The sequence below is a fragment of the Hippopotamus amphibius genome, chromosome 4 (genome assembly GCF_030028045.1).
Source record: "Hippopotamus amphibius kiboko isolate mHipAmp2 chromosome 4, mHipAmp2.hap2, whole genome shotgun sequence".
Taxonomy (NCBI): Eukaryota; Metazoa; Chordata; class Mammalia; order Artiodactyla; family Hippopotamidae; genus Hippopotamus; species Hippopotamus amphibius.
Window position 1 is genome coordinate 111,260,162 of NC_080189.1, and position 285,019 is coordinate 111,545,180.

The following is a 285,019-nucleotide window of genomic DNA, read 5'->3' on the forward strand; positions in this document are numbered from 1 at the left end:
GCGGGCAGTGCCCGGGGTCCGGGACGGGCGGTGCCAGCGGCCCGGGGCGGGGGGCAGCTGTCCAGTGCGTTCCCCCCGCCGCCCGGCAGCAGCCGAGGCGCGCCCCAGGCCCCGAGCCTAGCCGCCGCCCTTGGACTTTGGGCCTGCGGCGGCCACGTGGGCCGGGACGGCGGGCGGGCGGCCTGCCTGCCGGGGCCCCGCAGACCCAGAGCGGACGCCGTGTGGCCCGCGCCCGGCCGCCGCTCAGCCCCCCGCGCCCCGATGGCGCGCCTGGCTGCGCCCTTGCGGCTTGTTTTGCGTTTCTTTCTGTCCTGCTTCCCTTTTCTGGAGGCGGAGGGACCCGACGTGTTCTGAGGGGTTGAGAAACCCGTGTTTCCTCTTACTTCCCGCCCCGTGTCTTTCTCACTTGATGCGTTGCCCCTTGTGCAGCCTTAGGAAATTTAGAAGGATCTAAGAAAACAAAAAATCCTCCTTTCAGAAACAACCCTTCGCATAAAGAGGAAGGCCAGATTGAATTAGAAGCAGGCCTGCGCCCACCGAGAGCTATAACTTAAGCCGGCTGTGAGAACAGCTCGCCAGCGTGTGAGTCGGTTTAGGCCCCGAATGTGGAAGAAGGCTCCCTCTTTGCCTCCCATCCCCTCCACCCCTGTCCGCCCGGCCCTCAACACACGCGCCTTTTTTTTTTAGGATTTTAGTTGGCATCCCTAGCTCTGGGTGAGGAGACGGGCGTAAGCAGCGGCTCGTGTTCTCAACCAAAGAGAGAAGACCTTGTGCCGCCCTGCTAGATAAATGATTTTCCTAAAGGCCTTGACAGCTTGCGTTTTTTCGACCTGTGAGAGGTCTGCATACTCATCAGACAAAAGGGTTGACATTTCCTTCAAGATTTACTCTCAAATAGAGCTGGATAAGAGCTATTTAAAGGGAGTCTTGGTAGACATACCTTCCTTCAAGTTTAAATCACTCTGATTCAGGGAAGAATGTAACAATTTTTTACAATGTTTCTTCACCCCTAAGGAGAGTTTCAGAAGGTATATTATATTGGACAATGGACCTTTTGGGGGTGGGGGGGGGTGGAAAGCCATTTAAATTTACATTCAATTTCTTTTTTAAGTTTTTTTGATGTGGTCCATTTTTAAAGTCTTTATTGAATTTGTCACAGTATTGCTCTTGTTTTATGTTTCCGTTTTTTGGCCACAAGGCATGTGGGATCTTAGCTCCCCCTCCAGGGAGTGAACCCACACTCCCTGCATTAGAAGGCAAAATCTCAATGGCTGGACTGCCAGGAAAGTCCCTACATTCAATCTTAATTGGATTTATGTACATTAGTGACCAAATGAATTTTTACAAGTAGACAAAAATCAAGTGCAAAGTTACTAGACTACTGAACAGATTGTATAACAGTGTAACTGACTTTTCTTTGGCTAAACACGTGATGCCTTAAGAAAATTCAGCTGTTGCTGTCTAAGTAGTCAGGTGTCATATATATCTAACATGTTTACGAACAGCAGAAATGTATTTCTTACAGCTCTGGAGTCTAGGAAGAACAAGGTCAATGTGTGTCTGGTGAGGACCAGCTTCCTGGTTTACCCTGTCTTTCCACTGTCCTCACATGGCAGAAGGGACAGGGGATCTCTCTGGGGCTGCTTTTATAATGTAACCTATGTTTTTGAACTGACCAAAAACACTGACTTTTTTTTTAAACTAGAACTTTTTTCACATAGTGCCATCAGCCTCTGAATGTTAAAGACGCTCTCAAGCATATCAGCTGAATTATGTTGCCATAATTAAGTGAAGGATAGATCATCAATATTCACATGGAATTACTGAAAAACTTAAAGGTATTAGGTAAGGAAACAGAATTTAAGGCTAATAAGGCTCCTCAGTCTGACCCCTTACACTCAAGTGTAGTTTTGTTAGCAGATAAGTCCCATGGCCCTTTAGAAGGACCAAAAAAAAAAAAAAGGAGGACTTCCCCAAGTGGTGCGGTGGTGAAGGCTCTGCGCTCCCGATGCAGGAGGCCCAGATTACATCCCTGGTCAGGGAACTAGATCCCACGTGCATGCTGCAACTAAGAGTTTGCCTGCCACAACTAAGGAGCCAGCCTGCTGCAACTAAGACCTGGCACATCCAAATAAATAAATATTTTAAAAGGAAGAGAAAGAAGAAGGAAGGAAGGAAGGAAAATGTTTACTGAATAAATGAGTAAAATTGAAAAAAAAAGAAAAGGACTAATCTTCAACAGATTGAGTCCATCCAGATACCACCCCAGCCCCCGCCTATGCCAGTTACCAGTGAACTTGGCTGACAACAAATACTGTTTATGGTGAAGTGGCTTAAAAGCCACTAATTGGTTCAGTGTATCAGAGGCTGCAGATGGCAGTTCCTGATAGGGTGAAACCTTAGGTTAGGGGAAGTAGACTGGTGGAGAGGAGTGGAAAACACCCTCAACCTTGAAAATGTTTCAGATCTTTACACAAAACAAGAGGAGTCCAGAGGGAGTCTTATTCATACTTGGTACTTGGGAGTAATTGTTTGCTGATCTGTTTCTGCTCAGCCCCTGCCTGCACTTCAGGAAGGAAGAGACAGTGTCCAAGAGAAAAAAACTAGATTGAACCTTAGTGCAAGCTGACTTTCTCTGTCCAAAACCACAACAGTTTCTCAATCAGTCTTCCCCCTCCTGGGTGTTCTGACCATTATCTTCTTAAAACTTGAATCAGAGCACGTTCGTACTTCTGCCTGTGTTTTGCACTTGGAATAAAATGCACACCTTTGAATAGGGCCTAAAAGGTATTGTTTCATCTGCCTCTCCTCCCTCTCCTGCTACATCTTGCCATACTGGGCTCCCTACACCCCAAACACACTCATCTTTCAGTTCCTAGAATCTGGTGGAGCTTTTAACCACCGGAGGGCCTTGTACTCTCAGCGGTCCCGTGGCTACTGACCCTCACTTCCCCTCCTGCACCTCTTCTCACGGCTAGGTCTTTCCACTTCCTTAAGTTTCAGCTTAAAAATCTTCCCTGACTATTTATCTAACATGGGTTCCCCTCAACATTTGTTCTCTATCAGCACCCTGCTGACTTCTTTCATTCCTTTTTTTAAATGAAATTGGTGATCATTTTCTTGTTTTTTGTCTGCCTGTCTATCAGAATGTAACCTCCATGGGGCCGGGGATGTTATCTGTCTCATGCACAATTAGGCCCCTACACCCAGAACAGTGCTGAGTCCCTGGCAGGTGATCAGTAAATATTCGATGAGTGAATAAGAGACCCGGAAGTCGATCCCTAGATCTACGAGGACTACATGTGATGAAACAGGTAACAGCTGCTCTTGAATCTTTTGAGAAGCACAGCTTTTCTTATAGCAGAAGATACTAAGGTTCGTATTTTAGAGGGTCTTAAAGGTAGGGATCGATAAAATATAAATCTGTTTAAAATCTGGATGGCTAATGCTGAAGATAAAACATGATAGGGTCTAGAAAAACATTTAATGCATTTCCAAAAATATATATTTTCTAGGTTATGATAGATCATTTCCTCCCCCTCCCCCACCCCCAAATCCTTCATCTGCGCCTGGTCTCCATCTCAGCGGTGACTAGCTCCACCCTGGGCCCAAACCAGAATTCTAGATATTATCCTGATTCTGCCTTCTTTCTCTCCTTCCACACCTATTCCTGTTTTCTTTTGCTATGTAACAAACCACCCTAAAACTTAGTGGCTTTAAAACAAACAAACCTAGGGGCTTCCTAGGTGGCGCAGTGGTTAAGACTCTGCCTGCCACTGCAAAGGACATGGGTTCGATCCCTGCTCCAGGAAGATCCCACATGCCACGGAGCAACTAAGCCCGTGTGCCAAAAAAAAAAAACCTAGTGGCTTAAAACAACAATGTACTATTATTTCTTATGGTTCTGTGGGTTGAATGGGCTCAGATGTGTGCGGATTGCTTGGGCCTAGGGCTGGGGCTGGGGTCATCTGAAGGCTCAACTGGCCTGGACATCCAAGATGACGCACATGTGGCTGACAGTTGATGATGGCTGTCGCCTGGGACTGTCAACCAGAGCAGCTATGTATGTATGACTTCTGCATTGGCTTGCACTTCTCAAAATATGGCAGTTGTGTTCCAAGAGTATAAATTCCAAGAAGCAAGAAATAAAAAAATAGAAGCTGCAGGCCTCTCAAGGCCTGGACTTGAAACCTGCCACAGTGTCCCTTCTACCATATTCCTTTGTCAAAGCAGTTATAGAGCACACTCAGATTCAAAACAAGGAGCTATAGAACCCACCCGCCAGTGGAAACGGTGCCAATGAATTTGTAGCCACCTTTAATCGGCTACAGTGCCCCATTATGTTCTGGCCAATCCACCTCATAAAAAGCCTTCCAGTCCCTTCTCTTCACCCTCACAGCTACTATCCTAGTAACCACCAACATCAAATTCTCTCCTAGATAACTGCAAAAGCTTCCTTCAGTTTAGTGCTCTCTATACTATAACCCAAGTGATCTTCATACAAAGTCACTGAGTTGACCATGACTTTAAAATCTTTCATGGGTCTCCACTGCTCTTAGCATAAAGTTCAAATCCCTGGTCATTTCCTAAGAGGAGCCTGAATCATCTGGCTGTCAATTCCCTAGTCAACCAAATCCTCCACCGCCCCGCCCCCCCCCACCATATTTTCTGATCCATTGCTGCAGGAGTTAGTTTCCAGGTACAAAAACAGAGCTGCTCTAGGTATTTTAAACAGAGGCAGTAAAATATCGGGAATTGGTTTCAAGACTTGTAAGGGCTGAAGGGGCAAAAGAGAAGGTTACCAGAGGCGAGGAAGTGCCTGGGACCTCGGCTGGGGCAGGAGGGGAGTGTGTTACCCAGTGCTCATGATTGCTGGGCTGCTCCGGCTGACACACTGCCGCTGCAGGGCCGCTTTGTCACCACTGCCCCAGGAGCCCAGGGGTCCCCCCCACCTCACAGATGCTACAAGGGTGGGGAACACGGCTCCTCCCGCCCTCTCTCCCGCCTCCAATCTCCTACCAGCGCTTCCCCTCGGCAGCACCTCCCCAGAAGCCCCAGAAGCGAGTTGGCAGAGGGATCTGCTTGGTGTGAGCTGCTGACTCAGCCTCTGGCAACAGAGAAAAGCAGGCGTGGAGCCGGGAGCCAACAGACAGACGATCAAACAGCTAAATGCTTTTGTGTCCCGTGAACGCTCCAGGCTCTTTCCCTTCTGTTTTTTTGTTTGTTTTTGTTTTAGCTGTACCGGGAGCCTGCTGGATCTTAGTTCCCCAACCAGGGATCAAACCCAGGTTCCCTGCAGGGGAAGCGCGGAGTCTTAACCACTGGACCGCCAGGGAAGTTCCTTCTTTCCCTTCTGGATATATTTTTCCCTCTGTCTGAAATGTTCTTTCTTCCTCCTTCTATGTGACCTTGCTTTCTTCTGCTTGTTAGAATTCTCAGTGCAGATGTCACCTGTTCCAGGAATCCTTTCTTAATGCCCAGTCTGGATTAATTTCCTCTATTCTGGGCTACCACAGTTCTGTCACCCCTCTCTTGGCACTTGTCACCTGGGTGTTTACTGTTCTCTAGTCTAAGTTGTGTTCCTCTCAAGGGTAGAACTCTCCCTTTTCATCCATTTGTTCCTTACCACCTAAATCATAGTAGGCACTAAATAAATATTTAATGCAAGGCTCATAATTATGATAGCCTCTCAATGGTGTGTGAGCCCTCAGATTTGTATGCAAAATATAGTGCATGTGTGTATTTTTCCAGAGAGAGGATCCACCATCAGATTCCCAGAGGTCGATGACTCCTAAATGTTTCAGAAATTGTATATGTGGATAAAGGAATGAATTCACAATATTCCTAAAACGTAAAGAAAAGTATAACTTCCAGGAAGAAACTGAGTATCAAGGACCATTTCAGTGGCTTAGCCTACATCACAACTTTTATTGAATTCCTGTATATAGAGAAGTAAAATCAGTATTAAGACTGATGATGTGCATGGAAATACAAAATAATATGCAAAATAGAAATCATTAGCAAGTGTAATTAGTAGCAGCTCTATGGAGATGCTTTGTATATAGTGACTGGGAGTTGGTAGAACTGTGTGGGGCTCAGGCGTGGTGGCAGAGCAGGTAAGCCAGGTGTCCTGATTCCGAAAAGGGCAGGCATATTCTAGATACCGTCGCCCTTCAGAAAGATTCATTCCACTCTAGCACCTAATTGTAGAGACCTCATGGGATGAAGAAGTAATGACAATTAACTGTTTCGTTTCACATATTTGTTCCACCCTGAAAGACTAGAAAGATCTCTAAGATGCCCAAGCCTTAATGTTGCTTAGGTCACTTTAAAACCATTCACTTGTATGTTTCTTGTATTAACTTAAGTTACTTTGGTTTCAAATAACAAAAACCATGTCAGGCTACTTTAAGTATAAAAGGAGAATATATTAGAAGGATAAAGGGGCAAAAATGTAGGCAGGAGCGTGGAAGGAACAGGAATCAGGAACTGGAAGACTGTCTATGAGCTCAGCTGCTCTCTGCCCAGCTTCTCTGCCGTCCTGTCCCTGTGGGTGGACTCTGCTGCCCTCAGATGCAGAAGGAAGACGGTGGCAGCAGCCCCACTCGCCTGAGTTACCGGGTGCCTGTCCAGGGCTCAGGTGGACGTGTAGGCAGGTAGTCTGTGGTGGGGGCGGTCCTGTGCAGTGTCACACGCAGCAGCGTCCTCGGCCTCCACCCTCTGGATGCCAGCAACACCCAACCCCCACCCCAGAGTGACCATCAAAATGTCTCCAGATATTGTCAATGTCCCCAGGAGGAGGAGGGGAAAAAATCAATGTGGACGAGAACCTCAGAACCAGACTATCTAGTTTTTCATAATTCAGCATCAAATTTCCGGAAGACGGAATCTGATTGGCCCAGCTTGAGTCTGTGTCCAACTCCATCCGATTAGCTATAGTGAGGGCATAGGGTCATGTGACAGAAATGTGATTGCCAGGACCCCACCCCTGTGGGAGGGGTGTCCTGTTCCCAGAAAGTAGGGCTAGACAGACATTCTAGGAGGTGCCCATCACATTTCCTACCCCTAGTGAGGTGTTCTAGCTTGACTCTCTGTACTATATTTGTATGTGGTTTAGGGGAAATTCTTCTCAGAGATATATCTATGATATCTATATACCTTTAATATTTAACCCCCAATCTTCCACTAGAAGGCCTTTGAAGTAAAAATATCTGATTGTTTTCATTTATTTCTTCAGTAGTTACTTACTGCATCTCCTCTGTGGCAGGCACTGTGCTAGGCCTTAGTGACCTTAGATTGGGTCCTGTGTACACAGAGGTTATAGCTTAATTCCAGACTGATTTAGTGGTTATAATAGTACAGCCCTACTTTGGATTAGCATTTTTTTCATTTTTCAAAGCCAATTAACCTTTGATATCTAATTACTATTTTTAATGTTAATGTTTTAAAATCAGTTCTCTTCTTTACACCACTGTGGAGTTGTCTGCCTGTCAGACCAGAATGCTGGTCTTGGTCTTCTCACCAACAATTCGTGAACAGATGCCTGTGTTTTACTGGAATAGTCACAGTTTGACCACTGACTCTTAGATGCCCACGGCACTGGGAAAAATTCCCAAGGTCAGTCTTGACTCCGACCAGAAAAAAAATAACAAAGTGTTAGGAAGAACTTCTTGTCTTTTCTCAGATAACAAAAAAATAAAGTATTGGGTTAGCTAGCAAATAAGTGTCCACTATGCAGTGATGGCTAGATAGAATGATTCTGTTAGATTAAAAATGAGCTAGGCTCGGACTTCCTAGGTTGCGTAGTGGTTAAGAATCCACCTGCCAATGCAGGGGACACGGGTTCGATCCCTGCTCCAGGAAGATCCCACATGCCTCGGAGCAACTAAGCCCATGCACCACAGCTACTGAGCCTGTGCTCTGGAGTCCATGAGCCACAAATACTGAAGCCCGTGCACCTAGAGCGCAAGCTCCACAACAAGAGAAGCCACCGCAATGAAGAGCCCGCACATAGCAACGAAGAGTGGTCCCTGCTTGCTGCAACTAGAGAAAGCCCATGTGCAGCAATGAAGACTCAACACAGCCAATAAATAAATAAATAAAGTTATAAACAAGAAAACCCAAAACAAACCAAAAAAACGAGCTAGGCTTACAGCTACTAATCTCTCCCTATCTCCCCAAACAGTGCGCTGCTCCTCCAGTCCCTCATAATCGATGTCAGCATCTCCCAGGGCACTCGAGAGGCTTTTCCAGGAGAGAGTTCCAGGGTCATATAAGTTGGGGAAGTGCTGCCTATTATACCCTCCTTCAGGAGAGTCACAGTGAAAATGTAAGGGCCCTGAGGAGTTCTCACCACCATGCGACTTAGGAGAGAAATCTGGCAGTATTTAATAAATTTAACGTGTAAATCCTATATCTGAGCTCCCTACTCCTGGGTACGTATCAAAAATAAATTTTCTGGTGTATAAGAAGATGTTTTAAAATGTGCATCAGATCCCAATAGGGCAGCAGAGACTCGGTGGTGACCCTCCTGCAGTGATCAGAAGGATTAATCTACAGTGTAGCCAAGTGAGGGAAGCCAAAGACAGAATGGAACTCCCGGTACAATGCCAATATTGTAAAATTGTAAAACACGTGCATCTTACACATTGTTAAATGTACAAGAAATATAGTTATGTTTAAGCACTTAAGCTGAGTTGCAACAGCACTCAGCAGAGAGCAGGTGCATGCCGAGGGTGTCACTGAGACCAAGCTCGTACTGCTTGGTTCACAACAAGCCAATACATGGAGAGACAAGGTTTGGGGGCAAGGAATAGCAACTTTATTCAGAAAGCTGGCCAACCAAGAAGATGGGGATGTAGCGTCCCAAAGAACCATCCTACCCAAGTTAAAATTCATTCTGGCTTCCTTTATACTAATAGGGGGGCTTGTTACTGCAAACTTCTCGGTGGCAGAATCCTATGTTCTTGCAGCTGTCCATGTAGGTCTGGTCACAATGTTCCTATAAGCTTCCAAGACAAATGTTATTCTCTGTTCTGCAACTTTTTATCTCTATATGAAAGGAAAAGTGTTATACCTTTAAAGATCAAAGCCTTGAGAATGGGCTATCCTGTACCTTTTAGGCTACAGGCAACATTCTCTTACAAAAGGTGCAGAGGCAGCATGACTCAGCGCAGGCAACAGTGCCCAAGAGTTAGAGCCACAGGAATAGATGCAATATGGAGTCAGGTTTGTTGCTCTGTGTCACAGGGCAGCAGTGGCACACACAATAATAGAACACAAGAAGGAACTTGCGATGCTATTTCACGGGTTGGACACACACCTTTAATTTGACTCCTTCCTCAAAATCTGCTAAAATGGCAATAAAGGAATAAAAAAGGATATAAACCTGTGAGTTCAAAGAGAATAGAAAAGGAGATCAGCCATTGAAAGGAGCTGATAGAAAGCAGATGGTCAAGTCTAACTGACTTAGACCAGAGGAAGTGGAAACTTCAGAGCCTGCACAGAGGTGAGACATTAAGAAGCAAACGCATTCAGGCTAGAAGACCCCAGAAAAGACCAGATGTTCGGGGGAACCTCAAAGGCCAGGCCGTGAGCAGGGGTGGAAACGGAACTGGCACAAGGAGCCCTGGGTTTCTGGATCCCTCCTTCTTCCCCCGCCCCAACAAAGGCAGGCGGATGACTGCTAACAGGGTGAGTCAGAAAGGGCCTGATTCTGGCACGGCAGACCCACACACAGGATAAACACGCCAAGGCCGAACAAAAGGGATTCCCGGGCCTGGTGCTGAAAGTGGGGGTGGCAGGGGGTACGTAGACAATCTCTATACCTTCTACTCAATGTTGCTGTGAACCCGAAACCACTCTAAACAATACAGTATATTAAAAATAATAGTAATAACAATAAATAAAAAGTTTTTAAATGCTTTGGGATAGATGCTCATTTTTAGAAAATAAAATACAGCATTTTTCACTTTAGAACACAAAGAATCTGAATGGCACTTGTCAGGTAAGAAAACTGCCATGTGAGGAGAGTGAATATCTCCCTGGTGATGAGGTGGGGGGTGGGAGATGAGGCCTGGGCCCCTCCCCCACTCCACACCAGCAGTGCTGCTTCAAGGTGACCACCGGCCACTCCTCCTGGCAGTGGGGGGCCTGCAGTGGCCTCACTGGTTCCTCTGGTTTTTATGGCCGCAGGGCTTTACTGGCGACTCAGGCAAACATCTAAAAGCAACTAGATCTTTCCTCTTCTGTGGGAATAAAACCAAGTTCCAAACAAGGGCAAGGGGTCTGCGCTGATGTATCAGTTTGTGGACCTGAGCTGTAGCCATTTTACCGTTGCCCTCTTTCGCATTCAGGTGAGCTTACCATCACATTTATTTGCTTTTTTTCATAAGGCTTTCAGGTCTCTGACACTCCTGGTTCCAGTTTGCCTCCCCACCCTTCTCTTCAAACAACGTAGAGCCATAGGATTCTGGAATGTACGGCAAAGGACTTTGGAGGCTTCCCATTTTATGCATGAGGAAACCCATGCCTAAGAAAGTCTAAGTAGCTGCTACCACTAACCACCATCTGTCAGATAATCATGTTAAATTTCCCCACCAGTAGAATCCCCTCAACCTTGTAAAATTATGTATGTCTCTTTGTGTGTTTTAACCTTTTTTTTTTTCTTAAAAGTATAGTTAACTTCCAATGTGTTAGCTTCAGGTGTACAGCAAAGTGATTCAGTTACACACACATGTATATGTATATATACATACATATACATATATATCTTCTTTTTCAGGTCTTTTCCATTATAGATTATTACAAGACATTGAATATAGTTCCCTGTGCTATACAGTAGGTCCTTGTTGTTTATCTGATTTATATACAGTGGTGTGTATCTGCTAATCCCAAACTCCTAATTTATTTCACCCACCCACCATCACTGTGTGTTTTATGAAAGCCTTGCTTTATGCCGTAAAGATTTTACTTTAATTAATTATTTATTTATTGGCTTTGCTGGGTCTTCGTTGCTGTGCACGAGCTTTCTCTAGCTGCAGAGAGTGGGGCTCTTCATTGCAGTGCTCGGGCTTCTCATTGCGGTGGCTTCTCTTGCTGCAGAGCACGGGCTCTAGGCATGTGCAAGGGCTTCAGTAGTTGTGGCTCTCGGACTTAGTTGCTCTGTGGCATGTAGGCTCTTCCCGGACCAGGGATGGAACCCATGTCCCCTGCATTGGCAGGCGGATTCTTAACCACTGCACCACCAGGGAAGTCCCAAAGATTTTACTTTAGACCCAGGGGATTTCTTCACCTTCCAGCCCTCTGACCTCCGAGGTCCGATTCACACTCCTAGCTGTCCGGGTGCTTCCTCTCTGTTTTCGGGGAGCCTGAGCCGCAGGCCCTGCCCCTGGCTGTGCGTCCCTGATTACCCTACTGCTCAGCACAGCAGGCAAACAACCAAAATGTAACTTTAAAAAACATGCATGGACTTAATGTATCCTTGATGTCTAGTGCATCTCTTGACAGCATTTCTTTCACTGTTTTAAGTAACACTTTCTTTTAAGCAGGAGCGAGGGCTGGGGGTTCAGAAGCTGGTCAGCAGCCCCTGGTTGCCCCCGGGGTTGTGAAAACACACCCTCTGGTCAGCTCTGCATCCCTTGCCCAGGCTTTCTCTTCCTCTCCTGCTTCCCTGTTCCTCTCTCTCTCTCTCTCTCTCTTTTTATTGACCTTCTTTCTCCCCCTTTCTTGAGCCTTTCTTCCCATGGCACCTTTGACACTTTCCAAGCCACCGACATGAGAAGGTCAACTCTTCCTGTGTGTGTTGTTGCTGTGATGTTATGAAGAGTTTGTTCCACCCCCTGGAACATGCAGTAGGTCCCTGTGGAGTCCCCCACCCCGTTTCTGTCTTTCTCCCTCTGTCTCTGTCTCTATCTGTCACTCTGTCTGTCTCTGTCTGTTTCTGTCTCTGTCTGTATCTGTCTGTATCTCTGTCTCTCTCTGTCTTTCTGTCTCTTTCTCTGTCTCTATCTCTCTATGTCTCTCTCTATGTCTATCTCTCTGTCTCTGTCTCTCTCTCTGTCCTCCTAGCACCATCAGGTGGTAGGTTTCTCGGGGCTCTGTCTCTCTCCGGGGGCTTTGCTTACTTCAAGGTGCAGAGTAAAAGGGCCTGGGATGTGGATGGAGGGCGTGCCTCGCCGTGTGGTCACCTTTCCTGCTGCTCATCCAAGTGCCTCCCGGAAAACTGCTCTGAAGATCAGCACACTCGTCAAACAGCATTACCTGCATGTTGGGGTCACAGGCACTTGTCCTGTGGGAGGCATCTGGGGATCCTGTGTTGCACAAGGACCATCCCACCCTTCCTGTCATACGTGAAACTGTCCTTGACCTGCAGCTCAGCTGGTGGGCAGGAGAACTCCTCAGGCATGGTCCTTAAAGCCTAATGTTTCTACAGTGTCAGAACACTTACACAGCAGTTCACTCTTTAAAAGCCAGTGGTGTATACTTTTATTAATTTTTTATTTCAAAATAACACACATAGGGAATTCCCTGGTGGTGCAGTGGTTAAGAACCCGGCTGAATGCAGGAGACATGGGTTCGATCCCTGCTCCAGGAAGATCCCACATGCTGCAGAGCAACTAAGCCCATGAGCCACAACTACAGAGCCTGCGCTCTAGAGCCCATGAGCCACAACTAATGAGCCCATGTGCCACAACTACTGAAGCCCGTGTGCCTAGAGCCTGTGCTCCACAACAAGAGAAGCCACCAAAATGAGGAGCCCGCACACCGCAGTGAAGAGTCGCCCCCGCTCTCTGCAACTAGAGAAAGCCCATGTGCAGCAAAGACCCAACACAGCCAATAAATACATTTATAAAAAACAAAATAACACACATATTTAAAAAATAGCCAAATAAAACTTAAGAGTATGCAGTGGAACATAGCATGTGTCCCTTCCACCCCAGACCTCCACTTCCCACTGTTCCTTATGTGTCCTTCCAGAAACATTCTGTACAAATACAAGCATAAACCCCTGTTTACATGGGCATGCTAGCTTACGTCACCAAGCTGACAAGATCGAGAAGTCTGCTAGGATCAAGAGCTGAGTGGGAGGATGACACCTGTGGTGATGAACAAGGAGACATGGGGGCCACTGAGAAGATGCAGGGGGAGGGGGGCCTGGCAGACAGGTGCAGGGACTCCGACCAGGAGACCCACCTGAGGAGGACATCGGGGGAGGCTGCAGACATCGTCAGGGACTGCTTCCCAAATTAATAATAGTGCGGAGATGCGGGGAGATGGGAAGGGGAAGACATTAAGGGGGAAAATACCTATTTGTTACAGTTTCTGGCCACTTAGATCAACAGGTGACGGGTACCACTTATAACACAGGCCTTCCCAGCCTCCTTTCACGTCAAATGCAGCAAGAGTGCCCTCGTCTGGGTGCGGCTGTGGACACATCGGCTCAAGCCACCGAGCCAGTATCTGCCCTTTTCCACAGCTTGGTTTTTTTTCTCCTTTCCTTTCAAAGGGCTTCTTTCCTCATGGTCACCTCATGCGTTTCCATGAGTGCTGGCATGAAACTCCATGACTGTTTCCAACCAGAAGGAATGATCTTCCTTGCAAAAGGTCAGGACTTTTTGGTGACCAGACATGACTCAAAATAGCTCAGGAAAAGGGGAGCTGCATGGATGTTAGAGGCATCACCTAGATTCCCCTTCATGAATAACTCACTGCCCCAAATGCCAGGAGTGCCCAGGGCCGTCAGCTCCTCAAGGGGCCGTGTCTGCATAGCAGAGACACCTTGCAGGAAGCCAGGCCCATGTGCAGGGACGGGTCCTCGAGGAGCACGTGCTCTCAGCCTAGATGTGGAAGGAAGACTCTAGCTGTCCAGAGCCCCCGAGGGCTGGTCCAGGCTGTCCTGGGGCCTGCGTGGCCATGAGGCTGCTCCCTCCACCCACAGGTGCTGACACCGGGCCACCTGCCCCCCGAGCCCCATCTCCATCCCAGCCCGGGCAGGGAACTTACCAGCCCCTGTAACCAAAACAGTGGAGCAGCAGTGCAGCGGCTCAGGGCCCCTGGACCAGGGGCGGGATCAGGGCTTTGACCAGAGACTCACTCCACGCTGGCCTCACGTTGGCTGCTCACACCAGAGAGAAGCCAGACTTTTCCTGTCTCTGCCTGTTAGGCCGCACCCCTCAGGCCTGCAAGCCCTGTGCTTGTCCAGCTTCAAGACCGAAGAAAGAGCCCGGAGTCAGGTACAGAGACATCAATGGTTTAATGGATGCGGGAGCTTGCGTGTCGGAAGCAGGGTCCTAGAGCGATGCCCCAGCACAGCGGGCAGGACAAGGCAGCAGGCTTTGCTGGGGGCGGGGCAGGGTGGGGGGAGATTGCTAATTATAGGGGGAATTACATCTGGCTGTCTCACTGGTTACCAGGCACACCCCTCACCGCCCCTGTGATGCAAACAATCACCAGCTGGGCCCTGGGGCAAGTCTGCAGGAAGGTCAGTCAGGTGCTGGGGGTGCAGGTGGCGCAGGGGCGGGACCAGCAGGGGCTGCACAGACCGCAGGAGAACAACAGCATCTTGGGCGGCCTGACTACACACTGCCCCCAGGGCAGAGGCTGGGAACGGGCCCTATTGGCCTTGATGGGGGCAGGCGGCACCAGACGAAGGAGGGACCGGCATTTATAAATCACTGGCTGTGCTGGGTTTAACCGCTGTGATGGGGGAAGGCCACAGCCAGGTAGTGTAAGAGGCAGGGGAGTGCTACTGAGTGGACAAACCATGACGCCTGGACACCATGGGCACCCTCTTCCCATCATGTAGTCTCTGCTGGGGAGCCCTCCCTGACCGGCCCGGGGGAGCCAGGGGCAGCGTGCTGGGCCATGACCTTGACGGTCTGGGGAACCCCCTCACCGCATGTTCCGTTAACATTTCTTTCTTCACATGGTTTAAGGCTCCTGGGGTGGGCATCACGCTTTCTGAACTGTACTCCTCACAGGCCCTCAACTGGGCATAACGAATGTGGTAGATGAACTGACACTAGTTCCTTGTTTAAAGGAAGAGGGATGGGATGGATGCTTAACAAGGGCATCGCTAATCCCCGCTTACTTGTACTTTTCAACCCATTCCAGCCGTTCTAAACAGTGCTAACCTACCGCACAACACCACTTGAGGTTAGTAAGGAAAATGTAGCATTAAGAGACTCAAAGTAAATTAAATAAAAACCCAAACCTAACAAAATAGAGATGCCCAGCTCTCTTTCACACCCCCTCCCCCAATCCCACAAATGCCAGGTCAGAATAGCACGGGGTCAGGACTTCCCTGGTGGTGCAGTGGTTAAGAATCCACCTGCCAATGCAGGGGACATAGGTTCGAGCCCTGGCCTGGGAAGATCCCACATGCCACAGAGCAACGAAGCCCGCGCACCACAACTATTGAGCCTGCGCTCTAGAGCCCGCGAGCCACAACTACTGAGCCCGTGAGCCACAACTACTGAAGCCCATGCACCTAGAGCCTGTGCTCCGCAACAAGAGAAGCCACCACAATGAGAAGCGGGCGCACCACAATGAAGAGTAGCCCCAGCTCGCCGCAACTAGAGAAAGCCCACGTGCAGCAATGAAGACCCAGTGCAGCCAAGGAAGGAAGAGAGAGAGAGAGAGAGAGAGAAAGAAAGAAGGAAGGAAGAAAGGAAGGAAGGAAGGAAGGAAGGGAAGATGGGCAAAGAACTTGAATAGACATTCCTCCAAAGGAGATACGTGCATGGCCAACAAGATGCTCTTCATCACTAGTCAGGAGGGTGATGCAAATTAAAATCATGAGATGCCAGTCCACACCCAGTAGGGTGGTTGCTGTGTTGAAAAACAAAGTATGTGGAGAAACAGGAGCCCTCACACGTTGCTGGTAGGAATGTTAAATGGTGCAGCCACTGTAGAAAACAGCTTGGTGGTTCCTCAAAAAGTTAAACAGAACCACCCTCTGACCCAGCTCCTGGGTATACACTCAAAAGAACTGCAAGCAGGGATTCAAACCTATGCTTGCACCCCAGTGTTCACAGCAGCACAATTCACAAGAGCCGAAAGGGAAACCCGAATGTCCATCAGTGGATGAATGCAAAACAAGCTGTGGTCTACACACGCCGTGGAAGCTTCATCCATGAAAAGGCACGAAGCACTGACGCCCGCAGTGAGGCTTTATGCTAAGTGAGAACAGTGCTACATGAAGGGTCAAGGTCACAAAGTGTTGTGTGATTCCATTTGTGTGAAACACCCAGCACAGGCAAGTCCACAGAAACAGGGAGCAGATTGGTGGTTCAGGGTGGGGGTGGGGGTCTTGATTGAGGAGTAACTGGGGCTTATTCTGGGCTGATGAAGATGTTTTGGAACTAGATGTGGTGGTTACACAATACTGTGATTTTACTAAATGCCATTGAATTACTCCCTTTAAGATGCTTAATTTTATGTGATGTGAATTTCACTCAGTGAAAAGCAAAAGTGCCCATTACATTTTACGTAAATTATACGAAGCATATGAGAAGTCAGGCCAGAGGAGGAGGGGTGATTAAGTGCCTGGCGGGGTCAGGAGAGCTGTTCTGGGCACAGATCTCCTCTGGGGAGATGCTTTGTGACAGAGGCGAGCACAGCTGTGCGCAGGGACCCGCGGTTCTGTTTTCTTCTGATTTACAAGAAGGCCGGTACGTCTCACCAGGAAGATGGGCCTTCACTGCAAGGGTCAGCCCCGAGCCCATCTGTGCTGGCTGCAGCTTGTTTAGAGCTTGCTTGTTCAGAGGCGGGAGTCAGGGCTGTTCTCCAAGGACTGCACGTCCCCGGCCCCATCACTGTGGCTGCACAGCACCGCGGGCAGGACAGAGCTGCCCTTGTGTGGACGAAGCAGCTACAAAGTACGTTTTCCTCTGGAGGTGAACTGCAAGGCAGGACGTTTTTTTTCCATTGCACAGAGCACCTCATTTCACGCCTGAGGGGCCCGGGGCAATAGTGTCCACTCAGGTCTGGGCTGTGCTCCGCTCCGCGGAGGGTGGGAGGCGGCAGGCGAGGGGCCGCTTCCTGCAAGCAGACTATGGAATCACACAGAACCTGTTGGCAGGTGTGGTTCTGGAATTACTGCATGCATGTTCCCTGAAGGTTTCGCTCTGCAGTTGGCTTGGGAAAAGGTAAGGCATTGGCACCCCCCTTTCCGCTTATTTTGGTCCTTTCCTCCCCCATTTAAGGCCCCCTTTCTGACACCCGTCAAACATTTCCTTTAATTAACAGCAGACCCTTCCTTCTCTCCTCCAGAATCCCCTTCCACCCGTCTGCTCCATTGTTCCATTCTTTCAAGGTCTCTGACACAAATTCAAACCACTGCTTTGTGGTTCTGCCTCGGACGGGCACTAGCTAGCACTTATCATAAGCCGGTTCATTTAACCCTCGTAATTACCACGGAAAGCAGGTACTGTATTACTAAGTCCACTGTACCGAAAAGGAAACAGAGATTGGGGTTTGGCCAAGGTAAACAGCTGGCTAGTGGCGGATAGGATTCAGGCTCTACATTTAATGTTAATAAACTGACCTCTACTAGTAAACCAGTTATTGGAGAAATTATCCCTCCCAAGTAACATAATGGCTGAACAGAGTAAAAATGAGATTTTTGTGGTAGCAGCAGTGTATTTGCAGAGAGATGGGAAGTATTTGGACATAGATTTTTTATGGGGAGGAGGTCTTTCTATCATCCCCAAATTGCCACACATAACAGCCTTTTCTGTGTTTACCAGAAGCTGCTATTTAACACGTTTATTTCACAAAAGGCTCAATCGCGGCATTTGCTCTTTAAACTGCCAAACAGGTGACTCTGAGTGACCACAGGTGCGCTGAGGCACTTTCTTCACCATCCTCTTAATTTATATGCTGGAAACAGAATCAAGAGTAAGACTCATCTAAGGCCACAGGTGAGCTGGGATGCTCTTCTCAACTCCATGTGCTCTATCTCCTGGGAAGCCCCTGGACCCCCACCCCTTTTGTGTTATCCCCTCCACTAGACCTTGACATCCTGTGTTCAGGGACTGCATTTGAGCAATCATCTTGTCCAGTGCTCTTTTAGTGGGAAAAAGGAGAAAGAGAGGAAGGAAGGAAGAAATAAAAGTTTCCAGAAGGTTTATTTGCAATTTATTATAAAAAGACAGGCCAAGTGGTGATCATTTTGTAATGCAATAAAACATAGAATCACTGTGTTGTACACCTCAATTACACTTCAATTAAAAAAAAGACAAGCCAATTAAAAAAACAGGCAGGGACTTCCCTGGTGGCGCAGTGGTTAAGAATCCGCCTGCCAAGGCAGGGGACACGGGTTCAATCCCTGGTCCAGGAAAATCCCACATGCCGTGGAGCAACTAAGCCTGTGTGCCACAACTACTGAAGCCCGCGCACTTAGAGCCTGTGCTCTGCAACAAGAGAAGCCACTGCAATGAGACGCCCAGCACTGAGACGAAGAGTAGCCCCCGCTCAACACAACTAGAGAAAGACCCAACACAGCCAAAATAAATAAATAAATGCATTAAAAAAAAAACAAAAAAAGGGGCAAAGGACTCAGACATTTCTCCAACCAAACTGTACACATGGCCAACAAACATGTGAAAATGTTCAACATCATTAGTGATCAGGGAAATGCAAATCAAAACCACATCGCGTCCAATAGGATGGCCAGAGTTGAACAGACAGGCGATAACAGGTGCTGGTGAGGATGTGGGGAAGTCGGGCCCCTCACACCCTGCTGGGGGCCTTCGCCATGGGGCAGCCACTTTGTCACCCAGTCTGACAGCTCCTCAAACAAGTGAGCTGCGTACACAGAGTTGTCATAGCACCCACAAGTCCACTCTCAGGCATACATCCAAGAGAAAGGGAAATGCAAGTCCACACAAACTCGTGAAAGAACGTTCATAGCAGCATTAATCGAAATGGCCCAAAGGAGAAAGCAACCCAAATGTCCATCAGCTGCTGACCGGATAAATGAAAGGTGGTTTGTCTGCACAGTGGAGTGTTATCTGGTCACAAAAAGGAACGAAACCCAGATGCATGCTCCCACCTGGATGGCCCTTGGGAACACTGAGCCCATGAGAGAGGCAGCTGCGAAAGACAACTTGGTCTGTGATTCTGTTGACATCAAATGTCCAGAAACGACAAATCCGCGGACGTGGAAGGTGAATTAGTAGTTGCCAGGGGCTGGTAGTAGGCGTGAGGAGAAGGCAGCATGATGGCTAAAACGCCTGGGGTTTCTTTTGGAAGATGTTCTAAAATTGACTAAAGATGTTCTAAAGTCGGTGAGAACTGTAAGTATATGTGAAGACACTAAAAGCCACTGAATTGTACACTTTAAATGGCTAAGTTGTAAGGCGTGTGAATTATATAAGCTGTTTTTATTATGTATGTATGTATTTATTTTTAGGCCATGCCACATGGCCTGCAGGATGTTAGTTCCCCAACTAGGGATTGAACCTGTGCCCCCTGCAGTGGAAGCGCAGATTCTTAACCACTGGACGCCAGGGAAGTCCCAAGCTGTTTTTAAAAGAAAGTTTTCAGAAGGCACTGTGCCCCTTTCCACACTTCCTCTTTATTCATATTAAACTTAATTACTTGAATTTCAATTTTTAGCAAGTCTGATATGCAATATTTTAATTGCATTTTAATAATCCAAATAGTATCCAATATTCTGTCAATGAAAATAATCAATAAACAGTTAATAATAAGAATACAAAAGAGGTGCTTCCCTGGCAGTGCAGTGGTTAAGAATCCGCCTGCCAATGCAGGGCACACGGGTTCGATCCCTGGTCCAGGAACATCCCACATGCCTCAGAACAACTAAGCCCATGTGCCACAACTACCGAGCCTGCGTGCTGCAACTACTGAGCCCACGTGCTGTAACTTCTGAAGCCCATGCACCTAGAGCCTGTGTTCTGCAACAAAAGAAGCCACCAACACAGCCAAAAACAAATAAATAAATAATAAAGAAATAAATCTTTAAAAAAAAAAAAAAGAATAGAGTTTTCTTTGAGCCAGACTGAGGACTAGCCTGGAAGCCCGCTTCCCAGATGACTCTGAGAAACTGCTCCAGAGAAGCAGGGTTTTCAGCACAGTTTTACATCTTAAACAAGGAACATTAAACAAGTCAGGCTTATGTTTCTTCAAGGTTTCAAAAAAAGAAGAAAAAAAAAAACCCAGCACGTACACAGCAATTGAGCACAGCCTTGGCACCGGGGAAGGGAAACATCCTCAAAGGAGGAACAGCACTGGCCTCCCAGGAAGAGGGGGATTTAATCTTTATTTTAAACATGAACATTCTTTTTTTTTTTTTTTTGATTTATTTATTTTTATTTATTTTTGGGTGCATTGGGTCTTTGCTGCTCTGCACAGGCTTTTCTTTCTAGCTGTGGAGAGTGGGGACTACTCTTTGTTGCAGTGCGTGGGCTTCTCATTGCGGTGGCTTCTCTTATTGCAGAGCATGGGCTCTAAGCACACAGGCTTCAGTAGTTGTGGCTTGTGGGCTCTAGAGTGCAGGCTCAGTAGTTGTGATCCACAGGCTTAGTTGCTCTGCAGCATGTGGGATCTTCCCGGACCAGGGATCGAACCCGTGTCCCCTGCATGCAGGCGGATTCTTAACCACTGAGTCACCAGGGAAGCCCAATGTGCCCCTTCTTAACGCAGATGTGTAATGTGTGTCTGATAGGCCACAGCAGGCTATTTTAGTTAGCATAAATTTCAAGTTAACTCGTGTATAAGCCAGAATGACTTCCCCACACTTCAACATGTGAACGTTTCTTTTAGCAATCTATTCTTGAGTTTTCTAAATACAGAAACCATTTAATTCTTTAACATATGACACATATTTTCTCGCAAAAGAATAAAACACTTATTACCTACTAGGAGTTTAGCATCCCTGTTCTCATAATAACCCAGGTCCCTGGTCTATCTTTATGTTCAAATAGGTGGTGTGTTTGCAGCTCCTACACTTGACACCTCTTTTAGGGTAGCAGTGGCCCAGAGCATCTGCACGAAAAAACTGCCTACTTCCTGGCAGGCCTCAGAGGAACTGAGAGAACAGTGAAGTAAAGTTACCAGCAGGCTAAATGCTGTCACAAACCAATGAACCCCAACCTAGCACTGCCCTCCCACCCTGTGCCCGGGATTCCCAGGCCAGGGAAAGGGGGTTCTGCCTTTGATAAAAGCATCTGAGAGAAATGAGAGCCTTTTACTTTTTCAGGAGGGTATTTAACATTTGTACAAAATGCCTATTTACATTTAACTTTAAATTACAGAACAACTGGAGGGTCTTAAAAATGACACATTGGCTTGACACGTTTGCTTGTTTTGTCAATTCCTTCACAAAACCAGCCATGCCCGGTCCCTAGCATGGGGCGGCACCTAGCAGCCCTCGTAGCAGGGATTCTGTGAGAAGCTCTCGGTTAAATGAGCGAGTGATGAGAATGTGTGTGCAGATGAACAAAGACAGGAAGAAAATAGGAAAAAGTGGAAACACTGTATTTGTGTAATGAGTGTATGATTACATTGAATCCCCTAAAATTGCCTTTTGGTATGACTTCTAATGCTGTTAGATAAAATTAGGGTTACAATATTCACCTGCAATTATACCCACTCGGTGAAACCCTGTGTAGCTGTTTTGAAGCATCAAGTCTGCCTATACATATACACACTACCAAATGTAACCTAGATGGCTTGTGGGAAGCTGCTGCATAGCACAGGGAGATCAACTCGATGCTTGGTGATGACATAGAGGGGTGGGATAGGGAGAGTGGAAGGGAGGCTCTAGAGGGAGGGGATATGGGGATATATGTATAAATATAGCTGATTCATTTTGTTGTACAGCGGAAACTGGCACAACAGTATAAAGCAATTATACTCCAATAAAGATCTGAAGGAAAAAAAAAGTCTGCCTATAAAGTACTAGCATGGAAGGATGTCCAAGATACAGTCATGAGAAAAATTAAAGTGAACCCCCTAAAGAAGGTATTAAATTATCATCATATTTTTTGTAGTACCCTGTCCCACAGATGTATGTATTTGATTACATACGTATATAGAAAAATCTGGAAAACTGTCCCCTAAGCTGTTACCTCTGGTTGGTTCTGGGCAGGCTAACAGGGAATTCTCACTTTCTTTGTTCATAATTCTATAGTGTTTGTGTTATTTGCATGAGTACACTTTTATTTTAATAAACATTTAGAATCTTAAGGCTTTTCTGCCCTTTTATATTTTCCTGCACTTGATCATGTATTAGTTTTGTACAGTTAGCAATAAAAATATAAATCACCCATTTTATTTTTAAATTTTTTAGTGTCTTTTTAAATTTAATTTTTATTTTTTATTGAAGTATAGTTGGTTTACAATGTTGTGTTAGTTTCTGTTATGCAGCAAAGTGTTTCAGTTATATATATACATATATGCATTGTTTTTCACATTCTTTTGCCATATAGGTTATTATAGAATATTGAGTAGAGTAGCCTGTGCTGTACAGTAGGTGCTCGTTAAATAAATTGCCCATTTTAGCTGTACCTTTTCTTCTTTTGATAATTGCATTTAAAAAAATCTAGTTCTTGAAACTTGTGCTCACGCTGAGGCCAGCACAGGCCCAATTCTAAACCAGCACTGTGTTTAGCTTTTCACAAGTCACCAGGCTCCCTGATGGGCAGAGCAGCTGTTCTATTAAAGAGCAGCTCCTTCCTCCTGCAGTGAAAATGTGGAATCACCCGGCTATTCTCATCTGCGTAAGTAATAATTTCCTCCCGTAACCTGCCTTCTCTTTTCTCTCCTCTCTCTCTTTCCTGTTTATCTGAGGGGAAGCTGTGTGTGCTGTTTAGCCGGACTTGGCCATCAGGAAGGATGGTGACTGCCTCAGAGGGGATAAACTAGAGGAATTGGTCTTATCAACAGTTATCACCTGAGGGAAGGGGTGGTGGGATGAATTGGGAGATTGGAGTCGACATATATACACTAATATGCCTAAAATAGATAACTAATAAAAATAAAATTTAAAAAAATGTTTAAAAAAATCAGCACCAAAACAACAACAACAAAAAGCGGTTATCACCTGAGATCTCTCTCTCCTTTTTTTTAAGAAGAGTCAACTGTGAATCTTTGTTGGTCCAGTAATCCCGCAGTTCTGAGCCTGGGAGTTGGCTTGGTGGCTCCTGACACCTCATCTTGCGTGTGGGTGGACCCAAAGGTGCCATGTCCTTCAGGAAACCTCCTCTCCCCTCCTGGGAGACAGAGCGAACAGAAGGCGATGATGGCGTCTTTCTCGGGGAGCAGCCTCTCAAATCTTTGCTCTGAACACATTCTAAATCACAACCTCATGATAACCTCCTCTTATTTTATTCAGAGGTATTTTTCAAGCCTTCCTGTAGAACTGAGTCTTTCATTTATTTCACACCCTTGGAGGTGTTTACTCGCCCATGTGCTGGGGGATGCACTGTCTTGTGATTTGCCCCGGAAAATATCTAGAGAATGGAAAATCACTTGTTTCAAAACTGCTTGTAAAGAAGAACTGGTTCGAGATGTTTTGTGGGTTGCTTTTTTTCTTTCCAGTCCCTCCCTGTCAACACCCCCTCCCCTGGCGCCGTGGGTTAATTGTTTTGAAGGACATCACTTGCCTACAGAGAACACCACCCCATTTTTGGATTAAGAGAAAAGGGGAAATTATTGTTTCTCCTTGAGGTCTGGGGACACTTGTCCCATTTTTGGACACCAACAGGTGGGCAAGGTCCCCACGGTAACCCAGCGAGGCTGTTGTGATGGGTCACAAAGCTGGGACGTTTGAGAAACTCATGTCGCAGTCAGTTGCTCCTCTCTAGCTGGCCCTACGCTTCCCTGACATTTGGAAAAAATATGGTGAAGATTGACTAACCAAACAATCCGGACACGGACTGTAGAAGAGTCATGGGTACGCCATCTCAGGCCCTGCTGCTTGGCCTCTCCTGTGAGCTCCTTTGATTTGGCAAAATGAAACTGAGCTGAAAACCAAAAGGCAAAGCAGGGGAAATGCGGTCGGGCTGTTTAATTGTGTCATCTTTAGCAATCCACTTTTGGTCCAGACTGACACCTGAATAGTAAAAGTGTTTGGTTATTATCACAGGGGGTATCCTCCGTGCTGAAAAAAATGAGTGACGTGTGTGTGTGTGTGTGTGTGTGTGTGTGTGTGTGTGTGTGTGTGTGGAGAGGCAGGAAATCCACCCCACTGAGAAGTCAAGCTTGGTGCTGAGGCCAGTGAGAAAAGGTCAGATAATTTCTAGATCATGTTTCAGGAGTGGGAAACTGAAACTCCTGCCCCTGGCACAATTCTCATTGATATTTAAAAGAGAGAAAATCTCCCAACTATTGGAAAGAGGTAGCGCTGCAGCCTGATGCCTTCACACAGGAACGTCTGGGTGACTGGATGTTCAGGGAACGTCACACCTGTGACTAAGAGGCCAGGACACCAGCTGGGTTTTCAGATGCTTGGCTGGAAGGCAGACAAGGTATTGAACTCTGCTGAGCCTCAACTGGACTGGATGGGTTCTTAGACTTAAAAATCTAAGATTTGAAAATTTTTGATAATACGTTTCTCTGTTGCTATTGGGGAAACTGACACCACACAGCAAGCCATGGAGATGCTTTTCATGACAGGCTACACACAAAATAATGATGTCATGGCGCCAAGTCTTCACACAGCGCCTTCGATGTGCCAGGAGTTGTACCCTGGCAGTGATTCTGCCAGGTGGGTGTTGTGGCCTTTGCACAGGTGAGAACATTGAGTCACTTGGTGCAATGCCTCCCGGACAGTGAAAGCAGGGAGAGTTCTCTTTCGCCAAAGCCCGGTTCCTTGTGTTCATCCTACACACCTGCCCTGACTCGGCATGGGTGAGCTCGAGGACACCTGAAGATGGCATCTCGAGGGGCCGTGGTGCCCACAGAGGAGTCACATGACTCTTCACGCTGTCTCTGTCCCTGGGTTGTGAGATGGGGAACAAGGACACCACTGCTCAGCAGACACCGCCCAGGAGAGAGGCAAGGATACTCTGTGGAGTCTCGTTTAGGGTCGCCAGGCCTGGCAAATGAAAATCTGGGGCACCCAGTTAAATCTAAATTTCAGATAAACCACGGATACTTTTTTACTGTAATTATATCCTGTGAAATATTTGGGACATATACTAAAAAAAGTACTTGTGGTTTATCTGAAATTCAAATTTAACTGCATCTTCTCTGGCAATCCCAACCTCATTGTATCACATCCTTGCTGTCGACTCTGCTCAGAAGCCCTTTCCTACCATCTCCACAAATCAAAATTATTTCCACCCTCCCAGGCCCAGCCCAGACGCCCCGTCTTCTGCGAAGCTGTCTCCTCTCACAGCCCCCGTCACACTGCGCCGGTCGCGTAGTCACAGAACAAGCCGTGCCGCTCTTCCAGACGTCAGATTCGAGAGGGCGGAGGCCGGTCCTCTGTCCACTGCTCCTCGCTGTATCGTTCGTTCGCTCCACAGAGAGTCACGCGGGGCCCACGCTATGCCCAGCGCAAAGCGGACGTGGATGCTCGCCTTGTGGGTTTTCGTTTTGTAGGAAAGACCAGCGTGATCCGGGCAGTTATGACCCGCTGTGTGAAGGGAGGGGCGAAGTGCTGCAGAAGGGCTGCTCTAGGCTGGGGTCCGGGACGGCTTCTCGGGGCAGAGGGGGGAGTGGCGCTCAGGGGCCAGGATGAACAGGAGGAGCCCACACGACACGTCAGGAGAAATTTCCAGAAGACACCGAGGGTAAGAAAATCTGGTCAGTTTGGGGAAGTGACGGCAGGCCTTCGATGGGGAAGTGGGACCCAGAGAGAGGCTCTTCTATGCGGTGGGCAGCGTGGGACCCTGCTCCACCCCAGGAGCAGGTGAGGAGCTGGCGGCGGTGGGGAGGGGCAGCATCTAATCTGTTAGAAGCTTTTCGGGCTGCTCGTGCGAGTTACACAAAGGGAAGCACAAACCAGGAGGAAGCAAGACCAGTCAGAGCCCATTACAGGAATTCAGGCTGGAGAGGCGTGGAACGGGGCTCCGCGGCTCTCCCCCCTGTTCGGGAACTTGTCCCCCCTACCCCCGGAGGTGGAGGCTGTCTCCCTTACCTCCTGGGTGAGGTTTTCCCAGCCGACCTTGACAGACGGCAGTGGGGGAGGTGACGCTGCGTGACTGTCCCAGGCAGGTGGGGAAAGGCAGTGTGGTTTCTGTCTGTCCTCTCCTCCCTGCACCCTCACCCCTGGGACCCCAGCCTCACTCTGTGAAGAAGGTCACACTGGCCCGTGGGGAGAGGCCTCCAGGGGAAGCCCCTGCGAAGACCTGAGGCCGCCAACCAGCAGCATGGACCCCAGAGGAGCCGCCGGCCGCTCCTGGTCTGAATCCCTGACCCACAGCATCCACGAACTCGGGAAATGTTGCTTCACACCGTTAGACTCTGGGGCAGGCTGTCACGCAGCCCACGGTAACTGGAACAAGAAGACCCCGGTTGGAACCTGGGTGGGTAGCAGGGGACCGGGAGAAAAGTGGCCCACCGGAGATGTGAAAGGAGACAATGTTAACAAGACGTAGTCATGAAAGAGATGGAATACGTCTCAGTTAGGAAGATACGAAGAAAGGCCCGGGTGGAACACATTTCTTAAATCTCTCTTTACATTCTGAACAATGCATGCACTTCAGCGGAGAGATTCTTTCTTTCAGTTTAATAATTTGATCCCTGGTAAAATGCAGATAACTCAGGGACTGGTAAAATTTGAGTTTTTCATTCATTCATTGACATCTTAGCATGGATAAAGATTTTGAGATGAAGTTTTCTTTTTGATAAAGAAAATGGAGGCACCTGAGGGCCAAGTGAGGGGCTGTCCCCAAGCAAGGAAGGAGGAAGAAAATTCAGGACAGGAAATACAAATGATGCCTCCAGAGGAGCTCGGCCCTGCCTCTTGATCCTGCTGCGGTTTCTGGGGATGATGCCCGCGGCTGACATCCACGTGTTCACCGCGCGCCGGGCACCTCGAGCGCGAACCCACTGAACCCTCACGGTGCACACGGCAGGCGGTGCTACTGCCACCCCCTCTACCAGGAGCCGGGCACAGGGAGTGGAAGCCACGGGCAGGAGGGCCCAAGCCCGCTTCGTGCAGGACAGACCTGCGCCTCCCCCACGCCGTCTGCACAGGTGGCCTCTCGTGTCTGTATGTCACACATCTGTGAATGAGTGGGCTGCGCTCCGCTCCCCAGGACCTTACAATCTGCGGTCAGGGAGTGAGTGTGTGTGTGCCTGCAGGGTGGGGGGACAGGGGACTGCACACCAACAGCCCTCATCAAGGCAGCTCTGAAAAGGGCAGGTGGCAGAGACCCCAACCGGCCCCCAACTTCGATTCTCTGCTGCGGTCACGGCTAAGCTGTGGACAGCAGGATGGGAATGGAAATGATACACCTGCCTTCCTAAAATGGGGGTGCGCCTCCCTTTACAGGCTAGTGAGCAGTCTTAGGGCCTGGACCACTGACACCGGGGGTCTATCTGTCCGCCACTGTCCTAACCCACCCTAGGTTGGCTTTGCCCAGGCTCTTACCTGGGAGAGAAATACACTTGTTTATGCCACTATTATTTTGGGTCTTTGCTATGGGAGAATTTATATCATAACTAACGTAGGCAACAAAGGAGGTGTGAATAGAGCGGATGGAAGCTCTTAGAAGTTAAGAGTTATGTGTGTAAATGTTTCTTTAATCTTCCCTCCCTATGTCCACGTGTAGAAACTCAGGAAGGGGGAGGTTTCTGAGAAAATATGGGACCCACGTTCATGGAGCAGATGGTCCATTCTTCTTTGCTTTTGGAGTATGTGTTTTTCTTTACTCGCAGACCTTTCTGATTTTTGTTTCAGTCTAATGCTAAATGATCACATTGAGCTAGCTAAGCCCACATCAGCTGGAGAGCAGGGAGGGTGTGAGAGACCAGAGCTGTGGACCAAGGGGCAGGTAACTCGCAAGCTGGACTTTGTTCCCGGGCCTTTTATGTTCATCTGACTCCTAGCTGATGGTGGATTTTCAATGAAATGGGGGAAAATGAAGCACATATATGCTGTAGGCTGGCACACATGGATACGCTGGAATCTGAGAGGTGCTCTGAAGTTACCAGAGACCAAGCCAAGCAGACATAGCCCACGGCATCCAGGCTGTGTCTTTCTACTCCAAGCATTTTAGTTGTCCTCTGTGGACGACTGTATCTATTCAAAAGAGGTTTTCTTAAAAAGGAGATATACAGGAGGTTATCTCTGCAATGCTGTAGTCTGTTTTTTTTTTTTTCTTCACTTATAAATGCATACCAGGGACTTCCCTGGTGGCGCAGTGGTTAAGAATCCGCCTGCCAGTGCAGGGGACACCGGCTCGATCCCTGAGCCGGGAAGATCCCACATGCCTCGGAGCAACGAAGCCCGTCCGCCACAGCTACTGAACTTGTGCTCTAGAGCCCACGAGCCACAATTACTGAGCCCACGTACTGCAACTACTGAAGTCCGAGCGCCTAGAGCCCGTGCTCCACAACAAGAGTAGCCACCGCAGTGAGGGGCCCGTGTACCGCAATGAAGCGTAGCCCCCGCTCACCGCAACCAGAGAAAACCCGCTCGCAGCAACAAAGACCCAATGCAGCCAAAATAAAGAAAGAAAGAAAAAAAAGGAAAGAAAGAAAAAAAGAAATAAAAGAAAAGGAGGGTCTGTCAGCGGCCTCCCTGCACCGGGCGCTCGCTGGCGCCCTCTGGCGGCCGCCCTGCAGGTCCAGCGGCCCCGCGCCGCGGCCGGGAGGGGCCTGTCCGCACACACAGCGGGGACGGGAGGGCGCTGGAGCCTCTCTTTCCTCTCTTGGATCCCTGCCCGCGTCAGGAGAGCAAGCCCGGGGCCAGCCTGCGGGCGGAAGCGCCCCCCGCCAACCCCCCAAGCAGAACCGGCGCCATCCCACAGGCCGCTCGAGTGGCCCCCGGGCTGAGCTTGGACGCCACCCGCCGGGCTCAGGGAGGGTCAGCAAACCTCCGGAGGACATGCAGCCTCTGGAGAAATCATTAAAAGTTGTTTCTTTCTTTTTTTTTGCCACGCCCCCTTAGTTTCCCCGAACAGGGATGAACCCGCGCCCCTGCAGGGAAGTCCCAGCAGTTGTTTTTTAAGCCCCTGAATCTTGGGGTCGTTTGCTGTCGACGAGGTCATAGCTAACTAATACCGATAAAAGCTGAAAAAATATAAAGGGCCAGCAAATCAATCTAAAGATCTTCAATCTGATTCATAATTAAAGAAACAGAATTACCACAGTGCGATGCTATATCAAGTTGGTAGAAATTAAGAATGTGGTAGCACAGCTCCGGGGATGGTAGGTGGGAATCAGGCGCTTTCCCAAGTGGTAGACATTTTTTTTAAAATAAATTTATTTGTTTGTTTATTTATTTATTTTATTGGCTGTATTGGGTCCTTTTTGCTGTGCGCGGGCTTTCTTTTTAGTTGCGGTGAGTGGGGGCTGCTCTTCGTCGTGGTGCGCGGGCTCCTCATTGCCATGGCTTCTCTTGTTGCAGAGCACGTGCTCTAGGTGCAGGGGCTTCAGTAGCTGCAGCACATGGGCTCAATAGTTGTGGCTCACAGGCTCTAGAGTGCTGGCTCAATAGTTGTGGTGCATGGGCCTAGTTGCCCCACTGGCATGTGGGATCTTCTTGGAACAGGGATCAAACCTGTGTCCCCTGCACTGGCAGGAGGATTCTCAACCACTGCGCCACCTAGGAAGCCCCACTTTTTTTTAATGTTTAATTTTTTTCAAGTTTTCCATTTTTCAAATTTGTTTCAAAGTTTAACCCAAGACACATTGACTTCATAGGAAAACTGCTGAAACGTCTTTGGAGGCTGGACACCTGTCTCCCCGCGGTCTCCTCCAACAGAGCACGCACGTGCTAACTCCTTTCATCGCGTAGTCACTGCTGTGTCCCCCCGACAAGCGATGCCGAGACCACCTAAACCACGTGTGTGCTGTGCTGAATGTTCTTGCTTGTACCCTAATTCCAATAGCTGCGAAAGGTGTTCTGGGATAAGCTGTCACTTGAATTCTTCGGTTACTTTTGAAGATGAAGTCCAAGGAACTCTTAAGCAATTCTCCTTTGGGGGGACTGTTTTATAGGCGTTAGCGACTAGCCTCTGGGGCTGTGCTGGTCCCGGGTGGGAGATCTGAGAAGGCGTTTCGGCGACCCTGAGCATGGTAGGTGTGTGGGCTCGGAGGCCTCCTCCTCTCCGCGGGGTGTCCTACACCTGCGGAAGCAGGAAGGTCCCGAGCTGCCTTCCAGCCGTGCTTGGGGATGGGAGTTGGCGTCTGGAGAGGCGCCCTGTCCCAGCCGGCAGCACCGCTGGTTCAGAGTCTGTCCTGATGACCCAGCGCGGAGATCTGCAGCCCTGAACCCCGAACAAGATGGAATCTCCCCTCTGTGGTGTCTCTCGTGGTGTCTCATATGCCCCTGGGGCTGCCACCCACCCTTCGGCCTGCTCTGAGCCTTGCAGAAGGAGGGAGAAAGAGGTTTAGCTCACACCGCTTGGCTGCTGGACATGCCTGCGTCCTCAAGGCAGAGAGGCCCCGTGGCAGCACCTGGTGGTTCATGAGCACTCTCCCCAGGGGGGCTCAGCCTGTCTGCATCACCAAGTCAGTCCCCGTCCTCGGGGCGGGGGGCGGGGGATGTCGCGGATGCTGTCCCGTAGGCCTTCCTCCCACCGGCCAAGCACATCCTACCTTCAGGGCTCAGGTCAGAGGCCAGGCCCCGCTTCTACCTCGTTTTTCTCTGTGAGCGTGGCATCCCTCTCTCTGACTGGGTCCTGAACCCTCCATACCCTTGACGGCTTTGAAAGCAATCTCCGCAGGTCTTCAGACCGTCAAATGTAGGTTCACATTGTTATCCACGACTGTAGAGAATGTAATACAGGTGCCCCCCGACCCCCATGCGCTCTGAACACAGACGTCAGGCGAGGTGTGGGTGTGCGTGCACCTGAAGCCGGCGCCTTACCCCACCCGCCCTCCTGTGCACCCGGAGCTCCGCCTCCCCTCCGCAGGCTTCCTGGCCCGGTCCCCGCGGGGTGGTGCCTCCACTTTCCGTCCAATTCGACAAAGCTTCACTGGTCATCCCACCTACTCTCATCTTAACAAGACAAAAAATCCCAAAATGATAACATAAAAGAGCGAGTGTGGACGGTCATATGACGGGGCATTAGACGGCCTTTAACGGTAGAAGGTGACAGAGTTCGGAAAGGTATTGGGATGCGCCTGCGACGTGAAGTTAGGGAAACCCGCACACACAGCATCAGCGAGCTGCTCACATGCCAAAGACCGGGAGGAGTGAGGGTGGCCACTTCAGGGCAGCCGAGTGATCGGTTCTGCTTTCTCCTTCACTTCTTTTATATTTTACAATGTGCTCTTAAAAAAAAAAAAATCCTGGGAGAATAAAAGGGACACTGCTCTGTGCCGCATCGGGAACGGTGCGCTGGATGAACTGCGGCCCCCCAGCCCCTGCCCCTCTGCACAGCGCTCTCATTTCCCCGGGTGTGAGTTTTGTGCTTCCTTTTGCACGTTGCAGTCCCTTTTCTACTTTTGCCTTGTAAATACTTTCTTGTGTGACTGTTTTTGGTAATACGTGCTCGGTGCCAGCTGTTTTCAAATGACAGCAATTCCTGCATCCCTGCGGGCCTCTGCGCTGACCTCTCACGTGGATGGGCTGTGCTCTCGGAGGCACCGGCCGCGGCCTCCGGACGAGGCCCGTGGACGAGGCGCAAGGGACCCTGGCGCAGGTGGCGGCCCGCTCTCCGGGAGGCGACACGCAAGCCAGCATTGGCGGTCAGCACCCTTGGCCACGTCACAACCCCCGACGGCTGCGCGGGGATGGAGTTGAGGGGGCGCGGGAGGAGGGCTTGGGGGGCTGTGGCCGCAGCGGTCAGCATGCGCAGCTGAGGCCCGAACCAGGGAGGCGCCGTAGGGATGGAGTCCCACAGACTGGCCAGGCCTCCTGCCCAAGGAAGGGTCCCAGGGAGGCTGGGTGAAGATGGTGTCACAGCTCAGGCAGCGGGTGTGGAATGAATGTACACAGTTTGGGGGGGAGGGGGCTAGGGTTTTTGGTGGTTGTTTTGTATTTATTTTATATTGGGGTATGGTTGATTTACAATTAAAAAAAATTATTTTAGGAGGAGGCTAGGTTTCAAGTGAGCTGGGTGTGGGGCAGGCTTGTGACATCCACAGCAGAGGGTCAGGACTGGAGGGACTTGACGGTCAGGAGGCAGTGAGACGAGAGCGGATGAGACACGGCTGAGGGCACACGTGGCGCAAGACAGAGTGGGGACAGAAGCACACACGGGACAGGCCCTGACAGAGGTGCTCACGACGGAGACGAAGGAAGATCAGAAGGAAAAGCCAGAATCTCGTTGTCGGAGGTGATAACTGAACTGAAAGGATCACAAACTCGAGGGCTAAGGGTACGTTCCTTGATTTAGCAATTACGTCACATCAGCTGGGGACCAAGCAGAGGCTCTTGTCTAAGGAGGTCGGGAGGAGAAAGGATGCTTGAGAGCGCCGCATCCTAACCACTAGACTACCAGGGAAGTTGAGAAAGGATGCTGGAGATGGAGCACAATCAGGAGGGGCTGCCCTGCGTAGGAGCCACGGATGGAACAGGAGCGGCCAGGAAAGGTGCTCAGCACAGCATCCAGGACACAGTGAGCGCTCAGGTTACTTGTTCACTCACTGACCAACTCACTACCTACAACCTTACCAGGTGCCAGGCACTGTTCTGGGCCCTGTAGATATAGCACGTGAACACGACACCAAAACCCGGGCAGAGGAACTCAGATTCTAGTGGGGGAGACAGACAATAGACAAAATAAATAACTCAAGACGTCTGGTCGATTCCATAGTGGTAAATGCTAGGGAGAAAACATAAACTATGGAAAGAAGATTCAAAATGTTGAAGGAGGGAACAGAATTCTAGATCAGGTGGCCAGAGAAGGTCCCCACGTTTAAGTTGAGACCCAAAGGAAGTAAGAAAAGTACCTGTAATTAGGAAGTGAGGGAATAACACTCATTGTCACCACCACTGTCATTACCATTCTCAGGATGTTACTATTGCAGTAATAGGTTGTAATGATATCACCACCACTGTCCTTGCCATAATGAATGTCACTACCCTCGAGTAGCTTTGGCGGTGGCAGCCAGCAGCCACCATCCACGCTACGAGGGCCCTTTCGATGGAGAGCCAGGTACTGGGGAACCAGACATCACCCGACAGCCCGTCATCACAGCGCGCGCATGAGGCCGAGACACAGCTCAGAGGGGAACGTGACTTCGTACAGTCCCTGCAAAGAAAAAGCTGCTTCGCGTGTGTGCCGAGGGCAGCTGCCCCAGACCCGTCTTTCCTTCCCACCTGCAAGCAGGGATCCACCAGACGGGCCCTCCTCAGACCCAAAGGCAGTGACAAGAAGACATCTCTGGGACAGCAGGAAATGGCGACTGCAGCTCGAGGAGGTGCAGGTGGAGACAGTGTGCAATTCCGAGGTCCCAGTCGTGTCTCTACCGGAACAGTCCTCTGGATGAAAGTCAGCCAACTCCTTCCGGGAATAACGAAGACCTGGACATTCTTCTACGTGCCCAGCGCGGCGCGATGCTGAGAACAGGAGGCCATGTGTTAAGTTCTAACCGGATTACACTGAACGAGGGGACTGAGTTCTGCCTGTGATTGATACATACATTTTTTAAACAGATTAACTTTGACTAGTAATTATTCTTTGCATAAAAAAAAAAAGACAAGGAAGAAAAGGGAAATGAAAAGAATCCAAATCCTTGAGGACTCATGCTGTCTTCAATATGTTTAAGTGGCTACAAAATTTTTTAAAGTTACAATGTCAAGTGTTTTATTTCTCCGCAGTCACAAGTCACCTTCCGTGGGCAGGTGGCAGGTGGGACAGGAAACGTGACCTGTGGGTTCAAGAACAAACCCCATTCTTCACATGAGGTCATGGAAAAGTTTTGAAAATATCTTTGATGCGTTTTTAGATGCCTTTATTATCCAAAGGGAGCCAATATAGAACTTGTCATTAAAAAAATAGTAACCTCAAGATTAAAACATTATGGCTTAAGCAGCAGTCCTTAGAATATAGAAACATTTCCTTGTAAATGTCTGTGTAAACAGATTCCAGCATGTCCTTCCAGGCTTTGAAGTCAAAAGTTAAACCATTGTAATGGCCAAAGAAAAGCTGATGAAAGAAGAAAGTAAACAGGCCAATTACATTTTACTGCTCAAGGCAACAAGAACTTGCTACATTCTAAATATTATTATCATGGTCCTCGCCAGGCCGCACCCTATTTATTATAAAACATTTCACACACATATGTAACAGTATGTACCCTGTGTTTTCATGCTTCTCTAAGGGTTCCAGACACCAACTGCATCAACATCATCTGACTCCACTGCAAGGATAGAAAAAGTGAATCAGAGATGACGGAAAGATTCCGACTGTGCGACGCGCAGTGATGTAGCCAGGAAGCCAGCCGCCTCATCCCCAGGGAATCCTCCACCAAGGCGGGGAGTGCAGAGGAGGCGGGGAGGGAGGGCAGAACCACTGGCTGCTGGCCCACTTCACTGGATCTGCTAACGACTGAAGCAGCAGGACGTGAATTACCGTGGACTCACTGTCCTCCTCTAGAAATGCCCTCAGCCATCTCGCTGTGGTCGAAGCACTGGAAGCACTGAAGGACATCCGGGCTCCGTGCTAGCTGCTGAGCCAGGGCGCCCGCCATGTCCGGAGAGTCCCCGAGCCCGGAGCGCAGGAGGAACTCGACGCAGGTCGCGTGCTGCCCCGCGCAGGCCAGGTGCAGGGCTGGTGGGGAACAGAGGCGCCCAGCTCAGTGCAGCACCCTCAGCTGTACCGCCCGGTGAGCAGGACGCCCCTGATAAAAACACTGACTCTTTCAATCGCACAGACTTCCTAGTTCCATATTCTTCCCTATGTCTCTGCCTAGTCTGGATCAAAACATTTTTCCTTTTAAGAGCTGACTTGGTCAGAAATGGTTTTGAAAGTAATGAAACCAACGGGAGAGGATTTGAGAGACTTGTCTACAGCAACAGAGTAAGTTAATGTGAAAGAGGAGACTTTAAATGGTACCAAAGACATTTTCAAAGTCTTGAGACGTCTCCGTGTAAGTAAAAATATCACCATGAGTAAGAGTGATGTAACAGAAGAAAAACTGTGGACACATCTTCCCATTCTGGTTAGAAATTGGTGCTGAGGGTTTCCGGTGTGCTGTGAGCCCAACGATCCCGGGTCCTGCCTCCCTGTCGTGAGGAGAAAGTTTGCGTCCCTGGACTTAGTGACCTTCCTCTGCAGCCCTGGAGTGAGTGGCTGGTTACCTGTGAGTCGTGAAGCATCACAAGCTCCCACTAAACCCTTGCAAGATGGTCACTGGCGCACAGAGTGCTAACGAGAAGGTTTATTCTAAAGTCCAAGTCTAAGGAGTTAGTTCCGAAAATATCTTTCTGAGCTATGAATCTAAAAAGTTATAGTGATTAAGGTTTTAAAATACATTCCGGAGAGAGACGACCTATGAAGAATCTATGTAATACCTGGGGAGCTGGCGTGATCATGGATTAAGATAGAAAGTGCTTTGATGTCACATATGTTGTGTGGTTTAAAATAACAACAACAACAGTAATACCAGCAGCAGTGAGGCGTACTAGTCGTCATCGTTGCCACAGTAACAGCAGTAGTTCTACATCTTTGCAAAAGGAGGTGTTGTTTTAAGGAAAAGTTGCTGAGCTATTAGAGGAACAGTATTTAAAACCAATGTTTTTAACATGAAAGTCCATTGTTTATATTGTTTACATTCAGTTACTAATAATTTTCAAAGCACATATAAAACGAGGTCGTACCTGATCGATGTCTCTCATCCTTGGAGTTGATGTCAGCACCCAAGGATAAGAGCGTCTGGACTGTGCTTACATGTCCTTCCTGAGTGTTGAAATAAGCTTGTTACCACTGTATTGACGACAGAAGCAAGCCTTAAACATAAACTCTAATGCACATTAGGTGCTTTTTCTAAAGTACTCAACTGCTAAAACTGAATTTTCACATTTAAAGGAAGGCTTGTCACATCACTCTCGAAATCAAGCATAAATCATCAACGATGTAGATGATGTTTAGTTATTAGAATATAGATGATCAACTTTGTAGCCAGATTATTGACCACTATGGTTGGGTTTCCCTCAGTGTAAGGAGCATAAATCTTGTGATTTACTCAGAATACACAAATCTAAATCTCCCAAGCAAACACACTCCTTGCTAAATGTTGAGCGGAGAAATAAACTGGAAAAGAGTCTAACCTCCCCTGGATGGGGTTCTTATCACAGGTGGCATTTGCATCTGTGAAGCAATCGGTACACCTTCTCTCCAGCCAGTTAGCCTGTCAGTTCGTGCTGAGACCGAAACCAAGGCTGTGGGTTCAATCTTGCTTTTACCCCGCCGTGGCCACAGACCACACTCTTAGCCCACCCTCAACTGTATATCCACGTTCTCAAAGGGGGAACACAGGCAGGAGAGCGCAGTTCACTGGAAAAACATTTATTCCTGTTGCTAGAAAAACAAGTAAAGGCAGGTGGTCAATCATATGAAAGATAGCAGCTACTTTTCTAGCGAAAACTTCTGTGTGTCTTCAATACTTTACACATCAGAAAGTCCAGAAAATGCAATTCCCTTGTCTTAGTCAAAGAAATCTTCTGGGGACTTCTCTGGTGGTCCAGTGGGTGGGACGGCATGCTCCCAACGCGAGGGACCTGGGTTTGATCCCTGGTCGGGGAACTAGATCCTGTACACATGCCGCAACTAGGAGTCCGCATGCTGCAACGAAGATCCCATGTGCCTCAACTAAGACCCAGTGCAGCCAAAATAAACAAAGAAATCTTAAAAAAAAGAAAAAGAAAAAGAAAAAGAAATCTTCTGAAATTCAGTAAAAGGATAAGGAGCTAGAAATTTCATATGATGGATTTTTACAGCTTCAAATAACGTTATTCCTGAAAACAAAAAGGGGCGGGAGGGAACACAGAGCCCAGGCATTACATGGAGTAAAGGGCTCTTCTCAGCTTTTACCTAGAAACAAATGAAGGCAGGTTTCTATTTAAAGGGACACAGGGCAATTTCAAGAGTACATCACCGGCAATTTCTTTCTTCCATAGAGATGGAGCAAAAGAATCACAACTATGGGCTTACCCATCGGCAGGGCTCGGCAAGCCTCAGGGGGCAGGAGCACGGTTTTGGAAAGAAACAAACCTTAGCTGCGTAGTGAAGTGCTGTGAGGTGGGTGGAGGCTGTTCGCACATCTACGTCGATGCCAAGCTCAGAGACCAGGAACTGGATGGCCTCATTGTGCCCAGTGACTGCTGCCCAGTGGATGGCCTGGGCCCCCAGGGAGTCCTCGGCGGACACGCAAGCCTAGAGGTTGGGAGAGACGTGAACAAAAGTGAGGAGCAGAGACACCTGGGCCCACGGACCTTCTGACATTTTGGGAAAACTCTGTCTACATACATTTTCCAGGGCAGATGATACAGAGCTTTTGTCAGATTCTCAAAGGATGCTGGACCCCCCCAAAATGGTTAAGATTCAACGCTGTAAGGCTAAAGTGCCAAAAAAAGTATAGTTACTGGGGAAAGCCTGCTGTTATTACTACTATGAAACAGCTATGGTTTACTGAATACTTATTTTGCTAACCGCTTTATGTACATTACATTATTTAGTCCTTACAGTAACCCTGTGAAGAAGTGAAACTTGTCTCCGGCTTTGCAAATGGAAACACTGGTGCTTAAAGAGGTAAAAGGGGCCCAATGGGGAATGTGGCAGAGCTGAGGGTCGAACCCATGACCTAAATCACTGTGCTTCCTGTTCATCCCAGGATCTAAAACTTGTAGGAAGAACCAAAGGGGTAAAACCAAACCATTCCTATACCTTGTGTTTTTCGAGGAGCAGCCTGGCTACATGGACGTGTCCACACTGAACGGCGTCCATGAAGGGTGTGAGGCCACACGAGTCCCTGCAGTCGGGTTCATACTGGCACCTAGAGCCCAAACCCAAAGTTACAGCTGAGAACAGTCACTGCCTCAGAGTCAACGGTGCTGGCTCTTTGACCGCCTGCCTCACGGACAGTCCGTGAGACCCCGGAGTGCTCCCCTCCCACCGCAGCACCGGAACCGAGCTCTTTGAGAGCACGCTGCTTTCCCCGGCACACCTGCGCCTCCTCTAAGCTTCTCATCCCATTTTAGGGACTGTCTTCTCTCCAGCCACTCATGAAGAGCCTGGGAGTTCACCCCTCACCCTCACAGCCAACCCATTACCAAAAGCTCTCAATTCTACATCCACAATATTAAACAAAACTGCATCCTTCTCTCCGGCATCGTCTTCACCCCTCACGACCGAGTCCACAGGCAGTAGCCTCCTCCCCGTTTTTTCTCTTTGGTTCCGGCCCAGCTGTCCCGTTCTCAGTGCTAACAGCGATTGTTTCACGTAATTTGGGTATGTGACTAAATCCTTTGACTGCTTCCCAACCACAAAAGACAACGTCTGAAACCTCAACATGACCTCCATGGTCAGGATTATGTGGTACTTACTTCTCTGGGCTTCTCCGCCCCTCCTCCATGACCCCCAACTCCTGCCTGGTCCCGCTTTCTTCTCGGTCCCACAGCCTGTCCTTCTTCTTCCGTTCCTACCTTCTTCGTGGTCACACCTGTCTCCCCTTCTTCTCGGCCCTACCTCCCACCTGTCCCATCTTCTTCCGTTCCTGCCTTCAGTGGTCCTGCCTGTCCCACCTCCTTCTGCTCCCCCGATTGCCGGCTCTTTGCAGCCTTTGCACTTGTGGGTCCCCTCTGCTTGGAACATCCCAGCGCCATTCTTCACCTGGCCAATTCCAGGGCATCCTTCAAGTCGCAGCTTCAAGGGGACCTCCGAGGCCCATCCTCTCCCCCAGATCTACAGGACGACCCCTGCTCCCACATAGCACCGTGCACTTTTTCTTTGTAGTCTCATCACAGTTTGTAATTTTATGACATTTCTGCAACTGGGTGTCTGTTCTCGGCTTCCACACTAGCCTGCAGGCCGTTAGGGAAAGGACGGTGTTTACTGCTTATCCCCTGGTGCCCAACACACAGGAGGTGCTTAGAAAACGTCTGTTGAATGAAGGAAGGCGTATTTATGACTGCAGAGAACCAGGTACGTCCCAACACGCTGCAGGCAAGCCCTACAGAGTGAGGCTTTCGGGTGCTGCATTAGGCCTCCTCCTCTTCACTCATCTCCTAGGTAACCGCTTCCATCCTATGGATTCAACAGTCACTTCTTCACTGAAGAGGCCCCATCCTGTATCTCAGCCCACACCTCTCCTCTGGGCTAAGATCTCTAACTGCCTGCCAGACGTCTCTGCCTGAGTGTCTCACAGGTACATGCGACTCGACGTGTCCGAAAGTGACTCTGCCATCTTCTGCCCAAGCCCACCCCTCCTCCCCTTGGCAGGTGACAGCAACACAGCACCAGCTGCTTAAGCAAGACATCCGGCTGTCGTCCCGGAGCCTTCCTTCTCCCTCATTCCCTGTGTCAAATTATTCACGGAGATCTGGTGATTCTACCTCTCAAGTGTCTGCAGAGCTTTCTCTTCACCGTACAGTCAGCATCTTGGTGCAGCCACCGTTTCTCCCGTTTAACTGCAACAGCCACCTGACTGCGTTCACAGCACCCACGCTCGCTCCCCCTCCAATCCATCCTGCTTTGCAACGCGGGCATCTTTGAAAAATGCACATCTCATTATTCAGTGGCACCTTATATGTTGAGAACAAGACCTGGAACCCTCTCTTGGCGCCCAGGGTTTCCACTGGACCTGAATCGCCCTTCCTCTGCAGCCTCTTGGGACATACCACTCCCTGATCTTCTTGCAGTCTCTTCCGTGCACTGTGCTTGTCTCCAGCCCTGAGCATTCACGGTACTGTCACCCCTGCCTGGAATCCCCCCCAACCCTGCCCCCTACTTTCCACCTCCTCCAGGTCGTAGCATCAGTGTCACTGGGGCTGAGATCCCTCACCCCTGGGCCACAGCCCGTGCTGCTGTAGGGACCCCGCAATTCCCTGTAACCCTCATCAGACTCACACGATGTGGGCGGCATCTGTCCTCCCTGCCCGTCTGTGAGTTCCATGAGCAGGAACTCAGGGAATAATGGGGACACCACGTTATCTTGCTGCTGTGGTAGCCCCTGCGCTTGGTACAGTGAGCGCTGAGTGAGTATATGAGTGTTTGCTGAATGAACAGATAAAAGGGTAATTTTTTCCCAGGTTTGTTAGCTATTTTTGTTTCACTTTCTCTGTCTGCTTATGTCCTTTCTTCGTTTCTCTTTTGGTACCTTAGATTCTTGTTTTAAAAAAATTAATTAACTTTTTTGGCTGCATTGGGTCTTCACCGCTGCACGTGGGCTTTTCTCTAGTTGTGGTGAGCGGGGGCTACTCTTCGTTGTGGTGCACAGGCTGCTCAAGTGCGGTGGCTTCTCTTGTTGAGGACCATGGGCTCTGGAGCGAAGGCTCAGTAGTGGTGGCACGTGGGCTCAGTAGTTGCGGCACATGGGCTCAGCTGCTCTGTGGCATGTGGGATCTTTCCGGACCAGGGATGGAACCCGTGTCCCCTGCACTGGCAGGCAGATTCTTAACCACTGTGCCACCAGGGAAGTTCCCGTACCTTAGATTCTTTCTGCACAATTTGTCTGAGGTCTTTGTGTAGCAATGATATTAACTCTCTGTCAGAATTAGCAAATATTTTCCTCAATCTGCTGTTTTGCTCTTACCTCTGAAGGAGCACCTCTACTGCCTCTAAACAGCCGTGCATTGCTAGGAGGAGAGAGTTGAGAATGAGAGCTTTTTAGCACAAAAATAAAATGCTTCTTCCTTCCTGGCACCTCTCTCTGCCCCATCCCTCTAGCTGTGACCTCCAGTAAGGAGTATGAACTTAGGTACATGGCCACCGCCAGAGAAAAAGACAAGTTTAGCTGGAGGAGTGGTAAAGGGTGATGTTTTCACTCAACAGGTACGAGGCCCACACCTGATTATTTTGTCTTTATGACACTTTTATGGTGAATTTTCGATCCTAAGCCTACTTCCTCACTTTCATGCTACAAATCCCTAGGGCCAGTTTTTGCCCAGGAAATGTAAAACATTTTAAGAGTAATCCATGACAAAATAACCAGGAATTTAATTCTCCTGCTAGAAACAACAAAGATTTCGAGGGAGTTCCCTGGTGACCTGCTGGTTAGGATTGCGAGTTTTCTCTGCCGTGACCCAGGTTCAATCCCTGGTCGGGGAACTGAGATCCCACGAGACACAGCGTGGCCAAAAAAAATAAATAAATAAAAGAGATTTCGACTATCTGTTCTTCACTATTTTGTGTGAATGACAGGGCGCTGACTGTTTCTCTGCAAGCTGAGAGGAGCTCATCAAACAGCTGACGAGCAGTGTTTCCACTCGTGCAAAGTTCAATAAAGGACTCCTTGGTCCCTAACTGCCCACTGTGGCCAGAATAACTGTGCGCCTTCCTCCTCAGTGACACCATGTCACAGTCTTGATTTCAGAGAAATCTAAAAGCCCTGTATTCTAATTCAATGTACTACCCGGAAAGCTAAAGATTATGTCCTAAATGTCTTGATCTGAACTGTTGGGCTGTGTAATGCTCCTTTCGTTTTACACTGCCATGCTTTTGCTTTTAACTCATTTAAGATAATCTACACATATTCAGTTCAGGGTTAGAGATAATTACTCCAAACAATAAAAATGGTAGCCCAGATTTATATATGACATTATCACCAGATAATTCACACCCACCGAGCCCCTATATTAATTATAGACACCTGTATGTATTTAAATGGCCAGCACCGTGACAGGTGTTGCTGAGGATATAAGGGAACAGCCGCCTTTCCTTCTGCGTTTAATAATAATGTGAAAACGTTTGTGAAAACAGCAGCCGCAGCTGTCCTGTGCTCACTGTGCATCCAGCACTGCACTGAGAGACCTGCACGCTCCTTAATCCCCACCACCTTGTGATATGGGCTTCATCAATGTCATTATTTTGTGCTTGAGGAAACCTGCTCAAGAGACTAAGTTCCATGCCCAAGGTCAAAGACTCAGTAAGGAACAGAACCAGCCTACCATCTAACTAACTGGGGAGAAGACAGATGTATGCAAAAAGTCACCAAAAACAAGAAAGACGAGTGTGTTAAGGGCCGGGTGACATTGACTTTAGAAACTAAGCATTTGCCAAAATACTCCAAAGCTGCTCGTATTCCCTGCCCTCTATTCCCCCAACCCTCCGCTCCCCTGCGGGTGGCATCCGCACAGCTCCTGGCCACACCTGCCGTGTGCAGTGGGGTTCTCCCAATCTTGCTCTCTGTCTTCCAGGCGGTGGGGCAAACAGCGAGCAGGTACTGAAGGATCAGAGGGTCGCCTTCTCGGCTGGCAATGTGGAAACTGTTCCAGCCATCTTTGTTCTTCAGCAGTGGATTGGCGCCGTGCTCCACGAGGTCCTGGACCACCTCGAGATTCCTCCTTGTGCAAGCCATCATCAGAGGAGTCCTAAGGCCAATCGGGACAAGCTGTCAGACACAAGGACAGGCTGAGGCATTAGAAGCACGCGACCAGGGCTTCAGGAAAATGCACACCCTTGGCAGAGACAGAAGACCCAGAGGACTCAGAGGTCTGGGAAGCAGGACAACAGCTTTGGCTGGTAACTCCCCTGCCTGCCATGAGGACCCTGGGAGAAGCAACAAGGGGAAAATGATGGTGAAGTAGGTGCCCCTACAGGTGGGGAATATAGAGGAGGCAAATCTGCTTCTAAGCTAGTTTTTAGTATGGCACTGAATTGGGACAGAATTAGACAAAATCACAGACAGTTGTCCTGAATATTTGCATAAGAGGTACTCTGTTGGACTTATCCTATTCACTTCCATCGGTAATCGTTTATTAAAATGCGCTGAAAAGGAATTAGAAAAGAGCGTTTGACATAGTGCCTTGCCATAAGGAGCCCACATTGATGGAGCAAATAAAACGGCGTGATTATAAGTCTCTGAAATGATGTGTATCCACAATTATGGGAGAGTGAATTACATCACTATCAACTCCTCTCCTCCCACATCAATGACTCTGGGCTTCTGCCTTCTCATCTGCTACAACTCCTGGAAAGCTGGGGTGGGTCTTATTTACCTCCTGTTCCCAGGGTCTGGCCCAGCTGGAACTCAACATAACTAGAGGGGTCTCAGCCAGAATCTGTCCTCTGAGACTGCTTTGATATTACTGCATTACCAACACTGTTTTGATCTTTTAATTTTTGGTAACATGGTAATGACAGTGGATGAGAAATTGAGAGGGAGACACCCAGATAAATAAAGGCTGGAATCTTCAAGAAAGGCTTCACAAAGGGAATGAATCCAGGAAGGGACTTGAGAAAGCCAGCAAGGTGAGGAGGGCAAAGATGTGTCACTGTGACTGTACTTCTTACACAATCAAATGAAACGTGCCCTTTTAATGGTTGTTTGGGGAGACTGTTTCCTTAACCACAGAACTGTTTTGTGAACTATAAGAGGTAATAAGCCTCCACTGTCTTTAGACCAATGTACTAGCAGCACAAGAAAATCAGTCTTGTGCTTAGTCACAGCCAAAGAGCAAACCTCAAAAAGTAACCAGGCCTACTCCCCTCATGCACTTTTTTAGCTACATGGCTGTCTGATGTGGTTCTCGTTTATATCAGAACAGAAGTCCCTTGCAGATTCATTCAGGAATTTCATTATGTTATGTTATGAATCTTCAGATGTTCATAACCTCTAAGGAGGTGGACAGACATAGTGAGTACTGAAAATGATGTGGATCTAACAGAGTGGAATCGCTTTGTGTCACAGGTGGGCATCGTGACTGTGGAGGTGGTCCTGCGATAAAATCACACAGAGCACCCCACACACTCACTGTTCATATAACTGGTGAAATCCAGTAAGTATACTGATTGCAGCAATGTCAGTTTCTTCTTCTTGTCTTACTGTGGCCATAAGATGTTAACTTTGCGGGGGGAGGGTGCATGGGACTCCCACCAAATCTTTGCAAATTTCTGAGAACCTATAACTACGAATTTCAAAGTAGAAAACTAAAACAATGTCATTGGTGAAGTAATCGTTTAGCTAGACGTCCCCAGAAGAACATCCCGCGCTGGGGCTCACGCTATATGTAGTACCGGCCATTCGTAGTGTGATCATGTTCTATCTGATCTTGTTTACTGTTCTCTGCTCTCAGTCTGGAACAGAAGACTGGAGCAGCTAACCCCACAAGGGAGTCAACACAGTTCTGCTCTACAGGGGAAGGCTGAGGGGCTACGGCCTGGAGTGGGAATCTACGATTCTGCGGGAAAGTGTGGGCGTCTCTCCGCCAGTCCCGCCACCTACCAGTCACCCTTCTTCAGGCAGTCCACCGCGGCGCCTCGGCCCAGCAGGTACCGCAGGCAGTCCCGGTGGCCCATGCCGGCGGCCTCGTGCAGCGGCCGCTTGTAGTCTCGGTTGGCGGCCTCGAGGTCCAGGCCCCAGGCCTCGACCAGATAGGCCAGAATGTCCCGGCGGCCGTGGCGCGCGGCGCAGTGCAGGAGAGTGTCCCCGGACGGCCCCGCGCAGCCGGCGCGCCCCGCCGTCCGCAGCTCCTCCCGCAGGGTGCACAGCCGACCTTCCTGCACCAGCCGGCACAGCCGCCGCGGGTCCGCGGGCGCTGCCATAGCCCCGACTCCGCTCCCGGCCCGGCCCGGCCCGCCCCCGGGGCCCGCCCACAGGCCCCGCCCCGGGCCCGCCCCCAGGACCCTCCCCCAGGACCCTCCCCTGGACGGCCTCCCTCGGATGCCCCCAGCCCCGCCCAGCCGGCCCGGCCCCGCGCGGGCGCTCAGGTCTCCGGTTAACCACGCTCTCCACGGCCCGCCGCGAAAGCACGCTCGGAGGCTGCCGCCCGCACCGGTTTCACTTTGTCGCAAAACAGCAGGTGAACCGCGGGGCCGCCTCCGCCGGTCCCGGTCTCCGGCAGCTCTAGCCCTGGGGACGGGGTGGGGCCCGCCCACGGCCCCGCCCTCCGCAGCCGGTCCGCCCCACCCCTCCTGCCGCGGCCCCTCCGCGGGTCCTCGAGCTCGGAGGAACGCTGGGAAAGTTTCTGCTCGTCTCTTCCGCCCTAGCAGAGGCAGAACGGGGCGGGGCCCGCTAGCGGTAACCGCCCCTTCTCTAGGTCCGCGTTCCCATTGGCCGCCAGAGCCGTCCGTCAGCGGGCTCTTCCCTGGGCCGCGGCACGGGGCGGAGCTGGTGGCGGAAGTCCGCGGCGGGCTCGGGCTCGAGCTGCCCGGGGGACGCCGGGACTGGGAGGCCGAGCAGCCCTGCGGCGGCGGCAGGAACTCTGGTGCGGAGCGCCATAGTGCGTGAGGCCGCCGGCGGGGCAGGGGGCGCTGGCCGGCCCAGCCGTGTGGACGCTGAACCTTCAGGGTCCTCGGCTGGTCTGGCCTCGGGGCGCGGGGCGGTCCGCGGGGGTCGCGGGGCCCGGGGTGGGGGGCAGCGTGGGCGGGCGGTGGCGGCGAGGCGCGCGGGCGGGGGGCCTGGGACGCGGGAGCGCGGCGCCGAGGGAGTCGCGGGCCGTGGCCTCCGCCGTGGGCAGCCCGCGCTTCCTTTCCCCCTGCTGCGCTGCTTTGACCTTGGGCGAGTCATCTCCTGGGACCCTTCTGCCGGTTTCACTGGCAGCCTCTCTCCCCGAGTGTGAAGAGGGTCCAGGGGTTGTGGGAGGGCCATGAGCCGGGGCAGGGCGCGCAAGGGCTGAGCAGGCTGTGCGGGGTGAAGGGACACGTGAGGGTGCGTGTTGAGCTCTTCACCCCAGCTCCAGGGTGCTTGTCCCTGAACCCACCTGGTGTTTTCAGTTCCTTTAGAGATGACATGGGAGCAGCTGCTGCTTCCCAGGCCTGGGGACAGTTATGCTGTACATCTTGTATGGCACTTTGGTTTACAAAGCGCTTTACGTTAATTATCTCATCCGCAGACGACCGTGTGAGGAAGGCATCCTGACAGACGGGGAAATTGAGGCCTAAAGAAGTTAGCCATTTTCTCACGGGAGTACAGATAATAAAGACCCCTGGAAGGAAGCATGGTAGCTCCCGGTGAGGGTCTGCTAGTGCCTGGCACTTTGCTCAAACGGATGAAGGGAGATAAATGAAAACAGACCTCTGGTATGAAAACGAGCTCATTTGACTCGAGCGGATTGGAGTTGTGTAACTGAACGTGATGTGGACAGCCATCAGAGATAGAACCAGGGCCAGTATCAGCTTTGCCAAAGTCATTGTCCCCTTGTACTTTGCCACTTCAAAACAAGGAAGGCATAAAAGTGCTTTGAATTGCATCAGGTTTTAGGACATGGCAAGCGTTGCGCTTATTGCAATCTTGGTGTGGGTGGAAGTGCAAGTTGAGGTATCTGGTTTTCTCGCTTTTTGCTGCTACTCCGCCCCCCCATCCTAATTGCCACGACTCCACCTTCTCTTGCCTTAATGCCTCCAGTTTCCATGTTTTTAAAAACAAAACACGTTTGCAGTATATTTAAATTCAGATGGTTGGTCGTTTAACTGGTGTCCCACATGCAATTCCGCCCCTCCTGTCTTCTTTAGGAACTCATTTTGGTCTGTATTGCCGTTTGGATAACTAGGTGACAGTGTATTTGAATCTGTCCACAGCCCTTGTGGTTCTCTGGGGCAAGAACTTGGCGTAGAGGGGACAGATCTTGACAGTAAGCTAATGAATGGAGCTACTCTCGGGTCTCACAGGTTTCCCAGTTGATCTGCTTATCCTTTTTTGCAGGTGTTTGGGATGTGTGGCCTGCCCTGTAGTGAGTCATTTCACCCATGGCCTTCATTGGCATTGTGATTTGCTGCTTGGCCATCTTCTTTCTTTTTCCTTTTGTCGTATTTTGTGGTTCCCTAGCATTTGGTGATTTGACATGTTTTGTGACCTGTGAGTGTGTGAACACCACACTATTGGCATTGGACTTAGAACTCGAATTTCAGGTTTGTCATCAGCATCTCTCTCTGCTTGTCATCCCCTCTATCCTTCCCGGGCTGATGTTATTTGAAGATTGAATGTGAATTCTGTCTTTGCTGTCTATCTGTGGGATCACCTGCTCTTAGAGTGTCTCACCAAAGCATCTCAAATCTTATGTCTCCAGCTGTTACTCACAGACATTTTGAGGACTAGTCTCATATCTCAAAGAACCTCCTGGAGCTTAACCTGACATGCTACTGATAATTTAAAAAGAAACAAACAACCATTTTCAAAACTGAAAACTTTCATTCTGCCTTCACTCCTGGAAGAAGTGATTAAAATGAAAACACGATTTCTCCTTTACTCTTTATTTATTTATTTATTTGGCTGTGTTGAGTCTTCGTTGCTGCACACGGGCTTTCTCTAGTTGCAGAGAGTGGGGGCTACTCTTCATTGTGGTGCGAGGGCTTCTCATTGCGGTGGCCTCTCTCGTTGCAAAGCACGGGCTCTAGGCGCCTGGGCTTCAGTAGTTGCAGCACATGGGCTCAATAGTTGTGGTTCACGGGCTCTAGAGCACAGGCTCAATAGTTGTGGCACATGGGCTTAGTTGCTCCGTGGCATGTGGTATCTTCCTGGGGCAGGGATCGAACCCGTGTCCCCTGCATTGGCAGGCGGATTCTTACCCACTGCACCACCTAGGAAGTCCCTCCTTTATTCTTTAACGTGGTTAATGACATGATCATTGAGCTCTGGCTAGAAATGTCAGTTCCCTGTGTTGTTGTTTCTCTTCTCTCTCCGGTCCAAAAAAAACTTACTGGGCTTCACTTTTGCCTTCTCTCTATTTTTGCTGCTGCTGCCCGTAGGCCTTGACCACCTCGTGCCTTGGTTGGTAAAGTGACTTTCTGCCCTGTTTTCCTGACAATCTGCATGTGTACTTATCCTCTACCTGCCTCCGGAGTTACCATTCCAGCATGTTAATTTGATTGGGCATTGACCCTGCTTAGAAAAGCGAGGTGATTCTCCGAATTACCTACATGATAAAGTCCAAGTTCCTTGGCATTATATTTAAGGACCTTTATATTTTCTGTTTCCAAATTCGTTTCCGTCCTTGTCCACGACCCATGAGCGTCTTGTTTTAATGAAACCCGGCTTCCCACCACACCACTGCTGTGCTATTTCTCTGTGTTTCTGCAAATGTTGTTTCTTTTGCCTTCTCCTTATCCTACTCATCTTGCCAGGCTGAACTCTGCATGAAGCCTTTTTCATCCTTCCTAACTGGTCACTTTTCTTCATTTTGTAAGTGCATTTATGTAGCACCTGTAGTGCCTTACATACAGTAATTTGTGTGTGTTTTGAGAGCTGCCTTAGGGACAGGTGACATTTTTGAATCCTGTCTGAAATAGCATTTGACCCCAGAGATGCCAAGAGAGGAAGCCCTCATGGTGTTTGTAATGAATCTGGGACATCATAGATACTTAAAAGTGGTTGTGGAATAAATTGACAGTAGAAAAAAAAGCCTTCCAAGTCTATAAATATAAATTCTAGTCTGTAAATAATGGTTATTTTATTGTTTTTCTTTTCTTTCCCTATTCCTTCTTTTCCTTGTGAGAACCACACATAGAAAAGCTGTCTGCATTCTTGATTGCTGGAATCAGTGAGTGCTGTTCCAAGAGAGGAGCAGATATTTGTGGTGTGAGGGGACCTCGGTGAGGCTGGGCCTGCGAGCCTGGGCCTTTGAATTTGTAAGGAGGCAGGATGTGGTGCTGGCAGGGGCCCGGCTCTGCGTGGAGAGTGAGGGCTCTCGTGCTGTGTTTCTTCTCTGTGTTTGCTTCTTGGAGAGCTAAGGGGGTGAAAATATTTGGAAGCTTTTTGCTTTTGAGTGTACAGTATTTGGTGATATTTTCCTTCCACTTGCTGTTTTCTAAATACTTGCTATTAAATCTCTGGTTATGATGTTCCACAGTGATTTCTAAAAAGGGACAGAGAAATTAAAGCTGAGGTTCTTAGAAGCTGCTTTGAATATTTCTAAATGTGGAACTGAGAATATTGCCTTCCCTAGAAAGAACCCTGGACTCGAGGAGTCAGAAGACCTACGTTCCGTCACCTGCAAGCTGTGTTGTGACCTCAGGCCAGTCTTCCCCGAGCCCCAGTGTCATCCTGCCACAATCGCAGGATTGTACAGGGATCAGAGGAGGGGGCACGAAAGAACTTCAGAAGCTGTGAAGCACCTTGGAGCTGTAACATAGTGTAGGATTTCAGAGCCAAGGAAGACAACCTCAGCTTCTTCAGAGGGAAGTGCCCCAGTTGTGCGTGTGTTCATTTCCTTAATGTTCGTAGAGCAGTGTGTGTCGGGTGCTGGGCTGAGTGCCTCGCTCCTCCCACCAGACTATGAACTTTCAGTCCAGGGGTAGAAGACATGTTACTACACACGTAAACAGCAATTGAGAAGATGTTAATAAAACGTGCTATGGTAATAGTAATAATTTGTATGTAAACAACTCATATTAAATATAGTTGCACAGATAATTGTTGCAGGTGTGTCAGAGACATACAGGGTGGTTTTATTACTTAAGGGTGCTGCCTGGGTTAAATGAATACTTTCTGTCGCACTGGAGTTGGGGACCAACACTGTTCACGGTGCTCAGATTGGCTTCTCACGTCTCGCAGGATGCAATTTGACCTGGGAGGTACCCGCTCCTGGTAACAATGGGCTGGCTGTGGGCACCTCTGCTGTCTCACCGGACACAAGAGGGTGTCCACCTGATCTGCACGGGGCCCCTCCGAGAAGGACGGGAGGCTTGTGGGGTCTAACAGGATAAGGTTCAGTTTCTCTAGGTTAGCGACACTGCCCAGCTTGGGTCTTGTTATGAGCTGTTTCTCCAGTCAGACACTTGTGTGTGCGAGTTATCTTGATTTTTTTTTTTTTAAAGTGGTTATTTGATTATCTTTCCCTCCAGGAGTTGCAGGCACTTACTATCTTCAGCTTGTCCATTCAGGTCTGTAACCTGTAAATTTTGGAGGCCTTTTGGTATAAATTCTGGTAACAAAGGTAGGGGAAGAAAGGAAGTGACTTGATGACAATTTCAAATGATCCTGGACTGGTTAGGGTGGGCGTGACCGCAGTAACAGATCCAAACGTGACGACCTCAATCCAAGCTTGTTTCTCAATCCCATAACAGTCTTGGGGGTGTTGCAGGTTGTGTGTGTGTGTGAGTGTGTGTTGTAGGGGAGGAGCAGTGCTCTTTAAAGCAGTTATCTGAGGACCCAGGCTGCTGGAGAGTCTTCCTTTTTGAACGTGTGGCCTCTAAGATTCCCTGGGGTCACCTTCCCATTCCCTAGACGGGAGCAGAGGACGGAGGAAGGAGCAGGCTTTTACGGGCCATGCCTGCAAGAGGCGCACATCCCTGCATGCACAACGTGGGGCCTCCAGCCACCAGCACGACCGGGAAGCGTGGACCAGCTGTGTACCGAGCAGGATGGGAGCCAACCGTCTTCGCCACAAAACCAGGAGCACTCCATTTTGTTTTGTGTGACTTGTTTTATAAATTGTCTTGCAATCAAGAAGATGACAAAATGAAGCCAGGAGGCTTACAACAGAATTGAGGAGTCATAGCACGTACTTTAGGCGTCGGAGTAGCTGTTATTTTGCAGAGTGGTTGTGCTAAGTGCTGTGAGGAAGAAGCTGATGAGACACGCTCCCTGCCTTTTTGGAGCTGGTGGTCTCGTACAGGTTTGGTGATGCTTGTTCCAGGGGAGCTGAGGAGCGTGTGCCTGACTGGGGGCGGGGGTGGGAGGGACAGTTATCATCATCGAGTTGAAGAGATTGGTGGTTGGCAGAGGGCCAGACTCCAGGTGATGGGCACTTGGGAGTCAGATGCGAGGACCAGGACCTGTACGTGCAGTGCCAGTGGTCTGCTGGGTGGGGGGCTTTAGAAAGGAGGCCCGGGGTGGGGGCGGTATCCGTGAGGCGTCTCGCTGTGAGGGGGCCATCACAGAAAAGGCAGCATGGGAATGGGCAAAATTCCTCGTGACAAAATGGTTTTCATACTTTCCCAGTGTTTTCCTGTCCTGACATCTGGGAGATGTGACACATTTCTGTTAGTCCCTGTGGTAGACTCTCCAAGGGTCCGGACACCCACTGGCCTGGAGACGATTCTGCTGGGCACCTCTGCAGCCTCACGTAGTTTGGAAAGCCCGCGAGTGGTGGTCCTCTCCCTCCATCCCTTTAACGGTACACATTCATCATGGACCACTTTAACTTTGCTTCCTGAGAATCACAAGCAGCTTCTGGTAATAAGTGCCCTTTGGAGAGTGATGTGAAGGGCACCTGCTGTTGGGAGGAGGGAGGAGCGGCATGAGGTTTGGAGACTCAGGGAAGCAAGAGGTAGCAACTGAGCATCTTTATTTTGATAAAGTTATATTTGAACTGCTGGTTTAGAAGTATATTAATAAGAATAGGAGGTGGTTAGAATTTTACTATAGTAATATAATTTCACAAGAACATCCATGCTGTTAAAATGTAGGCATCTTTTAGGATGCTCAGCACAGTGTGGTCCATGTGTAATTCTGAGCTGATGGGCCTTGTCAGCCTCCGCGTGGGTGTTGCTCGGTGCTTTCATCTGTCTTGTCTGGTTCGAACTGCGTGACCGTGGTGTGAACTCCACGTGGCAGCTTGTCAGGGTCCTCCTTGTGATGAGAAGAAAACGGAGACTGTTAGTGATCGGTGCGTCCTCTGCGTGGAGGAGGTCTCCCAGCTCTGAATCCAAGCACATCACATGGCCTTTGACTTAAATGCCTTGTAAACTCCAGAGACAGGTGCGCGGGCCCCAGCTCCCCATGCAGTGAATCACAGCGCTTCATCTCTCAGAGACCTGAGAGGCAGAAAAAATAGTCTAGGTTTCTGACCTCTCGCCGAAGTCAGGAAAGTAAGAACAGTAAAAGTGCTAGCTCTGCCTCCCAGGTGATCATTCCAGATGGACAGTGTAGGCGGCTCTGCTGGTATCCGGAGGCCAGATGGCCCAGTCTAGGTGCCTCTGCCCCCAGCTGCTGGCCTTCGCTCCCATGGTGGCTTTGTGCGGGACCGCTCTGGGCTGTACCAGGACTCTGGAAGCAGAACACTTCCTGCGCACCAAGGTCCTGGGTCATGTGAAGTTGAGGGTCTGACATTGTTAATCCTATTCCTTTGTGATTTTACCTATGAAAACTTCCTCTCCAGGCCAGTTTAGCAATAGACCTTCACCTTCTTTAAATAAGATATTTTCTGTCTATTGGTAACTTTTCTCGACTGTCTCCAGTTCTAATTCTGGACATTGTATTTCCCAGCTCTGAAACACTTGGGAATGCTTGAAGAGAAAGCAGAGATGAGTCACACATCTGGGATCTAGTGTTAACAGGTTTATTGGCTGGAATTCTGCAGCTGCTCCTGTGGTTGAACCCAGTGTGTTTAGAGCGCCTGAATTAGGGGTCAGGGTTCATCAGTATAGTCATTCCAGGGTATCTGCAGGGGATTTGTTCCAGGACCCCCATGGCACCAAACTCCGAGAGGGCTCAGGTCCTTAGAGTCTACCCTACAGACAGGGACCTGCGGGGGGCTCCCACATCCCCAGGTTCAGTCAGCCACGTGTGTGTGAGTGATTTCCATCTGCAGTTGGTTGGCTTTGTAATGTGAAGGATAATTTTTTTAAAAGTCATGAAATATCCACGAAGTTTTTTTTTAAACTTCTGTTAAACCTTGAAAGAACTGAAATTTGAAGGGATCATTTCTGAAGATGCTAAGGGCTGAGAGGGTCTACTGATTAAGAATATAAGCTGTACCAGATATGCTCAGTAGTGTCTTGGTTTTAGACGTTTTCAGGCTTAAAGGAAATGTTGAGTGAGTTTGGCCTTTGATACTACAGTTTACTTGAGTATTTTTAGGGCCTGTGAAAATACAGTCCTGGCAGGAACTGATTTCTCTGTTGACCCACAGGCTTCCTGTAAAGGGTCACTTTATCACTCTTGTATCTGTTCTTGTCCTCTCCTTTTTTTTTTTTCCTAAGTGTACCTATCTGTTTCGCAGTAGTGTAACTGTGCCATTTAATGTCGTAAGGAGGCACCTAGATCTTACATGCGGTAAGATGCAGAAACAGGAAAAGTGTCAGTTAAATATGAAGAACTACCTGGCAGAACATGACTAAGATAAACCTAAGTATTTCGATACTCCGGAGACAGTGCTAGGCACAGCGGCTGCTGTCGTGGGTGGCTGAGGGAGAATGAAATTTCCTCCTAGGGAGGTGCTGAAAAGTGGACTTGCTTTTCTTCTACTTGGGGGCCTTGCTCCCGTCCACTTACACCAGTGCCTGACGCTGAGATGCTCTGGGGGCCAAGAGGGGCGCACAGTGGGGGGGGGGGGTGGGCTGGGGGGCATGGGGAGGGGCACACGGCAGGGGTGGGCCCCTCGGGGAATCTACTGTGACTGTCCCGTTAGTCAGTGCCTTCTGCTTCTCCCACTTGGGGAATCTGGTGTATACAGGGGATGACGAATGTGTTTATTTTTGAAAAGCTACAGCCAACTCTTAAAAGACTTACGGGTTTTATGGAAATATACACAACCTGGCTAAAGTCAAGGGAATGTTGCTAGATCTCCATTTATCCATTAGTGGCAACTTTGTTTTGAATGAGCACTTCATGATCGGGGCTTCTAGAAAGTATGATAGGTGGAGAAGAAGGTTCTTTTAGGATCTTATTTAGGATTCTCTTTGAAATCCTAAGGAAGAGATGCTAAGAAACTATGAAATGACTGAAAGTTGATGGGAATACGGGGAGGAGGAAAAGGGCTGGCTGGGGTGGCCCACAGTCACTGTATTCCTAAACATTAAGTTTAATTTGCTGGCCAGCTTGTAGACTTGGTGATAACTAACGCGTGTCCATTTCTTCTACCTGTTGGTACAAAACAGTGAGACGGTTTAAGCGGAAGCATCTTACAGCCATCGACTGCCAACACCTGGCTCGGAGTCACTTGGCCGTGACCCAGGCCTTCGGTCAAAGATGGACAAACAGAGACCCGAACCACGGTCTCTATCCTAGACCCAGAACCAAAAGCGGGACTAGGGGTACGTCTTCCCCCAAAATACCTTGTGTTTCAGAAACTAGTGTGTGTGGCCTTTGAATATCTCTTTGTAAATATTGCTATAGTGATCTTGTAGTCCTGTTGCAATAGTTTGACATTTTTGCACTATTTGTGAGTTTTCTGGGAAAATTCCATCCTATCATAGTGGTTGGTAAAAACCCCAGGAAGGCATGGCTGAATGAACTCCACCAACCGGCTTAACTATAGACTATAACATGGTAGGAAACACGTCCCAACATCACCACGATTCCATTCTAGAACCACTGAGATTTCCTGACTCTTCAGTGGTCCTCTTTGTCCAATCCATCACTAGGTCCACCGTATCACTTTTTTTCTCCCAGATGTCCCCTCCCTCAGTGCTTTTACTGTAGACGGTGCCCTCTGTTGCCTCATGCCTGGGCTGCTATGGTAACCTTTCTCCTTGCCTTCAGACTTTATTTCTTCCAAGTCAGCTTAACATCACATGATGTGTCTGAGTACCATTTTCGGTCATGTCACTGCCACTCTCAAGAACCTACAGTGTGGACTTCCTAGGTGGCGCAGTGGTTAAGAATCCACCTGCCAATGCAGGGGACACGGGTTCGATCCCTGCACCAGGAAGATACCACATGCCGTGGAGCAACTAAGCCCGTGTGCCACAACTATTGAGCCTGCGCTCTAGAGCCCGTGAGCTGCAACTACTGAGCCCATGTGCCGCAACTACTGAAGCCCACGCGCCTGGAGCCTGTGCTCTGCAACAAGAGAGGCCACCGCAATGAGAAGCCTGCACACCACAAGGAAGAGTAGCCCCCGCTCGCCGCAACTAGAGAAAACCCGTGTGCAGTAATGAAGACCCAACACAGCCAATAAAATAAATAAATAAATAATAAACAAATTTATTAAAAAAAAAAAAAGAACCTACAGTGTGGTATGTTTCCCTGTTACAATTAAGGACTTTGGCTCAATCCCCTGACGTTACCACATGCAGGCTCTACTTCTGGCAGCTTGGTTTTCTTATGACCCACTGTGTGCCACGTGAATTCCCACCTTGGTGAATACCCGTTGGTATAATCCAGATTGTCTTATTTCCCTGTGATGTATCTCATTTCAGAATCTGACTCGGATCTCACTAGTCATCTTTAATTCTGATGTGATTGTAGTCTCTGTTTAGACTTTTTGGAATCACTATAACCAGTTGTATGAGGCAGTTTTAAACTCAGTGGTTATGTGTTTGGTATTTTGTCTGTTTTGTGTGTGTAAGTCAAAACTCCTCTGTGTTGTGAGTTCTTTACTGATGAACTTGAAGACGTGTCAGCATGTGTGTGTTTCAGTGTGGAGTCCTAGCACTGAGCAGGTGGTAGCTCTTCATAAATATTGGTGTGATGAACTCCACAATTAGAAACTATCAGAATTGAACCCAGGCCTGTTGACTTCAAAACTTGGGTTTCTATCAGATTGCCCCAGAAGCAGTTGTAATTTTTTTCTAACATAGAAAAAGATAGTACTCTATAGCCTATTAAAAGCTAAACCTAGTTTTGTCCCACTCTTTTTACTTCTAATTTTTAATACTTAAATTGGTTTTATTATTTTTTAAAAAAATTTATTTTGTTGAAGTATAGTTGATCCACTTTCTTATGTTCTAAAGTAAGAATTCTGGCTACAGCCATTTCAGGAAGGTACCACATATTTTGTTGTATATTGATAAGGTGTTTAAATACTTCATTGGCATTTTACAGTAATTTATAGGAGTTTGAAAATGCTGTGGTGATATGTGAAATCACCAGTTGGATTCCTCTAAGTGTCTGAAAAGTCTGTGAGGTCGAGGGACCTTATATACTGTTTTATATACAATTTATATACAATTTGTATTTGTCTCAGAATCATGGATGCTTATTAAATACCTATTGAATAAATGTGTAGACTAGATACCACTCTAATAATAGGAAGAAAATTCTGACTTATATTTCAAATAACGTGTCAGTTTCACAGGAGGAAATAAAAATCAGAAGGATACTGTGAAATGAGAAGAGTGGGTTTTACTGAATCCTGATAATCTCAAGCATTTTCCTTTCTACTTATGCAAATTTAGATTCTTTTTTTTTAATGGTAAGAACAAGCCAAGAGAGGTGAATTTTGTAGGCAGATGTGTGAATGTGAGCAGTCGTGTATTTCCTGTCCGTTCAGGTATTCAGTTTGTATGTATTGCCAGGTGTAATGTGGTCCTCACACCATACAAAGGCTGGTCTCTCTGACTCTTTGCAAATGTGTGTCTGACTGTGTGATGGAGCCTGATATCAATGTTTTTTGGATTAAGCTATTCATGTAATCAGTTGACCAATAAATACATCCTTGTCTCTTTCCTCTATTAAAGTAGATAATTGAAAATTAGTTTGTCTCGTAGGTCAACAAAGGGTCATCAGTCTTTATTCATTTCTGACTTCTGTTTGGGTTCTCTGTCCAGGTCGAGGATGCCCGGGATACGGCCCTGAGCTCTCCCTCGCTGGCCAGCAGCGGCGCCCCAATGACATGGCCAGAAGCAATTCTGTGGGCCAGGACAGCTCTAAGGACTCGGAGGACGAGATGATCTTTGCTGCAGAGAGCCACTGCGCCCTGTCTCAGGGAGGTGATGGAGCGGCATGGCCATGCTCGTCAGGGGCTGCTCCACCTGCGCGGAAGCGGTCTTGGTCCTTCGAAGATGAGAGGAGTCAAGCCACGGGGACCAGTCAGTGGGACGGGGTTTCTAGGAAGACCCCTCGGCATCATCCTTCCCTGTCCTGCACACGGCCCAGGGAAGGCAGGCAGGAAGTAGAGGACGGTGTGTCTCGGCTCTCTGCGCAGCCTGGAGAACCCAGCCAGGAGGTGGAGGACATTGGTCCTGATCCCATCCCTGACTCCTGCTACGGGCTTCTCGGGGCCTTGCCCTGCTGGGAGCCCCAGAGCCACATCTGCAGCCTGCCCAGTGAGGTCCTGAGGCACATCTTTGCATTCCTCCCTGTGGAAGACCTCTACTGGAACCTGAGCTTGGTGTGCCACCTCTGGAGGGAGATAATCAGCGATCCACTGGTATGGGAAGCGCTCTTTGTCCTCTCTTGTTTCCGCTAGAAGTGCGCGCCTTTGCTTCCCTTAATGCGCACTCCTCACGATGGTGCTTCTTCAGAAATGTGTGTGCGTTTGCCTCCAGCATCAAATCCCAACCCCCCAGAGGCATCTGAGACCCTCCGTGGGTGTCCCCCGTTATTATTCCAGGCTCGTTGCTGCCTTCTCTCCAGTCCATCCCTGTATTCTGTCCACCGCCAATGATGTGCTGCCTCCCAGATGTGAACTGCACCCCACCCCCAGCCAGCCCAGAGGGCCCCCATAGCTCTGTAGACATCTTTCCGCTTCAAGGCTGCACTCTTAGACTAACTCCTCTTTCCACTCGATCCCATTGAAACTTTCTCTCTCTCCCTCCTGTTACTATAGAGATTTATACCTCTGTTCAAGCTTATTGTGTTCTGTTACAGTCTTAGCCTTCCTCCTCCCTTAAAATTATTAGCTCATTGCTAGAGGGCTGGTTGTCCTGTTTCTTTTTGCATTCTCCACTGTCTCATGATATTTTACGTGCAGTAGGTGATGAGTGAGTGAGTGTTGCCTTGAGTCATAGGAGCACCTTTTGAGGGTGACACAGGGGCAGCCCATGCCCTCAGAAAGGATTTCCCGGGACTGTTATCCCGCCCCTACCCTTCCCTTTGTTGTGTCACTGTACTTCCCAGGTTCAGGTCTCCAGTAAGCCTGAGGGCTGGGAGAATGTCCTGCTTAGCTTGTGTGTCCCTTTGACCAGCCGTTGGGAATAAACCCAAGGTAGAGAGTTTAGGTCATTCTTCAGTTTGAAGTTTAAAACCTAACGGGAGGGCAAGATGGATATATCAAGACTTAGTACCTTTCTCTTCCAAGTCCAAAAGATTTTGGAGGAAATTTCACATCGCTTTTGCCCCATTCTTTGCTTGGGGTCTTGTCTCCTACTTTCAGAGAAACACCTTTCTGTTTTTAGTCGTGAACTCTGCTTTGGGTCAGTATTTCTACCTACTTGATTGAGGTCTCTGATGTGAGCCGGGGATAAGTGGGGTTCCCTCCATTCTGCTTGAGGTTTGGGGAAGATGTCCCAGCTTATCCTTACCTCTTGAAATGTTAGAATAATGTTCCTTTTATCATCACCAGCAATGACATGATGTGGTTATTTTCAGTGACCTTGTCACAGCTCTCACTTTCTTTTTATTTCTTGTAGTGTCTTTGCCTGGCTTTGGTATAAGGTTATGCTGGCCTCAAAATAAGTCTCGAAGTACTCCCTCCTCTTCAGTTTTTCAAAGAGTTTGAGGGGAGATTGATATTAGTTCTTAAAACATTCAGTAGAATTTTTCAGTGAAGCAATCTGGTCCTGGACTCTTCCTTTTTGGGAGGCTTTTGATTACTGATTCAGTCTCCTTACTCATTACTGGTCTCTTCAGATTTTCTGTTTTTTCATGATTCAGTCTTGGTAGGTTGTGTATTCCTAGGGAAGTATCCATTTCTTCTAGATTATCCAACTGATTGACCTGCAGTTGTTCATGGTATTCTGATAACCCTTCTTATTTCTGATTTCAGTTATTTGAATCTTCTCTTTTTCCCATAATATGTCTAAGGGTTGTCAGTTTTGTTGATCTTTTAAAGAAACCAACTCTTAGTTTTATTGATTTGTTCCCCTATTTTTCTATTCTGTATTTCATTTATCTCTGCTCTATGGTCTTTATTATTTCCTCCCTCCTGCTAGCTTTGGATTTAGTTAGTTCTTTTTTTAGCTCCTTTAGGTGTAAAGTTAGCTTCTTGGTTTGTGACCTTTCTTTTTTATTGTAAGTTTTATAGCTATGAACTTAACTCAGCACTGCCGGCACTTCGTTCCATACGCTTTGGTGTGCTGTGTTTTTGTTTTCATTTGCCTCAAGGTATTTTCTAATTTCTTTGTGATTTCTTTTTTGACCCGTCGATTGTTTTAAACATGTGTTGTTTAATTTCCACATATTTGTGGGTTTTCCAGTTGTCTTTCTGATTTCTAGTTTCATTCTGTAGTGATTGAAAAACATACTTTCTATAATTTCAGTCTTTTAAAATGTGTTCAGACTGGTTTCATGGCCTCACATGTGATCTATCCTGGAGAATGTTCTATGTGTACTTGAGAAGATTGTATATTCTATTGTTGCCTTTTTTTTTAAAATATTTTTTTATTTATTTGGTTGTGCCAAGTCTTAGTTGTGGCAGGTGAGCTCCTTTTTAGGTGCAGCTTGTGGGCTTATTTGTAGCATGTGGGCTCTTTAGTTGCAGCAGGCAGGCTCCTCAGTTGTGGTATGGGAACTCTTAGTTGTGGCACACATGTGGAATCTAGTTCCCTGGCCAAGGATCAAACCTGGGCCCCCTGCATTGGGAGTGCGGAGTCTTAAGCACTGCACCACCAGGGAGGTCCCTCGTTGTTCGGTGGAGTGTTCACTGTATGTCTCTTAGGTCCAGTTGGTCTAGTGTTGTTTATTCTATCCATTCTTTTTTTTTTTTTTTAAGATTCATGCTGAAGTATTTATTTATTTATTTTTTTATATTCTATCCATTCTTAAAAGTGGAGTATTGAAGTCTCCTGTTATTGCTGTCTATTTCTCTCTGCAGTTCTGTCAGTGTTTGCTTCCTGGATTTAGGGGTTCTGATATTTGGTACCTGCATATTTATAATTGTTAAATCTTCTTGGTGAATTGACCCTTTTATCATTATATTATCTTCTCCGTCTCTTCTAACAATTTTTGACTTAGAGTCTATTTCGTCTAATATTAGTATAGCCACAGCTCTTATGTTATTTAATCCTCACTGAAACTCTGAGCCGTTAGTGTCCCAACAGGGGCAGGACACTATTTCAGATTGGGAAATTGAAGCACTAGCTCTTCCTAGATTCTGTAACAGGTTAGTGTTGGAACCAAAACTGAGAACCCCCTTGTCATAGTTTCCCACCAAAATTTGTGTAATATTTCTACCCTGTTTGCCCAGCTTTTGAATTGTGCGCTATAATTGTTTTTCAGACAATCATCTATATGTTTGTGGCTTGATCTGCTCTTTAATAGGCATTGCCTGCATATTGTTTTGGATTTTTTAAACTATCTAGTTCATTCCTTGGAAAAAGCTGTATCACCGATACCTGATGAATGAAGAGCAAGCTGTCAGCAAAGTGGATGGCATCCTGTCGAGCTACGGCATAGAGAAGGAGTCAGACCTGTGCGTGCTGAATCTCATCCGGTGAGTCCCCGTTTCCTGGGAGGAAGTCCATCTCCCGGGTCCCTTCCTAGCTCTCCACACTGAATGGACCCCTTTCCCACGTTCACTGCTGTGAATGTCTTACAGCTACACAGCCACCACTAAGTGCTCCCCGAGTGTGGACCCCGGACGGGCGTTGTGGAGTCTCAGGGACCACCTCCTCCTCCCCGAGGCAGAGGCCTGCGTGCGCCAGCACCTCCCCGATCTCTACGCTGCCCCTGCCGTACGTGAAGAGGCTGCGGGGAGGGTTGGGGAGGCGACACCTTCTCTCTTTGGAAGAAAGTGTGTTGGCGGTCAAGTTTAGCTGAAGGTTATTTTAGATTTATTTCCAAAATCTTCCTTCAGTATCTGCTCTGAAGACTTAATCTTGTCCTTGGTCCCATAGAGAAATAAAAGGCCACATTGTTACAGATTCGTTAATTTGGGAGGAATTTTAAAGAGTGTTTCATCTAATTCCCATTCTGTTGAGCAGTTCTAACAGAGGATGGTCATCTAGCCTCTGAATACTTTGATTAATAAGGATTTCTTTACAAGGAAGCCCGTCGTGTTGTCAACAGCTGGAGCTGTTTGAAAGGACCAGGGAAACGCAGGGTTTTGTACTGCCGCTCAGCGAGCTAATGAGGAGCTGGAAATAGTCCTCAGCTTCCTGCCTCTGTCTTGCGGCTCCTCATCCGGATCAGGGATTCTTCTTAAATTTTGTCTTGGAAGCCGCGTTCAACCTCGTCCTGCAGCCAGTTGAGGGCTGAAAACCCAGCCACGTGCATTTCTCTGTCCATCTTTAGTGAAGTGATTGTCGATGGTGGAGTGAGATTTGTTTCACGGGAGGTTGTCACGAGAGGTGTGTGGAACTTCCCTTTTGTGGATGCGTTTTTAACAGGGAGACTTGCAGTGAAGCTGAGAATGGTAGTTAGACAGTTATATGTCTATTGTTGATATTTCCGTGGGAGCATTTTCTCAGACATTAATAAATGGAGCATCCTGTGTCCATAATCATACATTTTCCATGATATAATTAATATTTATTTAACTTAATATTTAATAAGTATTAAATAAGAGTAACATACAGTAAGTAGTAAATTAACGTCTTAATACCATCAAATGGTCAGTCTTGATTTTGCCCTGAAGACGGCCGTCTTCCTTTGTATCCCCCATGTTTGTGCCTCCCAGGCAGGCACGCACTTAGTAGTGAGCTTATTCGACTTGAGTGTCTGGACCTGAGAGCTCCCACTGACCTGGAGGGGAGGGTGGGGAGGTGGGAGGGTCACATCTGTGCAGGGTTTTGTATTAAGTACTTTGTAAATGTTATTTAATCAAAGAAAACTAAGAACTCAAACCCAGAAGTGGTGAGAAGGAAGAAATCCAGGGTAAGAGGAAACGTACCTGGTGTTTCCCAAATGTCCTTTGGGAAGTTTGCACTCCGTTCAGACGACTGGGCTTTCTTCACCGGCTGTCCCATGGGATTCTTACCAATTGAGTTTTGGGTCTTGTCTCGTGTCCTGTCCACCTCTTTCCTCAGGGCGTCAACGTGTGGGCCTTGGTGGCGGCCATCGTCCTCCTGTCCAGCAGCGTCCGCGACATCCAGCAGCTGCTCTTCTGCCTCCGGCGGCCCGGCTCCACCGTGACCGTGCCGGACATCACCGAGACCCTGTACTGCATCGCCGTGCTGCTCTACGCCATGCGGGAAAAGGGGGTCAACATCAGCAACCGGTAACTGGCCCCGCCCCACCCCGCCCCCTCCCCGCGTTCCCACCGGGTGAGCCCCACCCCCCACTGCCCCGCTGGCTTCTCCGTGAGGTTTGAGTGCAGCATTTCAGGCAAGCGGGCTCTGCAAACAGGAGGTGCTGTGGGGTAACACGCCGTCCCCGAGGCACTGTCTGCCTTCAAGGGTGTTGAGCCTGGCATGGACAGAGCCCTCTGTGTTCATATGTGGCCGAATCTTGTTCCCCAAAGAGCACGTCCTGGTCGCTCTCCTTTGCCTCTGCCCACCACAGCTAGGCATTGCTCCCAGAACCGTGCTCTTTGGGGAACTGTTATTTACCTCCAGCAGTGCAGGTAAATACATTACAGCTCTGGGTATAGTTAAACCGTTTTCTTCCCCCTCTTTGTTTTTCATAAAATGGTGGTGTGTATTTTATTTTTAGCAGTGGTTAGGAATCTAAAAAACGTCTGAGGAAAAATAAGATACAGGTTGTGACTGAATTTGAAAATCTCTCATCTGCTTTTTCCCTATCAGGATTCACTACAACATTTTATATTGCCTGTATCTTCAGGAGAATTCCTGTGCTCAGCCCACAGAAGTCAAAGCAGAACCATCCGTCTGGCCAGGGTATGTCTCTAGGGGCACGCATGTGTGCGTGTGTGTGTGCGTGCATGTGTGTTGTCTTTGATTCCTGACTCTCATACTTAAGGAGGAAAGGTGTTTTGTTCTAACCACTTTATTGAGTTATCACTTGCATTACATAAAATTCACCCATTTTAATTGTATAATTCAATAATTTTTAGTAAGATTTACTGAGTGTGCAGCCAACATCATAATCTAGTTTTCGAGCAGTTTTATGACCCTTGGGCGGCCCTCCCCTTTCTTCTGGTTAGCTTTTATTCATCCCCTTTGGTTTCCTGTGTGGTTTCTGAGAGTCCATCACCTGGTCTTTTTCAGTCCTTTGCTCTTTTCCTGATTTCTCTTCTGTAACCATTACAGCAGGAAGACAGCCATCCAGCTGACACACGAGCAACGGCTGATCCTAAGCCACAAGATGGAACCTCTCCAGGTGGTGAAAATTATGGCGTTTGCAGGTAAAGGGGCCGCCACTCCTGGCACGGCACCTTTCCCGCCTCCTTTGCCGCCACCTGGCAGAACATCTGCACCTGAATCTGTTATTCAGCTGCGGCAATTAGATCATCTAAAAAGCGGTTGCCAGGGAGTAATTGCCTTTTCTTACCGCTCCGGGGGCGTCCACACTGGCGTTCCTGGTGAACAGATGGTCCAGAGGAGTTTGCTTGTGGGGTGGATGCCACTGGGATTCCCCCAGCCTGTTAGTCTCACCTTATCTGCTCAGACCCTGATGGCTTACGGGCAGCAGGTCACGTGAATCTCCTGTTCAGACAGTGTCAGGAGCGCCGTGCTCTCCGCAGGGTGACGTCTAGAAGGGTAACCGTGCTCATTGTGCGTCCCAGCTCCTGGGGCGCTTGGTTATTCTTTGAACCTTTGCTCAGACGATTTTCTCTACCTGGAATGCCTTCCCGCTTCTTTTCGGCCTAAATTTCCTACTAAAAACAGCAGCCACCATTTATTAAGTGTCTGCCCTGGGCTAATCCTAATAGTCGGTGAGGTTGGTTTATGTAACTTATTTATTTTTTGGCCTCGCCGTGTGGCATGCAAGATCCTAGTTCCCTGACCGGGAATCGAACCCTCGCCCCCCACAGTGGAAGCATGGAGTCCCAGCCACTGGACCACCAGAGGATTCCTGATCGGTTTTATGTATGAGGTTTTGAAGCTCAGGAAAGTTAAAATGACATGGCCCAGATTAAATTAGCAAGTAAGTCATGAAGGTGGAATTCAAAGCTGGATCTGTTTCTCTCCGGAAGTGTGCCAACCCCCGCCCCCATGTCTCTGCGGTGCGGCATTGATCCCCGTCATTTCTGTGTCTTCTTGATGGAGGCTTCCTCAGCCCTTTGAGTTGTCCGTGATCTCTGAAGTCTCACTGTGACTAATCATCTGTATTAATTGTGTGGTACCTGATTACATAGTAAGAGTAGCCAGCACACACCTTCTGTAAATACCTCCACCCTGTGTCATTGATCTGTTGATCTTTAAACAGCCCTGGTAGGTAGGGAAGGAGGTGCTATTTTTCTTCTTTTACAGGTGAGACTTCTGTTTGTTTGTTTGTTTCCAGACCCATATTCCTTTTCACTTTATTGTGTTATCATTATACTCTTTTTTTTGTTTTGGTTCCATTTGTTTCGACTATGTTGGTGTTTTACTCCCAGCTAGATTGTAACGCAGGACCCTTGCTTTGTGTTTGTGATGTGCTCCTGGTGCCTGGCGTAGAGCCGGACATGCAGGGGGTGTTCAGGAAATACTTGTTCAGTGGGTGATAGTTGACTAACTGAATAACCAAACAAAAGGCGGACAGGAGAGTTCAGAAGGGGCTGAAGGACCCTTGACTCTCATTTGCACGCTCCTGCCCACGAAGCAGGAATGGTGCCTAGGCCAGCACAGGCACCATTTATGCGTTCCTCTGCTGGGTACCTGGGTGGTGACCCTGCAGCCCTACAAGCTCAGCGTTATCCGTGCAGGCTGAGAGCAGACTGAAGCTCAGTGCCCTCGACTGGAGTAGCCCCGGCCCCGACCCTGACCCCGACCCCGACCCCAACCCGGGCAGCTCTGAGTGAGTCTGCTGCTCCCTTCACGGCACTGTGTTCAGTTCCCATCATCGAGAACTTGCTGCTGACTGGTCCCAGCAAGCCGCAAGGTCAGCGTGGGTGGGACCCAGTTACGGCGTCTGTGGGAACAGTTCTTCCCGGTCAGAGGGTCACCTCCCTTTCTCTCGGCTTCCCAGGCACTGGTAAGACCTCCACCCTGGTCAAGTACGCCGAGAAGTGGTCCGAGAGCAGGTTTCTGTACGTGACCTTCAACAAGAGCATTGCCAAGCAGGCCGAGCTAGTCTTCCCCAGCAACGTCATCTGCAAGACCTTCCATTCCATGGCCTATGGACACATTGGGCGCAAGTGAGTGTCGCAGCGCCCCCGGCCCTTGCCTCCGGTTACCACTCGCACGTGGCGGTCAGCACACCACAGTGACTCGGAGAAAACTTAGTGCTTTATCTCTGTTTACAGGCAGGGAATATAGCCATAGATTTAGTAACTTATACTTTTACCCCATAGAGACAGTTGTTACCGAGGGAGGCATGACGATCTTTCCCTGAGGGAGGTATCCTCGTATCTCTGGAGTTGAGGCCCAGGAGGTCAGAACAATTGTCTGAAGTTCAGGGCATCACCAGTCTGGTTGACCGGTTCAGGCTTTCCTCGGAAGCGGGAGGGGAGAAGACAGGGCTGAGGGGCACCTGGCCCAGGCTCCTGGGGTCTCTTAGCCGTGTTCCCTTGGGCGAGAAGGCTTCAGGGAGCTTTGAGGGTCACCCCAGAGCCTCCTGGAGTCTGGTGCACACCTTGGAACAGTGTGGCATCTGCCATGAGACAGTTCGTCTTGTGGGTTATTAGACGTGAATTCTGGAAAGCCTAACAGAGCCCTTTCCAGTCCTACAAGGACCTCACTCAGCAACTCTGGCTTCTTTTCCTCACCTGTACCTGCCACTTCCAGTGACCTGCTGGTGCCATCCCAGAGGAGGGGGTGGGGCCTGGGGAGACACTAAGTCCCGCATGGCCAGCAAAGCCAACCCCGTGCCTTTGGGACCTGCATTGTAGGTACCAATTGAAGAAGAAGTTGAATCTCTTCAAGTTAACCCCCTTCATGGTCAACTCTGTCCTCGCTGAAGGCAAGGGTGGCTTCATAAGGGCCAAGCTAGTGTGTAAGACCCTGGAAAACTTCTTTGCCTCGGCTGACGAGGAGCTGACGATTGACCACGTGCCCATCTGGTGTAAGAACAGCCAGGGGCAGAGAGTCATGGTCGAGCAGGGTGAGAAGCTGGTGAGTGTCACAGTCCCTTTGGAGTTAGGGCTCGGGAGGAAGGAGGGCTCGCCACGGTGCCAGGCTGTGCTGGACGTTGATGTCCTCAGAGCTGCTGGCAGGAGGGAGACGCGGAGGGGAGATGGCGGGCTGGTTGTGCTGGCTGTGACGTGTACGGGGTTTTCTGTGAAGAGCGCTCATCTCCCTTAGTCCTCAGCCTGGTCCCCCGTGTAACTGACGGGGCTCCTGCCCAGGGTGGGAAAGAGCCCGTCGCGGGGTCTGCTGGTCCTAGGGTCTACAGATGCGACTCTCCTTTCCAAGTTTTCTCCAGTCTTCTGGGTCACTGGCCACACTTTGTGGGTTAACTGGCGGGCCTAAGCCTAGAGGAACCACCCAGCCTGTCCTGGCTCATCGGGTGCTGCGCTCCCTGAGTGAGGCTCTACCGCTGGGTGTGGCCCAGCTCCGGCCGCTTGCCCCTCTGGACGCCCGTCTTCCCAAGGCCCTCGTGGAGCTGGAGGGCGGAGCGGGGGGTGTCAGGGAGGGGCTGCCGTCCACCGTGCGCTGGTGACTTTGAGCCCTGCACGTGGGCATCAATGCCTGATTTCAGGGTCCTGACCTTTGTGTCACCGTGTCACTTGCTTTCTAGAATGGTGTCCTTGAGGCGAGCCGGCTCTGGGACAACATGCGGAAGCTGGGCGAGTGCAAGGAGGAGGCTTACCACATGACACATGATGGTACGCTCGCGCCCAGCCTGAGCCCCGCTGCGGGCCCGCCTCTTCCGAGTCCTGACTCTTCCGCCCCTTCTTGCAGGATACTTGAAACTCTGGCAGCTCAGCAAGCCTCTGCTGGCCTCTTTTGATGCCATCTTTGTGGACGAGGCGCAGGACTGTACCCCAGGTGATGAACTGTTTGGGACACCAGTAGCCCCAGACACGTAGAAAGAACGTGGCAAATGTGTAAGAGGATGCCTGGGTGCGTGCGTGGGTGGCGCCTGTCTGTCGTGAGGAGGAGGAGTGCGCCAAGTCATTCGAAATCCTGTACTGCCCGCCTGTGCATTTCAACAGCTGTCTCCCCGCCCCACCCAGAGGGGGCTTAAGTTCCTCTAGGTGTTTTGCTTGGGTTGTTCTTAAAATATTGGCTGAGGCTAGGTCATCAGATGATTGGACCAAGACTCATGTTGAGAGTGAACAGTTTGTGCTCTGTGTTTTTCAAGTGGCTGATAGAAAATAGTGTGATTTGGTAGGTCATCTTGGGGGCCTTAAATTATAATATTAGAGAAGATGCTTTGCCTCATTTTATATTTACCTGTGTGGTTTCTTAGACTCAGTAATTTATTCAGGAGTAAAAGTAACCTGCACACGTAGGATTAGGAACTGTGTTGTGTGCAATGAGGTCATGCCTTGGGACTGAGTGCACCTGTCCTGCAGGGAGAGGTGACTGTTGTGCAGCCTGCAAGTGTTCTCATCCTTTTCTGTCTGAAGCTTGGTTTCTTTTTGCTCCGTGGGTTGGCGGTGCTTGAGATCTCTTACTTTGCCTCTTCTTTGTCGCAGCAATCATGAACATAGTTCTGTCTCAGCCATGTGGGAAGATCTTCGTGGGGGACCCCCACCAGCAGATCTACACCTTCCGCGGCGCAGTCAATGCTCTGTTCACCGTGCCTCACACGCACGTCTTCTATCTCACACAGGTGAGCGCTCTGTCTGCTTCCCCGGCCCCGGATGCATGCGTACACGTGCCCGCGTGGCGGTTCCCTGCCCTGCTTCTCTGGTGCTGCCTGACCGCCTGCCAGGCCCTGTGCGAGGTTTTGCGTGAGGCTCACCGCGTGCAGCCAGCCCGCACCTCTAAGCAACGGCCCTCTGCGCCTCTCAGGCGGCCTGCAGAGCCAGCACTGTGTTCATAATGGTGACCTGCCTCTCGCACTGTGTTGGCATCTGCACTGGCGATGCGGTCAGTGGTGAGGCCCGGCCGCCCCGGTGGTCGCCATATCCTTCCCTGCGAGGCGTGGAGTCAGAAAGGAAAGCAGGCAGGTCACTGAGAACGTTCTTTTTTTCTTAAAGAATACTATTTTTTAAAATATTTTTATTGTTTATTGATTGATTATCTTCATTGTGACGTGTGGGATCTCTTAGTTGTGGCAGGGCCGTGGGGTCTAGTTCCCGGACCAGGGATGGAACCCGGGCCCCCTGCATTGGGAGCGCAGAGTCTTACCCACTGGACCACCAGGGACGTCCCTACTAAGAACGTCCTTGATGGCACAAGAGGAATGACGGGTGTCGTTACTGCAGAGCCTGGGGTCCGTCTCTCCCACCGTGTGTGGTGAAGTGGGAAGGAGAGTGCAGTGCTTCTGCCCCACAGTGCACCGCTGGCTGACCGGGAGCCCTTCCGCAGTTGTGTGGTGAGCTCCACCGCTGCTGCTTTCGTTTGTGCTTAAAGAACAGCTGACAGGCCTGCTCTGGTTATTCAGACGTGGGGATTTGGCATTTCCTCAAAAATGAATGCCATGAGCCGTGACTTCAAGGAAAACGACTGACTTGTGTTGCCAAAGATAATTCTTGTTTTGTGAATTCCGAATAATTCTTGTCAAGTGAAATCCGAATTTTGGAAAACTTGTTTCCAGCATGAGTGTGGCAACTCCTGGGGCCTTGATTGCCCAGAAAGGCTGTTACACGTTCCTCCCCTTTTCAGCATGCATCTATGTGGGGCTGTCACACCAGGCTTGATGCCCACAGAGCTCTGAGAAGCAGCTCTTCCCTGGGCATTAAAGACATTTGCAAAAATGTAAAAACAGTGCCACTCTTCTCTCGAAATTTTTTTTTGTTTTGGAAATCACAGTTTTTAAAAAATATGTTCTTTATGTTACCATGTAATGGGGTTATTGTGTTGTATTGAAATGAACTAAAGTTGCTAATGTGATAATTGTAGGTCGGTACAGCTCACGTAAATAAACACTTCTTTGCGGACTCACTAATGTTTTAAAGTGTGAGGAGTCCTGAGACTCAAAGATGTGAGAACCACTGCTTTTAAGAAACTCGCTTCTAGTTGAAGGATGTGAGACGTGCCTGTGTCCACGCGGGCATCCTCTGAACTGTGTTCTGTCGGGTTATAGGAAGCCCTGTAGCCACTCGGTGAGCTTATTCCCTGGAGTGTCTCTTGTTGTTTGCTGTAGTGACTTAGGGTGGCGTCAATGCAGAGGAGTTTTTTTAAATAGACATTTTTTAGTTTCAGATTTATTGGAGACTTGAGAATATAGTAGAGAAAGTTCTTACACACCCTGCATTGTTTCCTTTGTTATTGACAACTTATATTAGTGCAGTACGTGTGCCACAGTTAATGAACTAGCGCAGATACATTATTATGAACTAAAGTCCATAGTTTATAATAGATTTCCTTGGTTTTTACCAAATGTGCTTTTTCTGTCCTGGGGTCTTATTCAGGTGACCCCATTGCATTTAGGCTCCTGTTGCCTGTGCTCTGTGGGTCCTCACGCTTGCCTTCTTTTTGGTGACCTTGAAGGGGACTGGTTAGGCATTTTGTCGGATACCCCTCTGTGGGCATTTGTCTGGTGCTTACACTGATGCTTGGGAGGAAGGCTGTGGAAGAGAAGTTGCCATTTTCGTCACAAGCTATGGAGGGCCTGTACTGTCAACATGATTTACGACGGATGATGTCCTGGTCCCCTGGCTGCACTGGTGCTCGGCAGGTCCCTTCCGCTGTGAAGTGACCCCCCCCCCCAACACTGTATGTTCTGAAGGAGGTCACCGCCCTCAGTCTTCACTCCGGAGCAAGGGTTGGAGTGTCTGCAGAGAGTATTTGGAATTCTTCTGCAGAGGAGATTTTGTGTCTTCTCTTCCATTTATTTATTTATTTATTCATTTATTTGTTTGTATCTGTATGGACTCTTGGATCTTTATAATTTGGGCTGTGGCTCGCTCAGAATAGTTCTACAGCAACAAAGTACTATTTGTTGACAGTCTTGTTTTCCTTAGGCTGTGTCATTGACATTCACCAAAACATATAATGCTTCATTACCTAAAGTTATAAGTGCAGTACATAAGTGCAGTATAAAAGGCAGTAAACACCATGAGCTTGGGCAAGAATGGTGTCTTTCCAACTGCAGTGGTCAAGGAATTAGTGCATTGGGCCGTGTTTTGAAGGGTAGGAATTTATTTTGCCACGCACCACAGCAGGGGGAGGGCAGGGTACGCTTGAGAGATGGTGATTATTCCCGTGGCCAGTTATGTAGGGTTTAAATTGATGCTGGGGGAGCCTGAAGCGGCAGGGAGAGGCCCTGCTTCCTCCCTGAATCTCCTGTGTAATTTACACTTCTTCGTTAGGTGCGACTTGGAAAGAATGGTAGATTTGCTTAAAAAAAATTTGCTGCTGGTCTCGGGGAACTGAGGGGCTAAGGCTCTCCAGGCTGTGGAGGTCCTGAACGTCCACACGTCACCTTTTTCTTCGTGGGTTGCAATTCCTTTTTTGTGGCGAGGCACAGGGCTTGATGAACGCCTGAGGGAGAGGTTCCACGGGCAGAGGGAGGAGACGAGGGAAAGAGGCCAGGTAGGCGAGGCACGAGACTGGGGTTTCTGAGCTGCGCTTGGAGCAGTGGTAACAAAGAGTGTGGAAAACACGGTGGAAGATTGTCAAGGTTTGGCTTTGCGGGCAAGAGATAAAGAAAAACAGGTAACTCTCAGGTTTCGAGATAGAAAATGCTGCGGTGAAAACTCGGAATAGGGATCCTTTGCTTGCCAAGCTCCTGTTCGTGTAAGTGGGTTTACAGTGGGGAATTTCCAAGTACCCTTTCCAGGTCAGGCGATCAGGGATGGTCACGGGCTTGGCGAGGCCAGGCCTTGGCGGTGACAGCAGTGTGCTTCCTTCTTCAGGGGGATGTTAACTCCTTTCGTTGTGCTGTTCTCCTGCAGAGTTTTAGGTTTGGTGTGGAAATTGCCTATGTGGGAGCTACGATCTTGGACGTCTGCAAGCGAGTAAGAAAGAAGACTTTGGTTGGAGGCAACCATCAGAGTAAGGCTTTCAGTTACTCTTGTTTCTTACACAGGTTAGCTTTCCTCTTTACCTGGGTTTGCCCTACAGTGTGTGCTCTCTCCCAAAAGGTGGCATTCGAGGTGACACGAAGGGGCAGGTGGCCCTGCTGTCCCGGACCAACGCCAACGTGTTTGACGAGGCCGTCCGGGTGACGGAAGGAGAGGTGCCTGCCCGGATACACCTGATTGGGGTAGGAGTGCGATTCCCTTCTCCGCTCTCACAGGAAGCGTGGCCAGCACACACAGCCCAGGCTCGTCCTGCACGCGGGTGTTTCAGTGTGTTTCCCGAGTCTGCGCTGTGAAGTCCTTCCCCCGGCCCTTCTGGTCCAGCAAGTCCTGTGACGTCAGGCCCAGTGAGGACTGCGGACCTGTTTCTCTGCTCTTTAAAGAAAAACGAATGCCCTTCGCGCCTGTGTGCACGCAGGGCTGCTGGCTGCCTGCGAGGGTTCTGGGGTGTGTTGGTCAGTCGTGTAAGACAAGCGAGGTGAGGGCACAGTTGGGAGGTGCTGGGGCCCCGGCGCAGGGTGGACACTGGCTCTAGCTCTGCTTCTCCACCAAGGGCATGTGCCTTGTGTCAGGCGACCACTGTGTGTGTCCCAGCCCCTCTGTCCCTGGGACGGCGACACTGCCCGGCTCGCGGGGAAGCTGGGAGGGTTGAGTGACATGTACAGCGTTTTTAACTCTTGGAAGCAGAGTTTTTTGTTTAAGAGACATTCACCAGTTCATCTATGGAAAATGTATTTTCCAGCGCCTACTGTGTGTAGGCCCTCAGTGCATATAGTAAGTGAATTATAGTCAAAAGATTTCTGATGCTTCTTTTTTTAATTTATAAAGATTGTGTAACCAAGTTACAGAAGTTTCGGAAATTAAAAGGGAAAAATCACTCTTAGTGTTTTATGTAAAACTTGTCATTTTTGCTAATTATGTCTTTGGCCTCACAGATGCATATTTTTCCACAGTTGCATTTAGAGCAACTGTGCACATAAAACAGTATGTGTGTTCACTCCACCCACGAGCATACTTCCTCTCATGTTGCTACTCGAATGACTTTACAGCATTCCTCAGCGGATGTGGCTTAGTTCAGCATCTGCGTTATTGTAAGGAAACGGTGCTGTTGGAGCATCTTCCGCGCCGGGCAGGGTCTGAAGTTGTTCCCTCTCCTCTCACTCCCACCTGTGTCATCACACACGATCACTTCTGGTTATAGTTACAATCTGTACTGTCTTATTCACGTGTCCCTTCTCCAAATGATCTAAACCCTTGGAGTATGGAGCCTCTGGCTCTGTCCTGGGCCCCAGTCAGCGCTCAGCACGTGCTTCCAGGTGGAGGTGGGCTGACCTGGGCAAGGTGGGCTGTCTCCCCCAGGAGCTGACCTTCTAGCACATCCAGTACCTGTAGACAGTTTGGTTCCTTCCTCAGAAGAGACAAGGGCGAGTGTTCGTGCTCCACACTCGGTATTCAGGTCTCGTCTTTTCTTCGCTGCGCTGTTTTGTATTCCTGGAGGGTAGATGATTTAAATTTCTCTCTTTGACAAGAAAGCAGCCCACAGCTAGTTCTTGCCTTTTTTTTTTTAAACGTCGGAGGAGTCTCGGGGAGCAGCCAGAGCTTAGCATGGGGCGTCCTGAGTGTACAGGCCGTATTGTAGCCTCTGCTTCGTGCCTGACGAAGGTTCCTGCGGTCTTTATGCTTTGGGTACAATTATCTCATTTCAGAATCCCGCCTTTATGTTTGCTTTACCTTGTCTTGTTCACAACAGTAACAAAAACCAAACAAAAACTGAAAAACAGCAAAACACCAAAAATCCCACCAAAAAACTTTTTCAGGGAATTAGATCCTTCGGATTGGACAGAATCATTGATATTTGGACGCTTCTTCAGCCGGAGGAAGAACGGAAGAGACGTGAGTACCCTTGCTGTGTGGGCTGGATGCAGGCACTGCGGTGACGGGCTGGGAGGCGGGTGGACGGGCGAGTTCTGAGTCGGTTCTCGTTTGCTCTGGAGGAGCTGGGGCGGCTTCTTCCCCTCAACCGTGGGTTGCCCGAGGCCTCCTGTTTCAGAGGCACCGACAGCTCTTCCCAGACCCTTTTCCCAGGAGTCAATGTGTCTCTCATGCTGGCCCCTAGGCCGCCCTCCCCGCCCTCTTCCCGCCTGCCTGGGTGACCTCACACACCGAGACTTCTGTGTGGGCCCCATGCCGTGCTTTCTGACGTTTCTGTAGCACTTTTGTTTTTTCATGACTGTGCTGTTTCGAATCCCTGAGAAGCAGGCAGGGATGTCAAGGGCGGGGCTCTTGACCCAGCGTTTGCAGCTGGCGGGGCCACGCCACTGGTCACTGTGCTGACTTGCCCAGGCCCCCGGGGCGGGTTCGTGGCACTGTCAGGCCTGGACCTGGGCCTCCAGCTCTGAGACTGTTCGTTTATCTCGTGGTCGGTTAGGAACGCGCGTGGGCACAGCCTGTGCCACCTTGACCCGTGCGCATGTCCCCTCTAGGAAACCTCGTCATTAAAGACAGGTTCATCAGCAGGTGGGCGCACAGTGAGGGCTTCAGCGGCTTCAAGCGGTACGTGACCGCAGCCGAGGACAAGGAGCTGGAAGCCAAGATCGCGGTCGTGGAGAAGTACAACATCCGCATTCCAGAGCTGGTGGAGAGGATAGAGAGGTGCCACATAGAGGACTTGGACTTCGCAGGTGAGGGACACGGGCGCTCTTCCCTTCCCCCGGGGGCGGGGCGACTGGGCTCCGGTGCCTCTCGCCGTGTGGACATCGCGGGTGACTAGGTGGCTGCATCTCCCGCAGCCCCTTTATTACTATTCTACTTCCAGCCAGCAGGAGGGGCTCCCAGGTCCCAACACTGCCACCGTGTGACCCTGGGCACACCCCCCGCCCTCTCTGGGCCTCTGTCCCCTCGTGGGTAGGAAGCGGGCGGTGGGGGGGCAGTCGCCGTGAGCTCTGGGCCGGGGCTCTGCAGGGTACTCAGCACCTGCAGCGCATTCCTACTTTCCCCGTCTTGCTTTTGTCTCTCCCCCTTTTTTCTTCTTTCTGACTGAGGTTTCCTCTTTCCCGCTTTTCCTGCAGAGCTGCACCCAGCCAAGGAAACGTAGGTAGCGTTTCGGGAGCGCGGTGGGCAGTGTCAGCTCTTCTCCTCTCTGCTTGCTCTCCCCACCGGCTGCGTGTGACCGTCCGCTGTGTCTCTGTTGCAGAGTACATCCTGGGCACCGTGCACAAGGCCAAGGGCCTGGAGTTCGACACCGTGCACGTCCTGGACGATTTCGTGAAAGTGCCGTGTGCCAGGCACAACCTCGCTCAGCTGCCCCACTTCAGAGTCGGTGAGGAGACCACTGGCCTGGGGCCTCCCGAGGCCTCGCTGGGGGGCCGCCTTGCTTTTTCTTGGACGGTGTGGCCCCTTGAAAGGATCCTCTAGAACAAAAAAGTCCTCCTAGCCCTAAATTTGTTATTCTTAGACTGTGTGTTTGGAAAAAAAGCTTCCAGGGCCCACCTCCCTCAGGGCTGCTCAGAGGGCAGTTGTGTTTATCCGATGTGTCCTGTTTAACCTGCACCAGCTCTTCAGCGGTGGGTTTTCCACCATCACAGAGAAGCTCTAAAACATACAGTTTAGCTGCTCATCAAGTTGTTTTTCTTTAATTAATTCTCCTTTTTATTAAAGAGGCCCGACAATCACGCACGGTGTCGGCGGAAGCACTCTGTCGCTTGTCCGCTTTTGCATCAGTTTATACTCTAGGCTGCCTGTGAGACTCCCGAGTGTCAGTGCCCTTGCTTTGGTTTTAAGTCTCAGAATAAAACCATTTGAAGTTTTCCCACAAACAGACAAACAAAAGCTCTCTGTTAGTCATGGAGTCACAGTTTGGGTGTTCTGTGCCCCTAGTGTGTTAAGGTTTTGTTTGTTTTTGGAGTTGGTGTTTACAGGAAATCTTCTTTTATAAAGCCAGAAATCGTGAGGGTTTTTTGGAGGGGATGGACGTAGTAAACGTTTAGATGAGAACGTAGGTTTTTGTAAGCAGGCTTCTGTGTTGATAATGTTTTTTCCCCTTTGCTTTCTTCAGAGTCGTTTTCTGAGGACGAGTGGAATTTACTGTATGTAGCAGTGACTCGTGCCAAGAAGCGTCTCATCATGACCAAGTCGTTGGAGAACATTTTGACTTTGGCTGGGGTAAGAGGACAGCACAAGTTACTTTAACAACGTTCGAATTTTACCGGGTTTGAATGTGAGATCAGCCAGCCCGGGGCCTTCAAGCCCTTTGGTTGGGGGTCTGGGTCGGAAGAGAGGGGCTTCTCTTTCTCGGGCTCACGGAGGCCGATTGCCAGTGGGAGAAGGTCCTTCCTAACCAAAGAAACAAAAACCTGGGTTCTTTTCTACAGTCTTTCCTAAGCCAGTTCTAAAAGTTCTTTTTAAAATGCCAGCCGCGCTCATGTGTTTGGTAATTTCTCGCTGCTCGGTTAGCCTCAGCGCTCTTGGGGAAGGACAGCAAGAGTGTCCTCTGTGTCTGCACCTCCTCCCCCCGCTCCCGGGTCCCTTTGGAACTGGCAGCAGCTGCCGCCACCACTGGACTGCAGACTCGGGCAGAGTGTGTCCCCGCCCGGGAGAGCGAGGACTCGGGCCCCGTCCTTGTCCCTGGTGAGGGGCAGGGAAGCGTCCGCCCGCCCTCCTCGCCCCCCACAAGCCAGCCTCCTCCCCCACCGCCTCACGTCCATGTCTTTTCTGCCTTTCAAGGTCTGGAGGAGAAGCTGTTCAGTTTTTTCAACCCTCTTCAGGTTGAAACTAGAACAGAAATTTGAGCTAGTGCTTATTACTTCGTCCATCTTTCCCTGAACCAAAGATTCTTAAAGCTGAAAGGTAAAACTTACATGTAAAAGGGACTATAAATACTCTTTTTTTTTTTTTTTGGCGATGCTGCACAGCTTGTGGGATCTAGTTCCCTGACCAGGAATGGAACCTGGGCCCCCTGCATTGGAAATGTGGAGTCTTAACCTCTGGACTGCCAGGGAAGTCCCTATAAATACTCTTTTTTCCTTAGCCATCTCTAAACTGTGTGAGGTTTTGTACAGCGGGAGGATTTAGTCCAGGTGCCGCAGCGCGTGTTCTCTCAGAGGTGGGAACCCTGGGAGCTGCAGGATCTCAGCTTTGCTGCCGACGGCGGGGGACCTGGGCCGGGGGAGGTGGGGGGCAGTGGACCTTTTCCGTGAGTGGTGTCCGCAGCCTCAGAGTTGTCACACAGAACGCTGATGCTCGCTGGTGGGTATCTGTAGAGCGGCTGATGTGTCGCAGGTGTGTGTCTAGGCCCTGGGGGGTGACGGTGGGCAGGAGAAATGCCTGCCCCGCAGGGCCCGTGTCCTCGGCCGGGAGCTGGATGGTAGACACGCCAGCAAGCAGCGCTCCTCTCCACGCACTTGAGGAAGGTTGTGTCAGCGCTTAAAGGGCGCAACTGCAGGTGAATGCTCTGTGTGACCCACCACGGCCGCAGAAGCTGCTTGCATCAGGCTCCTGACCTTGCGTTTTTATTGCACTTGTGTCTCGACCAGCCCTGGCACTTGTGGTCCACGCCTCTCTGAGACAGGCCTATTTGGCTGTAGGAATGGTTCTGGAATTTGAAGTCAGCTGCGTGTTTCCGCAGCAGCTTTGCCTCACCTGGGCCTCACTGTGTGTGATGGCTCGCGTGTCAGCGCTTAGAGCTGGAAGCCTGTTCCTCTGGCTGCACCCTTGGTGACACCTGGGCCACCCATCAGGGTTTCCAGAGAGGACTCAGAGCAGAGTGCTGCCAGATCTCTCTGTCCGGGCCAGACAGCAGATACCTGTGGCTCTGCAGACCTGTGGCCTCTGCTGCATCTCCTCAACTCTGCTGCCACAGCAGGGAGGGCCTTGGCCGCCTGTTAACAAACGGTGGGCCGCGTCCCAGTACGGCTACTGACAGCAGCAGCTTCTGGTTCGGATTTGGCCTCTGGCTGTCGTTTGCTGACTCTTGGTTTAGAGATAAGCATGCCTTTTTTTAACCTCTAAAACCAGTACCCTAGGGAGTGAAGTAGGAGAGTAATTTTTACGTACAAATAATCTCTACCCGTTGTGTGAGTTTTTGAGTAAACTTTGATCGTATTTTTTTTAGAACCTGTAGTATAGTTTTCTTGTAGAACCTGAGTTATGGTAGTGGTTAGATCTGTAAGAAAAGCAAATTGTCACACCAGTGTCTTTTAACAGAGGTCTTGTAGAGTAATAATATCATCTCACAACGTCGGCTACATAAGGAAAATTTTGAGACGCTTTAAAGTTGAGAAAATGGTATATCGAATTCCCATGTATAAATCACCCCTGTGTATATTTGGAGTCTACGTCTCTAGAACCGCATGGACCTTTCTCTTGTAACCAGTCCTGTTATTATACCTTATAAAATTTATGATTCCATGCAGCCTCTACTGCCTGATCACAGTCATACTTTTATGATTATCTTAAAAATGTCTTTTTACAGTTGATTTGTTCAAATCAGGATCCAAACATGTTTGGTTATTAGATCTTTTAAGCTTCTTAATTTAGAGCATTCCAGGACCCCCTCTGTCCTTTCTGAAGCTCCTGTCTTTTTGTGGAAACAGAGTTGGTGCTCCCTGAGAACGTCCCCCATTCTGGGTTTGCTCCGTGGTCTCCCACCCTGGGTCCCCCATCACTGGAAGTCACTGCAGGGGTGTGACTGGATGTGGGGTAGCTGTTCTGGCTGGAATCCTACATGGTGGGGGGCGGGGGCAGGTGGCTTTACTTTGTGTTGCGTCTCACCTGGAGGCAGTGATTTCACACTCTCTCCCTCTTACTGATACTCAGACTGTCCACCTTTTTAGTAGACAGAGCTAGGAGATCTGTATTTTTGAAAGGAAATAAAAATCAAGAGTTCTGATTATTTCATACTGATCATCCCAACCTAAGTTTTTAATTTAAACTTCTTGTTGTTAAATGTAACACGCATGTATAAAATGGACGTGCAGGTTGCAACTAGAATGAGGTGGGCATCCACCCAGGTCAGGAGAGTGGCTTTGCGAGGCGTCCCGCTGCCTCCCTGGGGGTCTCACCGTCCGCAGCACCCCCGCCCCGCCCCAGGGGTGGCCGTTGTCCCAGCTTTGACCAGGAGAAGCACTGCCTCAGGTTTCCTCGTAATTTCTTGCCGGGTGTGCACCACAAGCTGCGAACCTTTCCTGCACCCGCTGTCCCTCTGCCGCGTTTTGTGAGGCTGCCCTGTGTCTGCAGCGTCAGAGCCGGCGGCCGGTTACGTTTATAATCCTCCAGCCCAATCAGTTTCAACGTTTAAGGATTTTTACTTCTTTTACGCTTGAATCTTTTACACTGAAAATCTTAGTTCCAAACAGTGTTTATTAATTACTTATTCACACTTCTGTGTATAGAAGTTTTAAAGTAATACCAGTATTACTGTTGACAGAATACTGTGTGGAGTTTGAGATTTCCTACCAGCTCTGTTTCCCCATCTCCCACTGAGGATGTGTCGTCAGAACATCACATTCTGAAGGCGCTGTGGGGTTGGTCACCAGTTTAATTGCAGGTAGAGAAGTTTCTTTGTCTACAGTTTCTAAAAGAATTGCTTTCCTGTTTGATTATCTTTTTTGAATGTATAAAACTTATGTTTTCAAAGTGAAAACTTTTGTAACAGGTGTATCCCTAGAAGTCTCATTCTCTCTCTGTCTACTGGAGACTTTCTCTCCCTCCATCCTTGATAGCTAGTTTTTAAAGATTAGTTTTTGATTTCTCTTTCAGTATTTCTTTTTGCAAATATCAACAAATATGTGTATATGTATTTTTCTATTCTCCCCTTTCACAAAAGGCAGCATCCTATAACATTCTCTACCTCACTTTGTCACTGAGAAATAGGCATGGAAATCACTCTTTATCAGTTTCTAAAGCTCTTTCTCCTCCTTTTAGCAGCTGAGTTAGTGTTCACTGCGTCCATCTGTCGTGCTTTATGTAGCTCCTCACGGATGGGTATTGGGGTCTTTCCAGTCTTCTGCCACAACGAATAGTCTTATGCGCAAGTCATTTGCTGTTTCTGCCAGTGCATCTTGGGGATACATATCTACAATCTAAATTTCTGGGTAAAGGATATATGGATGGGCCATTTTCCTAGATGTTGACAAATTTATCACAGGGATTGTATACCTTAGACGCCTACAACTTATGTGTTAGAGCCTAATAGGCTTTTTACAGCTGACTGGAAGCTGATCAGTTGGTCACTGCATGCATTTTATGGGGAAAATGAGTTTTCTCCATGGAGAAAAGAACACGAGCTCTAGAGAAGTACTTCCTCTTTACTGAGGCTGGGTTGGGAAACATCTGTCGGCCCACAGCGGGGCTCTGAGGAAGCCCCGGAAATAGGGCCCGTAGGCATGACCAGAGGTTTCTAATTCTGGAGGACCTTGTGTGGGGGGGCGGGGTGGAGAGACTTCTGCTTTTTCTTTATCGCAGCCGCAGTATGGATCCAGTTGGGGACATCATGTTTCAGAAGAGGCTACGTCCACCCTCGGCTCCCGGCGGGTCTTGGAGGCTCTGGGGGGGGAGACGGGGTAGTCACTGGGAGAAGGTGAGAGCAGGTCGTGCCTGGTGAGGATTTAGAACAAAAGGGAGCCCTTGTTTCCTGCTGCCTTGTCACCTGCAAGTGATGAGCCGTCCTGGTCTTCCCCGTAACCGAGAGTAGGACAGGCAGCCTCCTTTTTCTCTGACCCCCTTAGAAAGTCTAGGTGATCACCGTTTGTTTCTGTAAGTTTTGAGGAAGCGGGGGGCTCATGGCGTTATTGAATTATCGGATGACCGGAGTTACGCTGGCTGTGCAGAGACACCTCCCAGCCTCCGCGCCGTGGGCTGTGACCCCGCGCCCAGGCCCCTCCTTAGGACAGGGCCTGCGCGGCGAGCACGCGCGGCAGCGCCCCCTCCTGCAGCGGGGCTTTGCGGGCCCGAGTCCACGGACCCGGCTCAGACTGGCTTCCCCGTGGGCGCTCCAAGACCTTGGGAAGTTACTCCTCACCTGAGCCTCTGTTTCCTAGTCTGTAAAACTGGCAGAATGGCAGTCACCACACGTCAGAGGAGGCGATTAGAGAAGGGTCATGATGAGCTGATGAGAGAGCTGTGTTACAGCCGATGGGGAGAAGCGTGGGGGTCCTCAAAGGCGGCTACTTGTCTTGGAGACGTTGACCTCCAGGAGGAGGGGCCGAGGGAGGCCTGGCATTTAGGAGGAGGTTAATAAGTGTGACATAAAATAGGAAATCATAAAGCAGGCAAATGTGATAACCTCAAGACGTGAAGCTTCAGTGTGATAGAGTAATAGCTAACATTTAGTTAACCCTTAAAAAAAACCTCCTTGTGATGCACTTGTTTTGCCAGTTTTACCAGTAAGGAAACTGAGGCACACAGTAGTTACGTCACTTGCCCAAAGGTGCACAGGCAGTGAGTGGGGAGGCTGGGCTGTGAACTGAGGCGAGTCTGCAGGCTGCTGCCTTGCGGGACGTTAAAAGACCTGCTGCTGAGTGGAGGGGACGCCTGCCTCGGCCGTGCCGCGGGTGCCTGCTGAGCACGGCTGTGCGCCGGGCAGCGCGCGAGGGCGGGGCAGCGCGCGAGGGCGGGGCAGCGCGCGCAGACCTCTGTCCCCAGGAGCTTATGTGATTGTGGGAAACAGGACCCACATGGCTGTAAAGAACCGCATGTTCGTGAGACACGGGCAACCTGGTGGGTAAATGGGCAAAGGGAGCCACAGGGGCCAGGGAGTCTGTTAAAACATTTATATATGTATATATATGTATACACACACATATATAATGTATGCAACCTCCCTGGTGGTCAGGGAAATGCAACCTAAAATAATCCGATGGGTGAGAATGAAGTCTGTCCTTTCAGGTTCTGGCCAGGGTGGCGGGGGGTGGGAACTGGTTCTCTAAGTGTGGTTGGGGGAACCTTTCACTATACACATTGTACACGTACCCCGTGCTGTTCTCATAATACTGGGTCGTTACTTGCTCTTTCCCTCAATGCTCTCAAGTGTACAGTGGAGTCTTCCAGAAGCCACATGGTGTGCTGTCATCACAGATCGAACCTGGAGGCAGAGATGGGAGCCCAGTTGTCTTCTTTTAAGCTGGACATGAAACAGATTTGCAAAAATGTAAAGCAATGCTACTCTCCTTGTTAAAAAAATTTTTTTAACCCTGCAATTATTTGAGCAATTATTTAGGTGTTATAGGCAGAACACAATTCCTAATTGACATATTAGCTGTCCAGTCTGTCTGTTTATTTATTCTTATTCAGCTGGTTTGTTTTCATGGATCCTTTGTTTTTTTTCTTTTTTCTTTTTTTGGCCGCACTGCACCGCATGTGGGATCTTAGTTCCCCAACCAGTAATCGAACCCATGCCCCATGCAGTAGGAGGCAGAGTGTTTACTGCTGGACCGCTGGGGAAGTCCCTTGTTAAGGTTCTTTTTTTTAAATACAGTTGTTTTCCATAAAAAAACACAGGTTAGCATATGATAGGTTTATTATGTTTTAAATGAATTAATAAACATTTTAAAATGTTTAAATTTCTAATCAGGTAAACATCAGTAGCTGTAATTCATGGAAACAAAACTTCTTTGGAGCCTTTAATGTCTATTAGTGTCAAGGAGTCCTGAGACCAAAACGTTTGAAAACTGCTACGCGGCAGCAGTGTTTTTCCAACTGTAGATTGCAATTCATTAACGACTTAGGAACCTTAGTGGGTTATGATCTTTTTTCAAAAAAGTGAAGTAGAATAAAGTCTAAAGGAGGAATCAGTACAATGCACATGAGGTTACATTCTATTTTGTGAAACCGACTTCCGTCTTTTATACATGTGTGTGTATATGTAGAGTTGTAATGCTGTGTGGGTTTCTTGGTGTGGACTGGGGTCAGAAAAGATAGAGAGCCCTGGAGGAATCCTTGCACGTGTGGGCGGGAAGTCATGTACAGGCACATTCATTGCTGCGTCGTGGGAAATAATTTGGAAACGATGTCAGTCTCCACACAGAGGGACTGCCTTGATAAAATGTGGGAGAGTGAGGTGACTGAATCCTGCAAAGCACGTAAAGAAATGCACCAGATGAGAAGCAAACTGACAGTATAACACTTAGGAAAACAAATACCTGTAGGATGACGCCTTACATTCTTAGAAATGTGTGTTAAGGATGAAGGCGGCGTAGGATAGATTGGAAAGGATGCACACCAGGTTCGTGAGGCTGCTTTCCCCTGGAGGGAATGTGACGACAGGCGGGCAGAGGGGACTGCAAGAAAGTCTATAATTTTATTTTAGAAAGGACTTCCCTCAGTCAGATTGGCGGGAACACAAGTGTTTGTATATTTTCTGTTCTTTCCTGTAGCAGGTAGGCGGAGCCTGGAAAAGAGAAGAACCATGTGGATTAGAACCTTGGACATGGATTTTGCAAAAACTGGATCAATAGCCAGTTGTAATCCAAAAAAACATGAAATCATAATTATTTTGTCCATAAATATTTGTGATCTGACTGGTGTGCTAGAACCTTGTTAACCTTCTCCGGGGCAGCTGCAGGCCAGGCCCCGGTCCCTGTTCTCGCAGTGTTTCCCATCTGGGAGGTGCCTGGAGTTTGATCTGGGCATCCATGGTGTGCAGATGCCGAGCACTTAGCACACCGTGTTGTGTGTCTGCCTCACAACAGCCAGGCAAAGTGGGTGCTGGGTTATGTGCATTTTACAGATGGAGAAACTGAGGCTTAGAGAGATTGAGTGTTTGCCCACTAGGACAGCCAAAGGCTTAGGAAGACAGGCAGGACCGATGTGTGCATGTCTTTTAAGCTCACCTGGGATGTAAAGAGAATATACAAACTGTCTGTAATGATTCAGGGACAGGTCAGCTAAGATAAAATCCAGAAATAGTCCTGAAAAATCATTATAGCCAATAGTTTCACATTTGTCCATTAAACCTTTCTTTTTTAAACTAGCCGGTTTAATAAGAACCCAGCTGGACTGGGTCCAGCTGTGAATATCTCTTGGAGACGGTGTTTCTGGCATGAAAAAGGTAGAGAAACGGAGGGAAGATGTGGTGGTTGGTGCTTTTCTCGTTCTGGGACTTGTGCGACATCTCGGGGTGTTCACAGCCCCTCAGCTGTTGGGGTGTCCAAGGAGGAGGTGGCAGAGGCTCTGCTGTAACTGTGGTCCCCACTTCTTCCTTCCCAGGAGTACTTCTTGCAAGCAGAGCTGACGAGCGACGTCTTGAAGGCGGGTGGGGTCCGCTGCTGCGTGGCGCAGTGCAGCAACGCCATCCCCGTGGATGCCGTGCTCACCATGCGGAAGCTGCCCATCACCTACGTACGTGTCTGGCCGCCGCCTCTGCTCTCCGCGGGGTTTAGTTCAGGCGTCAGTGTGCCCGTCTGGGCTGTGGGTGAGGGCGGTGAGAGCCAAGCTTGTCTGATCCTCCCCGAGGAAGGCCCAGAGGTGTCCGGCCGGCCTCAGTGTCACAGATGAGACACAGTGGGGCCAGGCTGGGTGGCAGTCTGGGAGGTGGGCTTGTGCGGACACTCAGGTGAGGACTGTTCGCCTGGGGGCCCAGTTCTCCTGGCCCTTCATTCCTTTGCCTTGATACGTTCTGGGGGACACGATAGAGCAGAGCTCACCCGGGCCATTGTGCTGGGGGTGGTGTGGCCTCAGGGCCGCGCGGCGGGCCTGAAAACATCCAAGTCATCACGGCAGCGCCAATGGTGGTTGCTTCACGCTTCTTGGTGGAAAACGCTTGTCCTTCTGTTGTCCCCACTCCCCCCTTCTCGTCCCGCCCTGCAGAGCAACAGGAAGGAAAACAAGGGCGGCTACCTGTGCCACTCGTGCGTGGAGCAGCGCATCGGGCCTCTGGCCTTCCTGACCGCCTCCCCTGCACAGGTGCGCGCCATGGACCGCACCGTGGAGAACATCGTGCTGCCCCGGCACGAGGCCCTGCTCTTCCTCGTCTTCTGAGGCGCTCCTCGGCCAGGATGCTGGGCAGACGCCTGCCCCTGTGGACGGCGGTGTAGGGGCTCCCTTCCCGCGACTGGACTCGCTCACGGAGCATTTTCAGAGGAAGACGGAGCCGGCCGGAGCTGGACCTGCCATGTCTCCACCTCTGGAGGTAGCCAGACCCCACCACCCCTCCTCCACGCCAGCAGGCCAGGGACGTGGGGGATGGTCTTTTGATAAAAAAAGAAGACATTTTGTGTATTTAAACTTTTATTACAAGGTTTCGATTAAACAGGCATTGTAGCACTGGCATTCCACTGTGTGACGGCCCCTGCCTTCACCCCTGCTGTTTCTGGACTTTTTCCAACTTTCTCCTTCGCTCCGCTTACTCCTCTCAAAGCTCTGTAACTGTTCCCATCACACACCAAGCAGAGTAGGAGGCTTCATGTCCAGGGCAACAGTGGACACATCAGAAATGAGATGTTTCACACCATGGGGATCACACATGTAGGTCATCACAGGGGTCACAGCCCGCACGGGGAGGCGACATGACACACAGCAAGACCAGCGCAGAGTGACACTAGCTAGGCGCCTCTGTTCCCACAGGTAGAGCAGAAGGTCAGAAACACCTTAGAGGGAGGCGGAGCGGGCCAGCCACATCGGGGCAGGTCGGGCCGGGCAGCTGGGGCCTGGTTCACTGCCTGGGGATGCTGGGTGGAGGTCGTAATCAAGCCGTTCTAATAGAGACCAGTGGAGAAACCCACGTCGCTTAGCTGTACATGGATCTAGTATTTTTACGTTTTTGCCATGCAGCACTTCAGGGATGCAGATGGCAGGTGAGGGCATTGCCCAGAGAGTTCACCGGCTCTAGAGTCTGAGCCCAGTCAGCGGAGTGGAGAGCAGACCCCTAACCTCTCCCACGTCAGGCCTCTAGTGGAGCTTAGCGAGCCGGCCGGTGAGTAAAGCAGGGGTGCTGTTGGATCGGGCTGGGTGCTTGGAAAGGGCAAGGGCCGCGTTAACGTCTGCACGTGGCCGAGAGGTCGCAGCGCGGGCCCCAAGGGCGCAGGTGGGACGGGGCGCTTTCCTCCACTCCTCTGGCCTGGCCTGGCCTGGCCTCATGCAGTGCTTTTGGTTAACTTGGAACAAAATAGCATGTGAAAGGAAACTGGATTTGGAGGTCACGGTGCTTAGAGTCGTTCAAAAGAGGGACGTGGAGGGGTGGGTGGCAGGCGGGGCCTGTGAACGTGTTTTCTGGAAATCTGCTTTTAGCAGCCAGAGAGGAGGCAGCTTATTGGGAGAAGTTGTGAATTCTCTAGGCCTGTTGTGGGGCAGGGCCCTGGTCGTGGACGTCTGGAATTAACTGTGGTCCTAACTTGGAGGTGGTAGTAAGAAGTGTGATGCGGTGTGGGGTGTTGGAGGCGGGCCGCACAGGTGTGGGGTGGGGGGCGTCCGGAGAGGGGGCCGCACTGCTGCCCTGGGGCGGGAGGGGTGTCTCTATCAGAGGAGAGGTCAGAGAACCTTCGAAGCGGGAGGTGCTGGAGCTGTGTTTAATAACGGGGTGAGTCGTTAGCTATTAAAGAAGAGAAGAATATTCTAGAAAGAAGGACCAGCACGAAGGTGTTTGTGGTCACGGCACCACCAGGGCAAAACGTCAGCACTAGTATTTTGGTACTTATTTAAAAAATAATAGGATCCAGGGATTGATACTGGTACTTTATTTTTTAAGCGTTAAGAATTTTAAAAATCAGTAAAATCAAATGGTGTGTTTCAAATAGAAAAACAGTTTTTAAATACACAGTAAAAATAGAAATGTTATTTATTTTAGTTTCTTAAGGAAATCAGCAATCAGTTTATTAAGATAGAAATTCCTATATAAAACTTAGTTTTGTTAAATATGCTTATAAAGTTAATTATATTGTATTTATTTTTATTAAAAAATTTTTTATTGACGTGTAGTTCATTTACAGTATTATATTATTTTCAGGTGTACAACATAGTGAGTTAATATTTTTATAGATTATACTCCATTTAAAGTTATTAAAAACGGTTATATTTCCCTGTGCTGCAGTGTGTCCTTGTTGCTTATCTATTTTATACATAGTAGTTTGCATCGCTTAATCCCATACCCCTAAGTGTTCAGTATCCATTATCATTTTAATATAAGTGATTAGATGGAAAGAATGAAAGCATTATTCAAAAATATAAACACTACATGAAAATGAAAACCTTTTAGATCTTTTATAAGGTATAGTCTTTACAATATGGGGCTTCCATGATTTCATTCAGTTATGAATGTATTTTTGTGCACAATTTTCTGTAGAAGTTTTTGTTTTTATACCACGTAAACTGGGAGAAAAAATAATTATAAGCTAATTCCAAATATTTTTCTTTGGTTCATTAATTTTTAAGTAATCCCTCTTATTTGATAACTTGGAGCTCTTTTCAGTTGTTTAAGAATGTGCAGTCTACTGAGAGCAAGTCCTAGTTTTTTGTTTCAAAGTTCAGATTTCTGATTTGTCTCCATCTTCTTTGATTTTATCATGTGTATAGAGGGTCTGATGCAGAGTTACTCATATAAAAACAACTTCTGTTACATTATATTCCATTTGTTTAGAAGGTATTTGAAATAAAATAAAAATTATTCTTGGTATAGAAGTGTTAAAATATAGTGCATGGTAGACGGCATTAGTTTGTCCTTTCACATAATGATTCTCAAAACATATTCCAGTTTTTAGATTTTTAAAAAACTAGGTGATGGTATTTGACCAACCTAAAATATTGGTGTAGAGAAATTTTAAAATATCACAGAATATCAGCAACTAACGTTGCAGTCACTAAAGGTGTGTCTCTGCAAGAAAGATGTGGGGAAATGAGATGTGTGGGGCTGGAGAGTGTATACAGTAGGAGCAGACTAGGGAGGGGCTGGGTAGCAAGGGCCCTGGACATGAAGGAGTGTGGGTAGTATCCTCAAACATTATGAGTCTGCGAGAAATTTTAAGATATCAGATTTTCTTCTCAGGAAGAACATTCCAGCAGTAGACTGGAGGATGTTTTAAGAAGGTCGCATCAATTAAGAGGCTCAGAGTTGTGATCTCTGCAAGAAATGACCGCTGCCAGGCTGGACCAAGACGGGTGAAGTGGGTCCAGCGAGGAGGGGATGGACCACGAGGTGGGGCCCAGGTGGGCGGCGTCAGCGTCCCCTGGGAACTTGACAGACACGTGCGTTCTCTTCCTCACCTGCATCCACTGCATCAGAATCTGTGAGGCTGAGGCCCAGCAGCTGGCATTTAACCAGCCCTGCGAGGGATTCTGACACGCACAGAATTCTGACAACTCCTGTTCTCGGGATTAAAAGGTAGAATCAATAGGACTTAGTGCTTCAGTGGGGGTGGCGAGTCGGTGATAGGAATCCTGACGGGACCCCCAGCTTTCTGGCCTGTTTTCAGGTGGGTGAGGGTACCCTTCTTTGGGACAGAAAACATAGGATGTAGTAGGCTTGTGTAAAAACGATGGATTTGGTTTTGACGTTTTGGGTTTGGGTGCTGATGGGAAACCCGAGTAGATTTGCCCGGGAGGCTGTTGGGGAGACAGGTGTGTCCGTCTGTACACAGAGCGGTTTGGGCTGGAAGCAGAGGGTTTAGAGTTGTCGTATGTGAGGGGTGGGCGAGGCAGACCAGTGCACAGTCTCTGCCGCTGAGGGCGGGGCTGCCGCAGTGCAAGGCTTGGGAACCTCAGACACCGGCTCCCACAGCTCTGGGGCCCGGGAGGGTGAGATCAGGGCGCTCGCGGGTGTTTGTCTGCTGCGGACCCTCTTCCTGGATCACAGATGAGGTCTGCTCGCCATGTCCTCACCTGGAGGAAGGGCTGAGGGGGCTCTCTGGGGTCCCTTTATAAGGACACTGACCCCATCACGGGGGCTCCACCCTTGTGACCTCACAGAGGCCCCACCTCCGAAGACCATCACCTTGGGGGGTTCGGAGTCCGCGTCCCAGTTTTTTGCACACGTGCACACACACACACCCTCTAGGTGGGAGATCGACAGCTCCTTCTCTAGAGAATATAACCGGCTTCAGCTGCAGACTTTCCTCAGGGACTGGCCAACCAGAGGACCCACCGTCTTCAGACCCCACCCAAGTGCTCAGCGTTTCACACAAGTTTTCAGTGCTCAGCTCTTAAACAGGAGCAGCAAACCAGCGAGATGTGGGTCACCAGCCATTGGAAAAGCGCCTCCAAGATGAAGGTGGGATATCCAAACAAACAAAAGAATCAACTTAAAGAAATGGTCTGTGCAGGGAAAAGAAAACCTCTAAATTTCTTAGCAAGTCCATTGTGGTGGAGTTTCAGGAGTACCAGAGGCAAAGATCCTACAGGCTCCCAGAAAGAAGAATGGCATCCGCCTTCAAAGGTCCAGGAACGAAAACGTCTTCAGATCATGCAGGCCCCGTCCCGCGGAGCTGCACCTCCAAAACCCAGGGGAAGTGACTCCCAACCTGGAATCCCAAACCCAACCAAAGGACCAGTAGAACAGAGGCACTTTCACACGTAAAAATGTCATCCACCAGGCCCCTTCTTCAGGAAGCTACAGGAGGATTGAATTCCAGCAAAGTGAAGGACCAGTCAGGAATGAGGACCTTCCCCAGGAAACAGGGAGCCCAGCCCAGGAGGGCGGGGACACCGGGGCAGGATATTTACATAAAGGGCAGTGTGCGCGCTGGACTTGGGGATGAACACAGAAAGCAGAGCAAGTGGGGTGGGAAACGAGGTGCCTAAGTCTTTAATACGTAAAGGGACGGGTTGTACAGGGGAGAAAAAGTAACCATGGTTGGCCACGCAGCTCAGCTGCACAGTCTGTTTTCGTAGTGTTACTAGTGTCTGCATGTGCCCATCGGAAGCCAGCAGGCGTGTGATGGTGGAGAAGGGGAGGCTCCATCTTCTGCTTCCACAGTAGGAAGTCGGTCATGATGCCTGAAACCGGAAGAAACAGAAGTCCCTGGGCGTTTATGACTTACAGATCCAGAGATATGCACCCAAACAACCAGCCGCAGGGTTCTGCAACGCTTTCCTTTCGGGAGGGGAGGCGGGTTGCGTTCTGGGGGGCGCCGTGTGCAGCCTGACTCCAGCTCTGTGCTGGGTGCTGAACCTCGGGAACACGAGTGGGAGGTGGAGGAACGGACACCGTCCACGTGGACGAGTGTCAGGAAGCCAGGCTGGGAGAGGTGAGGCATCAGGGAGGGCACTAGGGAATTGAGTGGAAGAAAACGGCAGAGGTGAGCATGGAGACCCAGGTGGTTGGGCTTCCCTGGTGGCGCAGTGGTTGAGAATCTGCCTGCCAACGCAGGGGACATGGGTTCGATCCCTGCTCCAGGAAGATCCCACATGCCGCGGAGCAACTAAGCCCTGTGCGCCACAACTGTTGAGCCTGCGCTTTAGAGCCCGTGAGCCACAACTGTTGAGCCCGGGTGCCAACTGAAGCCCACACGCCTAGAGCCTGTGCTCCGTAACAAGAGAAGCCACAGCAATGAGGAGGCTGCGTGCCGCAATGAAGAGTAGCCCCCACTCCCCGCAACTAAAGAAAGCCCGTCCGCAGCAAAAAAAGACCCAACACAGCCAATAAAATTAAATTCAAAAAAAAAAAAAAAAAAGACCCAAGTGGTTGATGGGAGGGTTGGGACCTGAGATAGAAGGGAAAGCAGGTCAGTGCACAGGTGAGTGACTAGGGAGGAAGTCCAGGTGGCTCCCACACGGTTATCTCACTTTTAGTGAAGTCCCAGGTGAGGTCTTGCAGAGGGAGTGTGGACAGTCTGGTGCAGGCGTCAACAGGGAGGAGCAACGGCCCCGTGGAGATCAGCACCGAGCAAGGGAGAGGCAAGGGGTTAGATTTACTAAACATAGTTTACTAAACACTAACGTGGACAGACGTACAAGGTCCCGTGTGGGATCCCGGCCCACCCGGGGAGCCTGGTCCCCAGCTGTGTGTGTCGCAGGCCCGACCATTTCCTGCAGTGGTGGTGGGCCTGCCCCGGGGCCGACCACCTGGACTACCGTGGGCACCTCTCCAGTCAGACTCCTGTGGTTACTGCTTTCCCTCAAGGACGTTTCCATCCATCCTTCCTAGTCACCGGGAGCCTCTGGGCTTTTAGGAATGTGGTGTAGACACCCCCCCTCCCCAACCGGGCTCCCCCTCGCCCTCCCACCTCAGTCAGTGGCACCACCGCAAGTTCTTGTGACTCTCCCTCTGAACTGTCTTGAGTGCACCCATGTCTCTCCAGCCTCTGACCCTTGGATCAGGCCGCCTTGTTCCCCTCCCCCTGGCCTGCGCCAGCATCCTCAGCTGCTCCGGCCCCACCCCTTCCCTTCTCCTGGGAAGGGACCTGCAGTCTTAAAGCGAAGACTAAATTATGTCCCAGCCCTGCTTACACAGACACAGAGAACAAATGTATGGAAACCAAGGGGGAAAGGGCTGAGGTGGGAGGAACTGGGAGACGGGTTGACACACGTACATTATTGATACTGTGTATAAAATAGACACCTGCTGGGAACGTACTGCATAGTTCAGGGAACTCAACCTAATGCGCTGTGGTGACTAAATGGGACGGAGGTCCAAAAGGGGACATCTGTATGTGTGTGGCTGATTCATTTTGTGCAGTGGAGGCTCACACAACACTGAAGCAACCATACTCCAATAAGAATTAAAAAAAAAAAACAGAAAACCCTTCAGGGGTTTCTCGCTGCAATCAGAGTATCAATGTAACTGGGCTGCAAATGGACAGGACCTCTTCCTGAAGCCTGTGAACTGCTCTGCCTTCATCCAAGGTCATCCCTTAAAGGACCTACCCAAGGCCCCAAGAAGTAGCCAACATGACTCAACATTCTGGATTGTTTTTTTCCTTTCTTAAATGTCCAGTTCAGTTGTCCTGGATTTTTTTTATGTAATCATTCTTCTAGTATTACATTTTCCTGATCTGGACCCCGTGGTAGAAGCAGTAACATTCTTGTGAGTGGTTCAGGGCTGCATGAGGAAGGGCCACTGGCTTCCTGGCCTGAAGTGGAGGGACCTCACTGTCCTCTGTCCTGTCCCCTCTGCTCACGTCTCAAGGTCAGTTACACCATCCCCGCTTTCTGTTACCAAACTCAGTGTCAGGACACTTAGGGCTGTGAGTCCCCTGGACAAAAGCTCTAAAAGGTGTTGAACAGGAAAAGCAATGGTTTCGCAGAGGAGGCCGGGCCGTTTCTGGCCTCCCTTTTGTCTCTAGTGTCAGCTTTGCCGCCAAGCTGGCTTTCTCGCAGCTGGCTGTCTGCATCTCATCAGGCAGTGTGTTCAGAGGCAGCAGCGAGAAGAAAGCCTGTCCTCTGTGTCCCTTGGGAGCAAGGAACCCTTCCCCAACCGACCCCACGTCTCAGTTGTCAGAACCGGGTCCCCTGCCCATTCCTCACCCAGCCGCTAGCAGGAGGGTAGCTTAAAATAATCAGGATTTGCTTTCCTGGAGTCTGAAATGAGGTCCGCTTCCTTTGATGCACACGACGATGTGAAAGAGAATTAATACCTGAGGAGTGGGAACTCGCTGGAGGAGGAAGGAGGGGCAGGCAGCCTCCAGGTCCTGGCTGTCCAGTACGTACATCCATCTCGCGCAGGAAACGAGGTCAGCGTGTATTAGCCTGGTACACACACTCTGGACTCTGTGCACGTTATTTAGTTCTCCCGACAAACCTGGAGGAGCAGGTGATGAACCAGGCTCTAGAGTGGCGGTCAGTAGCACATACAGGAGCACTCGGGTTAAAACAAGTGCCATCTCCAAACCCGTGGTGTGTCCCCCACTACCATGTCGGTGGTTGGAGCTACAACTCTTCAGAAAACCCATATTTGTCAGAAACAGAAAACATTGAAGGCTTTCAGATGTTCTCAGCCATGGCATTCTTCAAACCATATTTTACTGCCAGTTAAAGCGTAGCTGCTGTAATTAGGACTCGAGGCGGCAGCTAGAATTCTTTCTAAACTCTCCTCCTGGGAAGCCCCCAAGCTGAGCCTCTAAGGCTTCTGGAAACAGACCAGAGACACCAGAACCTCCTGCAGCCCAGATGGCCCTGGGCCACTTGGAATTAGAGCAACTCAGGCACCCTCTGGATCACATTCATCTCAAAGGGGGTTCTGAAGATTCCACGCTTGTTTTGTAATTAGTGCTTTTGGCCCTCTGCCCAGAGAGGTGAAGAAACAGCCCTGGGTAGATAAGCATCCAAGTTCACGGTGATGGCGTCCATCAGAAGGGGGCCCTTGGGTAGCGCCTGGGACTTGAGCAAGAGCCTGAGGTTCTGCTGATTGCATCCAGTTGCTTGCAAGACCTTCACCCTTTAAGGCCGCTTTTGTTTCTGTTTGTGTATAATGGTCGCCGAGCAGTCCTCCCAGAACCAGCTCGCGTCACAGGCGACCCCCAGGGCTGTAAGAGAAGCTCGGAGCTGCACAGGGCCTTTCGCCTCCTCTGTCACGTCAGCCCCGCAAGTGGTCTTGCTGCCTCTTCTGAACTGGCCACTTGCTTCCCTGCCCGTGTCTCTGCCTGTATCATTCCCCCTGTTTTGAACCCTCCCTGCCTGTTTCTATTTATTTAAATCACACCCATCCTCAACTCAGGTCCCATTACATCTAAAATGCTCCTCAAGCATCCAGGCCTTTTAGTGATTTCTTCCTCTCCTGAGCTTGTATAACATTACCGTGCTCACGCCCCATGTGGCATTTACATCTGCTCACGTGCGGTTTGAAGTTTTTGCTCTGCTTTGTTTTGCTGTGCCTCCTTTCTTTCTTTCTTTTTTTGATCAGGCTCTAAGCACCATAAGGATAAGAACCAGGTCTTCACTTAACAGCATCCCTAGTGTCTAGAGAGAGAGAGATGCAGTTTCGAAAGCGTGTCTTTTCAGAAAGCAATATCTCACTGATCTCCCCTTTGTGCAAAGGACAATACAGGTGTTGTTATCCCCACTTTAAGGACAGAATGTCAGTCCTTACAGCTTAGGTGATTCTCCCGAGGTGAAGGGCCAGCGAAGGGTAGAGCGGGGCACTCAGGAGGCCTGAGTCTTATGCTGCTTCCACTGTGTGAGGTCAGTTCAGCAGACACCGCATTTATAGGACACGTAATAAAGGTTACAGAGGCTCAGAGGTGGATGATTTCACACATTTAAGTAGTTAATGAAGGTTCCCTGGAGCAGGTAAGTATCAGGCTGGCTCTTGAAAGGTAGATTCTATGTAGAGAGGATGGCGAGGACTGGCAGACAGGTTGACGGGGAACATGGTGCCTGACCCTTGGGGACACAGTAGGCCGGTTCCTGGGAAGCGGTGGGAGGAGAGGTGGGGAGACAGGCTGGAGCTCGGCCCTCATGGGGGCCGCCATTCAGGTGAAGAGGCTGCTGTGTGGTCCTGAGGGTCCGTAATAGGTGAAGCCCTCCCTGTGCCGTCTGGGGCTGGGCAGGGCCACAGGTGTCCTCTTGCAAAGGCGACTCCTCAGCTGAGGGAGGAGTGAGGCTGCCTTGAAGCAGGCGAGGGGCAGTGTCAGCAGGTGAGACGGGGGCTGATGCGGAGGATGAGGGAGGGTCCGCGGGGTGGAGTTGGGAGGCCTGTGAGCCTCTGAATTTCCTCAAGCCTTTTTTTTTTTAAGTTGTGATATAGTTAATTTACAATGTTGTGTTAGTTTCAAGTGCACAACGAAGTCAATCTATTATACTATACATATATCCACTCTTTTTTAGATTTTTTTCCCATATCGGTCATTACAGAGTACTGAGTAGAGTTCCCTGTGCTATGCAGTAGGGCCTTATTATCTATTTTATATATAGTAATGTGTATATGTCAGTCCCAATCTCCCCATGTATCCCTCCCCCCAGCCCCCACCCCTACATCTTAATTCCAATCCTGGGGTCTCTTCCTCATCCGGTCAGTGCTCTGTCTTCCAGCCCTGAGGTCTCTCAAACCTGCCGCAGCTGTAAATTAAGCTAATGTGATTCAGCACCTTGAAGAGTTGGACTCTTAAGCTGTGTTTCCACTCTCGGCCTTGCATCTCCAAGGCATGCGATTCAGTGGTTACAGAATCTCTAGGTTTCAGCCTGTGGCTTGAAACTCGAATAGAGACTTTAGGGATTTGAACTCGTGTTCTCTTATCTAAATTCTTCAGTGCCATGAATAGTAGCCACCCGTCTATGGCCTTGGATTTCTCCGCCCACACTATTTTAGGCTGGCGGTGGTGCAGCCCCTGGGAGCTGGGCCTTCAGCGTGCCTGCCGTTCCGGGTGGCTCCCGGGGAACTAGTTCACTACGTGCCATGGGCTGCTGGAGTCCCATCTCAGGCTGCTAGCCGTGCGCACGCTGTTTTCTCTCCTCTCTAAGGCAAATAACCATTCAAAGCTATCCCTTCTTGCCCTACTTCTCTGTAATTTGCAAAACCCACTCCTAGTACCAAATTCCATACTGGTGGGACCTTCTCAGTGACAAGTAATGAAAACTGAATCTGTAACAAGGAGAGAGGAGATGTATCGGAAGAGTGTTGGGGGCTCGTAGAATCACAGGAAGCTGTGGGGTTAGATCTGGAAAGCGGGTAGGAACCGAGGCAGCCTGGAGAGCTAGGAGGCGGGTGCCATGACAATGTTGGATGCTCTGACGCCTTGCCGGGCGCTCCTCCATCAGTTCTGTTGTGTTCCTTCATCCCGCGTAGAGCGCTCCTCACCAGGCGGGGGCGTCTGGTGGGCCTCTCGCGGCTCCGGGGCCTACACCTGGTGGGAGTTGGGGGAGGGGAGATCGGCCTCTCTGCGTTGTGGGCGGGGGCCCTCCACACGATGGCGAGTCCTCCACACGATGGCGAGTCCTCCACACGATGGCGAGTCCTCCACACGATGGCGAGTCCTCCACACGTTGGCGGGTCCCCAGATTGGCGATGAGGGATCGTTACATCCCAGATAGCTCAAGACAACAGGAGTAGAAGGGGTGGATTTATAGACAGGCCCTCAGGGGTGAACAGTGTGAAGCACAGGTCCCTCTTAAACGTGGTACCATATGTTTATAAATTCTGTGAAAGGGGTCACACAGTGAATTCCTGATTCGTTCCCGCATGTGAGGTGTCAGGGATGCTGTGATCCGAATCAGCTGGTCTTGCCTTCAAGGCTTATGGGAAAACCGAGAAGTAAACTCAAGATTCTCAGCTACATTCTCAAAATTCTGAGGCTGGAATTGAAGAAAGTGGATTGGGCAACTAGAAACACAGAGAAACCCTTAAATGTGCCTTTTTGGTCCCTGTTCTCTTACTTCCTAACGTCTAGAGGAGGGTTTAAAAAGAGGAAAGTCAGTCTTATTTATTGAGCAAGGAAAATCAAATCGAGATAAAAAGATGAAGGGCAATGGGTTTTCCACATGACAGATGTGGTGGAGGACAGGGAATGACAGGAGAGAAAAATGTGAGTTATGTAGGCTTGTGGCCAGCTGACGACATCATCTGGGCTAAAGACCTGACAGCTGTAGAACTCGCCAGATCCTTTTGGGTCCTGTGTACTTTTCCCACTAAAAAATAAAAAGGTCGCCTCTTTTCAGTGCCTGGAAGATACTGACCCCCGATCGTTCTCTTCATGCATCCGTCCAACATTTCTTGGCGTTCCCGGGATAGAAGATAAACGCCGTCTTCTCTGGTGGCCCTGGGAAGTACTGTGGTATCATCTCCAAAGATGATTTCCTTTCATTCCTTCCCTCCTTTCCTGTCATCCCCCCTCCCCTTGAGGCTGGGGGACCTGGCGACTCGCTTTGCACAATAAAATGCAACAGACGTGCCCATAAAATGTGTCAGCTCCTACCCTTGAGGGGCCTGGTGGTTTCTTCCTCCAGCCGCCTGTAAGTGGTCTGGCTGTCCCGAGGCTGCCGTGCTGTGAGGAAGCCCAGGCTGGCCAGGGGGAGAGTTCATGCAGAGGAGCACTGGGGCCCCAGACTGTGAGAGAGGCCTCCTTAGACATTCCAGCTCAGCCCAGGCACAGCTGATGACACAGGACAAGCTGCCTGCTGAGCCCAGTCGGCCCCAGAGGCAGTAAAGGTGGTGCTTCGGAGCTGCTGCAGGGTGGTCTGTTACGCGGTGATGGGGTGATGGGTAACTGGAGGAGGTAGCATCACGCCAGGTGTGTCTGCAGGACCCTGCAGGTTGGCTGGAGTGGGGCTTCCAGGTAGGATGGGGGAGTGGTGGTTCAGGAGAACTCTTGCAGGAAGCCTACGGGTGGGGGCAGGTGGGAGGGAGTAGGAAGGGGGTCCTGATATAACAGAAGAGGTGCCCATGAGACCCCCGTGTACCGTTCATTCCCTTCCAGCGTAGGTGGTTATGGTCTCCATGACTCCTCCTTGCTTCCAGATCACCTTGTGTCCTCCCAGGCGAAGCCCTCTGGGCATCAGTCACTGACTGTGTGTAAAAATGGGGGACAGATGTAGAACTCGAGGCAGTGCTTGGAGCTGGTGGGCGCAGAGAGACAGGTAGCTGTGTGCCTCCGCCCCAGATCACCTCCTTTGTAGCTCTGCCTGGGAACCGGCTACCCTGTCTTGGAAAGTTTTGCCTTACTGTGATGAGGGATCTTTTAATGTATTGGTCTAGCATCTGTTAATGACCTTCAGGGCATTGCATCAGTCTCTGAGAACTCAAAGATGAAAGCACAGCTCTTACTTTTCAAGACGCTCATTGTTGCTTGATGGGTGAGTTCTAGGGCCATGGTATGTTTTGATATGTTTTACCCCTTTAGACTGAAAAAAGAAAAAAAAAAAAGGAAAGAAAAAAGAAAAAAAAGGCCCTGATTGATCTGTCCCCACTCAACCCCTCTTGGTCCTTTTATTTATTTAAAAAAATTTTTTTTTCATCTTGGTGTTTTCTCCATAATTTTGAAACATAGTATTTATTTATTTACTTGGCCGCGCTACGTGACTTGCAGAACTTCCCCAACCAGGGATCAACCCTGAGGCCCCCTGGAGTGGAAGCACAGAGTCATAACCACTGGACCGCCAGAGAAGTCCCCTTCTTGGTCCTTTTAGACCTCAACTCCACCCAGCCCTGCTTGCTTCTATGTCTAGATCTAATTTTTGAAGTATAATTTACCCAGCTTGAACGTGGTTGGTGCCTGTAGATCACAGACTTCTGTGTAGATTCCACAGCTTCAAAACAGCACCCCCCTCCCTGCCCCCCAGAGGTCATCATATCACTCACTCTTCCAAAGACGATGGTGAATTTGAACCATAAATCCATGAACTAGACCTGGGGCTCAGCCCTCTTCCATCCCGTAGAAACCTTTCAGATTCCTGGCTCCAGTGAACATCTGCCCATTTTTTTCCCGTCAAATTAGTTTCAAAAATAACAAGGGTTAGGGGCTTCCCTGGTGGCGCAGTGGTTAAGAACTGGCCTGCCAATGCAGGGGACACGGGTTCAAGCCCTGGTCTGGGAAGATCCCACATGCCAAGGAGCAAATAAGCCCGTGCGCCACAACTACTGAGCCTGTGCTCTAGAGCCTGAGAGCCACAACTACTGAGCCCACGCACCACAACTACTGAAGCCCGTGCGACTGGAGCCAGTACTCTGCAACAAGAGAAGCCACCACATTAAAAGGCCTGCATACCTCAAGAGCAGCCCCCGCTTGCCGCAGCTAGAGAAAGCCCGTGTGCAGCAACGAAGACCCAAAGAAGCCAAAAAATAAAATTATTAAAAAAAAAATAACAAGGGTCATATACTTAAAAGTTCTTGTAAAGAACAAACTGGATCCAGTTAATGGTAAACTCTAGACACTCGGGCAGGAAGCTGAAGAGAGAAGCAGAGAGTTCAGGTAGGTAGGCAGGTTCAGGATAATCAAGTACGTAAGGCCGATAGTGAACAGAATGGCACATCACGGGCTAGCAGTGAGCTTTCCTATTTGGTGAAAGAGATCTCCACAGACAGTGAAAATGGTGTGGCCCTGACACCCCCAGCGCCAGCTGTTTAAAGTTCCTCCCTTCCTTCCTTCACTTTCCATGAAGCCATCTAAATTCATGACATGAAGAAGTTCCTAAGCAACGCGCTCCGGGAGCCGTGGCAGCTTGTGAATTGGTTGCCATGCCTACGCCCCACCTCCCGGATGCTTGTGCCGTGGGATGGGGCGGCTGACACCTGGCTTATAGACCTACCCCAGGTAGGGGGACGTACCTGTCTCCATCCCAACCCTGTTCAGACTCTGGCGTTAACCAAGCCACGTGGTCTTGGGCAAGTCACTTCTCTAGCCCTCAGTTTCCCCATCTATAAAACAAGGAGGTGGGACCAGGCCCATGATTTTATAAACAAAGGTCATAAACACCAAAGAACGAAAGAAAAGAACAATGCAGGGAAAGAGATGGTGTGTGACCAGGCATGCCTGGACCTCAGTCTGCCACCCGTTGCTTCTCATGTGGAAACGCTATGAAAAATTCTCCAATGCTGTGATTTCTCCAATACTGTGATCCAACTCAACTTCAGGCAAGGCTTTTTTTTTCTCCCTTCAGAAAGAAAAGCTGAGCTCAGCCACCTGGGACTCTACATTCCCAATCTCCGTTTTTACTTTGTGGTACATTTCTCATCAGTGATTCTTTCAGTGCTTTTTTTTTTTTTTGTACTGAAAATAGACATTTTATTTTGTTTATACAAGGCACAACTTCAAAATAGAAATCTTATAACATGTAGATATAAAAGACAAGGATATAAATATAAATGCACATCTACAGAAAATGTCACCGAGTTCAGTGTTCTTCCTGAACCCTTAAATCCAGAGGATGCACTGGGCACGGCCTCCCTGTTGCCTTTCAGTGCGTGCGGAGCAGCTCGCTGAGAGGGAGGTTTGAGGAGTTGAAATGTTGGTGTCACCCTTGTAAACACATCCCAAGCCAGGAGGAGCCTCGTAATTCCCTTGGAGCCTTAAGTGTATTTCTTTGTAAACTGCAGGTCCGGATGAGGAATGGGAGGGGGAGTCGAGCAGATAAGCTGTCCTGAGTCAATGTCGTGATGAAATAAAAGCCCTGATAGGAAGACCCGGGAAAGCGTCAACTGCTGGGGCTTTGGGGACTGGGCCTACGCCCAGGGCGGGCACGGCAGGGCAGGCAGGGGGCATCTGTCCTAAGCCCGGAGAACCCACTCATACAGGTGGGGCCTGGGCTGGGCAGTTGGTAAAGTGATGCCGGGATGTTTTCTCACCCTGGTGGGCTTTTCCCCGAGGCCAGCGCCCCGAGGCTTCTCTAGGTCCTCTTTGGCTGGAGTAGAGCTGGGACTTCACCGAGGCCTTCGCTGGCCTTGGCGTCCCCTGGAGCCTCCTAGGTCACGTGGTCAGATTTCTGTGCCCTCCTGTCTGGCGTCGGTTCCCCTGGTCATTGGTACAACCTCCATGCTTTCCATTTCAACCGTGGGTATCTGGTGAGCTTGCCTGTAAAACAGATAATTCGTAGGTTTTGAAAAGAGGAGAGATCGTGTCAACAGTCAGTTCCTTTGGGACACTCTGGCAGAGAACACCTAGATCGCCCCCACTCTCAGCTGGCGTTTACATCTTACTTTGGAATTTAACCCCCTCGTCCAAGACTGACCGGTGCTGTTGGAGTGCCCCGCCCCCCGCCCCCTGCCAGCCCTCTGCTAAAGAGCGGTGGTTCAGACGCCAGGCCCCATGGAAGCAGCGCGTCCCCAGGAGCCCAGCTAAGCCAGGCATGACAGTCTCAGTAAAAACGGCATCATGATGATAAAGCTTTGAAAACAGCTCCTGGCATTTACTTAGGAAGTGTTAGGTAAGTACGTGAATATTAATCAGCCCCCAAGAAGCCAGGGGCAGGGGCCGCAGAGCGTCTTGCGTCCACGGTGCCCCTCTGTAGCTGGACGCGTGTTTCAGGCCCTGAGCATGTGGGTCCGGGACGATACAGTGTACCCCCGAGGATAAGCCACTCTGAGGACATTTTAGTGCAAGCATGTGGAGCTCCTCGGAGTGAGGGCTGAACTGTATATCAGGACTGTAGGCCAGTTTACCAAAAACAATCTTCCAAAAGCCAGCTTGTGGAATGGCAAATCTACCTAATAACCCATGTGCAAATTACCAGTTTACAGCAAGAATCAACTCACCGAATGCCCGAGGAGTCACACTTGTCGGATTTACCAGTTCTTCTTAAAGATATATTTAGGACTTTTCCATAATACAGCCAGTGAATACTGATGTTTTCCTTCTATGAGCATATTTATTGGCATATATATCAAATTTACGAATCCTTTTTAAAAATATGTTTTCAATGTAGTCTTAACAAAGACGGTGCATATATTCTTTTCTAATATAGTCAATGAATATGTTCATTATTGGGATGTCCCCAGAGGTCCAGTGGCTAAGACTCTGCCTTCCAATGCAGGAGGCATGGGTTCGATCCCTGGTTGGGGAGCTAAGGTCCCACATGCCGCGGGGTGCGGCCAAAAACTAAAATAAATAAATTAAATAATTGAAGGAAACCTTTAAATATATATATATATATTCATTATAATTTCCTACGAATGTAATTCCAAATACAACATTTGATGTGGAAATTATTCAGTTGTCATGATATTCTCAAAATCCTTTTAAAAGTCATTTTCTATTTTTGCTAATATTTTAGCATTTGGGTTTTTTTTTTTTTTGATGAATTTTTAAGTAAAATGTCAACCTTATTTTGTTGATTTCTAAACTGCGGTTTGTGGCATTTCTTTTTGGTTGGGATGGTATTAACAGCTTTTGAAGATCTGTGTAAATTTTTTGGTGGCTGTTTTTCATTTTGGCTTTACAGGAGCGTTTCATGGAATGTTCCTTTTGCCAAAGTTAGGCTCGAAGGGTGGTATAAGCTTTATATTGATGTAATATGTAGAAGAAAATATTTTATAACTAGTGACTAAAAGTTTAGTTTCAACACCCCCGGTATGTGTGTAACAGCCCTATCACTATGGAATGCTAAAATACCAGCTACTAACTGATACAAGTACAAAGTCAAGACTACTATACCATTGAGGCTTTCGTGAAGGAATGGGAAAAACGTGCAAAGATTAGAAACATGATAAAAACTGACATTTCAGCAAGTGGCAGAAACCATCTTGCCACTGCTGCCGAAATACAGCATTTCAAGTATTAGAAATTCCAAGGCCAGCATGAATGAGCCTATTTACAGGGACGCGTACCCGTACTTAACGGACACATTCAAGAAGAGAACATTTGTGAACACATCTTGGGAACTGTAGGTCCGTCAGAGTGGTTATCTGGCATCTTCTTTCCTTCTGAACTGGCCCCGGGTCACCTACGGGCTTTTGGCTGCCCGGTTCTGACGCGTGGCCTGCGGGCTGCTTTGGACAGTGAAGGGCACAGGCCCGACTCAGGGACCACTCAGCCCCTGCACTCCTTCTGGCCAACACACACGGGGTGCGTGGGAGCACCGTGTCTGCAGCCAAGAAAGGGGGTCTTCCTTGGAGAGGGCAGGCCTGGGGTCATCCGAGGCAGCCCTGTTCTCGGGGGGTGGGTTGGTGGGGTGGAGGAAGCATCTTGTGCGGCGTGAGCCTTCTGTCTACTCACCTTGACCTTAGGTAATGTATGAAATGTACCAGAAGATACACCATGAACACTCCACCGAGCACGGCGACCGGCGTGGAGATGGCTGCTGGAAAGAGAGCAGAACTGAGCTGGCTTCGCGCTCAAAGGCCCGGCAGCACGTCTGTTTCTGAGCCTGAAAATTCTTTGCATTCCTGCAGCGAGATCCAGATGCCTTCCCAGCCAGCTCACCGTTTCTAACAGTTCCCAAGGTCCACGCCGTTCAGCCTACTGTACACCTGGCACAAAGGACTCTCCTTTCCCGCCAGCACTGCCAGTTCAAACTGTCCCCACCCACGTTATCCACATTCTCGTCCTTCCCGATCAGGGTGGCACGGGTGGCGGGGCAGGGGAAGGGGTGAGGTCGAGGGGAGGGTAAGGGCCTCGGAAGTCAGAAGCTGGGCGGGAGCACCAGGGCCAGGGCCAGCACCCCGGGGGCAGAGGGACTTGCTGCTGGACCCGGAGGCGGGGAAGTAGGGCCGGGGTCCTCCTCGGGTGTCCCCCCCACAGCGCCTCCCTTTTCTCCACCTGCACAGAATCCTGATGGAGACACAATTGCAAGGCGGTGCCATTTTTCTTCCAGTTTCATCTTTACTATTTTTTTTTAATTTGCAACTTTCTGTGGTGGAGGAGGAGTGGTGAGGAGGAGGGCATTACAGGCAGGTGTTACAGAGAAGAGGAGAATGACGTTCAATGGCTTAGGAAAAGGGAAGACTCGTGTTTCGATGGAGTTGAAGGGAGCAGCATGGGGGGTGGGGGGACTTAAGGGTGGAGGGCCCCAGCCATGGGGCACTTGAAATTGTTAGGGAGGGTGTGATCTTCACGTGGAAGCGAGAGGGCTGAGCCTGAGGGCAGGGTGAAGAGAACTACTTTTAAAATGCTTGTGTCAGTCATAAGCTCCCAGCAGATCTGGCCAGCCTGCCCTAATATTGTGAAATCTCCCTGCAAAAGTCGCCTGCGTGCCCTGCGTGTAAGATGACAGCCTGAACGTCTGGGGACACAGGAGTCTCACTGTGGACCAGGAGGCACGTGAATCTCCTGGACTGTTGAGCTTTTCAGACCCGCACCTATACAGACAGCACACAGCCTTGTGTACAAGGATGAATCACCCATGACTTGGCCTTAAAAATACATCTCTCTGAAAAACAGCTGAATATAAGGATGAGGGGAAATACTCAGATTCTCTGCAGCATAGGAGGGAAAACTGGTAAAGTCTGTCTCAAGGGCAACTGGCAACACGTAACAGAAGCTTGAGAGAAGACTTTCCTCTGACTCTCTAATTCCAGTACTAGAAACTTATTCTAAGGAAATGGGAAACATATATACAGGAGTACTCACTAAAGTATTGTTTAAAATAATTTTTAAAATGTTAATCTGAATCTCTTATCAGTAGAAAATTAGTTAAATAAAATGCGGCATATCTGTGCAATGGAAAATTATTCAGCTCTTTAAAACTATGAAATCTACACTTGTTAATGTGGAAAGATGTCTATGATGACTTAAGTGAAAAAAAACTGGTTGAGATAAAAACAGCAAAAAAAAAAAAAAAAAAATTTCCAGGAAGCCATGCATGTGTCCACACACAGAAAAGTCTTGAAGCATATACACCAAAGTATTAGGTAATATTTTAGGATTGTAGACAACCTTATTTTCTTTTAAAAAGTTGGGTTTTTTTCCTCCTGATATTTTTTGCAACGATCTTGTAATCAGAAGAGACACTAAAGTTACAAAAAACAAAACTAGCTGCACCTAAGTAAATAAAAATAAGTATAGAAAAGTTGTTCCAAAGAAGTAATGGAAAACATGGGAAATTAGTGAAAGTTGTTTTGAGTTTTTAGACAACATTAATCATCATTATGACTAAAAGACAAATTTTTTCACAGAGATGTTATACTCTCTGGTATATTATTCCTTCCCGTTGACTAATCAGCTTGGTGTGCATTTACTGTTCATGGAGTGATTTATTGGAAAAGGCGAGCTGATGTTAACTATAGTTCCACTTTCACAATGCTGCTTCCTGTTTCTCCTGAACGAGAATAAAAACTGCAGACTCAAACTCAGGCGGTAAGAGGTCTGCTGAACCAATGATATAACAGAGCAATTTAAATTCAGCCACTTGAACTCAGACCCTTGGCCTCTTCCTCAGTTATTTCCAGGAAAATTTAGTAAAGAAATTGAAACCAGAATCACCAAAACAATGGATTAATATATCAACTGCCACATTCTCTACCCTTTTGTGTTTCCTAGGGGGCATATGGATTGGAGAAAAAGGAAAAGAGATTTGCTAAGAGAGAGGAGAAAAGGTGCATTATTGCACAGGAGGCCAGAAGGGCCAGGAGCCCCCGCCGTGACTTCAGCCTGCAGCGATGTTGGGTCTGCAGTGGGGAAGCAGCCGAGGTGGCCAGTGGCCACTGTTCGATGCGGGTGATGAAAGGGTCCTCTGTACCCACAATCAGGTATCACCTCATGCTGGCCAGAATGGCCGTCATCAACGAGTCTACAAATAACAAGTGCTGGAGGGGGTGTGGGGAAAAGGGGACCCTCCTACACTGCTGGTGGTAATGTATATTGGTGCAGGCACTCTGGAGAACAGTATGGCAGTTCCTCAAAAAACTAGAAACAGAGCTACCATATGCACCAGCAATCCACTCCTGGCCAGATATCTGGAAAAAACGAAAATAATCATTTGAAAAGATACGTGCACCCCAGTGTTCACAGCAGCACTATTTTCCAAGCCAAGACATAGAAGCAACCCGTGTCCATCAACAGAGGAGTGGATAAAGAGGTGGTGTATCTATACAATGGAACATTGCTCAGCCACAGAAAAACATTAAATTCTACCATTTGCAGGAGTGTGGATGGGGCTAGAGAATATTATGCTTAGTGAAATAAGTTGGAGAAGGAGAAAATACTGTATGATACCACATGTGGAATCTAAAAAATAATACAATGGAGAAGAGAAACAGACGCACGGACAGAGAAAACAAACTTGTGGGTACCAAAGGAGAGACGGAAGGGGGCGGGGCAGATTAGGGGTAAGGGATTACCAGATACAAACTAGTACACATAAAACAGGTAAGCAGTAGGGTGGGCAGCGCAGGGAATTATAGCCGTCGTCTTGGAATAACGTACATGGAGTGTAGTCTGCAGAACGACTGACTCACTGCGCTGTACACCTGAAACTAACATAATATCGTAAGTCAACTGTATTTCAGATTTTAAAGAAAGTGTCCTCCATGAATATCCAGGGAAGCGTCATTTCTCAGCAGTCCCTGCAGACTAGCTCGGTCGGGGGGTAGTGTATCTGATGTGTCACGTGCCTGCATCGGCTGAAGGCAGCTCTGAAGTGAGGACATCAATCGCGTATTCCTGGGCAGTGGTTTCTTTTCTGTTTCTTCCTGTACCGAGCACATAGGAAGTGCCAGGTTCGGAGTGGGTAATCAATAAATAATGAATCGAATTAAACCGTTAACCTTCCGTAAGCTGCAGGACATGTCAATTGCCGTTTGCTTTTTAATGAGAAATCTGCATTTCTTTGCAGCTTAGGACCATCTCTGGCACAGGATAGGAACTTAATTTATATTGTTTGAACAGATGAGTGATGTCACGTAGAGGTAGCTCCTGATAAAGGCTGAGCACATCAACTGCAGCAAATGTATTTCAGCTACGAAAGGCGAGAGGTGTAATAGTGTCTGAAAGATAAACCCTTCACTCCTGGTGCACTCAGTGAACATGGCAGCGCAAATGCCGACGTAGCTGACATTCTGCCCTTTTGTTTCACAACCAGAAGTCTTCAAGACTAGCCTCGGCAAGGACCAGAGACAGATACTGGCATAATTGAATGAGGTTACTGATAAAAAGGGCTGCTAAGAGAGCCCGTAGATACCAAAGACAATGAAATGATGACCATTTCCCTCAAGATGTATTAAAATGTTAACACCCTTGAACTCCAATGAATATTCGCTCACTCATTTAATAATTATGGAGCATCTACTATCTACCGTTTTGTTGTACTAAAAAAGCCACTTTTAAAAGTTGTGATAATCATTTACATAACTTATTTCTTAAAAACTATGATATTGGTAATACCACTGGGCTGATTAAAGCATTAAGTTAATATCTACTGAGCAACTGCCACGGTAAAGCATTATTTATATCTTCTTCCAAAGATGGTCAATCAGTGGCTCATTCCTGCAGAAATAGCAACCCCACCGATGTCCACGGGGCTGTGAGCATCTCTGCCTCCTGTACCCAACGGGGCATACTCCTCGGTCTCAGGTGGCTGGGATTGCGTGCGACATACTTTGAAGAAACTATCCATCACTAAGTGTTTTTAGACACCTAGGATGATTTTAGTTTTAGCTCACCTCTTCATAGCAGATAAAACCTAAAGCCTAAGGTAATAGATCTCGCTTTCATGTCTTTGCTGACAGTGACTTGGCCTGTCTTATAGTTTGGCTGTTAAGATGTTGATATTAAGCAGTCTGGAAGAAGAAAATCTTGTTCATACAACATAAAATATATTTTTTTAAAAATCTCTCCTGTTTCTACATTTCCTTGCACAGAGCTCTCTCTGTCTATCGTAGGTGTTCAGTTATATTTATTATGTGGCATTTTAGAATAGGGGAGAGAGTTTCTGATACTTTAACCCAGTGAAAGTCATGAACTGGAAAAAATACAGATTAGACCTTAGAATAAAATAGTTTGAAAATCCACATAGGGAAAAAATGGTCCCCAAATTTTGTAGGATTTTTTTTCCTTCAGATATACTTGCACATATGCAAAACAATATCAGGTGTTCCAGTTACTTATCGTTTGTAATATAGCCCAAGAACGTAAGCAAGCACATGTCCCGGCAGGGGTTGGCTAAATAAACTGCAAATACATGCAATAGAATATTCTGTAGCTGTTAAAAAGGATGAGGTGGTTCTTATGTATTGACATGGAAAGCTTTCTAAGACATACCATCACATAAAGACAGACAAGATGCAGAGCAGTGAAAATAAAATAACCTGTCTACATCGTGTATCCTCTATGTGCTGTTTACAGAATGACTCTGAAAGATTCCCAGAAATCTGGTAGCAGGAGTTCCTTCCTGCTGGGGATTTTCAGTCAGAGATGTGCTTTTTACCATACATCCTTTTGTAACTTTTAATTTTTAAGCCCTGGACAAATATTAACAATTCAAAAAAATAAATTAAAAAATGTAAAACTTTGTAGGACAATTAATGTAGTATGTGACACAAGGAAAAAAATTAAGTTGGCTACTTTATTTACTGGCCACCCCTTAAATGATAAACATATTTTTGTTTCAGTGTCCTTCTCATTAAATGCCACAGTTTTCCCATGAAAATACTCTCCAGAAAGCCTTTTAAAAATATCTTGCCACATTTTTTTAAAATAAATTTATCTGTTTATTTATTTTATTGGCTGTGTTGGGTCTTTTTTTGCTGTGCACGAGCTTTCTCTAGTTGTGGTGAGCGGGGGCTACTCTTCATTGTGGTGCACGGGCTCCTCATTGCCGTGGCTTCTCTTGTTGTGGAGCACGGGCTCTAGGCACATGGGCTTCAGTAGTTGCAGCACATGGGCTCAATAGTTGTGGCTCACAGGCTCTAAAGCACAGGCTCAATAGTTGTGGTGCATGGGCTTAGTTGCTCCGTGGCATGTGGGATCTTCCTGGCTCAGGGCTCGAACCCGTGTCCCCTGCATTGGCAGGCGGATTCTTAACCATTGCGCCACCTAGGAAGCCCTTGGCATATGTTTTAACCGTTTTAAAAACCATTCTAATCATCTTAACTGCAGAAATAATCAAAGCCACTTGCTGATTTTTATTTTTTTCCAGATGACACAATGCAGATAAAATATAACTACAAAAACTTGAATCATTCTCTAGCAGGGAAACTTGTGAATCAAAGATAGAAATAATTTTTGTGCATATGAAATTATAGTGTTTTGGGTTTGTTTTTTTTTGGCTCATTGAAAACTTGTCAGACAAAAAGTACTAGATTCTTTCTTACTTCTCGCATTTCTCCCTGCTTCTGTTCCTCTTTCCTCTTCTCTTTCCTCTTTCCTCTCCTCTCTTCCTTTCCTCTCCTCTCTTCCTTTCCTCTTTTTCTTTCATTCTCACAAACACTTTTCCATGTCCTCCTTACACTCGCTGGGACTTTCCCTTCCTCTCTCTCCCAGCCTTAATGTTGTCTGTGTCTTCTGTAAAAAGATGCCTCATGCTGAGAACGTGAACTTCTTGCTGTTGAGCGCCTGGTGCTAAGTCCCTGGGAAAGATGAATGCAGCTCATGGAGGGTATCATTTAGTGATATTAAATGGTTTTCTAATGGGTCCTGGACCCTTTCTGTGATGCACCAAGTCTGGCTTCTACGCCCGTAGCCTGACAGTGAGAAGCTACCAACATTATGACAGTCAGGCTAGAATTCCATGAACAGGGGGGTCATGTAACTTACCTAAATGGAGACCCACTTGATAGTGAAAGGGGCAGCTGTTGGTGACCATGCTGGGACAGCAGGCATAAGCCAGGTCCACCCAGCACCCTGGCACTGAGGTCCCCTGAGCATAAACACCACCAGGACAAAGGAAAATACTTACCGGTCACAGCCGTGGGATTGTACCGATATGCACCTGCGGAGAAGAGATTGCAGCTCAATTATTGCCATGGTCCTAAAGGCACTGATTTCTCCCTAAGGAAGAGAAATCCTGGACAATCTGGCTCCCGTCTTAAAGCCTTGAGAGATTCACGGCTGGCAAAACCAGACTTGCTTTCGCACAGAACCGGGGTCATTCGTTCCCATGCTGGGCCATGCTTAAGAATGAGATATGCCCGAAGAGAACATGCAGATTGCCGAGCGCTCCCCCATCCCACGCGGCATCCTTCCAGATCTCAGAAAGCTTCCTCCGTCCTCCCATCCCCGGGGGAGGCAGATCTTATCCCGATTCTTGGCAAAGGCTGTGCCATGCAGGTTAATGCGGGGAGGCTTGTCACGTGCAGGAGACAGGCTTTCTCTCTCCGCTGAGCTGAGCCAGGGTGGAGCAGGGAGCACAGAGGCCAGAGCGAGGAGGCGGTGGCAGAAAGCAGCAGGCAGAGAGATGCTCAGTCATCCTGACTTGGCAATCGGATGGTGTGATGCGATCTGCTCGCGCCGGGTCTGCACCCCGGTCTCCGAAGCAGCCCGTGGGAGCCGCCCTCTCCTCCAGCAGGCAAAGCCAGCACTAACCGGGCGGGTCCTGCGAGGCCGGGAGGGTGTGTTCCGGAGCCTTGGCTGTGGTCTGAGCTGGGACTTGGGAGGGCTCATTACTGACTACCCCTGTGGTCCCCGCAGAAGGAGCCTTGGACGGCATCAGCCTGGAGCCTGGTCCAGTAGCTGGCCTTGTGGCCACTGGGGTGTCTGACTTGGAAGTAAAAGCTGGCTCTGCAGGGAAGTGCAAGACATGGACAATGAAAATATTGAGAACGGTGTCTTTTCTCAGCTTCGGGAGAGACTGGACTAACACCGGTTCTCATGAGCCCGCCCCGGCCAGCCCGCCCCCAGCAAACTCCTCCACGGCTCTTGGGGAAGACCCCTTGAGTGGGTAACGTCTTCATCCGTCTGGATGGGCTTTTGAGGACGCTAGAGGATTTCTGGTTATTTATCACAGTTATTTATCACAATCCCAAAGATCTGAGTAGAGCCGGGCCCTAGAGAGTGTTTACCGGGGACCCAGCTCAGATAAACAAGTGCAACCGTACTTGCCAAAGACACGGGGACGCTGAGTTTCGTTTACTTTTTACACGTTTGCACAAAACTTTTGAAATCGGGGAGCTGAGATTCGGCCCGTCTGACCTTTAGCGAGGGGACCCGCGTGCCATGTCCTCGCCTAGCCCCCACCTCGGGGAGGGGGGGCCCCCGCCCTGTGTTCAGGTCCTTTACCTCCCCGTCCCTCACTGGCCACCGGCTGCCCCAAACTGTACAGTGCGGTGGCACAACTCTGCTGTTCTCCTTCCATGAAAAATGGGTCTTCCGCTGTGACAGTATGCACTTAGGAGCCCAGCCCTGGAGCAGAGGGGGGCGAGGGGGGCCGTGATCCCGCATCCTGGGCTGTCCGGCCACACGTTTGGGCTTCTTCCCCCCCTCCTCCCCTGTCTCCCAGCCACGTGCGCTGGAGGAGTCGCATGGCCTCTCACCCTTTGCCGGCACCTCGCAGGGCCTAGGCGCCCTGCAGACAGCGCCCCGCGCAGAGCAGGCCCCTGCGGTGCCCATGGCCACGGCGCCCGCCCCGGAGATCACGCGCACGTCTGAGGCTTCACTGAGTAGCTGCATCTGCCAAGTGTGTAGGGCATGAAGGCAAGGCTGGGGGAGGCCACCTGAACCAGGTGTGACTTGGATCAAAGGGGTCCTGGGCACGCCAGCCCCTTCCTTCTGTTTGTTGTCAGCTAAGTAACGGGGAGGGAACCTGCTCCGGCCTCTCCATCCTCCCTTCAGCAGTGGGTCTCGGCCTCGGCCGCCTAAGGGTCCCCAGGAGCGCTTCTAGAACCCTAATTCCCAGACCACGCAGAGGTCCAAGGAGATGTCAGCGAGCAGCCTCGGCTGAGAAGAGGCAGCCCAAGCAGCGCCGTCAGCCACAGCGGGGCGGCTGCGCCCGCAGGGGAAGGAGCACTCGGGGACCCGGAGGAGCCTCACACGGGGCATCGGGCCACAGAAGATCAGAACTCAGGAGAGGGTATCAGAGGATGTAGCGCACGCTGTCCCAGGATGTTTAGCATCCAAGAGCTTGGAGTTTCTTAACATCAGGTGCTGAGGAAAGTAGGGTAGAGTCTGCCTAAGACTCGGTGGAAATACAGAGCCCTGGCAGCTTCGTGCATGTGTCTGTACTAAAGCAATCAAACTTAGGGTTATTGGGAGAAGGCTCTGCGTGGGTCTCTCCCCAATCTGCACGTCCAGCCAGCAGAGGCACCAGCTTCTCAAGGATGCTGAGACGGCCTTGGAAGGCGGAAACAGCACCTTCCCCGGCACACAGGGTAGATGTGTTCACGCCAGGGGTGAAACACTCAGGTGCCTGCTCAGGCTACCCCACCCCCACCCCCCAGTGACGTACGCTGCCCGTGTGGGCATCCGTTAGGCCTGTTTAAGGCAGGTGGGGAAGAGGGACTTCATGAAACCTGCCGATGGTCCTGCAGCCTGCGGTGCCGGGTAGGAAAGTCCTCCGTCTCTGACCCAGGAGGGTCAGGTTTTCTGCCAGCGCCCATGAGACCCGGGAAGGCTGACATGCAAGGCAGGCAGAACCTCAGACCCTCCCCGTTCTGAAGGCTAGATGTCTACCACAAAGTGTGATCCAGCCTATTAAGAATGGATTTTAAGCCATTATTAATTACGCACCTGTCGAGCCTGGCTATCAAGCTGCTTTGGTTTAAAAGGGAAAATGAAACTAACGTCAGTTCTTATTCTTGACGTGAGTAAGAGGTGTTTGCAGTGGAACCCGGCAGTGGTCCACGGATCTGAGGCTCTGTGGGGACCTGATGGCAGCGGGGATGGGAGTCCTGAGAGAGTCTGCAACAGTCCTACCTTTTCCAGAAGAGGTGGGGCTCTCTGGCTCTGGGGTCACCCCTGCCGGTGCCGCTGTGGAGGGTGGCATTTGGTGAGTCAGGGAGGGGTCTCCTAGAGAGAGGACAACCACATGGCATTTATGACCCTGAGGGTGAAACCTGGGGTGGCTTCAGAATTGGATGTAAATAGAAAATAAGTATAAAATTTAAAGTTGACACATCTGACTCCCTGGGCTAGGCCAGCAGTACAAGAGATAAACAACCATCCGTCTTCAGTTCCCAACGCGAGCAGACTGCACAGTTTTTTTCTAGCCTTTCACAAAGACTGCACAAGTTAAGTACCAAATGTGTTTTATTTTTGGCTGGAATGAGAACAGTGATATCAGCTCAGCTTTAAAATGCTGGCTTTTGTGTGGGAAAATAAATAATTACTCAACGGATTGTTTTTGGCACAAGAGGTTGGGGAAAGTAATGGAGGGAGTTGTTAGTGGTAAAAGGTGAAGCTTTGGGGGCTGCGACCTAAAGGTTCCTCCAGTCTTTGGGGTCTAAAAGTCTGTGATTCCAGGCCTCCCCCCTTCTTTCCCCTCCCCTCCCCCCTGCAACCCACCCTGTTCAGTTCTCCATCCTCGATTCACCCACCCAGAGGACTTGGAACTCCGAAGAAACGGTCACTTTCCCTGCAGTGGAAAGCCCTTACTTTTGCCCCTGGACTATGGCTCTTGTGGGTCCCCGGACTAGACAGGAAGATGTCTGTGTTCTCCCCGCAGTTATCGCTCAGACCCGTCCTCACCCAGCTCATCCCTCCAACGGCCCGGGATGCCGTGGGCACCGTGTTCCCAGCCCAGCGATTCCTCTGCTGCAAGCAGAAGGCTCCCTCCTTGCCGGGTCTCTGAGGTCTGCGTGGGGGCCACACAGGGGGAGGGGAAGGGGCACAGGGCAAGCTCAACGCCAGATTTGATGAGAGAGTCTGGCTTTTGAAGGAGTCCCCCTGCCCTGAGTTTGCTGTTGAACAGCCTCCTTGTCTGCTTTCCCTAGAGAGGAGTGGAGAATTTTCACAGATGTCAGGTATCACAGCTGGATATGCACCACATGTGCAATAAATGTTAAATTATCATTGGCCTGTAAGACCACGGGTTAATCTTTCCTTTTCTAGAGTACAGGGCTTAGTATTCCTGAAAATAGCACTACTGGCTTCCACTCCAAAATTGTTTGACTTCCAGTGTGGTTATCCAGCTGGGGATGGTTAAAAAAAAAAAAAGGGATTCTGGAGATCTTTCCTCACACTTGGTCTGGAGCTCTGGCAGGACCCAGATGTGATGCTAAGGGGGTCCCTGCTCCGTGGGTCTCCCCACTCCTCTCCAGGGAGGAGAACGGGAGTGATTTCCCTGCGGGCTGTCCCCTAGGGAGGAACCAGGGACGCTCTCTGGGAAGCAAGCATGCTGTGAACACACACCTTTGTCTGTAGCCGAGTTCTTGCTTCTATGATCTTAAAGCACTGACGGTCATAATAGTTAATATTTACCAGATTTCGCTTAATCCTCCTCCAACCCACAATGTTGACATGGGGTCCATTTTCTAGGTGAGGAACCAAGAGATCCGAGACATCAAGGCCCTCACCCCAGATCTCGCGATTGGTTAAGTGGCAGACCGAGGATTTGAACTCAGAGCCGTGTGACCCCAAAGCCCGTGAATTTCTGCCTCCCGGAGGTGTGTTTAGAGGCCCGCTGGTTCATCTAGCCTCAGTCCTCAGCCGGGATGTCGAGGCCCCCTCATTCAGCTGCCCCCACTGCAGTCTGCTCTCTGTGTGGCCTTGGCAAAGGGGGTGGAGGGACAGTGCCGGAACGGCCACTTACGGATGCACTTGAGATTGGGAGTGGTCCAGTGCGCGACGTTTGCGGTCTTGTTAAACACGCACTCGGTCAGGCTGGAGGTCCCGGCTTTACGCTTGAAGCCAGCGTTGCAGACATACCGCTCCCTGGAGTTGAGGTTGTAACTCTTGACCCGGATGTCTGCGTGTTCCACGGACGTGGGCGTGGGGCACGTGATGCCTGCGGAAGTGCAGATGGGAGGGGAGAGATGGGCAGGTTTCAGCTTGAACCGGGGGGAGCACTTGGGTGGTGGCCAGTAACGTTATAGTCGAGGTCTGGACTGCCCTAGGGGTGCCGGGGCTACACCCCGGATTCCAAGCATGTGGAAGATGCTGGGGAAGGGCACCCACCATCTAGAAGCTGTCCAGGATCTTGCCTTAAGTGCCAGCCACTCAACACAGCTACAGATCAGGGGTCATCAGCTGGGACCCCTGCCCCTTGCCCTCCACTCCCGTCCATCTCCAGCCTCAGTATCTCTCAAAGATCTCCATCTCGCTCTCTCTCTCTCCTTTCCTCTCTGTCTCCGTCCCTCTGGTGTGTGTGCTCTGTCTCCCTCTCCTCCCCCACCTCTCTTGCCTGAAGAGAGGTAGCCATAGCCTCCGGATTGCTACCCCACAAGGCTTTAATCCATTTCCACAAGGCAGCCAGCATCATCTTTAGGAATGTTTATTTGAGGACTGCACGCTTTCCTGGTTGCCCACTACTCTTAGAATAAAAACTAAGGGGCTTCCCTGGTGGTGCAGTGATTAAGAATCCGCCTGCCAATGCAGGGCACATGGGTTCGAGCCCTGTTCCGGGAAGATCCCACATGCTGCAGAGCAACTAAGCCCATGTGCCACAACTACTGAGCCTGCGCTCTAGAGCCCACGAGCCACAACTACTGAGCCCACGTGGCACAACTACTGAGGCCCTCGCACCTAGAGCCCGTGTTCCACAACAAAAGACACCACCACACTGAGAAGCCTGCACACTGCAACAAAGGGTAGCCCCTGCTCTCCGCAACTAGAGAAAGCGCACGCGTAGCAACGAAGACCCAACACAGCCAATAAACAAACAAACAAACAAATTTATGAAAAAAGAATAAAAACTAAAATCAAGGCTCCGCTGGACCTAGCCCTGTCTGCCTCTCCAGCTACCCTTCCCTCTGGCCACATTGGCCTTTGGTCCCCTCAGGTCTCTCACCGTGGCCATTGCCCTGACCCTGCTCTTGGCTGGCCATCTCCTGCCACCCTTCCTAGCTTAGTTCAATGTCACTTCCTCAGGAAGGCCCCCCCTCACCCCCACAGTCAGCCGGGTCCCATAGTTCTGTGTCCTTTCCCTGTACAGTGGCTCTCGCAGTTGTATTTAAGACGTTGAGGCGATGTGTTGAATGTATGTCCCTCCATCTGTGCTGTGAGCTATGGTGGGTAGCCTAGTACAGTAGCTGGCAGGTGCTCAAGAAGTACTTGTTCAGAGAATGAGTGGACAACCTCTCTTCCCCAACGACAGGCCTAAGTCTGACCATCTAATGTAAGCGAGTTCAGTCTATTTCATGTCTACATGTGTAATCAGCTCATCCCATGATACTCACTTTGGGGGGAAGAAACCAGGGGCAAGTGAATTGGCCCACATGGCTCTGCTTTTGTGATGACTGGAATTGGACTCAGACTCCAAAACGTCAGCCAAAAGCCTGGCAGTGGGGCTCTAGCTCTGTTTTGTGGAAATGACAAGTTTCACAAGTTCGTATCCAAGGAATATTGGCCAAAGAAGTAAAGGAGGGACTGGAATTGGCCATTTCCATTTTGAGGACACCATGTTTGCTACTGACTTTTTGTTGTTAATTACTGTTGATGTTTCTGCATCCTTGGAAAAGTTCCTCTCCTGTATAAAAGCATTAACATAAATATTAAAGAAAACTCGACTTCAGTGAGTTGAAGGAGTACTTTGGGCTTTTTTTTTCTATATGATGTAACAGTAAGAAAACTTGCAAAAAAGAAAAATTAACTCTTTTTTTCACTAGGCAAAAATGGAACTGGTATTATTTATCTAGTCCTTAATGTAAAATGCTGTGGATCCCAGGAGAGAATCTATTCATAAGGCCTTGATAACAATTAAAGTAATAGCCTCCTTGACACCAATTTTGTGGATTGGGGTTCTCTAAAGAAACTGCCAAACGGCCCTTAGCTCTTAAGAGGTGAGGACCCAGCCAATGTATTGCTCTACAATGTTTCCTCCAAACTAGCCTTGTTTCAGACGGGGTCCCATCCAAAGCCAGAAAGAGTCTATTGCAGCTAAAGTTTAAACACAAGATTTTTCTTTAGCCACCTGAAACAATTGTATGATTTTTGTACCTTTTTTTCCTATTAATTTAGTACATTATTAGGTTTTCTTGTATGCGGAGGAGATGGACAAGATCTGGTTTTTGAGGCCAAGCATTGCGTGGGGCGGTAGAGGTGGCTGAGAGTGGGCTGTGCTGGAGGGAAAGTCCCCCACGGAGGGAAATTCCTTGGCAGCATTTTCTGTTGTCCTGGAGGTTGGAGGGACGTGGTGAGAAAGTACTGCCCCATCACGGTTCCTGAGGTGTGTGTGTGCCGAGCGGCTCGTTGGCTGAGTGCTTGACTGCCCAAGCTGCCTGGGTTCCGGGTCAAGAAACCTGAATGCGTCTCTGCTCAGCAGCTGGGGCATGAAGAGGGTTGGGACTTGGGCAAGAGAAGTGAGTGAGGTGATCTTTCTGCCAAGGAGGGCAGGTGGGGGGAGACTGAATATAGCGGCAGTCAGACCCCTAACTGCCTCTGTGCCAGGGCTCACCAAACTCGGGCCCAGGGGCCAAATCCAGGCCACCACCTACTTTTTTTTGTTTTTTTTAAATAAATTTATTTATTTATTTATTGGCTGTGTTGGGTCTTCGTTGCTGCACGAGGACTTTCTCTAGTTGCAGCGAGCGGGGGCTACTCTTTGTTGAGGTGCGCGGGCTTCTTACTGTGGGGGCTTCTCTTGTTGCGGAGCACGGGCTCTCAGCGTACAGGCTTCAGTAGTTGTGGCGCACGGGCTTAGTTGCTCCGTGGCATGTGGCATCTTCCCAGACCAGGGATCGAACCCGTGTCCCCTGCATTGGCAGACAGATTCTTTTTTTTTTTTATTTCAATAAATTTATTTATTTATTTTTATTTATTGGCTGCGTTGGTTCTTTGTTGCTGTGTACTGGCTTTCTGTAGTTGCGGAGAGTAGGGGCTACTCTTCATTGCGGTGTGTGGGCTTCCCATTGCAGTGGCTTCTCTTGTTGCGGAGCACGGGCTCTAGGCGTGCAGGCTCAGTAATTGTGGTGCATGGGCTTAGTTGCTCTGGGGCATGTGGGATCTTCCTGGACCAAGGATTGAAACCGTGTTCCCTGCACTGGCAGGCGGATTCTTAAGCACCGAGCCACCAGGGAAGACCCCCGCCACCTACTTTTGTCAATAAAGTTTTATTGGCAAACAGCCTTCCTCATCCATTTACATATTGCCGATAGCTGCTTTCTCACTGCAATGGCAGAATTGAGTTGTTACAAGAGAGATTTACATCATTGACTCCCTGGCCCGTTTCAGGAACAGCTTGCCCTGTGCCATGTAGCCTTGAAACAAACCATTGCCCTTGTTACTAAGACCAGTTGCCCAGTGAGTCAGCACAGAAGTGGTGCAGTCCTCAGGGTAATTGAGGTGGACAAAAGTCAACCCACATAAAAAGAAAAACCTTTCCATGTGGTAGAACTCAACGTAAATCAAAAGACAGATGACCAAATGGAAAAAAAATTGCATCTCCTATCATATAGGGGTAATTTCCCTCATGTTAAGAGTTCCTGAAAGTCAATTAAATGACTGTCAATCCCATAGAAAAACAGGAAAAGGACATAAACAGGCAGTCAACAGAAAAGGAAATACAGATGGCTCTTAAATATATAAAAAGATACTCAACCTCGTCCATAATGAAGGAAATGTAAAATAAAACGACCTAAGACAGCGCTTTCAGCTCCCACGTTGGAAAAGAGACAGAAGTTGGTTCATATGCCATTGCTTTCATATTGCTTATACAGCCCCTAGTGAGGGCATATTTGCAACCTAAACACCAATGTTTTTGACCCTACAGTTCTGCTCCTAGAATTTATCTTACAGCTATATCTGCATTCCTGCGAAAGGCCGTTACAGCACTTAGGCACATACCCTTGAACCCAGCAATTCCACTTCTAAGGACTTGCCTTACAGATATCTTGCATGTTTATGAAGTGAATATGTACAAGGTTATCTATTCTAATAGCCAGTAAATTACCTTGTATGTCCTCAGTAGGAAAATAAATAAATTACAGTGTAAATTACAGCACCACTGGCCCCATGAAGTACTACCCAGCTCTTTACAATAGACAAAGCTCTTTATGCACTGAAGTGGAGAGATCTCCAAGATACACTGTTAGGTTCAGAAGAAAAGGAACAGAACACTGTGTATTATAGGCTACGCTCAGTGAAAAAAGAAGCAATACCTACATCCAATTTTTCTGTCTACACATAAAAGGATAGACAAGAAAAGGATACACAGGAAACAATTCACGCTGGAGGCCAGGCGGCTGAAGAGAGAAGATTGCTGCCTTTTCATATGCTCTGAATTTCTAATGCTGCAAATTCTTTAGCTGTTAAAAATGCTTTTGAAACTTTCTGTAATGCTCGGTCTCTCCCGCTGGTGTATATACGGGTGTTTATTATTCTTTGTCATAATACTACATATACGCCAGAGTGAAAATCAAAATATCTAGTAATCACTGACACTCAGACAGTGACCACTCAGAACAGCTGTCCACATTAACCAGGACCCTGTGGGGTGACCCCTGGCCGCAGGCGAAAGGCCACACCGATGAGGATTGGGAGAATATCAGTCATATGTATGTATTACATACTGTCTTACATGTATGAAATACTGCATAATAAAAAAGTGGGGGAGAGGATTTTAAGATACCCCACCACAGGCAGTCAGAAGCCTTGGCTGACCACAGGGCCAGTGAGGGCTGCACCAAGGCTGGGTGTTCAGTGCTTTTACTGTAATAAATGAATCTGCTGCTAAATGACTATGGAAAATGTAGGCAATCCTAGAATTAGGAATTTTCTCTCTAGGGCAGCTTAGGGTAAAGTCGAAGCTGAGAAGACGTGTAAGGCCATTTGGGAGGATTCTGGACATCCTTTTGGGAGACAAGACACAAGTCACTCCCAGCAGACTGTGGATGCGACAAAGTGATGTGGAGTGAAAAGTAAGATATGTTTTTATCAGAAGAACGTTAACCCGAGCTAGAACAATTAAAGTTTTCTTAATAATCACCCCCTCCTAATTAGTTGGAAGTGGAAAGATTTGAGCGAGATTTAGACCCTAAGATTTTCTTTGTATGAAACTTGATGGCTAAAGCCAATGTCCTGGGATCCTGGACCTTCATTTCGTGTTTGAGGCACCTCTCTGTAGGCAGATGCTCAGTAGATCTGCCGGTCAGCTCCACAGCTGGTTGAACACTGTTAGCATGACACCTAGTGAAGTTCTTTGTTCTCATGTCTGAGTTTAGCAACAGGCTAGGGTCAGACAGCGCTAGTCTGAAAGTCTTCTGATTTAGCCACCTGAGAGAACTGGGAACAGCTCAGCACCCAAATGGGTGAGGTGAGACTGTGTCCTATGCAGATTCGAGCCTGTGCTACACCCAGAGGGGGAGAATCTGGAAAATGTGACCATCTTCCACAGCTTTGCACACCGTGGTGAGGATGCTGGATTCTGGAATGTGAGTCTTCATCTGCCCTGGAACATGTCTCTGTCTTCACCCAGGTGTTCTGGTGGTGCTGAGTTCCTTCTCCAGCCTTCAAATAAGCCAGTCTTGTTTGATTTACCCCAACAGAACCCGTGCCTGCTTGCCAGCAATCGGAAACTTCCTTTGGTTGGGCAGGATCTGGGGTTGGCTTTGACTAGCCACAGGCCCCCCAAATAGCAGCTTTCACCATCCTTCTCGCCTGCTGCCTGTGGACTGGGCTGCCTCTGGCCAGAACCATACCTTTCTGGACTAGGGCCTGACCCTCTGCCCAGGTCTTGTCCATCTTCTCCTCCAGAGGGCAAGCCCTGGATTTCCACACTCCCCAGCTGCAGGCCTAGGTTTGGATGTCAGAGAATGACCGCTGGCTTCACTGGGACACTTACTCACCTGACCCTCAGGGTCTCCACCACCTGCTCCCCTTAGGGCACATCCTGCTGGCCAGGTGGGCCTCCTTAGATATCAAGCTCAGAAGGAGCCATCTCCAGGGACTTCCCTGGTGGTCCAGCGGTTAAGACTTCACCTTCCAGTGCACCGGGTGCTGGTTTGATCCCTGGTCGGGGAGCTAAGATTCCACATGCCTCATGGTCAAAAAGCCAAAACATAAAACAGAAGCAATATTCTAACAAATTCAATAAAGACTTTAAAAATGGTCCACACATCAAAAAAAAAAAATCTTAAAAAAAAGAAAGACGGAGCCATCTCCAGATCCGGGGTGTGGTTGGAACAATCTACCGTCCAGTGCCTGGCAGCTGCAGACAGGCCCGCCCACCGCTGGGTCAGCTGTCAGACCCTCCCCTCCTGTTTCAGGCTCTGTCGCCAAGATGTCAGCATCCTCATACCTGAGCCCACCTGAGCCCACTGGAGGGTCAGTCACTGCAGGCTTTACTTTGGTCTCAAGAGGGAAAATGGATTGTTTGCTTTTTGTCCTTAATCCAACCCCTGTCTCTTCTTTAAGTCCTGTTGACATCTAATAATTAGACTTTTAAAAACTATAACATACAGCTTGTCGTCCTTTATCAGTCCATCCCAATGATGACAATGTTCTCTTTTCACTTACGGGGCTTCTATAGTGGACTCAAACATTTTCATTTTCTTTTCAATGAGACCATAAGATAATCATTATTTTAACATAGCAGTTTTCTGAAAAAATTGTTTTCCTACTAATTTGTATGAACAAAATTCATAGAGGAGAGAAGAAATCTGGCTGTTGAGGTTTAGTTCACTTCCTTCATCTTCCTCTCTCCCGTCTGGTCTTTGGGTTGTACCTCTTTCTCCTGAATCCCTTCCCAAACATTTTTATTTACCATGTAGTCGTCAAGTTCAACTTCATCCACTGGTTCTAATTTCAAATGATGTTCTGAGTCTGTTGATCTCTCCCCAGTCACCTTTTCTCAGTCTTCACTCCTCTGTGTTGTTCTGATTTGGAGGTTTTGTCAGCAAATTGTTCTACACCTTGTAAGTCTTGAAATAACCTCCTCCATTTAGGGCAGTGGCTTTCAACTTTGCGTGTCTGTGGCACTCTGAATTAAAGCACTTGCGCCCTGCCACTCAAGGGGATTAAAAAAGTCGAGGCGATGGCGACCGCGTCAGCACGAGTTAGAAAGAGTCACTGCCATTAAGAAAATAGTAATAGGAACATACATATCGATAATTACCTTGAATGTACATGGACTAAATGCACCAACCAGAAGACACAGACTGGCTGAATGGTTACAAAAACAAGACCCATATATATGCTGTCTCGAAGAGACCCACTTCAGACCTAGGCACACATACAGACAAAGTGAGGGGATGGAAAAAGATATTCCATGCAAATGAAAATCAAAAGAAAGCTGGAGTAGCAATACTCATATCAGATAAAATAGACTTTAAAATAAAAAGTTACAATAGACAAGAAAGGACATTACATAAACATCAAGGGATCCACCCAAGAAGAGGAGATAACAATTATAAATATATATGAACCTAATATAGGAGCACCTCAATACATAAGGCAAATGCTAACAACTATGAAAAAGGAAATGCAAGGCAGAAATAGAGACACAAGTGTAGAGAACAAACACATGGACACCAAGTGGAGAAATTGGGGAGGGTTGGGGGGGATGAATTGGGAAAAAAAAAAAAAAGAAAGAAAGAGTCACTGCCACAGCGTAAGGGCCTCCGTGCTAATGTGTAACTCACCTGCTCGTCCTTCAGGGCTGGCTGCTATGTGGGTGAGATAGTTTACTGTATATATAAGTACCTAAGTTTATGGCGTATACAATAATTCAAAGTTCTTACAGCCTTCAGCAAATATGCGGTCTTCTTCACGGTGGCTTGACGTCACCGTAGATTCATAGCAGGTAGTACCCCTCCCAGCTCGACACCCCTTCTGCCAGACGTTGTCATTGCCGGTATATTCACTTGAGCAACAGTGAATTTTACACTCTGATCTGGAAACATGTTGTACATACAGTTGAGGACCTCTGCTTCACAAGGAAAAGCACACAGGCCCAGATCCTCTTAGCATCCGTAGATTTTCCTCCCAAGCCCACATCTGCTGTTGCACCTGAGGGCAAAGGTCTGAGGTCACTGTCATCCCTCCTTTTCTTCCTGATTCTCTATAGGAACCAGCTGTCATCACCGAGTAACACAAACTCAACCTGGGTCCTCACTGTTAGAGGAAGAAGTTACAACTATGGAAACGGGGAGGGGACAACTGGAATGCACCCTGTGCTGTTGGCATAGAATTGGGGTCAGAGGTGTCAGGATGTAATCATAGTGTGTGTGTACACGTCTGTGTGTACGTGGGTCTGCGTGTACCTGTGTGTGTGTGTGTGCACGCACATGTCACTTGTGTCCTCTGACATGCCTGGAAGCAATGACCTATATACAGCAAACATATTTAGCACTGAGACCCTGGTCTTCACTAAAAGGAACGTCTGCTTCTCGGAGAAGAGGCTGACCCAGGGCTGGGACAGGGAAGGCACAAGGTGAGCCTGGAATATCTAGTACCAGAAAGTAGGGAAGGGCTTAAAGAATGATGGCAACATGTCAAAAGGATGTGGTGGCCAGGTTGAACCGGCCCTCGCTGGCCAAATCTGCGCCAATCTGAGTATCAAAAACAAAGATAGTAACAGATGAAGGAACAAAATAAAACAAAACTCCATAAGTATACTAATGTAAATAAAGGATTAACAGGTAAAGAGGGAGAAGAGAAAGCCCTCTTTACAATATAATGATAACTAGTGAATACGGACAGGATGATGGGTAAGAAAAGGAACAATGAGTGTGGAAACAAGGGACAGGATATTTACAAAGGGTCGCGAATTTGCACTGCTTCAGTTTAGCTAAGCTGGACACACACGCCCTGAATTCCCCTCCCAGCACGGTGTCCAGTTAGCCTGTGACACAAGAAAGATTTTATGTGCAGTCTGGAAGGAGGGAAGGAGCATCCCTGCTCCTTTGCCCTAGGGAGAGGGGAGCTGTTGCCGCTCACGCAGTCACTTACCTGTGGGCTCCTTGGGTGGCCAGACAGCTCTCCCAGCCCCGTGACTCTTTGCTGCAGACTCTCCCACCTTTGGACCAGGTGTATCTGTACCTCCACGATGAGGAGTGCCGGCTTCTCTTGCCGGACGCGCCCCGCGTGGAAGCTGGAGTCTCGGCGGGAAGCTGAAGGACCACCATGGGCTCCAGCCTGGCCCCACGGCTCTCAGGCGGCTCTTGCTTCCCCGACTTTATGACCATCTTCCCACCCAGACGTGTGGCCTGGAGGCTCCAGCTCCAGACACAGAAGGAACAGCTCACCTAGACGGTAACTGGCTCCCATAGCTGCACAAGGCGGTTCTGGTTCTGCTCCTCTTAGATTCTTAGGACCGCACTCCTGACAGATACACAGAGTCTCAAAGTATCTTCCCACGATTAGTTACTGGTTACAGTGGGGAAAATGGTGACTATATTGGAGAAAGCTGACAAACACCACCTGAACCAAGTGATCAGAAGTAACAATGTCACTAACATGGGGACAAATAGCTGTCATATGCCTCCTGATCCAGTTCACTGACAAGGACATAGCATCACATTTGTGGTCTCCCTCCTGCAAAGAACCTAAACCGAGGGACATTTGGAACAACAGCTGGCCCGTATTCACGACCAAGAAAGCTCAAGAAAGGTAGAGGGAATGTTCCAGACTGAAGTAGGCTAAAGAGATGTGACACCTAAATGTGACACATGGTCCTGGATTACACCCAGAATTAGGAAGAAAACAGCTAAAAAGGACATTAAAGGGACAACTGACAAAATTTGAATATGGACAGAGTATTAGATAATAATATTATGTCAAGATTAAATTTCCTGATTTTGATACTATGATTATGTGAGAGTTATTTTTTAGGAAGGTATGTAAGAGAATGTGTTCTTAGGAAATATACACTGAAATATTTAGGCATAAAGAAGCATAGTGTCGCCAACTTAGTTTTAAATGCTTCAGAAGAACATGCACACGTATAATAAATGTACCTTTATTTAGAGAGGGGGGGAATGGTGAAGCAAATGGGGCAAAATGTAGACAGTTGGCAAATCTGGGTAAAGGGTATTCAGAAAGTCTTTGTACTATCTTTACAACTTCATGGTAAGTTTGAGGTTGTATCGGAAAAAATAAGTTAAAAAAATAAGTATCCAAATAAAAACCACCTGCTGAGTGGCGCTTGGGGCCCTTTCTTTGAGATTTCCTCTATGAGCCCTTGACAATGCAGAGCAAGATTACCTTTTGGCCAGGAAAATTTTCTTTAATTATTTCCCTAATTGTGGTTTTCATGGTGCTGACCTCCCCTCTTTTCCTGTCCTCTCTCCACACCTTTTATTTATTTATTTTTTAAAAGATTATTTATTTATTTATCTGTTTATTTTTGGCTGTGTTGGGTCTTCATTGCTGCACACAGGCTTTCTCTAGTTGCAGAGAGCAGGGGCTACGCTTTGTTGCAGTGCACAGGCTTCTCATTGCCGTGGCTTCTCTTGTTGCAGAGCATGGGCTCTAGGCATGTGGGCTTCAGTACTTGCAGCACATGGGCTCAGTAGTTGTGGCTCACAGGCTCTAGAGCGCAGGCTCAGTAGTTACGGCTCGTGGGCTTAGTTGCTCCACGGCATGTGGGATCTTCCCAGACCAGGGCTCGAACCCAAGTCCCCTGCATTGGCAGGCGGATTCTTAACCACAGCGCCAGCAGGGAAGTCCTCTCCACACCTTTTAGAGCCCCTCCTCATTCCCTGGGGCCAGCAGTGGTGCCTCCCCTCTTTCTACGTTGGGTCTCAATGGCAGCATCAGTCTCCATCACGGCCACATTGGAGGCCTCGCTCTGCCACGTCAGCTCTGCTCCTTACTGCCTTCGCCGTCTTCTTATGCCCTCTCGGTCAGCAGCCCTCAGATGCGCACCTGAACCCCCTGGAGGGCCCGTGAAAACACAGGGTGCTGGGCCCTCTTCCCGGAGCTCACGAGTTCCGGGCAGGGGCCGAGCATCCAACTTTCTAACAAGCTCCAGGTGATGGTGATGCTGCCGGCCCGGGGGCCATCCTCTGTGGTGTTTACAGGTGCGGACGAGTCTCTTGGCATCACAGCACGTTACAGTACTTTCCAGCACACATTGAAACTACTTGTTCACACTTTTTTGGGCCATTGATTCCATCAATGAGGATTTCTTTTACAGGTTCTTCCTGATGTGCTCTTCTAAATTTCTGTTCTAATACATTTTAAAATTTTATTTAAAAAATTTTTTTAAATCTTTTTATTTTTTTGGCCACATCACACGGCATGTGGGATCTTAGTTCCCCGACCAGGAATCAAACCGGCACCCCCTGCACTGGAAGCGTGGAGTCTTAACCACTGAACCGTGTTCTAATACTTTTTAATTGGATCTAATTCCCCCACCTCCATTTCAAAAATATTGTGTGTGTGTGTGTGTGTGTGTGTGTGTTTACCTTGGCAGTACCACACTATAAAATCTTAAATCTCAAAATTCTGCTACCAAAATCTTAACTCTGCATCTCTGGGGCTTTGCTGTATGTTAACAGAGCTGGGGAAATACTTAGAGGTGGAGGGGTGGGGTGAGTGGAGAGGAATGCCCATAAAACTCAACTCTGGAAACATTTGACAATGGACCAGAATGGATAGTCTCATAAAAAGACTAGACTCTGCTCTATGATAAAGTGTTCCTTCCTTCTGAGGGAGCCCGAATCGACCTTGGACCTTTGGACCTCTCAGGTTACATCACTGGTGATTGGATGGTCTCCATCCGGCCACAGACCAGTAACTCCAGAGAATACAAGAGACGTGAGGTCCCCAGGGGAGACGGCTAGGCGAAGACCAGTTTTGGTCGGCAGGAGTGTATTTAACTGGTTTTTCCTCACCTGCCCCTTTCCTTCCTTATGCTAAGTCTGCTCTTTGGAGCTGACAGCATTGTTGTCTTGGGCCTGGAAGAGCCTGTGATATCACAGAGTCAAGCGCTGAGTCTCTCGGGGACTGATGGCCTCTGCCATGGGTTATTCCGAAACCTCGGACAGAAGTGAGAGCCTGAGAATCCCTACCTCAGCCCAAACACCATACACACGGTGATTCACAAGACCAGTCCATTTCCTTGGGATTGAAAAGACAACTTGCTCGAAGCTGTATTTGTCATTTTGTGACTGGTTTATTTCACTTCGCATCATCCATATTGTTGCATGCTGCCAAATCTCCTTCCCTTGTAAGGCTAAGTAACATTGCACTGTATGCATAGACCACATTTGGATTATCCATTCATCTGCTGATGGACACTTGCATTGCTTCCACGATTTAGTTGTTGAGAACAATGCTGCTATGAACATGGGTGTACAAACATTTCTTTAAGACCCTACTTTCAATTAACTTGGGTATACACCAGAAGTGGAATTCCTAGATGATATAGTAAGTCTATTTTTAAATTTTTTAGAAACTGCCACACTGTTTTCCACAGTGACTGTACCAATTTACATTCCCACCAGCAGTGCACAAGGGTTCCAGTTTTCTACATCCTTGTCAACACTTTTTTTTTTTGATAAGTCATCCTAATGGGTATGAGGTGTGTCTCACTGAAGTTTTGGTTTGCATTTCCCTAAAGGTTAGTGATGTTGAGAGATGTATGTTCAAGTTCTTTACCCATTTTTGCATCAGGTTATTTGTTTTTTGTTGTTGTTGAGTTTTAAGAATCTACATATTTTGGATATTGATCCCTTATCATATATATGATTTGCAAATATTTTCTCCCATTCTGTGGGTTGATTTTTACTCTCTTGATAGGGTCTTTTTTTAAAAAATAAATTTATTTATTTATTTATTTATTTATTGGCTGTGTTGGGTCTTCTTTGATGCACACGGGGTTTCTCTCGTTGCAGAGAGTGGGGGCTACTCTTTGTTTTAGTGCTCAGGCTCCTCATTGCAGTGGCATCTCTTGCTGCAGAGCATGGGCTCTAGGCGCTCGGGCTTCAGTACTATGTTGAATAGATGTATTCAAAGCAGGCATCCTTTCTTTGTTCCTGATCTCAAAGGAAAAGCTTTCAGTCTCACCATTGAGTAAGATGATTACCGTGGGTTTTCATATATGGCTTTTAATATATCAAAGTAGTTTTCTTCTATTCCTAGTATTTTGATTGCTTTTATTATGAAAGTGTATTGAATTTTGTCAAATGCTTTTTCTGCATCAGTTGAGAAGATTATGTGGTGTTTTCCCTTCATTCTGTTAATATGGTGTATTACATTTATCAATTTTCATACGTTGAACTACCCTTTCATTCCAGGAATAAATCCCACTTGGTCATGGTTTATAATCCTTTGAACATGCTGCTAAATTCAGTTTCCTAGTATTTTGTTAAAGATTTTCACATCATTGTTCATGAGGGATATTGGTGTGTAGTTTTCTTATTTGGCTTTGTCTGGCTTTGGTATCAGGGAAATGCTGGACTCACAGAATAAGTTGGGAAGTGTTCCCTCCTTTTCAATTTTATGGAAAAGTTTGAGAAGGATTGCTAGGTTAGGTCTTTTTTAAATGTTTATTAGAATTCACTAGTGAAGCCATTGAGTCCAGGGTTTTTCTTTGTTGGGAGATTTTTGATGACTGATCCTTACTAGTTATAGATTTACTCAAATGTTCTATTTTTTCATGATTTAGTCTTGGTAGGTTTTGTATTTCTAGGAATTTGTCAGTGTCATCTAGGTTATCCAGTTCGTTGGTGTATAATTGTTCATTATACTCTCATAATCCTTTTTATTTCTGTAAGATTGGTAGTAATGTCCCTACTTTCATTTCTGATTTTAGAATTTGAGTCTTTGCTGTTTTTTTCTTAGCCCATCTAGCTAAAGGTTAGTCAATTTTGTTGATCTTTTTAAAGAACCAACTTTTGATTTCATTGATTTTCTGTATTTTTCTATTGTCTCTTTTGTTTTTCTCTGTTCTGATCTTTACTATTTCTTTCCTTCTGCCAGCTTTGGGATTTTTTTGTTCTTTTTCTAGTTTCTTGAGGTATAAAGTTAGGTTTTTGATTTGAGATCCTTCGTTTTTTTTCTTTCACATTTTTTTCATGTGTTTATAGCTATAAATTTTCCCCATAGCACCACTCTCCCTGTGTCCCTTAAGTTTTGGCGTGTTTCTCTCTGCTTCTTTCTTCTTCTTCTGAGACTTCTATAATGCACACGCTGATCCTCTTGATGGTTTCCACAGGTCCCTTAGGCTCTGATCACTTTTCTTCAATCTTTTTTCTTTCTGTTTCTCAGACTTGATAATTTCTGTGGTCCTGTATTCAACTTTGCTAATTTTTCTGTCAGTTCAGCTCTGCCTTTGAATCTCTCTAATGAATTTTTCAATTGAGTTGTTATTTTTCAGCTTCAGAATTTCTTTTTGGTTCCTTTTTAGGTTTTCTGTATATTGATATTTCCATTTTGTCCATACATCATTTTCTTTGACTTTCTTCTTCCTTTAGTTCTTTGAGCATCTTTAAGACAGTTGCTTTAAGGTGTTTGTCTCCCATTAGGTCTTTTTCAGGGACAATTTCTGTTATTTATTCTTCGGAATGGGTTATACGTCCCTGTTTCTTTCTATGATTTGTGACTTTTTGTTGAAACTGGACATTTGAATATACTAATGTGGTAACCCAGGAAATCAAATTTTCCCCTACTCTAGGCTTTACTTTTTTTTGTAATTAAACAAGAAAAATTGTGGGCTGTCTTTGTGCTGAGAGTCAGCCTGAGTGTAAACCTAAGGCCTTCTTGGGTGTTTTCCAAAATTTTCCCAGGGCTTACACAGTTACTTTCTAATTTTCCCTGTATATACGGTTGTTTTTGAATGTCCTAGTCTTCAATATCTGGTCCCCAAAAGGGAAAACAAAGAAAAATGAAGGGTGGGGGAGGATAAAGAAGGGTACTGGGCCTTTAAAACTCCTGGGAGACACTTCAGCTGGTCTGGAAGGGGCTGCAACAATGCGGGGAAGGTACTGCAGCAATGGTTGCCCAGCTCTTTGGTGGCACCTGTGTTATCAGAAGCAGCAATCAATCATCCATCACAGCACAGATCCCTGGTTTGTAGGAGAGGGTCCTCCTTGCCCTCCTGGCTCCAGCAAGCTGTGTACAAGCTGCTCCAGCAACACCTGCACAGCTGCCAGCCACATGGTTGGGGTGGGGGATGGGTAGCTGCTACTGTGCTGTGAGCTGAAATTGACCACAGGTGACTGCAATTTACCATCCAGTTCTTCCCCTGACAGTTGCAAGCCTTCAGTAGACTCTAGAGTTCCAAATAGTTACATCAGACAGATCCTGCCAGTGCAATTTCTGTCTAGGAGGGGAAATAGATTCCTGACACTTCCTGCTCTGCCATCTTCCCAGAATCCTCTCCATTTTACCGTGTGGTTTTGAATGAATGTTACCCTGGATATACAATTCTAGGCAGATGGCTTTTCTTCCCAGTACTCTGATTGTTGCTGTTGCTACTGAAAAGCCCACTGTGTGTCTACTTATTGTTTCTCTGTCAGTAATTGTCTTTTCTTTCTGGACACTTAAGGTCTTCTCTTTGTCTTTGGTGCTCTGCAGATTTATTGCAATGGTTCTTGGTGTGGGTTTCCTCTTTATCTTGTTTGGTGGTGTTTCCCAAATTTGATCTTTGATGTCTTTGGTGGCTTTGATCAGTTCTGGAAAATACTCAGCCATTATCTCCTTGAATATCATCTCTTCTACTTTGTTCCTGTTCCTTCTTCCAAAGTTCTGATCATGTGATTCTTATTCTGTCTGTCTTACTTCAGGTTACTATCACAAAATACCACAGACTGGGAGACAACAAACGTTTATTTCTCACAGTTCTGTAAACTGGAAGTCCAAGAATAGGGGGCCAGTGTGGTCTGGTGGGAGCCCTCTTCCTGGTTTACAGACCATGCCTTCTTGCTGTGTCCTCACATGGTGGGGAGAGAGAGAAAGAGAGAGAGAGAGAGTCCGCCCAACCTTATCTAAACGGAATTACCTCCCAAAGGTAATCCTCCAGATATTACCACGTCTGGGATTAGAGTTTCATCGCATGACTTTTGGGGGACCCAAACATTCAGTCCTTAGCTCTAGCTTTCATGTCTTTTAAACTCTTCTATTCACCATCTGAGTAATTTCTTCAGACCTCTCATCTAGCTCACTGATTTCTCTTTAGCTGGCTGTAATTTGATGTTTGATTTCTCTATTGATTTTTTTGGGGGGGGAGTAAGGATTTGAATGTTGATTATTTGCAGTTGATTATATCTGTTTATTGTTGACAAGTGTTGATTAGAGTAGATCAGTAATCATTTAGTCCCAGAAGCTGTATCTGAGGCAGGATGGTACTGTCCTCCTCAGCACCCTCGGCCTCTCCTGTATGTTCCTAATACGCTTTTCACTGTGCGTTTATAAACAGAAGTATGTAAAATGTTTATGTGCAATTTAAGGAATAACCATAAAAAAGAAGACTCATGGACACATCGATTAGCTTAAAAAATAGAATATTACCAGTAACTTAGGGGCCACCGCATCCCCTCCCCAGCTGTAGCCCCCTTAACTCTCCAAGAGAGGAACACCATACAGTACTGATGTTTGTAATAATGATTCCTTTGCTCTGATTTATGGTTTTATACCATATACATATTTCCTTATAATATCTCGTTCTTAATTTTTTAGTTTTTTATACGTTGAATCATTCCACATATACTCTTCTATATATGCTCCTGTCACACAATGTTTTGTTTTTTTTATTTCTGTTGATGCTCGTAGCTGTCATTCATCCACTTCTGGTATGAAATTACTCTATTGTATGGCTATGCCACAATCTCACTGTCCTTAGACATTTGGATGGTTTCTAGTGTTTTCGCTATTACAAATCATAATGCTATGAATATTCTTGCATATGTACAAGGGATGCCCATGGGAACGTTTCTTTAGGGTATTTGCTTAGCAGTGGCATTGCTGGGACACAGCACATTATCAGTTTTATCAGATCCTATCACGTCATTTTCCAAAGGGACTACACCAGATTATAGTTCCACCAGCAGTAGTTCATTTCTTGTTATACAAACCCGCTGCACTCGTCTGTCTTCATTTTCGTCCTGCTGGTAGATATGACAGGGTATCTCATTGGACTTAACTTGAATTCCCCTGTTATTAAAGAGGTATTTATGAAATGTTTCTGTTTCTTACTAAAATTTCTGTATGTTTATTGCCAGTTTTTAAATGAGGTTGTCTTTTGCTTTTTGATTGTTACATGCTTTTCATGTATTCTTGATACTAATTCTTTGTTATTTAGATAAGTTACAAATACTTTCTCCAAGGTGATGGCTTTTCTTTATTTTCTTTTTGGTACATTTGGATAAACAGAAGTTTTAAAATATTAACGTAGTCAAATTTAACATTGTTTTCCATTTAGGATTAGAGTTTTTGTGTCTTAATAAGAGATCTTTCCTGACTCAGGATTATAAAGAGATTCTCCTATGTTTTTCTCTAAGTGTTGTGTGTTTGCCATTCCAATTGAAGACTTCTGTCATTATGCAATTGATTTTTGTGTATAGTGTGAGGTAAGAATTCAATTTCATTTTAAAAAGCAAAGATAGTTATCTCATTAAAAGTTTAATTATAGTTTCCATATGTTGTCTCTTTTCAGGCCATTTTATTTCACCGATTTATTTTTCTATCTCTACACCATAGAGTTAGGTAGCAAGTTCTGATATTTAATAGAGCAAGGACCTCTCCCACTCATGTTATTCTAATATATTTTCTTGGCTATTCTTGTCTTTTTTTATATGAATTTTAGAATTAGCTTAGCAATGATTACAAAGAATCCTCTTAGTATTTTTCTTGGAATTAAACTGAATCAAAAGATAGATCTGGGGAGATCTGACATCTTTAAGATATTGACTCTTCTGCTGTGATGACACTTGCAGAAGTAATGCTCGTAGAGATGAAAAAAAAAGATATTGTCTTCTTACCTGAAAACACTGTATATCTCTCTACTTATTTAGGTTTCTTTCAAAAGTTTTAATTTTCTACGTAAGGGACTGACATATCTTTTGCTGATTTATTCCTAGGTACTTAATTTTTTTGGTGTGCTTTTCTAAATGTTATCTTTTAAAAATGTGTATTTTCAGAATGCTTTTTGCATTTTGATTCTCAATTACTGACTTTTAACTCAGGAATCTTGCTCAGTCTTTTCCAATAATGTTTCTGTAAATTACTATGAAGTAGTAACAATCATATATCTAGAATAAGGAGATCTTTAAAATTTCTTTCTTATCTGCATAACTTTTGTTTTCTCTTGTCTTATTGTTTTGCTAGGACCTCTTGTTTAAAGTTGAAGAGGAATGGTTATAGTGTGAAGCTTTGTCTTGTTCCTGTTTTGAGAGTATATTTAGGTTAATCTATTCTTGGGTTAGTTATGGTAAATTGTTTCTTAACAGGGGTGGTTTGTGTGGTATATCTGTTTTCATCCATTTACTTTTAAGCTATCTTTGCCTTTATATTTGAAGTATTTTATAGTTAGCATATGGTGGAGTCTTGTTTTTTTTTTATCCAGTCTCACAATCTCTAGGTTTTTTTTTTTTTAATTGGTGTGTTTAGATCACTTATATTTAATTATTTACGTGGCTGGATTTCAACCTACCATTTTGCTGGTTGTTTTCTATTTGTTCCATTTGATCACTGTTGATTTTCCTTTTTTCCTGCCTGCATTTGGATTGATTATTATTATTCCATTTTATCGTGACTACTGGCTTATTCTATACACCACTTTAAGTTATTTTTAGTGGTTTCCCTAAGGTTTACATATACATCTTTATTTTATCACAGTACCATCAAATAATATTACAGCACCTCACAAATAATTAAGAACCATACCAATGCATACTTACAATTTCTCTCTCCTATATTTTTGCTATCATACACTTTACTTTCATATATTCTATAAACCCACAATACTTTGCTATTATTTTTGCTTTAGATAGTATCTTTTATTTTTTTTATTTTTTTCTTTAAGAGCTTTTATTGAGATACAACTGACATACAATAAACTGTGCACATTTAAAGTGTACAATTTGATATATTTTTTTCTTATTAGTCATGTATATATGGCAATCCCAATTTCCCAATTCATCCCACCCAAACCCCCCCTGCTTTCCCCACTTGGTAGACAGTAAGTATCTTTTAGAATGATGAAAAGAAACAACATATTTTATTCACCTCCATTTAACTATTTCTAGAGCTTTTCTCTTTGTAGATCCAAGTTTCTATTTAGGCTTTATATTCCTTTTGCCTCCAGAATTTCCTTTAATGTTTCTTGTAGTGCAAGTCTGCTGGTGATGAATCCTTTCACCTTTTGTTTGTCAGAAAAGGTCTTTATTTTGCTTTCATTTTTGAAAGATATTTTCCTGGTTATTAGAATTCTGGCTTGACAGGTTTTTGTTTTGTTTTATTTTGGCACTATAAAGATGTCACTCCATTTTCTTATGGCTTGCATAGTTTCTGACGAGAAGTCTACTGTAGTTCTTATCTTTGTTCCTCTGTGTGTAATGTATCTTTAATCTTCTTATCATGATTTTCTCTTTCTTTACTTTTCAGCAGTTTGAATATGATGTGTCTAGCATAAGGTTTTTTGTTTGTTTGTTTGTTTTGTGGGGGGTGGGGATTTATCCTGCTTTGTGTTCTCTGAGCTTCCTGGATCTGTGATTGAATATCTTTTATAAATTTGGGGAAATTCTCAACTATTATCTCTTCAAATATTTCTTCTGCTCCATTCTCTTTTGTTTCTGGAATTCTGATTACACATACATACATTACACACACATACATACATACATTCTTTTCTTGGCTGTGAAAAGTGTTCTGATAAGCCTGTCAAAGGCTTGCTTCATCTCTGTTATTTTAAAATTTTCTAACATTTCCATTTGATACTTTCTTATGATTTCCATCTCTTGGCTGAAATTCCCCATTTACCCATGAATGCTGTCCATCCTTTTCACCTGAGGCTTTAACATATTAATGATATTACTTTAACTTCCAGTCTGATAGTTCCAACTTCTGGGTCATCTCTGAGTCTTGTTTATTGCTTTGTTTCTTCATAGTGGGAATGCGCTGTTATTGCTTTTCTGTATGTCTCATAATTTTTGATTGAATGCTGAACTATGTGTGTAGAACTGAGATAAACAGTATTTATGCCTAAAAATGTGAACACTTCTGCAAAACGGATGATGTGGGGAGGACTGAGTCAATCTAGTCAGTTGTTGAAGTGGATTTGGGTTTTATTGTTGCTCTGGTTACCTTTGGAACACCATTGGCTTCAAATTCCTCTTATCTTATCTTGTGCTTTGGGTGGGGGCTGGAGTGGCAGAAGGTTTTTCTCAGTGTTCCTGCTCTACCCTCATCTTTTGTCCTCTTCTGTTTATCTAAACCACAGTGGTTATCTCTGCACACTCTTGCCCACCCCACCCTGAGCAGTTGACTATTGTGCTTTTCACTTGGTGCTTGCTTGCCTGGATGTGGTGGGGTCAGGAGAAGTTGTCTGTTTTCTTAGTCCAGCCTCAGTCTTAGGCTGGCCCTGTGTGCCTGGCTCTCAGGGTTGGAGCTTTCAGTTATATTGCTTTTTCCTTTTGTGGCAGCCAACCTCTCCCTTGTATCTTTGATAGATTTTGTACATGAAAAAGCTTCCTTCCTGTAATCTGGCAGCAGTGGTAGTGGACCTCAAGTGGTATTCATATAGGATCTCGACCAGGGACCAAGTATATGTGGGGTTATTTAAGGACTTGATATTCTTTTCCATTGATATATTTGCCTATTTGTTAATCTTGACACCAATATCATGTCTTGATTACTGTAGCTTTATAATAAATCTTGAAGTCAGGTAGTGTAAATCCTCTAACTTTGTTAATCATTTTCAAAGTTAAGTTTGGTCCTTTACTGGGTTATAGAATCAGTATATCAATTTCTAACTGGAAAAAAGAAACCTGCTGAAAGTTTGATTGGAATTGCATTACATTTATAGATCAAGTTGGTGAAGAACTGATATTGTTTTCTGAATAGCCATAAACACAGTATCTTTCTTATTTTTTTCTTTTTTTAAAAATTAATTAATTAATTAATTTAGTGGCTGCATTGGGTCTTCATTGCTGTGTACAGGCTTTCTCTAGTTGTGGCGAGGGGGGCTTCTCTTCATTGTGGTGTACAGGCTTCTCATTGTGGTGGCTTCTCTTGTTGCGGAACACAGGCTCTCTTGCTGGCTTTAGTAGTTGTGGCACATGGGCTCAGTAGTTGTGGCTCATGGGCTTAGTTGCTCCACAGCATGTGGAATCTTCTTGGACCAGGGATTGAACCTGTGTCCCCTGCATTGACAGGCAGATTCCCAACTACTGCACCACCAGGGAAGCCCCACAATATCTTTCTTGATTTATTTATGTCTTCAGTAATTTATCTCAGAAATGTTTTATAGTTTTCAGTGTACTCATTTTGTACATCTTTTGTCAGATGTATTCCTAAGTATTTCATATTTTTATTCCAACACAAATGGCATTATTTTTATTTCAATTTCTAATTGTTTGTTGCTAGCATTTTGCATACTGATATTTGTAAATTAATTGTGAACTCTGCAACTTTGCTAAACTCCTTCTAGTAGCATTTTTGTGGATTCCATAGGATTCTCTGTGGAGATGGTCCCATAGAAATGTCATGGTTCTTTGCTGTATTATTTTAGTGGTTGCTTTCGAGTTTATAGTATATGTCTTTACCTCATCACAGCTCACCCTCAGGTGATGTTATACTCCTTCTCATATCTAATATAAGAACCTGAAACAGTATACTTTCATTTCTCTCTGCCCAGCCTTGGTGCTATGTTGTCATACCTTTTGCTTCTATATATTTTATAAGCACCACAACACATGATCCTTATTTTTGCTTTAAACAGTTGATTACCTGTTTTATTGGCTGTGGATTTTAATAGCTGTTTGTTTGCTCTGTATTATTTATCATTTCTGGGTGTGTTTTTTTCAGCAGGAGGGTTTTTCAGAATATATACTCTGTCATTTTGCTGAAAAAGGAAGTCTGCTTTCCGTTGTGAACAGTCCTCAAAGACGGATAAATCCACACGTCATAGCCATATGGGTACACAAGGGCAGCAACATACTGCAGCAGCCCCATCAGCCGCACACTGGCCGGCACAAAGCTACACTCCCACCGGCGCACTGGAGGTTACACATTTGATTGCAACAATAACCTTTCACTTCGGAGGCCTTAATCACATCTTTTGATACTTCAGTTGTAATTTCTCTATATATTCTCTCAAAACATGGTTCCCTAGATATTCAGCCTAAGCAAGTCTCACCTTGTTTACAATATCATAAGCTCCTGGAGGTGGGGAATATATTTCTCTGGTACTCTTACGGCGCTAAGCCCAGTATGTGATGAGTGTTTCCTGAAGTTAGTGACTAGCTTTTGAATCTACAGAGTGGAATGGATGAAGTAATGGAAATGGGAGAAAATGTAAGATTCTGGAATTTTCAAAGCTCTTAAGTAGCCAGAAAATATACATAACAAGTCCTAACAATCATTTAAATGAAGTTACCAAAATAGTTGTGTAGGGCCACACCTCTTTCACTTCTCAGAACCTGTGAATCAGACTTTTTTTTTTATCAAGTTAGTTTACACAGTCTAGTATGACTAAGTAGCCCTGGCCTAGTCTTGCATCCAGAGTTCAAGGGTAGAAGGCCCCTCCCATTCTTCAAGGAAAGTCAGAATCCATAATCCATTCCAGTATTTTCTCTCTCTCGCTCTCTCTCTCTTTTGTTTTTTTTTTTTTGGAATTTCTCTGATGCTTGCTTTCAGTGTGCAGTCATTTTTTTAAAGAATTTTATTGAGATATAATTGACATACAATAAACTCCATATATTTGAAGGGTACAATTTGATATATTTTTTTCTTGTTAGTAATGTATATATGGCAATCCCAATATATTGTACATATGGCAGTTTTTCTCCTACTCTACCGTTTAAACGCCTATAGCATGCTGACTGCCCTAGGATACAAAGACGTATAGGATACGGTTTCTGTCCTCAAGCTCTTTGTGACGCTGACATCACATCTCAGAAGCATAAAGGCCTCTCCGTGTTCGCAGTAATCCATTTTTCCTCATTATTTTTCTGGCTGAAACGTCAGCTAAGCCAACACATTTTCTTCCTTTTGGCACCCATCGTAAGTACCAACCGTACCCACGTCACGGCTTTCACTCTCTCAGGCTTGCTCTCTGAGCTTCCTAATCTACCTTTTGTGTGGCAGGTGGAACTCACAGTTTGAGTCCTTAAATTATGACTTTTGAAGGCTTGGACGACTTGAGTGGCTATAGGTCCAAGGGCAAACAAAAGGGAAAGAATAAAATACATCCTCTACTTGTGGGTCTCAAGAGGAAACCTGCCTTCTCCACTCTCCCTTACTGACGCTGCCTTCGTTCAGGATTTCATCACCATTTACTGGAACTATTGCAGAAGCCTCCAACTTAGCTTCCTGCCTCCAGACCCTCTAGACTACAGTTTGTTCTTCACACTTGACAAGAGTAAGCCTTCCAATAATACACCCCTTCCTGGCCAGAGCCCTTAATTAGGTCCCCTTTGTGCAGAAGAAAATTAAGACCTTTCAAGTAGAAACATTCACATAACATCAGTCATCTGTAGTGAGTAACACAGGGTATGACTCCAAGAGTATATACTAGGGGATTTTATACATGTATTTACTTAGTTACATGCTATTTGGTAAAATCAATTTGGCAGAAGTAATTTAGCCCAATACGAGTTAGCTGAAGTGATGATTTGATTGAAAAAGAACATGCTCCAACATTTCTGGCATTTAAAAAAGACTTGAGGGCTTTCCTCTTGTCTTTTTTGTTCTGATTCGCTAATTTTCATCCAATTATTCCTACTCTGTGCTTTTCAGAGTATCAGACATTTTGAAACAACCTAAATATCCAACTACTGGGAGGTAACAGAAGCCTACAAACGGCTCTAGCAATAAGGAATTGTTTAAACAAGTTGTAAAGGATTATAAAATGTATGTATAGAATGCACAAAATGTCATCTGCAGTGACTTTATAGAACCCGATTTTAAGCAATTTGCAAAATTTATAAAGCCACGAAAACACTGCCAAGCAAGATCGGCTGTAATTAATTAAAGATGAATTAGAAAAAAACTGCAAAATTCTAGATCTTTTTTGCATTGTTTATTTTGTAGTTTTATTTATTCTCTTTCATTACAAAAGCAATTCAAATTATGACAGAAGAATAAGAAAAGGCAGACAGCTACACACACACAGACACAACCTATAATCTCTCTCCTCAATGACAGCTACGTTTAGATCTTCCAGGAAAAACTGAATCAAATGATGCATACTGTTTGAAAGCAACCCTATTTTATTTGTGCAATCCTCCATTTAGGTTGATTTCAACAAATCCCATATTTTGTACATTTAAGTTTTTATCACTTGTTTTGCTATCAGTAGCAGCACAAAGCAATAATGAGATAAAAATGATTTGGGGAAAAAAAAGGTTTTAGCAAAACTCCCTGGATTCCTTAAAAATGGTTTAAAAAATGTTTAAAGACATTAAGTTCTACAACCACCCCCAAGTCCACTAGCGCTCTGCACAACAACGTCCCAACTGGCGAGCAGGGACATTCATCTTCAGACAAAGCACCATCGTTTCCAGCCGCCTTGGGCAAATCACCTGCAGCCTTTCAGGTTACGAGGATCTAGGCAAATGACCTCCTAGCCAAGATGCTGAGTTCCCCCTTTTGGATAAGAGCAGATGATGACGACTTGACTGTGTCTGTTAGCGCTGAAAGCCAGCAGGGACAGACCTGAGACTATTAATGTACCCAGCTTGTCGTAAGGAATGAACTGCTCTGTGTAATTCCTGACCAGGACCATACAGCCAAGCAGCAGATCTAATCACCTGCAGCCACTTCCCTCCTAAGCTCACTTAAAAACATCAGGCATCTTCTGCTACCTTTTTGTCCCTCTTTACGCCGATACCACACTGTCCCGATTACTGTAACCTTCTAAGTCTCAAAACCAGAATTGCTGATCCCCCGATTCAGTTGTCTTTCCAAGTTGTTTTGGCTATACCAGGTCTTTTGCATCTGTGTGGATTTTGGAACTACTTTATCAATCTCTGTAAGAAAGCCTGCTGGAATTTTGATTTGGGGAGAATTGACACCTTAACAATACTGATCTGTCCAATCCGTGAACATGATGTCTCTCCATTTGCTTAGATCTTCTTTAATTTCTCTCAGCAGTGTTTTGCGGTTTTCAGTGTACAGGTCTTTCTCATTTTTGTCAGATTTATCCCTAAGTATTTCATACTTTTTTCATGCTATTGCAAGTGATGTTGCTTTTTTAAAAAATTTCAGTTTCCAATTGCTCAGTGCTAATGTATAGCAATGTAATTGATTTTCATGTGCTGATGTCTTGTCTGCAGCAACCAACACATGTATAAACAGCTGACAGCTCAAAACAGGTGTAAGAGCAGTTCCGCAGAGATCATCTTTCCAACAAATGGTGCCAGAACAATCAGATGTTCACACGCAATAAAACCCCAAACCAAACCAAAACAGAACCTCAAGCCATACTTCACATTATATGAAAAATTAATTCAAAATGAATCACGCACATCAATGTAAAATGTAAGCTATAAAACTTCTAGAAGTAAACATAGAAGAGGTAACCCTGTAACCTTGACTTAAGCAAAGATTTCTTAGATATGACACCATAAGCACAATACATAAAAGAACAAATTAATAAGTTGAACTTCATCAAAATTAAAAATTTCTGCTCTTCATTAGACACTATCATGAGAATGAAAAGACAAGACAGGCTCTGAAAAAATATTTGCAAATCATATATCTGATAAAGGACTTGTAAGAACTCTCAAAACTCAATAATAATTCAATAACTCAGTTTTTTAAAGGGCAGAATGTTTAACTAGACAATTTACCAAAAGAAGATATATTGATGGCAAATAAGTATAAAAAGAGACACTCAACATCATTCACTATTTGGAAAATGCAAATTAAAACTATGAGAGACCATTACACATCTGTTAGAATGGGAACAATGAAAAAGCCCGACCACAGACACACACACAGACACACAGACACACACACACACACACGATGAATGTGCAACTAATCTTGTGGTCATCATTTCACAATATGCACATATATCAAATCATCACATTGTACACCTTAAACTTACACAATATATATCGATTACATATATCTCTATAAAGCTGGAAAAAAATAAAAATTTCTAAAAGTTGAACAACAACAACAAAAGACTGGCCATACCACGTGCTGACAAGTATGTGAAGGAAGTGGAACTCTCACCCACTGCTGGTGGGAATGTAAATGAGTACAATTGATTTGGAAAATAGTTTGGCCGCTGCTTTAAAAATCAAACATACACGTCACGTGATCCAACCATTCCATCCCTAGCCATTTTCTCTACCCAAGAGAAACAAAAACCTCTGTCCACATAAAAAACTATATGTGAATGTTCATAATAGCTTTATTTGTGATAGTCAAAAACCAGAAACAACCCCCCAAATGTCCACTAACAAGTGAATGGATGAAAAAAACCTGCACTGTCCATGCAGTAGAACAGTACTCAGTAATAAGGAAAAATGGACTGTTGATATAAGTTACAAAGCTGGAGAATTCTCCGAATAATTATTATGAGTGAAAAAAGCCAGATAAGAAAGAGTACACACTGTACGACTGTTTATATAAAATTCTAGAAAATGCAACTAATCAGTAGTGACAGAAAGCAGATATTGGTTGTCACAGGGGATAGGGCTGGGCTGGGAGGTCATGATAATTAATGCAGGACATAAGGAAGCTTCTGGTAGCAATGTTCATGTGTCCTTTTTTTTTTTTTTTTTTTTGGCACACGGGCTTAGTTGCTCCGCGGCATGTGGGATCTTCCTGGAGCAGGGATCAAACCCGTGTCCTCTGCATTGGCAGGTGGATTCTTAACCACTGCGCCACCTAGGAAGCCCCCATGTGTCCTTTCTTGACCGTGGTGATGGTTTTGTGACTATACATTTACCTATAATCGCATCAAATCGTGCAATTTAAATGTACACTGCTTATTATCTGTCAGTTGAACCCCAAGAGAGCTGTTTAAGAAAAACTGTGAAACACCAGGAGCTAAGGGATGGCAGCAATGCCTTTGTGAGGCCAGAGAGCTATGCAGGTTGATGAGCTTTAGAGAGTTTGCCTTCGGTGTCCTCTGACTTGGAAGCAGACAGCTCATCTTTGCTGGGTTCTGACTAAAGCTGCATTTCACTTTCACATTGTCCAGTAGAGTTGCCTCAGTGCTCTGGCTGTCCCCGGTGCCTCCCGCTGGGTCATGCGGAACTCTGGCTAGCCAGCTGGGAAGAACTGACCAAGTCACCAAAATATCTCTGATTCTCAGACGTGGGGGGAAAATCCTAACATAGTCTCGAGAAAAAATGCACAGCTATGGGGTTCGCAGCAGACCAGCGAGCCAGAACTGTGGATGTATGTCTGATGGAGTAATGGGTAGACTGACCGACTGGATGTAAGTTATTAGGAGATGCTAAACACCCCCCCCCCCACACACACACACATCGTGGGATTACTATCTCCTGGAGAGTCCACGGATGGCCTTTGGGGTCCCTAACCCCAAAATTATATGCAAGTTTTGTAAGTAGGTGCATTCATGTATTTTTCAGGGGAGATGGTTCGTAGCTTTCATCAGACCCTCCAAGAGCTCCCTGACTAAAAAGATTAAGGCGCGCCGACGTGAATAAAGCCAGACCCATCTCTCCTTTCCCCTCCCCCTCGTCTAGCTCCCGGGACGAAAACCTACAATACGGGACGCTCATTCGACTCTTCCAGGTGAGACGGCATCTGCGAGAGCTAATGTCCTTCCCGAACACACCCAGCCATCCTCAGCTTCATTCTGCCCCGTCCGCATGGGAGCGCGTACCCCGGGGTGCCTCACCCCGCTACCCCCGCGCGCTCGCACGGTTTCCTGATGCTCAAGAATTTGCGGCCGTTGCCAAGGTCCCCCAGGTGTGCAACCTGCCGGACACGGTTCCTCTCCTCCGGGACGCACGCAGCCCGTACCGCGTCCTACCACCAGCCACCCATATAACTCGCTCCGGTCTGAGCGGAGAGACCAGCGGTTTTCCCCGGACCCCCGCGGGGACGGCCAGCAGACGAACGCGCGCACAGCTTTCCTCGATCGCCGCGAAACTCCCACCTGCGAGCCCGCGCCGCAAACTCCGGCTTCTTCCCTTTGCCTGGGACACCGGGGGACACGCAGGCTGAGAAGCCCGGCCACCCGCTGCCTGCCTGGGGAAGCCAGGTGACCCGGGGCGCGGGGCCGGGCGCCGGCGGTCCCCGCGTCCCTCCACGTGTCCCCGGCGCGCGGGCGCGCACCCTCGTGCTGGGGTCCGACCCCCGCCCCCCGCCCGCCGCGCGCTCCCTACCCGGCGTCGCCGGCGATCCCAGCAGCAGCAGCAGCAGCGGCGGCAGCAGCGTGGGGAGGGCTCCGGCCCCGCAGCCCCGGAGCCGCCCGGACATGGCCCGACCGCGGCCGCGCCCCCGCCCGCGCGCGCAGATGCCACCGCCCGGGAGGAGGCGGCGGGCGCAGCGCCGGGACCCGCCGCCCCGCGAGCCGCATTCGCTTTCGCTTTTGCTTTAGCTTTAGCCCCCGAGGGCCGGAGCGAGGTGAGGAGCGGTGACAGATCCGTGACTCAGCATCCCCGCCCCCTCCCCTGGAGAAAGCCGCGGTGACCCCCGCGCCGCTGCCCGGTCCCCGCAGCGCCACCGGCCGCGCGGGGCGGGAGCCCGGACTGTGCCCTGCGGAGGCCAGGGGTCCTCCCCGGCTTCGCCCTCCTCGGCCCTGCTGACCCCAGCAGTCCATTCCGTCGCGTGTCCCCCCCCGCCCCCTGAGAGGGAGTGCGAGAAGCTGTCGGGAAGCAGACTCGTTCCCGTAAACACGGCCGCTGGGCGTCACGCCAGGCTTCGGCGCCACTCGGTCACCTCCCTTCGTTTGTCCCTGCGTGTCGCTCCGACCTCGACGGTCCTGGACCAGGAGCTGGCGAACGAGTGGCCCCGCGCCCCGCCGGTCCGGGCCGGTGACGCTGAGTGACAGCGGGGCTGTCGCCGCCGCGCGGCTGGCCCGCTCACCTGCCCGGTGCGCCCAGGTCCGGACCGGGAGCGCAGCCCAGGACGCCTGCCCGAACCTTCCCCGGCATCGCCACTTTTCATTAGTACAGCTGCATCTTTCTTCCCCAAGAACATTTAAACTATTTGAAACGGGTGTGGGAGGGAGGACCGACAGTTAATCACCTCTGCCTTGGACCAGCTCGCCTAGCCTACCATCCTGCTGCTTTGCGGGGAGCCTTTTTTTCTTTCTTGGCATCTCAAGTTAAGCCTCACGTTATAGAGAAGCAGGTGTGCAGTGAGAGAGCTCGGGAGGCACGATCAGAAATCCCCAGTTCTAGGAGTGACATTAGGCAATTGGGGCCTGTCTCTGGGCTCAAGTCTCCGTCTGTTCCCCCAGCGGCAACATCCTGAGTAACTCTAGGACAACAGCACAAACAGGGAAGGTCACAGATGCAACCCGCAGACCTTACTCAGATTTAGTCCGTTTTCCATGCACTCACTGGAGCGGGTGTATTCAGTTCTGGGCGGTTTTGTCACATATGTGGATGTCTGTGACCACCACTGTCAAGATGGGGAACAGTTCTGTCACAAGCATCCCTCCTGCTCTATTAGAGCCTCAGCCACCGTCTGCTCTCACCCTCTCCCTGAGCCCTGGCTGATCTTTTCTCCATCTCCATAATCTTGTCATTTGAATAATACTATATAAATGGAATCATACAGGTTGTAACCTCTAGGTTGCCTCCTTGGCTTTGTTCACTCAGTATAATTCCCTTGAGGTCCATTCAAGCTGCTGTGTGTCAACAGTTTGTTCCTTTTGATGAGAAGTACGGATATGTTTGGTTTTTTAAAAATAACTTTATTTATTTTTTGGGGGGTTCATTGGGTCTTTGTTGCCCGGCACTCGGGCTTTCTCTAGTTGTGGTGAGCGGGGATTACTCCTTCGTTGCTGTGCGCAGGCTTCTCAGTGTGGTGGCCTCTTTTTGCAGAGCACAAGCTCTAGGCATGCAGGCTTAATAGCTGTAGCTCACTGGCTCAATAGTTGTGGCCCACAGGCTCTAGAGCACAGGCTCAGTAGTTGTGGCACATGGGCTTAGTTGCTCCACAGCATGTGGGATTTTCCCAGAGCAGGGATGGAACCCGTGTCCCCTGCATTGGCAGGTAGATTCTTAACCACTGTGCTACCAGGGAAGTCCAGTACATTTTTTTTTTTTTTAAACATGTGAATCACTACCATCCACACCCAAACAGCCCTTTGCTTTTTGTATGTGTGTTAGTTTCCTAGGGCTGCCTTAACAAAGTACCAAGAACTAGGTGGCTTCATAACAGCAGGAATTGATCCTCTGACATTCTGGAGGCTAGGAGTCTGAGATCCAGGTGTCCCCAGGGCCGTGCTCTCTCAGACGGCACTAGGGCAAGAGCCTTCCTTGCCTCCTCTAGCTTCTGGTGTTTGCCGGCAGTTCTTGGTGTTGCTGGGTGTGCGGGTGCATCACTGCAGTTACGTGGCTGGCCTCTCCCTGTGTGTCTTCACCTTGACTTCCCTCTGTGAGTGTCTGTGTCCAAATTTCTCCCTTTTACATGGACAACAGTCGTGTTGGATGTGACCTTATTTTCACTCGATGACCTTTTAGAGACCCTATTTCCAATAAGGTGACATTCTGAGGTCCTGGGAGTTAGGACTTCAACATATCTTTTTGGGGTGACACTTCCACCTATAATAATATGGTGTCTTTAATTCTGAGAACAAAGTCCAAGACCTGTTTTCTCAGGCGGAAGGAGGTGACCTGGCGGCAGAGGAGCTGGACGCCTGGGGTGCAGTGTCCACACCTCGGGGCTGACTCAGGTGGGAGTTTATTCGGTGGGGGTGGCCTTCACATCAGAGGGCCCGGGACAGGGCTGGGGGGCTCGGTCAGCAGCCGCCACTCAGAGCAGAGCTGGAGGTGAGGACGGGGCTGCGGGGTCAGGAGAGGTGATGGCTGGGAGCCGCGTCTTCAGCCGTAGCCTGTCCTCTGGAGGTGCACAGACAGTGGAGCTCAGGACGGAAGGGTAACATGTCCCCCTGGGCCACCAAGAAGGGGAGGCCATGGGTCAAGGCTAATGGGTTATTCCTCACCCCCTTCTCCTCCTCTTCCTCCTTTTTGCTTTAGAATCTTACATTTTGAAAGTAAGATATAATTCATATAACAGTAAATTCACCCCTTTTTGGTGTATAACTCAGTGGGTTTCATTCATGACATCATACAACCATCACCAATATCGAATTCCAAAATATTTCCATCCCCCCAAAAGAAACCCAGTACCTGTTAGGAGCTACTCCCAACTTCCCCCTCTCCTTAGTCCCTGGTAACCTCAAATCTACTTTCTTTCCCCATGAATTTGCCTGTTCTGAATATTTCACATAAATGGAATCATACAATATGTCCTTCTGCATCCGGTTTCTTTCACTCAGTGTAGCTTTCTCTAGGTTCATGCATGTTGTAGGGTATATCAGACTGTACGTGATTCCTTTTTGTGATTAGATAATATCCCATTGAATAGATGTTTCACATTTTGTTTATTCACCAACCAGTTCATGCGTCCTTGAGCTATTTCTGCTTTTTGGCTGTCAGGAACAGTGGCGCTGTGAACATTCACGTACAGGCTTTTGTGTGAACATGTGTCTTCAATTCTCTCGGGTGTATGCCCAGGAGTGGGATTGTGGAGTCACATGGTAAGTCTCAGATGCTTGAAGGATGACACGAAGACGCAGGGAGCCTTAGGAACCAGGCACAGCTGGTTCCCAGACTGCGGGTGGTCACTGCACGGCTCACCAAGGGATAGCATCCTTGGCTTTGGGAGATGCTGGCTTAGGAGCCAAGGCAGGATAAGTCTGCAGGGATCAGCGTGCGGGCATCTAGCTGCTGCCGCCACCCTGGGGACACCAAGGCAGCAGAGGGACCGAGAAAACACAAGTCCACTCACAGGAAGAGTTTTGCTGAAGAGCAGAAAGATGTACTGGCTATAAGAGGAAGGAATTGTATCTCAATTCTCAAAGTATAAAAAAATGCCACATTTTCTTATTTTTGTAAATCTTCCTATCCGGCTCCAAGCTTCCACTTGCCAGGATCAACACAAACCTGATATCACTCTCCCTCCACCCCGCAAAGGCAAATGGCTGTCTTCCCTTCCCGTGGGTTTTGCCAGGAAAAATAGGGAGAGGCCTGCCACCTCTGTCTCCTTGGCTATTTCTGGTTGGTCGTTGCTCAGACCCCCCCGTCTGGCCTCTGGTCTCTGCACACCCACCCGACTGCCTTCTGGGGATTCCACCTCCATCCCCTTCAAAACCCTTTTCTCACACAGCCTCACGGGCAATCTAGGCAGATTCTCTCAATTAGCCGAGATCTTTGTCCAAAAAAGGCCTGTTTTGGTCCGCCTCCATGCTACCCTGCAATTAAACAAATACCAAACAAATAAATAATCTGTAAACTGTATCCCTGCGATGGGAGAGCCCCACATTGTAGACCACAAAATCTTGTCTGCTCTTGGGGAAAATCACCCCTTACTTTCTTCCCTGTGATGAATCTTAGGCAGCAAAAATCTCCAAGAGACAAGTCCATTTCTTTCCTTCTTTTTTTTTTAATGTATACAGACTGTATTTTTACATGAATTAATTATTTAATAAATTAATTTGGCTGCGCCAGGTCTTAGTTGCAGCATGCGGGCTCTTCGTTGCAGCATGTGGGATCCAGTTTCCCGACCAGGGATTGAACCTGGGCCCCCTGCCTTGGGAGCGCAGAGTCTTACCCCCTGGACCACCAGTCTTACCCCAGACCAGTCCATTTCTTGATAACTCAATTTATATTCCTTTTCAGCCTCACAGCCATAATTTAATCACTTTCATAGTTGAAAGATGAAGCGATGAAATGGGTTTTGAATTTTAAAGATACAAACATGTCAGAGGAGAGTGTGTTTAACAACCATTTAGGGTTTTATTATTTTTTAACTCAGCGTTGTTTTGGATCTTTTTATTGAGGTGACGTGATTTATAACGTAAGTTTCACTTGTAAAACACTGTATTTCTACTTCTCTCTCCCCTACAGCGTGCTCACCACCAAAAATGTCGTTTCCCTCCGTCACCATGCCGCTGGTCGCCTTTACCCATCTCACCCTCCCCCAGCCCTTCCCCTCTGGTAGCCGCTGTTCTGTCCTCTGCATCCATGTGTTTGGTTTTGTTTGATTTGGCTTGGAACTTTTACTTTTTAATTGCCTTTGAAACCTCCTTCTCTCCAGTTCTGCATGTAACGGGAATAATAGGACTCACACCATACGGTGGCTGTGAAAATCAGATGAGTTAAAAAAAAGCATCTTGAACAGTGTCTCGCATACAACAAATGCTCAGTGTTACGTATATGATGCACAGGATGTAATGTGTAAGACATTGTCCTTTGTAAACTCCCCAAGATGATTGTGTGGAGACGGTTATCAGCTAAAAATGGTAAGTACAAGCAAGGGGTGGAGACAGTGCTGGGAGAAATACTATCTCTGATACTAAGCAAGCCAGCTGCTCCGTGGGGACCAGATGTGCGGGGAAGCGGAGCTGGGGTGACGGGTTAAGACATGAAGATTATGACCTGCTGAACTCGGGGCGCCAGCCACCCACATGGGGTCGGCAGGTAGCCTTCTCAGCATCCCAGCTCCCGCTTTGGGCAAGGGAAACCCACGGGGGTCGTTTGGATTGAAGGCGAAGTTTCAATACGCCCACACAAAGGAAGCAGAGTCACACATTTATTATTACCTGCGGATCCCAGAAGTGAGGGGGCGCGGTGACTCCAGGGAAAAATAGTCCTCCGTCCCAGGTGGAGGCGAGCAGGCGATGGAGAGCGGGGTTGCAAGCACCTGTTACTCACAAGGTGCTTGGGCGGAGCTCACTAGCTCTTCACAGGCTTCACTGTAAGAGGTTATTTTAAAAGGCGCCCCAGGAGAAGCAAAGCGGGGACTTATGGCCGCATCCTCAGTTCAAGCCTTTATCTAAATGTCCAGACTCTGGGTGTGAGTAGGGTTATCATACTATAAAATACCTCAGCAGCAACTCGGAGGACAAAGTTGTTTTTCTCAAAAGTTTTTTTTTTTTTTTTTTTTCTCATCACATCAAAGCACCAAAAAGATGGACAGGGAGGCCTCATGAACAGATGGTGAGGTAAGAAACTCCACTCTGGGTGGAAGTTCCAAGCAGCTGGGACCAATATTCCCCCTCTGCTGTCACTTCCTACAGCAAGACTGCAGCCAACTAAGATGATAAATTTGCGAAGCAAACTGCCCCGAGCTGAATCAGCTTTGTGTTGCACTTTCAGTCACACTCAGAGAATCCCCTACTGACCCTAGTTCACCAACACCACCGCCCCCCGCCCCCTGCCCCCCGCCGAGAGCCCAACTTGGCTTGTCACCCCGGGGGCTCTTCCTTGATCTTCACAAATATGCCTGCCCCTCCGCTCCTGCCCCCAACCGGGCTCTTCCTCTCTTATCTCACCCCCCATGAGGAGGGCTTGAAGAAGAGGAACAGCTTTCACAGCCTCCTGCTTTCTCCTTTGTTCTTGAGTTCATTCCTAAATAACTCAGGATAAAACCAGGGAAGAAAGTGACAGAGCCTTAGGTTTTAAAAACACAAACCCCGGACTTCCCTGGTGGCGCAATGGATAAGACTCCGCGCTCCCAGTGCAAGGGGTCCGGCCCCGATCCCTGATTGGGGAACTAGATCCCACATGTATGTGGCAACTAAGAATTCTCAGGCCACAACTAAGGAGCCTGCCGGCCACAATTAAGACCTAGTGCAACCAAATAAATTATTAAAAAAAAAAAAAGCAAACCCACAGTTTATCTGGGAATCTCAAACCCAAATGTCCTTAAGGACCAGACGGTGGGCCTGAGAGGAAGTGAGCTGAAAACTCTTGCAGGCTGCAGGAGCAGTTTGTGTCCACTGCCAGCAGAGTTTTAATTTTTGAAGAAACATTGAAAATGTAGGTCCTTGTGATAGCTCCCAGTTTGCAAATAGTGATTATTGTTTTAGAAAAAAATCAAAACACCTTGCAAGCCCAAGAAAGCCCATTTATAGGCTTTGCAACGTCTAATGTATAGTAATCTTTTTATTCAGACAACTACTCAAAGTGTTTCGATTCCTCCACCATGCTAGAAATCAGAAATACTAATTTATTGGAATGAGTTTGGTTTGTGAATTTTAAAATCTTAGATCTATGACCAATCACAGTAGGTGACCCATGACTTCTTGGAACATTTTGCAAAAGTTTTTTTGAGTGTGCTCTTTTCTGCAGAGGAGACCCATAACTTTCATCAGTCTTTGTTTCAAAAGGGTCCTTGATCTAAAATATTGAGTGAAATGTCCACAAGGTATAATATTTTATAGATATTGTAAGTTTTTAAATGTAAGAACTGATAGATTCTGAGTTGAAAGATAAGGTATTTATGAACTTAAAACTCATTGATTTCTTTGGTGTTAGAGTTGTGGTTAATTTCTCTTTTTTCTTTTTTGCAAAATGATTTGTCCAGATGTGTCATAAAAAATGTGTTAAGAAGCATCTTAATAGCTGCGAAGATTGCAAATAACCCAAATGTCCATCAATAGGAAAGTGACTGGATAAATTGTGTAACATGCATGCAGGAGAATATAATGCAATTATTAAAGTTAGTTCTCAAACATGAAAAGATCTCTAAGATACATTGTTTAGAAAACAAATAACCAAACATTATGCAAAGCTATGTACAGTATGCTGCCTCTTACGTCAGAAGGGAGAAAATAAGAATATATTTGCTTGTATTTGCACACATATTCAGTAACACCCTGGGAAAGCACACAAGAAAGCAGTACATGTGCTTTCCTATGGAGGTGGTAACTGAATAAATGGGACGTGGAGATGAAGGGGGGATGCTTCAATGTATACGTTTATTTTTACCTTTTTCGAATTATTTTTGAAACATATTCTAAAAATTAAATTTAAAAATTCTCATGAAGACATTAAACATCTTGTTTTTAAACAGGAATTTTTAGTTCATGAGTAATTTTAAAAATTGAAACAAGGCAAGCCAACAGCTATGATACAGTTTTTTTGTCTTTTGTTTTTTAAAAAAAATATTTATTTATTTATTTATTTATTTATTTATTTGGTTACACTGGGTCTTGGTTGCATTTCACCAGGTCCCTGTGAACCCTCCTAGTTGTGGCATGTGAACTCTCCTAGTTGTGGCATGCATGTGGGATCTAGTTCCCTGACCAGGGATGGAACCCGGGCCCCTTGCATTGGGAGCATGGAGCCTTAACCACTGAGCAACCAGGGAAGTCCCTGTGATACAGTTTTGCAGATATACTTTTCAGTGAAAGTTTACTTTGGTCATTTTGTTAGGGATGCTTCTAGTGTAAAGTATAGTATACTTCTAGTATAAAGTAGACGTTTTAAATAAGTAAGAATCCTGAAGTAAACAAGCTTCTAAAATGAGAATGTTTCCAAAATAATTAACCAATAAGAGATTTAAAATCTGGCATTCTGGTAGACCAGAGAGGCTCGATTAGGCAAGATTATTCATCCCTAAAAGATAGTTCATGTCTTCCAGACCCTCTCTTTACACACTATTCCAAAGCCAACAGACATTTCTTTTTTGTTTGCTGATGTATTTGCAAAACAGAAAAAAATTGAAAACAGAGATATGCTTTATATCTTGTCACTTAATTTAAATGGTCTTAAAAGGAAGGGATGTGCCAGTCTTCACCCTTCCTCTTTCTTGCTGACCGAAATGCAGACATTGTGCCTGGAGCCCCAGCAGTCATATTGAGCCATGAGGACTCTCAAAAATAGGAGCCACAAGTCACCCATAGAGTTTGGGGTTTCCCTGGTGGTGCAGTGGTTAAGAATCCGCCTGCCAATGCAGGGGACACGGGTTCGATCCCTGGGCAGGGAAGATCCCACATGCCTCGGAGCAGCTAAGCCCGTGCGCCACAGCTACTGAGCCCATGAACCTCAATTACGGAAGCCCATGCGCCTAGAGCCTGTGCTCCACAAGAGAAGCCACCGCACTGAGAAGCCCATGCACTTCAACAAAGAGTAGCCCGTGCTCGCTACAACTAGAGAAAGCCCGAGCACAGCAACAAAGACCCAACACAGAAAATAAAGTAAAAAAAAAGAAAAGAAAAGAAACATGAGGAGTTAAAAGGGAGGACAAAAAATAACAGCATCCGAGAGCTATGGGATAAATGAAATGCATGTTATTGAGCCCTAGAGGGATGAGAGAGAGGAAGGTAGAAGAGATCAAAGCTGAGATTTCTCCCAAAGTGCATGAAAAAATAACAAGTTCCAGATTTGCGAAGCTCAGGGCACCCTGATCAAGATAAATACAAACAGAAATATAACACCATTATCAGACTGCTGAAAATCAGCGATAAGGGGAAAATCTTGAAGACAGCCAGAATGAAATAATCCGTAAGGAAGATATTACCTTCTGAAGACTTCACCTCAGGCACTGTGCAAACAAGAAGATAATGGAGTGACATTGTCAAGAAACTGAAAGAAGGGACTTTCCTCTCAGTCCAGTGGTTAAGATTCTGTGCTGCCACTGCAGGGGGGGACGGGTTCGCTCCCTGGTCAGGGAACTAAGATCCTATATGCCGTGCAGTGTGGCCAAAAATAAATAAATAAATAAATTATTTCCTCAAAGTCAGAAAGATAGTCATCTTTATTTTCTCATAAAACATTTAAAGTTTAGCTTTTGACTACTAAGTCTTTACTTAATCCATCTGGAGTTAACTTATTTGCATAGTATGAAATAGAGATCTAATTTCATTTCTTTTCCCATATAGAAACCCTACTTTTTGTAGCTTTGTTTATTGAATAGTCCCTCTGCCGTGCTCTCTGCATCATTCCCAAGTTTAACTCCCCATGAATAAACTCTCCCAGGAAAGGTGTGTCTCCATGGGCAGCATCTCTGGTGAGGTACACTGGGTCACCCAGATGAGCACTGACTTTTTTTTTTCAAATTAAAAAAATTTTTTTTCATTTCAACATTATTATTTTTTAATTAATTAATTTTCTGCATTGGGTCTTCATTGCTGCACGTGGGCTTTCTCTAGTTGCAGCGAGCAGGGGCTACTCTTCATTGTGGTGCTCAGGCTCCTCATTGAGGTGGCTTCTCTTGTTCTGGAGCACAGGCTCTCGGCACGTAGACTTTGGTAGTTGTGGCTCACAGGCTCAATAGTTGTGGTTCACAGGCTTAGTTGCTCTGCGGCATATGGGATCTTCTTGGAGCAGGGATCCCGTGTCCCCTGCATTGGCAGGCAGATTCTTAGCCACTGTGCCACCTGGGAAGTCCCTGACTTTCTTTCAAGGCATCCCAAATAATAAAAAGCCAAAGTGTATGCATTTGTCAATACATACATACACACATTTATACTGGGGGTGAAATGATGAAGAAAACGTGATGACTGATAGGTGTCCATGAAATATAGAACTTTCTTGCAGTTTTGAAAACGTGTTCCTTCACCATCTTTGATGAGAGGCCCAGGGTCCACGCAGACGAGCCACCTTGGCTCCCTTACGAGCCACGGAGAACAGGGTCTAACCTTCCTCTCGACCTGAGAAAGTGGAGGGAACAGGGCTCAGGTTCTGGCGGGGGGTGAAGAAATATACTCTCAACCAGGCGTGTCCTTTCCTAATGGATGCTCGGTTGCAATTCCTCAGATCAGTCTGTGAAATCACAGAGATTGTCTCCAGGACCATCTGGAAGAACTAGCGAGAATGTACGCCTCTTTTCATTCAGTTAGAATCCAGATTAACTGTAGAAAGCTTAATCCAAACAGCAAGAATAGGAATTAAAATAATCACTAGGGCCCTGAGGAAACACCCTGTTACGAAGTGGACTCAAAATGATGGTTCTGCTAGGGGTCTGCTCCAAGGGGAGTGCTGGGTGATGCACCGAGGTGCCCCAGTGCCCTGATGCTCTCGGAGCCTACGGGGCTGGAAGTCAGGCTGCCGGAGTTGGAGTTTTCCTGCACACGAGCCTCCCTCTGCCTCTCTTTTCTCATCTGCAAGGTGGGGATGGAAGTGAGTCGTTTGGGTTACGGTGAGATTCTAGGTGAGGTCCTAGCCTGGGGCCCAACCTCTTTCATCAGTTCATTATTATTACTATTTGTCACCACTATTACCATTAGTAATAATACTTATTATTACCTGGCATTTTGATGACCTCTAGCTGACTTCGCTTTTTGTGGGCAGAGCTTACAAATAGGACATTTTCTGTGCCCAGTTAGGGTTCATGCTTATTTCCTTCATTTTATGGATTTATTTATTTATTGGCTGTGTTGGGTCTTCATTGCTGCACGGGCGTTCTCTAGTTGTGGAGAGCGGGGGCTACTCTTCGTTGCGGTGCACGGGTTTCTCACTGCGGTGGCTTCTCTTGTTGCGGAGCACAGGCTCTAGGTGCATGGGCTTCAGTAGTTGTGGCACATGGGCTCAGTAGTTGTGGCTCGTGGGCTCTAGAGTGCAGGCTCAGTAGTTGTGGCACACGGGCTTAGTTGCTCTGCGGCATGTGGTATCTTCCTGGTCCAGGGATCAAACCCCGTGTCCCCTGCATTGGCAGGCAGATTCTTAACCACTGCACCACCAGGGAAGTCCCCTTATTTCCTTCATTTTAATCCACAGCAACATGCCCTTCACCTCTGATTTCTTGAGCCTGGACCTAATCTGGAAGGTCAGAGCCATTTTTTTAAGGTAATTTCATGCTAGTTATTATGGGACTCCTGGGTTTATGAAGGAAAGGATGCTTGGGTTTGTACTTGCATCCGGTCCTACATGATTTCATGGGGGAGATTTTGTTTTAAGGGTCATTGGTAGCAGATTGGGCCATAGCCTCTCTCTCTCTTTTCAGGTATAATAGTGGAAGAATGAGAAAATAAAACACCACAAATTACATATTTTTGAAAAGTCTTCAGATAATACAGCTGTCTCTTAAAGCTTCAGTCCATAGCCCCTCTCTCATTTATGGGCCAAAGCGAGTCACATAGCCGCGCCTGAGTTTCTGGAGTGGTCTGGGAACCTCCTGCAAGGGGGGCCGGGGGGGGGGGGCGGGGGGCGGGGGGGGCGGGGCGGGCACTGAGTATTTGTCAGCGCTTGTGCCCACTGGAGGCACAGTGTGACCTGCTGTACTTGCAGTTCACTTATTCTCTAATATCGTTTGTCTCTAAGGGTCCCAGCGCGTGGTTTGTCCATTTAAAACAACCGAGACATCTCTAGGGAGGGGAACTATGGGAGAAGAGGAGAGGAAAAGCCCACAAACCCCACAGGTTGTAGTGCTGGGGAGCAAAGATGCCACCCGACTCCTCCAGTAGAGTAAGTAGGGCCCCGGGTGGCAGAGGCGTCTTAGAGTCGAGAGAGTAATTTCTGATTCTAAACCTCTGACCTGCCAGGTGCGTTCGTCCCATCTCACCCACTCCATGCTTTCCTTCCATCCACTTCTGTAAGCTCTCAGGTCAATTATTAACTCAGAATTTTGTTTAAAATTCTACCCCAGGATTCCATCACCCTCTTCCTTGGAGGGGGGATGTCTCTCTTCCGTACCTGGCCTGACGTCTCCAGGTACTGAGTGAGGGTGTCCTATTCCAGGCCCGGCAGGTCACATCCTGCAGGTCCCCGGGTACATCAGGTCCTGGCAGGAGATCCGCTGACATTCTTGGCCTCAACTCCCTCCCTGTGCCCAGGCGCCTTCCTCGCTGAGGCCTGGAGAGTGTGTGGTCCTTGTCCGCTGTCCCCTCTTGTCCCCACTTGGGCATCTGGGGACGTTTGGATTCCGTTCAGGCCACGTTCACCCCACGTTCACCCCGAGAGGAGCTCAGAGCCTAGACCATCTCTGGAAGCTCTCTCTGGCTTTTTCCACTTCTAGGGGTACAGGATTTGTGTTCCTGGCTATTTCTCTCAAAACAGCCTGACTTCCCTAGGCTCTTTTCTAATTTTCTATTATTATTTTTTATTTTATTATTATTATTTTAAAAAAAATTTTATTTATTTAATTGTGTGAGCTCTTAGTTCCAGCAGGCAGGATCCTTAGTTGTGGGATGCAAACTCTTAGTTGTGACATGCATGTGGGATCTTGTTCCCTGGCTAGGGATCAAACCTGGGCCCCCTGCATTGGGAGCATGTAGTCTTATCCACTGCACCACCAGGGAAGTCCCTCCTAGGCTCTTTTTTTAAAAAACAGCTTTCTTGAGATATCTTTATGTATAAAAATTGTATACACTTAGCATGTACAACTTGATGTTTGATGCATGTGTGCATCGTGAAAAGATCACCAGGACCACACTAATTAACATCTCTGTCACTTTACAGTTGCCCCTAGGTTCTTGGGTGTCCCAGTTTAATGGGGTGCCTGTGTCACGACCTATCCCGCTCTGCAGAGTGCGGAGCAGGGGAAGGTGGAGGCGCTGAGCTAGACCCCCCTCCCCTCTCCTCTTCTCTTCCTTCACAGCCAGGCTGGCAGGGGAGAGTGGGTGTAGGGAAGGAAACCAGTTCTCCTGGTTGTCCCGCGATCCCCCACCTTTTTTGTCTCACACCTGGTGGAGTGTTCTTTGGACCAGCAGATTAGCAGCGCGTGACTTTGTTTTCCTGAGTCGAGTGTAGGTGGTTGCAGGGCTGCAGAGCAGAGCTTGGTGCCTTAATTTCTAGCTCTGCCAACACATCATACCTGACGTAATCCCCTATCACGCCGGCTATGCAGCTGTCTGTCTGCAGGCTTTCCCTAAAGAGTGGTGCTACGTATTTGTAAAACAAATACATGGGAAACTGAAAATCCAGGGGCCCTAACAGAGGTTTCAACACTGTTGTCTTGATCTACATGGACTGGACATCCCGCTCATTGAAATTCACATGTCTCTGGGCGTGTCCGGTGAGATGCAGGAATCTCTTTGCAGTTGTGGAGGAGTGAGCCCGGGGCTGGGCAAGCATAGGGAGGAAGAGAGGACATCCTGGTGTCTGTCTGAGTCTGTCCCGTTGGTCTGGTCCCTTGGCCGTAAGTGAGAACCTGATGGCCGGAGAAGCTGCAGGCATGAGCTCAGGGTGCAGGGTTCACGGAGGACTCGGTGAGACTCCAAGGCGCAGGGAACTTGTTTGAGTGCAAATGCAGTCCTGACCACCGGATCCCAAAGGTGTCTGAGTGAGATGGGGTGTGTGAGTGTGTGCGTGTGCCCATGGGCGTGTGCAGGGCTGAAGTCCTACACTAGCAGGTGGAACAGGAACAAGGAATTGTGGGTTGTCACCAACAGCCTGGCCTCTGCTGAACCTACCAGCTCCTAAGCCCGGAAGACGTTTTAGTCAGTGACGAGCCTCCCACAACCACCCTGCAAAAAACCCAGAACGCCGCCAGGAATTTCAAACAGAGGTGAATTTTTTAGAAAGCGTTTTATTGGGGGGTTGATTGGTGCACAGAAACTGCACGTATTTGAAGTGCACAAGTTGATGGGTTCTAGCACGTCTGCACCTGTAAAGCCACAATCACACAGATGCCCCTTTGTAACCCTCACTCTGCTCCCCCGCTCCTCCCCCGACAATCTGCTTTCTGTCACTGTATATGTATATTTAAAATTTTTTTACAATTTAATTATATTTACTTATTTAGGCTGCATTGGGTCTTTGTTGCTATGTGAGGGCTTTCTCTAGTTGTGGCGAGCGGGGGCTACTCTTCGTTGCAGTGTGCAGGCGTCTCAGTGTTGTGGCTTCTCTTGTTGCAGAGCACGGGCTCTAGGTGAGCAGGCCTCAGTAGTTGTGATGCATTGGATCAGTAGTTGTGCATGGGCTTAGTTGCTCTGCAGCATGTGGGATCTTCCCAGACCAGGGATCAAACCTATATCCCCTGCATTGGCAGGTGGATTCCTCACCACTGCCACTAGGGAAGTCCCTCTGTCACTGTATATTAGTTTGCATTTTATAAAAATTTATATAAAATAAATGGAATCAAGCAGTAAATACTCTTTAAAAATTGTGGTTGAAAACATAACACAAAATGCACTGTTTTACCCATTTTTTAGTGTACAATTTGTAGCATTAAGTACATTGAGAATGTTCTGGAACTATCGCCACCATCCATCTTCAGCACTCTTCATCTTGCAAAATTGAAATTTTGTACCCATTAAACAATAACTCACCATTCCCTACTCCCCACAGCCCTGATAACACCCATTCTACTTTGTGTCTCTGATTCTGACTACTCCAAGTACCTCACATTAGTGGAGTCAGACAGTATTTGTCTTTTTGTGATTGGCTTATTTCATTAGCACAATGCCCTCAAGATTCATCCATGTTGTTGCATATTGCAAAATTTTCTTCCTTTTTTAAGGCTGAATAATATTCATTTGTGTATATAGACCACATCTTACTTATCCATTCATCTGTTGACGGACACTTGGGTTGCTTCCATGTTTTAGCTATTGTGAGTAATGCTGCCACGAACATGGGTGTACAAATATCTTTTTGAGACCCTGCTTTCAATTCTTTTTTTTTTTCATATTTATTTTTTATTTTATTTATTTATTTATTTGATTGTGCTGGGTCTTAGTTGCAGAAGGCATGCTCCTTAGTTGCGGCTCGCTCTGCTTTCAGTTCTTCAGGGTATGTGCCCAGGAGTGGAATTGCTGGGTCACACGGTGGTTCTATGTTTAGTTTCTTGGACCTCCACTATGTTTTCCATAGTGGCCGCACCATTTCACATTCCCAGCAGTGCACGATCTCTCCACGTGTTTGCTGCTACTTGTTATTTTGGTTTTTCTGGTTTTGTTTTTATAGTAACCATCCTGATGGGTGTGAGGCGGCATCCACTGTACTGCTGATTTGCAGCTCCCTAAGATAAGGGATGTTGAGTATCTTTTCAAGTGCTGTTATTGTTTTATCTTTTCCCCCTCTGTGTTTTATTTGGGATGGTTCCTTTTTAATTTTTCCCAGAGGTCACAGGTGTTTTTTGTTTTTTCTTTCAAGTCTTTTTTCCCCTCTGTGTTTTATTTTGGTCTGTTTCTATGACTATGTCTTCAAGTACACTAATCTTTTCTTCTGCAATGTCGCATCTGCTGTGAATCCCACCTAGTGGATTTTTTTGCCTGAGATACCATAGTTTCAAATGTAGAAGTTTGATTTGGGTCTTTTAAAAAATATCTTCCATGTCTCCACTTAACATGTATAATCTTTGCTGTAGCTTTTTAAACAAGGGGAATAAGGTTATTGTTACTGTTTCAATGTGCTTGCCTGCATTTTTTTTTTACATCTTTATTGGATTATAACTGCTTTACAATGTTGTGTTAGTTTCTGCTATACAGCAAAGTGAATACGTTATTTGTATACATATATCCCCTCCCTCTTGAGCCTCCCTCCCACCCAGCCTGCTTTCGTTTTGATTGACTGACACTTACTTATTGTGCGGCATATGTCCTGCATGTTTGCATGGCTGGTGCATCTTGACTGCATGGTGGATTTATCTTGTTGGCTGCTGGATATTTTTGCATTCCTGTAAACATTCTTGAGCTTAGTTCTGGGGTGCACTTAAATGCTTGGTTACTTTGATCCTTTTGGGTCTTGATTTTAAGGTGTGTCAGGGAGGATTTGGGCAGCTTGTAGCCTAGGGGTAATTATTCCCCACCGCTAAGGCGTGGCCCCTCTGAGCACTCTGCCCAGTGCCCCATGATTTACAGAATTAGAAGGTGCTTCAGGCTGGCTGGTGGGAACAGGCGGTACTCTTGACCTCATGTGAGCTGAGGGTCCCGCCTGGCCCCGTTCTTCAGGGTGGCTCTTTTCCTGACCTTGAGTAGTTTCCACTCACACGTTTGATGGTTAGCACTACTGAAATGAAGGACACTGAGGCAGCCTTTCCAGAACCTGCAGGTCTCCGGGTTCTCTCTCCGTGCTGCTCTGTCCTCTGTGTCCTCTTCCCTGTGAACTGCGTGGCCTGGGCCTCCCTGGACACGGGGCTCCATCTCCGAACCAGGAATCCTGCTGGTCCCCACCCGGGCTCCTCCTCCCCGCACCAGGCCTGAAATGTAAGACATCAGGCTGGGCCAGTGTGGGCTCACCTGTTGTTTCTCATCCCTCAGGGATCAGTGTCCTTCACTGCCTCACATCCAATGTCTTGAAAACAGTTATCTCATTTTTTTTCTCTCCAATTTTTAGTTGTTTCAGGCATGAGGGTAAATTCAGGCCCTATTCCCCTATCTTGGCCAGAAATGGAAGCCTTAGCAGAGCTTATTTAATCTGAGGATCTGGTTACAAAGGTGTCCGAGGGATAAAGGAGCAAAATGGAAAAGGTTTGTATTGCAGGCAGCAAGGCCTGGAGGAACAAAGGGAGGAGGCGATATTACATGAGTCCAGGAGTAGACGTACGGCTGATTCTGGAGGAAACTTGCTGCTATTGAAATCTATGCTGCGGTAACTGCAAAACATTTTGGAGCCTATAATGGCAGCCAACCACTGCCCTCTTTACTGGGGCCGCCAAGGGCTGCTAGAGCCCCCAGCCATCTCTCGCTGGTGGAGATGCCACTAGAAGCAGAAAGGAAGGCTTATGGCTTCTCTTTTTTTCATCTGTCTTCCAAAGTCTTCTTAGGATTTCCCACTGGCCACCTAGCCCACGGCTATGGCAAGAGCATCTGTGAAGTGTAATTTGCAAAGACTCAGCCCCTGAGGGTTGAGAACAGGGCGTGGAAGGACAGGAAGTCATCGCTTATCTGCTGCTACATCTTTTACTCCTTTGCTGACAAATGGTATTTACCTGCACAATTACTCACTTTGCTCTAAAGCATTTACTCCATTGAAGATTTCAAACACTTTATAGGTTCTCTTATTAGGGTCTTTTCTTTCAAGGTAATCTAAAGAGCTTAAGCCAGATTTCCTCTTCTGAGTCTCCTAATAGAAAGCACCTAGCTGCCCACCTTGCCTGACTGCTCAAAGATAGCTATGAGCCTTTTGTTTTTTTCCAGGTGGAATATTCTCTTAACCTACCCTTGTATCGGTGGGATAACTCATGTAAGTAGGGTAACTTATTGTAGAAGACGAGGACATGGGTTTTGCACTGTGCTCCTTCAGAGGAGGAATGGAATAACAAAGGGGTTGGCTCTGAAAATCTCAGCAGCTCTCTCTTTCTGATTCCAGACTTAGCTGGAAAGCATCGTTTGCTAGGAACATCCCCACGTGAGCCCACATTTGTGGAAAGCCTTCAGGGACACCGTAAATTAACTACAGTCATTCTCTGAAGATGAGTAAGGGTGTAGTCAAATTAGTGCAGAGAATTGATGCCATTTTCTCTGATATCCTTGTTCACCTCCTGGAAGGAGAATTTTTTTAGAAAATATTTATGGAACAGAAAACATGTCCTTACTTGAAAGTCTGTTTAAATTCTGTATGCTAGTTTTTGTCCCATTTTCCACTGAAAATATTTTGATACTGATACGACTATATAAGCCAAATTTGGGGGAGGCTCGTGTAGTGTAGATGATAATTACAGGATGTTGTTATAGCTGTTCTAATGAGGGCAGATATCACAGTGGCCCAAAGGGGAGGGCATTTCTTTCTTTTTTTCTTTTTTTTGGTAGTTATAACTGTTATAAATGTTACATCTGCATTTTATTTTATTTTTTTAATTTTTATTTTATATTGGAGCACAGTTGATTAATAGTGTTGTGTTAGTTTCAGGTGTACAGCAAAGTGATTCAGTTACATGTAAACATGTATCTATTCTTTTTCAAATTCTTTTCCCATTTGGGTTGTTACAGAATATCCCTGTGCTAGACAGTAGGTCCTTGTTGGTTATCTATTTTAAATACAGTAGTGTGTACATGTCAATCCCAAACTCCCAGTCTATCCCTGGGCGAGGGTATTTCTTCTCATGTCCAGTGCAGGAATAAGCAGCCCTGGTGTGGCCCCTACGTGTCATATGTCCAGGCTCCTTTGGTTTTATTTCCCTGGCAGACTTCACATGTAGTTTCGATCCCACTGCTGGTGCTAACTCCCACCACCCAGGCCACCTGCCAGCCAGTGGAAGAGGTGAAGCAGGGGCAGGGCACACCCGTTCTCTTCGAGGGCACATCCTAGCAACTGCTCACTTTACAGCACTCATGTCTCATGGGCCAGGACTTAGTCACGTGGCCCATTTAGCTGCCAGAGAGGCTGGCAGATGTAATCCTCAGCTGGGGGAGGGCTGTGTTCCACTAAAACCTGGGGCTTCATTACCAAGGGAAGAATGGGTTTAGGGCCCTTAGCAATCGCTGTCAGAATGATTTATTTTCCGTAGTTGTTTTCAGTTCCCAGTCTGATAATTCCAGCATCTCTGCCATGTCTGAGTCTGGTTCCGATGCACTGGCTCTGTCTCTTCAAACTGCATTTTCTGCCTTTTAACATACCTTGCTTTTTTTTTTTTTTTCCCCTGTACTGCAAGGCTCGTGGGATCTTAGTTCCCTAACCAGGGACAGATCCTTGGCCCTGGGCAGGGAAAGTGCAGAGTCCTAACCACTGGGCCGCCAGGGAGTTCCCCAGCATGCCTTGTAATTTTTTTGTTGAAAGCTGGACATGATGTACTAGGTAAAAGGAACCGAGGTAAGTAGGCCTTTGGTGTGAGGCTGCATTTGTCTGTGTAGGAATTAGGCTGTGTTTCCCTGTGGCTGTCAGAGGCTGAAATTGACTGTGGTGGTGGTGTTTCTATCCGCCTGCTTTTCCCTGGGTTTTCTCTGGGTTTCCCTAGAGACTTTTTCTTAAAGAGGATCTGAGACGTGGGGGTCTTTGGGCTGTGTTTCCCTGTTCTCATACAGCAGCCCTGCAGATGTGGTGAGGTGTGGGGGAGGAATTGCTCTACTGTCTGACACATAGGGGTTAAGTCTCCGTGAGAGCCTGGGGCCATGCTTCTCTGCTCACCCCTCAGGTGGGGTAGGACTCCAGGGGCCTGGAGTTGATCCTTCCCTTCCCCCGTGTGGAAGGTAGAGCAGCTCAGAGCTGGGCATTTCCCTCCCTTCTGGTGCGTTAGGTTCAGGTAAAGCCCAGGATGCGTAGGGAAGTAGTCTCTCCCGAGGACAGGCCTTGTTAGGAGAGCAGAATGTTGGTGTCTTTCAATGTTGGTCCCTTCCCCGTCGCCCTGCCGCAAGCATTAGGGACTTTTCTCTGACCTTCTCCCTGAGGACCTGGTTCACACCCTGGAGGTAAAACTCTTGGAGGTGTAGGGGCTCCTAGGACCGGCCCCTGGAGGTTGTACCTCCCAGACGTGTCCACACCGAGCCTCTGGCAATTGTGGGTTTAGGCTTCCCTGCCCCAGTGTCTGCTCCTGGGCCTCTGTGCCAGGAGGCTGTGATTCTCTGTGTCCACTTCTCTGTCACTTCAGTTTGGGGACAGAGGTCTGCCCTGTGACGCCAGTGCTCTGACGGCTCTGAGAAGAGTCGCTGGTGTTCAGTTTGCTCAGGGTTTTTCTTGTTAGCAGGGGAGTGATGGCTTCCAAGTTCCTATGCCAGCCTGGACACTGGTGGTCCTAATGCGTGTCTGTAAACAAGAACACATTGAGGCTTTAAAACCTAGTAATTTGAAAAGTATACGCCCACGACACAGCTGATGCGAAGATCTATCGCTACCCACTGTAGGTAAGTCAGAAACCCCACAACCAGCTGAACTGATCAGCACGAGCACATGTCGGGGGCCGTCACACACAACCCCTCCATGAGAAGGACTGACAGTAATTTAAAATTTAGCTGAGAGGATGCCAGCAATTAAAAACCGAAAGCAACCCAAGGCAGTTCTAGTAACTTATCAAGAACAGCATTCTTCCTGGAAGCTATGCAAATTTCATAGTTCTCAACAACATATTGAATTAGCATCTTCAGTAGACTTTAGTAATATGTTCAGTTTAGGTTTTGAAAAAAAAAACCTAGTAAGAGTCTCATAATAAGTCACTTAATAGAATACTATATAGAAAGTAGGTCACCATAAAAACTTCAGGAAGACCCAGGCCCTCCAACGTGAGCAGGGAATCCTTCTTTGAGACTCAGGAACTGAAGCAGCAGTGCTCGAAGATTCACTCTCAGGACCTCTTTTTGTTTTAATTGAGGGGAAATCCATGTAACATACAAGCACAGGGAACTCCACTCGCTATTCTGTAACAACCTATTTTGGAAAAGGATCTGAAAAAGAGTGGATACATGTATCTGTATAACTGAATCCCTTTGCCATACACCTGAAACTAACGCAACATTGTAAATCAAGTGTACTCCAACATAAAATAAAAATTAAACTAAAGGAAACACGTATCCAGTCCGGGGGTCTGAGTGTTCTCACCACGCTGCCGAATTTACCACCCAGGACCCACTATGGAATCACTCTCCGCAGGCCTGGTAACCGCTCATTTGCTTTCTGTGTCTTGGGAGCTGCCTGTTCTGTACATTTCCTGTAAAAGGGCTCACACAGCATGCGGCCTTTGTGTCTGGCTCCTTTCACGCAGCAGAATGTCCTTTAGGCTCCTCTGTGCAGCAGCCTCTATCAGGACTTGAGTCATGTCATGGTGTCTGGAGGGAGCCCGATTTGCTTATCTGCTCAGCCGTCGGTGGGCGTTCTGGGTTGTTTCCATCTCTCGGCTCTTTGGCTGCAAGGCTGTTATAAACAGTCATGGGCGAGTTTCTGTGTGGACACGGGTTTTCTTCTTTGCTGCATAACATACCCAGGGGTGGAACTGCAGGGCCGTGTGGTAATTCCACGCTCTACTTTTGAGGTGCGGCCACCACAGGGGCTGCAGCATTTCACATTCCCTCCTGCAATGTACGTGGGTTCCTGTTTCTCCACATCCTTGTGGACATTTGTTATTTCCCCTTTGTTTCCCTTAAAGTCATCTTAGTGTGTATGAAGTGGTATCATTTCACCGTGGTTTTGATTTGCATTTCTTTATAAAAATTTTTTTTATTGAAATATAGTTGATTTACAATGTTGTGTTAGTTTCAGGTGTACAACAAAGTGATTCGGTTTTAAAAAATAATTAATTCATTAATTAATTGGCTGAGTTGGGGCTTCGTTTCTGCGCACGGGCTTTCTCTAGTTGTGGCCAGCCGGGGCTGCTTTTTTGTTGCAGTACCTGGGCTTCTCAGTGCTTGGGCTTCGCTCGTTGCGGAGCACGGGCTCTAGGCATGCGGACTTCAGTAGTTGCAGGATGCGGGCTCAGTAGTTGTGGCTCATGGGCTTAGTTGTTCTATGGTATGTGGGATCTTCCCGGACCAGGGATTGAACCTGAGTCCCCTGCATTGGCAGGTGGATTCTTAACCACTGTGCCACCAGGGAAGTACCAGTTATATATATATATGTGTGTGTATATATATATATACACACACATATATATATACACACACACGTATATATATTCTTTTTTACATTCTCTTCCATTATAGGTTATTACAAGATATTGAGTATAGTTCCCTGTGCTATACAGTAGGTCCTTGTTGGTTATCCATTTTATATATAGTAGCAGTGTGTATATTTTAATCCCAAACTCCTAATGTATCCCTCCCCACCTTTGGTAACCATAAGTTTGTTTTCTATGTCTGTGAGTCTGTTCCTGTTTTGTAAATAAATTCATTTGTATCGTTTTTTAGATTCCACATTTAAGTGATATCACATATTTGTCTTTCTGTCTGGCTTACTTCACTTAGTGTGATCATCTTTAGGTCCATCCATGTTGCTGGCATTGTTTCATTCTTTTTATGGCTAATATTCCATCGTATGTACATGTACCTGATTTGCATTTCTGAAATGACCAATGATAATATGCTTGTTAGCCATCTGTCAGGACCTCTTTACATTATTAAAAAGCATTGAGGCTCCCCCAAACCTTTTGTTTATGTAGTTACATCTAGTGATACCACGCTTAGACACTAAAAGTTAATTTAAAAAGTATTATTTATTAATTCTTCTACAAACAACAGTAATAAACTCATTATATGTTAACACCAGAGCGATGACATCATCACATATCATGTAGCTTCTGGAAAACTCCACCCATACTCTTGCAAGAGAATAACAGTGAAAAAGGAAAATAACATCTTAATCACAACTGACACTTAACCCAGGAGTTGGGAGCAACGACCCTCCATGCAGTAAAAAATCCACGTGTAAGTTACTGTCAGCCTTCCACACCCAGTTCTCCTATGTGTCTCTGGTTCCTCTGCATCCCTGGTTCTGCATCCGTGGATTCAACCAGCCATGGATCGTGTGGCACTGTAGTATTTACTATCTAAAACAATCCACAAGTAAGCAGACTTGTGTAGTCCAAACCCGTGTTGTTCGGGGGTCACCTGTGTTATGAAAAATGTTTGCTCTCATAGACCTCCCTCCCCCATAATGAGTAATGACAACCCAATTTTACTCAAGTGAGATAAACAAACACTTTTTTTTTCTGGTCTCAAATTCCTTTTAACATTAGTTTCCCCAGAAAACGTATATGCGGGGGAGTACTGACAATGGAATCTGATGGTACTTGGTCAGTCACGGAAAGGACAAAAAACGGTTCTTTAGTCTGGGTTTGGTCCTGCTGACACCTGCCCAGTTTTTTTCATAACATTTTCCCGCCCTTTCAGAAATGAAAACTGGCTGCCGATTGCAAGTTTTCATCCACCTCCTTCATCGTGTGATTTTGCTCGACTAGGACATCTAAATGAGAATTGAGATCTTAGGCAACAGTCTGAATTTGTACTGAAATCTCAGCCCCTGAGGCTGATTTCTCGAGTGGGAGTTGAGGGTCGGCGGGCCTGGAGAGGCATAAACCCTGTGATTCTTAAAGTGTGGTCCCCAGACCAGCCTCATCAGCATCACCTGTGACCTGTTAGAAATGTAAATTCTCAGGCCCCACCCCAGACCCGCTGACTCAGAAGCTCTGGAAGTGGGCCCAGCCTTCCTTGTTTCAACAAGGCCTCCAGGTGATTTTGATTTCCTTAACAAATTGTGCTGACAGTTTGAGGATTCCTGGTGTGACCTCGTCCCTAATTACATGCTCGCCCTCCCTCCCTCCCTCCCTCCCTCCCTTCCTTCCTTCCTTCCTTCCCTTTCCTTCCAGAAACATTGAATGTATTGCTCCCTTACCAGCGTTTTTATGACGCTTCCTTGGAAATGTACACATTTACACATTGTGTGTCTGTCTGTAAACATGAAATTCGTGCAGGCCAAGTGCAGACCGTCATTTATAGCAATCCCAGAGAAACTAACTCTTGGAGAGGCCCATCAGTCACGTACAGCTGAAGCTTTCTGCCAGCTCTACTCCATTACCTGGGCGCTAGCTTATCCCTCTTCTCCCGACATCAACTCCAGTGAAATCCATTCAAACCCTGAAGCTCTACAGCTACAAGGGCTTGGTTGCCTTTCTTGGTGTTACCCAGGGACTGTGTTCTTCAGAAACTCAAAACTGAAGGTTCAGTTGGGGGTGGGGTGCTAGTTTCTAAGTTCAGAAGGATTCCTAGTTACCAGTCCAGAGTTCTTAGGGGGCGTTCATTAAAGGATGTGACCAGGAGAATGGGCTAGTCCACCAGAGGCTGGGAAAGGACCTAGGTGGACCAAGGAACAAGGTCCAGTTACATAGGGCAGAGAGTGTGTGTCTATTTACATCAGCACTAGGGTTTTCCTTGGGATTTCTAAACTGCAAAGTCAGCGTGAACTTAGCATGAAGCTACCCTTCTTTGTACTGTACGTGGTGTGAAGAGAGTTCCATGCCGGTCGTGCTTTAATGAACACATACACGTGGAAGTAGGACCAAGAGTTCTTGGCTGTTCCTCCCCGTTCCTCCGGTGACCTTGGACTTACTGCCTAGATGCAGGTCAGGCTCACTCGCTGATACTACAGAGCTGGCTTCAGATGGGGTTGCAGTTGCCTGGTGTCCTGTGATGTGACTTCAGAGCTTTCCAGAACCCACGGGATCAGGAGATGCCTCTTGGATGAGTGTTTAGCTGCTTTGGTTTTTGATTGTGGTCCATGATGTCTGTGGGCTGCTCTTGGCTTCTTACCGCCCTTGGTTTTCTAGATGGTCCTTCTATTCTTCTTCCTGTGGCGACAGAACAAGTCACAGTCATGGGCGTGATGTGCACCAAGAAGAATGTGGTCCCCACCCTAAACTCATGTGGGTGGAGCATTTCAACGGAAGCCCCCACTGACCTGCTAACTTTACATCCCACCCCCAGATACTGCAACCTTCCCACATGCTGACCATCCGTCTAGAGGTCAAGACCGGCAGCCCCGCGGTCCTCACAGCGTGATGATCCAATCATTGCACGGCGACTGGGGCTGAGAAAGAGCCCGAGACCCGGACAGTTACAGGCGTGGAGGCTGGGTGGGCCTCAGGGAAGGGGCTGCTCCCCACGGGGTACGCGACCCTCATCCTCGTGTGTGGTGACGACAGTTCCCATCACACGCGAACACCTGGCGTCATCCCAGAGTCAACCCTCTTCCTTAACCCTCACCTCCGATCAGCCTCCGAGTCCTGCGAACCTGCCTCCTTTATGTGTCTCTCAGTTCTTTTCCTCCTTTTTAAGTTATGCCCGCTGACCTAGTTCACGCTCTCCTCGTCCCCCGGGTGGGTTTACTCCATCGTAACATAATCAAACTGCCACCACCATTACCATTACCCACCTTAAAGCCAGCCTCTGTTGTGGCCGGACCATTCAGAGGGCTGGTGGTACCATTTATCGCCTGAGCGAGCTTCTGTGGCTCCCTGTTGCCCTCAGGATAGGGCCCGAGCTCCTCAGCCTGGCCCGATGCTCCGGGACTTGGTCCCTGGCCATCCCCGCAGCATCACTGCCCCATGCACTTTACACCCCGGTGTTTAGAACTGCTAGATCCTCCCCGACGTCCTGGTGCCCTTCAGGCCACTTTACTTCTCCTCCTGCCCCTCCGCCTCGCAGCCTCTCCTGCTGTTCTTTATCTGGCCACAGGCGTCAGCTCTGAAAGCCTTCTGGGCATCCCCATGTAGGATTGTGTCCTTTCTCTTCGTCCCTATAGCACCTCAATCTTACGCTTTAACAAATTACATTTAAAGTCTCTATTTTTTTTTTTGTCTCTTCTCCTCCACTGGTCTGTAAGCTCCTGAGAGCAGGGGTCATTCGTATTTATCCTTAGGCCCCTAGCAAGAGCCTAGTGCATAGGAGATATTCTCATAGTCGTTTTAAAATTGAGATATACTTGACATAGAACATTGCGGAAGTTTGTGTACCATGTGTTGATTTAATATATCTATACGTTGTGATGTAATGACCACTGTCGTGTTAAGCTAACACTTCCATCACACTACATAACTCATTTCTTTTTGGTGGTGAGAACATTTAAGATCTAGTCTCTTAGCAGCTTTGAGGCATGTAATTCAATGTTGTTGATTATAATCAGCTAAGCTGCGTATCAGATTCCTCAGAACTTACTCATCTTCTAACTGCAAGTCTGTCCCCTTTGACCAACATCTACATAGGAGATAGTCTTGAAAAAAAATTTGGAACTATACAAAGACAAGAGCCGCATAAAAGGAATACTAATAGCAGCTAGCCGTGCTGGGGGATTTTCATGGATTGAAAACTCCTAGTTTTCAGCTGACGCTGTACCATTAGAGCTTTCTGTGGTGATGGGCGTGTTTTGTACCAAAAAGGTGGCCACGTGTGTCTATCAAATACCTGAAATGTGGCTAGTGCAATGCGTAGACCGAATTCTTAATTGTATTTAAGTTTCGACTCAAATATCCACACGTGGCTAGTGCCAACCCTGTCGGACAGTACAATCCTAGACTTTCGCAGCCCTTCCTAAGCCCGTGGCAACATCTGGTTACCTCTGCCTTGCTTGGAGCTGCCGGCGGGCGAGGCTCCAAGAACTGGTGTGCTGGCAGCTGTTTAACAACCAGCTCTCTGAGAAAGTCTGCCCGTTTTCATGGTGTAAAAACTCCCACCACCCCCAGTCTCAGGCTACCCTGAATACAGAGCTGGGGAGAGGTGTGCAGAATAAAATCATCATATAGATACTGCTTCCTCCATGCAAACAGGCAGATGCAAATAGCCCTGAGAATAAAGTAGTAAAATGCAGTAAAATAATTAGAAAGTGATTAATTGTGAATATTTATTAACTTTGTTTTTAATGTAATTTAGTTAACTGTGAGTTTATATACTTTAATTTTTAACAACGGTTATGCTTAAAAGCAGTTCGCAAAATTCCAGAACGTCTAACTTCGGGCTCTCAGGAGCTGGTGTAAGTCAGCTCTAGCTCATCACTGGACGAAGTGAGAGAGTAGCATAGACATATATACACTACCAACTGTAAAATAGATAGGTAGTGGGAAGTTGCTACATAACAAAGGGAGATCAACTCGATGATGGGTGATGCCTTAGAGGGCTGGGACTGGGACAGGGAGGGGTGGGGGAGTCGTGGGAGGGAGGGGCTATGGGGATATGTGTATAAATACAGCTGATTCACTTTGGTGTACCTCATAAGCTGGTACAAGAGTGTAAAGCAATTATATTCCAATAAAGAGTTTAAAAAAATTTTTTTAAAAATCAAATGTAATATTTCTTTTATGCCACAAGAGGGCGCCATCTGATGACATTTGATTCTTGGAAGGCTCTTGGGCCAGCTCTCTGGGTCAGTTTGAGGTGTCTGTACAGGTCTCTCCGAAGACTGCAATTCTGGGAGACCTTGGGATCTCATATAGTTTCAGGCAGTTCTTTGTTTCCCAACATCAAGTCCAAATCTTTCCCATCCCAGATAGCCTCATCTCTTTGTGTCCGAATGTTTGGGTCTTTACACTCCCAAATACAAAGATCCTTAACAGGTATTAGGTCCTGTCAGTGAGGGTGGAGGAAAGACAACGTCTGGGGCACTTCACCTGTAGCATCTCAGGGAATCCTACAGAAATGCCTGGGGAATCAGCTAACACGTAGAGGGACTGGGAGGCTGCCGGGCGTGCGAATAATTCCTGAAGGAACAACCCTAAGACAGCATCTCCTTTGCATTGCAATCATTTGTGCTTTTTAACTCACACGAGGAAAACCAGGAACTCATCGCGGGCCAGAAGATCAACATCAGAAAGGAAGGAATCTGCTGCTTTCTCCCTGGCTCCGCGGGCGGCAGGGTCCAAGGGCTTTGGTTCTTGGGGGGGTGATTCTGTCCTCTCAGGGTCTTCTGGGGGGTTTACACCAGGACTGGCAGAGTGCATTGTGGGGGCGGGGTAGGGGATACCCTGGGAGGTGGGGAGGGTGACATGCTAGGCCTCCCTAGCCCCCTGTCTAAAGGGAGGGAGAGGCTGACTCGTGTGTGTGTGTGTGTGTGTGTGTGTGTGTGTGTGTGTGTGTGAAATGATTTCACTCTCTTGATTCTCAGCGCTGTTCGTGCAGTGACTCTCAGAGTGTGGTCCCTGGAGCCGGAGCACGGGCATCACCTGGGCTTTTGTTAGCAATGTAAATTTTCAGGTCCCACCCTAGCCCTGCTGAATCAGAGACTCTGGGGGTGGGCCAGCAGGCTCTGCTTTAAGAAGCCCACTGGGAATTAGGAATTTGGGATTAACAGATACACACTACTATATATAATGTAGATAAACAATGAAAACCTACTGCGTAGCCCAGGGAACTATATTCAATATCTTGTAATAACCTATAATGGAAAAGAATCTGGAAAAGAATGGATATATATGTATATGTATAATTGAATCCCTTTACTGTACACCTGAAACATTGTAAACAAACTATACTTCAGTTTAAAAAAGAGTGCCCTCCTGCCCTCCATGGTGATGCACTCATGTTTCAGAAGCACAGCTCCAGCACAGGGTTATCTAAACTGGATGTGTATGTATTAGATGCGTCTCAGGAGCTTTTAAAAAGTACTACGGTCTCAGTAGCAAAAGGTCACATAGCACGTACATGGTCCCATTTAGTGAAATGTCTAGAACAGGCAAATCCATAGAGATGGAACAAAGAGTAGTGGTGGCCCGGGAGTGGGGGGATGGGGAATTGGGAAATGTGGGGTTTCTTTCCGGGGTGATGGAATGTTTTAGAATTAGATAGTGGTGGCATTATACACAACATTGATAAAAACCATTGAATTACGCACTTGAAAATGGTTAAAATGAAGAATTTTATCTCAATCGAAAATTAAAAAAAGTCCTGGTGTCTGGGGTCCACGCAAGCATTGGTATTTTAAAAATCTATGCAGTTGGTTCTCCTCCGCAGCGGGGGTTGAGAGCCCGAGTTAATACAAATGACTCCACACGTGGGTCACGCGGGTCAGGTTCCTGGTCAGGGGGGCTCCAGTGTGAGTGTCTGCAGTGGGGGTGGGGGGCGCAGGAGAGGACCAGGGCGTATGCTGCCAGGTGACGGGGGCAAAGAGAACCTGGGCGCCAGACACAGGCTCCGGTTCGGGCCTCTGCTGTGCATCCTGGTCCACGGTGCTTAACCTGCCTGAGCTGTAGCAAAGGTTTCCAGTTGCCGTAATGTTCGCAAGATAAGCATGGACCCTGGCATACAGCGGGCGCTCAGGGGACGTTCGGCTCCTTGGCTCTCGCATTTCCCTGCGGCTGTAGCTCTGTGCGTTGACTCCGAGGATGCCCGCCCTGCCCAGCTCCCCCTCTGCGGCTCCCCACACCGCGGGTGGTCAGGGAGGAAGGGCGCAGTCCTGCGCGGCGCTCCCCTCCCCCCAGCGTGGGCGGGGCTTCCGCGCGCCCCTGGACTCACCATCTCCGCTGCCAGGTGAGGCCGCTCAGGAGGAGGATGCTGATGAGCAGCAGGACACAGCCGGCCACTGCGGACGGGGGGACGGAGAGGCGGGTCAGGGGTGGGGCCCGGGGCAGAGGAAGCCCGCCCCCATGGGGCTGTGCCCCCGAGCCCCTCCGAGCCGCCCCTCTTCAGGTCGCCGCTCCCTCTGAGCAGGGCTGCCCGGAGGCTCCAGCACCAGGGTGTGGGGTGTGGACTGGAAGGGCGCAAGCCTTTCCTCAGGGGGCTCCACCCTTCCTGGGGGGAGCAGCTGATGAGCACCTTCAGAAAGGTTCGGAGGCCCGGCCTCAGTTAAAGAGGCGGTGAGGGAGGCCCGCGATGGGTAAAAGAAATGTCAAAAGATAAAGATAAAGATACATGCTAAACACTTAGCATCTCCCGAAAATGTTCCTACTTCCCAGATGCTGCTTCCCTGTGGTCCTGGAGCTGTCAAGTTGGCCATCTGGCCATCTGTCTATCTGTCTTAGACATGCCTCAGCAAAGCCTGTTTTTCTCCCGCCCCACCTTTATGAGATGTAGTTGACATGTAACATTGTGTAAGTTTAAGGTGTACAGTGTGTTGCTTTGATACACTTACATATTGCAAAATGTAATTACCATTTCTTTTTTGTGCCAAGAACATTGAAGATTTACTCTTAGCAACTTTCAAGTCTACAATACAGGATTGTTAGCTAGAATCGCAGCTTCCACATTCCATCCCCAGACTTACTCCTCTTCTGACTGGAAGTTCGTGCCCTTTGACACAGGTCTTCCCGTTTGCCCCACCTCCAGCCCCTGGTCACCAGCGGTAAACTCTGTTTCTAAGAGCTCAGTTTTTATTTTTGTTTTCTTTTTTCTCAAAGCCCTTTTCCGCCTCCCACCAGGAAACCCCCTGAGTGTTTATGGCATGCTTTTTCTCTCTTCCCCTGGCTACACTGTGGCCCCACCTCACACACACATGGTGGGTATTTCTTCCTCTAGGACCTGGTTGGGAGGCACTGGTCGAGGCTGGTTTGAGACCTCACTCCCAACTCACTGCAACCGATGCCCGCGATTCTGAGTCATGTTACTATCTGGATTCATCTTTGACTTTTATAAACATTATATAGTATAAAGAGTTAGTTTATGCTAACTAACCAAGCAACTCACCAACCCACCAAGCAAACGTCCCCCAGTCTCTGTCTAGTGTACCTTTTGTCACTACCCACCTGCGATCTGATACTCGGTTGTAAATATGAACGTATCCATGGTATCAGCCACGTCTGTGGGTGTTTGGAAATCTGTGCAGAAGAGAGAGGAAGGCGCTAGCTAATGCTGGTTGTGGGGCTGCATGGGGCTGGGGGCTCAGAGGCCAGCGGAGAGCTAGCAGAGACCAGGGGAGCCCTGGGCCAACATTTGAACATTTCTTCTTCTGCCCCGAGGTGCCGCCCTCCGTCTTGTCTCTCCCCAGACACTGGCCGTGTTTGGGAACAGGGAGGTCGCACGCAGGTGTGTGATCTAGCACCTACGGGCAGCTTCAGGCCAACTCCTCCCCTTTCCTGCATCATGGTTTAACAGCAAAGCTTTTATCTTCCAAGAAACTGCAGCTGTACCTGCGGTACCTGCTGTCCTCGTTGTTAAGGCGAAGGAAGTTTCACTCTCAGGTGGAGCGTCCATGCTCTCCTGAGGCTCCTCGTCACCTGGAGGAGAGAGTAAGGATGCTTGTGGAGCAGAAGGTGGGGACTGGGGGGTCTCCTGTCCACCCACTCCCTGGCCTCCTCAGCTGACCCCAGACACATTAGCTGAGGTGTGAGACTCGGTTCTCAGTTCCCCATCAGGGTCACAGCGAAGTGGCTCAGTGGCCCCAGAAGAGCAGGAGGGAGGAATTTTGTGACCCTGACCCTGGCTCTCCATGGAACTCTGAGCAGCTTTCTCCCAAGGCTTCCTACTCAGCTCTGGTTTCCTTCTGCGGCTTGGAAACAGGTCATCATAATACAAACGCCACTGAACCATTAAATGAAATAGAAATGCACAGAAGGAGAGCTTTTCTCTGTGACAGGTTCCCCGTTGCTCATGGACACGCCTGGCGGGCAGGTGGCTCACGGGGGTCAGGCTATGGGAAAGAAACACAGCAGCCTCCCTAGAAGAGCCGAGAGGGAAACGTGGGGTCTGGGAAATGGGGGTGAGCAAAGAAACCATTAACACTCAGGGTCAAATGGAAGTGACTTTTGATTGTAGAAATAGACGATTTCAGAATGAAAATAGCAGAAGACCTCAACGTAGGTGGCTTGTCTGTGTGCATGAGTGAGCGTGCATACGTGTGCCTGTGTGTGCTTGAAAAGTGCCCTCCCTGCACATTTGCACTTTGGCAAAGTTCAGGGGGGGCTCACACAAGAGGAGGGGCGTGCTGATGGTGTAGCACGGCACGGATAATGGACTCACATTATGTATCCGCAAGCATGGCAGGCAGACTTTCCTTTTTGAATGAGGAAGTCTTGGTGGCTTGGAGGCAGATGGGAAATTTCAGGATCAGCTAGAAAAGGGGACAGCAGGATCACCAGCGAGGTAGCCCCTGGGGGGCTTTGGAAGACCTTTCTTTCTCTTCCATCTCCTATTTATCCCCATCAGGGTACAGGGGACCTCGGGTCCCAGAGACCTTAGAGTTTATCTAGCCTGTTTTCTAGAATGAGAGAAAGCAGAGGCTCCGAGAGAGGAAGAGGTTTGCTTGCCCGAGGTCACGTAGCAAGTGGTCAGGGGTTCCAGCCTGGTCCACCTGGCAGAAGCGGCAAGGTGGTGGCCCTGGGGGTGGGGGCAGCTCCGTACCTGGAAACTGACTGTCCTCCCCTTCACTTATGCACTTGAGGTTGGGCCAGGTCCACCTCATCTTCCCATGGATCATCTTGCAGATGCTCTCGGTAGAACCACCCTGCATGGCCCTGAACCCCTGCATGCACTGGTAGTGAACTGTCTGCCCCAGTGAGAAGTGGTAAATTCTCTTCAAAGGTTCACGTTCATGTTCCCATGGTGGAGGCTCCTCGCAGTGGCCTGGAAGAGGGAAAGGAAATTCCAAAGCCAAGTTGGGGAGACATCATGAGGCCAGGTTGCCTCTTCCTAGAGACGGGACCATGGTTCTTACTCTTTACTTTGTCCCCTCCCTCCCACCCTCCCTCCATCCTTCCTTCCTTCCAAGTACTGATAACATCTATGTGTCAGGACCTTTGCTACAGGCACTTTGTGAAAAGGCATAAAGACCCAGTCCCCCTGCAAGGAGCAGACAGTGGACCTGGTAAGGAAGCACATGCAGGCAGAACGTGGTGAGGGTGACAGCTGAGAAACAGATGCTTGCTCTGGGAATGCAGAGAAATGAGCAATTACTTTTGCTGATGGTGAGAAGTTTGAGAAGTGGACAGGTGTGGGAAGGGTGGTCTCAGTTTAGGGCTAAGGACAGGCTCAAGCCAATCTGGGCAAATGAAATGTGGAGACCACCTGTATTTCCACTGCTAAGTGACAAAGCACATCCTCAATTGCAGCTGGTGGTCATCTTGGGACCAGGGCAGAAAGACTGAGGACAAATCCAAAGCCAGGAGGAGGGGAACACCGTGACGGTCTTGATGGAATGGAGCCTGATTCCCGATCAAGCCATGCCTGAAGCTTGCCCCAGGTGGGCCCTTTATAACCCTATGCAGCAGGAGGCCAAGTGGTCCTGTCCCAAGTGGTCTGCTCCTTGCAGCATCTTGTAAATCACATCTGAACATGTGTTTCAGTCTCAGAGTCAAACTGCCTTTACAGTCAGCAAAGTTCATAACCATCCAAACCTGTTTGAATTGGGTTTGCTTCTTTCAAGGGAAAACCTCCAAATGAAGACAATCTGTGAAGTCTCCCTTAGCCAGAGTCAACTGGTTATCTCTTGAGTAAGGGCAGTAAACATTGACTTTTCGAGAAAACTTTCAGTAATTGTGGAGGGTGATTGGGAGAAACAGAGAAGAACAAACAGGGACGTGTGTTCTGAAACCTTGTTCCAGTGCAGAGTCAGAGTGAGAAGGGCTGGAACAGCAGGCGGCAGCATAGCCCCTGGATTAGTCGTTGGGTTTTTATTTTTTTAACTAATAGCAGCCAAAAATAAATTCAAAATAGTTTAAATAATCAGTAGCAAGATCCCTGGTCTAATTCAGGACCGGAGGCCTTATTTCAGTCCTGTCACGTGCGTTTAGCCGTCTCTAAATGTCTCTGCGTCTCAGTTTCTTCAGTGAATTGAAGTAGTATTTCCTGCTCCCAGACTCACTGGGTTCTCAGATTCGAATGAGATCATATACGAGGTCGTAAAGTTCTTTGTAAGTTTATAAAATTAGTGTAGGACCATGGGGTCTTGTACGGTCAGCCAGTCTCCCCCGCCCCCCCCCCCCCCCCCCGCCTCCCCAAAGCTCAGGTGTTCCTAATGGGCTCTCTTTCTTCCTGACGTTATGGTTTGACTTCAATATTATTAATTTCGGGAAGTTGGGGCAGCAACTTGCTGGTCCACAGTCCATGAGCTGGAAGATGTTTGTTCCCAGACTCCAGATGCACCAGAGTGGCCCTGCCCACTTCACAACTCTCTCCTGTAAGCAGTGTCTGGAAGTCAATTGCTTTGCTTGGAGTTCATTGCTTTGTATTTAAGGGGAAAACACAGAGCATCTTTCTGAGGGCAGGGACGACCATTTACTCAGGTTTGTATGCTCTGGCAGCAGTGCCTGGTACAGTGAGTCCCCAGATGTGCTTCTTGAATTGAGTTGAGTTGAGTTGAGTTGAGTTGAGTTGAGTAGAGTTGAACTGAGCTGAGTTCTATTTGGCCAGTTCCCAAACCGGGAGGAAGCCCAGAACCCAGCTCAGCTGCTGTAAGAGCTGCTTGAAATAGTGAGCAAACAGCCTGCAAACACTGTGGAACGGTTCTTCTGCACACGCCATGCTTAGGAAAGAGGACAGCGGGACATGTCATGTACCTGCAAGGGAATGGGTCCCCTCTTACCTGGAAGGTTTGCTTGGTCTGTGGGCCGCATTTGGGTCTGCATTTCTGTGGTTTTTCGTTCCTTCTGTTCTCCAGGTCCAGGAGTAACTTGTTTTCCTGGGTGCCTGGGGGAGGCTGGAGAGCAGGGATGGAGTCAAGAAGAGGACTTCACAAATGTTTAAAAGAGAAAACGCTCTTCATTCGCTCAAAAAGGGAGTCTTTCTAGGGCCTGTGACATGCCAGCAATATGGGGGATGCTGGGCTCACAAGGAGGAACCCACACACCCTGTCCTTGGGGGGCTCTCAGGGGGCCTGATCACGGCCAGCCCAGCCCTGGCCTGTCAGTCCGCCTTCCTGTGCACGATGACAATGGCCTCAGTGTGTTTCTGGAGGAACTGAGATTTTTCTGGTGGAATTATCTGTGTATGTGTGTCTCCCCAAAAGGGACTCCATCGTGGCCATCAGCCCATCAGCACTGTGGGTGGGGCTGAGTGGAGCGGTCAGCTCAACAGCCCACCTGCTCCTGTGTTTCCTGGAGGCAGTTCATTTAAAAGTAAGAGAGAGACCACCCTGAAGCAACGGCAGTGGTGCAGCCACTGGGGAGAGCAGTGTGGAGGCTCCTTCAGAAGCTGAACATAGAGCCACCATGTGACCCAGCAGCCCCACTCCTGGTCGTGTGTCCAGAGAAGATGAAAACTCTACATGCACCCCAGTGTCCACAGCAGCACTACTCACAACAGCCAAGACGTGGACACCACCTAAATGCCCATCAGCAGAGGAATGGATAAAGAAGATGTGATGTATTGTGTATATGTTTGTCTGTGTATATATACATATATGTACAATGGAATACTACTCAACCATACAAAAGAATGAAATAATGCCATTTGCAGCAACATGGATGGAGCTGGAGATGATCACACTAAGTGAAGTCAGTCAGAGAAAGGCAGATATCACATGATATCACCCATGTGTGGAATCTAAACAGTAGTACTAATGAACTTAATTACAGAACAGAAACAGACTCACAGACATAGAAAACACACTTATGGTGACCAAAGGGGAAAAGCGGGGAAGGGATAAATTAGGAGTATGGGATTAACAGAGATTCACACTACTATATATAAAATAGATAAATAACAAGGGTTTACTGTATAGCACAGGGAACTGTATTCAATATCTTGTAATAACCTATAATGGAAAAGAATCTAAAAAAGTGTGTGTGTATACACAAAACTGAATCATGGTGCTGTACACCTGAGACTAACACAACATTGTAAATCAACTACACTTTAATAAAAATAATTGTGATAAAATATGTATAATGTAAAATTTACCATACTAACCACTTTTAAGTGTACAGGTCAGTGGCATGAGCTACACTCACGTTGTTGTGAACTAGAATTCCTTTTCGTTGTTTATAATTAGTGTACTGTCTGTCCCTCCCTCCCTCCGAAGTATAGGTTCCTTGAGGACTGGGTCTCTCGTATCCCCAGTGCCTGGAACAGGCCTTGGAACTAGGAGGCGCTCATTCAATATCGTTCAGTGAATGACTATTCCGGGGACCACTGACATTAGTTATCACATAGATGGGGCAGCCGGTTTTTGTCTGTAGGGCCATGTGAATAAAAATTGAAGCCCAGGACTTCCCTGGCTGTCCAGTGGTTAAGACTTCATGCTCCCAATGCAGGGGGCCCGGGTTCGACCCCTGGCCAGGGAACTAGATCCCACACGGAGTGCCGCAATTAAGGAGCCTGCCTGCCTCAACTAAGGAGCCCACATGCCGCAACTAAGACCCAGCATAATCAAAAAAAAAAAAAAGTTGAAGACCTGCCTCCCTCTTTGCTACAGTTTTTTCTCCTCCCCTCGGGGGTTACGAATGGAAACACTTACAGATGCTGTCGCAGTGGCATCTGTTTTCCCAGGTAGAGTGGCTGGAGTTTCCTGCACAGAGCATGATGGGTGACCTTCTGCGGAAGCCTTTCTTGCAGTCACAGTTTATCAGGGTGCCCACCTCGTACCTGAGGATCTTGAACATGGCGTTTCTGAGACTTGGTAGGTCGGCAGGACAAAACTCTGCTGAGACAAAAAGGCACTGTAGGAGTCCAAGAGCTTCCAAATACATGGGCGTGTGATCACATCACACATTTCTTCAACCGATTTCAGGGGTTTGCATGTACCCCACTTTTTCCTGGAGAGAAACTAAGGCTATTGAGAGTTCTTTAGAAACCTTCATATGAGAGGTGGTTCAAAATTTAACTTCAGCCAAGTTCATCTCCAAACTACAGTGTCTTTCAAACTAAATGAATAGAAATGAATGAGGTTTTATTCTGAATATGCCTCCTGCCGAGCAAGTATAGAAAAGGGGGGTTGGGGCAAGGGATGGGAGGAAAGGGAGGGAGGAAAGCCAAGTGGGTTTAATCAAGGGATGAAAACTGTGAGAAGTACTTTGCAGGAAATGAAGATTGTCTGACTTTCTGTAATGAATGATTCTGTAGGGTTGTTTTTGTTTTGGAGAAATATTTGTAAAGTGTTTCACTCAGTGTTTGGTCCTTCTCACCACGAAGACCTGACCCTCCTTCGGCTGGAAAAATGGTCCCTGATTTCCCACTAAAGACACTGAAGAAGTGGCCGAATGCCCAACTATTACAGGGGGAAAAGGTGCTGGTCTCATCAGAACAACGATTCCATTGTATATCTTGTGACAAGTTCTCCTGCTTCAAGAGATGGGACTTTTCAGGAAAAAGCCACAGGCTGGATAAAGGAAGTGGACAGGAAGGACCACAGGAAACAGGAGACAGGGAGGCAGTCGGGGCTGCTCGCAGCCAGCCTCTCCACCCAGCAGATGGGCACCGGGTCCGGGCAGGTTGCTGCACTCGCTGCTGGCAGAAGACCATCTGCCGATGGTCTGTCAGTCACTCAGGATGGAGTGGAGCTTCTCTGAGCCCTCACGCTCTGCCCGGCATCTTGTCATCCTGGAGACCACCCCCATCCAAGATGTGGGACCCTCCTGACTCTCCCCAGAAGGTGAGGAGAATGTGGACAGCTTGCCCCACCTCTAACCAAGAAGGGACTAAACAAAGGCAGTTTGAATGGCTCACTGGGCCAGCAGTTGTAGAGGAACGTGTAACATAAACGCGCAGTGAATTCCGGTCATTATAACAATCATGAGAAGGCAAGAAACGCGGCATGGTGAAAAGGTGGGGAAGATGCGTTTCTAAGTTGTAGCTCTGCCAGCTCGCTAGCTATACAGCTTTATTGTTGTTACTTATCTAAGGCTTGGCTTCCTTTTCTATAAAACGGGTATAATAATTACTATTTTACTGATTTGTTTTAAATGTTACATGAAATAGCATATTAACGTAACTTGCAGAGCACTGGCATGTAATAGGCATAGAATAGTTGCTAGTTCTGCTCCCTTTTTCCCCTGTCCAGAAAAAGAGAATGTCCAGATAGAAACTGGGCCGAGGTTTACCTTAACCCTTAACTCCTGCCCAGGTCATCTCTCCCTACAGCCCCTATCATCAGTACTGGCACTTATCACACGTCAATACCAACCAACGATGTAAGTATCAGAAGGTAAAACTGTTGTTAAAACAAGATGTGTATAATAATCAGAAAAACCAGTGAAGGAACAGGGCAAGGATGTGCCCTCCTGCCACTGCTTTTCAACATTGTACTTGGAGTGTGATGGGACGAGCTAATGGTACTCGGACGAGCTGATGCAGTCAGAAAGGAAAAGGAAACAAAATGTATCCAGTTTGAGATGGAAGAAATAAAAGGGTCTTTGTTTGCAGAAGACATGTTATCTATGAAGAAAATCTGAAAGAATAGACCAAAAATAAAACCTTCTGGTACTAAGAAGCGATTACAGCAGGGTTACAAGGTACAAAGCTGATATGGAAAAGTCAACCACTTTGCTAAATACCGGCAATGAACAAGAGGAAGTTGAAATTAAAAACATAATACCATTTATATTAGCACCCAAAAAATGAAGTACTTGGGTATAAGTAAAAAAAAAAAAAAATGTACAAGACCTACATGAGGAAAACTATAAAACTCTGATGAAATAAATCAAAGAAGAGCTACATAAATGGAAAGATATTCCATGTTCTCATATGGGAAGATTCAATATTGTCAATATGTTAGTTCTTCCCAACTTGATCTATAGATTCAAGGCAGTCCCAATAAAACGCCCAGCCACTTGTTTGGTGGCTGTCAACAAACTGAATTGAAGTTTATATGAAGAGGCAAAAGACTCAGAATAGCTAACACAATATTGACTGAAAGGAACAAAGTTGGAGGACATACTACCTGACTTCAAGACTTACTGTGAAGTTACATTCATCAAGACAGTGTGGTATTGATGAAAGGATAGACATAAATCAGTGGAACAGAGTAGAGAGTCCAGAAATAGACCAACTGATCTTTGACAAAGCAGCAAAGGCAATCCAATGGCACAAAGGTAGTCTTTTCAACAAGTGGTGCTGGAACAACTGGACGTCCACATTAAAAGAAAAACCTAGACACAGGCTCATGTGCTTCACAAAAATTAACTCAAAATGGATCACAGACCCGAAAGTAAAACACAAAACTATAAAACTCCTTGAAGATAATATAGGAGAAAGTCTAGATGACCTTGGGTTTGGTGACAGCTTTTCAGATGCAACACCAAAGGCATGGTCCATGAAAAAATGAATTGAGAATCTGGACCTTATTAAAATAAAAAAAATTCTGCTCTTAAAAGACACTGTCAAGGGAATGAAAAGACGAGCCACAGACTGGGAGAAAATATTTATATGACAAAGCACTGTTATCCAAAACACACAAAGAAATCCTAAAACTCAGCAATAAGAACCCTGATTGAAAAAACAGGTCAAAGGCCTGAGCAGACACCTCACCAATGAAAATATATGAGGGTGAGTCAAGAATTATCAGCACTCTCATTATATTAAAACTTCTGTAAATTCTACAGCCAGAGTGCAGATAATTTTTGACTGACCCTCGTACACGCCACATCACATGTCATCAGGGAAATGCAAATTAGGACAATGTTAAGATGCCACTACACAGCTTTAGAACGACCAAAGTGCAGAACACCTAATGCTGGCGAGAATGTGATGCGACAGAATCCCTCAGACACTGCCGGTGGGGAAGCAAAATGGTACGGACCCTTCGGAAGACGGTATTAGCCGTTTCTTACAAAACTAAACATACTCTTGCTGTACCATCCCACCACCATGCTTCTTGGTATTTACCCAAAAGAGTTGAAGAGCTGTGTCCACACAAAAACCTGCACACGGATGTTTCTAGCAGCTTTATTAATAATCGTCAAAATTTGGAAGCAATCTTAGATGTCTTTCAGTAGATGAGTACATAAGTAAACTGTGGTACATTCAGAAAATGGAATGTTATTCAGTGCTAAAAAGAAATGAACTCTCAAGCCATGAAAAGACTTAGAAGAAACTTCAGTGCGTAGTACTAAGTGAAAGAAGACAATCTTTTTTTAATTAATTTTTATTGGAGTATAGTTGCTTTACCATGTTGTGTTAGTTTCTACTGTACAGCAGAGTGAATCAGCCGTACATATACATGTATCCCCTCGCTTTTGGATTTCCTTCCCATTCAGGTCACCACAGTGCATTAAGTAGAGTTCCCTGTGCTATACAGTAGCTTCTCATTAGTTATCTATTATATACATAGTATCAATAGTGTAGATGTGTCAATCCCAATCTCCCATTTGGACAATCTTAAAAGACTACACACTGTATGATTCTAACTATAAGACATTCTAGAAAAGGAAAAACTATGACGGCAGTAAAAAGATCAGTGGTTGTCAGGGGTTAGGGAGGAGGGAAGGATGAACAGGTAGAGCACAGAGGACTTTTAGGGTGGTGAAGCTACTCTGTATGACACTAGTGATGGATACATGTCAGTATACATTTGTCCAAACCCACAGAATGTATGATGCCAAGAGTGAACCCTGATGTCCACTATGGCCTCTGGGCAGTGATGATGCATGAGTGTAGGGTTATCAGTTGTAGCAAATGTACCATCTGGTGGGGATGCTGAGGATGTGATGATGGGGAGGCTGTACATGTGTGAGGTCAGGAGTACATGGAAATCTCTGTACCTTCTGCTCGATTTCGCTCTGAACCTAAAACTGTTCTAAAAAACAAAGCCTATTTTAAATGAACAGCTGACAAGCACACAGTGGGCGTTCCCTGAGCTAGATACAATAATTGAAGGGGAAAAAAAAGCAACCAGTGAGGACTTCTGCTTCCAGCCACGACAAAATTTACCTTCCTGATGAAAAGAACTTTAAAACCAGACAAAATACGTGAAAGAGTGTTTTCAGGCACTTAGCAAAGGGCAGGGCAGCACGGCGTCATTTGAAGGGAAGGAAACACGTGAAATGAGCCCACCATTGCCACGGCTCTCCTCCTGGGGCACTTTCCTGCCAGGTAGCACCAAAGTGGAGCCAGCGGAGTGGTGGTCTCACTAACCCGGAGCCGGAAGACGTCAGCGCCCTCGGCTGCTGGCATGGCTGCAATTTGTGGGACGGGGCTCTGGAGGGGAGGGGGCAGAAGTGTGTGTGTGAGAAAGAGGAAAACAAGTACTGTACGCTAACGCATGTATATGGAATCTAGAAAAATGGAACGGATGAACCCATTGGCAGGGCAAGAATAGAGACGCAGATGTAGAGAATGGACTTGAGGACATGGGGTGGGGGGTGGTGAAGGGGAGGCTGGGACGAAGTGAGAGACTAGCACTGACATATACACACTACCAAATGTAAAATAGATGGCTAGTGGGAAGCTGCTGCGTAACACAGGGAGATCAGCTTGATGTTTTGTGACGACATAGAGGGGTGGGATAGGGTGGGTGGGAGGGAGGCTCAAGAGGGAGGGGATATGGGGATATATGTATACATACAGCTGGTTCACTTTGTTGTACAGCAGAAACTAACAACATTGTAAAGCAATTTTACTCCAATAAAGATGAACAAAATATATATGGACTTGAACAAAAAAAAAAAGTGTGTGTGAGGATACTCCTTGGGTTTTTAACCCAGGAGCAGGGCTGAATATGAACAGGGCAGGACCCTGTCACTTAGCACCAGTTCCCTGCTGTGGTGACTGAGAGAAGAATAGTTATACAAAATTTTATTTACAAAAACAGGCATCTGACCTGGTGTAGCTATATTTATATCAGAGAGTAAATTTCAAGATGAGAAACATTATTCACAGATGACTTGATTGGTTACAAGAAATTACTAAGAAATCTCCAAAATAACTCTGAAGATCTTAGCAAATTTAGCGATCTCAGTATACAAAAATCACTATGGTTAGTTCTATATACTGTGAGGAACTGATTAGAAAATTAAAAATTTTAAAACAATTCCATTTACAATAGCATCAAAAGACATAACCTATTCAGGAATAAATTTGCTGAAAACTCACAAGACCTTTAAGCTGAAAGTTCTGAAACACTGCTAACATAAAGGGTTACATAAATGCAGAAATGCACAATGCTTATACACTGGGAGATTCTTTTTTTTTTTTTGAAGATGTCAGCTTATCTTAAATTGGTCAATGAATTCAATGCAATTGCAATAAAAAAAAATCTGACACACTTTTTGGTAGAAATTTAGCAGGACACAAAAGACCTGGAATTTTAAGACAATCTTAAAAGGAGATACAGATTTGGAGGATTCCAATCATCTGATATCAAGACTTTCTATAAAGCTTCAGTGACCTAGACAGTACATATTGGTAAAAGGATAGACAGATAGAGTAATGGAACAGAAGGGAAAATCCAGAAACAGACCGACATAAGTATATATGGTTGATTTTTTACAAACACACCACGGCAACTCAATGAGGGAAGGGAAAATCTCAACAGATGCTTCTGGAACAAATGATAACTGTATAGGGGTAAAAAGAGCCTCACTCCACATTCAAAAATTAATTTTATTATATATTTAAGCATAAAAGATCCATCCATACACCAAATCCATACATTATAGATGTGAATACAAAAGATAAAACTATTAAGCTTCTAAAAGAACATAAAGGGAAATAGCTTTGCAAGTTAGGAACAGGCAAAGATTTCCTAGAGAAGACACAAAAAGCACTAACCGTAAAAGAATAGGAAATTTAAAACCTCTGCTCTTCCTAAGGCATTAAGAAAATGAAAAAAATGAATGCTACAGGTAGACTGGAAGAAAATCTTTGCAACATATATATCTGACACAAAGACTTGTGGCCACATTTTACGAAGAACTACAAATCAATACTAAAAGCCAGACAGTAAATGGGCGAAGACTTGCATCGTCACTTCTCCAAAGAAGATATTTGATTATCAATAAGAACTTGAAAAAGTGCTCAAGGCATCATTAGACATCATGAAAAAACAAATCAGAAACCACCACAAAATAGTCCATTAAAATGAGTAAAATGGATAAAAGACTGACAACACCAAATGCAGTGAGGAGCTACCGAAACTCGCTTACGTTACTGATGAGAGTGTAAAATAATGCCAAAACTCAAAGTTTTTTAAATGAAGTTAAATGTATACCTTCCCTATGATCCAGCTGTTTGACTCCTTGGCCTTTATCTAGGAGCAGTGAAAGCATATGTCTATAAAAAAGACTTACACAAACATGTATAGTAGCCTTGACCACTCTCAAAAACGTTATGTTGAACAAAAGACAGACACAGAATATACACACTTTGATTCCATTTATATGAAGTTTAAGAAAAGACAGAACTAGTATACAGAAAGAAAGCAGAGTAGGGGTTGCTTGTGGTGCGTGGGGATTGGCTGGAGGGAGGTGGTGGGGTGACAGAAACATGGGTGTCCCTCTTTGCCCTGATGACAAACTGAGATGATAATGGACTCATCACAAACCGGGCATACAAAAACAGAGTCGGGGGGGCCATTGACGACCTGGTCTCAGACACGTCCCTGCACCGCTGAGAACTTGAATTTTCTCTGAACTGCATCAAACTTGAGGACACCACCAGCCGTTTTCAAAACAACATCTTCCAGCAGCTGCAACGTCTTGGTTTCAAGGCCTCCTCTTGAAACTATGCAATCATTTCGGATCCCAACCAATTTTTACTCAACAAGCACCCTTCTGCTTGCCAGCTCTTCTTGATAAACAACTCATGTCACTAACTGGGACCCTGCGGGGGTTTGCCTTTGGAAATGTCCCCTATTTTGTAGTTGGGGGAGAGGTGGGGAAACAGTTGGAGGGCTTCTTGAATCTATGTCTCGGAGGCGTTCCTAACAAACCCCAAATAACACCTTTTTATTTCATTCGGGTCTCCGTTTCTGAAATTTTGGTCAACAGCCCAGACTCATCAAACCATACACCTCAGATCTGAGTATTTCATTCCATGTGATTTTACTTCCAAAAAATCATTAAGAAGTATAGTGAGCAATTAGCACAATAAATTGTCACGCTAATTTATTTAGCACAAATAATCAAGGATGACCTCAGATGCGTTTGGAATCTGACGACTCAACCACAAACCAAGAAAGTTTCTAAACACAGACATTTGAAAAGAAGGCAGACAAGTTCCCTTTGGGACAACTTTGTGTACTTAAAAACTATCTACATGATGCATGCTTTTCTAAATCAGGCCAGGGAAATTTCCAGGATCATCATAAATTAGCCTGAGCATCTGAGGAGGTCATGTGGGGACAAGGGAAGGTTCCAGAACTTCTCACTCCCACAGACTTTCCTTTTATAAAAGCATCTTTCCTGGAATCTAGAAGCACTGAAACGTCTTGGATCTGTAGCTAAGAACGAGTGAAGACCTTGGCTATAACCCTTTCCCTGGAACCGTGTGAAGACTGTTCCAAATATCATCTGAAAAAACGTGAGGGGTGGGAGATCGTGCAGGAAAGGTAGACCTGGGTGGGGGGCGGGGGGGTGGTGTTTCTTTTTAAGAGGAATAAGTCTGGGATTTTTTAAAGCCCTTCTCAGAGCAGTGTCATAAAAGAAACAGTAGTACAAAATCTTAAAAAAAAAAAAGGATGGAAAACACTGTGTGTCCTGAAATCTCGCAGAGGAGTATCGAAGGACAGTTCTGCTTATACGACTCAGCAAATGTCTTAACTTACAAACTTTCGCACAGTTTGGCAGCTGCCCCCATTCTCTAATTCTCCTCTAAACGCTCTAAAAATCCTCGCAACTCATCAGAGGCTTTTTCCACCTTTACTCTTGCACCCACCTTTCTAGATCTATTTCTTGCTTCCACCAAAGGCTCTGACGTTCTAACAGAAATCGTTCTCTGCTCTCAGCTCTGCCCCATTCTCCCAGCTCAGGACGCAAATGCAGAATTTTGGGGGGAAGGTGGGAAGGGAAATATTTTTCTCTGTGTCATTTTTAGGTGGTGATACATTCCCAGGTTGGATGTTCTTTTCTCTTCTGAGTGTATTGAAGCTGTGAGATGCCTGTGGAGTGGAGGAAAAGCTAGAGGACTAGTCTGGTGGGACTTGGGGTGAATGCTCAGAGCTTGGACAGTGGGGCCCCTAGAGGGGTCCTACCATGAGCTCAGAGGAACACTGCTGTGGTCTTGCCTCCTACCCTGTGTGTGGGCAGAGGGGAAAGAGAGCCAGTAATTATCATTAATCCTGAAAATCCCAAAGGCTTCGACTCACACTGAGACAGAGGTAAACTGAGCTCTTCTGATGTGGAACGTGTTTCCTGTCTTATTTCGGATTTTTTGCTGAGAACCGTAGTTGGAAAGACACAGGCAGGACCCCACCACAGGTCCCAGCCCCTGCGCCCACCCCACCTCCATCCCTGTCCCTGAAACACTGGCATGGGTGCATCTTCCCGTGGGATATTTGTAGGCATGTTGCCTCCAGGAATCCCCTGCTCAGCTGAAGTGCAGGAATCCCTGGCTGCTTGTGGCCTCTTCAGCTGACATTGACGACAGTAATTGAGAGCCACCTTGCTCCGGGCTGTGTCACCGCACAGGTCTGGGAGGAAGGTGGCTGAGGGTGGCTCTGTTGTTTCGCCTTTTGCTTTCCCCCCAGTGGACTGCTGGAAGCCCATCTCCTCCCTCTCATCACGCCCATGCTAGGGAGGGAAAGCTTAGCATTTGTAGGATACACAGTAACAGATTGAGGGATTCAAATCAGCTTCTCTGTCTCCCAGGCGTCTACTCTCACCTTTCGAGTGTCAGACCAAACCATGAAGCACCCGCCACTGTTCCCAGAAGGACGACTGTGCAGCTTCTTCTGCTTGGGTTTCCAATAAAAGATGAGAAACTTGGTGAAACGAGGCCGTCTCTTCTCTTCCTCTAAGGGGCCCATCACGCAGTAAGAGAGGCAAGAGATGCAGACCAGGGCTTCCTGATTGGAGCTGGAATCCTGACACCCTTTCTCTTATTTCACATATGCCCTCAACTCCACTAGCCTTAAATAAAGCTACCCCTCCGTGTTTTGCCGTTTTGTTTTTAGAAGGGAGTAGAACTAAGGTAAATTTTGGGCTGAGAAATTTTTGTGTCCCTTGAGTTAACCAGAAATTATCAACACCTGGAGGGCCATTGGTCCTTTGAGCTGGGAAGTCAGATTCTCTCCAGCTGGTAGGACTCTGCTTCACTTGTTCACAGCAGAGCTTCTCAAACTTTCGTGTGTGTACACGTGGCCTGGGGGTCTTGTTAAAACGCACTTTTGGGCTCGGTGGGGTGAGTGTGGAGACTGAGACGACTTCTCACAGGCGCCCACTCAGCACCCGGCAGTGGCTCCGTCCTCCCTCCCCTCTGCCCCCCTCCCGAGGGCCCGCCTCCCCCAGGGGACCGAGAGCGGGGCCCTTGGATGGGGCTGAACCTGCTTACAGAGCACTTTGTTCCCAGGCAAAGCATCTAAGAGGGTGCAGTGAGAACTCCCCTGGCTGGAGGAAAGGCGGGTGGGTGAAAACGGTTGTGGGCAAGGTGATTTTTAAAAAAAAAAAGTCTTTTCTGATGTTGTTCAAAATGAGAGAGCACTCATCTGGCCCTTGTGGCCTGTGTGAGTAACATGAAAGATGAGGAAAAGGAAGGGGCTTCAAAAGGATGTGGACAAGGTCTGAGATAAGATTCTTTGCTCTGTGGGTGAATCAAGGTCAAGCTGTGCTTCCCCGTACAGCCCAGCTAGCACTGAGTGCTGGCTTCATCTTTGTGTCCTTCTGCCTGGCCATCTATACCACAGCAATCAGGGAGGAACATCAGAGTGACGCGCTAAGCACAGAAACTTCTAGATGCTGATTTACTAAGCTTTACGCAAGGGACATGGGAGGTTTGGGGCACCGGGTAAAGAAATGGTGTGGTTCTTGACCTAATAACATCCATCTTCTGTATCAGATCTAAGAAGAACCCCAAGACATACCTAATGTCAAAGACAGTCTCCAAATTCCTCGGGAAACCCACCCAGCAGTCTGAGCCTGATAGAAAGCCAGTGTTTTTTGGTGCAAAATAAAATGTCATAGGACTTGTTGACTATTCATCTCAATAGGATCCCAGGATCTGGGTGCTGGGAGAGACCCCAAAGATAATTTAGGTTAATCTTCCCTTTTGTTGATAAGGAAACTGAGGCTGGGTGCCATTCCTCCAATTGTGGCAAAGCTGGGAGTAAAATGGACCCCTGACTCCGAGCTCAGTGCTTTCCATCTGTATCTTCAGGAGCGAGTGTGCGTCTCACCCAGCTGTGGAAGGTTCTCTCTAGCTCGGAGGCAGAGCGCTGTCTAAACTATCTGGGTCACTGGGAAGTGTTTGTGAGATGTTGTGGTTTAATTCAGATCACTATCTTTGAAGAAGTCAGAGAGCTCAGGTACTCCATTTGGGGATATTTGTATAATAGTAACTGTGATATCCGAGCCCTGCCTGTGTGCGGCTCCCTTGCAGAGATCACCTTCCAGGCTCACTGCAACCCTCAAACGGAGATCTAGTCACCCCGCTTTACACAGCAGGAGGTTGAGATTCCGAGAGATTCAGCCCATCGCCCGAGTCACACAGCTCAAGGTGACGGGACTGGAGTCACAAGAAAGCTCTCTATTGCTGCCCTCATGTCTACCTTTAAAAAAAAAACCTCACTTTTACTTTCAGGAAATTCTTCCACATAGCAAACTTAAATGGGTCAGGAAGAGGCCAGGATGAAGAGAACAGAGTGTGGAGAAAAGGTTTGCATGGACTTCAGGTCACCCTAAGAGCTCAGAGGGTGATGCAGTCAGTTTCTCTGTAGGAGTGAGACTTAAAGTGTTGAACAAGCAGGATGAGGGGAGGGGGGCAGTCAGGAACCAGGGATGCCAGTGAGGATGAAGCTGAGGGTCCCAGAGCCCCCGTGCGCCGCACAGTGACCCTTCAGTGCTGGTGTGCGGAGGTGCCAGGGAAATGAGTGTGGACGGTCACTGGATAGGTTCAAAGCAACAGATGTTTACCAACAAGCTTAAAAGTATTTCAAATTCTTTTAACAACCAATATAATGAAGGCAGTGATTCTCAAACCTTTTGGTATCAGGACCCCTTTACACTCTCAAAATTTACTGAAGACCCCCCACAGCTTTTGTTTTTGCGGGTTATATCCATCATTTTTTTGCCACATTGGAAATTAAAACTGAAAAAGCTTGAGTATATTTATCAATTCATTTTAAAGTGGGACTTCCCCGGCGGTCCAGTGGTTAAGACTTCGCCTTCCAGTGCAAGAGGTGTAGGTTCGATTCCTGGTTGGGGAGCTAAGATCCCAGATGCCTCACGGCCAAAAAACCAAAACATAAAACAGAAGCAATAGTGCAACAAATTCCACAAAGACTGTAAAAATGGTCCTCCTTAGGGTTTCCCTGGTGGCGCAGTGGTTGAGAATCCACCTGCCAATTCAGGGGACACGGATTTGAGCCTTGGTCCAGGAAGATCCCACATGCCGCAGAGCAACTAAGCCCGTGCACCACAACTACTGAGCCTGCGTGCTGCAACTAGTGAAGCCCACACGCCTAAAGCCCGTGCTCTGCAACAAGAGAAGACACCGCAATGAGAAGCCCACGCACTGCAACGAAGACCTAACACAGCCAAAAATTTAAAAAAATAGGAAAAAAAAAGTCCACATCAAAAAAAAAATCTTAAAAAAAAATCACAAGGCCTCACACACATGAACCTAGTTAATTCTGACGACTGTACTATGACATACACATTATCATGGTTACTGCCATTTTACAAACGAGACATCGAGGCACAGCGAGGTTTGAAGAATTGCCAGAGGTCCCCCAGCGAGGTCGCCCAGCTAGAGGACCCACAGTGATGGAGCTGGAGGCTCGTCTAGCCTTCTGAGCCATGGTCTTGACAAGGATGCTGTCCTGCCTCTTCCAGATCCCTACCTGCAGCCCTGAGTTCTAGGCAGATTCCCCAGAGCCATTAAGGAGCCTGGGACCATAGGAGCATCCTAGATACTCCAGGTCACTGCCTTTGCCATGCTGACTGGTCCTCTGACAGGGAAGCCTGCCTGGCCCGTGAGCCAGGTAAGGAGGAAGGCTGCTCCTGGATGTACCACGTTTGAAGGGTGAACGGGGTTCACCTGGCAGGTTTGGCAGAATAGGTCATCCTGGCAGAGGGAATGTCAGGTTCAGGGGACTGTAGGTGGAATGTTTGCCGGAGTGTGAATGGCAAGGGTGTGAGTGACAGAATCGTATCCGTGGGAATAATGGGAGCGAAAGGACCTCGGCATCTGTAAAATGCGCCGCAAGTCCTGGTTGTTGCCGTTATCCTCTCTCGAGCAGTGTTGTTTTTAGGACCAAATGATAAAAGACGTAAGGTTACTTTGTGAGCTGGAAAAAAATATCTGAAACATTAATTACTTAAAGCTTGATTGTGTTAGAACAAGGAAATGGAGTTTCTTTTGACTTCTTCTAAGAACAATGTCTGAGAATCCTGTGTTCGTTTCTTCCTCTCACCTATGTTCACCGTGGCCTCCACATCTAGTAAAATACGGTCAGCTTCCTCATCCCTGCTGACCAGCTCACCATGGTTTAGTTTGAAAACTTCCGGTCATTTCTGGTTGCTGTTGGCCGTCCACGTCAACTACTACTTGTTTAAACTATTTTCTCAACGTGGGCCGCCGCAGGCAGTGAACGAATGCTTGGGTGTATTGGTAATTGCATCAATAATATGGTCCATTACTTCAGTCATTCAAACACATTTCCATCTTGGTTCAGCATAAATGCTGAGGGGAACGTGGCAGAGCTAAGTTCAGTGTCACTGGACTGAGGGCTGGGGAGACGGGGTTAAGGAGAGTTCATGGCATCAAAGAAAAGGTGCCTGATTCCCTGGGCATAAGAGGGAATAAGAGGAGGGGCTGTGCATTCTGAGGGGGACGATCTCAGTGCAACTGGGCTCATTCTGCGGTAATTAGCGCCCTTCACCTGTGAGCGATGTGTGTTCTGACCCACAGTTTCTGAGACCCTGCTGGGCCTCCCAGGCCAAAGAGTCAGAGTTTCCACAAGCCAAGAGCGAGTGACTCACGGCGTAAGACCCTGTCGGAGAACATCTGCCTTAACACTTGTTAGCAAGGAAAAGAAAGCGGGGGAGTGGGTGGGAATCCAGTTATTTTCTCTTTAACTTGGAAGGGACAAAAGGAGACTGGGAACCAACAACTTCCCCGCCAGCAGCTACTCCTGAATCAAAACTGTCATGTTTCAGGGTCTCAAACACTTCTGCGAATGAAACGTTGGGGTGGTTGTGTTTTGCCCCTGGGAGTCTTAGCTGATAACAGACTTCTTTACGTGAAAGAGTTAACCACAGGTTTACCGCAGAATGTCAACCTGATGAAAATTAAAGGGTTGTCAGATAAGAAAAACAAGGGGGGTATAGATATACCTGTGTTCTTTCTGTGAAATCGAAAAGCAGTTTTCCTTCAAATCTGGGAAACGTTTTTCTTGGGACGAAATAATGTTTTTAGTAGAAACGTGCTATGTCGGTGAATCCCACCCACCGTCATCCCCAAGGGGAGTCTTCTGAGAAGTTAGACCATGGGGTCGAGGAGATTTTCAGCTGGATAGCCACGGAATTTCCATTAAAGAATGCCAGATGGGTAAGTGCAATGCTGGGTAGAAACTCAAGACCCGAAGGGAAACGTAGGAAAGGAGGAAAAAGGAGAAAGTCACACGAAATGATGGAGACGTCCAGAACAAAGAGTTTCTCCTCGGAATTATCCCCCAGTTCAGGTGTCACGCAGGGGCTGACCACGCTGACATGGACCCTAAGTGTGGCAGGCACCTCAAATCCACGTGTACAGAGCTCTGGAAGACCCACCCCCACCTGCCGCCTCCACCCCCATCTGCCGCCTCCACCCCCATCTCACCTCCTGGGGGTGCCCCCATGCCCCTCACTCTGAGCCAAGCTTCTTCGTGCCTGTTCTCAAGAATCACACTCAGGTTCAAACAAGACACAAGTGTGTGCTCTTTGGAGTCGATGTTGGAGTCGCCCCGCCCTCCAAGTTCACATGCGGAGACCTTACTGCTCAGTGTGATGGTGTAGGAGTTGGGGCCTCGGGGCGAGAGGAGGCCACGAGGGTGGAGCCTCAGGGGTGAGTCTGTGCTCCTATAAGAGTCACGAGAGAGCCGGCATCCTCTCTGCTTCCAGCCACGTGGGGACACAACGGCCCTCACCCAAACCCCACCACGCCGGCCCCCTGACCTGAGGTCCCAGCCTCCAGGAATGAAGTGGGGAATCCAGTTCTGTTGTTCTAAGCCCCCCAGGCTTTGGTGTTCTGTGAGAGCAGCCTGCGCGGACCGAGACATCGTTTTGGATGGGGATCAGGCCCTTCCGTGGAGAATGCCAATCCAGACGTGGAGATGGAGGCCACAGACTGCCTGGAGGGGAAGGTGCTGATTCAGGTTCCAGGGTTCTTGGTGCTTTGGGGGCAGCCCTGATCTGCTTGTCCACTGTGACTCACTGGAGTCAAGTTCAGTGTAGACATACAGCAGCCTACACCTGTTCCCCAAATGCACTTGTCAGCAGGTGCTGCCCTGTGCATAGAAGGAGGATAAGGATGTGTCAGGTGGGCGGACGATGGGGTGTAACACAGGGTCGGGAGGTTATGTTAAGATCATCACTGAAATGAGACCCAGAACCCTCCTGGTACCCCAGGGACTGGCCTCAGAAAAGCAGTTTCAACGGAAAGGCTTTTGATGACTTCCGTCTGTGGACTCAGCCTGGACTGTCCTCCCTCAGCCAGAGCTTGAAGGAAGGAGCCTCCGTGTCCCCCAGATGCCCTTTAAAGTACCAGCTCTACAGCATTCCTGCCTTCCCTGAATTCTTAGGTAGCTGGAAATCCTGGTCTCTGATTAGTGCCTTAGAGGGGGTGCTATTCCTCAGACTTAGGAGGTATGACCACAGGTGATGGTCCTGCAAGGGGCATTCGTGTTGGGCTTCTTATAGAACTTAAATCCAACGTGGCAGCATTTTCCAAAGACGCAGGAACTTAAGACCTGTTACCGTGATTCACTGGGAATTGCTTTGTGCTGAAAAGGACAGATGGGACTCATGAAGGATGTGGTAATCGCAGCGTGAACTAGATAGACTTCCTTCCGTGGTGTGAACCAATACCTCCAGTCCTGCTTACAATGGACCGGATGCAGGTAGGGGAGCTTGCCGGCCCGCTGCGGGGCTGAGCCGCTCCATCAGCACAGGGCTGAAGGGATGACTTTTCACCCCGCTTTAGGGTGTTTATTAAGCCATAGAACGTCAGGGCTGCAAAGGGCTTAGAGACCCTCTCTATCCATCTCCTCACACGCTTACGCAGTGCCCACTCTGTTGGAGTGTGTGAGTCACTGCACGCCGGGTGCTGAGCCGAGTACATATGTGGACCTCTCGGGTTCTCACAGCCCCCTGCGATGTAGGCTGTTAGGAATATTCATGACAATTAATACAATGATGATTTTATAGTACATTATTATAGTCGAAATATTAAATATATAATAAAGATATACGAAGCACCACAGTATGATTAATATGGTTATAAATAAGAATCATTGAAGTATAATTAACATTATAATCATAATGATTTAAATATAGTTAATTATTAGATAGTTGTTCTTATTGGCTCCATGTCATACCCGCTGGCAGTGTGGCTCCGATGGGGTCAGTGACCTTCCGGGAGTCGCACAGCCAGCCGGTGCCGCAGCCTCGCAGGTGGAGGCGCCCGTGACCCTGCTCCCCACGCTGTTTCCTCCCTGTGTCTCGGCTGCTTCCTGTTCCTGTGGCCACTGTAGCCTCTGACCTCCCGCCGCCCTGTCCCGCGTGTGTCCCGCGTGGGGGGAAGGCCGTCGCGGGCATCTCGGGGGTGGGGGGGGCTGGAGCTGGGAGAGTGGAGGCTGGATGCTAACGGGCAGAGGTCGTTCGGGCTGGACTCTCTGGGGACTGGGGCTCCGCAGGGAGTGTGGGGCCAGTGAAGGGAAACACTGAGGGGAAATAGAGGACGAATAGCAGGCCTGGGGGCACAGCTCTGGCTGTACCGAGTTGGAGAGCCTGCGAGACAGCCCTGTGGAGAGGTGCTTGGGCCTTGGCTGTGCAGTTTGGAGGTCCAGCGAGCCATCTTTATTGAGCACCTACTATATCCTGGTTACCTTAGACAGGCTGCCCCGTCCCACTTTATACCCACAGCAACTGAGGCCCACGGAGGCTTGAAGAACCTGCCCACCACCAGCTCTCCCCTAGGTCACTCAGCACCCTCGGGGGCTGCAGCCCCTTCCCCATCCCACCTGCCATCGATCATCCACGTGGATGCCAGAGCCGAGGCTCTAAAGCCCAGACCACAACCTTCCCTTGAGCATGGCTGCTCTGTGGTACCCATTCCTCCCGGGATATAGGCCAAGCCCCTGTGCTTGGCAAGGCTCTGCAACAGAGCTCACAGCCAGCCTCAGAACCCTCCACCTCCGCCCTCTGCCTGAGCTCTCGGGCCTGGTGGACCGTGCTGTGTCTTCTGTTGTTAACCTTGCTCGGGACTTGGCTTCCACCTTCTTGACCTCAGCCTGTCCTGCAGGCCTCCCTCGTGGCCATCTTTGTCTGGGAAGCCTCCTGGACCCTCTCCTTGGTTTCAGGCGCTCCTCTGCACTCCTGGACCACGTGCCATCTCTTGACACAGTGATCGCCACACTGTGTCCATCAGATGCACCCACACTGCTCGTGCCTGCAGAGAATGATTCCCAACGATTGTTTTAAAAGCAAGTATTGTCACACAAGTTCAAGCCAGGATCTGAATCCAAGCCTGCAGAGTCCCAAGTTCACGAGCCCTTTCTGCTCTCCTAAGATGCTTTCCAGTTGGGAAGAATTCTAAGTCGGCAGATGAGACATGGGAAATTATAAGAGGGGAGGGTGCCCCTGGGCACCAAGCTTTGAAATCTCAGGTGAGGAAGCTGCATTTGCAGGACGGAGACCTGCAAGCTGGGGTCCTGGAGCTGGGGGGCTCGATGTACAGAGGACAGGCGGATGGCCCACATCAGAATATGAGATGCCAGGCAGAGGAATTGTGCCCCACAGGCATCATGGAATGATTTGAGCTCTTTGATCAGGGAAAAGACATCATGAACGTTGCTTTCAGGAGTGTTAATTTGGGGATGGATCAAAGAACGACTTAAAATAAGAGATGGAAGTTTTGCCTAAGAAGCCCAAGGGAGTCAATGAGAGCTGTCGATCGCTTGCTTCATTTGTACAAGGATAGAGCAGGTAGCCTAGCTCCATCACGGGAATTCCCTTGGGCACGGGAATGACTGCTTCACCACTTCAGTTTCCTCATCTGTAAAATGGGAATGATCATGGTGGTACCCAACGCATTGGGTCGTTGTGAGGCTTCTGTGAGATAACAGGTGCAGAGCACACAGCTGGGTGCCTGGCTGGACCACAGCTACTCTCCCAAGAGGAGGAGGAGGAAGGTGGGAGGCTGAGGGGTCCTGGTCGTTTTGCTGGCAGGTCTGTGTACAAGCCCACTGCAAACTCAGGCTAGAGCAGTGAGATTTACGAAACCCTGGGAGAGGGAAAGTGAAACTTGATGGCATGGCGAGTGAAAGGCGTTGAAAGCCAAAAGTGAAATAAACGACGAGCCGTTTGCACATCAGAGCCGAGATGCTCACCCTTTGCGGTCCCTGTTCTCTCCTGGGTGTCAGCAGGATGTCAGCGGAAACTGTCCTTTTATTTTTTAAAGGTTTTGGGGTTTGTAATTTTTTTTTTGTAGTTGTTTGTTTTGCTTTCCACTTAAAATGAGGAGTTTTCTCTTCACAAAGATCCTTTTATTCTAAATCAGGCTCTGAACAGAGGTGTCACTACCACAGGGGCCGGAAACAGATACCACACTCAGCTGGGTCTGCAGGCTCTAGCGGGTTTCATCAACCGGGGACGCCGCGACAGCCCCGGCCGCAGCCAGGAAAGATGCCAGATGTGCAGCCTCCCCCGAAACGCCCGGGAAACTCACAGCACCCCGGGGCAGGAAGAGGCTGACGTCATCTTAGGCTTGGGGATTTCAAGCAAAACTCTTAGAAATGATTCCTCTGCCCTTTACTTGGTATCATAATCTTTCTCTGAGGAGACAGACCAGTTTGCTCCAAGGGCCTCATTTCATGCAATTGCGTGTATATAGTTATACATATATACATTATACACACACACATATATAGGTACATATACACACACACACAATAGTACGTATATACATACTATATTATATGTTTTAAAGAAACACTGTTGCTTTGCTTTTAAGTACATGAGGGACTGACTAGGTGCCCTTCATCCCTGCCTTGGAGAGGAAGATCCTTCCTGGGCGTTTAGAACCAGGCAGTGGCTCAGACTCCGTGAGGACGGGCCGTTGGTCAGCGCTGGGTTTACATAAATGGTGCCTCTACAATACCTGGGGGCTGTGGGACACATCAGTTTCTTCTTCAAGGAATGTAACTACCACCTGAAGTGTTCCCATTTTCTCGGTGGGGGACTTTCTCCAGCAAAAAAAAGCACCTGCACGTCCTCTGACCATGTTGTCATAAATTCAAAATCCGTGGTGTCTGATTTTAACAACTTCACGAATTGATAATGACAAAGCGATGCTCTCAGCCCTCCTTTCTGTCCCAAATGTTAGCGTAAACGGGAGGCTGTTCTCGGTTGGAGACGTAGGGAGACTCGCATAAGAATGAACATCTGCCTGTGGGCTGCATCCACTCTTTCTTCACACGGGCATCTTAAATCATCACGTATGTTGGCATCATCTGTGCAATATGTCTCTCTTCTGCCGGACGGTGGGTTCCTGGACACCGAGGACTAGGTTACATTCACCTCCTAACCCTGTATCTGACACAGGGTTAGCAGTTGCTCAATAAATATTTGCTGAATGAATGAGTGAATAAAGAAAGGAATGAAGGGATGCTTGCAGGTGATGCCTCAGGCAAGACTGCCCCCAGCTGCCCTCCTGTGTCCCTCCTCCATCTGTCACACCCATCCCATCTGCCTACCTTGGCAGGAGTGTTTTCACTCTGAAAAACAGCAGAGAAAACTCCCACCATCGCGCCTCAGAGGCACACCTATCCTCGCCTTTGTTTTCCTATTGCTGAGGATACAGAAAGCAGCGAGGCTTCTGAAGGAGGTATCTATTTTGGGCCCAAACAGAAAAGAGTGGGTGATTCTGTGGGCAGAGATTCCTGAACGTGGTGGGTTTGACGCATGCCCGGAGGTGCTCAGAATTTCCTCTGCTGCGTGGGCGGCCGGGGCAGACGTGGCTTGACTTGAGTGCTTTCTTTGAAGCACAGTCAAATGCAGGAAAGACACCCTGGGCTGCTGGTGGGGGGGGGAGGGGTAGAAGGCGGGGGGAGAGCAGGATTCAGAGAATTTAAGCCTCCAGGGACCCTGTGGGCCCGAAGAGGTCAGCTCCTTGGGGAGGCGGCAGGGCGGCTGCTGGTCTTCTGGGGTCGGGGTCTGTAGGAACAGACGCGTTCATTTACCCGCAGCCACGGGGCAGCAGGACCTCCTCAGGGCGGGCTCTCTTCCACTTTTTACAAGGTGAAAATAAACCTTTATTAACAGTGCTTTAGGAGAATCATCAAGAACACGGGCTTTGCATCGGGCCAGCCTTGTTCTCATCCTAGCCCCCCCTGCCCCCACCCTGGTTGTGTTCTCTGGGCTGACTTATTCACTTCCGTGAGCCTCAGTTTACCAGGTGCAAAATGGGGGCAAGACCAGGGCCCACCTGATTTTGAGGATTACCCTAAGTAACACTACGTTTTCACATAAGGCCTGTAACAGAGCATGTAGGCTGTGAATATTAGCTCTTGTGATTATCATTCATGTTTAAAATGTTTCTTGGGGACTTCCCTGGTGGTCCAGTGGCTAGGACTCAGTACCTTCACTGCCGTGGCCCCAGGTTCAGTCCCTGGTCAGGGAACTAAGATTCCACAAGCCACACTGCTTGGCCAGAAAAAAAAAATGTTTCCTGGAACAAGGCTGAAGGCACATAAGCCTCAAAGGAGAAAGTGGGTACTACCATCAGGGTTGTGCCAGGCCTGCCCCCACCAGCCGCCTGTTCTCCCGTTCACAGCTTCGCCCACCACGCAGCTTTCTCTGAGAAGACAGGGTCTCCTGGAGACCAGCGGGCTTTCCACACTCTTTCAGGTAAAGGAAGCAATTGCCTCCTTAGCACTTACTTTTCTTTTTTTTTTTAATAAATTTATTTATTTTTTGTTGGCTGTGTTTGGTCTTCGTTGCTGCACGCAGGGTTTCTCTAGTTGTGGTGAGCGGGGCTACTCCGTTGCGGTGCACCAGTTTCTCATTGCAGTGGCATCTCTTGTTGTGAAGCCTGGGCTCTAGGTGCGTGGGCTTCAGTAGTTCTGACACATGGGCTCAGTAGTTGTGGCTTGCAGGCTCTAGAGTGTAGGCTCAGTCTTTGTGGCGCATGGGCTTCGTTGCTCCGCGGCATGTGGGGTCTTCCCGGACCAGGGATCGAACCTGTGTCCCCTGCATTGGCAGGCAGATTCTTAACCACTGCGCCACCAGGGAAGCCCCAGCACTTCCTTTTTATTCTTTAGAAACCTGCTTCTCTTTCTTCTTTTGGGAAAAAAGTATTTAACCGTTCCTAGTCTCCTGATGCCAGCCTGCTCTTTCACTGCGTCCGGAATGAGGGGGGTGGGGACAGATTGGAAAAGGGGGGAAAGCAGCCCAGGAAGCAGGTCTGGCCACTTTACTCCTTTCCTTGTGACCTTCTGCTCACCCCCACCAGTGGCATCCACACTTTGGTGCCTTAGTGTTTCTGCTGCCTGAAATCCTCCTGGGTACCTGGCACGGGGTTGAGAGTGCAGGCAGCATGGCTGATGGAAAACCGCGTGGATGGGATGGGAGGGGGCATAGGGTCATGTGAGGGTCAGGATGGAGGCCCCCAAGCTCTCGCCTTGTGGTCTGTAGTTGGCTGGGGCCAGATCGGGGAAAAATTTGGATGCGGGTAAATAAGACCCCAGCCTTCTTGACTGTTACCCAGAGGCGTCGTGTGGTCCTGGTGGTGCTGATTCAGTAACCTGTTTGGGGAATGAAGTCTACCAGCCCCCCAACGACGTGTGTAGATGCTAAAGTGTCAAAATGAGAGGCAGAGAGTACAGGTGCTTCTCGTCGGAGCAGAAGGACTAGTTTTTGTCAGATCGTCACTAGGCACTTGAGCCTCATCTTCCCCAGCACACAGCCAGCACGAAATATGAAATACGTGAAATACGGGTCATTTGTTTCACTGCGGTCATCAACGTTCAGTGTGTTACTCAAGGAGCGTGACCCGTGTACACGATTTCAGGGACATCATGGGAGACGCCACCCTCCAGCCACCTCCTGAGAGTCACAAGCACAAACTCAGAGCCACCTTCTCCAAGCTGTCTTTCCGAGCACTCCTCAAAGCACCTCACCCCGCGCTGGTCGCTGTGGCAGGCATCACCTGTGCCACATACAACTTTGTAATCTTTGATCTTGTGTCTTTCCCAGGCTGGTTTTCCCATTTTACTTGCAAGCTCTGTGTGGGGCAGACACACACATATTTCTTCTCTCCTGTGACAAGCCTTGCTACTCAAAATGCAGTTCGGGGGACTTCCCTGGTGGCGCAGTGGTTAAGAATCCGCCTGCCAATGCAGGGGACGGGTTCGAGCCCTGGTCTGGGAAGATCTCACATGCTGTGAAGCAGCCAAGCCCGTGCACCACGACAACTGAGCCTGCGCTCTAGAGCCTGCACGCCACAACTACTGAGGCCGCGTGCCATAACTGCTGAAGCCCATGCACCTTAGAGCCCATGCTCTGCAACAAGAGAGAAGCCACTGCAATAAGAAGCCTGCGCATCACCACGAAGAGTAGCCCCCGCTCGCCACAACTAGAGGAAGCCCTCATGCAGCAACAAAGACCCTATACAGCCATAAATAAATAAGTAAGTAAATAAATAAATAGATAGATAAATGGGATTCCAGCATTAACAACATGGCCTCACAGGGAGCCTGCTGGAACCAGATTTGTAGCCCCCACCCTGGACATCCTGAGTCAGAACCTGCCTCACAACAAGCCCCCAGGGGCTCTGTGATACAGTAAATTTCGGGAAATGCTGGGCTAGGGCACCCGTTCCTACTGAATAGAAATAAAAGAATGGAATTGGACCAACCACGGAATCATTATCCTGTGGATTTCAATCCTAACCACATCTTGAATCATTTGAGGAGCTTAAAAATAATGTTATCCTTATGTCCAATTCTCATCCCCAGAGAGCATGACCTAATTGGTCTTAATTGGTCTTGGGTGGGGCTTGGGCATCATCTGTTAAAGTTTCCCAGACACACACTTGATGTGCAGTCCATGCTAGAAACCTCTGCTCTAAATATATTTCCCAGTTGGGTTTGCGTTTTCTCACTGATGGAAGCAAATCCCAGAGTAAACCTCCAAACAAGTCAAATAGCCAGAAACTTCCTGAGTAATCTTAGAGTGGAAAATACCTAAAATATCTAGAGATGATTCTATTATTGTTTTCCCCTAAATGGGTGACTTATCTGAAAGCCTGGGGTTGGGGGAGGGATTCAGTAATGGCTGTTGACTCATTGGCAAATACTGCTGCCTCCCTTGGCAAGTCTTCAAGGTGAGAGTTGCTCAGCAGATGTTTTATCTCCAGTCTTAGGCCAGGAGCAGTTTGAGAGCAAAGACCTTTTCCATCTTGGTAATCCTAACATGTGGATGGATGGATGGAAGGAAGGAAGGATGGATGGATGGATGGAAGGAAGGAAGGATGGAAGGATGGAAGGATGAATGGACGGAAGGAAGGATGGAAGGATGGATGGTTGGATGGATGGATGGATGGGTGTCACTGAGAGTTGATGTGAAGACGTAAGGGGAATATTGGATTGGAATTAGGGAAGCCTGGATTCTAGTTCTGGCTCTCCACTTTTCTTGCTTGTCAGGTGTCCCTGGTTTGTTTGTCCTTGGTACCTTTTCCTTACTATCTTGTCTAGGCACCCAGGCCTCTTAGGTTGCTTTTGCCAAGCCAACTGTAGCTCCTTTATCAGCGAGGGTAACTTCCTGTGTCTCATCCTCTGTGGTCATGACTATGGCTGTTCAGATATTAAGGAACCTAATCGGAGGTCCTTCCTGGAGACCCTGGTTGATAGGGAAGCTATAACCCCGAATATTATATCCTCAAATTTTTGTGCGTACGTACAGTTTTCTAAGGAGACCGTTAACAGCGCTCATCAAGTTTGCTTACGGACTCACCACGCAGGAAAGATTAAGCTAGATGGAGTCTTGCTATCACTTGTTCTTCCTGCTGGGAGATTCAGGCTGTGTGTATAGGAGTGGTAGATGAGATCCGTCTTTATGTGGTGAGATTCTCGGGACCATTTTTTTTTGCCCCCTTGATAATACTTGGGGCAGCTGCTGACTCCACCTATAGAACTTCCTGAAAAAATTACTAGAAAGGGTAGCCAAAGAGGGGATGAGGGAGCTCATTAAGGGTCTCCAGTCTCTCCTGCCCTGATACCTGCCTGGATAAAGAACAACAAGAGAGGAGGGTCTCCAGAAGTTTAGAGACCCCCCCCCTCCCCTGCGGGTGGCTTCAGAGGGCCCCTGGCTGGGCCGGGACTGGCGCCAGGATGAAACACACATCGTTAACCTGGAGAGGAGGGGTCCTAGGTTCTAAGTCAAAGGGATCAGAGGCGGTGCCTTCAGCCTCCTGCCTGGCTTGGGAAATCCCTATACCACTTTTGACAAAGTTTCATTTAGGCTCTGCTTGAACACTTCCAGAGAAAGGGAGCCCAGGAGTGAATGGAGAGGGAAAGAAGAGAGGAACTCTTTACTCTGACTGTTTGGCTATTGGATGCTCACCAGACACAAAGAAACCCATGGTTCAAAGTTTTACCTTTTTTTTTTTTTTGGCCTCGCGGTGCAGTATGTGGGATCTTATTTCCCTGACCAGGGATTGAACCCACGGCCCCTGCATTGGAAGCGTGGCGTCTTAACCACTGGACCACCAGGGAAGTCCCCAAAGCTTTACCTTTTCAGCGGCGTCCCCTCCCCCAGCCTCTGTCACCTTCCCACTCAAGTCTCCCTTTTCTAATTCTCACCGCCACTCAGAGTCTAGGGCAGGGGAGCAGACAGGGGTGGATGAAAGCCAAGGACCTCTCCTAAAGCCAAGAAACCCACTGGTGTGCCATCTGGGTGTTCTTACATTTGAAAAGTGTGAAAGGCATGTACCCCTAAGTTCATCTTCTAGGAGGAGAAGTTAAAAACCTAGAGACTGGGGGGCGACAGAGAAGAACGGGAATTCCGCCCCGTCCATCTGCGCGGCCGGCACACGCGCCCCTCTGTGGCTCCCCTGACGTGGCCAGAAAGCCTTGACCACGGTCAGGGATGCAGGGCTTTCAGTTTTTTGAAGCACTCAGTTGAATTAAGGTCCTCTTTCCTTTTCTCACAGGGAATGGCCTTGGAGAAAGAGAAGAGGAACAGGTTCCCACTCCTGTGAGAAGCAGGGAAATCGTCTGAGGACAAAAATGCCCGAAAAGCAAACAGCAGAAGCCTCGCCCAGCAGTGAGAGGTGTTTTCGCCCCGACGGTTACAGCCTCGCCTGAGTGCCGCGCGGTACCTTCCAGGAGCTGGAAATAACCTGTGATGAGACGTCAGCCTCGGCACTCGGGCCCGCAAAGGTCTCGTACCCAGACCCTGCTGTGTATGTCTTCAGTTTGGAAACTTTTTCATCCAAAAGTACCCCGGCTTGAAAAGGCCTTTCAACAGAGCTTATTTTATTTCCTGTTCAGAATTCTTGACAGAGAGCACTAGAGCTAGGCCAGGGTCACCTCCATCCACCTGCTCATTCTGCAGAGAAGCTGAGGCCCAGGGAGGTACAGCAACTCGCCAGAAATCACGTCCGTCACCTCCTCCAACAGTAGTCGTTCAGAGGTGCCTTGAACCGCTTCCAGTTCAGCATCCTCCTGACTCTTCTCTCCACCGACCTCGGGTGATGTCCCGCCCAGCTCCCACCCCCCACCCCCCACCCCCTGCCCCAGTTTCCCAAAGGAACCCTGTTTACTTTTAAGGTTTCCACCGATCATCAGAAAAGTAAGGGAACAGGAAATGAACTTGAATGACCACCACACGGAGGGCTCGCCTGACTTAAGGATGGCTGTCGCTGTGAGAGGAATGACCTCAACAAGAAACAACACAGAAGCCTCCAGACTACTCAAGGCTTTAGCTGAAGAAGCTAAACGTCTCCTATTTGAGAAGAGTGGAGTCGAATGCAGGAGTTGTAGAACTTGTCAACTGTTCTCTATAGTAACTCTCGCTGACCGTCAGCAAAGTCAACTCTTTCTAGTGCATCAGTGCTCTCAAATCTCAGAAGGAGTAGATGGACGGGCGGTAAACAGCACTGCCTATTGAAGACACACTGTTTTTAAAGAAAGTAGCCACTGTTTTATGAGGCACTTCCTATGTTTACCAAAACCCCACGTGTATTCAATATATATGCCTTCTCCAAGGTAGATATTAAAGGTAAGCAAGGAAACGGTGGTACTGACACTTTGGAATCTAGAAAAAATGAGTGGTTGCTTATAAAGAGTTAAAGATTTTGTGTTTTAATGACAAACGAGAAGATGGAAATTCCAGTGTGGGCAGTCGTCTTTACCAGAAGGGATAATTAGATGAAAAAGTATCATCTTAATGGGTTTCCATGCTGTGTTGTTTTATTTTTTTGTTTTTTTGTTTCTTTGTTTTTTTCAGTCTAGGGCATGAAGATTTGATCACAGAATTCCTAGAATGAAAGAAAGATGATCAAGGCATAGATAAACTCTCAGAATTTCCACAATGCTGAGAAAGGCCCCTTCGATAACGTGCCTCTTGGCAACATCAGGAGAATTCTCTTCTCAACCACATCCCAGGAGCCAGTAATACAGAGACTCAAAACACCCACGTTGACTAATACATCCCCTGCAACCCATCACAATTTTAAATGGTGGCTTTGGAAATTTTCAGAATGAAAATCTGCCTTATGAATCAGCTAGAAATTGCATCTGTTGACAGTCTGACTGATTTTGTTAGTGACCCCTCCCTTCTTAGGAATAAAAAGATTTGTTTATTTTAAGACTGGGTTCCTCTGGAAGGAAAAAGTCTGAGATGAGATTATTTCTTTACCCCGAGTGGTCCCTAGGCCACGTGTGGGTCCCTGAAACGCAGCCCATGTCATTCTCTTTAGCCGCCAAGTCCTCCCTTGCCTCTGGATGGGACCATGTCACGCCCAGTCTGGGCACCTACTGCCTTTACAGATCCATCTCTGTAGGGCTCAGACCCTGTCCACAGGGAACAGAAAGAGCACAGGCCGGAGAGAACTGAGTCTGTGTTCCGGCTCTGTCCCTGCCGGAGTGACCTCTGAGTTTTGAGGTGGTCTTCATCTCTGGGTTGCTGACCTTGCAAAGGGACCATGAAGGTGAAAAGAAGACATATGTCTGGCACATAGAAGGTACTCTCTAAATGGTCATTTTCACTTTCTAATAGTCTTTTATCGACTCCCAAGTGACGTTTAAATTTTTTTAACTTGCTACGAAGGACTTGGGCCATTCCTTTGACCCCATCCTAACTTTCCAGTCTTAATCCCCGCAGCTTGCATCCCCATCTGAGGCTGGGGGCTGTTCCCCGCTGCTCTGCTGTGTCCTTGCTCGTGTGGTGGTCTCTATCCGGAATCTCCACGCAGGGAAATCCGCTGCCCCCCCCCGCCCCCACCCCGGGCGCGTTTTGCTGCTGCTTTCCTGAAACCCTCCCCTGATTCCCTAGATCTTATCCCATTCCACCCACACTGCTGGTGTTATATCTATGCCTTTCTCCCCCTTGCTAGGTTATACCTCTCTTAAGGAGTGCAGCTCTGTCTTGTTCATTTTTGTATTTCCTACAGTGTTGAGAAGGGGAACAAGAGGTACTGGATAGATTCGAGTGAGTGAGATGTGAGTGTATTTGGAGATGTGAGTGTATGAAGGAGCCCTCACTGCTGCCAAGACCCTTCGTATCGTCAGATAAGTCCCCAAGGGCTGGCAATAACACGCGTTTACTTGAAATGTGTTTCCCAGAGATGGGGCTTAATTAACCGTAAAGATTTTTCTGTTCTGGCTTGGCCTGACCTCGCACTTTGCAAAGACTCCACAGAGGCAGAAATCACACCATACGCCTTCCCAAAATCACTCCCACTTTTCACTTTAAAGTAAAGAAGATCCTACATCTGGGTCAGTTCACGGCCCAGTGACTTGGTCACTTCCCCTAAACAAGCAAAACAGACTCCTTATGCATCATGACATTTCAGTTCTTAACACATGCTTCTCTGGCCACTTAGATTACTATATATCTAGAAACGAAGGCTATGCCATTATAGGCTGATGTCTTATCTGTTTTCCTGCATAAGCAAGGGAAGACGTTATTAGAAAATTCACACTCAGTTAGGAAGGAGGTTTGAGGTAGAAGTTGGTGGTTTCTTATTGCTTAGAAAAAAAAAACCCGACAAACCCTTTTGAAAATATGAATGAAATTCAAAGCTTTCATATGTGTACGTATACACACACACATACATACATACAGGCACATATACACATAAGAACACAAGAAGAATTAATGTTCTGGAAGTGATATGCTTATCTTTTTTAAACTTCTATATAGCCGCACATATAAGGAGCTTCCTAGGTATTATTTGCCGAGACAGTAAAAAACAAAGTACACATCCTTGAGGCTTAAGTTTTCTGAGATCTTAAATGATCCCAGTGTTTCATATGTGCGTTAGTGACATCTAAGGCACATTCACCTGGTCTTAGAGAGATTCCTAGTAGATTTCTAGTATTATCTCACAGCTGGTGGGTGCAGTGGAAAACTAAATTCATTGGAAAATAAAATCTCTTGAGGAATCTGCTCATTAGTATCCTGTTAACATCCAAATATCACACCATCCTATTCTCCCCAGAATCAGCTGTCAAAGACTATGAGTGACAGAAGAGCCTGCCGTTCTGAGTTCTCTTTATAGGTCGGCGACATTGGACGCGTAACACGGGGCCCCGGCGGGCCGTGGACGTAGGGGTAAGAACCTAGGGTTCAACCCCCTTCCCTGTACTTTCTACGCAGGTGCCTCTCGGATTCTGTGGCTAGGGAGAGCCGACCTCCGTAGCGTCCCCAGGACTCCGAGGGCAGTGGTGGCCCCTTACCTGTCATGCAGCCAGGTACCATGATGGATACGAAGAATCCCCATGTCAGCAAGCCTGGCTCCATCCTCCTGGCCCCTGGGATCAGCTGCCGACGTGGCAGCCGGGAAGAAAAGGTACTTCTCTGCAGAATGCTGGGTTTCCTTTCAGCCTCCTGTTGGCATCACGCTGGGAGGCTGGGGGATGAAGGATCAGTCCGCCCAGGCTGTCATCCTTGCTGGTCCATCTGTCTCTAGGACAGTCAGCTCCTGCTCTGTATAAGTATTAGCCTGGTTTGTTCAGCCAGGAAATTGTGCCTACCACTCTCTTCTCTAGTCTCAAATATAGGAAGTGGTTTTAACCAGCCTTTTTTTTTTTTTCAAGTTCAGTTGCTGGGAGGTGTGGGCTGGGGTTGGTGAGAAGGATTGGGGTTCGTTTCTGAATCCTCTCTTCAGGTTCCCCCTAAAAAGCAGCGGGAGATTCCCCCTGCCGTTGGAGGAGGTGAGCAAGCACTTCTTGGCAGTGGTCTCGGCTAGAGTTTCATAAACTGATGTCACTGCAAAACTGAGGTCCTTCCCCAGACTTACAGCTCCCCGAGGAGTGAGCAGGTGGCATGTGAGATGCGGCAAGGAACATGGGAGAGCCGTCCTGGCCCGAGATGGGAATTTCCTAAAGCTGTATGACCATGGACCCCTTTAAAAAGTCTAGTGGGCGTCCGGGTGGGGTCTCCACACTCAGAACTCATGAATACTCTCTCAAGATTTATAAGCAGTACTAGCCAGAATTCTTTCACCACGATGCTCTGGTTTCCTGAATGTGAGTTGTCATTTTATGAGGTATTTTGCCACCAGATGTGTCTTTCTCTTGAAGGATCATTACTAAAAGTGGACTTTGGTTTTCAATGTTGGACTTTTTTTTTTTTTCCAAAATTGAATCCTACTTCCCTGTTTAATGTTTTAAAATATTTATTTATTTGGCTGCGCGGGGTCTTTTAAAAAAAATTTTTTTTATTGGAGTATAGTTCCTTTACAATGATGTGTTAGTTTCTACACTACAGCAAAGTGAATCCACTGTATGTATACATATATCCCCTCTTTTCTGTATTTCCTCCCATATAGGTCACCACAGAGCACTGAGTAGAGTTCTCTGAGCTATACAGTAGGTTCTCATTAGTTATCTATTTTATACACAGTATCAATAGTGTATATATGTCAACCCCAGTCTCCCAATTCATCTGCCCTCCCTTCCCCCTTGATATCCATGCGTTTGTTCTCAATGTCTGTCTCTATTTCCGCTTTGTAAATAAGATCAAAAAATTGAATCCTGCGTCCCTGTTTAATTTTTTAAAAATATTTATTTATCTGGCTGTGCAGGGTCTTAGTTGCAGCATGTGGGATCTTTTAGTCGTGGCATGTGGACTCTTAGTTGTGGCACGTGGGATCTAGTTCCCTGACCAGGGATCAAACCTGGGCCCCCGTCTTGGGAGCACAGAGTCTTAGCCACTGTGCCACCAGGGAAGTCCCTTCCCTGTTTAATGATCAGAGCTATCTTCTGATTTTCACGAAATGGTTGACTATGTTTTGCTATCTGAAAATTCATGCAATCGTGTAGTTACAGTAAAATACAATTTAAAAAATATTAGAAAGCAAGCGAAAATATTGACAAAAGGTAGAACCACCCAGGCAAACCACAGCGGTTCATGGTTCCAGTACGTGTTACTGATAATCCTCTAAGAACATTCTGATATTCTGTAAGAAAAGCAATCGCTATGTCTGCAAAGAGCCTTGAGAGGCTGCGCGTGAACTACAAGTGGTTTCCAGGCTAAGTCCTGGAGTTGGCAGAGAAAAGCACGAACTGATCTCTTTCTGGGAGTGAAAATACTTACCACAATGTGACAGGATCGTCTTTTACGAGTCCAAAGCAGGCTGGAAACATTTTCAACTGTGTGGATGAGTATGGCAATTCCTGTTGTCTGCGGGGCTGTCCCAGTTATTAAGCCGGAGATTTTGCCTGGCTACAGCTGTCATTGCATAATTTTGAAAGAAATTTACAGAAAAATTGGAAGTATGGTACAAATATCTCCCCCCCTCCAACCATTGAAGAGTAGCTGCCGATGTGACGTCCAAATACAGAATCGACGTTGTTTCCTTTGATCCCTTGATCCAAGTGGTGTCTCCCAGGGGCCCTCACTTTACAGTCACTGTTTTCCTCTTTGTAATGAATAAGGACTTGGAGATAAGGTGTAAGTATCGCCTTACACATCGAACTCTCAGTGTATTCATTTACTTGTTTACGTCTGTACAGACTCACGATTTTCTGTTTTATTGCCTGGGTTATGATCTGTCACTGTCATTTATGTTAGTGTTCAAACTGCCTCTTGTTTGTCCACTGGGAGTCCATTCAGGCTGGCTCCTGTGTCCTTTTGACACATCCCCATCATTCTTTCTGTACTTCTTTGCTGTGGGAGCATAAGATTTTTTCCAGGCTCATCTTGTACTTTCTCTGTTCCAGCCCTGGACACAGCCATTAACCCAAAGAGCCCTGGTTCCTTTAGAGGAAAATAGTCTTTTGATGCCAAGATATGGTCATTGCTATTGGGGTGGCACTACTCGTAGGCTCTCCCAATAAACAGAGCTAGAGACAGCACTAGGGAATGCATGCGTGTACACACACACACACACACACACACACGCACACACCCTTACATCTGTATTTATTTCTGTATCCATCTATACACATTGAAAATCATCCGTTCACACGGATACATCCCAACATCCCAATTCCAACTGAGCACCACAGGATTGAATTCTAGTTTTTTCCCTTTCTGTGTGTGTTTGTAACTCTCTTCCCTGATGGTGGGAAATCGGCTTCTGTTAGCCCTTGTCTGTTTACATTCGATCATTCCCCGTGTATGTTAGCTGTCTCTCATCTCTGCCGCCATCCCCTTCCCCACACGGGTACCCTCTTCTCCCTGCTCAGGCTCTGAGTCCCTGTTCTGAGCACACGCCCAGACTCTGAGGGAATGGCCCCCTCGCCCTGATCAGGCTCTGACACCCCTTACCAGGTCAACCCCCACCCCCGTGGATGTCCTCCTGACCCTGCTTGGGCGCCGCACCCCCCGTCCAGGGCGGTCCCCTTGGAGATGACCTCCTCCCCTGGTTTAAGTTCTGACACCCTTGCCACCAGCCCCAGGCATCAGCCCCCTCCCCACCCCACGTGGGCTCGGATAACACGCGTGTATCTGCCTGTCTTTGTGGAGCCCCCCTCACCCCGATCAGGTTCTGACTCCCCCACTGGGTTGCTCACTGTGGGGGCCCGTGTTCCACTCTGCTTGGACCCTGACTTCCCATCCTAGACGGCCTCCCCGTAGAGACACCTTCCTCACCCCTCCTGGGCTGCGACCCGCCCCCCGCCCGCACTCCGGGCTGCTGTGCTACCCGCCGCCAGACACCACAGTTGTCTCCCCTGCTTTGTTCCACCAGAAAGCTTTAGGACTGAATTATTCAGCATGGGAAGGAGAAGAGGACTGTGAGTGCCCACCGTCCTCAGAAGTCAAGCAGCGAAAGGAAAATGAGGGCAAAACGTGCCATCCAGCCACGCTCAGAGAATGAGCACGTGTGCAGCGAAGAGGCAAACAGACCGTAACGACCTCCCAGCTTTTCAGGTGCTTCGTGTAGTGTTTCTAAACTCTAGAGGGTCTTAGGAATTAATATTTCTTCTTGGAAAGTAACAATTGCCTAAAGTTTACTAAAACCTTCAGCTTTATATCAGCTTCTTTCTCTTCTATGAAGTTAAAGTAAAATTAAATTTAACAATTCGTATTTACAAATTTTTGAGGACCAAAGAAGTAGTAACCAGGACTCATAAGGTCCATTTGGACTGAAGTAGGTAGAAAACATTAATCTCAGAGATTACTTCACTGCTATGCAAAATAATCAAAACTTGAACTGTAATTTTTTTTCGCTTTACCGCAGAGCTCCCTCAAACCCTCCTCACAATAATTAGAAGAGTTAAATCATTTTATAACAAAATAATGAAATAATAGCAAAATAAACATCTTTTGTTTTACATTTTTATTATTAAAAATAATATACAAACTATGAAAGCAAAATAGTGACTTGGGGGCTCTTTTTTTTTTTTTTTTTTTTAATGGCGCACGGGCTTAGTTGCTCCATGGCATGTGGAATCTTCCCAGACCAGGGCTTGAACCCATGTCCCCTGCATTGGCAGGCGGATTCTTTACCACTGCGCCACCTAGGAAGTCCTGGGGGCTCTTTTTTATCATTTAAAAGCTTTATTCCCACCCCCACCCGCAATGAGCAAATGGGTTTCATATTAGTTCAACTGGAAGTTTTCTTCCTGTGGCTGCCTGGGGCTGGGTGGGGGATCTTTTTAGTCAAATCAGTGTAATTTTTACGAGTGGTGTTGCTGAATTAGAGCCTTGTATCAGAGGCCACATTTGACATCTCATCCTGCACTGGAGTGTTGAGAAAAAGGAGGAATGTGGAAATTGCACACTGCTCCAAAAAATGATCAGTTGGTTTATCTTGGGAAGCTCACTTACCCATTTTTAAGAAATTTCCGGTGGGACTTTTTCATTTTCGCTTTGAAATGTTAGGACGCATTGTTGGCTTTCAGTCCGCCCCATTGGGAGAACCATGTAAAACGCTTTTAGTCACAGAGCCAAGTCAACATGATATAAATGTGGGGATTCGTTAAACTGAATAATATCATAAATGATGAAATTAAAACCCCAGTTACAGGACAGAGACCAGAGACCAATAAATCAACAGCCACACCATGACAGCTGGGGGGTTAAAAATGGCCAACAGGTCCCCCAAATCATCCTTCCCTTCTTCTTGGGTGAATGACGAGAACACGTTCCCCAGCTTCCTGGAGCTAAGTGTGGTTCTGTGGTTCTGTTCTCACCGGGAAATGTTAGTGGAAGTGACGTTTAACACCTCTGCCTGGATTCCTTTCTCCCATTGGCTGGAATTCTGTGGCCAGGGTAATCGTGGAAGTTGGGTGCTCCACCTGGGTTTCTGAATGCCTGGAGCATAGCTACCTATGACCCCTAACGTGTACCTAGAATTGCTATGTAGGAAAGCGGCAGATTTTTTTGTACATTAAGTCACATTCTTCTTGGGTCTTTTGTTACAACAGCTTAGCTTACCCTGTCTAATATCACTGGTCCCAATAGACCGATCAAACATCATGTGTTCCTGTATCAGCGATTTCCCGTGGGACAGCAGGCTTGCTTAGGAAAGACTCAACCATTCTCACATCCCATAAGAACAACCATCATAATGGCCTCAGTCTGACTCATCACAAATGGAAAAAAACCCCAGCATTTTGTAAGCTTCTAACCAAAAATGTTTTACCTTACCTTTTCAAAATGTGGGGCTCTGAACACTAAATCTAAGTGATTCGATTGTTTGATGATGTTATTCAATCCAGGTTTCTTCTTAATATTATTTTAAAGTTTCACACAAACATATCTTGACCTTTGAACCAAGATGTTTTTGAAGTTCAGGTAGCTAAGCAATACTTAGTCCACTAGGAAAGCAGAAGAAAAAATATCTTTAAGTATTTAATAGATTGTAATGATAAAATATTTACATTCATATTAATGAAACACTTTAAAAATATATCACAAAGTCCCCTGAATTTTTCTAACAAAATAAGAAGGCCAGGTCTCGGCGCTAAGATGGACTCATGTAAGACAAATAACTTGGTTAACTTTTTCGGTTTTTTGTTTGTGTTGGGTCTTCATTGCTGTGCGCAGGCTTTCTCTAGTCGTGGCGAGTGGGGGCTACTCTTCATTGGAGTGCACTGGCTTCTCATTTCGGTGGCTTCTCTTTGTCGCAGAGCATGGGCTCTAGGCGTGTGGGCTTCAGTACTTCAGTAGTTGTGGCTCGTGGGCTCAGTAGTTGTGGCGCGTGGGCTTAGTTGCTCCAAGGCACGTGGGATCTACCCAGACCAGGGATTGAACCCGTGTCTCCTACACTGGCAGGCGGATTCCTAACCACTGCACCACCAGGGAAGTTCCAACTTGGTTAACATTTACAGTTTGCACCGAGTTGAACTTTCAGTCTTAGTCTCCTGACCTTGACAGCACCATGTCGAGGCAGAGATGGGAGGAGAGGAGGAGAAGATAGCAGATCCGTTTTGTCGTGAATTGTGTATAATTTTGTACGGAGGCGCCATAGAGTGAAGCTGCCGCCGTTAGTGGATTTATGATTGAGGAGGAAAGACACTTGACTGTCACTTTCTAATCCTTTAGATTCGAAACCCTGGGTTAAACCCATTTCACCTGTCTTCACTCTTCAAGGTCGTTTTAAGACTTGCACGTTCTTGAAGCGGCGTGTAGCCTAAACAATAAGATATTTGCCTGAGTTGTCTTGTAGGAGTTTGGAGTCAGCTGTGTCCAGTTCGAGCAGAGCTGGTTAAGCCTGGACGGGGCCACTGACCCTTCAGCCGGGCAGGCACACATGTCCACGTGGTGACCTTTTGAACGTGCAGAGGCCGGTAGCTTAGTTATGTCTGCACAGGACGAGGATCGTGTACCTGTAGCTTCTTTTAACCACCTTTCCCCAGGCTCCCCACACCTCCCACCGCCCTGCTTCTTTAGCCTCTATCCCATAAATGCCCCGGCCCCTTGCCTGCGCGGAGCCGGATGTGAGACGTGTTTTTTAGTCTCCTCACCTGACTGCCTTGTGAATAACCCCTCTCTGCTTCAAAGGTCAGCAGCCCAGCATTTTTGTCTTGCTGTGTCGGGCAAGATGGACTTGGTTCCATAACAGACTGACTCTGTCACAGCACTTGCTTTGCTGTATTGCCATCCACTGTTCACGTTGCCTTTTCTCCCTCTAGTCTGGCGGTTACTCTTTGCCGGGGTGGGGGAGGGGAGAATCTAATGGAGTCTCTGATTTCTTCCCTTGGAAAAAATGTACATCAGCATATCCCCAGGAAGTTGGCAGGTTGTTTCAGGAGACTCTCGGTCACTTTGAGGACCTCAGATTAAAGATCTTCGTGCCAAGTGACGGGCCTCTAGGAAGCTGAGCTCACGTGGCCCAACACACTGTGCAACGCACATGGGTGTCCAACTGTTATTTGTCAAGACACATACCCACAAAAATAGAACTGGCATCTATTAAAGCAGCTCCAGACAAATTCTTTGTGAGCACATGTCGAAGGTTTGTTTCAAGCCTGGGCAAGGAGGTAATTTCCAGTCTGTCCAGGTCAAACATTTCTTTCCTGGTAGAGATTCTTTTTGGAAGAAAACATGGATAGATAACACTGATAGGTTATGTTCAAGAAAGGGACATTAGGTTAAAGGCAACTAAGTTCCTCCCAGGAGAGACAGTCAGCTGTGCAAACTGAATCTCAATTTTTCAGGAAATTGCACAATTCTGTTATCAGAAGCACTTGGTACTTTCCAGAAGAGACCGTTCATTGCCTCAGACAACACATCTCTGACTTGGACTGCCTTATCTGAGGCTTGAGACAAATTTGTAGCAGTAAGAGGTGACAGAGTAATGACCATGATAAGAGCAATAGAAGTTCAGGAAGGGAAAAGCTACTGGGAGCAGCTAAGAATTGTCCTTAAAGGATGGATGGCCTTGGTAGGTGGATACTGAGATAGGAAGGCGCGGTCTATGGTCGAATAGAAATAGAGGTAGGTAGACGGGGGTGGGAGCCAAGGGTAGAAATGTCAGTTGGATTTAGACTAAGGTGGACCTCAAAGGACAGAATGAGATGTTTGGACTTAAGCCACTGATGTCTAAACAGGGCTGTGACACAATTCCAGTGATGTCATAATTAGCCTGGGCTGGTGCAGGCAAGAGTCAAGATGCAGGGAAGATTAGAGGGACAGAGATGCTGAGATGCTCTTCAGGCATGAAATAGTAAGGACCTGGGTGGGGTGATGATGCAAACTGGAATGGCAGAAGGACTGATGTCAGAATATCTTGCAAAGGAAAAATGCAGTTTTTAATACCGGATATTTGGAGGCAAGAAGTAGAGGATGGGGGACTTCCCTGGTGGTCCTGTGGTAAAGAATCCACCTTCCAATGCAGGGGATGTGGGTTTGATCCCTGGTCGGGGAAATAAGATCCCACGTGCTGCAGGGCAACTAAGCCCACGTGCCACAACTACAGAATTTCCACGCCTCAACTAGAGAGCCTGTGTGCCACAAACTACAGAGCCTACGTTTTCTGGAACCTGCACCACCACAACTGCAGAGCCCACGTGCCCTGGAACCTGCATGCCACAATTAGAGAGAAGCCCGTGTGCCGCAAGGAAGAGCCTGATCCCACGTGCCACAATGAAGACCTGACCACAGACAAAAATAAAAAAAAAAAGAGGTAGAGGATGGAAGTTGTGAGCTTTGGCAGAAGTGAAATTCATTGATTTGAGTGTCATCTTTTCCTTACTTTGAACACTCCCAGGCGAAGATGCTAGAAAATGTGAAATAAAGAGGCCAGCGCGGGTGGAAGAAGATGACAGATGATTAAATCCAGGTGCATGAGGCTGAGGTGAGGTGCATGGCAAAAAGCTGGATTCATGGGTAGGTGTTAGCTGTTCAGACTTGGCTGTTCTCTCATGCCCACTCCCTTGTGTGGTCCTTGAAGACAGGAACTTTGTCTTTGTCACACAGGCCCTCCTAAACCTTGGCTCTCCCATCTCTCCTTCCATCCCACTAATGAATAGCTTCTAACAAACTGTTTCTGCTTATCAGAATCTAGACTGGGGAGGAGGGGGTAAAGGAGTAGCAGGAAAAGGAGAAATCAGTCACCTTCTTCCACTTTCCCTTCACGTACCATCATGGCTCTTTAATGGTCCTTTCAGCAGTGCCCACTGGTCCCAAGTGGCACAGATTCTCCCATGAAAGGAAGATATTTTTTTAAAAGTGGATCATGGAAGATTGAATGCAGAAATAAAAAGGATGAAAGAACAGAAAGAATGAGGTAGCGAAGAAAGGGGTAAGGAAGAAGTGACCACAGTGAGTGACGGTGAGTCCCACCTGGTGACACTAGCCCCTGACCATTGGAGGGGGGTCACCCTCCGGACTGAAGTTTGCTAAGGTGAGCTCTCTATTGAATCCATGCATTTCTGTTTTCAGGTATTAAAACATTAGTTCTCCAAGGCTTGTGTGCTTGCAAGGATGGATATAAGTATGCACATTAGCAAAGCCAAGGGTGAGAAAAATTGCTCCGCAGGAAAAAGAAATGGTGGACGGGTGAAGGGGAAGGAGGGTTGAGAGAAAGTGGCAGAGAAGGGATTAGGATAGAGTGAAAAATTAAGGGAAACTTCAGGGGAAAATAGAGAGCTCAGAAGAGATTTTTTAAAAAATCACTGGAGAATAACACTTTGCAATTTGCTTTGCAGTGTTAACCCTCTTCCCCAACATTCCACAAAGATCTTGAGTCAAACGCCCAATTCTTTCTCACACCTTCTGAGGATGTGTTGAAATGCTGAGCACAGCTTTCTCCATGAGATTAGGACAAGAAGCTCAGAATCACGAGTTCTCTCCTTTCTTTCCTGCCTCTGCGCTTTTTTAGCATTTCATTATTTTTAAAAAATATTCAAGGGAAGTCCAAGAAAGAGAAAAGGTGAGACTTGGATAAAAGGATCTCACGTCTGTCAAGTCACCTATCCACAGATGTTGACTGAGCACCTATAGTTACACAGGTGCTGTGCTAGGACCTGGGGAATCCAAGAAACTAGGGCACGCCCCTGCTCAGAGGATGCTCACTGTCTACTCAGAGGAAAAGATGGGCCCTCGACAAGGGAAATGACTGATGGGTTTGCAGGGATGCTTAGCCACCCAGGCCTGCCCTGCCTCACCCAGCTGCACCACATGAAAGCAGCCTTGCTCTCTCATCTCCACCCTCCTTTCTCTAACAGAGCGACGTGCTGAGCTGTGGTCTCAGAGTCAGAATCCAAGAGAAGAGAACCTCTGCTTTCTCGCATAGTGGCAGTGTGATGACCACAAGTGGTGCAGGAAGCTGTCATTTCCATAGTGGCTATGCCTTACTCAGTTAAAAAAGAGGTGCTTTCCCCAGGCCTGTGGTGTCCCAGGCCTTTCTGCCCCTTATCTCTTAGATATGGACCTGAAATCTCCACTGGAGGTCCCGCAATTTACTTTTTTCTAAAGTTCATGCGCTCTGGGGAGCATTTTTTTCGTATAATTCAATTCAGTGAGTACTGGGAGATGCACAAAGGAATTTAAAAGTGTTCCTTCTCTGAAAGAGCCCACAGTCTATCTAATCACGGGAGTTGGGAATCAGAAAAGCCCCCAGCTAACTGCAAACACACCTGTCAAGTTGATAATCTCCCAAAGAGCCAATCAATCAACGCAAGAGAGGCCAGAGTGCGGAGGTCTTCAGTGCGTGCTTGTTAGAGGGCGGCTGGCATCTGCCGTGATTGATGCCTTCCATCCTCGAGAGGGATGTCACACTGCTTCAGATCTGGCCCCACTGGTGCTGCGAAAACAGGCTTATTTCTCTCAGTCTGGTGTCAAGAGAATGTTGCTGCAAATTCTACGAAATCTACAGGTGCATCCTGTTATTGAGACAGTTCAATTTCTACAGTTTGTCATTTCCACCAGATTTTACTAGCAGAAGGGTACCCTGGAAAATCAAAATCCGCTTTGAGCCAGATACCTCTTCCCCTACTCACACATCTGATTTCCAAGGAGCTGTTTGGCTGCTGTGAATTGCCCTGCCCATAAAATCCTGGGAGCGAACAGTTGCTTTGTATGAATCAAAAACCAAGTTCTCCATCGCTGATGGTTAAAAATTGACTTTGCTATCATTTTGCAGCTAATGAAGACTGTTCCTGTTGGATTCCACAGAGGTTGTAAAAAAAGCGAGGTTCCTTTTCTCTCTTTCTGTTTGAGAGCAGGATATGTTTGCTAGATGGAAGTCAGTAAAAGCCCCCTCACCTCTTCCACTGTGGCTCTAGTTCAGGGATGGGTAATAATGCAATTTCTCTCTGCAACCAGTGCTGATCAATTACCAATAGTTGCCTGGAGCAGATTCCGGGCTCCATCTGAGCTCCGTGGCTGTGAGTATTGGGAGGGGGTGTGTAGGAATACCTTTATCATTTTCTGTTTAGACCTCTCCTGGCTTCCCAGGTGGCTTCCCTGGCTCAAATGTGTCAATACCTCTCATTCCTCTGTATTTCTCAGCCATTATTTTCAACCTAATCTTTCTGAAGAACACGGTGATCTTTCCCCTTCTTTTATCCAAAACTTAGAATCTTTGAAATATCCTCAATGTCCTTGAAATTAAGCCCAGATTCCTTAGCCTGGCATTTAAGATCCTTCACAATCTGCCCTTGCTTATCTCTCCAACATGAATTCTCACCCCTGTTCTCCTTCATGCTGTCTCTGCAGCAGAAAAAACAAACAAAACAAAATGAAAATCATTGACCGCTCACTGCTCCCGCAGCATGGCCTCCTCTGTTCTTGGGTCTCTCTGCCAAATCCTTAAGCCCAAATCTAACTCACTCTTTAAGATCCAGCTCAAATGCTACATCCTGAAGAGAACGTGCCCTCTCTTCCCCGGGTCTCAGTAACACCTATAATCACTGACACTGATGAAATGGCTGCTACAGGGCAGGCACAGCGCTAAGCGTGTCATGTACATCATCTCACCGACTTCTCACAGACATTGGATGAGGTCCATGTACTATCACAATTTCCATTTTACAAATGAAGACACTGAGTCTCCTTGTGGTTAGGAAATGCCCACATGCACAATTAGTTGGGCGTGGTGTCATGTCTAGGTCCCCAGGTCTCCCTGCCACATCCCATCACTCTCGGGGCACTTCCCAGTTTATAGCTGTGTCCTGCGTTTCTGGAGACATGTCCGATCGTTCCAATTAGACACTACGTGTCTTAGAGGCAGGAAATGCCTCCACGTCCCCTTTCGTTCCCAGTGTAGTACCTGGCACAGAACGGAAACTCAGTAAGAATCTGTTGAATGAATGATTGCACGGGCTACCCATTCAGAGCTCTGCTTTTGCGAGACAAGAGTAATATGGTATCAGCCTTCACTGGTTTTCCTCAGGCTTTTACTGTATGGAATTGAGTTGTAGAGAAATCGTTTGATCGTGGCATATCTGAGGCCACACTTATACCAGGAGTTTGGTTTATACTCATACCTTCAGTTTCAGGAGGCAGGATGGTCCGTATTTTCAAGCAAGAATCCAAAGAATTGGATGTAGTCAACCAGCTGCTGTAAGGAGTTGTGTGTGTTCCCTTAGGCTCTGGACTCACCGCTTCTTAAGAGCAGACAGGCCTCCAGGAACTCAGCTGGGCAGCCTTGGCTTCTTTGTAAGCAGGCCAAGCGGGGCAAGGGGCGTGGAGGGAGGAATATAACATTTTGCTTCTTTAGGTTCTGAGCAACTTTGATCCTCTGTTAAAAACTCGCGTTGTTCCCCCCCCACTTCTTTCTGGCAACTTCTAGTTTCAGAGCTTGAGAAAACAAAAACAAAACAAAAATAAACAAAAGCAAAGCCGGGATTTTTGGGGTAATGAGGCCAGATTATTTCATAATAGGCAAAAAAAAAATTATTTTTTATGACATCTGGAGGATGAAAACAGAACAAAGGAGCTCATTTGAAGAATCTAGAAGTGACATTAGCAAGTGGTTAAATTCATGGAATCCAAATATCTGTTTCATCCTTCATGGGCAGATGGGGTATTAACAATACCTTGAATTGATGAAATTATTTTTCTGAGAACTTCAAAACTTTTTGAGTAACCTCATATTTTTCCTCCCCAAACTACTGTGACAGATACTGTTTTTTGTTTGAGAAATGACAAGATTGAGATCTGTTGAGACTAGGTTAATTTCATCCTGGGTGGAGACAGGACTAATTTCTAATTTACTCACCTCTCTGTCTTTTTCTGAAAAAAACCCGATTTTTCCTGTTGTTACCTGTATTTCCTACCTTGGCGACTTGTCTGTTTTATACAGAGAAGGGAATTCTTTGTTTTCTGCTGAGCTCGTTTTTGAGTTCATTTGCTGTTACCACTGCTATTTATTGATACCTCCTGTTTGCCAGGCACATTGCATTGGCATTAGAGTGAGAATAAAACCGACATCCTTGCTGTTATCATGATGCTTAAGTCCTGGTGAGGCAGACAGACAGTAAGCAAATATGAGGGTGAGTCAAAAATTGTCTGCACTCTGGCTGTAGAATTTACCTTAACTTTTAGAAAAGACAGATACATCATTTTTCAATATAATCTGCTTGCTTTTCAATACAGTTTGTCCATCTGTCAGCAAGCTTTCATATTCCCTCATTAAAAAAGGTTTTAGGCTGAGCTGGGAGCCACGAATGCACCACTGTCTTCACTCCTTCACCGGAAGTGAATCTTCATCCTCATAGGGCTGCTTTCAGGGGACCAAACAGGTGAAAGTCCAATGGAGCAAGATCAGGACTATAGGGAGGATGCTTCAACACCTCAAAGTGAAGTTTTTGCAGAGTGTTGACAGTGTGGGCAGAAGCACGCGGATGTACACATCCTCAGACCACAAAAAAAAGAATCCCTGCACGCCGCTCTTTTGTGCAAATCACAAGTGGGACATCCATTTCTGCTCGCATCGCAGTTACAAATGAACTGATGTAACACGTTCACACCTGCACAGCAGTGACTGGGGAGACAGTAGCCTTAAACGGAAAGCGCTGATGAGACAGAGCAGCCAACAGAAGTTCTAACATAACCGGAGTGCGGATAATTTTTGACTCACCATCATAAACACATGAACCGTAGCGTAGTGTTCCATGGTGATAAGCCTGACAGAGAAAAACGATGCAGGTAAGAACAGCAGGCCGGGGATGGGGATGGAGCGGATGCTTCTTTAGGTGGAAAGGTCAGGGAAGGCCCCTCAGGGACTTCCCTGGTGGTCCAGTGGTTAAGACTCTGTGCTTCCACTGCAAGGGGTGCAGTTTCAATCTCTGGTGGGGTAACTAAGATCCCGCATGCCACGTGGCACGGCCAGAAAGTTAAAAAAAAAATTTTTTTTTTAAAGCCCCTCAGAGGAGCTGACACTTGGCCAGAGACATGGATGAAGTGAGGGAACAAGGCATGTCTATTTGGGGGAAAAGCTGGAACGAGCTCAGTGTCTAGGAGCAGAAAGCAGGATGTTGTGAGTGGATGAGCTGGAAGACAGAGGAAAGACGCATTTGGAACTGTTAAGAGGGGTGGCTCGTTTCAGGGTGTGTGATCAGGTCAGGAGTTTGGGATTTTATTCTGAGTCGACAGGAAGCCACGGGAAGGTTGAAAGCAGAGGAGTAAAGTGACCAGGTTATCACCGTTGTCCAAGAGAGATGATGGTGGCTTGGTCTGGAGGCGGTGAGAGGTGCCTACGCTGGGGACACGTTGCGGAGCCCATAGGGAACAGGTACTGCAGACCTACGGGTGGCCCAGATTGCCAGTGACCAAGCCCAGGGACCAGTCAGAAAAGACCCTGCTCCTTGAAAATAATCAAGGAGAACTGAGGGCTGTGTTCCAGGTCCAGGGCAGGAACAGGAAGTTAGCAGAGGTAGGAGACAAAGAACAGAAAGCATACCAGTGAAATCTTTCAGCCTCTCTCTGCCTTGACTTCGTCATCTGTAACACGGGAGATGCAAGTTTCCTCTCCTAGGGCGGTTGGTGCAATCGTGAACACATTTCAGGAGTCTGAGCCACAGACCGCTAGTTATCCTCCAACATCCATTGCCCCCTCCTGCTGACCTTTAGCTGGGCCCTTGGCTTCCTGGAGCCAAGACTCTCTTCTCAACCTCCCTTGCCGACATCTTGCCGATCTGATAATTAAATTCTGACCCTCACGCTGTAAACACAAGCATGGCGTGCAGTTGGAGAGTGCCCATAAAGGGGGGACACACACTACTTTGTCCCTTTCTCCTCCTGGAGGCTGGAACCAAGCAGCCACCTTGGACCATGAGGTGGGAGTCCCTGGAAGACGATGACTGAGCAGCGAGAAAAAACAATTGATCCCGACTTTGAGAAACCTGTCTTCCGGACGCTAGGCTCTTGATTGTTTGAGAGAGAAATAAATATCTATCATTTTGGCCGAAAAGAAAAGAAAAAAAAAGCCCATAGGACTTGCTTGATTGATTGGATGAGGACATCAGGAAAAGAGAAGAATGAAGTGTGACTCAGACAGATCTTCGGCTTGGGTACCCGTGAAAGACGCCGGCGCTTCCTGGGATGGGGAAGATGAGTAGGAGTTGGTGTAGTGTTCCAAGGGAAAGCTGGAGCGGGGGGTTCTGTTTCGGCCGTGCTGACTGGCATCCATGTGGAGACGTCGTGTAGCTGGTGCATGAACAACTCACTTGAGAGGCTGTGTCCTCAAGGGGAGCAGGGAATGTAAGGCAGTAGTTGGAGAGAGCTGTGGGGGCTGTCGAGGAGGGGTTTTTTTGGGGGAAAGACTTTGTTAGAGCAGTTTTAGGTTCACAGAAACCCTGAGTGGTAGGTGCAGAGACTTCCCCCTGACCCCCTGCCCTCACAACATGCCCTAGAAACCCCACCAAAGCGGGACTTTTGTTTCAATTGATGAACGTACATGGACACTCCATCATCACTGAGTCCACAGCTGACATCAGGGTTCACTCTTGGTGTCATATATCATGCGGGTTTGGGCAAACGTATCATGACATGTACCCATCATTATAATGTCATACTGAGAAGTTTCACTGCCCTAAAAATCCTCTGTGCTCCACCTGGTCATTCCTCCCCCACTAACCCCGGGCAATTCGTGAGGTTTTTCAAAAGATTATTTTGTTTTCTAAGAAGGAGTTATTACAGTATAATGGTATGCTGATTAAAATGCTGAAGAGAGGGGCCGGGGGAGGGGGGGGAAGAGAGAGAATTGCAGGCGCGAAGTTTGAGTAAGAGAAAAGTCAGAGGATCTGGTGCAGAGATGAAGGCACCAGCCTGAGAGAGCAGCAGAGACAGTCCTTCCACCGTCACAGGGGGAAGAGGGTGAATCATGGGTCAGAAGTAGGTCTGCTGGTAAATGTGGAGGGAGATGAGATGAATCCCTCCTGTTGCTTTATTTTTCTCAGTGAAATGAGAAGCCAGGTCCTCACCTAAGAGAGAGGGGAGGACCGAGGTATTACAAAAGACATTGCCTTTAACATTAAGTTAAACATCCATTAAGTATTATGGAGCAATTATTATAAGCCAGTCAGCATTTTGGGACACAGGGAAAAAGCCATGAACAAAACCATGTCCCTGCTTTTCATGGAATTTACATTCTAGTGGATTTGAGGAGGGTGAGAGGTAAGAGTGGGTGTTAGTTTTGCTGTAGTAATGAATGACCCCAGTGTTTCAATGGCTTCAACAAAAGCTTCTCACTCGAGCTGCGTGTCAACTGAGGGTCATCTACAGCCCTGCCACGGGCCGTGGCTCTGCTCCAGGCTGAGGTTAGACGAACACTCTGCTCTGTCTGGGTCTTTTTCATTCTCATTTCTCAGCTAGAAAATCAGCCCCTGTTTATGCCAGCCTTGTGACACAAGAGAGCTTGCAGGAACATGCAATAGCGCTTAGAGCGTTTGGGGCACAGTGTACATCACATAGCACTGGCCACAGCAAGTCGCCTGGCCCAGCATGACAGCGGTGGGTGGGGAGGTAAACTCCCCCCAGAGGAGGCATCGCAACTCAAAAGAAAGAGAGCAGGCAGGAATGCAGAATCCTCCAACAAGAAGGGGGGTACTTTTCTAGTCTCACTCTGTCTAGCCACAGCTTCAGTTATTTTGATCATTTGTGAATCTATACATCAGCCTAGCTGTTCCCTCTCAGCTACAGCGTGATACATCAGGCTGCCTGAGAGATGTACCCAGGTGCCCATCATCTCTCAAACTCTGCACTTCCCAAACGGCACTCATTATTTTCCCCCCTAGTTGTTCTGCTGGACTCCCCGTCACCTTCAAAGTCGCTACGCTCCATCCAGTCCTCCAACCCAGAAGCTGGGACTCTCGTACTCTTCTGTTTCCTCCTCTACTTCCTCCACATTCGGTTGATGGTCAAGTTCTTTGAATTTTAACTCTTTTACACTCATCACCTCTTTTTCCTACCCACTGGAGTTATTTCAGGTCCTCAGCATCCCTCTCCTTGACCCGAGCTCCTCCACTGTCTGCACCGCCACGTAAATTAGGAATCCGATTATATCACGGTCTATGTTACATGGAAGTAAATTTCAAAATCCTTAGCAGGGCCTACAGGGCATTTGTAATCTAGCTTCTTTTCTTTCCACACTCCGCCGAGCAACTAGCTTCGCCAACTAGCTGCTCCCCAACGTTCTCTAAGTGCATCAGGCCACACTTCATACTTCCTTGGCTTTTCTCACGCTCCCTCTGCCTGGGAAGTCCTTCCATCCCTCATCTGTCAAAGTCAGCCCCTCTATCTCCTTTTCTGAGTTTTTATGACCTTCACCCTCAAGGAGAACAGACCATTCTCTTCTGTACCTGGTGTAAAATGTGCTGTGATTATTGACAAAACATTTTTCACTTGTTTGTCTGTGTGTCTGTCTGTCTCCCTGTTTTTGAGGGTGGGTGGTCCCACCCTTCCCCTGGCCCCATGTTTTCATGGGGAGGGTCTCCTGCTGGAGCAAGTGGTTGGCCTCTCGTCCCACTCCCAACTCCGTCCTCTCCATGGAGAACTGACCCACTCCGTGGATGGGTGACATTGATCTGACCTCTGTTCCTCAATTGAGTGGGGCACCAGAGATTCACTCTAGTTTTCTTCTATGAGCATTCCCGGAGCCAGCAATCTCAGGAAATGGGTCTACTCTGAGGCAATCTTAAGCCAGAAATCCTTTTCCCCAAAGGAACAAAATTGGGCCATTTGTAGAGACGTGGATGGACCTAGAGTCTGTCATACAGAGTGAAGTCAGTCAGAAAGAGAAAAACAAATATCGTATATTAATGCATATATATGGAATATAGAAAAATGGTACAGTGAACCTATTTGCAGGGCAGGAACAGAGACGCAGACATAGAGAATGGATGTGTGCACACGTGGTGGCGGGGAAGGGAGGTGGGATGAATTGGGAGATTGGGATTGACATAGATACACCACCATGTGTTAAACAGATAGCTAGTGAGAACATGCTGTGTAGTGCAGGGAGCTCAGCTTGGTGCTCTGGGGTGACCTAGATGGGTGGGATGGGGGGGGTGACGGTGGGAGGGAGGTCCAAGGGGGTGGGGGTATATGTATGCATATGGCTGATTCACTCACTGCATTGTACAGCAGAAACTAACACAACATTATAAAGAAGCTATACCCCAATAAAAACAATTGCATGGAACTTCCCTGGTGGCGCAGTGGTTAAGAATCTGCCTGCCAACGCAGGGGACATGGGTTCAATCCCTGGTCCGGGGAGATCCCATATGCTGAGGAGCAACTAAGCCCATGCACCACAACTACTGAGCCTGCAAGCACGTAGAGCCCCTGCTCTGCAATAGGAGAAGCCACCACAATGAGAAGCCCATGCACTGCAATGAAGACCCAACGCAGCCAAAAAATAATTAAATAAATAAAATTAATTGCAAGAAAAAGATAAAATTGACACATACGTTGTGTAAGTTTAAGGTGTACAACGTGTTGATTTGATACACTAATATATTACAAAACAATTACCACTTCATAGCTACCATTTCTTTTTTTGTGGGAAGAACGTTTAAGATTTACTCACTTAGCAACTTTCAAGCATATGATGCAATAAGATTAACTGTAATCACCACGCTATTCGCTGAATCCCCAGAGCTTATTCAGCCTACGACTGAAAGTTTGCACCCGCTGACCAACATCTTCCCATTTTCCCCACCACCCCTGAGCCCCTGGTAACCACTGCTCTGCTCTGTTCCTATGAGTTCCGTTTTTTTAGATGCCACATGTGAGATCGCATTGTATATGTCTTTCTCTGTCTGACTCATTTCACTTAGCATGATGCCGTCAGTGTCCATCCATGTTGTCACAGATGGCAGGATGGGGAAGCTAGCAATCTTGGACAGTAGATCTGGTCTGCAGACCCAGCCTCCTTGGATGGACTCTTGAGAGCCCACGGTCTGCCAAGTCATGCCTGGATTTGGGTGATAAATCTAAAGTCATGTTCTCCAATCCTTACTCAGTAATAATGCTGATATTCTGATACCTGAAAGTCCCTTTGCTTTTTAAAAAGATTATTAGTATTCATTGTAAACCAGGGAGGGAAAGAGAAGGTTGTGTATTGACTATGGATTGTCTAACTCTTCAACGACTCCCTTCTAGATGGAAATTTCCTTGAGACCTTACTCGTCTTTGAATCTGAAATGCCTGGCACATAACAGAGGCTCTGAAATATTTATTAAATACATTTTAAAAATTATTATTCTTGACTGTGTTGGGTCTTCATTGCAGTGCACGGGCTTCTCATTGTGGTGGCTTCTTTTGTTGTGGAGCCGGGGCTCTAGGTGTGTGCACTTCAGTAGTTGTGGCACGTGGGCTCAGTAGTTGTGGCTCACGGGCTCTAGAGCACAGGCTCAGTAGTTGTGGTGCGTGGGCTTGGTTGCTCCGTGGTACGTGGGGTCTTCCCAGCCCAGGGATCAAACCCATGTCTCCTGCATTGGCAGGCGGATTCTTAACCACTGCGCCACCAGGGAAGTCCCTAAATACGTTTTTACTAAAGTATAACTTTAGCATCTGTAACACTAAAATGCCCATATCTGAAATGTACAAGCTGATGAATTTTAACTCACATATGCACCCTCGTAACCAGATCCCAACCAAGTTACAGAACATTTCCACCCCCTAGGAAGTGTCCCCAATCAATGACCCCTTCCTGCCACGGATAACCACTTTTCCGATTTCTATCACCATAGACCATTTTTTCTTGTTCTTTTACTTCATGTAACTGGAATGCATACGGTGTGTATTTTTTTTTGGGGGGGGGGTTTGCTTCTTTCACTCAGCGTAATGTTTTTGAGATTTATTCGTGTCACTCCATATATCAGTAAGTTTTTCTCTTTTTTTCTTACTATGTAGTATTCCACTGTGTAAATATACCACAATTGTGTATCCAGTCTTCTGCTGATGGATGTTTGGGTTAGATGCAGTTTTGATTATTAAGAATAAATCTCCTGTGAAGAATATTTATGTTTTTAATTGAAGTACAGTTGGTTTACAATGTGGTGCCGATCTCTGCTGTGCAGCAAAGTGACGGTTATACACATATAGACATTATTTTTTTAAAAGATTCTTTTCCATTAGGGTTTATCCCAGGATATTGAATAGAGTTCCCTGTGCTGTACAGTAGGGCCTTGTTGTTTATCCATCCTATATGTAATAGTTTGCATCTGCTAATCCCAAACTCCCAGTCCTTCCCTGCCCCTCCCCCCCTCCCTTTGGCAACCACAAGTCTGTTCTCTGTATCTGTGAATCTGTTTCTATTTCATAGATAGGTTCACTTGTGCCATATTTTAGATTCCACAGACAAGTGACATCATATAGTATTTGTCTTTCTCTGTCTGACTTCCTTCACTTAGTATGATAAGCTCTACTTGCATCTGTGTTGCTGGAAATGGCATTATTGTGTTCTTTTTTATGGCTGAGTAATTTTCCATTGTGTATATGTGCCACATCTTCTTTATCCATTCATCTATCGATGGACATTTAGGTTGTTCCTAAATTTTGGCTATTGTGAATAGTGCTGCTATGAACATAGGGTATGTGTATCTTTTTGAATTACAGTTTTGTCTGGGTATATGCCCAGGAGTGGGATCCCTGGGTCACATGGTAGTTCTATTTTAAGTTTTCTGAGGAACCTCCACACTGTTTTCCATAGTGGCTGGGCCAACTTACATTCCCACCAACAGTGTAGGAGGAGTCCCCTGTACAACTTCTTTTGTAAACATACATTCTCAAGTCTGTTGGGTATATGTAGGAGTGGAATTCCTGAGTCATATGGTGTGTTGACTATAAAACTGCCAAGCAGTTGAATACTGCCAATGAGTAAAGCTCCTAAGAGCATCTTTGTGGATGCAGGCTGTCAATTCTCTTGGGCATATACACGCAGGTGGGAAAGTGGGTCATTGAGTAGGTGTAAGTTGCCCTTAGGAGGAACTGCCAGTTTTCCAAAGTAGTTTTACAGTTTTATACCCTACCAGCAATGATGTATAGATTCCAGATGTGTTGCTGTACATTTTCACCACACCTGGTGTTATCCATCTTTTCAATTTTAGATATTCTGTTGGATGTGTAGTGGTATTTCATTGTGGCTTTAATTTGCATTTTCCTAATGAAATAATAATGTTGAGGACATTTTCATATATTTATTGGCTGTTTGGATATTTTCTTTTGCCAGGTGCCTCTTTTACCCATTTTTTAAAAATTGCGTTTGTCTTTTTTAAGAAATGGGTTATTAGGAATTCTTTGTATATTCCGAGTCCTTTGTGTTAATGAATCCCTTGTCTGCTATACGTAACACAAATATTTTTCCTAGTCTGTCGCTTGACGTTTCACTTTCTTAATAGTTGCTGAATAAATCAAAGCATAGTTTTTAATCAACAGGGAATGTTTATTTAAGAAAAGTAAAAAAAAAATCATTTTGGAAAGCAAAAAAAGATTTCCTTTTATTTATTATTGTTATTTTTTTGGCCACACTGTGGCTTGTGGGATCTTATTTTCCCGACTAGGAATTGAACCCAGGCCCTCAGCAGTGAAAGCGCAGTCTTAACCACTGGACCGCCAGGGAATTCCTAAGATTTCCTTTTAAAGAGAAGAATTGCTTGTTAATTTTTCTGTTTGGGAAGAAAATGGATGTCTGATTTTCTTAAAGTAGACATCATTGCTAACCGAAGCTTATGGTGAATGTGAACTTCACCACAGGCTAGATACGTGGGCAGAATGGGTGGGTTTTGCCACATTCCATTGTTTTGCCCCCTTGGTTGATTATTAGAATTATCTGGTGGAGGGGGGGGCCTTCAAATCATTTTGATGTCAAGTCTCTGCACCTGGAGTTTGACTCATTCAGTGCGGGATGTGGCTGAGGCCTTGGCAGGTTTTAGAAAACTTCCCAGTAATTTTCTGTCATGGCCTTAGGTTGAGAAACATGGCTTACATGGTCACTAAGATTTGAGAGTAAGCGTTTGGGAGTAGGAGGGGCTTATGGTTTGAATTTTTCCAGAGTACCAGTTGGGGCTAATTTATAGTGTGTCTTAAGGAACATTGAATTGCAATTAACAGAAATCCACTCAAAGTAAACAGAAAGAGGAGAGAGGACAGGGAGGGAGAGAATTATGGAGAGATATGGGGGTATATCACAGGATCCAAGGAAAGCTGAACAACCAGGCCGTGAGAAGTCAGAACTCAGAGGGGAGAGAGGTGAAATTCATTCGCACCCCGAAACCCCAGCCTTGTGGGTATGATATCAGCAGAAAAGATTTACGCATTGAATCAGGTGATGGGGCCTGTAGTCCCTTTCAGCCCTAAGATTATATGCACCTACGATGATCGTTCAGTTCCAGCCTGTTCTCTCACTCAAAGTGTAGAGGCGTGCGTGGCCTTTGACAAGAGGATGACCCCAAGATTTCAAGAAGGTGTTTCAGACGTGCTTTCTTTTCTGGGATGATGTTCAGACAAATGAAAGGTCTCTTGTTAGAGCAGGAAAACCAGCCATCACAGAAGAGGAAGGCAGACGGAGGGAAACAAATCATGTTTTTCAACTTTTTTTGTAATAGAAACTATGTTTTTGCTTAAGGAAGAGGTCTTAGCTTTAAAGGAAACGAAGGAAGGATACTTGTGAAAAAACAATTCACTAGCAGTTCTCGTTCTGTTTCTTTGAAGGTCACAATTACAGATATTTTGATAAAGACATCCTCTTTAATGCTTGTGGTCTTTTCACTTGATGGGGGAGATACCGTGGCTGCTGTTTAGTCACAGAGCTGCTGCCTTACACTGAAATATGGTAGAAGACAGGAGGGGGAACAGAAGAAAACTTGTTTTCATTTTCTAACCGTAGATGTGTACTCCACACTTTCATTTTTATTCCCATGCTTCCTGTTAGGAAACAACCCTCTTTTTTATTTTTTTAAGAGAACTTATTTATCTATTTATTTATTTATTGGTCGAGTTGGGTCTTCATTGCTGCGCAAGGCCTTTCTCTAGTTGTGGCGAGCGGGGGCTACTCTTCATTGGGTGTGTGGGCTGCTTGTGGTGGCTTCTCTTGTTGTGGAGCACAGGCTTTAGGTGTGCGGACTCAGTAGTTGTGGCACATGGGCTTAGCTGCTCCACGGCATGTGGGATCTTCTCAGCCCAGGGCTCAAACCTGTGTCCTCTGCATTGGCAGGCAGGTTTTTTTTTTTTTTTTTAATTTTTTCATCTTTATTGGAGTATAATTGCTTTACAGTATTGTGCTAGTTTCTGCTGTACAACAAGGGAATCAGCTATACATGTATCCCCATATCTCCTCCCTCTTGAGCCTCCCTCCCACCGTCCCAGCAGGCGGATTCTTAACCACTGCATCACCAGGGAAGTCCCAATCCTCTGGTTTAAGAATGTGTGTTTTGGAATATGAGAGTGGACTGTGGGGAATCATTATTTGCAATCCTATAGAAAAAGAATTTGAAATGCATCTTGCATTCAAGTAGGATCATAAATAAGCCATTGAGTAAATCAACAGTCCATCACTGTTTGTGACTGAATCAAGAAATGATGAGATACTTTCTTGAAATTTTTATTACAAAGGACATTTTTATATAAGATACTAAATAGTATGCATGTGGTCAGTACACGGAACCCTAGAGCTTGGGAAATAAATTACCTTCTGAAATACAATTTAACAAGGGAATGTAAGCGCCCATAAAAGTAAAATCAGGAATTATTGCCGTGAATGTCTGGGAAAATCTGGGAACACGTGTCCACTGAAGATAATGTGTATAAGAAGTGGGCAGAGCTGGAATATGAATATAATTTTTATTTTTAAAAAATTTTATCGAGATATAGTTGATTTATAATGTTGTGTTACTTTCAGGTGTACAGTAAGGTAATTCAGTTATACATATAAATATAAATACATATTCTTTTTTTACATTCTCTTCCATTATGGGTTATTGCAAGATATTGGGTCTAGTTCCCTGTCTACACAGTAGGTCCTTGTTGACTATCTATTTTATATATAGTAGTAGTAGTGTGTATATGTTAATTCCAAACTCCTAATTCATCCCTCCCCTCCTCTCCTTTGCTAACCATAAGTTTGTTTTCTATCTCTGTGAGTCTATTTCTGTTTTGTAGATAAGTCCATTTGTATCATTTTCTTCCGATTCCTCCACATATAAGCGACATCATATGATATTTGTTTTTCTCTGTCTGACTTACTTCACTTAGTATGATGATCTCTAGGTCTATCCATGTTGTTGCAAATGGCATTATTTCATTCTTTTTTATGGCTGAGTAATATTCCATTGTATATATGCACCACATCTTTATCCATTCATCTGTCAATGGACACTTAGGTTGCTTCCATATCTTGGCTATTGTAAATAGTGCTGCAATGAACATTGCAGTGAATGTATTTTTTCCAGTTAGAGTTTTGTCTGCATATATATGCCCAGGAGTGGGATTGCGGTATCATATGGTAATTCTGTTTTTAGTGTTTTAAGGAACCTCAATACTGTTCTCCATAGTGGCTGCACCAATTTACATTCCCACCCACAGTGCAGGAGGGTTCCCTTTTCTCCACGTCCTCTCCAGCATTTATTGTTTGTAGACTTTTTGATGATGGCCATTCTGACCGGTGTGAGGTGATACCTCAATATGAATGTCATTTTTAAAAACTTAAATCTGATAAATTTTTAGTTGCATGTTGAAAGAATGTGCTAGGCGGAGGAAGGCTGTTTAAAGAGAGTTTCTGGAAAGAGCCTAAAGAGCAAGACTTTGTTGTCCAAAGTGGGGGGTTGCTCTATCCATCCAAAATTGTGCTTTCTTTGTGGATGAGGATGGGCACAGGCGATGTTGTGGGAGTCAGCTCGAGATAACGTGTCTGATGCCTCACCTTATCTTAGCCTCCTAGATCCCAAAGTCTCTGTTCTAGACCTTCCTCTCATTTCCTGTTTCTTAAAAGGAAATTAGACATAAAGCCTCAGAAGTAGAAGGGGTCTTAAGGTCATCTAGGCGATGATTTAAAGTGGTGGTATCCTGACACACTGGTGAGTCTCTACCTGTGCTGAGGAACGTGGCAAGTACTCAGTTACAAAATCCCAGGCTTCACCAGGTTCATAAATTCGGCTGCAGATATGTTTAGAACTTCCTTCTGACTGACCTGTGTATAGCTCGTCTTTCGAGAGAAAAGTGAGTGACTCAGCAGCTGGCACCCATCCTTGGAAATGTGTCTGGGTGTATCTTGGTGTGTTTCATGTGTGTCATGACATACCCGCTTCAGTGACCTAAATGATGCACTTGGGGTTCCTCCACCCCAGAGGCCCCTTTGTGCACCCCGTACCCCTCTACAAATTCCTTCTTTGTGCTCAGCCCAGAGCTGAGTCATATGCATAGTGCAGATAAGTTAGTAATGATGCTGACGGAACCCTGGAAAGCCGGGATGTGCCCACGCTTGTCATAGAGTGGCCGTAGCAGTATAGACCATTTCACAGCACCAGGAGCAACGTGAAGACTTGCCTCCTGCCCACCAGGAGAGCATCCTCAGCTCTCCTCTAACAGTTCCTAAATATTTCCAACACCTCAGCCTTTGAAGTTTTTAAAATTAAGTCAAAAGTCTTCCAACTCTATGTTGCCTATAAGAAACCCACTCTACATATAAAGATACATATAGGTTAAAAGTAAATGGATGAAGAAAAACACAGCATGCTAATATTAATGGAAAGAAAGCAGGAGGAGCTGTGTTATTTTCAGACAGCACTGACTTCAAAGCAAGGAAGGTTACCAGGGATACAGAAAGGCATTACATAGTGACAAAAGGTCAGTTCTTCAATAAGAGGTAACAATTCCTAAGGGTGTATCCACCTAACAACAGTATCAAACCACATGAGGCAAAAGCTGATGGAACTACAAAAGCTAATGGAAGTGAAGAATCCACTATTGTATTTGGAGACCTAACACCCCTCTCTCAGAAAGGGACAGATTCAGCAGAGAGAAAACCAGTAAGGACATCGCTGAACTTGACAACACCTTCAATCAACTTGATATAATGGATTCGTAGACCATTTCCTCCAAAAGCACAACACATTTTTTTCTCAAGCTAACACGAAACATTCACCAAAATAGACCACGTTCTGGGCCGTAAAACACAGCTTAAAAAATTAAAAGAATAGGAATTATACAACTGCTCTAAGACCGCAATGGAATTAAACTAGAAACCGATAACAGAAAGGTAATTGGAAATCCCCCAAATATGTGGAGATTAAACAATAGACGTCTAAGTAGCACATGCTCAAAAAAACCTCAAGAGGAATTTAAAAATATTTTGAGCTGAATGAAAACAAAGACAATTTGTGGGATGCAGAGAGAGCAGTGCTTGGAGGGAAATTTATAGCACTGAATGAGAATATTAGGAAAGAAAAAAGATCTAGAGTCAATCTTGATTCTGTGATTCCAGCTATGTGACATTCTGGGAAAGGCAAAACTATGAAGACAATAAAAAGATCCGTGGTTGCCAGGGGTTAGCAGGGGTGGGGGATGAACAGGTGGGGCACAGAGGATTTTTTTTTAAATGATTTATTTTTTTAGGGATTTTTATTGAGATATAATTGACATACAATAAACTGTATATATTTAAAGTGTACAGTTTGATATTTTTCCTTATTAGTAATGTATATATGGCAATCGCAATCTCCCAATTCATCCCACCCCAACCCCCCACCCTGCCGCTTTCCGCCTTGGTGTCGGTATGTTTGTTCTCTACATCATGTCTCTATTTCTGCCTTGCAAACTGGTTGATCTGTACCATTTTGCACAGAGGATTTTTAGGGCAGTGACACTACCCTGTGTGGAATTGTAATGATGGATACATGTCCTTACACATGGAGCAAACCCACAGAATGCTCCAGGATACTTTCAGGGTGTATCTCCCACTCTCTGTGGCTCCTGTGTCTTACAAAGGCTTCAAGCAGGCCAGCCCTTTCCTGCTCAAGCAGCCTGCAGCGCAAGTATCAGTGTGCTCCTCTGCGGGCGTCTGCACCATCCAGGTCTCTTCAAGCAACATGACAGAGGTATGAGAGTCAACCCGGCCCTGGGGCAAAACTGTAAATGTAGATTGTTGTCTCCTGCAACTAGTTCTGGCTGAAATAAGAGGGAACTCATTGTCAAACCATAATCCCGCATGTTCTGTGCCTGAGGCTGCATTCATGTGCTCTGGCAGAAACCCCGTATTTGACTGACGGTCGTCTACTGTTATCTTTCAGGATCCGTCTGATGTTTTCCAAGGTCAGACTATGAATTTAATGGAAATGTAGTGAGGACCACCACCCTGCATCATTTAGATCAGTCGGGGTCCACAAACTATGGCCTGTAGGCCGAATCCAACCCACTGCCTCTTTTGGTACAACCTGTGAGCTAATGGTTGGGAAAAATCAAAAGAAGAATATTTTGTGACATATGGAAATTATGTGAAACTCCAATTTCAGTATCCTTATGTTTTATTCAAACTCGGCAATGTTATTTCACTTGCATAGCATGTCCAGCTGCTTTTGTGTGACTATAGCAAAACGAAATGGCTGTACTTGAGACCATGGCTGGTAAAGCCTTAAATCGTTGCCAGCTTTTGCTTTAGATCTTTCAGGGTGGTGCTAATCTCCGCCATTCTTCCCAACCACTGGGGTATTGTTTTTGATTTTCTCTCTTGACTCAGGAGGAGGGGCCTTGGCCTTTCCCCCTGTCACAGCCCTCACCCACAGGTCCAGGAACCAAGTATGTCCATCTCAATTACACACGTAGAAACCGGGACAGTGCACCACTGGGTGGATCCATCCCAGTAAGCGGGACCTTGGCCAGGACTCAATTTATCATCTGTCCTCTTGTACCCCAGCTTGGACGAAGGGCCATGATAGCCCATCGGGTCTCCAGGTATCAGTGTCAGCAGTAATCCTCAAAATTTTTTGTTATTTCTCTCTCCCCTGTATAGCTACCCAAGTAAAGGGCCTCAGGTCCCCTGAGTGAAGGGCTGGTGGAATTATTAGTACGTATACTTGCAGTGGTGTTGCAGGAGGAAACCAGCCTCCTCTTTGGTCGATGGATTCTGGGTCTGATAACTGGCTCAGATCAGGAAATTGGACAGGGGATCATGACATTTCATGGGGATAACTTCTCTCAGCTTCCTGGTCAACCATCCTTCATTTCCGAGGGTACAAGCTGAGTAGAACCCTGGTGAGCTGCCCAGCTAGGCTCGCTCATGGGAGGGGGGAGGGGTGATATCCCTATAACAGAGGCCAGGTGCCAGTTCTTAATCACCAGAAGATGGGGTGGGGGTGGAATGAAGGGGTGCAATGATCAAATGAGCAGCAGGGTGGTTGGAGTGGTAGCCAGGCAGGCCTGACCTGCAGAGTTATGGAGACGGGTGTTGGAATATGCATCCCTTGGAGCAAAACCCTGGCCAGGTTATGCTGGTCCTCAACACTAGCTAGAGTCTAACGGCCGGGGTGACAGTAGGGAGACAGTTCCATCTTATGGGAAAGAGGTCTTTGCATTTTCCTAAAACAAGGGGCTGCTGGCCGGGCATGGTTTTCAGTGTTCTCCTCCTTCCCGCTTACTCAGGAGATGAGAGACCCTTTTTAAGCTTCTAGGGAATTCCTCTGGCTTTCAAACTTGGCTTTCAGTTGCTTGTTAAACGCCCACAGCTTTTCATTTCCTTTCTGTAAAACATCAAAACATGGAACCTAGTGATCGCCATCTGCTATGGTCTATCTGCTATGTTTGTGCCCCCAGCCCTGCATTCATATGTTAGAATCCGAACCCCCAAAATGGTGGTGTCAGGAGGTGGAGCATTTGGGAGGAGATGAGGTTATGAGAGTGGAGCATCCTTGATGGGATTCATACTCTTATAAGAGACCCCAGAGAGCATCCTCGCCCCTTCCACCATGTGAGGACACAGCGAGAAGACGGCTGTCCACGAACCAGGGGGAGGGTCCTCGCCAGACAATGAATTAGCCGCCAGCTTGATCTTGGACTTACCAGCCTCCAGAACTGTGAGACACAGTTTCTGTTGTTTATGACCTCCCTAGTCTCTGGTATTTTGTTATAGTGGCACATTAACCTCAGACAGAGTCAAACGGACCTGGTTTCTCATCGTGGTTCAACCACTAACTAGCTATGTTAACTTCAGCAAATTACTTGGCCTCTCTGAGCCTCAGTTCCTGCTCATAATAACACCCGTCTCATCGGGTATTTAGGGATAAATGAGATGATTTATGTTAAAATTCCCAGCACACGGTCGGCACTAGTTCTCTACTGTTTTATGAGTGTTTTACCTTTGTACTGAACTATCATCGCTACTCTCTGCAATGCTTTTGCTCCAGAGAGGCAGAGAGTGTAACTTGAAAGGGTTACTAATCCCTCGAAACCCTCTGATCACAGATAAACTCATTTCCCGATCCTGCCACGTAAGCCACCGATCTGGCTTTGATGACCTGATCACACGTTGAGGACCACATGAAGGTTGCCACTCAAAGCTGTACTCAAGATCAAAGTTCTGGAGCAAGGTTTGCTTGTACCCACGCATGCCGGGGCTGGCACCCAATGGCACGATGGAAAAGATAACAGACCCCCCAAGAGTCATGGCTCACAGCTCAAGCTCTTGGTCTCTCTGCTCAAAGAGTGGGACCCTCACTGCTGGAAAGTGACAAAGACATTTTCTAACTTATTGGTCAATTTTGGTGTGTGCATGTGTGAACTCAGCTTCTAAAAAACATCCACATTAAAGTCATGAAACACTCACAAAAATCTTGTTTTTAAAAAGGTAAATTTCTTATTGGAAGGATTAGTTTTCAACCAATTGAAGCAATTAAAAAGTTATGGAACATCTTGGTAAGCAAGCAGAACGGACATCAATTGGTAGAAAATGAATTAAAACTTTTTTAAAAATTTGGAAAATTCTTCATACTTTAAAATTTTAGTGGGAAAAAATACAAACAAGCAAAATAAATAAAGAATGGCTATAATCCCACTTATCTGGAGAAAACCATATTGGAAAATATCTATTAACTACTGTGCCCGTATATATTTCCATATTTTTAAGACAAAACTGGGATCCTTCCATATAAATTGCCACCTCACATCATTGAATTTCCCTAAGTCTTTATTAGTGGGCTAGTTTGTTTCTAAATGTTTTCTATTATCAACATTACAGAGCAGGGATAACTGCAGAGAATGACTTAGAAAGGAAAAAAAGGAAGGGGAAAAAAGCCAAAAAAAAATTCTAACTGGACAAAACTGCTTAGAGGTACATTAAACAAAAATCATCCTCTGTGGAATATCAAAAGTATCAGTTACACACAGGGTCCCTGGGAATTAATTTTTGATCAAATTATAATTTTGGTCAAACTGTCATCCTAACTAACTCATTTCCTCCCGTGCATGTGTCCCTTTATGTCACTCCTCAGGCCCCCTCCAGGCTCTGTTGTCCCAAGTGCTACCTCCCAAGCCTCCTCTCTTTCTAGAACATCTGCCCTGCTAATTTCTAATTTTTGATTAATTCCGTCATCTACTTTCTGCCCTCCTCCCTCCAGGCTGCTGAGCACTGCTGGAGAAAAACCCCACAACTTGTTTCGCTAGGTGCCACTAGGTGAGTTTTCCCTCCTTGCTGGACCCCCGCCCCTCCCCCCCACCCTGCCCCACTCTTGTCTGGTCCCAGTCTCCATGATTTGCTCACCCTGCCTGCTAATTTCAAAGTCTGGGTTATACCCTGCCATCTCATTAAGCCTCAGAGCCTCAGTTTGTAAAATAAAGGGAATACGGGTTACAACTGACAGGACGTAGATGCAAGAATGATGTTTCTCATATACTCAGAGATGAGGGAAAAAAAGATTTCCTCCTGAGAGGAATTAAGCTAGAAAATTCCCGACGTAGGTAACTGCAGCCTGTAAACCAAAGAGCTGTCTATAAATGTGTGACTTGATGATGTGGAAATGCACACAACTCCACGTGGAAAAGGAGGCAGAGGGGGGTAGCAAACAGCTTGCACACTGGAGAGGTCCAGGGGACAGAAGATTCCACCTGGAGAGTCCCCCCCGTCCCAAGGCTCTGGGCCTCGGAAGCGGGGCCTTTGCACACCCACCTGTGCCTCCGTCAGGGGGTGGGGACACCTTCTGTCTCCTCTCCGGGTTCTTTCTCCTCCAGCGCTCGGTGGAAAGAGGCACTCGGCAAATTCATCTCATCTCTTCAAGGTTCAAGGGCCACATCCTGTTGCAAGAATGACCTCCCCGCTGCTTTTCCACTAAGTCAGCCTGGACGCTCGGTCTGGCACCTTCGTGTCTGCCATCAGCTGAGACGGAGCACTCCTTGGCCTCGCTCACGTGTGTGTTCACCTCCTGGCTGTGCCCGTGAGACCTTTGTCTCACCTCCTGAGACGTCATCTGTAAAGTAGGGATAATACTGCAACGGCACAGAATTGCTCAAAGTGACCCAAGTAAATGCTCCCCCCCTCCCCGGTCTCTGTGTGAGGTGACAGGGCCAGAGGGCCCTACTCTGGAAACTCTGACCCAAACAAGAAACAGTAGGTCATTAGCACATTTTCCTTTTAAGGGTGCAGTGCGGCATTTTACACTGTTTCACGTGGCAAGTTTCCCCAGACTCCGGTAGGGACGTCTCTCCCTACCCTCACTGTTTCCAGAGAGAGAAAAAGCTAAAATCTTTTCTGCTGACCCTGCCCCACTGCTCTGGGCCCCATCCCCCTCTGGAAGCCCCCCGGAGCCCACATCCTGGCCCCATCAGACTTCAGGACAGAGACAAGGATCCAGGCAGCCGGTGCTTCCTCCTTCCCCCTCAGTCCCCTCAAAAGAAAGCATCCAGAGCCCCTGAGAAAGACCTGTGGGTCTTTTCTCTCTCTCATGGTCCACATGTTTGTGTCCCCCCAAAACTCATATGTTGGAGCTGTCGCCCCCAATGTGATGGCATTGGGAGGTGGGGTCGTTGGGAAGTGATTAGGTTTAGATAAGGTTGTGAGGATGGGGTCCCCATGATGGGGTTAGTGTCCTTATATGAAAACAGAGACCAGAGCTGTCTCTCTCCATCATATGAGCGACAGAGAGATGGTGGCCGCCCACAGGCGAGGAAGCTGCCCTCACCAAGAACCACGTCTGCCAGCACTTCCCTCTTAGACATCCAGCCTCCGGAACGGGGAGAAAATCAGTGTGTGATGTTTTGTTACAGCAGCCTGCGCTGACTAAGACAGTCTCGCTGCTTTTTTCTCCAACAGTTTCTATGGGGAATTTCTGATAATGGAGGTCTCCACCATATTTCGTGAGTTTTAAGGTGAGGTAGTGTAAGTAAAATGCCAGTAATATGAGTAAATCGTGAGCCCTATATGACCAGGGTTCTGAATCACCCATTTAGCGCTCGTCAAAAGATTGTCAGCGGTGCTTAACCAGAGCCACAAAGACAATAGTCTGTCTCCCCGTAGAAGTCAGCCTCTCTCCGGTGAGGTGGTGCCCGTCTTGTAGGATGCGGAATGGGAAGATTCACTTCCTTCCTTCCAGGCCCCGAGTGGCAGGTCACTCCTGTTCTCTGTTTCCCTTTGAGCACTAGGTCTTTATCAAATGATTTCTTCTTCTAACATACTCTGCAAAATACCAGGTGCTAGAGGCTGAATGCTTTTGTCCTTCCCCAAATTCATATGTTGAATCCTCGTTCGCAGTGTGACAGTGTTAGCAGATGGGGCTTTTGGGAGGTGATGAGGTCATGAGGGTGGAGCCCTAATAAATGAAATTAGTCCTCTTATAAAAGAGACCCCAGAGAGCTCCCTCGCCCCTTTTAACAGAAGAGGACAGACTAAGACAGCAGGCAGTGCTTGCCTGTCCAGCCGGCCCCTGCATGGTCCTGCAGCTGCATTCAAATAAATAGCAGACTGGAAAATAAGAAAATAAGAAGAAAAGAAGCCCCGAGAGGATGGCTGGCTGGCTGGCTGGCTGGTGGGCTGCATGGGTGGATGTGCAGACCATCATGGGCCCAGCTTGGGTTCTCTTCCCAAAATTCAGCCGGTGCCTAGACAAATACATTTGTTCACGTCTATTTCATCTGTTCGCCAGTCTCTGGCCCCCGGGGGTGAGTGCTGTCTCCTGCGATCGGGTCTACTCATCTCCTGCCAGAGACTGGGTGGAGAGGCAGCCAGGGATCTACCTTGCTGGTCTCTCTCCTCTGAGATCCTGGGTTGAGTCCTTCCACTGAGAATTCAGCCCCAGGGCTTCCCAGTCACTGCTCCTCTTCCTGCCCCGGCTCCCTGTGACGGGTCGTACACATCCCAGGTTCACGCCCTGACTCTTCCTAGTTGTGGTGCCTCCAGCAGCTTCTTCGATGGGTCTAATCCTTTTTTCCTACCCCCATTTCCTTCCACCAGGGCTGCAGTGATGCGGGGTCAACCACAGGCCTCTAAGAGCAGCAGTGCCCTTTAAGGAACCTCTGGATTCCACGGCTGGGTCCGAAACTGAGAGTCAGATCTACGTATGACCCTGACCTGAAGTCTGACTGCATTTGAACCTGCGACCTGGGTTTCCCTCCAGGAGTGACTCCCCAGCTTTGGAAACCCTCACCTCCAAAATGGAGCTGATCCCTACAAACCTCGATGTCCAAGCAACCACAGGAATAAATGCTTCAAAGCCAGAACTGATTGCTCCAAAATGACAAGTGAGCACGCCAGCCCTGAGCACGTTGTTTTACTGCCAGAATGTTCCCTGTGTCACCACAGCTGATCCCCACAGCTCTGGGACTGAGGGTTTCTGACTAATGCTGCACTAATATTTTATTGAGGATTTTTGCATTGAGGGTTATAAGCGAGAATGGTTTGCAGTTTTCTTCGGGCTGTATTTATTGGGTATAACTACTCTACCAGCTCCGTACAAGAAATTTGAAGCTTTCCTTTTTCTATGCTCTGGAACAGCAGAGCGGAATTCACTGGCCCTAGAGGTCTGGTAAAATTCCCTCGTGGAAACATCTGGACCTGGTAGTGTTTTGGAGAATAGCTCGTTGCTCTTCTTCCCTGTTTCTCCTGTGATAGTTTGTTTAAATTTTATAACTCCTCTAAAGTCCATTTTGAGAAATTATATTGTCCTAAAAATTATTTCATCCAGATTTTGCCATGAATTCAATAAATCTGAACAAAGTCATCTCTTAAGCTAATTTTACTTTCCTCTGTATCTGGAGTTAATTCCCCTTATTCCATATTTTGTATGTTTGTGCTTTCTTCCCTTTTTCTTTTTTAGTTAACAACTAATTTGTTTTCAGAGACTCAGCTCTTGGATTTATTTTTTCAATTCTGTATTTTTTTGTTTTAAACACCCACCTTTTAGGTTTTTTATCTTTATTAGTGACAACTTTCTTCTTTTCAAAGATCTATTTGGTTCTATTTCTAACTTCTTGCATGGGTGCCTAATTCTTTTGTTTTATTCAGGCTTTTGAATTAATACCATCATTTAAAACCATGTTTTCCTCTTAGCACTATTTTAGCTGGTTTCTATCCCCTGGTTTCTGATTTGTCATTTTCATATTTTTCTAGGTATGATGATTTGGTTGTTTTCCTTTTTGATCCAGAAGTTATCTAAGCATTTAAAAATTCCTAAGGAATTAGGAGTGTTTCATTTTCTAGTTCATCATTGATTTCCAGTTTTATTGAATTCTGATCAGATAATATTATCCATATGGTTCTACTTATTGAAATACATTAAGATTTTCTCTGTAGCCTAAAATATGACCAATTGTTGTGAATGTTCCAAGGGCCCTTGAAAAGATGTAATCTTGGTTTCAGGGCAGAGAGTTTGATACATTAGTTCTACTGTATTAATTATGTTTTTAGGACTCCCCTGTCTTCATTTACCTCTTGTGCCTTTAATCTGGCAAGGACTATACTAATCTTTTTCGTCTGTTTATTCTCTTTATATCTCCAGTACTGTTTCCTCTGAATTACAAAATTATGTTATTCAGTGCATAGATATTCCTACCTTTTTTTCATTGTAAATTATGATTATAAAATGCCCTTCTTAATCTCATTTAGTGCTTTTTGCCCTGAGATCAACCCTGTGAAATAATGTTTGTGATCCCCAATTTCTTTATGTTTGCATAGTCCTTGCATATCTCTTCCATTCTTGTATTTTCAAACTTTCAGAATCACTCTACTTTTATGCATTTTCTTGTATACAGCATAGAGCTGTGTTACGGTTTGTGCTCCAGTCTGAGGTTGTATTTTTTAAAACAGGTAAGTTTAAAATAGCTCATTTATGTTTATTTACATGAGATGTGTGGGCTTCGTTCTATCTTACTGTTTTGTTATGGTTTCTGTTTTGCAACTTGTTCAAATACTTCACTGAGTGTCGTGTTTGACTTGCTGTGGTTGTGTGCATGTGTCTTGAAAATCTGAAAGGTTTGTATTTTAATTTGGAGTTAATGACAATTAGTGTGTTACATGATGTCCTTAACCATCTGTTTCTTTACATTGTGTGCTGACTCCCTGCAATATTTCTCCCTTTGCCTCCTGTTTCTTAATCACCAGATTTTAGTTAATCATATTCTTTCCTCATCTACTGACACTGGGTTGTGGTGAAGGGAAGTACAGCATTTATTGCAGGGCACCAAGCAAGGAGCACAGGCAGCTCAGGCTCAGAAGACCTGAACTCTCTGATGGCTTTCAGGGAGGGGGTTCTAAAGGCAGCGTGAGGGAGGGGCTGCTTGTGATCCGCTCGTGCACGATTCCTGGATTGGTTGGCATCAGGGTGACGTTTCCAGCATCAGCCTTCTGCTTTCAACCAGTCTAGGGTCTGTGTGCTTATGGTCAGCAGCTCTCATCTGGTAGGGGTCTGCTTCCTGCAAAAACAACTTAGGAATGTGTGTCTGACCTTTATCTTCCGGGGAACTGGGAGTTGGCGATTCCCCTCTGTGGTGGATTTAGAGTCTAAATCATTACCAGTTTCCTAGCCCAATAGCTATGCTTTGTTTCTACATCTTCAGATTTCCTAATCATTAACTCTTTTTTAAAAAAAATAAATTTACTTATTTATTTATTTATTGGCTGCCTTGGGTCTTTGTTGCTGCACAGGCTTTCTCTGGAGTTGCGGTGAGTGGGCGGGGGCTACTCTTGGTTGCAGTGTGTGAGCTTCTCACTGCAGTGGCTTCTCTTGTTGCAGAGCATGGGTTCTAGGTGTGCAGGCTTCAGTAGTTGTGGCACGTGGGCACAGTAGTTGTGGCTCACAGGCTCTAGAGTGCAGGTTCAGTAGCTGTGGCTCACGGGCTTAGTTGCTCCCTGGCATGTGGAATCGTCCTGGAGCAGGGCTCGAACCTGTGTCCCCTGCATTGGCAGGCGGGTTCTTAGTCCTCTAACCATTAACTCTTGAGCCAGCATGTTGAGACTCAGGGGAGCCTGGGCGACTAAAGCAGAAGCCTTTTACTTCAAAGGGCAGGGACACAGGGCTTGTATACGGTTTCAAATACAGATGTGAAAATCATACGGTCAGGGAATTCCATTTTCTCTTTCCTCCCAACTTTTATAACGTGTATGTCTTTCCTGTAACCCAAACTCCACACCCATGGTTTCCTTAGTCCTGCAAATAATTCAGCGCTCCTGGCCGCGTCCTCTGCAGCCATCTCCCCGTTCACCTCTCCTACTGGGACTTACCTTCAGCTTTGTGCACACTGATGAACGGTTTTGAAGTGGAGCTTTGCAGCCCTGGCCCAGTTCTCCTCCTCCCCATCTGGGGTCACTGCCGGGCTCCCCCCGAGTCTGAAATGTCACAACCTTGCGCCACCGCGACACCTCTTGGCGGGAGAGTAGGGCGCGGATGCGGGGGCGGTGCAGGCGCGGTCCTCCGGCCGACAGGGGGCGCGCGGCGGCGGGGGTCCCTCGGCGCAGGCGCAGAGCGCCTCTCTTCCGGCCGCACGCGCCGTGACCCCGCGCCGCCGCGCGCCCCACGGGCTCTGCGTAAGGGTTGGCGCCGGAGCGGTCCGGCCGAAGGGGGCTGACGCCGAGCACTCAGCCGGCGGAGTCCGCGGCGCCTCGGCCCCGGTCCGCTGCCGAGGCCCGGGAGCGTCGGTCGGGCGGGCCGGGTAAGTGACGCCCGGGGCGGACCGGGCGGCCGGGCGGGCGCGCCTCCCCGGGCGGCGTTGGACGCGAGGCCGCGGCTTTAGGCCGCGCCTCCAGGGGTGGGGGTCCCGGCCCGTCCCCGAGCTGCCGGCGCCCTCGTCTCAGGTGGCCCGGCCTTGGCCGACCCTCCGCGGCTTCCTTCACACCCCGTCTCCTCTTTCCTTGATTTGCCTTGGGTCGCCGGGCCCTCGCCCTCCCCGCCTCTCCCATTTTTCTTTCCTATTTGTCTGTCCCCATCTTTTCTGGACCCGAGGGCGGCTTCCCCCTCCCCCGTCCCGGTCGTCGGTTGTGTGTTGGAAAAAGTCGCCGGGCCCCTGGACCCCGTAGGCAAGCCTGGGTCACCTGTGGCCAGGGCCAGGGGTGCAGAGGAAGGAAGCTCTTTCCTCCCCGGGCTGCGGAACGGGGAATCCAGGTGTGGACATTTCTCAGAGACGGGGGTTTAGCTGGGCGGGTGGAGCAAGACGTGAGTCCAGCACTTTTTCGGTCCTTGTCCTTTTCAAGCGGTGTTTTAGCTTCGGTGTCCAATCCCCCAGCGTTTTTGTCTTTTGTTTTCTTTTGAGCATCTGCTTTTGCCCAGACCATGTGTTAGGAACAGAGGGCAAAATTCTGCACAAGATCAATAAGATTCTGTTCCTCTACATCCATCCGTGAACGTAGTCTTTAGGGAAATAGGCATAAAAAGCCACGTCTGGGTTGATCCGATTGACCGGAGTGGGGTCTGGAAAGGCTTCTGGAAAGGCTTCCGAAAAGGAGTGAGGCTTGTAACTGAGTCTTGGGGGTGTTTTGTTAGATGTGCAAGATGGGGGGAAGGTTCCCTGCAGAGGAAGGAAATAAGTGTAAAGGTAGCAGAGGTGAATGCACCTTAGTGCATTCTAGAAACTACAGGAAAGGTAGAGGTGTGAAGAAGGATAGTCAGGTCACATCAAGAAGGTTCTTTGAGAAGTCAGTAAAGGAGAGCTGTGGGAGATACTTATTGCTAGAGGCAGGCAGATGCGTGGAAAATAGGATATTGTAGATGAGGGCAAAATTCTGCATGTTCTCAGATAGGTGAGGGCTGTGTCTTCCCGCAACAGGTGGAGTTTTTAAAGGATGTAATTCAGTTTACACAATTTTATGGGATAAAGGCCACAGATATTTTGACTATAGTAAGGATATTTAGGGAATGTGGGTATTACATTAGTAACTTAAAATGAGGGTGTTTCAATTTTAGAACTTTGTTGAGAAATGTGCTGCCTGCTGTACAGTTTAGAATAGAGAGTGGGTTGTGAGTTAGAAATATAACAAGGTGTCATAGAGGTGTTGGCCCTCTGAGCTGTTCAGCTCTGTGGACTTCTCTGGTGGCTAAAGATAGCCTTTATGGAAAATAGGAATCTGGAGAATTGTGCGTTCCCAACAATCACTTTATAAAATGGATTTCTTTTTACCTGGCTTGATTACCTTCAGGGAGCGATGATCCAGGGCTGGTGTTCATTCCCCAAGTCTTTCATAATAGGAGATAGTGAAGACGTTCTCTGATACACTTGAGTTACAGGTGATTCATGGACATTGTTTGCAGTACCCTCCAGCCTATGGTACTTCGGTAATAATAGAGTCTGTGAGAATGGATGGTTATACTAAGCTGACGAAGGTGTCATAGATGGAGATATAGAGAAACATTTTAAAAGTTCTTTTAAAAATCATAAATCTTACACGTGAAGCAGATGCCTTTTATTACCTATGTTTTTGTGGACATCAACAGGCACTGCCCCTCATAGTTCCCTTCCTGTTCCTTTCTGTGTATATGTGCAGTACTTCACATATTCTTTAAGCCTTTTTTTAATTTGTGATACACAAATATCTGTTTAGTGATAAAAAGGTCTTTTATTTTTTTTAATCTTTATTGGAGTATAATTGCTTTACAATATTGTGCCAGTTTCTTTTGTACAGCAAAGTGAATCAGCTGTGTGTATACATATATCCCTATATCCCCTCCCTCTTGAGCCTCCCTCCCACCCTCCCTATCCCATCCCTTTAGGTCTTCACAAAACATCAGACTGATCTGCCTGTGCTCTGTAGTAGCTTCCCACTAGCCATCTATTTTGCCTTTGGTAGTGTATATCAGTGCTACTCTCTCACTACATCCCAGCTTCCCCTCCCCCCGGTGTCCTCAAGTCTGTTCTCTGCGTCTGCATCTCTATTCCTACCCTAGCACTAGGTTCATCAGTACCATTTTTCTAGATTCCATATATATGTATTAGCATACGGTATTTGTTTTTCGTTCTGATTTACTTCACTCTGTGTGACAGACTCTAGGTCTATCCACCTCGCTACAAATAGCTCAATTTCATTCCTTTTCATGGCTGAGTAATATTCCATTGTATATATGTGCCACATCTTCAGAAAGGTCTTTTCTTAGCAAGCCTGCTTCTTTAGGTGCTCAGAACTCAGACCTTGACTCGTTATTAACTGTAAGGTGGAAGTAGTTTTTCTCCCATTAGTTATGGGATAAAATTTACCATGCTTCTCTCAAATCCTGCTTCACACAAGTTATGTCCTTAAAGGGCAGACCTTACTGTTCATAGTAGTGTGATTTAAGTAGGTGTGTTAACATTTTCTATCCACTCTGATATATTTAGAAAGTATTTATAAGTGCTTACAATGTTCCAAACATGGTGCTCAGATAGAGATATAAAGATGAAGACAGAAACAGCCCTTACCTTTAAGAGGTTTATGATATAGTAAGAGATAGATGTGTCACCCATTGGACAGCATAACATGATCTGTGTGTGTTCAGGGGAATAGTTGGTTTTATGTGGGGGTCATAGTCACCGAAGGCTTCCGAGATGCACTTGAAAGATGAGTAGGTGGGATGCTTGTGAGAAGACGTCTTTCATGTTCTTTTTCTGCCAGTTCCATGCGTTTTAAAAAATACTTTGCCAGCTTAGGTAGAATCTTGAAAAGTCATCATTGTTTGGGCAGAACTATGTTTACATGTTTCTTTTTAAGGAAAAAAAGGAGCATACATGGAAGATGTGTTGATCGAAGGACGGTGTTGCCATGAAAAAGAAGGAAATAGTGAGGGGTATTGTAAAGAAGTTATAAAAATCACCTGTTTTATTTGCATTTGATCTTGGCTTCCTAAGGTATATCCACATGTTAGAAAGTGCTGTGTTTTCATTACCTGGCACCAGACTTCATGAAATAAATATGTTATATCATCTGAAAGGCATCTCAGCATTAATTCAGTTAAGCTGAGCTCACAGAGTCTTGTTAGTGCACTTGTTACATTTCAGTGTTTGCAGTGGAGAGAATGAATGAATCGACTATGATATGTTTACAGGTGCTAAAATAAAGATAGACGCACCTTTTGAGGAATAGATGCAATAAGCTATGTCAATAAGATGATACAAAAGGAGGAAAGCAAGCAATTAGTGAGAATGGGATTCAGGTAGCTGCTCATTCCTGGGCCAGGGATATCACTTGGGTGGGATGGGGTGGGGGCCATGTGGGTTGAGTGTGGTTTCTTGTCCAGATCCTGTCTCTTGTTTTGGGTGATGAGTTCACTGGTGCTTGTAGCATTATAGTAATTAATTAAAGCAGGACACACAAGTGCGGGTGGGTAACGAGCATGTCCTTACTGTGGTTAATCCACTTCTGTGAATTTGAAGTTCAGTGAAAAGGAGAAAAGTGAGGAAAGCTCTTCTGTATTTACTGGGATTCGGAGATCTGATTTATAAGCTCCGAGTTACAGAAAACTAACAGATGCTGGTGAGATGACATCAGTTTCTAATATTTAAAATGTGTCCTGAAGGTTTTGAGAACAGAAACAGGGAGCTTTGAACGCGTGTAAGATTCTGCTCCTGAATGACTTGCGAAGCTTGCAGACGGAGGCGAAGCAGGCGGAATTGTCAACAGCCAGCTTCAGTGGAGACTGGAGGCAGAGGAACATGGTCTCTAGAAAGCTCACCAGCAGCGATGGAGCTGTTAAGTACCGGGTTATTAGACACAGGGACTCTGCTGGAGGAAGAGAGCCTCTGCACTGCTTTGTTTTCGTAAGCCTGAAATTGGGAAAATGTTTCCATCAGACGTTACCCTTCCAGTAGGCATATGTCCAGCAGCCTGTTACCTCCCCACCCCGTGCTGCTGCTCCCCTCCCTTTTACCTGTTTTTTTTTTTTTTTTTTTTTTTTAATTTTTGTTGTGGTAAAGTATACATAACATAAAATTGACCGTTTTTAAGCTCACAGCAGCGTCGTGTGACCGTTGGCGCCGTCTGTCGTCAGGGCCCCGCCTGCTGATGGAGCCTGCGGCTGGTGTGTGGCTGCGCTGGTGGCTTCTGTGGCTGTGCAGAGTTTACTTAACCATGGATGTTTCAAACCTGTTTGTTAACTGTCTCTTCTGAGCCAGAAATTGCAGCTTCAAAAGTGAATAAGCTGGTCTTTTCCCTTCACAGATTAGTGGGCATTTGGTTACTTTGTCTCCATTGGCACCGTTATTTGTAAATTCCTTTTTTAATGAAGTTCTCAGATTTCTTATTAAGTGATATTGGGAAAAGTAAAGTGGAGTTAGGTTAGCAAACAAATTTTGATAATTTAACTTTATAATTTCCCAGAAAGCGTTGTTCTTATTTGTTTTCCAGAATGTATCAGTCTTCCCTTGCTTTTCTAAGGTTAAAGAAGGATAAAACAAATGAACCCATAGTTTGTTTACTAGGCTTTGGTTTGGTGACCAATTGAATGAAGAGGTCTCAGAATTAAACTGGTTAATTGAAAGATGCATGGTCATTTCTGAAGTAGTGTTTTGAGAACCACATTACAGTTGACCCTTGAACAACGTAGGTGTCAGGGGCACTGACCCTATGCACAGTGGAAAATCCAAACATAACTTTACAGCTGGCCCTCTGCATCCATGGATTCAGCCAGCCTCGGGCAGTGTGGTACTGTAGTATTTACTGTGGAAAACAGGCCGCTTGTAAATAGGCTTGTGCGGTTCAAACCTGCATCTTTCACGTGCCCAGTGTGCTAAGCTGGACACTCAGCATTGTCTTTCTTTGCTGTTGCTCTGAGTGTCTCAGGTTAAACTGTAAGGATGTATGTCTAGATAAGAAGGATTTGTTTTGAATACCAGGTGGGCTGGGAGAAAAGTGCATGACAGCCCCTGAAGCTCTTCGGTGCAGTGGTCTTCCATAGTCATCGTTGGCCAGAAATTTCTGAAGCCATGGACTGGGAGGGGGTTGCAAATGGAGTGTTCACTATGCAGTTGGCCTAATCTCCTATTCAGCCCTGGGGCAGACATTGATCTTAGTCTGGGGGTAGGGCCGTGACCTTGACAAACTGGATCTAGGTTTAGTGATGGTGTATTAAAATAGTAAGTTCTAAAGTGGATCCAAAGGGCATTCCCTACAAAACTTTGAAGACGTGGTCAGATTTCAGGCATGCTTAGTTAAGAAATGGAATTCACTAATTTTTCTGCATTTAGCCTCAGTTATTAAGCTTGTGTAAAGCTTAATAACGTGACAAGGTGTTGCCAAGTTCACTTTGGCACTGAAGGCAGTGGGCATTTCCCTGTGGGACACGCTCCCTAGGAAATTCTCTGTTTGTGCTGCTGTCGTTTGAACGGGTAAGTTGACACGGGAGCCTAAAGGAGGAGAATGTGTAGGCATTCCTCGATTTATTTTTAGGTGACTCATTGGAGCAGTCAGCCACTAGTGCCCTGGGCTCTGCTTTTATTCACCCTGCTTCTGTGCTGCCTGGGGGCCTTTCGTTTAGAAATCATAGCTGAGAGCCTTCAGGTGATCTGAGGGTTCAGATATTAAGGAAGGGAAGACACTGTGGAAGATGGCTACCGTCGACCGGGGCTGGCGTCTGCAGGACCAGAACAGCTATCCTGGAGGAGGGAGGCAGTGTCCGCCCCTCACCTCCGCCCCAAGCACAGTGGGACCAGGTCGGCCAAGGTGTTGAGGTGGCAGGGTCTCAAAATCCACACACAGAAGGTGGAGAAGTGAGCAGACACACAGAAGTTTTGCCCGGGGTTAGACATGACCCAGCGGGAAATTAAATATTTCCCTTTCTGTCTATATCACCTTCTCTTCCTGAGACACAGACATGGGCAAAACAGGGTTTGTATAACATGGTCTCAATGGCAAAATCCATCTGAGCCTGGGAACTGACAGACGTTTGGAATGTGTCCGTAAGTTAGAAACTACCTGTGTTAAGCATTTCTTTGCAGTTAAGGGATTTCAATCAAATTTTTTTTCCTCTTTCCATCTGTGAGAAAGAGATTGATGTCTTATTTTGAGAAGTGAGCCATGCTGTGGGTTTCAGAATGTTGAGGTTTTTTTAAAGGTGGCAGTAAGGATTTACCAGCATGAGCTGTGGAGTTCTGACTGAGTCTAGATGGGTCTGCCGACGGTGACCTGGGGCACATTTCTCTCTGGAAGTCCCCACTTCCCTGTGGACTGCTCTTGGTGTGTGATAAGGCTTTTAGTACGTGTGGTAACTACTGTTGTTATCCTCCTGTGTTCCTCTGTTCTGCAGGGGGTAGTAGGTATTGATCATTGACTTGTAGATGTTGATTCTCTCTTTGTAATCAGTGTCGTTAAAGATTACAAATTTCTACTTACTGGAATATGAAAGAGCCCTAATATTAAGATCTAACACTACTCTTCTGTCATATCTGTGAGATCATTTCTGTTTTCCCCCCTTTGTATGCATATATTAAAATTTTTCCTTTATAGAAGGGTAGTCCCCCCAAAGGTAGTTAATTGTGCTAATTACCGAGTGATAGATGTTTGTGTAAGGCTTCTTCTTTTTGCTATTGACACAAAACAAAATTTCTGAAAAATTGAACATATGTAATTAATAATGCCCTGAATCTAGAACTCCATCTTAACCGCATTCTATAGAACAGAATGATTTCATTCGTGAATTACTTCACCACATGATCTTATATATAGGAAAATTCATCCTGGAGGTTTATTTTAAAAACAGTGCGTGGGTGTAGCTTTGTGCATTAGGGCACTGACTGGTGCTATCAGGCTTCTTGGCTTCTGTCACTGAATATTCCTGCACCAGGTGATTTCTACAGATACCTCTTACCTCTGAAATTCCATGATATTGCATTGTTTTAACACGGGAAGATTGGAAATCTTCACTACGTTTTTGCGTTATTTAACCCCTACCTCCCTTGCCTTTCAGCATTAAACTGAGAAGATGTCCCTTTACGACGACCTGGGAGTGGAGACCAGTGACTCAAAAACAGAAGGCTGGTCCAAAAACTTCAAACTTTTGCAGTCTCAGCTCCAGGTGAAGAAGGCAGCTCTCACTCAGGCGAAGGTAAGAGAAGCTGGGCCCACCTGTGAGAGCAGGGGTGCACTGGCAGGTGCTGCCTAAGGATTAAGAGCAGTTGGGCTTTGGCCTGCCCCTGTTTGTTGACTGTGTAGGGTTCAGCATTTGTAGGAGGAGAGGCTGGCTGGGGAGGGGAGGACGAGGAATCCAAGATCGTTCCGCTGCTCCTGGGAGTGGAGCTCCTTGAGGGACTCAGAGTGAGGGCGGGCAGCACTCCTGGTCTCCAGCAGTGGTGCTGGTTGTCAGGCTTCAGCACGCCCGAGACGGCCTGCGAGTTTGGTTGCAGTGCTGTGTAGTACCTGGTAATCTGGTAGATCCTAGTTCCGGGTGGGAGCCTGGGGAGTCTGCACTTCTAGGGAGCAGCACTTTGGGAACGAAGCTCTGTGGTGAAGACTGAGCCGTGAAAGTGTGTGTGTGACTGAAGGCTTGGCTTGGTTGTGGATGTATCAGGGTGTGAAGTCTTGCGTCATTGTTTTTGTTGCTGTTGTATAATGTTGGCCATTGGCAACATCCTGGAAATCATTCACCAGGTAAAACATTAGAAACATGGTTGTCTGCTGGGTATTTGATGTTAAAATGTTACCATCAGATATGTTTAGGGATGAGAATGGCCTTATGGTTTGCTCATTGTTTTAGAGCATGTGTTCCCAGTGGAGGCTTTATCCACCCCAAGTGGGGCAAATATTGGTTCTAAGGGGTGAAAAATTGCTTTTCTCATGGATAAAGCCCAGATATACAGAGTACGCACGGTATTAAAATTTCACAGGTGGAGGAAAAAATGTGTTAAAAGGTTCTTTGAAGGAGGAGGCAGTAATGAAACAAGTTGAGAAAAGCTGCTTTAGGTATTCAACGTTTACTGATAAGATGGTATCATGTCTGGGATTTACTGTGAAACGCTCCAGTCTCTGGCAGGGGAGATTGGGACGTACATGGAACAAGATTTGCCTTAAGTGGGTAGCTATTGAAGCTGGGTTATAGAGACATGAGTTCATTAATCGTTTTCCTTAATGTTTGAAAACTCCCATAATAAAATTTTTTAAAATTGGAATTAGTTTTTGTTTCCTTCACTACAATCGTCATTAATGTTGAAGTGTTTACATTTTATTTCTCAGCACTGTAAATGGTTTTTAGGATTAGGATACCCACAGGTAGAAAAAACAGTCTTAAAATTTAAATTGGTTTTGTCAATTCTGTTGATTAGAGTTTTTGTCTTTTTCATATATCATTACCAGATTTAAATTTTTTATGCCAGTACTATTTCTTTTTAAAGAGAGAGAATTTCATCTTTTTAAAACAAACTTTCATCCCACATGAAGTGAAGATTAACAAAAGTCTTGTTTTTTTGTTTTATTTTTTTAAATTTGGTTTAATTTTTTTTTTTCCCCCGGGGATCTTCCCTGACCAGGGCTCGAACCCATGTCCCCTGTATTGGCAGGCAGATTCTTAACCACTGTGCCACCAGGGAAGTCCAAAGTTGGTTTAATATTTTAAATCTTTGTTTCATGTAACTTTTGCTTTGCATGTAAGATGTATAAATAAGGTTTTACGTTTTAATGCTAATACCACTTCATATATTTTATTTCTGAAGGCCTCATTCTTTTGTACAATGACTGACTCTTAGGAACAATTCTCATACTTAATAACATAAACTCAGACTGTAAGTGGACGTAATTAGTGGGCAGTGTTGGTTCCATCGAAAATAAAGTAGAAAAGCAGAAGTCAAAATACAGTAGAGATGTACAGGTTGGATGTAGCAATCCACAAGCGTAGGCCCAGGAGACAGAAACATACCGGTTCCTTGTGACAGGTCCACAACAATGTAGTGTGTGAAGTGTGATATGCTGTTACAGAGCAGCCCTCCTGAGGTCAAAGGGACACTCTAGTGTAGAGCTTTTTTCATGTATTATTTCATATGCAGATTTAAATACAAACAACCAAGCTTTCTGTAAAGCTTTTGCAAAAATGGAGGAAATTTGTGTTGTAAAAAAAAAAAAAGGCTAAAGAAACTAGTATGTGGTTATTGTAATAATTGAATTAAAAAGCTGTTGTTTTAAGATTGTTTTTCTTGTATCTAAAAGGTTTGTTGCGGAGACCAAAAAAAAAAGCTTTGTTAGAAATAGTATGAATTTTAGTTTGAAGCCTTAGTACACTTTTCTTGTTTTCTGATGATTTTAGAGCCAGAGGACGAAACAAAGCACAGTCCTTGCTCCAGTAATCGACCTGAAGCGAGGGGGCTCTTCGGACGAGCGGCAGGTCGTGGACACCCCGCCGCACGTGGCCGCGGGCCTCAAGGTACACCCCCCCCCCCCCCCCCCCCCCCCCGCTTCTCCTGGGGGCTCTCCTGCTGTCTGCAGGCTGCACTTCACACGTGTCACTCTGAGCATACCTCCTCAGTGGGCCTTGCAGTCTAGTCAGTATCGTTTTCAATTTAATTTTTACTGTTGTCTTATCACGTTTAAAACATCTGTTTAAACACAGTAGTTAATTATAGAAAAATCAGAAACTGGAGGTAGGCAAAAAGAAAAATAAATGACTTCAGTCCTACCCTCCAGAGTTTAAAAAACTTCAAATATTGGAATAGGTTTCTGTTCTTTGCCTCCTCCACGTTCTGTTCCCTGACTTGCTTTTCTCACTTAATATATTGTGACTGTCCATCTGTGTCAAAAAGTATGGGGCTGTGGGACCATTTTAATGACTTCACTAATTTCCCCGGTGTGAGTGTGCTCTGAAGCTCTTCGTGGGAGGGACTGGTCCTGCTCCTGCAGGCTGATAGTCTGTCAAGAGGGAAGGGCACCCCACGGTGGAAGTTTTCTGTGGGTTCTTAGTCATTTAACATTTTTTCCCACAAATTCTCTACCTGATTTTTTCATGCTGTGTCTAATCAAAAACTGTTTAATCCTCTTCTGTTATTGTGTATTGGCTCTAGAACCTATAGTAACACCCCCAAATTCAATCAGTAAGCATTTTCCTTCTTGCTACATAGCCAATTTTTAATTGTAAAGTATTCCCATCAGGTGAATGTATGGTGTTTTACACACCTATTTCCTAACTATAGAACCAGTAGACATCTAGTGAACACCTCTGCAGAGAGCTTTCTGTGCATTTAAAATTATTTCCTTAGGATAGATTTCCTGAGGCGACATTAGGAGATCAGTCACTTTTATGGGCAGTTTATTTAGCGCCAACTTTTTTCGGGCAGAGTTGTATCAGGAAACAATCTCACCTGCAACATGGGAGCGTTTGGGTTTTTCCCACCCTCCCGAGCATTGGGTATTAACATTCAGTCTTTTAAAATCAAGCGAGCTGCCTTATTCTTTATAGCATTTAGAGAAGGATGTCTCATTGTTGAACTTAGCAGGGTTTATACAGTGCAAGTTGTTTGCTGCCCAGGTTTGAGATGACAGAGAATTAACCTTCATGCTGACAGTTTGTTCTCGGAGTCAGACTCTCTGTGATGGCAGTGTTCTGTAAACTGAGTGGCTGATAGCTAGCTTCTCCTGTCTTAATAATAATGGAAAGGAAATGTTGTTCATGTGCCTGTGTGTTTTTAAGATGTCTTTTATGTGAGTGCAAATGGATAACTGCCCTTTGGGAGCCCTTTAAATAGATTGGTGTAAGATTTCTAGTGATAGGGCCTGGAAGGTGATTACAGTTATTTTTCTAATTTCCTTTATTCATCAAATCAAAGAGTTTTTTGATTTTTAGTTGTAAGGAAACCATGAAGTGTTAGTTTTATGATGAAAGAACGTTACACTGCACAGTGTAATCCAGGAATTGTTGGGTTTAGATCTGTTGATGTTGAGCATGAGCTCTCTTTATTGTGCCAGTTTTGTGTTCATATATAAAGGACATTTTACAAACGACCTTCTTGCCTTTGGCAGTGCTGGGCGTTGCTCCTCCTGAAAGAGGTGCAGAGTGGGCGCTTGGGGGCACTGACCTGCACTTGCTCGGGGGATCCATGGAGACCAGGGAAGGCGTCTTATTTTTACAGACAATAAGGAGGCGTCGTGCTAGGAAAACTAACAGAAGAAACTATGGAGGGTTAGGAATGTGAGACCATGCAGTAGGTCAGAGCTTACGAGAACCATAGAGATCAAGACCACCAGCCTAGGGCAAAGCCCCTTCTCATAGAGTGTTTTTAGTCGTCTGTGCGCTGTCTGCCTTCTGTCTTTCCAGTTTCTGCGTTAAGGCTGCTACCTCTTTTTCTCTCAGAGAGTAGCCCCAGTTTCTAAATGTACAGAAGAGAAACGCAAAATGTTGTCATCTGAACCTGACTTAGGGGATCTTAAAAGATGAGTGATGAAGCGAAGGGAGTTCGGTCCACCTGTGCAGACTCAGGCCTGAGATGCAGCTGCCTGGGGAGGGGTGTGCACTCTAGAGGATTTCACAAAGCCTAGGAGGATGCTCTTTACCTTTTTTCTGAAGTCTTAATATGTCATGTCTCCCCATGTAATCAGAATCTACAGTTATTCTATTAAATGACTACAAGAATGTGTTATTTGTGAGTTGTTTTGTATTTTAAGTTTTCACAGATATATATCAATATAAAAATAGAAGTATTCAATTTTATTGCTTAAAATTTTAGGTGGTGGCAGCTTGTTTAAGACTTCCAGTGCTGTTTATGGAATTAATACTGAACTAAGAGGTGCAATTCTTTGTCGTGTTCTGCTGCTCCCAGGCTGGGAATGTGGCCACGTCCAGTCACTGAACCACCTCAGGCATCTGCTCCCTCAACGTAAAACAGGCAAATGGGGTCTTCAGGGCCCCTCCTAGCCCTCAGATTCTTTGACTTTAATTCTATGAATAAAATTCCAGGACAGAGGATGATACTTACTTTGGCATTTTCCCTTCTGCAGGACCCTGTTCCCAGTGGCTTTTCTGCAGGAGAAGTTCTGATTCCCTTAGCTGATGAATATGATCCCATGTTTCCTAACGATTATGAGAAAGTGGTGAAGCGCCAAAGAGAGGAGCGGCAGAGGCAGCGGGAGCTGGAACGCCAGAAAGAAATAGAAGAAAGAGAAAAGTAAGGCCTTGGGCGGGTGTGGGGCTGCTTTATGTTTGACGTGTTCGTTCAGATGTTGAGGAGTGAACGTGAGTGCTGTCTGTAAGGCTGTGTGTGTTTCGTGGTTGGTCTGAGCAGTCATCAGGAGTCAGTTGTTAAGGAAGTGTGGTGGTTTCATCCCAGCCTGAAGACAAACTCCAGAGCAAATTTCATGTGTAGATGTAAAACACTTAGAATATACATTTTGGGTTAGTTTTTAGAAAATAACTTACAAACCGATGTTGCATGATAGAATTTTTTCCCTATGCTGTTAACTCTACTAGAGTCATAACTACTTAAAATATTTAAAATGCTGTTCTTAACTTTTACTATTTTTGATCCAGGTGGAGTTTTTCAAAACTCATATACATCTTTTATGTTTTTTGAATGTATGGGTTGCAAGGATTTATTTGCATTTCTTTTAAAAATACTGAATATTAGTTATTAAATAGTTATGTAAAATGTTAATATACGATTTCTCATTATTTATGGAATTGTTTCATGAAGTGAAAGCATGTTCTAGGGAATTGAAATTATGTAATTAACTATTACCTATATTGATATGCTTTAAAATTGAAAGAGGTAAATATCAAGGAAACTTTTTTCTTGCTATTTATATTCATATATCTGTTAAATTTGTTCAGTTTATCGTCTGGATTTTTCTTGCTTCTTATGCTTTGGCTACCTTAGTCTTTAACCAGTTGTTTGCATGCTCCCAACCACCCATCCCCCCCCCAAAAAAAAAGGTCAAGGTGAGGTCCTTGGGTTCACATCTCTGAATTGGTTCGTCTGTGATGAACATTTGGCTCCTCTGTTATCACAGGAGGCGTAAAGACAGACATGAAGCTAGTGGGTTTTCCAGGCGACCAGACCCAGATTCTGATGAGGATGAAGATTATGAGCGAGAGAGGAGGAAAAGAAGTAAGGCATGAACATAAGTGTCTCACACGTGTTGCAGTTCCACTGTTTACTTTCATATTCAATTTGATAAATAGTTCATCTGACACTGATTTGGGTAATTTCCTCTCTGGATATTGTACGACAGTTTAAATTTACGCTGTGTTTTCACACATAGTCTTTCTAACGTTTCCTTCTTGGACACTGCGAGCATACCTTAAGATGTGGGCCCGCACTTGTCTTTACCTGCAGCACAGTCACGCCCGCCTGTTCTCTGTGTCCAGCTGTGTTTCCATTAAGAACAGCACTGGATGGAGAGTCAAGGTGCTCGTTTTCAGAGCCTTTGTCGCTAACAGGCATGGCTGAGCTTCCCTTGACTCTGGTTTCTTTCAGTGTCGTAGGAGGAGCAGGGAGACAAGCATTTGAACCAGGTGCTTTGTGAGACCCCTTCCATCACTAAAGTTTTACGAGCAGCATTGCAATTGTGTTAGAGCCAAATTCTTAGCGATCACTAGATAGCTAAGCAGTGTTCATTCTTGAGAGGGTGGGATGCTTCTTATTTTAGCTTCATCATGTTTGATTGCTGGGATTTCACTTCGGTTGACAGATTGAGATTTAAGTGAGAAAGTGAAATCTTGACTCCTGGATACCAGCCACTGTTCTAAGCACTTTGATAGATTCCCTCTTTTACACCAGGCAGCTTTATACCACATGGCTCAGACAACTGTGATAACCCCCATTACAGTGGATTAGTGGGAATAGTGCTGTGTTGAAACGGGTCTATTGTGCATCTAACCAAGATTTTCCTTTACCTGAAAACCTCATTGCAGTGTGGTCACCTGTACCATGATACCTGAGGGGAATGTTATCATGAAGCTGGAGTGTATTCCCACATACAGAACTCTGTTTTATGACAAGCAGTTTGGCAAGCCTGGTCTTCCCAGTGTACAGCCAAGGCGTAGTTTAAATTTTAAAATACTAAATGAGTTGGAAAGGAATGAGTCTGTAATAATGTAGAATTCTTACTCTTTCAGTGCAGGTATGAATTAAGTGAATTTATAGAATATGTACTGTACAATAACAAAGGACCAAGCTCATAGATACAGAGAACAGATCCGTGGTTGCTGGGGGGGAGGTGGGAGAAGTGGATGAAGAGGGTCAAAAGGTACAGACTTCCAGTTATAAAATAAATCATGTGATTGTAATGTACAGCATGGTTACTATAGTTAGTAATGCAAATAATTGCAGATTTTTGTTTTGTTTTTGAAATAATAAATGTTTATTGTATTAGGCCATCACATTTTGGGGATAAGATAATTGCATATTTGAAAGTTGGCCAAGAGAGTAAATCCTAAAAATTCAATACAAGAAAAAATTTTTTGTAACTGTGTGGTGACAGATGTTAAGTAGATATTAAATATTAAATCATTATGTTGTACAACTGAAACTAATATTATATGTCAATTATACCTCAGTTGAAATAAATTTACTGCGTACTTAGCACTACCAAGCACTACATTGCTTTACTTTTCTAACAGGGAGTGGAGTTAATATTTGAGGGTGCTCTGTGTGTCAGGAGTTACGTTAACATTTCATATTCACTATCTTCCTAATAAACGCTTGATTTATTAACTTGTTTTAGAATCCAGTACATAGGTTGAATATTTCTTAGTTTCATCTTCCCAGCTTACAAGTCAGCTGCCCTTTTCATAAGGAGGTGTGCCTTCTATCTTGAGGACTTTTTTTTTTTTTTGAACATTTGTGGGAATGATGTAATCTAACATTAGGGAAGTAATGGTATTCTATCTGTTATGTGTACTGCTGTTAACATATTGATATTCGTATTTTAACCTGCTTAGTAGCAGATTTTCAGTGATTAGCCTGAATTTTTTATCTAAACTCATTAGAGCTAATCTTTTCAGAATCAGGTAATAATGACTCAGATTTTAATGGCAAGGTTAAAAGTGATAATAGGAGGTATTTCAAAATGCATAGAAGAAAGTGTTATGAGGGCTACACATCTCGGTGAATATTTAGTCTAGCCTAGGCCTATTAGTCACCATGCATGTACACTGGCTCTGGGCGATTTCTTCTGTGAAACGTTTTGTGCTGGTGCAGCGTGGTTTTGTCATTGGTTTCTTTAATTTACTTTTATCATGTTTTGGGGTGTTTCATTAGTGATTAAGTGATAATATGTGTGTCAGGGCTTTTCCCTAGTGAAAACTTGCTTATGTTCTCTGCTCATGTCATCCCTCTGGTTGTCTGATAGCAAATGGAGTCTGCTTTGGTTTGTTCGTGTCCACCGTTCTCTGTCCAGGAAGCATGAGTCAGAATGGTGACAACACAAAGCAGGTTATAACCAGAAGTACCCACACTGCTGGTGTTCCGTATAGGTGTTCAGTCCCAGTGGTTTGCACCCTGGAGAGGAGGGTGCTGTGTTGTGAGGGACGCTCTGGCCTCACAGGGAGCTCAGTTTCATTCTGTCTTTGCCCATTCACTCTCCTGTGATCATTATTTCATCTGGAAAGTGGAAGCGGTGATACCTATTTCTGTATTTTTAATCCTGGATTCAGATACTGGCGGGAGGGATGGAGTAGTATCCCTGCTTCTTTCTTTGGGGGTGTGGTGTGACGAGACAAGTGGTATGTATCAGTCCTTGAGAACCCGGCATCTGAAACACTTTCCCTCCTGTAATTGGTGGAATTTCTGTTTTTGCAGGTATGGGCGGAGCTGCCATCGCACCACCCACTTCTCTTGTAGAGAAAGACAAAGAGTGTACGTACCTGTTTCTTCCCTCTCTGTTCAGATACACATCTTTCACTCAGTCGTGGGAAATCTCAGCTGGAATCAGCCAGCTCTCCTGAGTGCAGGGAAATGGCCCCCAAACCCGTCTTCGCTGTAACCCTCAGCCAAGTGCTCCTTTCCACCCCTTACGCTTGAGAAATTTTTATACCGGGCTTTGAGGTGTGGGTTTTTCTACAGTGAGATGCCTTTTTTTGTTTGTTTTTAAAAATAATTCATTTTGTTTTCTGCAACATTTTGTGGGGTTAGGTTAGAACAAATAAGGAGCTCAGTTTGCAGTTTTGTGCTCTGTGGTCTAGAGGCGGTGAGATTTGTGACCCCCCACAAGGTGGCAGCACCTTCCTGGTGTAGGTCCATGTCAGTGCGCAGGTTGTGTGCTTTCACTCACATTGGTCTAGAATTTGGGATTGGAATTGGACTTTGATGAATCATCTAGCTCATTTTCCTAGCCTCTGGGCTGAAGCATACCTAAACTATCCCGAGAAAGTGTAATCATTCCTAGTGCTTCTTAATACCTGTTGCACTGTGAATGTTACCTTTTTATAAAGACAATAATTCAAAAAATGTTAAATACCTTTTGTGTGGAAATATGGACACACCTTAAACTCCAATTGAAACCAGTCTCTGGGAGCGGGGCCCAAGCATCTGAATCTTTCTAGAGCTTCCTTGTCAGTGCTGAGCTATAGCGAGGGTTGCAGATCACTGAACTGGCATGTGGTCTCTGACCTCAGAGGCCTTTATTGTCTGCCAGGGGCCTTTATTGTCTGCCAGGGTGATGAGGTCGTAAGATGAGCATCTCAAGACCGGTACACAGGATGCTGTGGGAGTCAAGAGGGTTGGATGAGGTCTCCTGGTACATACAGGAGAGCCAGGTGCAGTGCAGAATCAGCTTGTAGCATGTTGGTAACCCTGTTTTATTTTCACCGAACAGTACCCCGAGACTTCCCTTATGAAGAGGATTCCAGACCTCGCTCGCAGTCTTCCAAAGCTGCTATCCCTCCCCCAGTGTATGAGGAGCAAGACAGACCCCGATCCCCGACTGGCCCTGGCAACTCCTTCCTCGCCAACATGGGGTAATGGTCCTGGTGCGCTCTCCTCAGCAGGTGCAGGAAGGGCGGGCCCGGGGAGACCTTGCTAGCCCTCCCAGTAGATGCGCTGTGCTTGGGGTGAGGGCTTTCTCGGGTTTATGGGGAGCTGCGTGGTGTGCTTAGTCACATAGCCTCCTTCCTGAGGGTCAGGCCTTGAGTCACAGGGAGGGTACCCCAGCTTGATGCTGTTGTGTTTTGCACAAAACAGAGAGCTTTGTAATGGGAATTCTGAATGATTTAGGTGCTGAGAGGTATATTCTCTAGGAACAGTTTGTGATCACTATTTATATTTGTTTTCATAACATTTGCAGATAAAATAGCTCCTATGAGTGAGCTGTGTCCAAAAGATGAATGACATCTTTTTTTTCTTGATAAAATGATCTTTGCTTTAAGGTCATGATTCTATGCATTTGGTCTAAAAACTCTTGGCCATTCTAGCTATAATGAGAAATTTGTTTGCCAGTGTGTGAAAATCAGTTTTAAGGTTGACTTTCAGGTGGGGCTTGTAAATATTTTTTTTAAGTCTCACTGGATTTGGCATGCATTTTGGTTAAGAGTGTTTTATGTTGTTTGCTCTGTTTCTCTCGTGCTCTGAGGGGGGTCAGTGAGGCAGCATTGCACTAAGGCCTTTGTTCTGTGTCCTCTGGAAGGACTCTGCCTCCGGTGGGAATGTGGTGACTGCAGTGACGCTGGGCTGCCCTCGCCGGTGTGCACGTGCCTTGATTCTTAGCGCCCTCGGAGAGGGGCTGGTTGGAGGTAGAGGAGGGGGTGGCTGGGGCTTGCACACTGCAAGAGGAGTTTGAGTTTCTCACCTTGGTGTCCATCTTTAGAAAAATGCAGTCATCTTCATTATATGAAGTCGTACTTACTTTTTGACAGGCTCACTTTAAAGTAAACCGGTTATGAGCCTTGTAGCAGAGCAGATACCGGAGCACACGCAAGAGTAGTGTTTTCTAACAGGTCCTGGGGAAATCTCACCAGGGGAGCTAGCAGCTCCCTCACCTCAGAGGTAATCTAAGGATGCCCAGGATTTCAGCATTCACTTTTTATCTTTCTTTCGCCTGAACATCCCACAGCCTCCATCTCGGGGCCCATTAGTAGTTATATGTGGCCTCATCGAAGCCCTTGTGGAATTCACACACACTCTTCCGGAAGGAGATTATTGTGATGTAAAATCCAATTTATGCTGTGGCTGATGACGTCGCATGCAAGGACCTTTCTCTTTTTCCTCTCACAGTGGCACAGTAGCACATAAGATCATGCAGAAGTACGGCTTCCGGGAAGGCCAGGGTCTGGGGAAGCACGAGCAGGGCCTGAGCACAGCGCTGTCGGTGGAGAAGACCAGCAAGCGGGGTGGCAAGATCATCGTGGGCGACGCCACGGAGAAAGGTGGGCCCCTCAAGTGGGCTCTGGGGTGGAGGGGAGGGGGGAAGTGGAGGTGGGCCGTCCCGAAGGAGAGGGGTCCTGGTTGTGGCGTGTTCCAGCCCTGCGTCATGGAAACTGAGAATCCTGCGACCCATCTTTACAAATAGTTCAGGATGGAGAGATAGGAACGCCCGTGGGAGAAAAAGAAGACGAGAGACTGGCAGAAATGAACAGGATTCTAGAAAATCACGCCATGCCTGCTTCTAGGCAGAGAGCCTTGTTACATTGATAAAACCGTAGTTATGTTTTTATAGCAAGACAGAGCCTTATACAGTGTGTCGGTGATTCTGTCTGCTGTAGCTCCATCCTGTAAAGGTTCTTTGCTCTTTTTTTTTCCAGCCCCTTCATCTTGATTTTCTTACTGACTGATCGCTCTGTGAGACTAGTGTTATTTTGCATTCTGCTGGTAGGGGATGCCTACTTGGTGTTTTATTTTCATTTGATTGTTGCAGTCTTTTCTGTAGTGAGGGCATATTGGAATGAGTCAAATGTGACTTAGCATTTTAAGCAGCAGAACTGAGTGGTTCTGAGTCAGCTTAGCTGAATGCCTTTTCCTAAAGCAGGGAGAGAACTTTTCTGGCAGCATTGTTGACACATGGCCTTAGGAAGCAGCAGTGAGCCTCAAAGGCTAGTGCCAAGAACCAGCAGTTGCCCCGCTCTGTGGGAGTATCTGAAATTGGTCAGCTAGAGGCTGTTACCCTGGCTGGTGAGCCAAGACTCACCTCTGAGGGTTGTGATCACTGTGCCCTATCAGCCTGTTAGGTGCTGAACTGAGCAAAAATGCAGGTAATTGAGGATATTAAAAAGTTCTAGAAATTATGGTAAAAATTATACCAAAGCACAGTGATGCTTTCAAGCCAGATAAGGCTGCATTTTTGCTCAGAGACTGTGTAGATGCTTATAGATGCTCTGGGATGTAGTGGGGATTGCTTCTGACATCAAATTATTCATTGTAACTCGTACTCAGTGCTCTAACACGTCTATGTCTGATGATGTTTTCTTACAGATGCAGCCAAGAAGTCGGATTCAAATCCATTAACTGAGATACTTAAGTGTCCTACTAAAGTGGTCCTACTAAGGGTAAGACGCAGGAGGAGGAAAGCTGCTGCCCTCCTCGAACTGTGTGTCCCTCCACCTTGACCTGTCCCTGCACACTCTCAGTCAGCCTCCCTGATGGCAGAACAGTTAAAGAGAGCTGAGTCATGGTACTTTTGGATAGACTGCGTATAAGACGGATTTTTAGATTTCTTTTTCACTGACGTTTCTTTGGTAAACACAGTATTTAAGACAACAGTGAGTAATTACTTTAAAGTATTTGAAATATAAGTTCAACTTGGTTTTTATCTTTTGATGCTAGGACAGTTCTTGTAACTCTTATGAAGCTTAATGTGTATTTTTTTGGGGGGTGGTATTTCAGGGATGAAAATTTTCCTTGTTTCATTTGGGATTGGGAGCATTTGCCCTCATGGAAAGAGTTATTTATACATCTCTTTTACATGTTTGTAAATTACACTTGATAACGGAGCTTATGTATTTATTTTTGTTTATAGAACATGGTTGGTGCAGGAGAGGTAGATGAAGACTTGGAAGTTGAAACCAAGGAAGAGTGTGAAAAATATGGCAAAGTTGGAAAATGTGTGATATTTGAAGTAAGAGGGGTTTCTTTTGATGTTTATAAACCCAAGTTATAATTGATATATTACAAAACATTTTCTATAAATAGAGACAGGGCGGGCTGAAAGTAACATATCGTCTTACTGTACGAGATGACAGGTGTGGTTAGTTACACTGCTCTTACTCAGTTATTACAATTTCAGACATAAACACAAGGAGTTCAAATTTTATTTGGTGAAGAAACATTTCATTTTGTGACTGAGGTTTAGACTTGATGACAGTGTGCTCAGTAGTTTAGTGACGTGGATGTGCATTTGGTTTCGTGCATTTGGCAGGTGTTTGTTTAGTGCCTCCCACATACCCAGCACCTCGTTGAGAGCACTGAGGGTGGGGAAGCGCGTTCTGTGCTCTCGGTGATACCTTCAGTTGAAGGAACAGCAAAACATCTTTTCATGTGTTTGTTGGCCACCTGTGTCTTCTTTGTAGAAATGTCTGTTTAGGTCTTCCACCCATTTTTTGATTGGGTTGTTTTTTTGTTTTGGTTTTTTGATATTGAGCTGCATGAGCTGTTTGTATATTTTAGAGATTAATCCTTTGTCAGTTGCTTCCTTGCAAATATTTTCTCCCATTCTGAGGGTTGTCTTTTTGTCTTGTTTACGGTTTCCTTTGCTCTGCAAAAGATGCTCAACATCACTAATTATTAGAGAAATGCAAATCAGAACTACAGTGCGGTATCACCTCACACTAGTCAGAATGGCCATCATCACAAAGTCTGCAAACAATAAATGCTGGAGAGGGTATGGAGAAAAGGGAACCTTCTTGCATTGTTGGTGGGAATGTAAAGTGATACAGCCACTGTGGAGAACAGTATGGAGATTCCTTAAAAAACTAAAAATAGAACTACCTACCATGTGACCCAGCAATCCCACTACTGGGCATATATCTAGAGAACACCATAATTCAAAAAGAAACATGCACCACAATGTTCATTGCAGCACTATTTACAATAGCCAGGACATGGAAGCAACCTAAATGTCCATCAATAGATGAGTGGATAAAGAAGATGTGGTACATATATGCAGTGGAATATTACTCACTCATAAAAAGGAATGAAATTGGGTCATTTGTAGAGACATGGATGGACCTAGAGTCTGTCATTACAGAGTGAAATAAGTCAGAAAGAGAAAAACAAATACTGTATATTAACACATATATGTGGAATCTGAAAAAATTGGTATACATTTTATTTACAAAGCAGAAATAGAGACACAGACATAGAAAACAAATGTATGGATACCAAGGGGGAAAAGGGGCAGTGGTGGGAGAAATTAGGAGATTGGGATTGACATATATACACTGTTGATACTGTGTATAAAATAGATAACTAATGAGAACCTACTGTATAGCTCAGGGAACTCAGTGCTCTGTGGTGAACTAAATGGGAAGGAAATCCAATAAAGAGGGGATGTATGTATACATATAGCTGCTTCACCTTGCTGTATGGTAGAAACTAACACAACATTGTAAAGCAACTATACTCCAATAAAAATTAATTTAAAAAAAGAAAGAAAAGAAACGTGAGATTAGAGAATATTCAGTTGCTAGACTCAATAATACTGATTAATAAGTGCAGGAGTTGAGAGAAGAATTATATCCACACAAAATAGAGGAGGCTTTGTGAACAGTGTCAGCTGTGAGCAGAGCTTTGGAGCATGTGGGTAGGATTAGAGTAGGAGGGAACGGGTAGTGAGACTAGGGGCACGGCTTCTGGGAGGCTGGGGAGGGCTGCAGGATGGAGTGGTGGCGTGGTGGGTTAGCAGGAGCCGTGCTTACACAGCAGTAACAGGGCCATGTAAGGGGGACTTAGGAAGCTCCACAAAGGACCTTAGCCTCATGTGAGAGACAGTTAGCACACGGATCTTTTTCTCTTCATTTCTGCTCACATGAGCTCCTCCTCCGTTTCATGTTGCTGTCTGTTGCCTGCACAGTTATTTGTGTGTGTGTGAGATGGTGGAGGGCCTCCAGAGGTCCTGCCTAGCTGTGTGTCCCAGCATCTAACACAGGGCCTGTCATAAACAGACCTTCAGCCAGTTTTGACGGCGAATACAGGATCCTTATGTCCTTGGTGTTTGACCACTGCTCGTCTGTACACAATGATAATTGGAATACTTACTCTGACAAAAATCATTTGTGGGAGAAAACTCACGTTCAGTGCTATCTCCGATGATACCTTTACCTACTGTACTTTGGTTTCTTTCCCAGATTCCTGGTGCCCCTGATGATGAAGCAGTACGAATATTTTTAGAATTTGAGAGGGTTGAATCAGCAATTAAAGGTAAGTTGTACAGCTAACTACAAAGAATTCAAAAGTTGAATTTGTGATCTTAACCTTTATAATTAACACATGTTCTTGTAATGTGTAATGGAATACCTGCCTTAACTGACTGTCTTTTTGTTTGCCTTTTAGCTGTTGTTGATCTGAATGGGAGGTATTTTGGTGGACGGGTGGTCAAAGCATGTTTCTACAATTTGGATAAATTCAGGGTCTTGGATTTGGCAGAACAAGTTTGATTTTAAGAGCTAGAACCCAAGTCATCTCCAACGGTCCTTCAACGAGCTGCACACTGAGCAGAGGAGAGAGAACAAGGCGACAGGCAGCCTGCACGGCTGTGTGTTCAGAGACTTTCGAAGGACTTCTGAGATACACGTTGACTGATCCCTTTTTTATTTTGTGGTTTTTTAATATAGTATAAAAATCCTTTAAAAAAACAAACAAAAAAAACAATCTGTGTGCCTCTCTGGTTGTTTCTCTTTTTTATTACCACTTCTGAGGTGATTACATTTTTTGCTGGGATTTCATGATAATTCTCAAGTGCTTCAGTGATATGGCATTTCTTGCACTAAAAAATCTAGAAAGTTTTGGGATAAGGGGTTGTGTTACCCTTTGCTTTTCTTTCTCTTTTCCTTTTTCTTTCTTTTTTGATTCATTTTAATAAAACCTGCAAGTTACTAAACTGTAGCTTCATAAATTCTATAATAAAGTGTCATCTTGGCAGTCTGCCAAAGGTGAAAATCTCTGCTTTCTCTAACAGAGAAATTCTTATTGACTCCAGTCATAGAAAAAACTCTTTACAACCTAAACTAAGGTTGAAGAATTGTGAGCCTATCATGACCTGTTCGGATGAATCATTTTCAGTTAAGCTAAGTCAGACTATAGAGTTTGTGATGGATTTAGGGGTATCTGGGTATAGAAATCATGAATATAGCATTTGTTTTCAGATATTCAAGCCTAGTCTTTAGCGTAGATCAGAAGTGACAGGTTAATTCAAAACCTCGCAGGTACATTGTAAATGTGTGCTCGATTATGTTTTGAAAATGGTGGTTCCCTGGGGTCACGTTGCTACTGGCAAAATTTGCAATAGTGTTAGTTCTCATACGTAATTAAAAATTTTATAAAATTCAGCCACATCAGCTACTTTAAATTGTATTGCCAATTCTGAAATTGTGAAAAATTGTACCATAGAAGTGCAGTGGTATATATGGCTTAAACGTGTAGCAGGACCACAAAACAAAACAGATAAAAATATTTGGCACCACGATTGGTTGGCCAGAGCAGGAAGTGTTTCCAGAAGATACTTGTGCCTGTGTTCTGTTCCTTGCTTGCCCAAATGTTGCATGTGACTTACCTGAAGCGGCAGCCACGGCCATGCACCTGTGTTGTCTCTTTAGGTCTTTACGACATGAGAGCGTGTTGTGACCCTGCGGGGGAGGAAAGTACTCAGCGTTTCTTTGCATCCATGGACTTGGTTTGGAGACATAAGGAATATTCTGACCCTTTTTAAAAAAGGATTTTTCTCATGTTTTTATTTAACATAAATAAAAGAATAACATTTTCTCTTTTGTGGTATTATTTTACTGAGTAAAAGTGAATTAAGACTATGCTTTTGAGATAAAAGTGCACATACTCTGTGAAATAAGTTTGGGTTAAAGAATATAAGGTAAAAGAATTAAATCAATTGGACATTTTGTAGGACGTGAGACGCAACAACCAGCCTGAAACTTGAACAGGTCTGCCTGTGGACTTAGCTCCAGAATACCAGTGACGGCGCCTCGCTTGGCCTTACAAGTACCTAAATGTGCTCATCTAGGTATTTATTATGACGGCTTAGTTTAATTTGTATAAACCCTAATGTCTTATTTAAAGTATAAGTTCCAACCCCTTTGATACCTGCATTGTTATTGTTAGGCTTTATAATAACATTGTCGTTTATTTGCACTTTGGTGGCTTTCCCTACATTCTCATGATTAACCAGAGAAATGCGAGTGATAACACTACTTTGATTTTTATTAGCATGGTTACAACTTAGTGAATATCTTTCTCACCAATCTAATTATTAAATTATCCATGATTGCAGTAATCATTTAGTACATTACTTGCAGTGAATTTCCAATACTAGAATAATTTTAAATCTCCTGCAATGTAGTGCTTGAGAGATTTGAAATTTTCAGTATTAACTAAAATTCAAATTAACTTCAATGGAAAAATTTCAATATAGATTGAAAATTAATGAAGCTACAATGTAACTAGAAGGGTTCTTTGTAACAGACAGTTTGCATTCTGGGCCCACCTGTGATCTGAAAGCCCTTCATGTATGTGGAGGTCCCTTGCATTCACCCACCTCCCTGAGGTAGAGACTCCGAACTTGCTTTCCCAGCCTGTCTGGCAGCTGAAGCAGGGGCCCGGCCCTGGGCTCTTCTCGTCCTAACACTGGTGAGGGTAGGCCCAGTGCTGTTTAGCCTTCTGGGCGGTGATGGCAGGGACCTTATCCCATAGTGGCATGTCTTGAGTTGGGGCCACTTGTGTGGCAGGGCAGACTTTGGAACAATTTTTAGGTGTGATTTGGGAGTTTTCTTTCTTAATACAGAGCCTCCAAGCATGACTGGGGTCTGTCTGTCTGGAGATTCTGTTTGCTATCTGGGTTTTGTTTTTGTTCATAAATTCTTTTCTGCTTAAACGAGCCAGAGTGGGTTCTCTCGTTTGCAACAAAGAACTGATAAACGAGTGGATATCTGGAATTGCAAATGACAAATCCTAAAAGATGGAGGAGGGAGGGCCACCGGTCCTAGGTTTGTTGGTGAAAAGTTGATGAACCTAGTTATTTGGTGCTAAAACATTTTGCCAAACTGTTACTGTACTTCAGGGCGCAGACCAGACTGGCGTTGAGGGGAAGGATAGGGAATCTGCAGGGCATTGGCCTGGGCTGGTCCCCTCTCAGGCAGCTGTGGTATTGGTGCCAGGCTGCCTGAGGTCAAACCTTGTTGCGCTCACGTGCTGTGCGACCAGGTGCCTCTGCTGAACACGAAAGTGATAATCGCCCACTTCCCTGGGTGGTCAGGTGGGTTAAACAAGCCATATGTGGGAAGCAGCGTTACACGAGAGACACCGGCAAGCTGCGAGGTCTCGCGGGAGAGCCATGGGGGCAGACTAAAGGGAGCGGGTTGGAAAGCAGGGTGAAGAAGAAAGTACGGCCTCACCCAGAGAGGCCTTCTCTGCCTGCTGCCTGCGTCGGTTGAGAGTTCCACAGTCAGAGTCCTGCTGGTTTGGGAAAACCTACCAGAACTGAGACTCAGCCAGGGGCCCCGCAGCAGCCTCAGCAGTGCAGGCTGGAGATTGTGGTCTTACAAAATGGGCTTAAAGTTGTTGCTTTCCCACTTGTCATGGTTTGAATTGCCCCAAGACAGCAACCACTGAGGTGCAGGAGGGATTGGACAGCCCGAGACCAGCTGCTACAAAACAAAGCACTCAGATTAAAGACCATCTAGGTAAGGTCTTTGTTCGTTCAGGCCTGGGATGTGCGGGTCTTCTGGTCTTTTCCAGCCTTGGTGTCCTGTGTCCAAGGCAGATCGCCTGGCTTTCTAACTGTAGCTGTGCGGCATGGAGGACCACATTTGACCTGATGGAGAAAACACCTCACCCAGAGACGATGACCCGGAGTCACCAGCAAGAGACTGGCGCCGTCTTCCTCAGGCTGGGGTGAGTGCTTTTAACGTGTATGTATGGGAGGATCAATGTATACTTTGTGGGGAGTCAGAAAGGTCGGCTGTGGCAGACGCTGCATAGCCTAGCACCTGTTCCCAAGCTCCTCCTCTCATTCTTAGGCCTCTATTTTAAAGGCCGGAAAAATTAACCTCTAACGTGGAACTAGGGGCGGCCACATGTCTGGCCAGTGAGCTGTAAATGGCAACTGAGGTAGTTTTAGAAATGCTTTTCACGTTTCCAATTAAGCCAAGGCAGCCATTTGGTGAACTTGAGGCCAGCGTGCCAAGCATGGCGGGAAGGGGAGTCCTGGTCATGGGCGGGGAGAGGCTGCTGCAGGCCTGGGTGCAGCTCTCGGGGCTAGGGAAAGACCATGCGAGCCACTGGACCTGTGGTTTCTCCATCACTCGAAGACAGATTCACCTCTTGCTGATCATCTGTCTGCTTCCAAAAATGCATGTAACATATTCCAAAGCTGGGGGAAATTACAGACCATTTAAAAAATCACCTGAATATAAAACCTTGCAGATTTTTTTTAAGCTCTTTATTGGAATATAATTGCTTTACACTCTTGTACCAGCTTATGAGGTACACCAAAGTGAATCAGCTGTATTTATACACATATCCCCTTATCCCCTCCCTCCCGTGACTCCCCCCAACCCTTCCTGTCCCGGCCATCTAAGGCATCACCCATCAACCTTGTAGATTTTTACTTTCTCATAGTTTGCTTTTCCTCCAAGTCAGCTGTACCTAAACGGAAGGAGAATTCAGTTCATTTTCTTTTAACAAGCATTTCTCTGTGAATTGCTATCATATATATTGATTTTGTTTTTAGCACTGAGAAGGGAAAATATGAAGAAGGTAGTAATCCTTGCTTTCAAAGAGTTCACAGTTTATTTCAGAGAGAGAGAGAGAATCAAGAACAGTGCAAGGTGGAGCGGGCTCACATAAGACATGCCCCTGGACTGAGCTCTCTGTGGTGAGTGGCACTTTATCTCTAGTCCCGGCATCTAGCACGGATCTGGTGTGCAGTAAACTTGCTGTGTGTAAAGTACTGAGATCATAGATGACTGAGCAGATCTGTTAGGCGTGGCAACGGCCGAGATGGCAGTAAATGAGGGGGTGTGTGCCAGGGCTGAAGGAAGAGGAGGCATCGCCTTCTGGAGAGGCGAGAGGGGCTTCCAGACAGAACCGCAGGGGGAGGATGCAGGAGTGACAGCGGGACCCCGACTGTCTCACTGCTGCCTTCTGACCTTGGGCTACTTCTGATTCCACATCCCCAGCACTATTAGTTTTTCCTCTCCCATATTTTTTAAAGTAAACTTTTAATTTTAGATTTATAGATGACTGTGACAGTACTATAGAGTTCCCTTATACACTCCCAGCTTCCCCTATTATAAATATCTTACATTAGTGTGGTGCGTGTGTCACAATTAATCAATATTGACACATGGCTATATACCTGTACTATATAGTATCAGTACATTATGTACTTTATTCACATTTCTCTAGTTGTTAGCTGAAGTCCTTTTCCTGTTTTAGGATCCTATTCAGGATACCCCGTTACGTTTAATAGTGTTGTCTCCCTCGGCTCCTCTTGGTTGTGACTGTTGCTCAGACTTGCCTTGTTTTTGGATGACCTTGACGGTTTTGAGTACTAGTCAAGTATTTGGTAGGTCCTCCCGCAGTTAGTATTGGTCGGGTGTTTTTCTCACGGTTCGGCTGGGGTAATGTCTTAGGGAGAGGAAGACCGCGGAGGTGAAGTGCGTTCCCCTCACGTTGTGTCAGAGGCGCACATTGTGAGCACAGCCTACCCCTGGCCACCGGGCTGAGGCCGTGTTTGTCAGGCCTCTCCACTGTGAAGCGGCTCCTTTCTCTGTGGAAGAAAGTGACTGTGCACAGCCGGCACTTAAGGAGCAGGAGGTACATTCTGCCTCCGTGGAGTGGGGCAGCTACGTGAGTCACGTGGTGCTCTGCGTGGAAGACGCGCTCGGCCATGTGTAGTACTGTGAGCGTGTGGCTGTTCATCTCACGCTTCGGGTTACACTCCAATCTTACTCTCTGTCGTGGTGCGAGTTGTTCCGGCCGTGGCTGTCGGAAGCTTTTGCAGTTGGCATCTGTATCCCTTTGGCTTTCCACATCTATTGCTCTGTGGTGTGTGTTTGTTGTTTTTTAGCACTTCCTTACTTTCTGGAACTACAGGATGCCCCAGGCTCACCTTGTCTATTTCCTTCCATGGTTCCTTTTACTGGAGAGTGATATTAGAACCAAGATCTGGGCATTAGGTGTGCTCATTGCTCTTGGGGTGTCACTGCCTCCAGGCCCTCTCAGCTAATAGAGTAAGGAAGTATATGTGTGTAGATATGTAACCATCTGTATCTATATTAAGGTAATCATGAGTTCATACTGATGTCTGATCTGATCATCCTAGTCTTCTTGCTTGTTCAGTTTAACTCCCCACTGCTGCGGGTGAGGCCCCCACTTCTTCCGTCACTTAGTTGTTCCATCCCAGGGCGCATATTCAGCGCTTTCAGAATTGTTAGTCCACGCCCTTGTGGGAAACAGCTCTGCCAACCAGAGCTCAGTGCTCCAGGCACAGTTTATGATGCCCTTGGTCCTGCAGGCTCCATGTGTCTCCACACTGTTCCCCCACCCCGTTCCCCCACCCCAGCCTTCAGTCATGCTGTTTTATTTGTCTGTAATTCATTTCATCCTGGGATCCCCCAACCTCCTAAATGAGAAATTTATATATGTTAAGGCTTACTCTTGGGGCTGTAAAGGTTTATGGGTTTTGACAAATGCTTAATGTTTTGTATTCACCATGACACTCTCATACAGAACGGGTTCACGGCCCTGGAAAACGCGCCCTGTGCTGCACTTATTCAGACTTACCCCCTCCCCCACACCTGCCAGATACCGCTCCATTCACTGTCTCCATAGTTTTACCTTTTCCAGAAGGTCATGTAATGAAATCATATGGCATGCAGCGTTTCAGACCGGCTTCCTTCGTGCAGCACTGTGCATCTTGGAGTCATCCGTGTCTTTTTGTGGCTGGATAGCTCATTTTTTATTCTGTTACCTTGATGTATCAGTTTGTTTATCCATTCCTTTATTGAATAACATCTTCCAGGTTTGGACAGTTATGGATAAAGCTGCTGTGAACATTTCTACGCAGGTTTTGTGTGGACGTAAGTTTGTGCACTAGTGGGGAATATGTCTAGGAGTGTGATGCTGGATTGCGTGGGAGAGCTGTTTAGTGTTGCCTCTCCTGCATTTTCACACTCTCCTTGTTCTGACTGCTTTTCTGACTCATAGAAGCATTCTCAAATATCTCTGTGCTTTAGGGGGGAAAAGTCACACCCTTGAAATTTAACTTACTCTGCCATTCCCCAGTGCCTCTCCTCTTTCTTCATTTCGCAGCCGGGCTTCTCAAAGAATCCCCTGCACTCTACTGCCTCCTTCTTAACTTTGATCACCCCTTTGGTTCAGCCCACACTCACAGAACGGGGGTTGTAACTGACTGCATGCTGGACCTGCACTTCCACCAGGCCCCCTCCTCAGTCACTCTGTTAAAGGTCACTGTGCCCTGCATCTCATGGGATCTATTCCGTTCTCTTTCTTGACCTTTTATGGCATTTGACACTGTTAACCACTCCCTTCTTGAGGCCTGTGACCACTCTTCCTGTTAGTGTTTCTCTTTATCTCTTACCCTTCACCCTCTTCCTAGGTGTTTTTATCTCTTCTCCTGGTCTTTAGTTTCTGCTGTGGCTGACACGCATCTTTATCTCCGCCAGTCCTCATTACAAAACTTCAGACCTCTATGCAACTGCCTATTACGTGACCCCTTCCCATCCCAAACATGTGTCGCAAACTTCACTCACTTTCCCCTTTCAAACCTGCCAGGTTCTCTAATTTGGGGGAAGCCTCACCCAAGTCAGAGGCCTAGGTGTCCTCCTAGATTACTCCCTTCCCCTTACCTCCAGCCCAGTCTGTAACTGAGACCTGTTGATTCTGTTTCTTTTCCATCTTTCACATTAACCCGGAGGAGTTCCTTGATTTCAGACCCTCATCATCTCTTGCCTGTAACAGACCCAGGTCTCCAGCTAGACTCCCTGCTCTAATCTTGCCCTCCTCTAATCTGCTAAAGCAATGCCCCAGCTATTCAAATTACCCCCGTATGTCAGAGTCTCATGACCGCTCTCCACAGTCACATCTAGATGCCGTAAGCGGGTAGACTGGGGAGGTCTCCCTACCGCATGCTCACCCTTCCCCACCTTACCTGCACCTTGTGTTCCAGGAGCAGAGACACTGGCAAGGCTTCTGCTCGTGCTCTTCCCTCTGCCTGGGGAAGTGGGCTTTTCCTCCCAGCCTTCCAACAGTTATCTTGCACCTGGTGAACTGCTACTCGTGCGAGGTATTGGCATCATGAGGTTTATAATGGAAAACAACAGTCCTCTGCTCTGTCGCTCTTAACTGTTTTAGCCAGTTGCTTCTGGTCTCTGCCTCCGTGTTTCCAAATACACCCTCACGAGGCTGTGTCTTCCTCCCGCCCCCATTCTTCCTCCTTCTCTTCCTGAGCAGGTGTCTAAGGAGAACAGTCTGAATTCAGTCTCCACCTCCTTAATCCCCACCACAACTCCAGGAGTAAATCCAGAAAAGCTGACATTGGCTCAGGGAAGTAGGGGACCCCACACAAGAGAGAGCGGAGGGACTTCCCTGGTGGAGCAGTGGATAAGACTCTGAGCTCCCAATGCAGGGGGCCCGGGTTCGATCCCTGGTCAGGGAACTAGATCCCACGTGCATGTCGCAACTAGGAGTTCGCATGCCACAACTGAGGAGCCCACAGGCTGCAACTAAGACCCAGCACAACCTAAATAAATAAATAAATAAATATTTTAAAAAAGAGAGAGAGGGGAAAGTAATTCCCAGGCTGATGGGACAGGAGGTCTTGGTCCAGTAGCTATGATGTACCGAAGCCCTGGAGAACTCAGTCCCTGGGGGAGCAGGAGGAGGAGGGCTCTCAGACCGATGTCTCCAAGGGGGGAAATGGAATCAATTCATTACATACTCTGACTCAGTTCCAGGAAAAGCTTGACTCAATTAATTCCAGGAAAAGTTGTATAATAATGAAAATTAGTCACTGTATACAATTGGCTCAGCCAAGAACAAAACACAGAATGTCTAAAAAATATAAATACTAATTTCTGATTTGCTTATAATGTTTTCATAACTAGCTTGAAAGAAAGAAAGGGTTAGAAGGGGTATTTGAAGGCTGGACTCTCATTTTCTAGGGAGTCGATGGATTTTTAAAATTCTCTGTCTCTCCCATATTGGATCCTTTGTCTTCATTTTCTTGATTTCCTCTCTATTTTTGGTGCAGCTTACCCTCTAGTAGTTTCCTGAGAAAAGAGACTTGGAGATACATTTTTTTGAAGCTTTGCCTCTGAAAATATCTTAATTCTGTCATCCTACTTAACTGATGGACTAAATATGGACTTCTCGGTTAAAACCCATTTTTCCCTCAGAATTTTGAAGGCATTGCTACACTGTTTTCTTCTTATATTGCTGTTGAGAGAATCAGTATCATCCTTTGTGATCCGTTTCCTTCTCTCTGGAAGGTTTTGGAGCTGCTGTTCTCAAGCGCCATGATTATGTCTCCTGATGTGCTGTTCTTCACGCGTGTGCTGGGTGTTTGAGGTGGATTCTTTCAGCCTGGAAGTTCATGGCCTTTGCATTCATATCCTGGAAGTTCTTCGCATCGTGTCGCGTTGATAGTCCCTCCCCTTCCTTTGTCGTATCTCTTTCTGGAGCTTGTATTGGTCAGTTTGTTCCTGGATCGGTCTTTCTGCCTTTTCTCTCGTTTGCTGACCTCTGGTCGAAGGCAGTAAGATGCAGAAGCGGCTGAGTCCTGGGCCAGAACCTTGAGTCCAGCTGGATCTCAATTATGGAGCTGCATGTGTTGTTTTATTTTCTTAAAGCAGAATATTCTAAGGATTTTTAGATCTTTTAAGGAACAGTGAACTTAACAATGATATTTTATATAAATGCACAATATGGGGAAATTAGTAATTTCCTTCTAGAAGTGTATTTCTCTTACTCAGTACTCTGTTATTTAGATAGAGATGTCATTTGCTAAATGAAGAGCAACACAGAGACCCTATTTTGTGAAATGCTGTTTAGTAAGTTTCCTTCATTTCAGTTATCAGCTAGACATTCACAAAATAGATTTAATTTTGTAAACATAATCTAAAACTTTTTAGGGGAAGAGCGCCTTGGGTTCATACAACTATGCTAGCAGAGAAAGACAGTGTTGTTACATTATTGTCCCTTTAAAAGTTACATGGTCTGCAAATATTGTTAAATATGTTTTGTTTCGGGATACCAGCAACTTCTGGATTTGGTGACAGCTGGGTCTTTTTCTTTAGCAGCCACCTCTTTCTCTCCTCCGCACTCTCACACGGTATTAAAAATACCTCTTATTAAATCTCTTCTGTTATCTGCTTCCTGTTGCCCTTTCCTCTCCCTGCCTAAGTGTCCTGTCTAAGCAGTGAACACGTAAGTCTTCGCAGTTCTGGTGAGCCCCGCACTGTGCCTGTGAGTGGGTTTGGAGCAGAGCCCATGGGTGCATCTGTGTCCTGCTGAAACCAGAGATCGTGGTGGGAGGAAATGGGGCGACAAGTTGCTAAGGGAATTCATTACTGATTTATCTCGGAAAAACAGAAGGAACATGTGGAACAAAAGCCTGAGAAGCTGGCAAAAACACTTAAACTAGCAAAGACACACTTTGCAGTTTGTTGCAATTCTGTTCTTGGGGTCATAATCAGGAACGAAGAAACAGAATCACGCTGGCGCCATGTCACTTCGGAAGTAAACGGATAGCAAGTCAGCAAACCACCTTAGATAGGGTATGGATATGCGCTGTTTGTGAGGGACCACCTATACTGAGTCATTCCGAGCTGAATTCTGCATAATTACTACCAAAATTCAGGTTGGAAAGTAGGTTCAGCGATGTTATTCCTGTTTTCAGCTTTGATTTTAACTTTTGTCAATATATGCACATAATTATAAAATCAACTAAGTGCTCAAAGGTTTATAGCAAATTAGGCCTTCCTCTTTCCCCATAAATCCTTTTCCCCGAAGGAAAACACATTCAACTCTTACAGCTGTCTTTTCATGGCGTTTATTCTCCTGGCTCTAACTCATTTGCTAATAATGCTATTTCTTGACTTTCTATCTTAAGACATTTTTCTAAGGATTTTCTGTCATGGGAGAGGAGGATTTAGCTCTCCTAACCCCACTCATGTCCTGTATCTCCTCCCCAGTTCTTCTAATATATCAATATTTACATCAAAATTTTGTATTAAAGCAGTAGTCACTACTAACTTTAAGAGTACATAATAGGATTCACTTACGATCCAGGTGGTATAATATATCGTGATTATTTTCTTATATACCATTTGTTTTTTTGTAGAGTTAATAATAAATGCCCAGTTTAAACAAACTGTTTAGTGTATATACTTAAGTTTTTTTCTTAGTTCTTTCATTGGTTTTTATCTGCCATTCAATATTTTTACCCTTGGTCAGGTATATCAGTCTATCAGTTCCGTGGTTTTCCTGGAGCCCTCTCCCCGAGTCCTCTGACCTTCTGCCCCAGTCTGGACCGGTCACTTTCTAGGCCTCTGTGCGTTGCCGTCTTAAGGCCTCCTGTGGCTGTGTTTCGGTGTTGGGTCCCTTATTTTTAGAGTCTCCTATCTTCTACGTTCTTGCTTTCACAGAATACATCCAGGAACTTCATGAGAATTTTGTTAGTTTTGGTATTTCTGAAAATGTCTTTATTTTTACTTCCTTTCCTTGATTTTTATACTTATGTACGTGGCTGGGTTTTAAACTGTCTTCCTTCAGACTTCTGAGCTATTACTCCATCTCATTTTAGTTCCTGCAGTTGATGTTGAGAAGTCCAGTGCTATTCTGATTTTTCTTTAAATATGACATCTTTTTCTGTCTGGAAACACTTAGGATGTTTTCTTTATTCCCAGCGTTGAGAAATGTCATGATGTGGTTGGTCCTTTCAGCTTGGAGACTTGTGTCTGTAAAGTCTGGGAAATTACTCTTGTATTATGTAGTAGTATTGCTTCATCATTAGTTTTCTGTTCTTTTTCTGAAACTCCAATTAATCAAATATTGGATCTTGAACTCTTGTTGAAATATTATTTTCATATGCTCTTTCTTCTCTACCCCCCCCTTTCTTTTTTAGCATGGCATCCTGGTCTTTTCTTTTCCCCCCAACTTTCTTTACCTCTTTGAGGACATTAATGAGGTGTTTTGTTTTACTATCTCAACAAGTCTTTACTGAGCAGCTGCTGTGTACAGACAGTTGTCTAAGTACTTGAAATAAATACGTGGGACAAGATAGCACTGCCACAATAATAGGACAATCCACCCTGACTGTGGAAGGTTGCTGATTTCCTACCCTAATACCCCTCACACCCCTTTCCTTAGAAAGAGACCTCTAAGTTTTAGCTGAACACAAAGCTGTCAGAAAAAAAAGGCTACATTCTCCAGCGAGTGTTCTAGGAGGTGAGCTGGCGTTCCCTTCACTTAATTCGGCAGACAATTTTTAACTCCCAGATTTCAGCCTGCGGCCTAGATTTTTCCCCCAGTCGAGTCGGTGTCCTCAAGTCTAGAGCTGTGCCCGGACCACATGGAACTTCTCGGAGTCCTTCCCCCTTGTGGGACTTCTGCCTTCCCCTCAGTGATTTCTGCTGATCCTTCAGGCTGCGGCGCTGAGGTTGTGAATGCCTGCTGTACCTTTGTGTGCAGCTGCACGCCGGGCGTGGCCTCTGCCCCTCGCCCTGTGTTACAGCACTCTCACACTGTGGAGCCCATGTGGTGCTGGCCTGTACCCCCCAGGCTGCAGAAGGCGTCCACCCTGCCCGCATTCCTGGCATCAGCTGGTGCAGAGGGGGCTCTCTAGTCTCTGTTTAATGAATGAATGACAGCTTCTCTGAGTTCCGAACATTTTTGGTGTGACTTTTGGATAATCTTGACTTTTTTCTTTTTTATCAGTAAGTCAAGGTTCATGGTGTTTTAAGGGAATTGATGATATGTATCAATGAACTCACAGGAAACTTTTGCTTTTATTTACTTATTTTTAAAATATTTTTTCAGTCTCTGTTCTAACCTCTGCCATCAATAAAAGTGGGTTTTCTATGCCTAAGGGGACACCTGAAGGGTGGCATGATGCGTTGGAGGCATTAATGAACTTGAAGATTGAGAGACAGTGGAGTCATCCAGTGCTGGAAGAAGGGGAACTCGACACCTGCATTCTTGAATGCTGTCGTTGCCACAGAGGGAGCGTGGATGGCTTTAGGCTGAATGTCGGCAAGGCCGTGTGCGCCCTTCAGGTCGCGCTTGCCCTTAGGTCACCAGGAGCAGCCCGGAGTGAGGACTGCGCAGGTTGTGTGAAAGCTCCTCTACGTGGCAGTTATCCAGCTCGGATTCTGGTTGTTACTGTTTTCTTCTTGGAGTCCATGCAGTTTTGTGTCTGGAATTTGGGTGTGGAAGGCCTCGTTACCACAGCTACTTTAGATGAGTCTAAATATCCTTCCCCATTAGCGCTTTATGACTTGTTTCTGGGATGGCCTGAAGGTTCCTTGCCCAGAATGGATGGATCAGGGGGTAGGGAGAGGGGAGAGGGTGAACACAACGACCCTAGAAAGTAAGCGCTGAGTGACCTTATCAACCAGGCAGTTTTCCTGCTCTGCCCCCCTTACGTCTAGGGTGGTCCCTTGGTATCTGCGGGACATTGGTTCCAGGACACCCCCCCCCCCCCCACCACAAAGTCTGAAGAGACTCAAGTCCCTTATATAAAAAGGCATAGTATCTGCATGGTGCCTACCCACATGCTCCCGTTATGTTAATCATCTCCAGGTCACTTATATTACCTAATTGTAAATGCTGTGTAGTTGCAAGCGCAGGGCACATTCATGTTTTGCTTTTTGGGACTTTCTGGAAATCTTTTTTGAATATTTTTGATCTGCAACTGGTTGAATCCGCGGATATGGAACCCGTGGATACGAAGAGCCAACTGTATTGTGTTTTTTATCAACTGTGCAGAAGGTGGTCACCGAGAGCACTGTTGAATCTCAGTGGGCTGTGCAGGGAGGAAGGGTCTGGACAGAGTTAAGAGTGGAGCTGGGAATAAAGCTTTCATCTCCTATAAATCAGGGGAAATCAGCAGCCATTTGCCAGCGGAACTTCCCATTCCTGAGTGAACAGTGATGTTCGCGTCAAATGGGAAAAGTGGTTCTGCAGGGTTAGTACAGAGGGTTAGGCTAGGCCTTGTGTAACAAAGACGAAACATGTAACAGGAGCTGTACCAGTTTCCCGGGGCTGCCATAGCAAATGACCACAAACTGGGGGTGGGGGCGGGGGCTTAAAACAATGGAAATTGATTCTCTCACAGTTCTGGAAGCTGCAAGTCCAAGATCAAGGGCTTGCGCTCTCTGAAGGCCCCAGGGGAGGATGCTTCCTGGCTTCTTCCTGTCTTCTCGTGGCCGTGGCCATCCTTGGCATTTCCTGCCCTTTAGATGTATCTCGTCAATCTTCATTCACCACGTGGTGTTCTTTTTCGGTATCTCTTTTCTTATAAGGACACCAGTCATCTTGGATTTAGGGGCACCCCACTCCACTATGCCCTCATCCTAATTGCATCTGCAAAGACCCTATCTCCAAATAAGTTCACATTCTGAGGTTCTGGAAAGGACATAAATTTGGGGGACACTATTCAACCCAGACAGTAGCTCAAATAAGAGGGTGTTTTTGTCTCTTACAGAAAAGTTCCAAGATAAGCAGTTTGAGGTAGCTGGGTAACAGTATCAGGAACCCAGGTGCTGCCTATTGAATTCCTCTGCCATATTTAGCACATGCCTTCCACTTCATGGTCTGTGAAGGCTGTTTAAGTTCCAGCCATCACAATCTGCTTTTTACCTACAAGCAGGAGAGAGTGGTGGCAGAAGAGTTTATGAGGCACGTGCCAGCTGTTCTTTACTAATGCAATCCAGTATTTCTGCTCCCCTTGCATTAGATGGAACTTTGTCACATGCACAGCCAGCTGAAAAGGAGGCTGGGGACGTTGCCTTTTTATGGACAGCTTTGTGTTCTGCTAAACCTTGGAAGTTCTCTTTCTGAGAAAAAGAGGGTGAATGGGTGTTAGGTAGGCAGCCAGCAATCTTCCACAGCCAGGGTGGCTTGCCTTATTTTCCCACGACGTACATAAAGTAGTTTCTTAAATCTCCAAAAGTTACTGTGCTTGTGAAATGATTTTCTAAATGTCTTGATAATATATACTCTCTTAAAAAGCGATCTGTGTTGTAGGAACCAGAGACAGCTCAAGAACTCCAAAATGACTTTGTTTTTAATGAGATGCAGGCTGTTGCGTTACCTTAGAAGCTCCAGGGAAGTGATGGTGCTTCGCGTCTGCTCCTCTGCAAGCGCGACTAGGTAGCCGGACAGGCCTCCGGACCCTGCCGGCCGCCCTCCCTCACGGAGAGGGGCGCCTCCCGGCCGTCCCCGGGCGTCAGGGAGCTTCCTCGCGTTGCTCTCCCTCCAGGCGGTTCCCCTCCGTGCCCCTTCCTGCCGGGTCGTTTCTAAGAGTCCTTGCCACAGTCTAATGGGTCTGGACGCTGTCCGAGGAAACGAAAAGGAAGAGGCGGCATTCACTAGAAATAAAACCTCTGGCCCCGCGGGGAGGCTGGGCGGAGGGTGGAGGAGGAGGACCTCTCCCTCGTGTCGCCTCACGTGCCCCGGTCAGTGCGACCCGTCTCGGCGCGGACGCAGGCCTCTGACTCGCTGCTCGCCCGTTGTGCCGTCCGCGCACCCCGGCTGAGGGGAGCCTCCCGCGGGGACCCTGCTCCCCGTTCTCGCCGCCGCCCCCAGCATAGCTCAGGGGGCCCGTCGGGAGATGCAGGGGCCTGGTCCCTTCTCAGCTGAGCCCAGAGTTGGGGGGGGGGGGGGGGGCGGGGAGCGGGAACGGACGCGCAGACGGCGGTGGCGCGTCCTCAGGCTCCTTCCCCGCGCGCCCCGCCGCCTCCGCGTGGGTTCCTGCCCTTGAGGCGTCTCGGCTTCCGAGCAGCCGGCCTGCTGGGCCGGCCTCCGCCCGAGGGCTCCGCCGCGAAGGTCCGCTCTTCTTCTCGCGGGGGACCGCCACCTCCACTTTAACACGACCTCTGGTTCTCTGCAGACTTCCCAGTGGACGGGTGCTTATGCAGCCCACGAAGGCTGGGCTGTCATTTCCCCATTTGCCGCCTCTCACCCATCGTGTTAGTTTCCTAACAATAACGGTGAGGGAATAAAGGCAGGGCATTGCCCTCCAGGCGTTTAGACGAATGCATATTCTCTGACAAAAATAAAACCTTCCTCCTTGCATGTCCTTTTAGGTTTCCCACCAATCATCCACACGGCCTTCGTGCTGAAGAGCTGGTGCCCTCCTACTAATGACAGGCCTTTGGGGCAGACCCAGAAGCTGTTCCCAAAGACGGAAATGACGGCCAGTGGGCGATGCCGCTGCTGTGCTGCTCGATGGCCCTCAGCGAGGTGATTCGTGCTGAGATGTTCCGTTTTCCCAGGGCTCAGAGTGAAGAGAGGCTAGCGTAGGTGGTTGACTTGTTTTTGAAGCAAGCCAACTTGAAAGTGTCGGGTGAGGCGGGGAAGAGTGATAAAACTTGTTTTCCAGTGTTAAAAGATGCCATCTCTGCTTATCTGCATAGAGGAATCATTTAAGCCAAATTACAAATTTAGTTGCTTATTGGGGCAGGTTGAAAAACATATTCGAGGAAGTCATACATTTTTATACCAGTTAGCCACTGAAGAAGCCTTTATGAAATGCTTACCATTCTGCTGGGCACTAGTATAGATGAAACACACATACCTGTCAGCTGTCCCCGAATCAGGTTGAAAATGTGGGAACAAACAGTTCTAACACATGTAAATGTTAGTCAACAGGTGAAGGTATGATTGGCCTGAAGAACACATGCAGAGCATAGAAAAAAGAGATTTATTTTTTTCCTTCTTCCAGCTCACAGAGCCACATGAAAACAAAAAAGCCCAAAGCGTGAACCTTTGCAAAGGCTCTCATCTACACCAGAGCTTCAGGGCTTATCTGGCTCACCTGTCTTCTGTGAGAGGCAGGTAGACTCCTCCCACCCAGCCAGAGGGGGCGAAAGCCTGGGTTCCCCATCCTCATCTGTGTCCAGTTCTCAGCCACCAGCCAGAGATGGGCTGCTAGGCACCCTGGGTCCCACAGCAAAGTCGTGACACTGGACTTACCTGCAAGACAGCGTGTCGACCGTGACCTCCAAGCTGATCTTGGGAATCTGAAACAGTTCATTTTCATAAGATGTTTTAAAAATCCTTGGTCCAAGATTGGTGCTTGTCTAAAACATTGGGGTAGGAAGAACCTTGAATATCCCACGGAGAATGCTTCTCCCAGTGACGCTGAACAGGACTGAAAGGCCTCCAAACGCCCCCCGCTCCGTACAGGAACACTGTGGTTACACGCCTCCCCTAGCCCTCCTTTTCCCACCTGCCCTATTCTAGGAGACACATCTACTTTCCAGCAGCCAAGCTGTGTCTGTCTCAAGAGATGAAAGTAGAAATATCTCAGGCCTTTCGGGGAAAGTTTTTGCTTTCCTGATAGAAGGGAAAGATGAGCTGGTAGCTGCTCTTTGTCCCAGTTCAAGTTGAAGCCCTGGTGCCTGCAGGGGCAGCCGTGCTGGACTGTGGGCAACAAGCCCCCCTTGCTGCGGTCGGCGGAACAGAACCTGCAGATTCCTCACCAGCCCCCGACGTCTCACCTCTGGACTCCTTACACCTGAAAGAGGAGCCCTTTCTTGTTTCAAGTCCCAGCAGACCCAGGTTTCTGTAACTTATAGGCAGAAACATCCCTGACTGATACACAGTTAGGGATCTGAAAATGAGTGGCTCCCAGGGTTATTTTTTAAAATTTAATACAGAGCTTAGGAGGTATTGTTTATATAATTGCATTTTAACAAATGTTGACTGAACACTTTCTGCACACCACGCATTGTGCAAGACCAGGGACACAAAGAGAACAAGATGTATTCAGAGTCCAAGCCACACAGAAATATGAATCCATATTCAGCAAAGGGAGCTTCATGATTGGCTGACTCATTCTTTTAACAATTATTGTGCATCTGCAGTGAACCGGGCACTTGGAGCTAAAGATACAGAGATGGATATCGTGGCCCTATGCTTTCAGGAGCACCATCTTCCAAGTATCCATCCTTCATCTGTCCAGTAGATGTTCATTGAGAACCTACTATGTACCAAGGCAGGCTCAGAGCTCCTGTGTTGAGGGAAAACATCAGTAAACAGGATGACAAAGTCATTCTGCTATTGAGCAGAACCATAGGTGCCAGAAGTTGGATTCAGGAAGGAATGAAACAAGGGACAGGGGACCCAGCCAGAGGTACTAAGGCGGCTCTGCCAGCATGCATGGTCCGGGCTCTTCCTGTGGGCTGACCGGGTGCTCCATTGCTACCTGGGCCACAAGCCTCCTCCCTCTTCCATGTTTTGCATCTGGTCGGGCAGTTCCCCTGGACCACATCCTTCCCCC

At 47.0% G+C, this 285,019-nt stretch overlaps 5 protein-coding genes across 26 annotated transcripts; 2 read left to right on the plus strand and 3 right to left on the minus strand.

Annotated features, from left to right (window-relative positions):
- Positions 1 to 33,537: 33,537 nt before the first annotated feature.
- ANKRD16 (ankyrin repeat domain 16) lies at positions 33,538 to 45,077 on the minus strand. Of its 4 annotated transcripts, XR_009053326.1 has the most exons (9): positions 44,482 to 45,077; positions 42,408 to 42,628; positions 40,852 to 40,894; positions 37,986 to 38,094; positions 37,314 to 37,475; positions 35,921 to 35,999; positions 34,674 to 34,871; positions 34,399 to 34,461; positions 33,583 to 33,658 (listed from the first exon to the last, which is right to left on the minus strand). XR_009053326.1 is itself a non-coding variant. In XM_057733232.1 (8 exons), exons 1-7 carry the CDS (start codon positions 44,799 to 44,801, stop codon positions 34,681 to 34,683), a joined length of 1,125 nt encoding a protein of 374 aa, XP_057589215.1. In that variant the 5' UTR covers positions 44,802 to 45,077; the 3' UTR covers positions 33,538 to 33,658; positions 34,674 to 34,680. The 4 variants fall into 4 exon arrangements, 2 of the variants coding, with proteins under 2 accessions (XP_057589215.1, XP_057589216.1); XM_057733232.1 differs by lacking the exon at positions 34,399 to 34,461 and having other exon boundaries at positions 33,538 to 33,658; XR_009053327.1 differs by lacking the exons at positions 33,583 to 33,658; positions 34,399 to 34,461 and having other exon boundaries at positions 34,779 to 34,871; positions 35,707 to 35,999.
- A 270-nt stretch (positions 45,078 to 45,347) lies between these two features.
- FBH1 (F-box DNA helicase 1) lies at positions 45,348 to 104,008 on the plus strand. 13 transcript variants are annotated; one of them, XR_009053425.1, is made up of 23 exons: positions 49,558 to 51,310; positions 54,015 to 54,170; positions 56,628 to 57,229; positions 60,321 to 60,451; positions 60,557 to 60,692; positions 61,986 to 62,176; positions 62,703 to 62,795; positions 63,168 to 63,262; positions 65,029 to 65,197; positions 65,891 to 66,113; positions 66,739 to 66,826; positions 66,903 to 66,989; positions 67,643 to 67,779; positions 71,012 to 71,111; positions 71,201 to 71,322; positions 72,955 to 73,030; positions 73,621 to 73,818; positions 74,331 to 74,456; positions 75,192 to 75,298; positions 83,339 to 83,470; positions 83,939 to 84,260; positions 84,902 to 85,043; positions 103,897 to 104,008. XR_009053425.1 is itself a non-coding variant. In XM_057733930.1 (22 exons), the coding sequence occupies exons 2-22, from the start codon at positions 46,196 to 46,198 to the stop codon at positions 84,107 to 84,109; spliced, it is 3,153 nt and encodes a 1,050-aa protein (XP_057589913.1). In that variant the 5' UTR covers positions 45,348 to 45,463; positions 46,091 to 46,195; the 3' UTR covers positions 84,110 to 84,862. The 13 variants fall into 13 exon arrangements, 9 of the variants coding, with proteins under 9 accessions (XP_057589913.1, XP_057589912.1, XP_057589914.1 ...); XM_057733930.1 differs by lacking the exons at positions 49,558 to 51,310; positions 84,902 to 85,043; positions 103,897 to 104,008 and adding exons at positions 45,348 to 45,463; positions 46,091 to 46,208 and having other exon boundaries at positions 83,939 to 84,862; XM_057733929.1 differs by lacking the exons at positions 49,558 to 51,310; positions 84,902 to 85,043; positions 103,897 to 104,008 and adding exons at positions 45,374 to 45,478; positions 46,091 to 46,208 and having other exon boundaries at positions 83,939 to 84,862.
- IL15RA (interleukin 15 receptor subunit alpha) lies at positions 89,218 to 141,989 on the minus strand. 7 transcript variants are annotated; one of them, XR_009053428.1, is made up of 10 exons: positions 141,858 to 141,989; positions 113,036 to 113,230; positions 111,202 to 111,294; positions 108,877 to 109,071; positions 108,251 to 108,283; positions 101,635 to 101,719; positions 99,270 to 99,495; positions 96,389 to 96,494; positions 89,843 to 89,889; positions 89,218 to 89,324 (listed from the first exon to the last, which is right to left on the minus strand). XR_009053428.1 is itself a non-coding variant. In XM_057733937.1 (7 exons), exons 1-7 carry the CDS (start codon positions 141,949 to 141,951, stop codon positions 99,399 to 99,401), a joined length of 789 nt encoding a protein of 262 aa, XP_057589920.1. In that variant the 5' UTR covers positions 141,952 to 141,989; the 3' UTR covers positions 98,701 to 99,398. The 7 variants fall into 7 exon arrangements, 6 of the variants coding, with proteins under 6 accessions (XP_057589920.1, XP_057589918.1, XP_057589924.1 ...); XM_057733937.1 differs by lacking the exons at positions 89,218 to 89,324; positions 89,843 to 89,889; positions 96,389 to 96,494 and having other exon boundaries at positions 98,701 to 99,495; positions 101,635 to 101,716; XM_057733935.1 differs by lacking the exons at positions 89,218 to 89,324; positions 89,843 to 89,889; positions 96,389 to 96,494 and having other exon boundaries at positions 98,701 to 99,495.
- A 24,486-nt stretch (positions 141,990 to 166,475) lies between these two features.
- IL2RA (interleukin 2 receptor subunit alpha) lies at positions 166,476 to 207,075 on the minus strand. The gene is made up of 8 exons (XM_057732436.1): positions 206,895 to 207,075; positions 178,104 to 178,286; positions 176,232 to 176,345; positions 174,053 to 174,274; positions 172,843 to 172,929; positions 172,459 to 172,530; positions 171,233 to 171,299; positions 166,476 to 166,581 (listed from the first exon to the last, which is right to left on the minus strand). The coding sequence occupies exons 1-8, from the start codon at positions 206,956 to 206,958 to the stop codon at positions 166,557 to 166,559; spliced, it is 834 nt and encodes a 277-aa protein (XP_057588419.1). The 5' UTR covers positions 206,959 to 207,075; the 3' UTR covers positions 166,476 to 166,556.
- Positions 207,076 to 243,963: 36,888 nt separating this feature from the next.
- On the plus strand, positions 243,964 to 268,242 carry RBM17 (RNA binding motif protein 17). The gene is made up of 12 exons (XM_057731940.1): positions 243,964 to 244,119; positions 251,331 to 251,468; positions 253,656 to 253,772; positions 256,337 to 256,503; positions 257,345 to 257,442; positions 260,137 to 260,193; positions 261,152 to 261,293; positions 262,546 to 262,697; positions 263,740 to 263,813; positions 264,284 to 264,382; positions 266,610 to 266,682; positions 266,815 to 268,242. The coding sequence occupies exons 2-12, from the start codon at positions 251,346 to 251,348 to the stop codon at positions 266,916 to 266,918; spliced, it is 1,206 nt and encodes a 401-aa protein (XP_057587923.1). The 5' UTR covers positions 243,964 to 244,119; positions 251,331 to 251,345; the 3' UTR covers positions 266,919 to 268,242.
- Positions 268,243 to 285,019: the final 16,777 nt, after the last annotated feature.

Bases quoted from the DNA above. Each gene is read 5' to 3' on its own strand.
- IL15RA (XM_057733935.1), bottom strand. From the start codon at position 141,951: ATGTCCGGGCGGCTCCGGGGCTGCGGGGCCGGAGCCCTCCCCACGCTG. The intron at 113,231-141,857 runs GTAGGGAGCGCG...GCACTTCCGCAG, and splicing joins GGGATCGCCGGCGACGCCGG to GCATCACGTGCCCCACGCCC. The intron at 109,072-111,201 runs GTAGGACTGTTG...ACTTCCCTGCAG, and splicing joins CCCCACCTCTTCTGGAAAAG to AGCCAGCTTTTACTTCCAAG.
- RBM17 (XM_057731940.1), top strand. From the start codon at position 251,346: ATGTCCCTTTACGACGACCTGGGAGTGGAGACCAGTGACTCAAAAACA. The intron at 260,194-261,151 runs GTACGTACCTGT...TTCACCGAACAG, and splicing joins TGTAGAGAAAGACAAAGAGT to TACCCCGAGACTTCCCTTAT. The intron at 263,814-264,283 runs GTAAGACGCAGG...TTTTGTTTATAG, and splicing joins CTAAAGTGGTCCTACTAAGG to AACATGGTTGGTGCAGGAGA.
- IL2RA (XM_057732436.1), bottom strand. From the start codon at position 206,958: ATGGAGCCAGGCTTGCTGACATGGGGATTCTTCGTATCCATCATGGTA. The intron at 178,287-206,894 runs GTAAGGGGCCAC...TTGTCTCAGCAG, and splicing joins GGTACCTGGCTGCATGACAG to AGTTTTGTCCTGCCGACCTA. The intron at 172,531-172,842 runs GTACAGCTGCAG...TCTTCTGCACAG, and splicing joins GAGGACAGCAGGTACCGCAG to ATTTCCAAACACCCACAGAC.
- ANKRD16 (XM_057733232.1), bottom strand. From the start codon at position 44,801: ATGGCAGCGCCCGCGGACCCGCGGCGGCTGTGCCGGCTGGTGCAGGAA. The intron at 38,095-40,851 runs GTAAGAGCAAAA...TTTGGGCTCTAG, and splicing joins GTAGAGGTGCTCCTTCAGAG to GTGCCAGTATGAACCCGACT. The intron at 37,476-37,985 runs GTATAGGAATGG...CCCAACCTCTAG, and splicing joins TGCTCCTCGAAAAACACAAG to GCTTGCGTGTCCGCCGAGGA.
- FBH1 (XM_057733925.1), top strand. From the start codon at position 51,085: ATGGGAATGGGCAAAATTCCTCGTGACAAAATGGTTTTCATACTTTCC. The intron at 71,112-71,200 runs GTAAGGCTTTCA...CTCTCCCAAAAG, and splicing joins GGTTGGAGGCAACCATCAGA to GTGGCATTCGAGGTGACACG. The intron at 73,819-74,330 runs GTGAGGGACACG...TCTCTGTTGCAG, and splicing joins AGAGGACTTGGACTTCGCAG to AGTACATCCTGGGCACCGTG.